Here is a 288,358-nt window from a genome sequence, read left to right on the forward strand (position 1 = left end):
CGGATCGCCGATGACGGCGAGCGAGAGAGCCTCAACCCGCTGCAGCGTCTACCTCGGCTGCGCGGAAGAAAACGAAGCACGGAGAGGTCCCTGCGAGGGTAGGTAGGTCCATTGGAGCAATCCTGATGGGTTCCTGCTTGTCGTTGTCCTCATTACTAAATTCGCTCACTAGGAACCAATTCAGGTAAAATATGCGAAAATTATCTGGACTCTGAATCCCAGGGGATTTACATTGTAATAAGGCACCACTATCAGGCAGCTCTCTACCGCTTGCTCCCCCTCCCTATCATTGCAAAAGGAAATATCCTGTGTTTCATTTTGTATAATGGGGCAGCCCCAAGTGACCATCACATGAGTTGACTACACAAACAATAAGCTTATCAATCACAATCGATGTAAATGGAACCCTGTAATACTTTGTGCTCTTGCAGCATGTGTCCTCCCTTCTAACCCATATATAGGAAATATGAATGGATTAAGAGATCTCTGCATCGTTGAGTCAGCCAGCATGATCCAACTGTCCAAACCTTTTGTGGACTGGAACGTTGAAGAAAAAGCCATCTTTTAGGGGCTGATTGTAACTCAATGCTGCGCACAACAAGTGGTTACTATGCAGAATTGGAATTGGCCCCTCGCAGAGACCATTTGGATATTTATAAAAGTACCCTAGTGGAAGGAGGGTTAATTTGTAGCCTCTCGGCTAGAAGGGGTTGACACTAAATAACAATTTGTAAACCACTGCATGATTCCTGAAGTTAATAATCACACAGTCACCTGGGCGGTCTTTTGGTCCCCTCCCAAAGCACCGTAATCAATGGGAAAAAAATAACGTAATTGGCCATTGTAGGAGGATAGTTATTGAACTTTCCCAACCAGCTTAAGCGCTTGTTTTTCACTTTTATGTAGGACTCAAACTAGTCATCATTCAGAGTACGGACATGCCGCCATGGGTAGGTTGATTGTTGGAGATTCCTTGGGGCATATTTACAAGCCCCTTGGCCACTTTTGCGTCACTTTTAACATTGGAAAAATGACGCAAAAGTGCCGCAAGGGGCTTGTAAATGAGCCCTCTTGTTTCTTGAGTATGAGGCCTCCCTCCTCCACTCTCATGCAATCCCAATGTTTCAGGGGTCCCTGGCTCAGGTTTTGCCTCATAGTTGGCGGATCTGCTTTAGCCCAACCTTTGGATTTAGCTGGCAAATTATTACAAGATACAACAATAGTGTCAACCATGAAGTTACTTTGGTTCTTCCAAGAGTGGGACAAGTTGGGCACTAGCTCCCGATTGGCGACTGCCGTACTTGTAGTCCACAACTTGGGGCAGTTCTGATGAGTGTGTCGATCTCTGCCAGCTTTGCCTTAATGGGAGACAGTTTTTCCAGAAGTGTTCTGCTAGTGAGGCTTCAAGGGCCTCCTTATTAACAGTAGCAAAAGTACCTCCAGATGAAAGGTGTGCGGAGTCGGAAGAATGCCCATCGATATTTGCCTTTCTCTTAACAGACCATTTAGCCTTTTTAGTTGCCTACTGCACTTTCATGTCTTAAATCATTGCTGTGTAAAGAGGCACATGCTTTTTTAAACTTGCTTTGATCAGCATTTAATTCAATCAATTAATCAATCAGTGCATTTATAGAGCGCGCTACTCACCCGTGAGGGTCTCATGGCGCTGGGGGGAAGGGTGTGCTGCTACTGCTCGAATAGCCAAGTCTTGAGGAGTTCCCTGAAGGTGAGATGGTCCTGGGTCAGTCGTAGGTGTGCGGGGAGGGAGTTCCATGTTTTGGCTGCCAGGTAGGAGAATGATCTTCCTCCTGTGGTGGTTCAGCGAATCCATGGGACGGTGGCGAGGGCAAGGCTGGCGGAGCGGAGCTGGCGGGTGGGGGTGTGGAACGAGAGGCGGCTGTTGAGGTATTCGGGGTCCATGTTGTGGAGCGCTTTGTGTGCATGGGTGAGGAGCCTGAATGTGATCCACTTGTTGACGGGGAGCCAGTGCAGGTTTCTCAGGTGGGCGGATATGTAGCTGTGGCGAGGGATGTCGAGGATGAGTCGTGCGGAGGCGTTCTGTATGCGTTGAAGTCGTTTCTGACGTTTTGCAGTGGTTCCGGCGTATAGGGAGTTTCCGTAGTCCAGTCGGCTGGTGATGAAGGCCTGCGTGACGGTCTTTGTGGTTTCAGTGGAGATCCACCTGAAGATTTTTCGGAGCATGCACAGGGTGCTGAAGCAGGCGGATGAGACGGCATTGACTTGCTTGGCCATTGTGAGGGAGGAGTCCAGGATGAATCCCAGGCTGCGAGCGTGGTCCGTGGGGGTCGGTGCGGTCCCCAGTGCCGTGGGGCACCAGGTATCGACCCAGGCAGATGGGGATTGTCCGAGGATGAGGACCTCCGTCTTTTCTGTGTTCAGTTTCAGGCGACTGAGCTTCATCCATTCTGTAACGTCTCTTATTCCTTCCTGGAGGTTGGATTTGGCTGTGACTGGGTCTTTGGTGAGGGAGAGTATCAGCTGGGTGTCGTCAGCGTAGGAGATGATGTTGATGTTGTGTTTGCGTTCGATGGCAGCAAGGGGGCTCATGTAGATATTGAAGAGGGTTGGGCTGAGCGAGGAGCCTTGGGGTACGCCGCAGATGATCTCAGTGGTTGCTGAGCAGAAGGGAGGGAGGCGGACCCTCTGGGTTCTGTCGGAGAGGAACGAGGTGATCCAGTCCAGGGTCTTTCCCTGGATCCCAGTGTTGAAGAGGCGAGTGATTAGGGTGCGATGGCATACTGTATCGAAGGCTGCCGAGAGGTCTAGGAGGATGAAGGCGACTGTTTATCCATTGTCCATCAGGGCCCTGTTGTTGTCGGTGGCTGCGATGAGGGCGGTCATTTGGTTGATCATGGACCTCAATAGTAATTAGAGTAGGGGGTCAAAATAAGGAACCCAGGTCCACTACGAGGTCACCACCACCCAGGAAGAAGCAACTCCCGATAAGTTAAATTTAGATAGCAATTACCCCTATTGCCTTTTGGACCATCTTGTCAATAGAAGTAGATTTGGTGGGATATGAAGTCACACCCCCTCCAACTTCCTTTTGCCCATGCTGACTACCAATAATGCAGGCCAACTGATAAAATGCGCCACTCACCAAGCTTCGAGGACGGATTTTCAGGAATAAAATCAAAAAGGACGGGCAAAGACGGGACCAGTTTTTGCCCGGGCATACACCTGGCTGCACCCTGCACTGCAGGAGCGCGCAGCCACCTTTATGCGCCTCCTGGCGTGGAAGATCTGTTGGCTGCCTCAATGCCGCAAAGGAAGCTGGATGTGTAGTCTCAGGCCCTCAGGTCCGATGTCGGTGTCCCGCGCTGTGAGAGTGCAGAGCCACCTTTATGCACCTCCTGGTGCAAAAGAATGGTTAGCAGCCTCACTGCCATAATGGAAGCCGGGAAGTGTAGTATCAGACCCCGGGTTCGTTGTTGGCATCCCACGCTGTGGGAATGCACTTCCACCTTTATGTGCCTCCTCGTGCAAAAGAACCATTGGAGGCCTCACTGCCGTAAAAGAAGCTAGAGTGTGTAGTAACAAGCCCCCTGGTCCGATGTTGGTGTCCCTTTAAATCAGACCTTTTTACATAAGGAGTGCCTTGACATAATATTATTTAAGGTAAGTGTTTTTAAAAAAAAAATTCTACGGTATTTTATAAATATATTTTTATATATGTAATGCAAGTTATAGTTATCTCAGTAAATTATACCTTGACCTTTTCAGTCTTTTTTGCCTTTAAACGTTTTTATCTTATGTTTTTTTATCATATTTATATTATTGATTATATACCCAACCCCCTCCAGCAACCTTCATCCGATGCTCCTGCTGAGCAGGGCCTTTGACCATGTGCAGTTGGGGGGCTGGCCACACTCCCTGGCCTCTAGCTTGTCTCCTTGACTAAACCTGCCACAACTGGCCGTCCCTGTCTACAACAGGGGGTTGGCTGCAGGGACTGGCCACAGAGCCTAGCCTGTGGCCAGGATCTGCATAGATCCCTGCCATGGGTGGTGAACCTGCTGCGTACACCCTATGACCATGCACAGTCTGTGGTTGCCCACATTTCCTGGCCTCTAGCTAGGCCATGTGCCCAACCCCACCTTGAACAGCCAATCAACTGACTGACATCATGAATTATGTAATATGTGAAATCATAAACAGGGCGGGGGCTCAAGTTATAGTTAGCTCAGTAAACTACAACTGGTATCTTTCATTTCTTTTTATTATTGTATTTTAATTGACATTTTCACTACCCATCACCCCACTTTCTCCAATAGTAAGATATTATCATACCTAACTATAACATCACTTTAATCTTCGCCTTTATCTGTGAATTTCTAGGGTTTTTAACGTAAAGTAACATACTACTAACGTACCTAATTGTCCTGTATTTAGTTAGTCCTTTGCTACAAAAGGACGCTTGATTATGCTGAGGGAGTGAACTCTCCATGAAGAGCAGCACAGGGAGTGCACCCTCTCTGTAGTAGTGCTCCGCCCACCTAATTGGACATGGATGTCTAGAGGGAGTAGGGGCTCCATGAAGAGCAGATTGGGCATGCTGTGCTATGTAAGGGCTTACCCACCGAAGGGGGCTAGGATGCCTGTAGGGAGGAAACTCTACTCAGTCTGCACATTGAGAAAAGACTGTGCATAGTAGGGGCTTCCCAGCTAATAGCACTTGGATCTTTAGAGGGACAGGTCTCTACACACAGTCTATACACTGAGCACAAACTGTGTGCAGAGGATCTTCCCCAACTGATTGGGCTTGAGTCTCTTGAGGGAGTGGGTTCTATGCACAGTCTGAGCTCTCTGTGCTTAGTAGGAGCTCACACCCTTAATGAGGCTAGGGTCTCTGCATGGAGTGGGCTATATACACAGTCTGTGCACTGAGAGTAGACTGTACATGGTAGCAGCTAACCAACATAAAGGTGTCTCTTGAGGGAGAGGTCTGTACGCAGACTCAGCAGACTGAGTGCTGACTATGCATAGTAGGGCCACCTAATGGGGCTTATGTCTCTGGAGTGAGTGGACTCCATGCTCAGTCTACACACTTAGTGCTGACTGTGCATAGTAGGGACTTGCACACCTAATAGCACTTGCATGTCTACAGGGAGTGGACTTCATGCACAGTCTGCACACTGAGGGCAGGCTCTGCATACTTGGGGCTTAGGCCTCTGGGGGGAGTAGGCTCTACACACAGTCTGTGCATTAGGCACAGACTGTGTGTAGTAGGAACTTGCCCATATAATGGGGCTTAGGTCTCTTCATGGTGTGGCTCTGCACACATTATGCACACTGAGCACAGACGGACAGTAGTAGGGGCTTGTCACCTAATGCGGCTTCATAGTGTATTGGGAGTGCACTCTTCATGAAGGCTGAGCTTTAATAATTTTTTTCTGGGTCTCCAGGTCTCATGGGAGTCAAGTGTCCTTTTTTATTTTTCTGGACTCCGGGCCCAAAACCCTAAGTCCTTTAATGGCAGGCGCTACATTTACTTTCATGGTGTGACAAGCCAATCACATCAATCAGTCCTGTGGGACTCCTTTGGGAGACACACTGGCCTAGTCAACCAGAATGCTTTATTTTCGCTTGCTTTTCTGATGGAATTGCGCAGATATAGATAGCTATACATTTTGAAGCTGAATTTCTTTAAAATGTCTGAACAGGTTTACAGCAAATCACAAAAAAGCACACTTGCGGGCAAAAATTCTAGCTTTCATGCCAAATTTGGTGTTGTCCGACACTGGGTAGTTAGAGTAATCAAAAGTATTTTTTTACTTCCTTATAACTTTGGTGCTATTTGACAAATCTTCACAAACAAGTCCCGAAAAATAGTCTCACCTGCCTTAGCTCCTTCTTGGAATGTTTCGGGGCATCCGTCAAGCAGGGGAAGAGAAAAGGGAAAGGTCTCAAAAAAGTGCTTTCCTCATACATTTTTCCTTAGGAAATTTAGAAAAAATCTGAAGCCCAAATGGCTAAGTACATTTAAACCAAATTTGGCAGAAGCTTAGATCTTGGTCCAAAATAAATTCTTTTTGTGATTTTGTATCAATCTATTCAGTAGTGTTTGAGATATTAGAAATCAAAAACATTGTATATTTCACAGAGTAGAGGATACATGAGGCTGGCAGATCTCAAGATGAGGTCTGATTGGTTGCCGCCATATCAACAATGATGTGGAAGGAAACATCTTAGGGCCTAGGGACTGAGTCTCCGATTCTCAAAAATAAAAAAATAAAAACATATGGGGGCAGGGTAGGAATACCCTACCCCTTAGACTTAGTGAGGGGGTCCCAGATGGATTTTTCTTCATTTTACTGCAAATCCATGGTGGTTCTGTGCTTAAAATATCCATACCCATCAGGGTGGGCTAGATCCCCGGGAGATGGCACAAACAATTCAATAGGGATTGGGCATGTAACCATCCTCTGAGCATCCCTAAGGCCCTGAGCACACTATTCCCCGGGACTGTTTCTAAATTGAAAGGAGGGGGCATGCTGTTCTCCTCTCTGAGCCTCTAAACACCCCAAGGACCACATTCCCTAGAGACAACATTTCTTAAAAGGATAGGGGGAATGTGGTTCCCCTTTCTGAGCCTCAAAAAGCCCCAGGGACCCTGTAGTCCATGGCTGGCTCAAATATTGTGTCCCAAGTAACCCACCACCGGGACACTGATTCCCTACACGCGAGAGTGTGGGCAGGCAAGCTTTGCATGCTCCTACCTAGCAGGAGCTGAAAAAATGCTTCTGCTGGATGGGAGCACACCTTTTGCCTTCTGCCCACACTCTTACCTTCAGGAAAACAGAGATGGCTCCGCCCAGCAGGAGCAGACACAAATAACTTACTTTGGTGCACCCAAAATGGGTGTATGCAGGGGAGTTGGCAGACCCGCAGGAGTCCGGGGCCCCCCTAACAACCCTCAACATTGTATACTATGCCCAAGCAGAAATACTGTTAAAAAAAAACAATGAGAAAAATGGCTAACCTAAAAACAATGTAAAATGAGTAAAAAACTCTATAAGTCTCTTAGAAAGTCAATATACTGTTTGAGACCAACCGAGCTCATCGAAAGCCATGGTGCTCAGTGAGAGTAGGAGAGAAAAATAAAACAAAAATGGTCTTTTCAAATTCCAAATTTGGCGTGTTTTGGAAAAGAAGGCCGAATTGTTCCCATCACACAGAGAGCCAAATGTTTACATGTCCTGTGTGGGAGATGCAGAACCACTGAACGATGGTCCTTGTAACACCTCTTGGAGCAGGTCCTTGGAGCAAAGGGAGTCTTCTCCGGTTCCCACAGTTGCTGCTGAGGAAGCATTCGATGCCTGTGAGTCTTTTGCAGAGCCGGTATACATTCCAACAGGAGCTGATGCATCCAGTGGAGGCTCTAAGAATACCAACATCAACATTGGAATACGCTGAGGACACTGTAATACGTGGTCCTTTTAGGGGTCCTGTAGTACTTCTACGTCTAGTGGTGCTACCGATGGAAGGTTTAGACATATGTCCAACATGTATTCATAGCTACAGAAGAGGCAGCAGAGCACAGGCAAGATGCAGTCAACCCAGACTGATCTGAACAATATGAACCAATGCTCGCTTAGCTCCCGAAGCCGAGGTGTGTCCAGATGGGGTACCATGCATTCACAGCAACGTTGCACCAAGAGTGATTTTACCATCTCTTTGGAGGCTGGAACCTCCATTGTGTAGTAGCAAAATTAAAGCCAGTATACCCACTACAAGAAGTAGGACCAGTGGAAGCTCTGCAAAAGCACTTCCTGATACGGAGTGTATAAATGATGGGATAACTCCGAAGATTGTCTGAAAGGTGCTCAAAAGTCCAGAACCTTAGCTCTTAAATAGGTGTACTATCCCACTCAGATCAGATATGTTAAAGATAGAATGTGCCACTTCTAAATGGAGCGGGAAGTTCGTTTGGACTGGTGCTTATCTCAGCCGAAGACCTTGTAACCTGGAGATCAAAAGTCTCTCAGACTTAGGTTAAGACCACATCCTTCTGTAACAGCATGGCTTCCAGTCTGCTCTGAGAATCAAAATGTATATGGGAAGCATTCAATGAAGGCCATAGTGTTGCCTCCGTGTGAGTCGGTAGAAACAATACTAGCATACAACAAGTAACCCTGGAACCTACTGTGGCCAGATATGCTATGCCTGGCAGCATCCCACAACAAACTTGATCATTTAACATCAAATACCTCCCGTTTGAGAGCAGTTTGAATACCAAATGAATCAAGGCAGCTGGGGATCCTTTTAAGTGACACAATAAGTTTGTAACCAAAGCATTACATCCTCCATGAAGAATAATATCCTGACAAGTTAGGGACCCACTTAAAGAATTCTTACAGTGTGAACCGATAAGAAAAATGTCAGGGTCTCCATTCCGGCATCTAAATCTGTACAGTAATACCCAAGATTCATATATGTATCCCTTACCCAACGCTTCATACCTGCCTACCTGGTAATACTGCAGACAGTATTAAAATTGGAATGTAATCACTGGCAGTGTAATATGGCCGTGGATTAACCATTCTGTTCAAGGTGACTCAGCCACAGTGAATTGATCCAATTTTTCAATATGCAGCATTGTATATTTTGCATCTCTCCATGCCATAATTGTCTATCTTTCAGTAAGATTGTATGCAGAAAACAGAGACGTACTGTACTGCCAGGGCACATGACCAGAGCGCAGTGATTGTAGTGTCCAGCTTAATAGTAGAATGGATCACAATTGTGATTGCCCATGTTGAAAAATAGACAAATCCTGTTCTATTATATCTACGAATTTTATCTATGATTTTAAAGAAAGCCATGGAACTAGGGTGGATCGATGATCAAACCAGCAAGTATCTTACCACAGAACAGCCTTGAAGACCCAACATATATGTTACCTAAAATGCACAAGAGCCTGGCAGACCCCCTGTTTCGCCCAATTGTGGCAGGATGCCGTTCTATACATTTTTTTTATTTTATTTATTTATTTCGATTTATATAGCGCGTTATAACCCAGGGGTCTCTAAGCGCTTTATCAAGATCAGGGTCCAAACATGATACATGAACCTTTGGGTAAATATCTTGATTATTTCATGCAACCATTAATACAGAGCAGGTCGTCCTATGTGCAGGACACATCTGACTGTTTAAGGAAACTACAGGGCATTGAAATTTTGACAACTGATGAAGTGTGGTTATGTACGGTAGATGTGTCAGCTTTGTACACCTCTATCCCCCTTGATGATGGTTTAGAGGCAGCAGAATGGATGCTCCTAAAACATACCTATGAGGAGGGTCGTAACATATTTCTGTTAGAATTACTGCATTTCTGTTTATACCATGGATATTTTTTTGTTGGAAGGATAGTTTTTATCTTCAAAAGACAGGAACCTCTATGGGTTTTACGGGGGCGCCCACATACGCGAATATGTTTATGGCCAAATTTGAGGATACACACATTTTTAGTAAAGCTGAATGGAGAGAGGGTCTTCTATTATACATGAGGTATATAGACGACATTTTGTTATTGTGGAAAGGCTCACAAGACAGGCTAATGAATGTGTTAGAATCTCTGAATAATTGTCATGCTACGATTAAGTTCACATATACCATGAGTACAGAGCAGATCAATTACCTGGATATTTGTATTGAAAAGAAAGGGAACATATTAACCACTAAACTGTACAAGAAGACCACTGACTGGAATAACACACTTCATTTTGAGAGTTTTCATGCACATTCTCTCAAAAATCATCTTCCGTTGTCTCAGTTCATTAGGGCTCGCAGAATTTGTTCTTATGAGGCACGTGGTATACATGAAATCATGTTGATGAGTCAGGAGTACAAACACAGAGGTTACCCAGAAGGAGTATTAGAAAAAGCTAAGGTCAAAGCATGTTTGATACCAAGAGTTAAATTGTTGGAGAAGACCACCAAATTTCCCTCTAAAAAAGAGGTATTTGTGTTAAAATACTCTACAGTAGCTACTGCAATTAAGAAATGTATTTTGAGGAGATGGGAGATTATTGACCAAGAATTTGATTTTAAACAGGTATTTCCAGACAAACCTATTTTTGCTTTTTCAAGGTCAAAAAACATGAAGGAGATTCTTAAGCAGGAGACACGGATGACCGATGATAGAGGTCAAAAAGGGATGTTGAAATGTCATAATTGTGGGGACTGGGGGAATGTACTTGTTGGGAATAAATTTGCTCACCCACATACAGGAAAAGACATTCTGTTGAGGCTCACATCGGATTGTAACTCTAGTATGTTGATATATGCAATCAAATGTCCATGTGGGCTTGTTTACACAGGACGCACCACGAGAAAAGTCAAAATACGCATGACAGAACATAAGAGTATGATACGTACAGCTAATATGAAATCATGTGTGGCTATGCACTGGAAAGAAATGAATCACACAATCGCTCAGTTAAGATTTACAGTACTGGAGAGGGTGCTTGAGTCCCAACATGTTGATGCCACACGCTTTTTAGCACAAAGAGAGACATACTGGATGCGTTTTTTGAGAACTTTGATACCTGTTGGGCTGAATGATAAAATTGAAATGACATGTTTTCTATAATAATCTCCACGATGAATTGTATTGCTGCTATAATATTGTTTTTATACATGTTTGTGACTGATCCGCTTGTTTAGTTTGCTCGTGTAAAATGAATTATCTATTTACAGATACTACACACCTCTTGGGAGACATATTAGTTTTAGATACACAGCGTATTTAGGTAGAGCATATCTTGTATATTAGGAACATAGTTTAGCGTTATCACGTTTAATATAGATATAACGTGGGCTAATAATAACACTTGATATGATAGTTTATCACATTTTATTCATGACACGTCTTTCACTCTGAGATTGTTGATTAATTACGTTTTGTTTATTGACATATCGGATCGAGCAGTTAAAATTTTGTAAGTTTGTATAGAGGGAGCCATTGTGAGTGAGGGTAATGATCGTTCGTAGGAATAGAGTCCATTTTCTATTTTCTATTTTCATTTCTGTTCTCGGCGGTATAGAACACAGATAGTAGCAGTGAGCTTATTGGTTGCGCTCAGGCTGACGTCATAAACGGGCGGTTCACCGTACTGAGGGCGGTTTGGCAAGACGGTGTCGGAACGCCAAGGGGAAGCTGATCACGGTAGATGCTGGTAATTATTTATACGAGCGGGTGCATTTGTAATCACAATAAGCAGCTCAGTATTGTGTGGTTTTGCAGAGGACAATAAGTTATACTTACGTTTATATTGTAGATGTGACTTTTTCATGATGTACTGCCACAGTCTACATATGTATTGGGTGGACGTTTAAACGACAAGGAATTTATACGGATAGGAACAGGTATGTTTAATTTGGTATATTTTGCAAAGAATGAAGTAAAGAAAGATACTCTATGTGTAATTACATGTAGTAGTATTATTTATGTTTTTTTAACAGTTTCGCCCATGTTGGACATGTTGAGTTTCGGTTACATTATAATAGTGAAGTTTTGTTCAGGCATACAGGTATGTAGATCATCTGGAACTGATATAGGTGGTTTTCATTACACAGCTTTTTTTACTACTCTAGAATGGTCACCACACACATAATCACAGGGTAGGTATTTGTTAAGATTCATGTTGCACAAGTTTAATAAACAAAAAAGGATCACATGCATGCCGGGACCGGTTGGGTCTATCCCTTTATTGCATATATTGTATTGTTGTTTGTATTACAAGGACATTTTTTTGTTGATTACAGTAATCCCCCTGATGAAGGTATCATACCGAAATGCATTGGGTATTGTACTGACCAGTGAATGAACTTCGGGAAAACAAATGGAATGTGATTTACGAACAGTTAAATTGTTTTTTGGACATTCAAGAAAGAATAATTAAATGAAAACTATGAAGACTTCATTTTGAACTAAGCGAAACAAAAGGGGATGATGGACGGAGCATTTGAGCAAATCAAACACTCACCCCCAGTCAACTGGTCTGGGTTTAATCCATCACCATTCTTTAGCCCACTCAGCCACCCCAGTTCAGACATGGCTATATGCAAATCAGTCTGACCCTGTGCCTCATGGGAACAGTCCAGCCCGAACTGCCAAGCCATGTCTTCCTTGGACCGGAAACAAGCATCCTGGGACCGGTTTCGGATTCATAATCCTCATCAGCCAGGCTATCTTGAATCCAGTGGCCAAGTGAGCAAGGGACTCACGTCTGAGCATACCCTGCCAACTTCGGGCGAACAAAGCGAAACAAAAGGGGATGGGGGACGGAGCGTTTGATCAAATCAAACACTTACCCCCAGTCAACTGATCTGGGTTTAATCCATCACCATGCTTTAGCCCACTCAGCCACCCCAGTTCAGACATGGCTATATGCAAATCAGTCTGACCCTGTGCCTCATGGGAACAGTCCAGCCCGAACTGCCAAGCCATGTCTTCCTTGGACCGGAAACAAGCATCCTGGGACCGGTTTCGGATTCATAATCCTCATCAGCCAGGCTATCTTGAATCCAGTGGCCAAGTGAGCAAGGAACTCACGTCTGAGCATACCCTGCCAACTTCGGGCGAACAAAGCGAAACAAAAGGGGATGATGGACGGAGCGTTTGAGCAAATCAAACACTCACCCCCAGTCAACTGATCTGCTTGTTTCTGGTCCATGGAAGACATGGCTTTGCAGTTCGGGCTGGACTGTTCCCATGAGGCACAGGGTCAGACTGATTTGCATATAGCCATGTCTGAAATGGGGTGGCTGAGTGGGCTAAAGAATGGTGAAGGATTAAACCCAGATCAGTTGACTGGGGGTGAGTGTTTGATTTGCTCAAACGCTCCGTCCATCATCCCCTTTTGTATTGCTTTGTTCGCCCTAAGTGTGGCAGGGTATGCTCAGACGTGAGTCCCTTGCTCACTTGGCCACTGGATTCAAGATAGCCTGGCTGATGAGGATTATGAATCCGAAACCGGTCCCAGGATGCTTGTTTCCGGTCCATGGAAGACATGGCTTGGCAGTTCGGGCTGGACTGTTCCCATGAGGCACAGGGTCAGACTGATTTGCATATAGCCATGTCTGAAATGGGGTGGCTGAGTGGGCTAAAGAATGGTGATGGATTAAACCCAGATCAGGGGACTGGGGGTGAGTGTTTGATTTGCTCAAACGCTCCGTCCATCATCCCCTTTTGTATCGCTTTGTTCGCCCTAAGTGTGGCAGGGTATGCTCAGACGTGAGTCCCTTGCTCACTTGGCCACTGGATTCAAGATAGCCTGGCTGATGAGGATTATGAATCCGAAACCGGTCCCAGGATGCTTGTTTCCGGTCCATGGAAGACATGGCTTGGCAGTTCGGGCTGGACTGTTCCCATGAGGCACAGGGTCAGACTGATTTGCATATAGCCATGTCTGAAATGGGGTGGCTGAGTGGGCTAAAGAATGGTGATGGATTAAACCCAGATCAGTTGACTGGAGGTGAGTGTTTGATTTGCTCAAACGCTCCGTCCATCATCCCCTTTTGTATCGCTTTGTTCGCCCTAAGTGTGGCAGGGTATGCTCAGACGTGAGTCCCTTGCTCACTTGGCCACTGGATTCAAGATAGCCTGGCTGATGAGGATTATGAATCCGAAACCGGTCCCAGGATGCTTGTTTCCGGTCCATGGAAGACATGGCTTGGCAGTTCGGGCTGGACTGTTCCCATGAGGCACAGGGTCGGACTGATTTGCATATAGCCATGTCTGAAATGGGGTGACTGAGTGGGCTAAAGAATGGTGATGGATTAAACCCAGATCAGTTGACTGGGGGTGAGTGTTTGATTTGCTCAAACGCTCTGTCCATCATCCCCTTTTGTATCGCTTCATTTTGAACTAGATATGGTTTATTCACATTGTTTGTCATTTATAAATATTTTTGATAAGATTTAATGTACAGACATATTTTGATACATTGATGATTTACTTTTGTTAAGCACAGAAGAGGCACCATAGTGGGCCAGTGAACAGTGCGTCTCAACCGACAGGTATTCTGTTTTTTGGATATGTATAGGACCTGGTAGGGTCAACCAGGATTTGAGACAGCACCAGTACACATTTTAAGCAAATATTGAGAAGAAGATTAAGAATAAGTAGACAAGGGAGTGCAGGTTGTCCCATCCCTATTAATTCTGTGCTTTAAATAACCATACCCATCAGGGTGGGCTAGATCCCCGGGAGGTGGCTCAAACAATTCAATAGGGATGGGGCATGTAACCACCCTCTGAGCATCCCTAAGGCCCTGAGCACACCATTCCCCGGGACTGTTTCTAAATTGAAAAGAGGGGGCATGCTGTTCTCCTCTCTGAGCCTCTAAACACCCCACGGACCACATTCCCTAGAGACAACATTTCTTAATAGGGTAGGGGGAATGTGCCCCAGGGAACCTGTAGTCCAGGGCTGGCTCAAATATTGTGTCCCAAGTAGCCCACTACTGGGACACTGATTCCCTACACGTAAGAGCGTGGGCAGGCAAGCTTTGTATGCTCCCACCTAGCAGGAGCTGAAAAAATGCTCCTGCTGGATGGGAGCACACATTTTGCCCTCTGCCCGCACTCTTACCGTCAGGAAAACAGAGATGGCCCGCCCTGCAGGAGCAGAGACAAATAACTTACTTTGGTGCACCCAAAATGGGTGTATATAGGGGAGTTGGCAGACCCGCAGGAGTCCTGGGGCCCCCTAACAACCCTCAACATTGTATACTATGCCCAAGCAGAAATACTGTTAACAAAAAACAATGAGAAAAACGGCAAACCTAAAAACAATGTAAAATAAGTAAAAAGCTCTATAAGTCTCCTAGAAAGTCAATATACTGTTTGAGACCAACTGAGCTCATCGAAAGCCATGGTGCTCAGTGAGAGTAGGAGAGAGAAATAAAACAAAAATGGTCTTTTCAAATTCCAAATTTGGCGTGTTTTGGAAAAGAAGGCTGAATTGTTCCCATCACACGGAGAGCCAAATGTTTATATGTCCTGTGTGGGAGATGCAGATCCACTGAACGATGGTCCTTGTAACACCTCTTGGATCAGGTCCTTGGAGCAAAGGTAGTCTTCTCCGGTTCCCACAGCAGCTGCTGAGGAAGCATTTGATGCCTGTGAGTCTTATGCAGACCCGGTATACATTCCAACAGAAGCTGATACATCCAGTGGAAGCTCTAAGAATACCAACATCAACATTGGAATACGCTGAGGACACTGTAATACGGGGTCCTTTAAGGGGTCCTGTAGTACTTCTACGTCTGGTGGTGCTACCGATGGAAGGGTTAGACATATGTCCAACATGTATTCGTAGCTACAGAAGAGACAGCAGAGCACAGGCAAGATGCAGTCAACCCAGACTGATCTGAACAATATGAACCAATGGTCGCTTAGCTCCTGAAGCCGAGGTGTGTCCAGATGGGGTACCATGCATTCACAGCAACGTTGCACCAAGAGTGATTTTACCATCTCTTTGGAGGCTGGAACCTCCATTGTGTAGTAGCAAAATTAAAGCCAGAATACCCACTACAAGGAGTAGGACCAGTGGAAGCCCTCCAAAAGCACTTCCCGATACGGAGTGTATAAATGATGGGATAACTCGGAAGAATGTCTGAAGGGTGCTCAAAAGTCCAGAACCTTAGCTCTTAAATAGGTGTACTATCCCACTCAGATCAGACATGTTAAAGATAGAATGTGCCACTTCTCCTAAATGGAGCGGGAAGTTTGTTTGGACTGGTGCTTATCTCAGCCGAAGACCTTGTAACCTGGAGATCAAAAGTCTCTCAGACTGAGGTTAAGACCACATCCTTCTGTAACAGCACGACTTCCAGTCTGCTCTGAGAATCAAAAGGTATATGGGAAGCATTCAATGAAGGCCATAGCGTTGCCTCCCTGTGTGAGTCGGTAGAAACAATACTAGCATACAACAAGTAACCCTGGAACCTACTGTGGCCAGATATGCTATGCCTGGCAGCATCCAACAACAAACTTGATCATTTAACATCAAATACCTCCCGTTTGAGAGCAGTTTGAACACCAAATGAATCAAGGCAGCTGGGGATCCTTTTAAGTGACACAATAAGTTTGTAACCAAAGCATTACATCCTCCGTGAAGAATAATATCCTGACAAGTTAGGGACCCACTTAAAGAATTCTTACAGTGTGAACCGATAAGAAAAACGTCAGGGTCTCCATTCCGGCATCTAAATCTGTACAGTAATACCCAAGATTCATACATGTATCCCTTACCCAACGCTTCATACCTGCCTACCTGGTAATACTGCAGACAGTATTGAAATTGGAATGTAATCACTGGCAGTGTAATATGGCCATGGATTAACCATTCTGTGGAAGGTGACTCAGCCACAGTGAATTGGTCCAATTTTTCAATGTGCAGCATTGTATATTTTGCATCTCTCCGTGCCATAGTTGTCTATCTTTCAGTTAGATTGTATGCAGAAAACAGAGACGTACTGTACTGTCAGGGCACGTTACCAGAGCGCAGTGATTGTAGTGTCCAGCTTAATAGTAGAATGGATCACAATTGTGATTGCCCATGTTGAAAAATAGACAAATCCTGTTTTATTATATCTATTGCAGAAGACACAATGTTGCCCAGTGAATAAATTCTGGATGTCAGTGTGGTCATACCATTGTCGGATACTGCCAAAGACTTTTCTAGGTTAATGCTGTCAATGTCACACAATCTCTCTGCAGCCTCCTGTTCAGAGATTTTCCATACTTCATTGTAAATAGCTTATAAGAAGTGCTTCTGAGCAGTTTCTAAGGATCTAATAAAAAATCCCAAATATCCATGTCATCTGAGAGTAAAGACAAGAGTTGTTTCACCTGGGACAGTGTTAGGGTCTTTAGCCCTTCTAGGCATAACTTCCCAACACTGTAAGATGTCACCATCCCCCAGTGTTCTTGTTGTGCGTATCGCTGGTCAGGCATATGGATACTAAACTTTTCAGTGGTGCCCCTGAATCTTGACTGACACCTATTTATGTTGATAGGCCAACCCAACCACCCCTTCCAATTGGGGTCAGATGAATTGTATGAGCCATCATGTAGAATGTTATCTAAAGTATCCTGACTATGTTGTGTATAGTTTTGCTATCCCTCCAAGTGTGAAAGCGAGGGAATCTGACTTGTGTTCAAGTCCTTGATCTTGGCTAGACCAGGGCAAGAAGTATGTTGCACTGTGTCATTCAGGAAGATTATTTGCTGTGGTATGAGGCATGCTCTAAATAAGGCCTCAATTCTCTGATGTTCCAATCTTTGATACCCAGACAGATTTTGTGTCTATGGTGTCCCTCCAAAAGTCGAAACCCTGTAAGGACAGCTGGGAAATAAAAGAAGCAGGGTATATCTGTTTCGTGATGGTGAGCATATTTTTCTTTGCAGGTGTACGTGCAAGATTATAATAATAAGATGTTGTGTCCGATGTGTTAAACCCAGTATAAATTAGCAAACGTTTGTGCAAATGTATCTGAACTACCTTTCGGTGGTGTTGGTTAATGTTTCCATTGATGGTAAGTGAAAACATTAAGTGGGATGCTTGCTTTGTACAGGAAGTGATGACCATAATTTTGATAACAGTACATGGTGTCAAAATCATATGTATCATCATACAGATCATTACTGAAAAATGCAGCAGATCGTTCCAAATCAGACAGCCTAGTATATACAGTTTCAAAGTCCCAATCATAAGCAAAAGAACTGGAGATGATGATATCTTTCAAAGACATTTTAAACAGGTGTGGTATTTTTAAAAGTTCAGTTGGACCATATACATCATAGGAAACCTTGTCCCATACTATTCCTCTGGATCCGGAACTGCTGTAATGTTCACAAAGGACATGTCTCATTGTTCATGGTGTGATGATGCACGCAGTTTTAATACTAAGGGCCAGATGTAGGATGGCTATTACCGGTCGGTTTAGGCCGAAATCGGCCATTACCGACCGGTAATAGGCTTTTGTGATGTAGGTGTGCAATTTACAGATTCGCTAAATACCGCATCGGTATTAACCGATTCGGTATTTACAGAATCATCATTTACCGATTCGGTATTTACCGAATCTGTAAATGATATGTAGGAAGCACTTTGAACAGTGCTTCTGTGCTTTAAGGATTTGTTATTTACCACCAACTATTAGTTGGTGGTAAATAAGGAATCCTCTGTAAATTCGAATGTGCGCATTTACACCAGTGCCATGTGGCAGACACACATGCCCTTAGGGCATGTATGTATGCCACATGTGCACACAAGCACTATTCAGGGGTGCAACAGGGTGTCAAAGTGACACCCTGCCACCCTTGACTCTTTCCCTATTTTACCGAATCAGTATTTACCGATTCGGGAATTGACATTCATTCCTATGGGCCTGGAGGCCCATAGGAATGAATGACAATTACCGAATCGGTAAATACCGATTCGGTAAATACCGAATCTTAACGATTCGGTATTTTTTACCGAATTTTTATCTACATAGCATTTACTGATTCGAAAATACCGAAACGGTAACATTCGGTATTTTCGAATATGTAAATTTCAATTACCTACATTTAGCCCAAAGTTCACATGCTGTACTGCGGAGCATTCTGGGAGATGGAGCCGGAAAAAGGAATTCACTACACCTATTCAAAGGACTAGGAAGAGTAGACCAATTGCAATCCAGAGTTGTAGCAAGTGAGAGATAAAGTAAGTCTTTTTCAGTCAAAGGTAGAAATCCTGAAGTTGTTGTTTGTGGGAAACAGGAGCTGGTGGTGACTCAGGTTCACATGGATCCAGAGAAAAATCAAATTGATGAAGTAACCAGACACAGTTCGATCTATCTTTGGTAGCTCAGCAGGTGTTGTAGACCTGGCAGATGAATAGTTTCGAGTCATATTCACATAGAAGTTGGTATTAGGCTGAATTGAGGTCTGTATTATGTTTGCGTTTTGTTGCTGTTTAATTTCAAAAGGAGTGAGTTCAATTCAATTGTTGGTAACTCCATCACTTCATAGAGTTGAATCTTCAAATGTTATTAGTCTTTCAGTCTGAACTTTCTGTATGGTAGCGAGAGGAGATCAGCGGCTATCCAGGAGCCCATGCGGCCTGCTATTCAGCTCAGCATCGCCCAGATAGTGTGGTTCATTTGATCAGATCAATTGGTACAAATCTTTTTTCTTTTTTGCCAGCAAGAAGAGAAAACAGTACTGTTCTTGTTCCTTCAACAGCCAGGATAGGTACAGGCGCTCTGTCAAATGGTCCAAATTATTTTTTGTGCACAATCTTTTCTCAGTCTATGTCCCCCAACTTCGGGACCGAGGCAGGTCTTGCCGGAACAGATTTCACTTCCCCAGTGGCAGTACGATTTACTTGGATGTTGCTTTTGCCAGCCAACATGACGGACTTACGACGCCGCCACCCTCAACCCACTCAAACCCGACCGGAACCCCGCCTGCTATCGAGCCACCCCGAAATGCACCCACGGACCCTTCACCTGCCAAGCCTGCATGTTCACCTGCCTCCGGACCTGTACCCCACCCAAAAGGCCAGGCACCAGCAACAACCACCTCAAGTGCATCCTGCTCAACACCCGCTCCGTCCACAGACATGCCGTCGAACTCTGGAACCTGCTCGACACAACATCACCAGATGTCGCCTTCCTCACGGAAATCTGGATGAATGCCTCCTCACCGCCCGACATCGCCATAGCCATCCTGGATAGATACAAGATCACCCAGAGGGACCGCGTCAACCCGAACAGAGGAGGCATCGCCATCGTCCACAGGATCACCATCCGCATCACGACCAACTCCGACGACACCTTCACCGCCGCTGAGCACCTCCACTTCCAGATACACACCGACCCCAAGACCACCCTCAGAGGCACCCTCATCTACAGACCCCCAGGACCACACACACAATTCAGCGAAGACATCGCAGACTTCATCAGCCCGCACGCCCTCCCCTCCGCTGACTACATCCTCCTAGGGGACCTCAACTTCCACCTGGAGAACAACAAGGACTGCAACACCACCGCCCTGCTGGATAACCTCGCCAACCTCGGACTCAAGGAACTGGTGGACACCCCCATCCACTACACCGGCCACACGCTTGACCCCGTCTTCTCCTCCAGCAAGCACATCTCCTTTAGCCACTCCACCGGACTTCATTGGACGGATCACAGCTGCGTCCACTTCAGCTTCAGAAGAACCACGAACCACAATCACCCGCAACAGGTTCCTCGCAGAAGCTGGAGCAAGATCACCGCCGACCAGCTCACCACCTCCCTCAGCCAGAACCCTCCCACCAGCGCAACGGACCCCAACGAAGCAGCCCGCACCTTCACACAGTGGCTCACCAACTGCGCCGACGACCTCGCGCCACTGAAGTACCCTCCCAGCAGACCCGGCAGCAAGAAAGCCTCCTGGTTCAACAACGAACTCAAAACATCCAAGAAAAACTGCCGCACCCTTGAAAAAGCCTGGCGACACGACCAGACCACAGAAAACATGACTGCCCTCAAGAACACCACCCGCAAACACCACCAACTGATCCGCACCACCAAAAGGACAACATTCAAAGAACGACTGGACAACAACACCCACATCAGCAAGGAACTCTTCAGCATCATCAAAGAGTTCTCCAACCCCGGAAACAACAACATCACACCCTCGCAAGACCTCTGCGACTCACTCGCCACCTTCTTCCACCGCAAGATCGCCGACATACACAACAGCTTCGGCGCACAGACCACGCACACAACCACCGAACCAACGCCCCCCACCACCACCCTCTGCAACTGGACCCCGGTCAGCACCGAAGACACCACCCGCACAATGAACACCATCCACTCCGGATCACCAACCAACCCCTGCCCCCACCACGTCTTCAACAAGGCCGACTCCATCATCGCACCCCAACTCCAGGACATCATCAACCTCTCCTTCAACCCACCACCTTCCCGGAGAGCTGGAAGCACGCCGAGCTCACCGCCCTCCTGAAAAAACCAACAGCGGACGCCACCGACCTCAAGAACTTCCGCCCCATCTCGCTCCTCCCTTTTCCTGCCAAAGTCATCGGTGCCTTCCTTGAGACAAACGGATCCCTCGACCCTTTGCAGTCCGGCTTCCGAGCCAACCACAGCACCGAGACCGCTCTCATCGCAGCCACCGACGACATCAGGTCCCTGCTCGACAACGGGGAAACAGTGGCCCTCATCCTCCTGGACCTCTCTACAGCATTCGACACTGTCTGCCGCCGCACCCTAGTACAGCGCCTCAGCAACATCGGAGTCCAAGAGAAGGCACTGGAGTGGATCATCTCGTTCCTCATCGGAAGAACCCAGATAGTCCGCCTCCCCCGTTCAGATCCAAGGCCACCGAAGTCATCTGCGGCGTACCACAAGGATCCTCACTCAGAAAACATGACTGCCCTCAAGAACACCACCCGCAAACACCACCAACTGATCCGAACCACCAAAAGGACAACATTCAAAGAAGGGCTGGACAACAACACCCACATCAGCAAGGAACTCTTCAGCATTGTCAAAGAGTTCTCCAACCCCAACGCCGGAAACAAACGACATCACACCCTCGCAAGACCTCTGTGACTCACTCACCACCTTCTTCCACCGCAAGATTGCCAACATACACAACAGCTTTGGCACACAGACCACGCACCCAACCACCGAACCAACGCCCCCCACCACCACCCTCTGCAACTGGACCCCGGTCAGCACCGAAGACACCACCCGCACGATGTACACCATCCACTCCGGATCACCAACTGACCCCTGCCCCCACCACGTCTTCAACAAGGCCGACTCCATCATCGCACCCCAACTCCGGGACATCATCAACCTCTCCTTCAACACCGCCACCTTCCCGGAGAGCTGGAAGCACGCCGAGCTCACCGCCCTCCTGAAGAAACCAACAGCGGACGCCACCGACCTCAAGAACTTCCGCCCCATCTCGCTCCTCCCTTTTCCTGCCAAAGTCATCGCCGCCTTCCTCGAGACAAACGGATCCCTCAACCCTTTGCAGTCCGGCTTCCGAGCCAACCACAGCACCGAGACCGCCCTCATCGCAGCCACCGACGACATCAGGTCCCTGCTCGACAACGGGGAAACAGTGGCCCTCATCCTCCTGGACCTCTCTACAGCATTCAACACTGTCTGCCGCCGCACCCTAGTACAGCGCCTCAGCAACATCGGAGTCCAAGAGAAGGCACTGGAGTGGATCATCTCGTTCCTCGCCGGAAGAACCCAGAGAGTCCGCCTCCCCCCGTTCAGATCCAAGGCCACCGAAGTCATCTGCAGTGTACCACTAGGATCTTCACTCAGCCTCACCCTCTTCAACATCTACATGAGCTCCCTCGCAGCCATCGCTCGCCAACACAACCTTAACATCATCTCCTACGCCGACGACACCCAGATGATCCTCTCCCTCACCAACGACCCCGCCACCGCCAGAGCCAGCCTACACGAAGGGATGAAAGACGTCGCTGAGTGGATGAAGAACAGCCACCTGAAACTGAACTCAGACAAGACGGAAGTCCTCATCCTGGGATCATCACCTTCCGCCTGGGACGACTCCTGGTGGCCCCCTGCCGTGGGCACCACCCCCTAGCCAGCGGACCACGCACAAAACCTGGGCTTCATCCTGGACTCCTCCTTCTCTATGACCAGACAAGTCAACGCCGTATCGTGCTTCAACACCCTGTGCATGCTCCGTAAGATCTTCCGATGGATCCCCACTGAAACCAGGAAGACAGTCACCCAGGCACTCGTCACCAGCCGACTGTACTATGGGAACACCCTCTACGCGGGAACCACTGCCAAACTACAGATAAGACTCCAGCGCATACAGAACGCCTCCACACGACTCATCCTGGACATCCCTAGCCGCAGCCACATCTCTACCCACCTGAGAGACCTGCACTGGCTCCCCGACAACAAGAGGATCACGTTCAGACTCCTCACCACGCACACAACGCTTTCCACAACGTGGACCCGAAGTACCTCAACAGCCGCCTCACTTTCTACACACCCACCCACCAGCTACGATCAGCCAGCCTCGCCCTCGCCGCCGTGCCACTCATTCACAGAGCCACCGCTAGAGGAAGATCCTTCTCCTACCTGGCGGCCAAGACATGGAACTCCCTCCCCATCCACCTACGGCTGACCCAGGACCATCTCTCCTTCAGGAAACAATTCAAGACCAGGCTTTTCGTGCAGTAACAAATCCCTCCCCCCAGCGCCTTGAGACCCTACTGGGTGAGTAGCGCGCTATACAAATTGTTGATTGATTGATTGATAATGCCCAGAATTCATTGAGTTCCTGTAAAACACCCAAACGATCATTGATGTCAAATGTTTTTCATCCGCCACTGTGCTGCCACAATCGAGATCGGATACCCACGTTCTAGTCCCAAACAGGACTTCATATGGAGTACAGCCTCCGAGAGAACTTCTTGGCATGTTATTAAGTGCCCTCTGGACCCCATTTAGGTGACTGACCCAACTTCTATCCAAGAGTAATACCCTTGCCTTGCTGTTAAGGATTACTTTAAGTCTCAGTTTTTTCTCTCCCCAATCAAATTTCCCTTTGGATGATACAGAGCGGAGTGCCGCAAGACCTCACCCAAATTTTCCATGGCTTCTTTGTAAGCCAGAGAGCTAAACGCAGAGCCACGGTCAGAATGTAATGTGCCAATTGCATATGTTGCTATAAAGACTCACAAATCCTTTATAACAGTTTGAGCGTCAGCCGAGCGCTGGGGACAACCCCACAGGAATCTAGAGCATGAATCCACTGCCACCAGGATGTAACTGTAAGCCCCGTCAGATTGTAAGGGGCCGCAGTGGTCCAAATAGATACATGCAAGAGATTTGTCTGATATCAGTAGTAATGTTTGTGGCAGACGTGCTACGGTGAAACACTTCATCTGCTGACAGATGTCGCACTTAAGGACAAGGCCTCTGGTCTGTTTGGTAAGACCTGGCCACCAATAACGCTGTTTCAATAGTGAAACTATTGCAGTAATTCCTGCTTGTGTTGAACCCAGAACCATGTGTGCAGCTAGAATGAAACCTAATATGTGATTTATGTTTGATATTACTCTATCCCCCACTCCTGGAATTTGAGCATACGGAATGTTTTACGCATCTAACTTGTAGGAGTACTTGAGTGAAAATCTTTTAAGCAAGGCTGAGCTGTTGTTACGCATCGCATTTACAGCTGTCATTATCTGTCCGTCTATTCTCGTACTATAATTAGTGATTGTAGCAACAGTAGCAGTTGACTTGGCAGCTTCATCAGCCAGTAAAGTCTATTCAACGTACATGCTAACATGCTGATGACTTAAATTGTTAATTACATGAGCCTGTGGCAAGCCTTTTTCAGCTCTGCCAAGTGTTCCCAGAGCAACTTGTGCTTTATAACCTTTGGAATCTCTAAACCCATTCTTGCCCCAATAATGAAGATATTCGTAGTATTACTGGATACAGTCAAATTAATCACACACGATGAGTGTAGAGAATTCCTGATCCATGTTTTTTTAATGCCAGTATTAGGGCTTTTAGTTCTGCCAGTTGTGCCGTACAATCTCCTAGAGTGTGCGTATTACTAGGACGGAACATGCCATCCTGCATACATCCCTTCACAATCGCACATGGTGCTCTGTATTGCTGTCTACTTCCTATGGCCGGTTAGGCAGATCCATCAGTGTAAATGATGTATTTATACTGATCTTGAGGCATTCTTTAATTTGGGAGAGGATATCCTTGTTTATACTGCAGAAATGCTTGTGTTTTTAATGGAAAATCATATTTGTAGTCTACTTCTGTTGCAGGGGGAGAATTAGCCCATTGTACCCATCTTGGATGCAGTGCTTTTGCATTTGGAACACTTGCTTTTGTAACAGCCTCTAAGGTTGGTACTGGAGTCGCAACAATTATTTGCTTCACCTGAGCTAGTGCTCTTTCTCTCACTACAGCAGTCTGTACTGCTGTCAGTATCTTTTCTGTGGATGCAAAACTCATCTCTGCGTTTTTGTACAATTGAGATTTGTATGCAATGGGTACCGTTTCGCCTTCATTAAAGGTGAGGTAAGTGTACCCAGGCTACACGGATCTCCAAATTTGTAGTATTTGTAGTATTTACTAGTGTATGTAAGTGTTTGGAAGCTATCATGTCAGTCTGTAAGGAACAGATACATTCTGTGTGCTCCTGTGTCTAATGTTGAACTGAAAAATCAATTCTTTATCTCTGTGTGATATATGGTTGCTTTTTGCGTTCAGGTTTGGGTTTTTATCTATGTGGGTGTATCTGTATATGTGATATAACAGTGTATATTTGGTGACAAACTTGGTTGATTGTATACTTGGTTATAGGTAGGTTTCTGTGCTTGTCCAAGAGAGTTCTCTCTTAATATTTACCAGTGGTACCCTGTCCTTTGGCCAGTGGGGTTGCTCCCTGTTTTGTTTACTAATTAAATCATAGAAAGGTTTTACCTCTTCTGCATAATCCAAAATGTATGTTCTGCCAGAATGTAGGAATCCAAAAATGGTTTGTACATTTTTCAGAGTCTTTGGAGGTTGAAATTAGCTGGCAGGCTTTTCCCTTCACTTAAGAGCTCTTATCCCAAAAATATGACATTGCGGTGGGCCATTTTTTTAAATTAAATTTGTAGCCCTCAGCGGCGAACCCCAGAATGATTTGGTTCACTCTGTTCAAATGATCATCTGTCAGATAGATATCATCTACATAGGACAATGCTTCCTCATCATAAATTTGAAGTAAGCCTGATACTCTTGATAAGTACAACCTGGGGGCTATTCTTATACCCTTGGAGCAGTCTACAAAATTGGGGTTGAGGGCCTAGGGCCAAAAATATAGTCACAAATCTGCTTTCAGGCACTATATTTTAGCAAAATATGGCATTTGAGATATCTAATGTTGTTTTGTATTTCTTCCATACAATGTTATCCATTAATGTGGCATTGTGAGCATTTTGTACCGTAAATGTTTTCGTGCATGTGTTCAAATGCCTGTAGTGTAAAATTAGATGATATAAATTATCGGGTTTAATTACGAGAAATATAGGATTATTCATGGAAAAGGTGCAGTTTTCAATAATAACACCTTAATATTAAAGTTATCTAAGATCTACCTAACTTGCTTATTTGCATCATGTTTTATTGGGTATTGCCTCTGTGGAGTTGGAGTAGTTTTTACTGGGATTTCATGGTGAGGTGACTCAGCATCCCACCCTGCATGATTGTGGTATAATGAAGGAGCTAGTGCTACCACCCACTCCAGCACATATGAATGTTTAAGTGATTCTGGAACGAGGTCGGAGAAGGCTGGTAATATTATGGCTTCTCCTTTTGGTCAGTCCATAATGAACTCAGGTGGCCAATCTTTATCAGGCAATAGTATATCATATCCATATACCAGGTTCTCCCAAAAGATATATTTCACGTTCCTGGGTATGTCCCCCTCCATTTGGAGTATTAATTCGTAAAACTGATGTGGGACACTTACCCTTGCATCAGGTTTTTCCACCGTAATATGCTCATTCACTGCTGCTGTCACCAGAAATTCCATCATGTTGTGGTGAACTATTGTTACTTCTGCTACGCTATCTAGCATTGTCAGAGACCATTAACCGTTCAATAGTTGGGTCCTCAGTAGCCTGGCCAACTACCTTCTTCTTTTTAAATTGAGTTTTATCTTCTTGTTTGATAATCTAGTCTGAAGTGCGATGTGTGTCTCTTGGCTTGACTCGTTCTTCTGATCAGCGTTCTGACCATCCTTCCCTCTCTGAGTTTTTTTATGAACCCTGAAAGGAATGAGAGGAATGTTTATCAGTACCCTGAAACCTGTCAGGTTTTTTAATATTGTCAACATTTCTTAAGTTATATGTTCTGTCAAAGGGCTTGTTAGAATAAAAATGTCCTAACTGTGCTGTTTATCCATTAACCTGCATAAGTTAGCATTTTCAGCACCATTTTATGTTTGGCCGCCATTTTGAGCCATGATCAAAACTAATCTCTCTCTGTCTCTGCTAGAAGCAGCTTCGGTAATTTCCGTTTTCTCCAAGGTTGGGACTTGCTGCACTAATGAATACACTGTTCTTATTAGCACAGCCCCTTTCCCACTAGTTAGAGGCCTGCTCCCACTAGTCCAGTGATGGGCACATGCAGGACGACCTTGGCATAGAGATAGTGTGTGCCCGGTCTCAGGATCGGAATTTATCCTTCTGTACCTCTTTTGTGTAGCTGCCTCCATCTGAAAATTTCCAGTCTGGGCGTGTGTTCATTGGTTATGAATTGTACATAATGTATCACCATGTTTTCTGATGCCAATTCCTCTGCAGCAATCCATTGAGACTGGGCAGACCGGGCTCCGCCCGAGTGTACCTGAATCAATAGACTTGGTTTGTTAATCTACTGTCTGGCCGACTCTTCATTTGTATGGAAGGCTGAGAGGTGGTCACGAGTGACCCGGGTGGCCCTAATCGGGTCACTTCCTTCAGGCTCCTGTTGATGAGACCCACCCCATGATTGTGATGCATTCTGCTTATTTTTTGATTGTTTATTATCCTATTTCTTTTTAGAAGAATCAGGTACTTCCTTTTAGTTATCCTTTTCAGGGAAGCTCATTAATTATGGTTTCACTGGTCCACCTCCCAAATTATCTCTACCCAGTGAAGCATAGGTATCTTTGATAATTTTAGGTAATTTGTACTCCTGTTGTGCAGGAGTGCATTGGTATTTAGCCACAACTGTTGCCTCCCCTTTTATGTTGGCTAACATACTAGTGGATACCTGGGCAAAATTGCCTATCAATGTCATCCCTAAGTCCAGGGCAGGTTCTGCTCCATACTTTTTCTGTATTTGTTTCATTACTTCTGGTATGACTGCTATCGAAGAGGTACCATGAGTCCTTGTATTAATGGCAGCAAAAACTGTACCCCAAGTGGTACAAGCCTTTATCTGGGAAGATATTCCCATGGGCAGGCAAATTGTCAGTATTCTGTATTTTTCTTGTTGTCCTGGGTATGGAAACACTGCCTCAAGCTGTGCTATTTTCTGTGCTATCCAGAATGGCATTTGCTCACATTTAGTGGGCATTTTCCCCACAATCGCGCTCAGCTTGTTGTGGTAGCTTGTAGTTGACCAGCTTGAGAGACCCTTGTATGTTGAATTGTAAGTGTTCGCATTACAAACTCTGTAAGATTTCTGTATAGCTTTATTATTTCTTTGTAAATTTGACTTAAGTCTGCTGCTGACAATGTGTCAATCTCTGGATGGGGTGTGTATGCAGCTAGGACCAGCCAGGTTGCAGTGCAGAGACAAAATATCGATGTAAAAATATTGATTTGCACAAATATTGAGGTAAAAATATCATGGGTCAGAAATAACGACAGAAAAAATAATGTGGTCAAGAATATTGATTTTAGGCAAGTAATATCGATTTAAAAAATATTCAAGAGTAAAATATAGTTTGTAAAGATATCGTTCTTTAATAATGTTATGTATTTTAGTATATATTTAATGTGTGTGATGTTTGTTGTTTTTGTATACAAATTGCATTTTTATTATACGTGTTAAAATTTGAGTACAGAATAATTTTTTTTTAATTTAATTTTGTGTTTTTAGTTCTGTAGCAAGGTATGGATTTATAGAGGAATAGGATGGGAAGTAATTTAATTATATAATTTTTATTGATTATTTATAGTATTTATTAATTGTTTTTTGCATTATTAGGTCCGTAGCTGGTTGTGGGTTTATAGGGAAATAGGGTGGGAAGTAATTTAATGATATAAAATGAATTGAATCATTTTTATTTATTGATACTTGTATATTTGTGATGTTATAGTGTTAAATGTATAAACTAATTTATTAATAATTGTTTGATAATTAGTTGTTAATTCATTTAAATTAATTCATTAGTAATTAATTATGGTAATTGTGTAATTAATTGTAGATGTGTGTTGTGTTGTTTATAGGTGTAAATGGTGAGAAGGGTAAAAAGTAATTTATTTTTTATTAATGAATTATTAATTAGTTGTTAATTCATTCTAATTAACTTATAATTAATGATGGTAATTGCATAATTAATTTTAGGTGTGTGTTGTGGTGTTTCTAGGTGTTGAGGAAAAGTGTTCTTCTGATCAGCATCATTTGTACCGGGACTCCATTGCTTTTTCACTGCCATCTCGTGTCAAACACTTCCACACGACCCACCTGGTCGTTTCTGCTGATGCGTGAGAAAAATCTAACGAACACGACAACAACCATCTTGCAGCCTGCATTCCTGCCCAGGAACTGTCGCACACCCAACATCCGCCCTGTTCTTTGCAGTTCACCAGAAAGCCACGAGACATTCACACCCTGTGTAGATGATTTGTTTTCCATCTCCTGCTCCCAGCCTGGTAAACATCCTTGACACCGTGATCAGGTTATCTGGACAATGGTCTGACTGCTGTGCCTTGATCAGGGTGATTAAACAATGACCTGAAAGCCCGGGCTTTATTCAAGCTGAGTGGACAATGACCTGAAAGACCGAGCTTTGATCAAACTGAGTGAACAATGATTTGTGTACCAAGCCTTGACCAGGTCACCATCTACAACCATCGTTTGGATCTGGTTATCAACTGCAAACACTGCCCTGATTGAACAATGGACTAACAGCCAAATGATCAGAATGAAAAAGTATAAAAGGCTTGTAAGCTGCGGAGTAAAGCAGCAGCCTCCTCTGTCTTGTTTCTGACGAGCTTGGGACTCAGTTTCATAGCCCGGGTTCTTTGATTAAATCTGGGTTCCCCCTGTAGACGAAGGCTCCTGTGTCTTATTTTACTGCGTATGAAGGGTATGGAAGGCTTGGGCGGTTCCCCTGCTGCCCAAGACCCAGTGAGTGGGTTAATCCGGTTCTTCAAATGGCACCCGAACAGGGACTCCACAAGCACGAAGGTCAGGCCCGGTGGATGTGAGGAGGTACACGGAGAGACTCCGACTGAGGTACCCCACCCGAAGGATTTTTGTAATCCGGTAGGCCGAATGACTCACCCGCTGTTCCTCCCCACCCAGTCTGGGCCACATGACCGCGTTCTCACTAAAGTCCCCAAGCAAATAATTTCTGGAGTAGGACTCAGCCCTACGTCTGCAGAAGAGAACTACCCCTGTAAGGTAAGGGTGGACTTGTCACCCACCAAGTCTCTATGATTTTGTTATTGACTTCTGCAAAATCCAAGCTGTTATTGACTTTTGCAAAAGCCAAGCAAGCGAGGTGAGTTTTTTAAAACCCGCTGGTGTCTGTTCTGTATGATTCCGCTCTTATTGACTTTTGCAAAAGCCAAGCAAGCGAGGTGAGTTTTAAAACCAGCTGGTGTCTGTTATCTGTTTTCAAGCATGCCAGTCAGTAGTAAGTTCAAGAGATTATGTAGTTGTACGTGAACGCAGGACTCCCAGCTGGAGGCGGCTTGTCTGCTTCCTCCAGAAGGGACCCCATGCCATACGATGTATGTTAAACATGGCCCTTCTGCCATAATGTTTTCCTCATTCTGGGTAAAGTATACGAAACAAAGTAACATGGAATTACGGTGGCCACTTTATGGCTGCTTTAATTCCCAAGTTCTCGCCAACTTAGAGGAACAATTAATGAAAAGAAAAACGCGCCAGTCTATGTTTGAATCTGTCTGATTTTGGAGGAAAGAGATAGAGCAGAGAGCTAGAAAGCAGAAGGCTCAAGAAAGAAAATTGGAACGTATGTCAATGGCCGACCACGCCAGAGAAAATTTACAAAATCAAATGAAAAATTGGTAGAAATAGCCGATAGGGAGCATGGGGCTCGGGTACAAAAGTGTTATCCAGCTCATGAGGAGAAAGGAAAGGGCCATATGGAAGGGGGAGAAGAAGGGGATTCCTTGCTTGATACCATGCTAGAAAGCCCTCCTGCATATGCCCCAATGTACCCTGCCCTGACGCCTCACAACCCGCATGTCCCCCAGCCACAGCCCACTCCTGCCCTCACTGCCCCTCTTACTGTTCTCCCTGTCACACCAACTCTTCCCGATTTTTCCTATCACACAGACCACGCCCGCTAACCCTGTCCTTTCTGCGGGAATGACAACAAGTCTCCATCTGCCCAACCCCTGCGGCTTTACCCCTACACTTTCTTTTCCTACTTCCCCGTGGTCTACAGTTAAGCAGGATTTATATAAATTGTTGAATTCCCCTCGTCTGGCCTCCTTGCGCTCTGTAGTCAGTTTTCGTCCCTTCGAGAAAATGACCTACGGAGGCAACAGTGTGAATGTTGGATAAGTGACGGTAATATTTATGCCTTTAAAGAAATATGGTCCACCTTTTCCCAGTGGACGATTATGGAACAGACCACCTGGGCTGAATACATGTGTACCCTGGTCATGCAAAGATTTGAGAATGCGCTTATGCAGATACCCACCAGATTAATGGACCTTATGTTGCAAATAAAAAGAGGCGATGTTCAGGGAGAGGGGATGATTTTCACTATGTCTGCTTTAATGGCTTACCGTGATATGACCTCTTTTCCTAACACCCCTCTAGAAACAGCTATGCCAATGAGAGAGGCGGCCCCTGTCTTTGTTAACGCACTTACCGATGCCCAAAATAATGGCCGAAGGGCTGTTGAGGCACACTGGTGCATGCTTTGGGTTCATGTTCCTTGGAAAAGGTCAAAAGTAATGCAGTTAAAAGGACAGGAAGAATCCGGCAGCCTTTTACAGAAAATTAGATCAGATTATATCTGCGGGTACTCTCGTTCTTGAGGATATAGATTTACTTTTTAGTACAGTTGTCCCCACTGGAATTTGGGACAAAATTCGACATACTGACCATGAAGTAGCATTGGGAGGTAAATGGGCTGACCTAGAGGCTATGGAAGAAGTAAGGGTAGGAGGGACTAAACCAGAAGCTGCCATCCTGACTTTGCCCGGTAAAATAATAACGTTTATGAAAACACTTTTGCCGGAAACTGTCATTAACTGGGATAAAATAAACGCCTGTAGGCAGCGAAAAGATGAGAATGTGGCTGACTTCTTTACCTGTTTTGAGACAGAATACAAGGGACATAGTGGTTTGGATCCCGGACCCCAGGTTCTGGCCCAGTATTTGTCGATAAGTTTGTCAGCAACTTGCTTTCTGAGATCTCCGCCAGGCTTAAGAAAGTTGAAAGTACGTGGTCTGCCCAAACTATGACTGTTATCTTGGCTATGGCACAATATCACAAGAATAGGGAGAATGAAGATAGAGACAAGGAAAGTAAGAAGGGGTGGGATCTTAAGACTAAGGTACTTCTGCAGCAGGCTTACCCTCCCGAGGTCCTGATGCCCGTGGGAATTTCAGACCTCAACCCCATCCCCCTCCGAGGGCTCGCCAGTCTACCCCCTCCAGCCCTCAACGTACGGGAGCCCTCCAAACAGATCAGTGTGCTTATTGTAAGGAGTACGGTCATTGGATAGATGAGTGTCCTGTGTTAGCCGAAAACATCTGATCAGGGAAGACTCAGCCTCGCGCTCCCAGGGAGGAGAAGCCGACTAGGGACCATGGTCCGCCTCATCCACAGGATAAAGAACGCAGGCCCAGGGATGACGCTCCCATCCGGCAGCGCCCGGCCAATAGGTTTGATGGGTACGAAGCAATACGCACTTATTACAATGATGATTATGATGAAGTCGATGAGACAGGGTCCTACCAAGCATAGGACAGCCAGGACAGGGGTATTACCAGAGTGCAAATTCCAGTGGATCAAAGGGGCCCGTATGTTCAAATGTCAGTTGTGGGGAAAGATCAGAATTTTCTTTTGGATACTGGGGCCACCAGGTCTTCTATTGCACGTCTGTCAGTCCCGGAGGCACCCCTTTCTGGCAATATGAATGTCTCCGTGGGTTTTGCAGGAACACCTGTGACCAGCCCTGTCCCTGAACCCCTTCCTCTCAATATTGGCCCTGCACATGTTGACTCTCCCTTGGTCCTTACTACAGGTTGTCGTGAAAACTTGTTAGGCATGGATTTACTGAAAGCTCTGTATGCAACCATATCATGTAGTCCCCAAGGTGTATCCCTAACAATTTCTTCCACCGCAGCTTCCTATATGTACCTGTCCGGTCTCCTCCCACCAGAGTTGCATTCTTTACCATCCTCCCTCTGGGCATCATCAGACACTGATGTAGGGACTCTCAACATATCCCCTCATGTGGTACGCATCCAGCCATGTGCACTTCTCCCCAGCCTCCGGCAGTATTGACTGCCTGTGGAAGTAGAAATGGCCCTTTTGACATTAATATCTGAATTAATTGACAAGGGCGTAGTGGAGGAAACACGTAGCAATATCTGTAACAGTCCCATTATTCCCGTTCTTAAAAAGACAAATGGAGATGCTCTCTCCCCTAAAATATACCGATTCGTGATTGACCTGAGAGCCCTTAACAAAATAACAATATCCCACTATCATGTTGTCCCCGACATTACAGCCCTCTTAACGATGGACCCATCTGACGAAACGCACTTCTCTGTCATAGACCTGAAGAATGCTTTTTTCAGCATTCCTATAGATCCTGACAGCAGACATTTTTTTTGGTTTCTCCCTTGGTAGGCGGAGCTTTAGATTCTGCCGCGCCCCTCAAGGTTTCACCGAGAGCCCCAGTATCTATAGTCAAGCCCTAAAAAGTCAACTAGATTCCTTGGAACTCCCTTATAATTCCACACTATTACAATATGTAGATGACCTCCTCATTGCAGCAAATTCTGCCCCAGCATGTAAAGAAGTTACTCTCTGTTTGTTACGCCACCTTGCCCTCCATAATCACAAAGTCTCTTTGAAAAAGCTTCAGTTTTGTCAAGAGAAGGTGACCTATTGAGGTAATCTCCTCTCGAAGGAGGGAAGGCAGCTCACCGCTGATCGTGTAGTCATTATCAATGCTATGATGGCCCCATGAACACAAAAGCAGGTGCGAGCCTTCATAGGCCTAACCTCATACTGTAGACAGTGGATTTCCAATTTATCGGCCATTGTCAAACCTCTTATTGCCCTCACCACTAAAGACATATCAGACAGTTCCTTTCCATGGACTAGAGAGCATGCACAGGCCTTCCAAGATTTAAAAAAGTCTCTGTGTACTGCTCCAGTCCTCGGTACTCCTGATTATGACAAACTATTTTTTCTTTTTGTACATGAGACAGACGGCTGTGCATGCGCTGTCTTGACCCAGATGTTCGGAGGTCACCATCGGCCATGTGCCTATTTTTCAGCCACCTTAGATCCTGTTGCAAGGGCTCTCTCAGGATGCCTACGGGCGACCGCTGCCGCCGCCCTCATGGTCCGTCAGAGTGCGAGGATCATCATGAACTCCCCCCTGACTCTGATGGTCCCCCATTCTGTAGATACCCTCCTTAATAACACCAAGACACAGTACATCACTAGCGCATGACTCACAGGATGTGAACTGACACTCTTTGCCAGCCACATTAACATCAAAAGATGCACTGTACTAAACCCCGCCACATTACTCCCACTGGATACTCAGGATGCCTGCTTAGACCCACATGACTGCATGTTAAGGACAGAGGAGGAGACGAAGGGACGGGTTGACTTACAGGACACCCCGATAGCAGAACCAGAAGGTACACTGTATGTGGACGGATCATGTCTCAGAGGGCCAGATGGTAACACCTAAGCCTCCTATGCCCTCACGACATTAGGGTGAGTAGTAGAAACACCTCAGATTCCGCAGTGCTCTGCTCAAGCAGCAGAATTAGTGGCCCTCACTAGAGCTTGTGAGTTAAGCAAAGGGATGACGGTAAATATTTATACTGACAGCCAATATTCCTTCGGGGTGGCCCACAACTTTGGGAGGTTATGGAAAGAAAGGAATTTCTTTACTTCCCATGGGACCAAGATTCAACATGGCCCCCTAATACACCGATTTTTAGACTCCCTGACACTCCCCAGAAAGGTGGCCGTTACAAAATGCAAGGCCCATAAGAAAGTGACAGATGCTGTTGGGAAAGGCAATGCCCTGGCTGACCAGACGGCCAGACAAATAGCTCTTAGGAAAATGGAAGGAATGTATGTAGGAGGTCCCGCTAGGTGGGTGGCAGACGAGGGCATGGTTGAAAACACAGAGTGTGATTGATATTCAGTCCTGAGGAACTAAGGGTGTGGAAGGAGCAATTAGCAAAGGAGGGAATTGATGGTTGTTGGGTCCGTATGACTATGGGAAGACAATGGATGTTACCTGACAGTCACGTGCTACCAGTAGTTACAATGGCCCATGGTCCTGCTCACATTAGTGCAAAAGGGATATGTAAGCTGTTGGAACCTACATGTTACAACTCTAAGATACCAGCATATTCTGAAAAGCTGGTTAAAACATGCATGATTTGCGTAATGTATAACCCTGGAAAAGGCACAGTTACTCCTAAGGGAGGATTCTCTCCTACTACGCTCCCTTTTTTAGTCCTCCAAACGTATTAAATCCAGATGGACCGATGTAACAATTTGAAAAATGTCCTAGTGGTGGTCTGTACCTTCAGCTGATGGGTGGAGGCCCACCCCGTCAAAGACTGCACCGCTATCACTACCGCCAAAGTGCTATTAAAAGAGTACCTCCCACTATTCGGTTTGCCCGCTTGGTCTGGAGTGACAACAGGACACACTTTACAGCTCAAATTATGGAATATGTCTGTACAGCATTGGGTATAAAACAAACATTTCATGCAGCTAACCACCCCCAGTCAGCAGGTCTAGTTTAGGTGTACAATGACATCCTAAAAACAAAAATGGCCAAAATAGTAGCAGAGACAGGTGTCACTTGGGTTGATGCTCTGCCCTTAGCCCTACTGTCCAAAAGAACAACAGCCCACACCAGGATAGGGCTATCCCCCCCATGAAATTGTGTTCAGGAGGCCTGCCAATGTATGCGGTGTCCCGCGGCATAAGAAACTGTCTGATGTTGAATATCCTGTATTAAATGATTATCTGTAAAGTCTGACTAATACCTTTCATACTCGTTATCACCAGGTGGATGAGGCCATACCTGACAAAAGCGAGGGCCCAGGACACGTTATCCAACCTGGTGACTGGGTCCTGATCCGGAACTTTCAACAGACTAAGAGCCTCGAGCCCCGTCAGGTGTTGCTGGCCACCCACACTGCCGTGAAAGTAAAAGGTCGGAAGAATTGGGTGCATTCGTCGCACTGCCGGCCTGTGCCTCTGCCCCTCCCCTATGATCAGTGGGTGAGGGAAGGACAAGGAGACTCAGAAACAGAAACAGTCCCGACGTTTGTCCCATTCAGCGATGCCAGACTGCAGTCTACATCTACGGAAGCAGAGAGTGACAGCATACTGAAAGGAAGGGTGGAACCCTCTCTTAACTCTGCTCAACACCAAGAACAATTGTTTCCCGACCATACTGTCCCTACTTCCGACTGATATAACTTGCACCCCCGAGCGGAAGGCTTGCCCTTGACTTCGCCAAGTGCCTATAGGCTGTAAGGCTGTGATCTTCCCCAGCTGAGAGTAGTGCTGGTGTGTCAGACTAAGGTATGCCATAGGGCCCATGGCACTTGCGCCCAGTGAAGCAACCACCAATCACAGACAGCCACTAGAGGTCCCTGGCTTAGCACAATGACTGCCGTCCAAAACACCAGAATCCAGAAACTATATGTTAGTCTCCGACATAATAAATGCTTCATGGCCACCGTGGTAACACTGTTTGTGTCCCTCATCCTGTCTATCCTTGTTTGGCTGTTACTGATCTACCTCCCTGTTACCTCACCAACTCCTACCCCGACTCCTGCAGAAGACCAGTATTTCACGCTACCAGCCCACGAATTACCCTGCCGTGCAGAATTCTTCAATAACACCTTCATCCAAATGTTGCATCATCACCAGCTGATCATGAACACTTCCAACTGCTGGGTTTGTGGACTGATGCCGTATTCCATGATACACCCTGTCCCATTCTTTCCCTACCCCTTTTCCATCTCTGGGTCTTGTCTTGCATGGTGGATGTTGATACAGGAGGCCTACACTGTCAATGGTACTGCCAATTCTGCCCTTGGAACATTTCGGGATGACTTCTGGCGGAACAGATCTGGACATGTCAATGCTCCTTTTTGCCTGACCAGCTCATCTACAACGCTACTATCCACAGATGAACTCGGTGAGATGGTAGTATTCAACTCAACTAATCGACAAACATTTTCCGGATTCCACACAAAAAGGATACTGCCTGATGAACGAGACACTGTGAATGTCATAAATGTGCAAGGCCGTGTCTACATTCATGGCCTAGGGACTAAGAAAGTTGGTACCAGTATGTGTGATATCACAAAAGCTTTAAACTCCACATCTCCTCCGAAGCTGGTGGCATCCCCCAACACCTATTTCATCTGTGGCACTGCCGCCTACACTTGGCTCCCCGTAACTGGTCTGGTACCTGCTATCTGGCCTTCCTCCTTCCACCAACATATTCTACCCATGGAGGTTATCACCTGTCAGTGAAGGGCGCTCTGCGCCGCTCACGTAGGGGCGTCATATCAGCCAAGGATACAGCAGGCCAAGAGACCGGGGACTTCTTTAAAGGTTTCCTTCCTTTCTGGGGCCCCATGGCCAACAGTCGGGCTGTACGAGGACTGACCAGGGTCCTTGAAGACACCATCACAGTAACAGCTGGTGCCCTCTTCAACATCACTGCAGAGCTGCAGGCGGACCGCCTCATAACGCTCCAGAACAGAATGGTCCTAGATGTCATCCTTGCTGATTGTGGTGGTGTGTGTAAATTGATAGACTCCAGCTGCTGCTTGTACATCCCAGACAACGCACCTACAGTGTACGATGCCATCCAACGTCTGCATCACCTTTCTTTTATGAAATTCATCTGGATGAAGGCAACTGATCCCTCACAGACTGGATCTGGGGCCTCCTTTCCCAGTGGGGGTGGAGGATCCTCATCTTCCTTGCCTTGAGAGTAACTGTCCTGGTCTCCTGCTGTTTGTGCTTTCAGTATCTGCCAGTGCTCTGTAAAATGTGTGTCCAGACCATCAAGCCTCCACCTTCTAACATTCACAACACCAATATGATGATGATGTTCCAACAAGAAACTGATGGCCTTATGAACATTGACATTTGACAGGAGGGTCTGAGGAAAAGTGTTCTTCTGATCGGCATCATTTGTATCGGGACTCCATTGCTTTTTCATTGACATCTCGTGTCAAACACTTCCAATCGACTCACCTGGGCGTTTCTGCTGATGCCTGAGGAAAATCTAACTAACAAGACAACAACCATCTTGCAGCCTGAATTTCTGCCCAGGAACTGTCGCACACCCAACCCCCCCGTCCTTTGCAGTTCACCAGAAAGCCACGAGACACTCACACCCTGTGTAAATGATTTGTTTTCCATCTCCTGCTCCCAGCCTTGTAAACATCCTTGACACCGTGATCAGGTTATCTGGACAATGGTCTGACTGCTGGACCTCGATCAGGGTGATTAAACAATTACCGAAAGACCGGGCTTTGATCAAGCTGAGTGGACAATGACCTGAAAGACTGAGCTTTGATCAAACTGAGTGAATAAGGATTTGTGTACCAAGCCTTGACCAGGTCACCATCTACAAACATCGTCTGGATCTGGTTATCAACTGCAAACACTGCCCTGATTGAACAATGAACTAACAGCCAAAAGATCAGAATGAAAAAGTATAAAAGGCTTGTAAGCCGTGGAGTAAAGCAGCAGCCTCCTCTGTCTTGTTTCTGATGAGCTTGGGACTCTGTTACATAGCCTGGGCTATTTGAATAAATCTGGGTTCCCCCTGCAGACGAAAGCTCCTGTGTCTCCTTTTACTACGTATGAAGGGTATGGAAGGCTTGGGCGGTTCCCACGCTGTCGAAACCCAGTAAGTGGGTTAATCCGGTTCTTCAGTGTAAATGGTGGGAAGGGTGGAAAGTAATTTACATTTTATTGATGAATTATTAATTAGTTGTTCATTAATATACATTTGTTATTTAGTAATTAATTATGGTAATTGTGTAATTAATTTTAGGTGTGTTTTGTGGTGTTCATAGGTATAAATGGTGGGAAGTAAATTATTTTTTATTGATGAATTATTAATTATTTGTAATTAATTTAAATTAAATATTTAGCAATCATTAATCGTAATTGTGTAATTAATTTTAGGTGTGTGTTGTGGATATTATAGTGCTAAAGAATGTGTAATTAATAAATGTGTATTATCTTTGTTTTAATAATGATATCTTTTAAATGTATTATTAATTATGTTAATTATGGAAATACATTTAAAACATTTTTTTCATGTCTTCTTTTATTGGTGTGGTGTTACAGGGTAGGAAATAAAATAAATACATTTCTGTTTTAAATAATGTGTTTGTTTGTGAATATTTGTTTCTTTGAAATAAATATTGTTCATAAATGTATTTTTTAATTATCATATGTGTAGGATTTTATTATATGTAATTAACATTATAACATGTGTTATTTTTATGTTTAATATGTTTAATGCTATATTTTTAAAATCTTGTTTATTTATTTTTAAGAATATATATATATATATTTTAATTGTTGAACTGTTATTAGTAATTTTAGTTTTTCTGCTATCCAATACTTTCCCTACTGTTGCACTATTTGACGTGGGAATAGTAATTTTTACCTTTCTGCTATCCAGCACTTACCCTACAGTTGCACTCCCTGGTGTGGGAATAGTCATTTTTACCCTTCTGCTATCCAGCACTTTCCTCACTGTTGCACTCACTAGAGTGGGAATAGTATTTTTTACCCTCTAGCTATCCAATACTTTCCCCACTATTGCACTAACTGGATTGGGAACAGTAATTTTACCCCTCCGCTATTCAATACTTTTCCTACTGTTGCACTCACTGGATTGGGAATAGTAATTTTTATCCATTTGCTATCCAGCATTTTCCCTACTGTTGCACTCACTGAAGTGGGAATGGTAATGTTTACCCCTTCGCTATCCAGCACTTTCCTTACTTTTGCACTCACTGAAGTCGGATTAGTAATTTTTACCCTTCTGATATCCAGCACTTACCCTACTGTTGCACTCACTGGAGTGGGAATAGTCATTTGTACCCCTCCGCTATCCAATGCTTTCACTAGTGTTACACTAACTGGATTGGGAATAGTAATTTTTACCCCTCCGCTATCCAATACTTTTCCTACTGTTGCACTCACTGTAGTGGGAATAGTAAAAGTTACCCCTCTGCTTTCCAACATTTTCTCTACTGTTGTATTTATTGTGATGCGAAATGTACTTTTTATTTTTGTTTTAATAGTTTAATGTTTTAATTAATTATAGAATGTTTTCAATTTTGTAATTATTGATACATGTATATATTTTATTTTTTTATATAATCAAAACGTTTAAAAATTAAATAAAGATGATAGTTAATAAATTATTTTAAAGTAAATATATGTATATGTGTAAATTATTATGTTTGTGTGTTTAATATTTTTTTATCAAGTTTATTTTTTATATTTAGTTAAAATGTATATTAAATTAAATTTCTTTTGTTAACGATAATATTAATATTTTATATTTTTAATATATATTATTTTAACTTCGACATTTTTGATTTGATATTTTTGTACTTACCTGTTTAAGTATAGGGAGTCAATATTTTTACTATCTATATTTATACTCTGATATTTTTCCTATTGATATTTTTACTATCAATATTCTATCAGTGAACCTCAAGTCACTCTGTCTCTGCTGAATGGACCGAGTCTCACTTTTTCTGTGGTATGGGGGAGGGTGCCTTTAAACCAATTTATATGCTCTGCGTAAGTTAGCGGGATTTTTATGACCTCGTATGGAAAGTATTTATCTGGTATTTCATCTGGATTGTAACTGTGAAATACATGTGTGGGTGCATATGCAGGTGAAAATGTAACCCAAGAATACAACACCTCTGTCCTATATGCCTCGTGGGCCTTAATCACAAAGGAAACGGTCCCACCTAACACGGAGAGAACATAATTTTCTAATTTAATGGCGAGTGCTTTTTTTTTTTACAATTTTCTGAGATGTTTAGAGCACTTTCCTGCTCAGCTTAATCCTTACTAGCACCACTAGTACCAGCGTCTGAGGTCTGAGACATTATGTGTGGTAGTTTTATAGGGAAAGATATAAGCTTTTGCAAAATGTGGGGAACTATAAACCTTCAAACTTGAATAAACCTATAGCCAAGACATAGGGTATACCTATTCAGCTGTGGCCGAATTTTCCTCCCATCCTGACATCTCTGTGAGAAGGGCTCTCTGAGAAAACAAGACTGAACTACTCAGATTTGACCATTAAATAAGAACCAACCCAACATTGACGGCACCATGTTGTGTAGTTCCCATAAATCTACATAGGACCTCTGCGTTTATACAACAGAAACTAAATGATTGGTGTCCAGACTGATTCTGGACACCCCCAAAGGATATGTTAGCCCACAGACTAGCTAGCTCACAGTGCCACTAAAGCCCCTCAACCTTATCAAGAAGCAAATAGTTTCTGGCAACTATCGAACATGACAACCCTGACCCCTCAGTGAACGTGGAAACAGTACAGTACTTTTCGCTCAGTCCCTGGTGCTTACTTCTTCTAAGAGAGATACACAGAAAAAATGATGGGGATGTTTTCAATACACATACATTTAACCAGTGTCATTCTACTATGAAATACATGTGCTGCGACAACCAATAGACAGAAACAGATATATGTACCTTTATAAGCACCAAAGAACTATGGAGTTCAGGTAAAGGGGTCTCCCCCGTGCCGGAAGAGTGAGAGGCCACTTTCGGTGGGGATACATCCTCCCGTCTTTTAAATACTACTCCAAAAAAAGTACTCAGCGGTCTCGTGAACGCAGTTCACAAGTACCTAAAACTAACCCTGGTAAGTTAGATTCTGGGAAGGTTCTTCTTGAAGCTATAAACTAAACTCCACTAGAGAGTGGGGAAGGAAACAATTCATTTTGTTTATTATACCCTCACACACCCTGGTGGTGTCATGCTTCATCATCGGGTCACCCTGATGCCTCGGAGTCAGGGTGGGCTCAACGGTATTCCAGGAAGCTCTTGATTAGATATGGCCGGGGGGAGTTACTAAATAATATGCTTAGTCATTATTCAATTTCTTTCCATCTTTGTATTTGTGCTGTACATTGCAGCGCATATGGAAAGTTTGTAGAAAATGTTTTAGTATCTTGATGGCCTTTCTCTCTGGCAGAGTCTTGGGCTCATGAGTAATTAGCCTCAAGTGCAGGAACCTTGTTAGTTCTGCTATTCATTGTTTATGCCTTATTTTAGTGCCCTTGTTTTATGTTGTTAACTGTTAAATTTTTAATTTGATTGATTAAAGTTCTTGATAGTTATTTCAGTTTTTTAATGGAAGATGATAATTAACTTTTTTTGCATTTGTATTTAATAAGTAATAATGTTTTTTTCTGGTACTTTACTCCATGTTTTTTCTTTTGGTGATTTATTCATCAATACTTTAGTATTTGATGATGTAATCAATATATAGGCCATGTTGCATTTATTTTTCTGTGTACCCAGTGTATTTTTGTGTACGATAACGTTACATTTATGATTTTTTAGCAATGTTTCAGTTTTTAAATATTTGTTGGTTTGTGAAAGGCTATATTATTAACAGAAATATTTTGCAGCTATGTTTTTTTATCACCATATTTTTGTTCTCGCTATTTCAATATTCAAACGACTTTGCCATCTCGCTAAGCATGAGGCAGTTTCCCTTGTCAAACATAACCAATGAACAAGCATTCAATCAGAAAAATATTTGATGCAGGAAGTATGCACTGTTATAATTTTTCTTAAAGTGTATGTAATTGCATGATGGGGTCGTAGAAATAATGCAGTTGCTTGTTATCTGAAATTATTGCCTGTTATTACGACTCAACAATTTTAATTGTGGAAAAGCTTGACTTTAAGTCAAAACACAGTAAAATAAAGTATTGTAATTGTGAAATTACAGTAATCTCAATGGACTACATTTACGAAATGCATGCAGTTCGAAAAATTAACAATCCCTATTGTCATCTCTTAAAGTTACAGTACGTTATGCAAGTGATTTCTGCGTATTTTGCGGGTTCACTTTGGTGCTCAACACAAAGACCTAGATGCTTTGGTCGCTGCCGCGACCCCCCATCTGACACACCAGGAATCTTTTTTTAACATTCCCACTTGCTTTTCCACCAGATATCATATCGCTGTAATGCTGCCTTCTTTTTATATTTTATTCCCTCACTGAGATTTACAGGAAGTGAAAGAAAAACACTCTTACACCACACTCCCATATTCTTTAGAAGGCAAAGGTTACTTGGCACTCGAAAGGCTGACGCTTTACTTTAATTGCATTTTGTTGAGGCACACTATTTGTTGCAGGTTTTTAATACTGAACAATATTGCTGGCAAGTGAACTTTAAGCCGAGACCACTATGTTATGAAGCGATCACGGTATGTCTCATAATTGTCTACTTTCTTTTTTATTTTTGAAACACCACTCCATCAGAAACGTTCTTCATATTTTCTAGGGGATACACGTTCTTGTTTTTCTTGTCCTCTCAGGGGAAATTGTTTCTAAAAGACACTGTACACATTATATAAATTCTTTCCAGGGTGAGAAAGCTTTTTAACAAGATGTGTAGTGGTTGGGAATGGTGAAAGCAAACGAGAATGAGTTTAAATCCGCCGGGGAATATTTAAAGATATTTAAAGCTTCTTGTTTTTTTCCGAAATGATAAGTTCAATCTTTACTGCAGAGTATAGGCTCTTTGTGATAATCTGCAGAGGTGTTGTTAACTTCCCATATTACACAGAGACAGAGGTGTTTTAAGGCATTGGCAAAGTGGGCAATTGCCCAGATTCCCACCTTCTAAGGTGCCCCTTGGAAAGGTTATATTTCTCAGTTTCTCTGCTTCTCACTACTTCTGGCTCTTTCTCTCTCTAACCAGCTCTAAGTTAAGGATGTTCGGCCTCAGACAAAATTCATATCCGTTGTTTAGTGTTACAGTTTAAAATACAATATAATATTTTTTGGCATCATGCATGCTTGGGTTTTAGAAAATGGGTAAATTAAAGTTGCACCGAAAAGGGGGCCCCGAATAAGTCATGCTCAGGCCCACAAAAATCCTTAAGATGGCACTGCAGAAATATAATCAATGATTATTAGCAACCGCAATTCTGACTGTGTCTTACATGTATACATAGCTATGCTGTGGAGTGTAAATGCGCAGTCTTTGGGGATACAGAATATAGCATTCGTGTCATTCATCTTTTAGTGTGCAGTGATGCAGCTACGAGCAGTGCCAATGTAAATATGTGTGCATATTTGATTGTACTGTGGTGGTAGTGGATGGGAAGTACATTACTATGCACCTCTACATCAAGTAGTAACTTTCTGAACTGTATCAAAGCAAAGGTTTACCACATGATGGGGGTGTACTTTCTTTGGAAGACATCAGCAAAAGTAGTGACCACATGATCATTGATGACTGCATCTTTTTTTACTGATATAACATAGAATACATAGTTTAAAAGGTTAATATTTTCAATGAAAGATTACCACCTTCAAGTTAAGCAAGAAATTGTATTTTTTACTTAAGAACTTTATTTAAAACAAACCATGGGTAATCAAGCACACTGCACTGTTGAGTCTCTAACTCAGCAGATTTGCTGAAAAACGAATGCATTAATTTCCCACAGGGCATTCCATTTAAGAGCCAATAGCCCAACGTGCTCCAATATGTTGTAGGATCCCCAATACACTTCGAAACAATTAACATAATAGCACAAATTCACTACATTGCAATTTAGAGAGCTCAACTGCACTGTGCTGCATTCTAAGGACTGTAGCTATCACACTGCACTGAATTCTAAGTATTCGAAGTACTACACTGCATTGTATCCAATTGCACTGCAATGCAATCCTGGAACAATCGAGCGGCACCAGGAGATGGAGTCCCCATGGACTTTCAAGACTTGGAGAAGGGGGCCGCATGCTCCCCTTTTAAAACAGCGCTCCCGGGGGATGAGGACCCAGGGGCCTTTTGAGTCTTAGGTGGGGGGCTGTGTATCCCCTCCCCTTTAATTAAGCATCGGCCCCAGGCATGTGGAGGGGGACACATGCCCACCTCTACAACTAAACATGTTTGGCTGCCCTCTCTCCCCCGAGTCCTGAGTCACTACATTTTTTTTATTTAGCCATGGATCCTACACAAATTTAAGGCAATTTTAAAAGAAATATATGTTTTTGGTCCAGATGGGTCATTTTGGCAGGTTGTGCCTACCCTGCTCCCTTATATCTTTTTTAATTGTTTTCTTTCAGGACTGGAGACTCAGTCCCTGACTCCTAAGATGGTTGCAACCACATCTTTTGTTGTTGTGGGGGCATATAATCACATCTCATCTTAAAATCTGCCAGCCCAATCCTTAGTGGTGCTATATCTATTCATTTTTAGGTTGAATGTCTCAGAAAATACTGAACTGATCTACACTAAATCACAAGAAGCATGCTTTCTGGAACAAAATATAGCTTTCTGCCAAATTTTGTATAATTCTGTTCAGCGGCTTTTGCAGTATCACTGTTCAAATCAAATCAAATCAAATTTGCTTTTTTCGGCATTTTACAAGAACATCATAAAAGTACAGTTTAAAATAACAATAATATACATTTTAAAAAGAATACAAAGGCAATTCCAATTACAGTTTATTAGGTCCCCATCCAACCCCCACATGTTACACATAATTTGGGGCGGGGGGGCTTCCTTCAACAGATCCCTCTTGTCTCTCTTAGTTTGACTGCTAACCTTAAACAACTCGTTATAGAGAGTAGGGTTAAGGGGTCTTGGGCCATTTGTAAATATAAAAGGGCCACCTTAGCATGCCTAAATGTAGTTTTTTTCAGCAGACTAACTAAAAAACGGCACCTGGGCAATGAATAAAAGGGGCAAAGTAATACAAAATGAAGGGTATCCTGCGGAGATCGTTGATTGCAGCCACTGGGGCCCTTGGGCTCAACTGAGCTGGTAAAACCTACCGGATCGGCCAGTAGATGGTGTAAAAGGTTGAGCCTAAAACGTGTGATTCAAAATCTGTCCTGGACATTCTGTATGAGGGCAAGGTAAGGTTCCATTCCTTCACAGGTCCTCCCTAAGCCGTGAGCTTTGACTGACTGTTTACCCCATTCCCTCTCTTCTCTAGATGACGCTTTATTGTTAAAAAACATCTCCTTCACTCTGCCCTGATCCCGGACTATAATTCCAGTCGGCTTTGAGAAGAGATCCCTACAGCCAATGCATTCAAACATGACCTTTATATACTTCAGCCATGGAATAGTCATTCCCCTGTCCCTACCCAGGCAAACCATGATTATATGCCTAGTCAGCATGGCCTCTGGATTAACCCAGATCTTTAGCCATGCTAGCACCTTGTCCCCTATAAAAGCTCCAGCCAGTTCTTCAAGAGCAATATAAGAGGAGACGCACTGTGGGACTTTGAGGAGCCTTCTCAAATATTTATTCTCCTCGACCTGTAGTTTGTCGGAATTGACGAACCCCCAAAGTTCGCGTCATACACAGCTTTAGAGTAGCAGATTGAGTTATATAAATTCATCATTTGCTCTGGGGACCACCGTCTCAGTCTGCAGCCAAACTTCATAGTTGCCCCTGTACTAGACATTAGCTTATTACAGCGCTCCTCAATTAATTCTTTAAAATTTAAACATGCATCAAATAAAATGCCCAGAAACGAGAAGGACTGCACTTTCTCCAAACTGTGTTCACCTATTCTATAGTTAACATTTTTCCTTGATTTAGTCCCTGTCTCCATAACATGCGACTTAGTCATGTTAACAGACAGATCTAAATTATTAATCCACAAAACCATCTATCAGTTGCTGCAGTCCCAATGGAGTGCATGCCAACAAGACCGCATCGCCTGCGTAAAGCAGGACAGGGATTGCTCTTCTGCCTGCTCTGGGTGAATCCACATTTAAGCTTATTAGGGCTTGTTCTAGGCCATTTATATACAGGGAAAACAAAAACTGAGCCAAAATACACCCCTGTCACACACCACTAGTGCAAATCAAAAAGCTCAGTGCTTCCGCCCTCTAAATTATACCTAACTTTGGCCGAGGTGTTCCAATGTAGGCCTCTCATAATATTAATAAGGTCTTGGTCTACCCCTAAATTACTCATTAAAACCCACAGCTTATCCCTATTAACACAGTCGAATGCTGTGGTAAGGTCCATAAAGGCTAGATAAACCGCTTCATTATTAGCAATGGTGTATTTAGCCACCAGTAGATATAAATTTAAGCATTGATCTGTTGTTGATCTTTTAGCCCTAAATCCGTACTGGACGTCAGTAATAACATGTTGTTCCTCAGCCCAGTTCATAAGGCGATTTAAAACAGCACGTCCCAGCGCTTTGGCAGTTACATCTATCAGGGAGATAGGGCGATAGCACTGGGGACTATCTCTGTTCCCCTTTTTGAAGATAGGGACTATTATGGCAGATGACCATGAACGGGGGAGCCCGGTAGCAATAGCGGCATGTATTACTCTTGTTAAAATTGGTCCTCATAGATCCACCTTACTTGGAAAAAGGTCCAGGGGGATCCTGTCCAGTCCCGGTGCCTTATTTCTAGTGAGACCCAGGATACCAGCAGTAATCTCTTCCAGGGTAAATTCTAGTGTGACATTCCACCTCCCCACCCACTCCTCGTTATCCTGAGCCACACTATTCCCCCGATTATAAAGCCCTCTAAAATGCTCCATCCACTGTTCGGGTAGAACATTGGATCCTATCTGCGGGCTATTTGCATCTTGGAAACAGGGGTTATTAACTATCTTCCAAAAGGTGGTCATATCTTTCCTTTCGGCAGCTCCTCTCAGGTCCTCCCAGGTTTGGGTTTGGAGTGCACTCTTCCTTCGCTTTACTGCCTGCTTATAAATCAACCTACATTGCATAACCCTGCATTTGTTCCTTGGGTAATCCTTAGGGCAGCTCTTAGGTTCCTCTGTGCGATGGAGCACCCTCTATCAAACCATCTAGGATTCATTTTTAGGCTTACCCTGCCCTGTAATCTGCAAAAGACCATCTATCAGGCGGCCTATTTCCTCAAATACCTCCACTAAGGATGGTCCTTCCACTGATAAATCTAAACATTCCTCTAAAAACTGCTTCTCCTCTTTTGCAAAGGACCAATGAAAGCTTTTACCGTTAATCCTTGACCATTTCAAATGCCTGCCCTGATCCGTAACCTTCTCTAAGTTTGTCCCAGCCCCCCTCTTTGTGACCCTACTTGTGCTTGTCTCTGCAATCGACAGTATTAGGGGGTTGTTTTCGCTAAAACCACTCAGCTCTATTTAGAATCCCACTAGCCACTTCTTAAGCAATTGGGAAAAGTAGGGTTAACCAACTTATTAGGCTCAATGGCCAATAGATCCATCGTATGTTCAAGTATGTGATCTTTAATCACCCTACTCAGCTCCCTGCCCTCCAGCATGTGCTCAAAGTGTGGACCCTCCTCCAAACTGCAGGAGGTCCAGTCTTCTTTGATGGGTAACAAATTTGGGCACAGATGACAATTAAAATCCCCTGCTAAAAGCATAGGTGCCATTGTACCCTGCTTTTGCTCCATCGGCAAACTTAATCTTTCGTCAAGCTCTCTCGCTCTAGATCCTCCTGCATTATAGAAATTGACCAAAATTATATTAAGGCCCCTATTTTTAAACCGGAGGCCTATCATGTAATCTGAATTCCATTTTAAATCAACCCAAACCCCTTCCAGACACAAGTCTACGAATATTAGAAGACCGCCCCTCAATCTTCCGGCCATAGACTTACTTGCCAGGACCCCAAACGATTTATACCCAGCTAGGTGGAAATTAGTGTGGTCTACCTCCCAGGTTTCCTGTACACAGATTATTTTGAATTTGTTAATAAATTCCAACCATTCCTGATTTCGGAACTTAGCTGACAAACCTGCTATATTCCAGGATACTAATTCAAAGGAGCTCCCTGTAGGATTTAAGGGGGGGCAAATGCCTATGAAAGGCCTATCACTGCTTTGAAAAACCTCAATCCTAGCTGGCCTTGTTTTGGAAAAGGCGAGCTGGGTCACATTCGGCGTTATGCATCTTGGATGCTCCTCCGCCTGTGGTTTTAAATTTGAAGAAGCCACATTTAACAAGTTTTCTTGGCCTAGTTCCTCTCCCTATTGTCAGTCCACTTCGCTAAGATGTCTTCCCCAGTGGAGTGGGGCATATTTATTGAATAGTGGGGGTACTGGCCCTCCCCCCTCCCTCCGGGGGGCTACCTGACGGCCATGTATGTCTCCTCCCTGCTACTGCTGACAAAGACTCGCTCCTCACCCCATCCACCCCACCTCTCATCCTACCTGGCTGACCAATCCTATCCCTATGTCACTCATAACGCCCAGAATTAGGCATATAATCTGGTGGTGTATAAAAATAGCTTAAATTCCAAGCCTGGATAGAGGATTGTGGATGTGTCCGAAAGCCCCAGCAGACATGGTCCGCCGCCTTAGGATCTTTAAAATTAATGACAATACAGTCTCCTGCTGTATTTTTTGTCCTGCATCCTACCCAATTCACTCTCCCCACAAAAAGAATCTTACACTGTACATCTCGGGGCAGTGGTCTGGTATTATTTAGCCAGTGTGTTGTCCTATTTTTTAGTTGGTCATAGGATTCAACTTTACCGTGTTCCAATTCAGGAACACCAGTCAAAACAGCAACATAAGGTATACAATCTGGGGGTAGGTCTAGGTGGGGATACAAATTATTTGCCTCATTCCCATCCCTGTCGTTACTACGGCTTGCCCCATGTGACTCTAAGGGAACTATGTTTCCACCACTCGCTATTCCGCCCCTTTACTTATTGGGGCCCGCTGGTTGCACAGCCGGACCCCCAGTTGGTGGCATAATAATGCTGGGGCAGGCTGCGGGGTCCCTTCCTCCCTCCCTCACCGACTCGTTTGCGTGACCACCACTCACTATTTTGTTTTCAATGCCTCCCAAAGTGGACAATATCAGTCCTTCCGATTTCTCAAGCCTGTTCTCAAATAATAAAAGTCTTTTCATTAGGGGCTCCAAAGAGGATGTTATGAGAGCACCTATTTTTTGCCAGTACACTTCCTCAGTCTGCAGTAGTCCAGTTACAGCTTTGTCCATATTCGTGGCATTTACTGCCGACAGAGTGTCCTGTGAGACTTCAATAGTTGGAGGATCTGTATTTGGCGTCTCTCTCTGTTTACTCCGTTTAGAGATCTTGGACTTCTTTCCCTTCTGCTGTGTACCTCCTCATGTGCCTCCTCGTTTTCTCTTAGAAGCAACCCCTGCGTGTGTTCCATAGATTGTGAGGGCTCTTTGTGGACTTCTATTGCGCACAAAACTGTGTTCTTGGGTAAGTTTGGCAATGTGCTGCGTGGCAGTGATGTGGAATTCAAAGGATCTCCATCAATGTTAGGGGATGCTAACGTTTGCTGTAGACTTACATTCTCAGTCTGGGAGCCAATGGCGGGAGCAGACTGACAGTATCTTTCTGGTGAGCACACATTCATAATACCCCCCAGAGATGATCGTTTTGACAACAAGGGGTCAATAGAGAGACGTCGCTCCATGATAGCGATCTCATGGGCAAGCACAGATGTAGCCCTCATTATAAATCGCTGTTCAGTTTCCATATGGAAAAATATGTTCCACCTAAGATGAAAAGAATCATTAAATCATTAAAAATTATATATATATGTACATGTATGTATATATAGGTTGCCACAATCCTGTTCCGCCCGGGATCTCCCCGGAATTCAAGAACAGATCACAGCATTTCAAGTGCAGTTTATTGCCATAGAATCAACTGCATATCGTGATGGCGAGTGCCCGGCATGACACGTTTCGACAGTGGAACACTGTCTTGATCACATGGCATGCCCTGGGCCAATCAGCAATAAATATACGTGCATATGGTGAAAAAAACACAGCAATGTCCGTTTTTTTTTTCCACATCCAATCCCAACATAGTAAACATAGAAGAAATACTTCCATCAGTGCATACATATACAATTAGTATTGATTGTATGTCGGGATTTACATTGTGCATTGCTAAAAATCATAAAAAACAATTTATAAAACATCACCAATTAATCATACACCATAACATATCTTAACATAATACGTTTAGAGAAGCCTATTAGATGCTTATTAATAACAGTAATTTCTAATAGTATAATTCGCTAGTGTGAAATTAAGTATGTATAAAGTGCAATCCAGTGGCAGACAAGTCATGACATTCATTGTATGGGATACTACTAAATCTAGTCAGTGATAATTCATTTATAGGAGACCCTCACGAGGGTCAAGACGTCAAAAAGAAATTTGTGTACACAGTTCATAGTTATCTTACTACAATTTCACCCCCACTAATATCCCCATCTAAAGCCCCGTTAAAAAGACTGGTAATATCAAGGGTAAAACGAGAAAATTCCAGATAAAACCCATGAAAAAACCTCATCCAAAAAACCGGACGAAAACCATGGAACAAAATGGAGTAAAAAAGTAGAAAGGTAGAAAAATTAATAAATTGATACAGTTCATATTATATAAACACACCAAGCAGTTATAAAAAACAGTTTATAAAAAAGTAGTTCAATTCTTTCCCATTATTCAGACCATTAGGCATCTTGGTATCAAGAGTTAAAATATAGTATGACTCAAGTTGTCTGAGCTTCTTCTCCCTGTTTCCTCCCCTTATTGATCTAGGCACAGTGTCAACAACAGTGTAACTCAGTTCTTTTAAGTTATTATTTTGCACATGTTTGAAGTGCCAAGCTACCGGGTAGTTAGGATCTGAGTTCACTATCACTCTCAAATGTTGTAATATGCGATTAAAGGCTTGTAATTTGGTGCTGCCCACGTATCTCATTCTATAAGAACATTCTCAAACATAGACAGCAAATTCTGTCCTACAAGTCAATTGCTTTGTAATCTTCATAGGATTAGGATAAAAAGCTGTAGTTATCTCACTTGTGTTCCTACCAAATTTACATGCTCTGCATGACCTACATTTAAAAAAAAAACACTCTAGATAACCAGTTCATTGTGCTTTTAACCTCTGGACTAGTTTTGACTAGTGCACCCTCATAGACGGTGTACGTCTAAAGGTAATCTGTGGTAATTCAGGCACCATATGAGACATAGTAAGTCTGTTCTTTTAAAGGGCCAATTCTTTATATGATCTTTCTGAACTGTTTTTATTGTTGACTATAAGATGTAATCAGTCTTACTATATTGTTTGATTTGGGAAAAACACTATTGCTGTTGTTGGTAAAAACGGTGTGTGTGACACTAGCTGAATCCTCCACCATGGTAGAAGTATTAGCCCTATCCATAGCCACTTTCAAGTCTTTTTACTTATATCTTCTACTCCTAAATCTCTGAAATGCCTCAGTTTGGCAATTCTTGAGGTCCCCATCTGAATTACATATACGGTTTATACTCAAGAATTCCCTATAAGGGATACTTTTCATTAGATGCTTAGGGTGGGAACTACTGGCATGTAACACCGCATTACCTGCAGTACTCTTTCTGTGCAACTTGGTGTGGATAGCATTATGTTGAATATAGACCTCCATGTCTAAGAACTGTACTCTTTCCATACTTGCTTCTGCTGTGAAACTTGGGTTGAGGTCATTATTGTTAATCAAGTTAACAAACTCATATGCGCTTTCCACAGACCCCTCCCATTTGGCACACACGTCATCTATAAAGCGCCACCATTGTTTAACTTGTGTATCAAATAGTGTCTTGTGCGTGTTTTTGAGGACGCGCTTTTCCCACCAGCCAATGTGAAGAAACGCATAGCTGGGGGAGAAGCACGCCCCCATCGCCACACCCCGCAACTGCTGATACACTTCTTTGTTAAAGATGAAAAAATTATTAGCCAGGCATGTTTCAATCATAGCAAGAAGCATTTCAATCTGTTGGTAATATTCACTGGGGCGCTTCGACAAAAAAAATTTGGCAGCAGATATTCCATCTTCATGTCTTATACTCGTGTATAGTGAACTTATGGTCATGACTGTAGGAAGGTAGATCCCTGACTATGGTTGCCCCCAACTTTTTGCCTGGTGTTTTGCTGGTTTTCTGACTTAGTTGACCTGGGGCCCTGCTATTCAGGACCCCAGGCCCACTGCTCTCTCTGTAAAATGGATTCCATGTACCTTAGGTACATATCTAATTGGATACTGAGTCACCTTATCAGTCCCTGTACAGAGTACCTTAGGTGCCCAGGGCATGGGTGTACCCAGGGCCTACCAGGGGCTGCAGCATGTATTATGCCACCCCTGGCTGGCCATCCAAATCTGACACAACTGGCTGCACGACAGCTGGGGCAAGGTGGTGTAATCACCCTTTGCTTTAGATATAGTATTCCTATATCTAAACCTAAATGGACACACAGATCTCCTATCAGTCACTCCTATGGCAGGCCTTGACAATCCTGAAGGCAGAGTGCTTGGAATCGTGTGAGATAGTGCTCTGGCATGAGCTGACCCTGTCTGCGGCTTTCGGGATCTATCCCTTAGCCGTTTCCATGATATCGCATACCATATACTCTTAAGTGCATTATAATCCTCGCGGTTATATGCCAACTCTGGTATCGCTTTATCAAAACATGTCGAGTAAGGTGTCATACGAATTGGAATACTAACCCCTCGCCAATTCTGGCGACGGGGTTAGCATTCCACCCTTCTAGAGGGACAAGACATGTATGTAACCTGTAACCCCGGTTAAAGTCAGACAGAGCCTTAGCTCCACAAAATGGATGCTGCCACCGAGACACAAGTCTGCCCTCCTGCTGCTGGGAGTCCTCCCAGCCCAGGAGGCAAGGACAAAGGGTTTCCTGCCAGGGGCGGTGCCAGCACCGTCCCAGACAGGATTTTGTGTATCCTAGGTAGGCAGGGCTTTAGAGGAAGGTGACTGCAAGTGGCACCCCGGTGCTCACTGTGCATAGGCCGGCTGGAACCAGTTCCAGGGGCACTCCAGCCCCTGACCTGGGGAAAGCCCGCCAAAGGAGAGGGGTGTAACCACCTCCCTCCTAGTCCCACCCATAGGGCAGGACTTAGTCGCGTGCCAGCCCCTTTTTGCAGGATAAAGGTAGGAACTGGCCCCCTTCCAAGGCAGATCATCTTTGAATCCTGAAACTACTTTCCACGAAAGGAACTCAAGACTTCTTCCCAAGATTCTCCCTTGTGACTAAGGAGTAGTCACCCTGCAGCAGCAGGCACCAACCAAGCATCGCGGTTTGTTGCCAGTCTCTCCTTCGGATCAAGACTGCTCCAGCACGACGAGAACCGGCTTCCCTGGCACCTCTGACCTCAAACTACATCATCAGCCCAGCTGTGATCCGTGGGTGTGACGAGACCTCGAGGGACCGGCCATCTTCAGAACTGCACGACGCTTGTCCAGCACGACCACCGAGTGACCCTCGACCGAGTGCTTTGGGGTAAGAGAAGCCCCGACCCTGAGCAGCTCAAGCACCGAAGTTCAGCCCCCCTGCATCCACGAGATCTGCGTGGGGCCCTTCTGCTTTTTGCTGCTCACCGCGTTGTCCAGGTCGCTTGCCCATTGGCTAGTGGCCCTCTCACGACGCTCCACGACGACAACTACTGCTGGTCTGGTTGCTCCAGACTAGCCCTTGCTCCCCTCCAAAAGAGGAGCACCCTGGACCCTCCTGGTCCACTCAAGACGCCATTTTAGGTCCACCGCGTGGGCCTTGCATTTGCCAATACTTGTTGCCCAATCCTGGGTCCAGCGACGTCGACAGCAAGTACCTTCGTGGGACAGCTCGCACCTCCATCCTGGTCGCCGACAACACCTCCTGGTCCGAGAGACTGCAGAGCCCAGCAGCGCCCACTCACCTGGCTGAGGTGACTTCGTCCGGTGCCATCCTGGTGCCCACTCAAATCACTGGCTAGTGATTCAGAACTTGGTCCCCTCTGCTTACAGGTTTCTTCTTCCCTGATCCAGGCTTGGATCACCACGAACTCCTTCACTGGCCGCCTGCCAGCAACTTCTTTCTTCAGGCTCCTGGATCTTCAACGAGGGTTTCCGACGCAACTTCAACCATATGCAGCCGCAGCCCCTGGGCTAGGTAACCTGAGTACTCCGGTGCTCCAGCATAGTCCAACACCCTAAGTGTTCGGATCCACTCCCGTTTTCGACCCACCTAGTCGGGTTCGCCCGAGAACAGTAACTTTGCAACTGCTAGCCTCCATAGACTTTTTCCCGCCTTACGCGTGAGAGTTCCCACTCTGCACACGACGTCCACAGGCCTCCTGCATCTAATCCCAGTGTTTAGAATTGTAGGCCTAGCGATTCCTGAGTCTAGAAAAGTATTACTTACCTGCTAGCAAGTTCGCATTCCACTTACTATTCTATTCTATTCTATAGTTTTGGTAGAGCGCGAACAGCTGCCCCAGCAATGAGGCGTCCCGGCGCCAAGAACCAAGAACCTGGCCTAAGCGGAAGAAGGAAGACAAGGGACCATACGGGAGAGGGAATAGATAGGTTTTTACTACTTTCTGGAACGCCGGTAGGCTTTCTATGGAGCGGATGTGTTGCGGCAGATCATTCCAAAGTTTGGCTCTAAGAAACCTGAAGGAGCGGCCGCCCATGCGGCAAAGTTTTATGCGTGGGACGCATAGAAGGTTTTGATTAGAAGATCTTAGGTTCCGTGACGGCGCATAGGGGGTAAGAAGTGGTCGTAGCAGAGGGGGGGTATCGAGTTTAAGGATTTTGAAGGTCATGATGAGGGTCTTGAATTTGATTCTGGAATCAACGGGTAGCCAGTGTAGTTTTTTGATGGTCGCTCTGGCCGAACACCTACGGGGGAGGCCGACCAGAGTTCTGGCCGCAGAGTTTTGCACACGTTGGAGTCGTGCAACCTCACTTTTGTTAGCACCAAGAAGGAGTACATTGGCGTAGTCAAGACGCGAGAGGATGGTGGCTTGAATAATAAGTTGGCGAGTTTTGGCGTCGAAAAAGCCAAGTATGTGGCTAAGGCTCCTCAGCAAGCCAATACAGGTGCCAGCCACTTTTTTGGTGTGGGCCTGAAAGTTGAGTGAGGCATCTATCCAGACGCCTAGATTTTTTACTAGGGATTTGGGAGAGGGGATGGTGCCAAGGGAGGACGGCCACCAGTGCTCATTCCAGAGGCTGGTGTTTTTGCCAAGGAGTAGCACCTCTGTTTTACCAGCATTAAGTTGTAGACAGTTCATTGTCATCCACTGGGCAACCGCGGAGAGGCCGTTTTTGAAGCTAGAGGAAGAGTTAGAAGGACCTTCTGAAAGAGCGATGGCCAGCTGTGTGTCGTCGGCGTACGACACTAGTGTCTGGCCCCATTCTTTGGCCACTGCCGCCAGAGGCTGAACATAGAGATTAAAAAGGGATGGGCTCAACGCAGAGCCCTGCGGAACTCCCTGTGCAATGGGATGGGGTTTGGATAAGAAGGGAGGGGCAGAGACTCGGAAGGATCTATTTTCGAGAAATGATCGGAACCAATCCAAAGCATGGCCAGATACTCCAAATGTCTCCAAGCGATTGAGGAGAAAGTCATGGGATACCGTGTCAAAGGCCGCGCTGAGGTCCAGAAGAATCAGCGCAGCACTTTGACTGGCATCTAAAATCGTTCGGAGGTGCTCTGTGGTGGCCAGGAGAGCAGACTCAGTGCTATGGCCTGGTCTGAACCCGTTTTGAGATGGGTCCAGAATGATGTTATTGACCATGTGCTGGGATAGAGTACTGTTCACATGCGCTTCAGCGAGTTTGGACAGCCATGGGAGCAGGGAGATCGGTCGAAAATTCTCCGGTTTTGATGGATCTAGGGTGGGTTTCTTGATGACGGGTGAAACCCACGCTTGCTTCCAGGCAGATGGTACACACGCTGAAGTAAAGGAGAGGTTCAGAATAGAAGTAAGTGCCGGTAGGAAGAAGTTGAGTGACTCTAAGTATTGAGCCGGGCGCATGGGGTCTGCCCGGGAACCAGATTTGACTTTTTTGCATAGTTTGATGAGGTTATCACCGGAGATTTCCGGGATGGAAGTCAGGGTAGAGTAGGTGGGAGGAGGAGAAGGGCTGCTGGTAGGGCTAGGGGAGTGCTGAGGAAAAGAGGTATAGATTTTCTGTACTTTGTCGACAAAGAACCTAGCAAGATCTTCACATTGTTGCGCGGAGGAGATACTAGGGAGGGGAGATTTGCTGCTCTGAAGTTCTTGCACGAGTTTAAAGACTTCTTTAGCAGGGGTGGGACTAGATTCAATTTTGTCAGCTTAGAAGGCAGTCCTCGCAGCACGGATGGCTTTGTGATACGTTTTTTGTAGAAGTAAGTAGTTTGATTTTTCTTCCCTGTTATATTCCCTTCGCCAGAGGCGCTCCGCCCTTTTACAATCTTTGCGTAAGGTTTTGAGGGTGTCGTTGTACCAGGGGTTAGATGGAAAGTTACGTCCTTTTGACCATTGTGCTGGAATGAGGATATCTAGCCCTCCCGTGATCCACTCATGAAATGCACTGTAGTTGGCGTTGATGTCCGATTTAGTGTCATGGTGGAATTCTCCTAGAGTGGTGTGGAGGTCATTACAAGACAATTTGTGCCATGGTCTTTTTAGACGACTGGTCGAGGCGATATTGTACCTGCTTTTATTGGCCAGTATGGCCAGTTTAATGAGGAAGTGATCAGTCCATATCATCGGTAAGGGAGTCTCTGAAGTAAGTTTTTCCAAGTTTGAGAAAACTGGGTCTAGGATGTGGCCAGCTAGGTGCGTTGAGGTGGAAATGAAAGAATTAAGTTGCAGTGCGTAGAGATCCGCAAGGAGATTTTTGATCATAGCGTCATTTAGCATGTCAAAGTGAAGATTGAGATCTCCTAAGATCGTAAAGTTTGAATTTTTAGTGATTAAAGAGGTAGTTGTCTCAAGGAGAGCATCAATGAATTTTGAAGCGGGGCCAGGCGGGCGATAGATATAGAGACCCGACACAGTGAAATTGGGATTAATGGTGATTTTAAAGTGGGCGCTTTCACAGTCTGATATTTCTTCCTTGGCGAATGAGCAAGAAAACATTTTCTAGTAGATCATAGCGATACCGCCTCCTCTTCCATCTCTATTGATGGTAGATATAAGGTAGTCGTCAGGTAGCGTAAGGTTGGGAATGGTGGAGGTGCCATCCCGTAACCATGTTTCACAGAGGAAGAGGATGTCAGGGTTTTCTTCCAGAATGAGGGTATTGACCTCAAGGTGGTGTTTGGCTAGCGACCTCACGTTGAGGTTAAGGATCGTGATGGGGGTGGTGTTATCAGGTTCTAGTAGTTGTCGAATAGAATGGGGGGTAGCGGTGGTAAAACCGCAGGTTTGACATTGTAGGCGAGTGTGACCAGGCCTACCTGTGATGTTAGCGCAGGACCGTCCAGGGTTCCATGCCAGTAGTTGCTCTTTATCGTAATGGAAGGGTGGTGACGGAGTACGGCCAGGGGGACTGGCGAGAGGCGATGACTTGGCGAGGACGGGCGCAGACGGGCTTGCCTTAGGCTTTAGGGAGAGGAGGGGTGGGCGTGGCCTGTCAGGTGGGCGTGGCCTCGCAACTGGCGATGGCGGCCGTCAATAACAATTCCACCAAGCAGCGCTAAATCCGCTGAATGTGGGATGCTTGTTTGGCAAGTAGCCCAGCAAAGAGCTCAGGGTAAGGAATTAAAGTTTTAAAATATGTCCCGAACACAAGATAAACAATTTTAAAAACAGCGAGTAATTCCTCCGGCTTCCGCCTCAGAGGTAATGGTTTCTTACTGAGTATATGGTTTTTCGTGCCCCTAGGGCATTTGTGTAAATTGTGCGACTTAAAGTATTTTCTTAAGAGTTTTGTTGTGTGCTTAGCTCCCTGACTCATAAAGAGTTCAGGGTAGACTTGTTATAAATAAATACACTTTATTTTTGATAACAACTTGTGTGGTGTCCTTTCACTTGGTGTTCAAGGGGTAATGTGATAGTAAAACAGCTGGCTTAACACGCCCTCTAGAGTCTTAGCCTTAGACTGCTCGTATCCATGCTACTAGGATAGCTGGTCTATCAGGTTGACGTACAACCAATCATCAATAAGGGTTGTTTGGACTGATACATAGTGTTCACTAGAATAGTGAGCACTGCATATCAGGCCAACTTCTCACAATGACCAACAAAACATATTCTTGTTTCCATTCTATAGATTGTATTTTCGATAGAAAGTGGCCAGTGTCACGAATATGAGAAGGTAACAACTCTACATGCTCATGAAGAAAATATTCGCCGTACTTGGACATTGGCTCTAATAGTCGTTTTTGCACCGATATTATGGGCCTCCCTGGTACTGGAGTGAAGTTTTTATGTACCTTTATGTACCTTAGGGATAAAGTACAATACTGGTGTCGTGGGATAGTCGTTCTTTAAAAACCCAAATTCATTTTTGCTTAAAAGAACCATTCTTTTCCATTGTGACAGTTGTTTAAATACTGATTACTTAGTGTTTTTAAGATCAATGAATGCAACTTTTCTGTAGCATTCTGAGTCACCTAGATGTTTGTCTGCTTCTTGCATGTAAAGCTCACGAGGCCATAGGACTATGTTGCCCCCTTTGTCCGATTTATTGATCACAAGGTCATCATTATTTTGCAATTTTTGAATTAGTGGAGGGTATTATTTTCCTTGTATTTTCTTTGCTTCTCTTTTTGTAATACTTTTCTGTTTAGTTGTTTCAAATCCTCTACAACACAGTAAAAATGTCAATTGCATCTTTAGGCATCATAGGTATAAATGATGTCGTGGCTGAAATGGGGTTAAACTGCTAGAATTATATTGCATGCATAGTTCCATAAGATCCTCTTGTGTAGAGCTAGTTGGATTACTTTCTTCTTGAGCTAGAGCATGTAAGTAGTGTAATATCACAAACCTAAACGAATTCATCCGTTGTTGTGGCTAGCTTAGATGTGTTCAAAGTTTCAGTTGTTTTGTTTAGCTTCAAGTGTTTCTGGAGTTTCAATTTCCTTATGAATTTAAAAACATCCACCCGTGATTGGGATAATTTAAATTATTGCCTAGACCCAAAGATAAGAGCTGGAGTTCGGCAATAGTGAGTTCAACATTGGATAAGTTGATCACCGTTTTATCAGGGGCCCCTGATTCATTTATTGTTGTGGCCATTTCTTGCCCCTGCCCCTGCCTATATATATATATACACATTGCAACACGGCGGCACGGCCGTGGGAAGCTGCACCATCTCAAGCTGGAAGAGAATCTTGTAAACCAGCTGTGCAAGGCTGCCGTCTTGAACTCTTCATAACTGGATCAGCGCTTCACTCAATATGCTAATTGAGCCTGCCTGCTTGTGACACAACCTACTACAGGTAACAATGGAAAAAGTAATACAAACTGCACATTTGAACTTACTAAAGGAACATTGACTCTCGCAGCAGCACTATGTGTCCCATCATGCACCCTAACAATCACTGCACTATGCATACGCCCACTGGAGGCAGAAATGTAAATGAATAAAAACCGGAAATGCAGGCATGCGAGTTTCAAATGCTGTTTGTTTAGCCCAGGAGGAAAGGGTCGTGGAACCCTGGAACGCGTCGGCATTCTAATTGAGAAGTGGAACATAAAGGCAGGCTGCATCTTCAAAGCCGGATGGCAGAGTGAAGTGACGTGCGCTTCCGATGCTTCAGGGCATTTTTGTTGACACATTGCTACACGGCGGCCCGGCCGTGGGAAGCTGCACCATCGCAAGCTGGAAGAGAATCTTGTAAACCAGCTGTGCGAGGCTGCCATTTTGAACTATTCATAACTGGATCAGCGCTTCACTCAATATGCTAATTGAGCCTGCCTGCTTGTGACACAACCTACTACAGGTAACAATGGAAAAAGTAATACAAACTGCACATTTGAACTTACTAAAGGAACATTGACTCTTGCAGCAGGACTATGTGTCCCATCATGCACACTAACAATCACTGCACTATGCATACGCCCACTGGAGGCAGAAATGTAAATGATAAAAAAACGGAAATGCAGGCATGCGTGTTTCAAATGCTGTTTGTTTAGCCCAGGAGGAAAGGGTCGTGGAACCCTGAAACGCGTCGTCATTCTAATTGAGAAGTGGAACATAAAGGAAGGCTGCATCTTCAAAGCCGGATGGCAGAGTGAAGTGACGTGCGCTTCCGATGCTTCGGGGCATTTTTGTTGACACATTGCTACACGGCGGCCCGGCCGTGTGAAGCTGCACCATCGCAAGCTGGAAGAGAATCTTGTAAACCAGCTGTGCGAGGCTGCCGTCTTGAACTCTTCATAACTGGATCAGCGCTTCACTCAATATGCTAATTGAGCCTGCCTGCTTGTGACACAACCTACTACAGGTGGCAATGGAAAAAGTAATACAAACTGCACATTTGAACTTACTAAAAGAACATTGACTCTCGCAGCAGGACTATGTGTCCCATCATGCACCCTAACAATCACTGCACTAGGCATACGCCCACTGGAGGCAGAAATGTAAATGAATAAAAACCGGAAATGCAGGCATGCGAGTTTCAAATGCTGTTTATTTAGCCCAGGAGGAAAGGGTCGTGGAACCCTGAAACGCGTCGGCTTTCTAATTGAGAAGTGGAACATAAAGGCAGGCTGCATCTTCAAAGCCGGATGGCAGAGTGAAGTGACGTGCGCTTCCGATGCTTCAGGGCATTTTTGTTGACATATATATTTATATATATATATATTCACTGAAAAAACCATAGGTTATAAACCATATATAGTTAGGAATTAGCATTTACAAAACCTGGAAAATTCACTGAAAAAACCATAGGTTATATAGTTAGGAATTAGCATTTAAAAAACCTTTTTTTACTCACACAAAACCATTGAAATTCCATATATAGTTAGTTGCACTAACTATATATCGCGCACCCGCAATCCACTGCTGATCATGTCACATATTACATCATTCATGACATGGTCAGTGACATCACTGATGACATCACTGATGACATCTCAAATGACATCACTGATGACATCACTGATGACATCTCAAATGACATCACTGATGACATCACTGATGACAACATCCAGTGACTGTATGTTTCTGTAAAGTTAAAATATGTCTTACATATTGAAGAATGAGTGGATTTATAAGTGTCTGGATGAAGGATTTAGTAGGTGCATGACTGACTGTATGAGTGAGTGATTAAATGTGTCTCACTGAGTGCATGGGTTAGTGACTAAACTGTCTTAATTTCTGCATCATTATATCTTTTGTTCTGTAAACTGCTGCATGTGTTGATCAGTAGCTATATGAGTAACTATATGGGTTATTGATTGGTTGCCCATGTATTTGTATGGGAGACTGAGTGTGTATGTGTGGGTGTCTGGGAGGTGTATGACTCTGTGCATAGATGTGTGAGCAGTTGATTCACTAGATGTATGGGTTCAAAAGTGCATGTGGAAACAGCTGTATGGGCGGTTGACTGTGTGCATGAGTGTATTGGTGAGTGAATGGATATCTCAGTGCTACATGTCAAAGTAAGTACATATGTAAAACACAGTACATGTGAGAGTTGACATATATAAATAACTGTGCATAAGAGCCAGTGAATGTGTGAGTGGCTGTATGGATCATTGTGAACTTGTATCCGGGATTGTATAAGAGAGTAAATATGTGTTAGTATGTGTTTGAATAAGTAAGGTGTGTATAACTGTATAGTTGAGAAAATGGAGGTGTGATTGATTCTTTGCATGACTGACTAGGTGTGTGTGTAACTTCATGGATGAGTGACAGTCTGTGAGTGTCTGTTTACACTGAGTGTATCTAAGGTTATATTAGAGTCTAAAGAAGTTCATTGTATTATCACATGAATGATGTCATCAGTGATGTGATCAGTAATGTCAAATGAGATGTCATCAGTGATGTCATCAGTGATGTCATTTGAGATGTCATCAGTGATGTCATCAGTGATGTCATTTGAGATGTCATCAAGGATGTCATCAGTGATGTCACTGACCATGTCATGAATGATGTAATATGTGACATGATCAGCAGTGGATTGCGGGTGCGCGATATATAGTTAGTGCAACTAACTATATATGGAATTTCAATGGTTTTGTGTGAGTAAAAAAGGTTTTTTAAATGCTAATTCCTAACTATATATGGTCTATAACCTATGGTTTTTTCAGTGAATTTTCAAGGTTTTGTAAATGCTAATTCCTAACTATATATGGTCTATAACCTATGGTTCTTTCAGTGAATTTCATTGGTTTTTTAAAAGCTAATATCTATAGCTGTAAAATGTATTTTTCTTTAAATCAAAACATTTATTTTATATGTTTATTAATATTTTTTTTTATTATTATGTTTTGGTTCGCTCCCGGTTCGCGAACCGGGAAGCTTCCCGTTAGCTTAATTTGGTGCCGCGACCCGGTCCGCGAACCAGTAAACGTTCCGTTTGCGCAACTGCCGCGTTAGAAATCAACATCGTGACGCGTCGCGGAAGCGCGACGTATCACGTTGTCGCGTAATGCGTGTTATGACGCGCCGCGTTAGCGCACCCGGAAGTGCTCCGGAGCGCGAACCGAGGCGCGAAGCGCAGCTCCCCGGAAGCGATCCGGGGCGCGTCGCGAAAGCGCGACGTATCGCGTTGCCGCGTAATGCGTCTTATGACGCGCCGCATTAGCGCACCCGGAAGTGCTCCGGAACGCGAACCGAGGCGCGAAGCGCAGCTCCCCGGAAGCGATCCGGGGCGCGTTCCGCAGCGCGTAACATAAGCGTAACAGGTCATGTGACTTGTTAATAAAACTTTTCATTGGTTCATCTCACTTTTGGTTTCCCAATGATGTAAGGCTAGGTCATGTGATCTAAAAATAACACTTTTCATTGGTTTAGACCTATTTTTTTTCCAAAATGATGAAAACCCCTCCTTCTTTCCTCACTCTGACTTTCATCTTTGTGAGAGGAAGACCCTTTGTGATCACTTAGAAATGGCTTCATTGGTAGCTTCAGCTGGTGCACCCCCACCACCACCACCACCTCCTCGTGGGAAGAGAGGACCACCTCCACAGTTCATTAGCAACACAGAGGAGGAAGAGGATGAACAAGAGGAAGAGGAGACACAGGGACCACAGTTTTTAGAAGAGCAGCCCCGGGTTTCTCATCGGAAAACTAGTTTCATTTGGCAGTTTTTTTCAATCCCTGAAGGGCAGAACAAAGTTAATGCTCGATATGTGACGTGCCTGATATGTAAAGAGGACTTATCTAGAGGCACCTTAAAGAAGTATAGCTTCGGCAACTATACCATGCACCGTCACATGCTGAGGTGGCATCCACTAAACTACAGCCGGGCAGAGATGCGTGACCTTCAGGACAATCCTCCAACTCCTGTGGCCAGGACATCAACACAGGTATCTTTGTCAGGGCCAGAGGCACAGGAAACCGTGCCAAACATTCAGGACAACTTTGTCCATATGAAGATTACCTGTTTATATTGCGGTACATTACTGTCATGTGCCAATATGAGCATTAACTTAATCAACAGAGCATTTGAAAACCACAAGTGCTCTAAACGCCCCAGAAAGTAAATTTTTTTTTTGCTCCGGTTGAGCCCTTTCCAATGCCTGTTTTTTGTTGTTTCCCCTCCAAAAAAAACAAAAAAAACATAAAACTGTTCAAAAAATACAAAAAAAACAAAAAATGTTCAGAAAAAAAAAAATATATATAAAACAACAAAAACATTAAAAAAAAATTCTTTTCAGAACTACCTCCCCTTTCAAAAAAAATTGCTAGAATGTTTAGCACTCTGGCAAGCTGTATTTCTTTTGGTTCGCTTCCTGGTTCGCTCGCCGGTACGCGAACCGGGAGCGAACCCAAAAATTTTTACAAAAAAAAGAAGAGTAAGTATAAGGGAAGTAAACAGAGAGTAATGTTAAAACAAAGACAGCTATAGGGTCTAAACCAGAGATACTGTTTAATAGATTTATTTACAGAAGAAAAGAGGGAAGAGGATATAATTGTGAAAAACAAAATAGATAAGGAAGTGAAAGAAAAAAAGGAGAGTAGAAGAATAACAAAGAAGAGTTTCTTAGAGAATATGAGTGAATGTTCAAAATAAGATTAAAACATGTGGAATAACAGAGAGAAAAAACAGAAAGCAGAAAAGAAGAAGTAACAGAAAAAGAATAATTGAAACAGCAAAGAAATGTAAATAACATAGGGCCATATTATCAACATAGGCAATAAAAGTTTTGCAGCTTTTATCGGCAGAAATGTGTCGCTAAAGCCGCTTTTGCGGCAGAAAACTGCCGCTAAAACCACTTTTGCAGCAGTTTTCTGCTGATAAAAACAGCAATAATTTTATTGGCTGTGTTCATAATATGCCCCTTAGTGTGCTTCAACTACACAGAAAAAGCATAATGAACAAATAGTGAAAGAGTGATCAGTCAAAGACACTAAGAGTAATAGAGATGGAGTGAGTGAACAAGAGTGAGGAACTATGAGAAGAGAGGGACTGAGAAAAGGAGTGGAAGGAGTAGAGTAAGTAGGTAATAGAGAAAGGAATGAGGGAAGTAGCAAAGGCAGGAAACTGAGGGTTAAAGAAATGAAGCTGTGGAACTAATAGTAGGTGAATGTGATAGAAATATAACGAAAAGAGTACAAAACATTTACCTTATAATTGTCGTTAAGTTAGTCACTTGTTATTTTTATACTTTCAATCTGTGAAAGAGAGAACAAACATTTGAAAAATATTAAAACATGTTTTTAAAAATTAGAAAAGACAAGGGAAAAGATTGAAGGACAAACAGTTTTTCAACAACTTTGACACTTACAGAAGCCTCTGCTTCTCCATGCCCCTACACAGTCCTAAAAATATACATTTTAAACTAACAGTATCTTGATGCAGATGAAGTGAGGCCTATCTTGCAACATGGTGCATCTTTTGCATCACTGCTGCATCGGTTTCATGTGGCACGGGTTTTTTACAGCTTGATATATCTGCCTAGATGCATCAATTTGTAATTTTGTCGCCTCATAGCAAATCTTTTCCACCACCACTGCGTCACAAAAGTGACGCACAGTGGCGCAAAAGAGGCATACACCTATCATAAATCTGTCCCTAACATTTGAAATGATTAATTCAGGATGACGATAAGGTGTGGCCTATCCAGAGGTTTGTTTGAGGTGAGGCCTACTCAGGGTTGCAGATCAAATTTACGCTTGTTGAAGAATACACAGGAGATAATACATGTGAAGGCCTACCAATGAAGTAAATCATGTCCACTTCACTCTTGAACAAAGGCCAGACCTCTTCTGTGTCCGTGGACAGACCTAAACTTCATCTGCACAATGTCATTCGTAAACTTAGGAAACACAGGTGATGTAATTGAAAAGTGTGGAGTTTCTTTTCCTCATTTCACAATCACATCACCTGTGTTGCCTTTGCTTAGGTATCTCATAGTGCAGATGGAGTCTAGCATATCAAAGAGTACACAGAAGTTGAGCAGTGTATACAACAATTTTGACATTTACAGAAGACTCAGCTTCTTATCTTGTTGGAGATGAAATGAGGCCTGTCTTGCAACATGGTGCATCTTTCGCATCACTGCTGCATCGGTTTCATGTAGCACGGGTTTTTTACAGCATGACACATCTGCCTAGATGCATCAATTTGTAATTTTGTCGCCTCATAGCAAATCTTTTCCACCGCCAATGCATCACAAAAGTGACGCACAGTGGCGCAAAAGAGGCATACACCTATCATAAATCTGTCCCTAACATTTTAAATGATTAATTCAGGATGACGATAAGGTGTGGCCTCTCCAGAGGTTTGTTTAAGGTGAGGCCTACTCAGGGTTGCAGATCAAATTTACGCTTGTTGAAGAGTACAGAGGAGATAATACATGTGAAAGCCTACCAATGAAGTAAGTCATGTCCACTTCACTCTTGAACAAAGGCCAGACCTCTTCTGTGTCCGTGGACAGACCTAAACTTCATCTGCACAATGTCATTCGTAAACTTAGGAAACACAGGTGATGTAATTGAAAAACGTGCAATTTCTTTTGCTCATTTCACAATCACATCACTTGTGTTTCCTTTGCTTAGGTATCTCATTGTGCAGATGTAGTCCAGCATATGAAACAGTACCCAGAAGTGCAGCACTGCATGCAACAACTTTGACACTTACAAAAGCTTCAGCTTCTGCATGCCCCCTACACAGTGCTAATTATATACATTTTAAACTGATGGTATCTTGCTGGAGATGAACTGAAACCTATCTTGCAACATGGTGCATCTTTTACACAAAAGTGACCCACAGCGGCGCAAAAGAGGCACACGGCCATCATAAATCTGACCCTAACATTTTAAATGATTGTTTCAAGATGCCGATAAGGTGTAACCTATCCACAGATTTGTTTCAGGTAAGTCCTACTCAGGGTTGCAGATGAAATTTAGGTTTGTTGAAGAATACAGAGGAGATAATACATGTGCAGGCCTACCAACGAAGTGAGTCATGCCCACTGCACTCTTTAACAAATGTCAGACCTCCTCTGTCTCCTGGAACAGGCCTAAACCTCATCTACACAATGTGATGTGTAATGTTAGGAAACACAGGTAATATAATAGAAAAACGTGCAATTTTTTTTGCTCATTCCACAATCATATCACCTGTGTTTCCTTTGCTTAGGTATCTCATTGTGGAAATGTAGTCTATTATATGAAAGACTACGTAGAATGTGAGCACTGTATGCAACAACTTTGACACTTACAGAAGCCTCGCCTTCTCCATGCCTCCTACACAGTTCTAAATGTACATCATAAATACAAACAGTACAGAATTAATTATACATGTTAAATGGTTTATTTTTGCTGTTCTCAGAATGTATCAAATTTCACTAAAAACAGTGACTTGAAGGTATTCATCATATAACAGCGGGGAAAAAAAACCACAATCAAAATGATTGTGTTTAAAAAACCCATACAACATAACAAATCAGAATTCAGAACTCCTGAAAATTAACTTACTTTCCATGACGTCGAAGGATGTCCTATGAACAGCTTACACTCTGTTGTGCTGTTATTATTTTCAGCCCGCCACTTTCTGAAAGAAAACCTCCATCGTTTTGAAAAATATGTTACATACAATAAATGACTTCTCGCTCTCTACCACACGTTTCCACAAGGCCAAATCATGTAAGAGCCATTTATAACTCTTGGAATTCTTGTAAGCCAATCCCGTCATTTTGTATTTCCGCAACTTTCAGAATTAAAATGCTGAAGATCATTTTCACAATCCTGGACTAGTAATATCTTACCCTTCTTGCTCACTCATGTTCTACATTTCCTATGACACTGATACTGCTTACTATGAAGCAGACTTACACTACCTCTATGACTACTACAATTATTTAATTCTCTACATCAGTTTTAATCACAAAGCAATATAAAACAGTAGACAGCATTGCAGACTTACATTCCCTCTACTCCATGTTTTGATTGGCTGCTTGAATTAGCTTATAAAAAGAAACAGTTTTTCTGAACTCATTCAAAGTGCAGTTATTTTTCCATGACGTCAACTGTTATGGTAAGAAGTTATGTCTCTGTACTACACTTATCCTCAAGGCCAAATCGTGTAGGAGCCATTAGAACCTCTTGAAATTCCTCAGAGCACATCCCGAGATTCTTTCCCTAAAATTTTGGTTTTAAAAACACCAGGTAAGAATTTTTAAGGTCATACGGCAATTTTTTTTTGAAAATTAAAACAGAATCGTTGCAGAATGACCAGCCATTTCTAGACTTTAAATAAGCTGTGTAATGTCCTGATGTTATTGAAGGACCGTCATGATATATAATTGCTGCAGTTACAAAAGTCCTTCCTGATATTGACAACTGTGAAGCCACAACATTTTTAATTAAAGTTGTCAATTTTGTTCCATCAGGCCTACATCGTTGGAACATTAATATGACATACTGGCCATATGTTCGTGTAAATAATGATGACATCATTTCAGATTTACATTGGCTACATTCCATGTTGTGATCAGCTGCTTTTACTAGCTTATTAAAGGAGACTGATTTACTGTCTGGCAAAGTTAAATATATAAATCTTTCTGAGTCTACACTAGTAGTACTTGATACCCTACAGTTCTCGCAGTCATGCTGCCATTGATAAGAAAGCCCAAACAGGTGATCTACATCTACACCTTCAGCATGCAATACATCAAGCATATACATTAAAAACTCCTGACAATCTTGCTGAATATTTTGAGAGAATTGTGTTTGACCTGAACATCTGTCTAACAGATTTCGAATTTCAGACACACTTTCTATTTTTGTTCTATCAGTGCTACATTTCTCTAACACAGAATTTAACAAACTGCAAAATCTTTGATCAGAATTGACCACAATCTCTTCTTTTACATTTTCTAGAGAAAACAAAACATTAACCACTACATTAGCATAGCAGTTGACACCAGAACTGTTTTCAAATTGAAAACCAACAACATCTTCAACAGAATCCTTTTTGTTTCTGCTTATAATTTCAGGTTCATCGACTTTTCGTCTTTTTGCTACAACCTCCCTAGTATTGGTCACATTTCTTCGTTTCCGGCCTACCACACGTTTCTCAAACAAAGGATATTGAGGCAAATGTGGCGCATACTCTCTTCTTAACCTATTGTATTCCTTAACACAATCTAGATCCGCACAAATGTTTGTGACATCACACTCAATCAAGTACAATCCCGATAAAGTTCTAACTCGTAACAATGCCACATATGCCATACCCTCCTTGAACACAGAACTGCCAATATTCACCAATGCACTGTCTACACTTAAACCTTGCGATTTATGGATTGTCACCGCATATGCCAAGCAAACAGGAAACTGCTTACGGCGAACATATAAGTCTTTTACAAGCAAAAATCTAGCAGAACAACGACCAATTAGCTGTACTTCCTCAATGCCATCAAATTTAATTTTTAAAAATTCAATTCCATCTCTATTTCTGTATTTCACAAAATCAACAACATTACCCATTGATCCATTTACCAGACCTCTTTCGACATGTAAATTCCTTCTTAAAATTATACGGCAGTTTAAGCACACATTCAGAGTCTTTTCAAAAGCTGCAGTTTTAGATATAGTCTTCTCTAATGAATCCAATTTTGTTTTCAAATTCTCAGACAAAATAATTGTTGATCCCATATGCTCTACTCTGTCAATAGCTTCCAGTTTCACAATCTCTTGGTTTTCTAAATGCAACATTTTGTTGTTGAAGATGGCACATTCTGCAAGAGTTGGCATCAAACATATTCCAGATTTCTTCTCAGAAATTTTCTGAAAAATATTCTCAGGCACAACATCTTGTTCTGGATATAAATTTGACAGTAATCGTGCATGTAAAGCTTCTTTCCCATGCTCAGTCACTTTTCCAATTCTAACATCTTGTAGAATATTCTTGTAAACTTCATCCTTCGCCTGACGCATATTTTCATGCAGTTCAGCATAATTGAAGTTTAACCATATATTGACGTTGCCAATGCTCCCTAGGCACTTCCTGGTATCTTCATGCGTGAGCATTTTGAACACAGGTTGTCCTTTCACTGGTGTCAGCTGCAGAAGATCTCCGAAAACAATGATGTGTTTGCCACCAAATAACACATCATACTCTGTTTTGAGAACTTCTTGCATTCTCAAATGCACAAAGGCAAGCATGACATTGGAAACCATGCTTACTTCGTCAATGATAAGAAGTTTCATTTTCCTCAAGACTCTTGAAACTTCACAACAAGCATCTCCAGATAGCTTGTGATATTGTAATTTGTTGTCATGCTCCACTGGCAGCATCAGTAAACGATGTAAAGTAATCCCTTTAATGTTATGTGCTGCCAGCCCAGTTGGAGCGGTAACAACACAAGACAGCGGTGATTCAGTCCTTTTCTGCAGATAAGATGCAATTGCTTTAATCAGAAAACTTTTTCCAGTTCCCGCTTCTCCACTCACGTACAGTCGGACAGGCTTCAACGACGTACATGAGCACTCTTTCTTCTCATGACTTAATCCATGATCAATTTGCTTGGTAACTTCGTCATATATTTTCCTCTGCTCAACGTTGAGTTGTCTTTCCAAGTCTTCTAAGTTAACTGCATCCTCCTGAGCATGTGCCATGGCTCTTTCCACTTCATTCATGGCAGTGGCAGCTTCATTTTCGATAACAGGTCCTCCTAGTGGATCCTGACTCAATGAAACAGAACTCTGACTGTCCTGAGAACTGTCTCTGGCAATCTCGGCTGCAATCGTTGCTTCCTGCTCGATTTCCGCATTCAACATTTCTAGATATTTGGGAAAAGCAGGACATTCTATGGTCTCCTTGGCGGCAGTGAAAGAGTCTTCGTAACAGAGGAAATCTCCAAGCAGTTCCTCTTCTGCACGCCAAGGCTTGAAAAGTTGCAAAAGTGCTCAATAGAAAAACTCCTTTTTTTCAGGAGATTCGCCACTCAATTTTCGATGGTTTACCAAGTGGCATTTTCTTTGCTTGACCAGACATCCCTCACTTCCAATTACAGCATACACTCCTTTCTCAGTATCTTCTTTGATGTTCCTCTTGAATATGTAATTTTGTAGAACCTCATACAGACAAACATTCTCGAGGTGACTGCTTCGATTTGGATAATATGTATCCAACATGTTGGTCTTCAAAATGTCGGTACTGTTTGGCTCCTTTTCCGCCAAATACTCAATTTCCCGCACAGGTTTCAGAACTCGATTACGCGTTGCAGCAAGACCAAGACTCGCCCAAACGATACTCCTAGATTTGGCATAGAGACTTGCTGAAGACAACCGGTCAGAACATTCATAAGCTCCGATTTCTCGATGCGACAACATCTTCAGACTGAAACTGTACAACTTCTTACTGAGGCTCTTTTCATGGGAAATGTCCTCCCACATATCCTTCAATTCTGTCTTTTCTTTTTTGGTGATGTAAGATGTCACATACCGAGCCACAGCCATACAGTTATCAGCCACAAACTGTATATCCATGTTAGCATTCCACATGGACAAAATCACTGGGTTGTAGTCGTTGATGTACTTGGACTCTTCGTTCCTCTTCAAATTGTATGTGTTTTTAGGTGATTTTTTCATCACATTATGTCGCAGCGAAGACATCAAACTGTTTACTCTTCCTTTAGAAATCACCGGTCGTGGAAAGCCGAAACGACATTTGGTGTAGAACTTGTCCTTGTTTCGGAATTTACGACGACAGTACTTTCCACAACGATGGCTTTGGAAACGTAGAACTTTTTCTCTTAGGCTTTTCTTCTCCTTTGCGTTTGGAACAGCACACGTAGAATACTGTTGTATGAAACTCATCACTGAGTCTTCTGGATCCGTTCCAAATTTAGGTGCATCCTTGATCCACAGCAGCATATGTATATGAGGAGCACCTCTTGCTTGGTACTCCTTTCTCCAGAAGAAATCCAACACCTCTCCAAGAGGTGGATTCTTCTTATTCATGATGAAAGACATCATAGCTTCAAATCTATGATTGAAGTACCTGCATACATTGACTGGATCCAAAGAGCACAGTTCTCCGGGTGTCTTGAATTCGATGTTTTCAATGTTTCCATTTGCCTCTCGTAGAAATTCAAGTAAGTCTTCCCAGCCATACTCGGCACAGCTCAGAGTGAGGAACCATGTGGGAGTTCCTAAGTTCCTCAGCATACATTTTAAATCACCATGACGACGGTACCAGTAATCATTAGTACCACGCTGACACGCCATGAGATTAATCAGGTGACAATCCAAAATACTGTCTTGGACATTGACTTTATCCATAAAGTCACTTGCCTAGATGTTTTGCATGTGTATACCACTTTTCAAGATGTGGTTCACTGCATATGACAGTCCAGACAGATCGCTTTCAAACAGGAGATGAAACAAATAGGGAATACATTGTCGAAACCTAGCATCTCCTGCATACAATCGCAAAGTCCGGTATTCAGAAGCAGGAATTTGATGAGGTCGCTCATCATATCTTCCTCCCTGACCTGTTGGAAAAAGCTGTGGGAAACACCGAGCTTCCAAACTTTCCTCCCAAACACTAATGGGACTCCCTTTGGCTTGTTTCATTTGAAACAACTCAATAGCATTCCCCATGACTTCCTTGGAATGCAAAGGATGAACACTATAATGTTCATATATTTCTTCACTAGTAGAGGGTTCTACTTTCTCAATTTGACCAGCACACAAATCGCTATCCTCTTCCTCACTTACTTCCTCTTCTGCAACATATACATTCTTATAGTACTTATTATTTTTTTTCAAATACAATGTTGCCTTTTTGACTTTCCTAACATCCACTAAATCTTGCCATATTTTCTTATTCTTTGTCGGAACCCCATTAACTGAGATAACCAGAGGTTCCTCTTCCACTTTTTCTACTCCAATTGTGTTAATGTTTTTCTTCAAATCTAGAGGCAAAAAACAACTCTTCCCTTTAATCCTCTCTGTAAATCTGATGGAGGCAATTTCCCAGTCTTTGGCTCCATTCTTACAATAGCCTGAAAGGGATGGATACTATGAATCAAAATAGATTCATAAGTATTTAAATCCTTCAATTCAGAAGGAATCTCAACCAATTCCAGATTATTATGAACCGCTCTAGCAGGCATCCGGTTTTGATTTAATTTGTTACAACAATAAGTACACACACGTTGATCCGATCCCAAATCAAAACAATTTTCTACCATCAAGTATGTTGTGAAATCCTTCCATTCACTATTATTTTCCCTTTCACTTTTTGCATATAAATCCACTAACTTAGTCTGATTCTCATAATAAGTGCGTCGACAACACACACAAGTGAAATTAGGCCTCTCACTTGATTTCACCTGAAACGTCGCAATTTCCCTCTGAAAATTATCTGTACTGGAAACCTGTACACTATCTTCCACATTACCCTCTTCTTCTTGGTCAATTTCAACATTCTCCTCTTTACTTCCAAAGTAACAAAACTCAATTTCTTCACAAATATTCTTCACATCTATTTCAGAACCATGCAAAAGAGCAGCGCATAATTGTTTAAGCATAATTGCTGGACTCTTAGCATAATACAACATTCTAACTAATTTCCTCACTTTATTATGATGCACTGCTAGCATCCTGAAATGATGAAAAACACTCTGGCATACTCTCCTGGAAAGACAAGCCAGTGAATGACCATGCAAACCTGTCACTTCTCTCACTCTGCAAGGATCTAATTCTTGCAACAACTTCATTTTCTGCTTCAAACTTTTCTTATTAAATGTCCGTACAAAATCACAAAGCAAATTGATGGAATCCTGTCGCACACTGCAAATACTACTACACTTCCAGGTGTACACAGGACCCTTAGGACGTCTTCCTAAAACCTCATTACCTAACACCTCTTCTGTCTCTGTTGTCACAAGTTTTTCTTTTTCAACTGGACAACCATCTTTCACTTCATAAGCTCGACCAGTGGTGTCAACTGCATGCACCAAATCATTATCCTGGAAATAACTCTCCTCATTAAAAAATGCCTCACAACTTGAACTATGCATCCATTCTCCGGAAAAAACTTCACAAAAATTACTACGATTAACTATTCTCTTCCATCTACTATTTCTTTTGAAATCATAAATTGCCTTGTTTAGCTTCCTAATTCTATTGATTATCAAAATAAATAACCTTTGCTTTATTTGAAATGCCTGATCAATAACTTTCTCAATTTTTTTTTCTCTTATAAAAAACCACTTTCTGTTGACCTTTCTTAATATTTTTTAACAAATTGCCAATTATCCTGTTGCGGAACATTCGTCTACGAATGTCCCTAAACTGTTGTTTCCTTCTACTATCATGCACAGAGTTATCTCTTGCTCTAGCAGTAACATTTTTGATTGGCCTTTCCTTTCCGTTTAAATTGCTTCTCTTTTTCTGAACTAAAACATTTTCTGTAGTACTACTTTTTTTTCTACAAATGTTTCTTATGAATGTTTTTGTGCTCTTACCCGGTGCTTTCTTGGTGACTTGACAAGTTTTTTTTGTAGAGGACTGCTGCATTATTTCATGGACCTGCTGTCTTTGACGTTTTGCAGCCTTTCTAAGTCTATCCTTGGTTGGCATTCTCAAATCTTGAAATGATCTGCAGTTGAATCTGTGGTAAAATATAATAAAAAATGTTATTAACCACTATTACCAAACAGTAAATCAATAACAGTCATCAAAAACTTAACACACTATTTGACATTTTTACATAGAATATTTTTTAGTGCTTTGGCAAATTTAGAATACAGAAATAGCAGAAAAGAAATGGAATTCTTCTTCATTTACCTGTCCTGTTTTATATGTGAATCTGATCTAATTGTATGAGCATATTTTAATATTTTATTGAAGACACTACACATAACCTGTTTTTGAAGGTATGTTTAATTTAAAATTAAACAGTTTACATTTTTACTTTTCATTTATTGTAAATTTTAAAAATAAATGTTTATAGTTCCATAGGCTCAAGCAGGTCAGCTTCCCACCCTATGTCATACAATTCTGACAAATCTGCATCCTCATCATGTTCTTCTTCATCCTCAGGATTTAAATCATCCAAGGGATCTACTTCCACTGACGTTTCAATTACGAGTTCAATGATGAGGTCAAGATCAACTGATTGCTGATTGTCGCTCATGTTGATGTTGTCGTTATCTTTAAAGAAAGATATCAACAATGAGATGTTGCAGAGTAAGAGACAAATCTCAGAGATTATAATAGTAAAATTGTTTAACAAGAGTAACATTTTGCAGCTATTATTTAGCCATGTCCAGCGATGCTGAGGAGGTGAGGCCTATGTCCAAGTTTTCAGTGAACAGGACTCATCTCTTCTTAACATTGGATAAGCCTCACCGACTCTGTGTCCCCTGCTCATACTTAAATGTACAGGGGCAGATTTATGCTAAGTGGCGCATCCCCACGGATGCACCAGTTAATGTGCACTGCTGCTCTGCCACCCATAGTGTGCCGCATTTACAATGTGGAGCACCATTGAGCAAAAACAGCACAGATGCGTCACGCATCTGTGCCGCAAAAGCAGCACATTGCAGGAATCACGTCATAAGCTTGACATGTCTACTGCAATGCACAGGAGGAACCCTCACATTGCATGGTGCATCACTTCTTATGCCTGTTTCAAACAGGCGTAAGGATTTGATTCAGCAATGCTATAAAGCTGACTCAGTGAAATCTTCTAAATTTCACTGTGTTAGTTTTACAGGGCTTTCATGCAAATTAATGCATACCTTGTAACAAAACACCTATATGAAAACTGACGCAGGTTTCATGTGGCACAGGACTTTACAGCATGACACATCTGCCTAGATGCATCAAGTTGTAAATATGTCGCCACATAGCAAATCTTTTTCACCGCCGCTGCGTCACAAAAGTGACGCACAGTGACGCAAAAGAGACATACACCTATCATAAATCTGTCCCTAACATGTTAAATGATTGATTCAGGATGACATTAAGGTGTGGCCTATCCAGAGGTTTCTTTAAGGTGAGGCCTACTCAGGGTTGCAGATTAAATTTACGCTTGTTGAAGAGTACAGAGGAGATAATACATGTGAAGACCTACCAATGAAGTAAGTCATGTCCACTTCACTCTTGAACAAAGGCCAGACCTCTTCTGTGACCGTGGACAGGCCTAAACCTCATCTGCACAATGTGATTCGTAAACTTAGGAAACACAGGTGATGTAATTGAAAAATGTGGAGTTTCTTTTCCTCATTTCACAATCATATCACCTGTGTTTCCTTTGCTTAGGTATCTCATAGTGCAGATGGACTCTAGCATATGAAAGAGTACACATAAGCTGAGCAGTGTATACAACAATTTTGACATTTACAGAAGATTCAGCTTCTTATCTTGTTGGAGATGAAATGAGGCCTGTCTTGCAACATGGTGCATGTTTTACATCACTGCTGCATCGGTTTCATGTGGCACGGGACTTTACAGCATGACACATCTACCTAGATGCATCAAGTTGTAAATATGTCACCACATAGCAAATCTTTTGCACTGCCGCTGCGTCACAAAAGTGACGCACAGTGGCGCAAAAGAGTCATACACCTATCATAAATCTGTCCCTAACATGTTAAATGATTGATTCAGGATGACATTAAGGTGTGGGCTATCCAGAGGTTTCTTTAAGGTGAGGCCTACTCAAGGTTGCAGATTAAATTTACGCTTGTTGAAGAGTATAGACGAGATAATACATGTGAAGACCTACCAATGAAGTAAGTCATGTCCACTTCACTCTTGAACAAAGGCCAGACCTCTTCTGTGTCCGTGGACAGACCTAAACCTCATCTGCACAATGTCATTCGTAAACTTAGGAAACACAGGTGATGTAATTGAAAAATGTGGAGTTTCTTTTCCTCATTTCACAATCACATCACCTGTGTTTCCTTTGCTTAGGTATCTCATAGTGCAGATGGACTCTAGCATATCAAAGAGTACACAGAAGTTGAGCAGTGTATACAACAATTTTCACATTTACAGAAGACTCAGCTTCTTATCTTGTTGGAGATGAAGTGAGGCCTGTCTTGCAACATGGTGCATCTTTCGCATCACTGCTGCATCGGTTTCATGTGGCACGGGTTTTTTACAGCATGACACATCTGCCTAGATGCATCAATTTGTAATTTTGTCGCCTCATAGCAAATCTTTTGCACCGCCACTGCATCACAAAAGTGACGCACAGTGGCGCAAAAGAGGCATACACCTATCATAAATCTGTCCCTAACATTTTAAATGATTAATTCAGGATGACGATAAGGTGTGGCCTCTCCAAAGGTTTGTTTAAGGTGAGGCCTACTCAGGGTTGCAGATCAAATTTACGCTTGTTGAAGAATACAGAGGAGATAATACATGTGAAAGCCTACCAATGAAGTAAGTCATGTCCACTTCACTCTTGAACAAAGGCCAGACCTCTTTTGTGTCCGTGGACAGAGCTAAACTTCATCTGCACAATGTCATTCGTAAACTTAGGAAACACTGGTGATGTAATTGAAAAATGTGGAGTTTCTTTTCCTCATTTCACAATCACATCACCTGTGTTTCCTTTGCTTAGGTACCTCATAGTGCAGATGTAGTCTAGCATATCAAAGAGTACACAGAAGTTGAGCAGTGTATACAACAATTTTCACATTTACAGAAGACTCAGCTTCTTATCTTGTTGGAGATGAAGTGAGGCCTGTCTTGCAACATGGTGCATCTTTCGCATCACTGCTGCATCGGTTTCATGTGGCACGGGTTTTTTACAGCATGACACATCTGCCTAGATGCATCAATTTGTAATTTTGTCGCCTCATAGCAAATCTTTTCCACCGCCACTGCGTCACAAAAGTGACGCACAGTGGCGCAAAAGAGGCATACACCTATCATAAATCTGTCCCTAGCATTTTAAATGATTAATTCAGGATGACGATAAGCTGTGGCCTATCCAGAGGTTTGTTTAAGGTGAGGCCTACTCAGGGTTGCAGATCAAATTTACGCTTGTTGAAGAATACAGAGGAGATAATACATGTGAAGGCCTACCAATGAAGTAAGTCATGTCCACTTCACTCTTGAACAAAGGCCAGACCTATTTTGTGTCCGTGGAAAGAGCTAAACTTCATCTGCACAATGTCATTTGTAAACTTAAGAAACACAGGTGATGTAATTGAAAAATGTGGAGTTTCTTTTCCTCATTTTAAAATTACATCACCTGTGTTTCCTTTGCTTAGGTATTTCATAGTGTAGATGGAGTCTAACATATCAAAAAGTGCACAGAAGTTGAGCAGTGTATACAACAATTTTCACATTTACAGAAGACTCAGCTTCTTATCTTGTTGGAGATGAAGTGAGGCCTGTCTTGCAACATGGTGCATCTTTCGCATCACTGCTGCATCAGTTTCATGTGGCACGGGTTTTTTACAGCATGACACATCTGCCTAGATGCATCAATTTGTAATTTTGTCGCCTCATAGCAAATCTTTTCCACCGCCACTGCGTCACAAAAGTGACGCACAGTGGCGCAAAAGAGGCATACACCTATCATAAATCTGTCCCTAGCATTTTAAATGATTAATTCAGGATGACGATAAGCTGTGGCCTATCCAGAGGTTTGTTTAAGGTGAGGCCTACTCAGGGTTGCAGATCAAATTTACGCTTGTTGAAGAATACAGAGGAGATAATACATGTGAAGGCCTACCAATGAAGTAAGTCATGTCCACTTCACTCTTGAACAAAGGCCAGACCTATTTTGTGTCCGTGGACAGAGCTAAACTTCATCTGCACAATGTCATTTGTAAACTTAAGAAACACAGGTGATGTAATTGAAAAATGTGGAGTTTCTTTTCCTCATTTTAAAATTACATCACCTGTGTTTCCTTTGCTTAGGTATTTCATAGTGTAGATGGAGTCTAACATATCAAAAAGTGCACAGAAGTTGAGCAGTGTATACAACAATTTTCACATTTACAGAAGACTCAGCTTCTTATCTTGTTGGAGATGAAGTGAGGCCTGTCTTGCAACATGGTGCATCTTTCGCATCACTGCTGCATCGGTTTCATGTGGCACGGGTTTTTTACAGCATGACACATCTGCCTAGATGCATCAATCTGTAATTTTGTCGCCACATAGCAAATCTTTTGCACCGCCACTGCGTCACAAAAGTGACGCACAGTGGAGCAAAAGAGGCATACACCTATCATAAATCTGTCCCTAGCATTTTAAATGATTAATTCAGGATGACGATAAGGTGTGGCCTATCCAGAGGTTTGTTTAAGGTGAGGCCTACTCAGGGTTGCAGATCAAATTTACGCTTGTTGAAGAATACAGAGGAGATAATACATGTGAAGGCCTACCAATGAAGTAAGTCATGTCCACTTCACTCTTGAACAAAGGCCAGACCTCTTTTGTGTCCGTGGACAGACCTAAACTTCATCTGCACAATGTCATTCGTAAACTTAGAAAACACAGGTGATGAAAGTGTTGTTTTAAAGCCTTTGCACCATTTTTGGGTCACTTTTAACATGGCTATGTAACTCAAAGAATCAAAATCTAAATTTGCCAAGCACAGGTGCGAGCATATTTACAAGGAATTTGCACCACGGGTAAAGGTCTTAAATTAAAATGGGAAAAATAACATCAGAGACACTCAAATGCCTTATAAATATGCCCCAAACAACCTATGAAGCTCTAGCAGTACATATCCAGAAATGTAATTGATTTCAAAAAACGTTTTTAAACACAACATATAAATCAATTGTATACCTACATTCATGGGGAAATGACTTAAAATGTCCTTAAGACACATGAAAGCGTTTTTGATTGCCCTTGCACCATTTTTGGCTCACTTTTAACATGGCTATGTAACTCAAAGAATCAAAATCTAAATTTGCCAAGCACAGGTGGGAGCATATTTACAAGGAACTTTCCCCACAGAGAAAGGTTTTTTAACTTAAAATTGGAAAAATAACATCAGAGACACTCAAATGCCTTATAAATATGCCCCAAACAACCTATGAAGCTCTAGCAGTACATATCCAGAAATGTAATTGATTTCAAAAAAACGTTTTTAAACACAACATATAAATCAATTGTATACCTACATTCATGGGGAAATGACTTAAAATGTCCTTAAGACACATGAAAGCGTTTTTTGATTGCCCTTGCACCATTTTTGGCTCACTTTTAACATGGCTATGTAACTCAAAGAATCAAAATCTAAATTTGCCAAGCACAGGTGGGAGCATATTTACAAGGAACTTGCCCCACGGAGAAAGGTCTTAAATTAAAATGGGAAAAATAACATCAGAGACACTCAAATGCCTTATAAAGAAGCAGACACCATTATTTCCTTGTCATAAATTTTAAAAGCATTCCTTTTCCTCAAAAACGATTTTCAAGTCATAATTTGAAAACACTGCACAACTCCTATGTACAAAAACACCCTGTCAGTACTAATACTTCACATTATCTCCATTTACAATTTCTCAAAGAAACAAAATCTATTTGTAAAACACTTGAGACAAAGCAACATTTTAAAAACACAACTTTCTTCATAATTTTCTCCTTAAAGCATACTATTCTCTATCTAAATTAAATAAATCTTTTCTCACCTTAGCAAATACTTTATGAGTTTCAAAACAGTCTCAGAAATACACCAATTTGTCTACAGCAGAACAAAGGGTATGCACTCCAGAGGCTGCAGCTATAGAAAGCACAGAAATGCTGTAATTCATCACACATATCTCTCATGTCACCCAATCAAAACTCTTCCCTCACTTTTTTCAAATCAAAACCCTTCCCCCCTCTGCCCTCTCTGCCTTTTTTGCATAGCAACCACCTCCTGGAAGACCTCTGGTGTTTGCAAGTTCACACAACAATGTTTCAATTGAACTCTGAACTCTCAGTGCACCTGCGTATCCAGGGCAATCTTTCATTAAATGATTTTTGCTTGACCATTCAAATTACATCTTTCAAAGAACTCATCCATGCACCCTAACTTTCTGTTTTCAGCAATCAAAATCCACCAATCACTGTTACTGCTTCATTAACACAGAAACTCCACATTTTTTTTCATTTTAAACTCTTATTTTTTCAACTGCCATTTCATTGCCACACTTCATCTGACTGCAGCAGAACCTCCTCTCACCATGTTTTCTGTCTGGATTGTTGGACATAGTTACATCTACTGGGCTCAAAGGTATGCTGAGAACAGAAATTTACCTAACCTCAATTTACAAGATGTGGAAATTAAGTGGTTTGGCCACAGAGGATTAAAATGTCACCAATTGATACCATTGGTGAAAACCTTTATGCATTTGCCAAAACCTGACCTGTTAATTGTGCACTGTGGAGGTAATGATTTGGGCACTTTGACTGGAGTTGGTCTGGAAATGCTTTTAAAGGACACCTTTGAGCAATTAATGGCACTTTTTCCTCAAACTGCCTTAGTATATTCAAATATATGCCAAAGACAGAAATGGAGGTGGTCGAACCAATTTTGTCCACAAATTGAGAAGTCGAGGAAGCATGTAAACAAATCTGTTTCAGCTTACATGAGAGACCATGGAATGGGCTCCATGTACAACAATAACTTGCGTTACTACATGCAAGATATCTACAGAGGAGATGGAGTTCACTTCTCAGATGAAGGGAACAGAGTTTTCATTCTGAATTTAAGACTGTGCATTGGTACCTACTTATAAGTACCTAAATGTACCATAAACCCAAAAGCTCTTCTTAGAGCTACCCTACATCTGATCACTCACAATTGTTATTTTACTCTAACTTTTTTCACTAATTTTCAACAAAGTACGCTCCCCGGAGCGCTACCCGGTACGCGAACCGGAAGCTAACCGCGCGAAATTTCTTAAAAAAATAGTTTTTTCCCGCACATATGGGCCTCCTCAGCCACCCTCAGAAAACCTAGGGGGTCAAGATACGTCTACCGTACCCCCTTCTACCCATTCTGAACATTATTTGCCCTCCATCTTGTATCTTAATTCAACTGAAACACAAAATGGTGGACTCCCGTAACGCTGCTGGTTCGCGTACCTGGGCGCTCGCCCGTTCGCGTACCGGGGCGCTCCCCGGGAAGCGCTCCATTAAAAAAGGTGGGAAAGTAATTTACAGAAGAAACCCTTGACACACTTTCACCAAATATAGATTTGCTCATACTACATACCAATCCCTACCATTTTCACAAATTTGGTTGGAATTCCATTTAGCCATTTAGCCTGTAGACCTCTCTAAATACCCTGAGGTAAATTACTTCACAAAAAACATCTGAAGTGTTGGAATTGACAACCAATTAAAATGTTACTTTCATTTTCTATTTTTTTTACCTGACATTTGATTGGTTATGTACCCGAATATATATAAAGGAAGAGAAGGAAACACAGCCATTTTGACTACTACTTCCTGGTGTACATTTCAATAGGATTTTTATTAATAACTTCAACTTCTTTTTAAAGGTAAGTTGTTATTTTAAAAACTGAAGTATATTGTGCACTTTAAGTTAATATGGTAAACTTTTTCTGTTAGTTATATACTATCCCTCTGTAGTACTTATAAATTTAGATAGACTTCTCTGTTATAGTTATGGATGGAGTTAGGCTTCTCTTGTATAATTATGAATTTACTCACATTAAATCACATACACTTTTTTATATTCCTACTTCCACTCTGATACTATACACTGCCCAAAGATAAATTCACTGTTAAAAACTGCCTATCTAAAATTAATCCCAACAGTGCCCTACCTCTACTAATATATATTTTTTTTATGCAAATTTCAGGCAAAATGGAAAGCGAACAAAAAATTTCATTTGAAATTGTCCTTCCAGAGTCCAACCCAGAAATCATTGATCCAAATGAGATTGAATTTATGGATGAAACTTGGGACCAAGAACTACTGCAATGTGTGGAATCAGTAGATGCCCTCCTTGAAAATGAGGACATTTTACACACTCAAACATTACAAGCTATGTTCAATGAAAATAACGACATTTCAGACTGTGAAATGTTAGACATTTCATTAAATTTTGAAACACAATCACAATAATAAATAATTGCTTAAAAAATAAAGAAATTAAAAAAAAATCAACAAAACAAACAATCAATTAACATACAATATTTGAAAAGTCTATAATTCTTTTTTCCTTATAGTACGCTCCCCAGAGCGCTTCCCGGTTCGCGAACCGGGCGCTACCCACGCAAAAAAAACAAAAAAAAAATTATTATATTTTTTGCCCCGTGGGGCCCTTTTAAAGCCTCCACATCAAACCTAGGGGGTCAGGGAGGATCTACTATGCCCCCTTATGGTCATTTCCCCCTTTGTTTTGGCCTCCTCTTGTCTCTCGATCCTACCGAGAGACAAGATGGCGGCCGCTCCGGACTGTTTAGAATGTTGACAGACACTGGAGAGCCAATCAGCTTCGCTACGCGAAGTTCCGTTACGCGTCAAGTACGCGAACCGGAGCGCTGCCCGGAGCGCGCTTACAGATATATATCTTTTTTTGAACGTTAATTTCTCAAAATCCACTGGATCACATATATTGAGACCTAGCAAAGGCACATCGGGCTACCAGTCCCTACAATTTTGCCAAGTTTCGTGCAAATCCATTCAGCCGTTCGGGCTAAAAGTGAGGCCAACCGCCCTATGGAAATTAACATGGGAAAAACACGTTTTGGGACCCCCCTTTTTTCTCAGCCCCCCCAAATTTTCAGTGGCTGCTCAGAAACAAAATGTTCCATTTTCCTGAAAACTTCAGCCAATTCCGTCCACAAACGCCAAAGTTATTAGACATAGAATTTTCAAAAATCCCATTGAGAAAAAATCCTAACTATATATACCTACTGGCGACCGCCAGTAGGTGATATATATATATATACATTCACTGAAAAAACCATAGGTTATAGACCATATATAGTTAGGAATTAGCATTTAGAAAACCTTATTTTACTCACACAAAACCATTGAAATTCCATATATAGTTAGTTGCACTAACTATATATCGCGCACCCGCAATCCACTGCTGATGATGTCACATATTACATCATTCATGACATGGTCAGTGACATCACTGATGACATCACTGATGACATCTCAAATGACATCACTGATGACAACATCCAGTGATTATGTGTTTCTGTAAAGTTTAAATATGGTTTACATATTGAAGAATGAGTGGATGTATAAGTGTCTGAATGAAGGTTTTAGTAGGTGCGTGATTGACTGTATGAGTGAGTGATTAAATGCGTCTTACTAAATGCACAGGTTAGTGACTAAACTGTCTGAAAGTGTGCATCAGCATGTCTGTTGTTGTGCAAGCTGCTGCATGTGTTGATCAGTAGCTATATAAGTAGCTATATGGGTTATTGATTGGTTGCACAAGTATTTGTATGGGAGACTGAGTGTGTGTATGGCTGGCTGGGAGGTGTGTGACTCTGTGCAGATCAATGTGTACTTGTATCAGTGATTCTATAAGAGAGTAAGTATGTGTTAGTATATGTTTGAAAATGTAAGGTACTCTATGTTTAACTGTGTAGATTAGAAAATGGAACTGTGATTGATTCTTTACAGGACTGACTAGGTGTGTGAGTAACTCCATGGATGAGTGGCAGAGTGTGATTGTCTGTATAGGTGTATGAGTGCATATGATAGTGTTGTAAAGATGAGTGATTGTATGTATGAATGATTGTATGGGTGAATGAGTGAATGTGTGTGTAGACGTAGGAATCAGTGAGTGCGTATGTAGTAACTAGTATTGGTGTGTCAATGGTTTCAAAAATTATACTCTGTATTTAACACTGGGTGTAACAGAGGTTATATTAAAGTGTGAGGAGATGCATTGTATTGTCACATTAATGATATCATCATTGATGTGACCATTGATGTCAAATGAGATATCATCTGTGATGTCATTTGAGATGTCATCAGTGATGTCATCAGTGATGTCACTGACCATGTCATGAATGATGTAATATGTGACATCATCAGCAGTGGATTGCGGGTGCGCGATATATAGTTAGTGCAACTAACTATATATGGAATTTCAATGGTTTTGTGTGAGTAAAATAAGGTTTTCTAAATGCTAATTCCTAACTATATATGGTCTATAACCTATGGTTTTTTCAGTGAATTTTCAAGGTTTTGTAAATGCTAATTCCTAACTATATATGGTCTATAACCTATGGTTTTTTCTGTGAATTTCATTGGTTTTTTAAAAGCTAATATCTACAGAAGTAAAATGTATTATTCTTTAAATCCAAAAATATATTTTATATGTTTATTAATAAAATGTTTTTAAATATTTTTTTTGTTTCGCTCCCGGTCCGCTAACCGGGAAGCTTCCAGTTAGCTCAATTCGATTCCGCGATCCCGTCCGCGAACCGGTAACAAATCAACATAGTGACGGTATTGCGTTGCCGCGTAATGCGTCTTATGACGTACTGCGTTAGCGCACCCGGAAGTGCCCCGGGGCGCGGACCAAGGCGCGAAACGCAATTTCCCGGAAGCGATCCGCGGCGCGAAAGCGCGACGTATCGCGTTGCCGCGAAATGCGTCTTGTGACGTATCGCGTTAGCGCACCCGGAAGTGTCCCGGGGCGCGGACCGAGGCGCGAAGCGCAGCGAACCGGAAGCTAACCGGGGAGCGTTCCGCAGCGCGTAACATGAAAGTTAGAGGTCATGTGACTTGTTAATAAAGCTTTTCATTGGTTCATTTCACTTTTAGTTTCATAATTATGGAAGGCTAGGTCAGGTGACCTAAAAATAACACTTTTCATTGGTTGAGAAGTATTGTTTTTTCCAAATGATGAAAACCACTCCTTCTTTCCTCACTCTGACTTTCATTATTGTGAGAGGAAGACCTATTTTGCTTCTTGGAAGACCTATTTTGATTTTATGAAAATGGCTTCACTGATTGCTTCAGCTGGTGCACCCCCACCACCACCTCCACCTCCTCATGGGAAGAGAGGACCACCTCCCCAGGTGGTTATCAACACTGAGGAGGAAGATGAAGAGATGGATGAGGAGGGAGAACAACCACAATTTCTTGAAGAGTTGCCCCGGGTTTCCAGAAAGAAACCCAGTTTCATCTGGCAGTTTTTTTCCATCCCTCGTGGCCAAAAAAAGGTCAATGCCAGGTATGCAACATGCCTCATATGCAAGGAACAATTGTCCAGAGGGACGGACAAAAAATACAGCTACGGTAATCATACCATGCATAGGCATATGACAAGGAAACATCCCTTAAATTACAGCCGGGCGGAATTAAGGGATATGATGGACAATCCTCGACCAACTCCTGTGACGAGACCAGCAACATCGGTTTCTTTATCACCAGAGGAGGCACGGGAAACTGTGCCAAATATCCAGCCCAATTTTGGGAACATGATACACTTATGTATGCGCTGTCGTGGATTATTAGCTTGTGGCAACATGAGCATCAATGCACTGAACCTGGCGTATGAACACCATGATTGCCCTAACCGCCCCCAGTAATTTTTTTTTGCTCCTGTTGAGCCCTTTTCAACGCCTGTTTTTTGTTGTTTCCCCCCCCCCAAAAAAACCCAAAAAAATATAAAATCGTTCAAAAAATACAAAAAAAACAAAAAATGTTCAAAAAATACAAAAAAAATATAAAACAACAAAAATATTAAAAAAAAAGTTCTTTTCAGAACTACCTTCCCTTTCCAAAAAAATTGCTAGAATGTTTAGCACTCTGGCAAGCTCTATTTCTTTTGGTTCGCTTCCGGTTTAGCTTCCCGGTACGCGTACCGGGAGCTAACCCAAAATTTTTTTTTTTTTAAAAAAAAGAGTAAGTATAAGGAAAGTAAACAGAGAGTGATGTTTCAAGAAAGACAGCTATAGGGAGTAAAGAAGAGATACTATTTAATAGATCTATTTACCAAAGAACAGACAGAAGAGGGTATAATTGTGAAAAACAAAATAGATAACGAAGTGAAAGAAAAACAAGCATTGGCATAGCCAATAGGTATCGACTTTGGGACCTTCTAAGTCTTTAGTTATGCAGCATAATATCCTTGGTGCAGCAACATCAACTGTTGCATGGCTAAACACGTATAAAGTCCCAAAGGCGAGACCTATTGTCTATGCCAATGCTTGTTTCTTAAGTAGAATTGCAATACGTATGGCTCTTCCATGTAAAAAAATCTTATCTTGTGCTCTAAAGATTGCTAAAGTCTCGACAGAGAACAGGCTAGATTGTAAGTAGGGTAAATTGCGCTTGGTGATCTGTTTGAGGGAGCGTCTGCTTTGCCTGGTGTCTTTGGAGAGCAATTTTGATTGTTATACTGGACAATATAGCCCTAATGTAAATAACATAGGGGCATATTATCAACATAGGCAATAAAAGTTTTGCAGCTTTTATCGGCAGAAATGTGTCGCTAAAGCTGCTTTTGCGGCAGAAAACTGCCGCTAAAGCCGCTTTTGCACCAGTTTTCTGCCAATAAAAAGAGCAATAATTTTATTGGCTGCATTCATAATATGCCCCTTAGTGTGCTTCAACTACACAGAGAAAGCATTATGAACAAATAGTGATACAGTGATCAGTCAAAGACACTAAGAGTAATAGAGACGGAGTGAGTGAACAAGAGTGAGGAACTATGAGAAGAGAGGGACTGAGAAAAAGAGTGGAAGGAGTTGAGTAAGTAGTTAATAGATAAAGGAATGAGGGAAGTAGCAAAGGCAGGAAACTGAAGATTAAAGAAATGAAGCAGTGGAACTAATAGTAGTTCAATGTGATAGAAATATAACGAAAAGAGTACAAAATACTTACCTTATAATTGTCGTTAAATTCCTCACTTTTTATTTTTATACTTTCAATCTGTGAAAGAGAGAACAAACATTTGAAAAATATAAAAACATGTATTAAAAAATTACAAAAGACAAGGGCAAAGATTGAAGGACAAACAGTTTTTCAATAACTTTGACACTTACAGAAGCTACACAGTCCTAAAGATATACATTTTAAACTAACACTATCTTGATGCAGATGAAGTGAGGCCTATCTTAAAACATGGTGCATCTTTTGCATTGCTGTTGTCTCAGAAAAGTGTCGCAAGACACTAAAATTTAAAATAATTGCTTCAGGATGCCAATAAGATGTCTACTATCCAGAGTTTTGTTTCAGGTGAGGCCTACTCAGGGTTGCAGATGAAATTTCAAGTTGTTGAAGAGAATAGAAGACATAATACATGTGAAGGTCTACCAATGAAGTGAGTCATGTCCACTGCAATCTTTAACAAAGTCCAAACCTCCTATGTTTCCCTGGACAGACCTAAACTTGATCTGCACAATGTGATTCGTAATGATAGGAAACACAGGTGATGTAATTGAAATACATGCAATTTATTTTGCTCATTTCACAATCACATCACTTGTGTTTCCTTTGCTTAGGTATCTCATTGTGCAGATGTAGTCTAGCATATCAAAGAATACGCAGAAGTGCAGCACTGCATGCAACAACTTTGACACTTACAGAAGCCTCACCTTCTCCATGCCTTCTACACAGTTCTACATATACATCATAAATGCAAACAGTACAGAATTAATTATACATGTTAAATGGTTTATTTTTGCTGTTCTCAGAATGTATCAAAATTCACTAAAAACAGTGACTTGAAGGTATTCATCATGTAACAGCGGGAAAAAAAAAACACAATCAAAATGATTGTGTTTAAAAAACCCATACAACATCAGAAATCAAAAATCAGAACTCCTTAAAGTTAACTTACTTTCCATGACGTCCAAGGATGTCCTATGAATAGCTTACACTCTTTTGTGCTGTTATTACTTTCAGCCCACCACTTTCTGAAAGAAAATCTCCATCGTTTTTAAAAACATGTTACATACAATAAATGACTTCTTGCTCTCTACCACAAGATTCCACAAGGCCAAATCTTGTCAGAGCCATGTATAACTCTTGGATTTCTTGTTACCCAATCCCATCATTTGGCATTCCCGCAACTTTCAGAATTAAAATGTTGAAGATCATTTTCACAATCCTGGAATAGTAATATCTTCCCCTTCTTGCTCAGTCATGTTCTACATTTCCTATGACACTGATACTGCTTAATATGAAGCAGACTTACACTACCTCTATGACTACAACAATTATTTAATTCTCTACATCACTTTTAATCACAAAGCAATGTAAAACAGTAGACAGCATTGCAGACTTACATTCCCTCTACTCCATGTTTTGATTGGCTGCTTCAATTAGCTTATAAAAAGAAACAGTTTTTCTGAACTCATTAAAAGTGCACATATATCTCCATGATGTCCAGTCCTATGATTAGAAGTTATGTCTCTGAACTACACTTATCCTCAAGGCCAAATTGTGTAGGAGCCATTAGAACTTCTTGAAATTCCACAGAGCACAACCCGAGATTATTTCCCTAAAATTTTGGTTTTAAAAACACCAGGTAAGAGTTTTTAAGGTCATACGGCAATTTTTTTTTGAAAATTAAAACAGAATCATTGCAGAATGACCAGCCATTTCTAGACTTTAAATAAGCTGTGTAATGTCCTGATGATATTGAAGGGCCGTCATGATATATAATTGCTATAGTTACAAAAGTCCTTCCTGATATTGCCAACTGCGAAGCTACAAATTTTTTTATTAAAGTTGTCAATTTTGTTCCATCAGGCCTACATCGTTGGAACATTAAAATGACGTACTGGCCATATGTTCGTATAAATAATGTGGACATCATTTCAGATTTACATTGGCTACACTCCATGTTGTGATTAGCAGCTTTTACTAGCTTATTAAAGGAGACTGATTTACTGTCTGGCAAAGTTAAATATATAAATCTTTCTGAGTCTACACTAGTAGTACTTGATATCATACAGTTCTCGCAGTCATGCTGCCATTGATAAGAAAGCCCAAACAGCTGATCTACATCTACACCTTCAGCATGTAATACATCAAGCATATACATTAAAAACTCCTGACAATCTTGCTGAATATTTTGAGAGAATTGTGTTTGGCCTGAACATCTGTCTAACAGATTTCGAATTTCAGACACACTTTCTATGTTTCTTCTATCAGTGGTACATTTCTCTAACACAGAATTTAACAAACCGCAAAATCTTTGATCAGAATTGACCACAATCTCTTCTTTTACATTTTTTAGAGAAAACAAAACATTAATTACTACATTAGCATAGCAGTTGACACCAGAACTGTTTTCAAACTGAAAACCAACATCATCTTCAACAGAATCCTCTTTGTTTCTGCTTGTAATTTTAGGTTCATTCACTTTTTGTCTTTTTGCTACAACCTCCCCAGTATTGTTCTCATTTCTTCGTTTCCGGCCTACCAGACGTTTCTCAAACAAAGGAAACTGAGGCAAATGTGGCGCATACTCTCTTCTTAATCTATTGTATTCCTTAACACAATCTAGATCTGCACAAATGTTTCTGACATCACACTCAATCAAGTACAATCCCGATAAAGTTCTAACTCGTGACAATGCCACATATGCCATACCCTCCTTGAACACAGAACTGCCAATATTCACCAATGCACTGTCTACACTTAAACCTTGCGATTTATGGATTGTCACCGCATATGCCAAGCAAACAGGGAACTGTTTACGGCGAACATATAAGTCTTTTACAAGCAAAAATCTAGCAGAACAACGAGCAATTAGCTGTACTTCCTCAATGCCATCAAATTTAATTTTTAAAAATTCAATTCCATCTCTATTTCTGTATTTCACAAAATCAACAACATTACCCATTGATCCATTTACCAGACCTCTTTCAACATGTAAATTCCTTCTTAAAATTATACGGCAGTTCAAGCACACATTCAGAGTCTTTTCAAAACCTGCAGTTTTAGATATACTCTTCTCTAATGAATCCAATTTAGTTTTCAGATTCTCAGACAAAATAATTGTTGATCCCATATGCTCTACTCTATCAATAGCTTCCAGTTTCACAATCTCTTGCTTTTCTAAATGCAACATTTTGTTGTTAAATTTGGCACATTCTGCAAGAGTTGGCATCAAACATATTCCAGATTTCTTTTCAGTAATTTTCTGAAAAATATTCTCAGGCACAACATCTTGTTCTGGATATAAATTTGACAGTAATCGTGCATTTAAAACTTCTTTCCCATGCTCAGTCACTTTTCCAATTCTAACATCTTGTAGAATAGTCTTGTAAACTTCATCCTTCGCCTGACGCATATTTTCATGCAGTTCAGCATAATTGAAGTTTAACCATATATTGACGTTGCCAATGCTGCCTAGGCACTTCCTGGTATCTTCATGCGTGAGCATTTTGAACACAGGTTGCCCTTTCACTGGTGTCAGCTGCAGAAGATCTCCGAAAACAATGATGTGTTTGCCACCAAATAACACATCATACTCTGTTTTGAGAACTTCTTGCATCCTCAAATGCACAAAGGCAAGCATGACATTGGAAACCATGCTTACTTCGTCAATGATAAGAAGTTTCATTTTCCTCAAGATTCTTGAAACTTCAAAACAAGCATCTCCAGATAGCTTGTGATATTCTAATTTGTTGTCATGCTCCACTGGCAGCATCAGTAAACGATGTAAAGTAATCCCTTTAATATTATGTGCTGCCAGTCCAGTTGGAGCAGTGACAACACAAGACAGCGATGACTCTGTCCTTTCCTGCAAATAGCATGAAATTGCTTTAATGAGGAAACTTTTTCCAGTTCCCGCTTCTCCACTCACGTACAGTCGGACAGGCTTCAACGACGTACATGAGCACTCTTTCTTATCATGACTTAATCCATGATCAATTTGCATGGTAACTTCGTCATATATTTTCCTCTGCTCAACGTTGAGTTGCCTTTCCAACTCTTCTAAGTTAACCGCATCCTCCTGAGCATGTGCCATGGCTCTTTCCACTTCATTCATAGCAGTGGCAGCTTCATTTTCAATAAGAGGTCCTCCTAGTGGATCCTGACTCAATGAAGCAGAACTCTGACTGTCCTGAGAACTGTCTCTGGCAATCTCGGCTGCAATCGTTGCTTCCTGCTCAATTTCCGCATTCAACATTTCTACATATTTGGGAAAAGCAGGACATTCTATGGTCTCCTTGGCGGCATTGAAAGAGTCTTCGTAACAGAGGAAATCTCCAAGCAGTTCCTCTTCTGCACGCCAAGGCTTGAAAAGTTGCAAAAGTGCTAAATAGAAAAACTCCTTTTTTTCAGGAGATTCGCCACTCAATTTTCGATGGTTTATCAAGTGGCATTTTCTTTGCTTGACCAGACATCCCTCACTTCCTATTACAGCATACACTCCTTTCTCAGTATCTTCTTTGATGTTCCTCTTGAATATGTAATTTTGCAGAACCTCATACAGACAAACATTCTCTAGGTGACTGCTTCGATTTGGATAATATGTATCCAACATGTTTGTCTTCAAAATGTCGGTACTGTTTGGCTCCTTTTCCGCCAAATACTCAATTTCCCGCACAGGTTTGAGAACTCGATTACGCGTTGCAGCAAGACCAAGACTCGCCCAAATGATACTCCTGGACTTGGCATAGAGACTTGCTGAAGACAACCGGTCAGAACATTCGTACGCTCCGATTTCTCGATGCGACAACATCTTCAGACTGAAACTGTACAACTTCTTGCTGAGGCTCTTTTCATGGGAAATGTCCTCCCACATATCCTTCAATTCTGTCTTCTCTTTTTTGGTGATGTAAGACATCACATACCGAGCCACAGCCATACAGTTATCAGCCACAAACTGTATATCCATGTTAGCATTCCACATGGACAAAATCACCGGGTTGTAGTCGTTGATGTACTTGGACTCTTCATTCCTCTTCAAATTGTATGTGTTTTTAGGTGATTTCTTCATCACATTATGTCGCAGCGAAGACATCAAACTGTTTACTCTTCCTTTAGAAATCACCGGTCGTGGAAAGCCGAAACGACATTTGGTGTAGAACTTGTCCTTGTTTCGGAATTTACGACGGCAGTACTTTCCACATCGATGGCTTTGGAAACGCAGAACTTTTTCTCTTAGGCTTTTCTTCTCCTTTGCGTTTGGAACAGCACACGTAGAATACTGTTGGATGAAACTCATCACTGAGTCTTCTGGATCCGTTCCAAATTTAGGTGCATCCTTGATCCACAACAACATATGTATATGAGGAGCACCTCTTGCTTGGTACTCCTTTCTCCAGAAGAAATCCAACACCTCTCCAAGAGGTGGATTCTTCTTATTCATGATGAAAGACATCATAGCTTCAAATCTATGATTGAAGTACCTACATACATTGACTGGATCCAAAGAGCACAGTTCTCCGGGTGTCTTGAATTCAATGTTATCTACGTTAGCATTTGCCTCTCGTAGAAATTGAAGTAAGTCTTCCCAGCCATACTCGGCACAACTCAGAGTGAGGAACCATGTGGGAGTACCTAAGTTCCTCAGCATACATTTTAAATCACCATGACGACGGTACCAGTACTCATTAGTACCACGCTGACACGCCATGAGATTAATCAGGTGAGAATCCAAAATACTATCTTGGACATTCACTTTATCCATAAAATCACTTGCCGAGATGTTTTGCATGTGTATACCACTTTTCAAGATGTGGTTCACTGCATATGACAGTCCAGACAGATCGCTTTCAAACAGGAGATGAAACAAATAAGGAATGCATTGTCGAAACCTAGCATCTCCTGCATACAATCGCAAAGTCCGGTATTCAGAAGCAGGAATTTGATGAGGTCGCTCATCATATCTTCCTCCCTGACCTGTTGGAAAAAGCTGTGGGAAACACCGAGCTTCCAAACTTTCCTCCCAAACACTAATGGGACTCCCTTTGGCTTGTTTCATTTGAAACAACTCAATAGCATTCCCCATGACTTCCTTGGAATGCAAAGGATGAACACTATAATGTTCATATATTTCCTCACTAGTAGAGGGTTCTACTTTCTCAATTTGACCAGCACACAAATCGCTATCCTCTTCCTCACTTACTTCCTCTTCTGCAACATATACATTCTTATAGTATTTATTATTTTTTTTCAAATACAATGTTGCCTTTTTAACTTTCCTAACATCTACTAAATCTTGCCATATTTTCTTATTCTTTGTCGGAACCCCATTAACTAAGATAACCAGAGGTTCCTCTTCCACTTTTTCTACTCCAATTGTGTTAATGTTTTTCTTCAAATCTAGAGGCAAATAAACAACTCTTCCCTTTAATCCTCTCTGTAAATCTGATGGAGGCAATTTCCCTGTCTTTGGCTCCATTCTTACAATAGCCTGAAAGGGATGGATACTTTGAATCAAAATAGATTCATAAGTATTTAAGTCCTTCAATTCAGAAGGAATCTCAACCAATTCCAGATTATTATGAACTGCTCTAGCAGGCATCTGGTTTTGTTTTAATTTGTTACAACAATAAGTACACACACGTTGATCCAATCCCAAATCAAAACAATTTTCTACCATCAAGTATGTTGCAAAATCCTTCCATTCACTATTATTTTCCCTTTCACTTTTTGCATATAAATCCACTAACTTAGTCTGATTCTTATAATAAGTGCGTCTACAACACACACAAGTGAAATTAGGCCTCTCACTTGATTTCATGTCAAACGTCGCAATTTCCCTCTGGAAATTATCTGTACTGGAAACATGTACACTATCTTCCAAATGACCCTCTACTTCTTGCTCAATTTCAACATTCTCCTCTTTACTTCCAAAGTAACAAAACTCAATTTCTTCACATATATTCTTCACATCTATTTCAGAACCATGCAAAAGAGCAGCGCATAATTGTTTCAGCATAATTGCTGGACTCTTAGCATAATACAACATTCTAACTAATTTCCTCACTTTGTTATGATGCACTGCTAGCATCCTGAAATGATGAAAAACACTCTGGCATACTCTCCTGGAAAGACAAGCCAGTGAATGACCATGCAAACCTGTCACTTCTCTTACTCTGCAAGGATCTAATTCTTGCAACAACCTCATTTTCTGCTTCAAACTTTTTTTGTTAAATGACCGTACAAAATCACAAAGCAAATTGATGGAATCCTGTCGCACACTGCAAATACTACTACACTTCCAGGTGTACACAGGACCCGTAGCACGTCTTCCTAAAACCTCATTACCTAACAACTCTTCTGCCTCTGTTGTCACAAGTTTTTCTTTTTCAACTGGACAACCATCTTTCACTTCATAAGCACGACCACTGATGTCAACTGCATGCACCAAATCATTATCCTGGAAATAACTCTCTTCATTAAAAAATGCCTCACAGCTTGAACTATGCATCCATTCTCCAGAAAAAACTTCACAAAAATTACTACGATTAACTATTCTCTTCCATCTACTATTTCTTTTGAAATCAAAAATTGCCTTGTTTAGTTTCCTAATTCTATTGATTATCAAAATAAATAACTTACGTTTAATTTCAAATGCCTGATCAATAACTTTCTCAACTTTTTTTTTTCTCTTATAAAAAACTAGTTTCTGTTGACCTTTCTTAATATTTTTTAACAAATTGCCAATTATCCTGTTGCGGAACATTCGTTTACGAATCTCCCTAAACTGTTGTTTCCTTCTACTATCATGCACAGATTTATCTCTTGCTCTAGCAGTAACATTTTCCATTGTCCTTTTCTTTCCATTTGATTTACTCCTCATGTTATGGACTGAAACATTTTCTGTAGTAATATTTTTTTTATTACAAATATTTCTTATGAAATATTTAGAGCTCTTACCCGGTGCTTTCTTCGTGGCTTGAGAAATCTTTTTGTTAGAGGACTGCTGCATTTTTTTTTCTCCTGCTGTCTTTGACGTTTTGCAGCCTTTATCTGTCTTTGTGTTGTAGGCATATTAAAATCTTGAAATGATCTGCAGTTGAATCTGAGGAAAAATATAATAAAAAATGTTAATAAAGATTATTATCAAACAGTAAATCAGTAATAGTGATCAAAAACATAACACACTACTTGACATTTTAATTTGAAGATTTTTTAGTCATTGCCATTTTTACAATACAGAAATACCAGAAAAGAAATGACATTTATATTTATGTTACCTATGCTATTTTATATGTGAATCTGATCTAATTTTATGAGCATATTTTAATATTTTATTGAAGACACTACACATAACCTGTTTTTGAAGGTGTCTTTATTTTTAAATTAAACGGTTTACCTTTTTACTTTTTATTGATTATAAATTTTAAAAATAAATGTTTATAATTCCAAAGGCTCAAGCAGGTCAGCTTCCCATCCTATATCATATAATTCGGACAAATCTGCATCCTCATCACGCTCTTCTTCATCCTCAGGATTTAAATCATCCAAGGGATCAACATCCACTGATGTTTCAATTACGAGTTCAATGATGAGGTCAAAATCAACTGATTGCTGATTGTCGCTCATGTTGATGTTGTCTTTATCTTTAAAGAAAGATAACAACAATGAGATGTTGCAGAGTAAGAAACAAATCTCAGAGATTATAATAGTAAAATTGTTTAACAAGATTAACATTTTGCAGCTATTATTTAGCCATGTCCAGCAATGCTGAGCAGGTGAAGCCTATGTCTAATTTTTCACTGAACAGGACTCATCTCTTCTTAACCTTGGATAAGCCTCAACGACTCTGTGTCCCCTGCACATACTCAAATGTTAAAGTGCAGATTTATATTAAATGGCACATCCCCAGGCATGCACCAGTTAATGTGCACCACTGCTTTACCACCCATGGTGTGCCGCATTTACAATCAGATAGGAGAAAGCTGCGTCAAAACCCTGCGCCTGATTGAAGCTGGCATAGGTCTTGACGCAGCATTGTGGAGATGGGGCACCCCTGAGCCTTGCTGGAGCTGCATCGCACTTGCGATACAACTCCAGCAATGCACCACCTTTACGGCACAGATGCGTCACGCATCTGTGCCGTTTTTGCCCCATGCTGCACCACATTGTAAATGCAGCACAAAATGGGTGGCGGAACAGTGGCGCAGGATGACTGTCACATCCCTGGTGATGCGCCAGTCATCATAAATCTATCCCTAAGCTTCTTATCTTGTTACAGATGAACTGCCATATGTATCATCAAAATATTTTACATTTTCTAAATAGCGAATTTTAAGGAATAAATAGCGATTCTTTACCATTCCTAATTTGCGATGAGCAAATTGCTAATTGCAAGTTACCCATTCATTTCCATGGCCTAGGAGGCTAATATGAATGAAGGTTTAATTTGCGATTAGCAATTTGCTCATCACAAAGTAGGAATTTTTCCAAGGGTGCAGGGGTGTCTCAAGAACACCTGCTGCACCCCTGAAAAACAAATTTGGGGCATATGGCACACATACATGCCCTAAGGGCATGTGTTGGCGTCATATGGCACCTTTTGTTTTTTTGAAAAAAAGCTTTTTGAAAAGAATTCACAAATTACCACTAATTTACCACAATAGTTTCCAAATCCTTAATGTCATTTTTTACATAGTTTTTGTTTGATACATTGCATTTAAGTAGTCACAAAATTTACAAATGCTTCAGTGCAATCGCAAAATAAGGAATAGCAAATTTTGCTACTCCTTATTTTGCATCAAAGTTGTTTGATACATACCATTTGTCTAATTAACATTCGCAAAGGCCGAAATTCATAGAATTTTGATCTTTGCAAATGCTAATTAGCTTGATACATATGGCCCCAAGTGAGGCCTGTCTTGCGACATGGTGCATCTTTTGCATTACTGCTGATTGGGTTTTATGTGGTACGTTTTTTTTTTACACCATGACATATCTGCCTAAATGCATCAATTTTTAATGTTGTCACCTCATAGCAAATATTTTGCACCACCGCTGCATCATAAAAGTGACGCACAGTGGCAAAAAAAAGGCATACACCTATCATAAATCTATCCCTAGCATTTTAAATGATTAATCCAGGATGACAATAAAGTGTGTCCTATCCAGAGGTTTGTTTAAGGTGAGGCCTACTCAGGATTGCAGATCAAAGTTACGCTTGATGAAGAATACAGAGGAGATAATACATATAAAGGACTACCAATGAAGTAAGTAATGTGCACTTTATTGCACCAGTCATCATAAATGTATCCTTAAGCTTCTTATCTTGTTACAGATGAACCACCATATGTACCATCAAACTATTTTCCATTTCCTAAATAGCAAATTTTAAGGAATAAATAGCAATTCTTTACTATTCCTAATTTGCAATGAGCAAATTGCTAATTGCAAATTACCCATTCATTTCCATGGGCTAGGAGGCTCATAGGAATTAAGGTTGCAATTTGTGATTAGCAATTAGCTCATCACAAAATAGGATTTTTTTCAAGCGTGCAGGGGTATCTCAAGAACACCCTGCTGCACCCCTGAAAAAGAAATTTGAGAGCACATGGCACACCTACATGCCCTAATGGCATGTATGGGCGTCATATGGGACCTTTTTTTTTTTGTTGAAAAAAATGCTTTTTGAAAAGAATTCGCAAATTACCACAAACTAGAAGTTGGTGGTAGTTTCCAAATCCTTAATATCATTTTTTACATATTTTTTTTTGATACATTGCATTTAAGGAATCGCAAATTTTGAATTATTGACATTTTAAGTAATTTCCACATGTGCAGTGTTTTCAAAATATAATTTGAAAATCGTTTTTGGGGAAAAGTAATGGTTTGCAAATTTATGACAAGGACATAATGGTGTATGCTTCTCTATAAGGCATTTCAGTGTCTCTAATGTCATTTTTCCCATATTACATTATAAGACCTTTCCCCATGAAGCACATTCCTTGTAAATATGCTCCCACCTGTGCATTGCAAATTTAGATTTTGACTGTTTCAGTCACATAGCCATGTTGAAAGTGACGCAAAAAAATTGCAAACGTTTTAAAATAACACATTCATGTGTCTTAAGGACATTTTAAGTCATTTCCCCATGGACAATGTTTTCTAAGTGGCACAAAAGAGGTATACACCTATCATAAATCTGTCCCTAGCATTTTAAATGATTAATTCAGGATGACAATAGGATGTGGCCTATCCAGAGGTTTGTTTAAGGTGAGGCCTACTCAGGATTGCAGATTAAAGTTACGCTTGATGAAGAATACAGAGGAGATAATTCATGTAAAGGCCTACCAATGAAGTAAGTGATTTCTACTTCATTGCGCCAGTCATCATAAATGTATCCCTAAGCTTCTTATCTTGTTAGACATCAACCGCCATATGTATCATATAACTATTTTGCATTTCCAAAAAAGCGAATTTTAAGGAATAAATAGCGATTCTTTACCATTCCAAATTTGCGATGAGAAAATTGCTAATTGCAAATTACCCCTTCATTTCCATGAGCTAGGAGGCTCATATAAATGAAGGTGCAATTTGCGATTAACAATTTGCTCATCACAAATTAGGAATTTATTCCAAAGGTGCAGGGGTGTCTCAAGAACACCCTGCTGCAACCCTAAAAAAGAAATTTGGGGGCATATGGCGCACATAAATTTTAACAACATTCCTTTACCTCAACAACGATTTTCAAATCATAACTTCAAAACACTACACATGGGAAAATTACTTAAATTGTCCTTAAGACACATAAAAGCGTTTTTTGATTGGCTTTCCTGCATGGTAGGGTCACTTTTAACATGGCTATGTAACACAAACATTCAAAATTAAAACTTTCCATGCACAGGTGGGAGCATATTTACAAGCAATTTGCGCCACAGAGAAAGGTCTTACATTAAAATGGGAAAAATAACATCAGGGACAGTTAATTGCCTTATAAAGAACCATACACCATTATGTCCTTGTCATGATTTTATAAACAATTCCTTTTCCCCAAAAACGATTTTCAAATCATAATTTCTAAACACTGCACATGGGAAAATGACTTAAAATGTCATTAAAACACATGAAAGCGTTTTTTGATTGCCTTCCCAGCATGGTTGGGTCACTTTTAACATGGCTATTTAACACAAACATTCAAAATCTAAATTTTCCATGCACATGTGAGAGCATATTTACAAGCAATTTGCGCCACAGAGAAAGGTCTTACACTAAAATGAGAAAAATAACATCAGGGACAGTCAATTGCCTTATAAAGAACCATACACCATTATATCCTTGTCATGAATTTATAAACAATTCCTTTTCCCCAAAAACGATTTTCAAATCATAATTTCTAAACACTGCACATGAGAAAATGACTTAAAATGTCATTAAAACACATGAAATCATTTTTTGATTGACTTTCCAGCATGGTTGAGTCACTTTTAACATGGCTATATAACACTAACATTCAAAATCAAATTTTTCCATGCACACGTGAGAGCATATTTACAAGCAATTTGCGCCACATAAATCATAATTTTCTCCTTAAAGCACACTATTCTCTATCTAAAATAAAGAAATATTTTCTCACCTTAGCAAATACTTTGAGTTTGAAAACAGTCTAAGAAACACACCAATTTGTCTTCAGCAGAGCAAAAGGTATGCACTCCAGAGTCTGCAGCTATCAAAAGCACAGAAATGCTGTAATTCTTCACACATATTTCTCATGTCACCCAATCAAAACTCTTCCCTCACTTTTTTTCAAATGAAAACCCTTCCCCCCTCTGCCATTTCTGGCTATTTTCCATAGCAACCACCTCTTGGAGAAACTCTGGTGTTTGCAAGTTCACACAACAATGTTGCAATTGAACTCTGAACTCTCAGTGCACCTGCATATCCAGTGCTTTCTTTCATTTAATGATTTTTTATTGACCACTCAAAATACATCTCTCAAACAACACATCTGTACACCCTAACTTTCTGTTTTCATCAATCAAAATCCACCAATCACTGTTACTGCTTCATGAACACAGAAACTCCATAGTTTTTTTCATTTCAAACTCTCATTTTTTCAACTGCCATTTCATTGCCACACTTCATCTGACTGCAGGAGAACCTTCTCTCACCATGTTTTCTGTCTGGATTGTTGGTCATAGTTATATTCACTGGGCTCAAAGGTACGTTGAAAGCAGGAATTTACCTAACCTCAATTTACAAGATGTGGAAATTAAGTGGTTTGGCCACAGAGGATTAAAATGTCACCAATTGATACCATTGGTGAAAACCTTTATGCATTTGCCCAAACCTGACCTGTTAATTGTGCACTGTGGAGGTAATGACTTGGGCACTTTGACTGGGGTAGGTCTGGAAATGCTTTTAAAGGACACCTTTGAACAATTGATGGCACTTTTTCCTCAGACTGCCTTGGTATATTCAAATATATGCCAAAGACAGAAATGGAGGTGGTCCAACCAATTTTGTCCACAAATTGAGAAATCGAGGAAGCATGTAAACAAATCTGTTTCAGCTTACATGAGAGACCATGGAATGGGCTCCCTGTACAACAATAACTTGCGTTACTACATGCAAGATATCTACAGAGGAGATGGAGTTCACTTCTCAGATGAGGGCAACAGAATTTTCACTCTGAATTTAAGAATGTGCATTGGTACCTACTTATAAGTACCTAAATGTACCATAAACCCAAAAGCTCTTCTCAGAGCTACCCTACATCTGATCACTCACAATTATTATTTAACTCTAACATTTTTCACTAATTTTCAACAAAATACGCTACCGGGGCCGCTACCGCGAACCGGGAGCTAACCTCGCGAAATTTTTTTTGAAATTTTTTTTTTTTCGCACATATAAGCCTCCTCAGCCACCCTCAGAAAACCTAGGGGGTCAAGATAACTCTACCGTGCCCCCTTCTACCCATTCTGAACATTATTTGCCCTCCATCTTGTATCTTAATTCGACCGAAACACAAAATGGTGGACTCCTGGAACGCTTAAGGTCCGCGAACCGGGGCGCTCAACGGTTCGCGTACCGGGTCGCTCCCTGGGAAGCGCACCATCAAAAAAGGTGGGAAAGTAGTTCACACAAAAGCCACTTGAGATAATTTCACCAAATATAGATTAGCTCATACTACATACCAATCCCTACCATTTTCACAAATTTGATTGGAATTCCATTTAACCATTTAGCCTGTAGACCTCTCTAAATACCGTGAGGTAAATTACTTCACAAAACATATCTGAAGTGTTGGAATTCACAACCAATTAAAATGTTACTTTCATTTTCTACTTTTTTTACCTGACATTTGATTGGTTATGTACCCGAATATATATAAAGGAAGAGAAGGAAACACAGCCATTTTGACTACTACTTCCTGGTGTACATTTCAATAGGATTTTCATTAATAACTTCAACTTATTTTTAAAGGTAAGTTGTTATTTTTAAAACTGAAGTATATTGTGCACTTTAAGTTAATATGGCAAACTTTTTCTGTTAGTTATATACTATCCCTCTGTAGTACTTATAAATTTAGATACAATCACTCTGATACTATACACTGCCCAAAGATAAATTCACTGTTAAAAACTGCCTATCTAAAATTAATCCCAACATTGCCCTACCTCTACTAATATATATTTTTTTTATGCAAATTTCAGGGAAAATGGAAAGCGAACAAAAAATTTCATTTGAAATTGTCCTTCCAGAGTCCAACACAGAAATCATTGATCCAAATGAGATTGAATTTATGGATGAAACTTGGGACCAAGAACTACTGCAATGTGTACAAGCAGTAGATAACCTCCTTGCAAATGAGGACATTTTACAACCTCAGAGACTACAATGTATATTCCATGATAATTTTGAAATTTCTGACAATGAAATGTTAGAAAGTTTAATAAAATATGAAACACAATAAAAAATGCTTAAAAAATAAAAAAAAATAAAAAATAATCAACAAAAACAACAATCAATTAACATACAGCATTTGAAAAGTCTATCATTCATTTTTCATTGCAGTACGCTGCCCAGAACGCTTCCCGGTTCGCGTACCGGGCGCTACCCACGCAAAAAAACAAAATTTTTTTTTTTATTTTTTTTGCCCCGCGGGGCCCTTTTAAAGCCTCCACATTAAACCTAAGGGGTCAGGGAGGATCTACTATGCCCCCTTATGGTTATTTCCCCTTTTGTTTTGGCCTCCTCTTGTCTCTCAATCCTACCGAGAGACAAGATGGCGGCCGCTCCGGACTGTTTGGAATGTTTACAGACGCCGGAGAGCCAATCAGCTTCGCTACGCGAAGTTTTGGTACGCTCCCCGGTCCGCGAACCGGGAGCTGCCCAGTCCGCTGTTACAGATATATATCTTTTTTTAAATGTTAATTTCTCAAAATCCACTGGAGCACATATATTGAGACCTACAAAAGGCACATCGGGCTACCAGTCTCTACAATTTTGCCAAGTTTCGTGCAAATCCATTCAGCCGTTCGGGCTAAAAGTGCGACAGACCGCCCTATGGAAAACTCAATGTTAAAAACACGTTTTGGGACCCCCCTTTTTTCTCGGCCCCCCCTGGACGAACCCCCCCCCAAATTTCCAGGGGCTGCTCAGAAACAAAATGTTCCATTTTCCAGAAAATTTCAGCCAATTCCGTCCACAAACGCCAAAGTTATTAGACATAGAATTTTCAAAAAACCCATAGGGAAAAAATCCTAACTATATATACCTACTGGCGACCGCCAGTAGGTAATATATATATATATATATATATATATATATTAGGTATTAGGTATATATAGTTAGGATTGTTTTCCATAGGAAATCCGCAACATTCTATTGGGAATAACTTTGGCGCCGGTTGAGGGATCTGCCTGTAATTTTCCTTAAAATGGTCTCACTGCGCTCCGCTCCTTCCCTGAAAGTTTCGGGGGGATTCGTGAAGTGAGGGCTGAGAAAAAAGGGGGGTCCCAAAACGTGTTTTCCCCATGTTAATTTCCATAGGACGGTCTGACAAGTGTACAGCCCGAACCGCTGAAGGGAATTACGCCAAACTTGCCAAAATTGTAGGGACTGGTACGCAGATGTGCCTTTGCTATGTTTGGTGAAAATTGCTCCAGTGGTTTTTAAGAAAATTAATTCCAAAAACACATATATATCTATAGCAGCTCACCCTAAGCTTACTCCTAAGCTTACTCCTAAGCTTACCCGTCCGCGTACCGTCTGCGTACGTACGCATACATACACGGACGGTACGTGTACGTGCGCGTACCCCTACGTGCATGAGCTGCATGCTGATTGGCTGCCACTGTCTGTCAACACTCTAAAACAGAAATTGTGGGCAGCCATCTTGTGCCTCGGTAGAGTGAGGTAGAGGAAAGCAGAAAAACAAATGTGTAGAACTCAAAAAGGGGGCAGGGTAGAAGCACCCTGACCCCCTAGGCCTGCTCAGGGGGTCCCACAAAAAATCTGTGATATCATTTGAGATGTCATCAGTGATATCACTGACCATGTCATGAATGATCTAATATGTGACATCATCAGCAGTGGATTGCGGGTGCGCGAAATATAGTTAGTACAACTAACTATATAGGAGCAATTTCAATGGTTTTGTATGAGTGAAATGTCCAGCTACCTATAACACCCCTAAAACTTATAGTTTTTTAAGTGAATTTCAAAGGTTTTTTAAAAGCTAATTCCTAACTATATAACTCCTGAAACCTATGGTTTGTTCAGTGAATTTCAAAGGTTTTTTAAATGCTAATTCCTAACTATATAAGGCCTGAAACCTATGTTTTTTTCAGTGAATATATATATATATATATATATACATATATATATATATATATATATATATATATATATATATATATATATATATATATATATATATATATATATATATATATATATATATATATATAATGTTGCGATTTTCCTACCTTAAATATAGTTCTGCAGAACGTTCGACACAACCCAAACACCAGTTCTACAACATTACCACAAAATGTCCCTCTATACTCCAGAAAGACCAGTGCAGTACTCTAAACTCTAAATCTACCCCTAGTAGGACTCCCTACACTGTATAAACACCACTGTACTACCCTGAATAATAAAACACTACACAGCACGACCCTGGACACTACTCAGATATCATTGTATTACTCTAAACATTCAATCTATCTCACCACCACCTCCTACACTACCCAATCACGACTGTACTATTGTAGAACACTACTCCAGTATAACCCCGTACACTACTGTACTAATGTAAAACACTACTGCAGTACGACTCCATACACTACACAAACACTACTACAGTACCTTAAACTGTAAAACACTATCCCTATTATGACCTCATACACTACATAAACACCACTGCACTATCCTAGAACAGTACCTCACCACAATCTTCCACACTAGTGAAACATCATTGCAGTACTCAGCATGACCACCTACAGTATACAAACACCACTTAAATCCTAAAACACTATCCCTAGCATGGCTCTGTACATTATATAAAGACCACTGCAGTGTCCTAGAACACTGTCCTAGCAGGACCCTCTACTGTACACAAAGTCCACTGCACTACCGTAAACCCCAAATCTACCCCCAGTACAACCTCCTACACTACCCAAACACCGTTGCACTACCCTAAACATTAAATCAATCTCAGCATGACATCCTACACTACCCAATCACGACTGCACTATCCTAGAACACTACTCCAGCAAGACCCCCCTACACTACGCAAAGACCACTGCACTACTTTAAACCCTAAATCTACCCTTAATAAATTCACCTACACTATGCAATCACCAGTGCAGTATAATACATTAACCCAGCACGGTCTCCTACACTACCCAAATACCACTACGCTACCCTAAAAACCTACCCCAGCACGAGTCCTTACAGTAGACAAACAACACTGCACTACTCTAAATTCTAAATCTGTAGTGTTCCAAAACCACAGTGACTGTTTATGTTCCATGTAGTGATCTATTTACTAAAGTAAAAGTGAATCAATTATGAATTAACTCAGTGTCTTTCCTTACAGTATTGTGGTCATTTAGATAATAAGTATGTACTCATAGACTGCTTCAGGTTTTAGTGTAATGGAGTGCTTCAAACTGGTATGCAATTTGTATGTAGTGCTCTTTCACCTTTCACAGTTCTGCTTCAGGCCTACAATTTTTTTGTTAGAATTTTTATGAAATGTTTGTATAGTAATAAAAATGAATAATTTATTTAACTTTTTAATAAATACTTATATATGTTTATTTTTTACAGGTACTGTTTATCATCCGTAAATATAAAGTTATCATGCCGCACAAAGAAAGACGAATAAAAAGTCAGAAAAAGGATAATTATTTGAAAAAAACTTAACCACAACTCTTGGAAGACCAACATAATGTGATGAAAAAGAGAACAATTTCTGGTAAGACTTCAAAAGACTTTATAAAAAAGATTACTAATGCAATGTGGAAAGCAGTGAAAATGTTCCAAGCACAAGAAAAAGTGAAAAAAATAGGAAAGGTAAAAAAAGGCAGTGTAAAAACAAAGGATACAACTTATAGTAAAAGAAGAGAAAATCAATAAAAAGAAATCCGCCAAAAATTATTTTACAACAGAGTTGTGAATAACTTACTGAAAGACACAATAAAATAGAAAGAGAACACAATTTTATAAAAAGAAAAAGCATATTGAATCCATTGTTGAAAAGGCTTTTGAAGTAAAGAGAAAACTCTTCATTTTAGTACTGAAGAGAATTCGATCATTAGATAAACTAATACATTTAATGAAGGCCAAAAGTAAGAGGAAAAGAATAATTAACACAACTAATTTTTGAGATATTTTTTTTAGGACAATAGAAACGCAGTTCAAGTTATGAGCCTTTTTTTAATGAAGAAATATTTGTTGCTTGCAGTTGACACCACTGGTCGAGCTTATGAGGTTAGAGTTGGTTGTCCAAATGAGAAAGAGCAAATGGTTCCTAGAAATGCAGAAGAAGTGATAGCTGATGTCCTAAAGCCCCAGTTGTTGTAAACGTATCTAGGACCCTATTTAAATATTCCCGATTTATGCCCTTGTGCGGTTATATCAAATCATATCCTTATAAAGGCATAAGAATCATACCCATATTAAGTCATAGCCAATGCAGTCCAAATACGGCAAGGCTACTCCCATAGACTCCTAGAAAGCACAACACGTTCTTAAACAAACCAAGCCTCCAGCCGCCCGGGAATTCCCCCTGCTTCTGTATTGATTTGTCCTAGAACTCCTGGAGTCCTCAAAGAATGCAAGTTCTTAGTGACGTCTTATCTCCAACCTTACGTCAAACTCGGCACCTTCCAGGTATCAATATACCAGCATCTGCCCTAGCAAGACACACGGTGGTTTGGAGCAGATCGGCTATCTACTTGCCCAACGCCCTGCTGTAGCGAGTGCCGAAGGAAGCCGACCCTCCCATTGACGCACTGAGAGAGACGCTGTCTTTTACAGGACTTAAATGAAACAAGAAGAAGTGTAAGTAACACAAAGCTAAAGCAAGACCTGTCTGGATTGCAAAGATTGGGGATCTGGTCAGAGAAAAGATGGCGGTAAAGAAGGAATTTGGCCCTTCTTACAGAAAAGCAGTACCTGTCTTAGCTATCAGCGGAACAAGATCAGTAGTACAACCGCCCCTTGCGGGTAAAAAGGAGAACAGAGTTGTATCAATCGACCTGGTAAAACCACAATCATGTGGCCAATAATAAGTAGTAGGCCCAGGTGACTCCCAAGAAGTAGCAGAAGACCAAACCTTGCTACAATTCAAGAGGTTCAAACTGAAAGACTATTCACATTTGATAAACCTGCGGTGAATAAAAAAGGACTATGCAACAAAGCCATGGAACTTGTGCCTCTTGAAACCCAAATTGCAACAGTTCGTCAAGAAACACCAATCTACAATGATGTAGCCTCTAACTATACAAATCCAAAAATTAATGAAAATCCGGAAGCAATCCCAACAATTGACAGAACTGCATCTGGCTACTTCATGAATTTCGATTACTTTTCTGAAGATCCATGTGAACATGAAGAAGAGCCAGCAAATAAAACCTTCAAAGAAAAAATAACTGAACTCTTTCATCAACTTGGAGAAACATATCTGATTTCACCATGGATTGAATTGTGGATTGTGTTAGGTGTACTTTTCCTCCTACTATGGCTCATTTTGGTTTTAAGCTTGGGAAGATTTATTGATGGAAAATATAGTACAATGGACACAGCAAGTCAGAACATCAACTTGGTTCTAAAGCCTCACAGATCTTCTCATATTGAAAAAAGAGAACTATCATCAGTAAACATCACAGCCATTCCTATACCTGGTGGTGTAGCATGGGATACTACTGATTACGACATCTATGGCCCGGTTGAAGTCTTGAAATATCCACACCAGTTCAAGCTTTCATTAAGTAACCTTGTATCACCTAGTACTTTCTCTGATGATTGGGAATTTGAAAATATTAATAATATGATGTCAGATTTAGAAATGTCAGCAACATTTACAGAACATGACTATTTAGAAGGTTCATCAGATTATGAAGAAATTTATTGCTTTAATCATTATGGGCATCACTATTTGCAATCTGCTAATCCTAGAAATGTTTTCACTTATAATCAATGGGAACATTGTCCAACACCGCCAAAAGGCAGCTCGAATTTTTTTTTTTTGAAATTCCAATACTTCGCAGGGTTTAATACAACTGATGCAGAAACGTTTTATTTTAACATGATGAATAAGACAGGAATGAAAAACATGTTGACAAATACTAAATTGATATATTCTACAAAATTTTATGAAAAGATGTCTACATTTGGTTTTGAATTTTGGAAAAACAACATTGAGACAAAAACTATCTGGGGTACAAAAGATTGGCAGGTACACGATTTAGAATCATTATTCAGAGTCTGCATGATCAAAGAACAAATTATGTTCCTGAATGACACCATTCAACAAACAACCTGTCTTGGCCTAGCCAGGATAAAGGACTTAAACAAACCGTCTATACCAAAGCCCATACCTGATAGTAATAGCTCTACAGATGCGGAAATAGACGTATCCCATATTTTACACTGATGGAGCGAGATAGAAAACAAAATTTTGTTTAAACTCGTGAAGTCACATTTCCATAACATAAATAAAAATATTAATGATTTGTGATATGTCGTGCTAATACAACTTAGATTAAACTTTACACATGGGGGGACTAACATGTGTGCTCATAAACGTGCATAATTGTTGCATCTTTTTGTTCGTGCAAAATAATAAAATAATTTATTGTTTTCGTTTTTGTCACTACTAACTGCTGCAAACTTAAAGAAGCATGTGCTTGTTTTGCTTTTCCTTGTCTGTGTGATGTCATTTCTACTATTCTAGGTGCACATAAGTCTCATGGATTAATGAAGACTGGTAGATATAAACGCTGCTTTATTTGTTTGCATTTGCTAGGTAACATTTGATTAATCGGGTGGGTTAATTAATTAGTAAATCCTGGGGTGGATACAGAATCTACATTATTTCTTACATTAATACTTTTCTTGTGTTTGTTTTATACTAGAAAGCATAAGTTACCTGCTTTTGGGCCTAGTTTGCTTGAGTTGCAAAAAGCTGAAATTTACTTCTGCAAAAGCCACGAGACGCCCATTCTGAAATAAAGTGTTCGTCAAAAGCTGCATTCACAAAGCAAAAACTGACGTGCTATCATCATTCTGTCGGACGTGGCCAAGGTCGAAAAAGAACATTTTGTCAGCCCTTAACTTGGCATCCGCGGAAGTCAATTGGAAGCAGTGAGAACTTTATTGTACATTTGTTGCAAACCTAGGAAGCTCCTGGTTGCATTCAGAAAGGACAATGGTCCTTAAGAAAAGTGACCTAATGGAAGATTTGAAATGTGGGTGACATGTCACTTGTCACTCTCAGCCAATGGGACGTCGAAGATTTCTGAAAACTTTCCTTTGCGTAGTTTAGTTAGCGTAGAAAGGTATAAAAAGTCATGCCCCTAGGGATGGGCTGGCTGCTGCTTTCTGACTTTCCGATGAGGGTGAAGTGCTGTCGGACATTGCGTGGAGCACGTAAGAATCCTCAAAGAACTTTACTTTAATTTCTATCTATTTAGCTTAGTTAGGGACTTAGGTTTTAGAAATGCTAAACTTTTAAATACTTACTTTAACTTTGATTCACTTGCTTAAATTGTATTTTTCTCATGTTTCTTTACTATCATGCTTGCTTAAATGCTAATAAATTACATTCATAAATCTATCAATTGGAATACCATAATTTAGTAAATAAAATCTTACTTTTGACAAACAAGCTGGTCTTGATTATTCAGAAGTGTAGGTTACTATTAGCTAGATCACGTCGCCAATGGTGGTCGTTTAAATAGTTAGGATTTGTTATAATGACAATATTCTTTCCGCTAATGTATAATATTGTATATAGTTTGTAAATTAGGTGTATATAGATTTAATCCGACCACATGATTCAGTAGGCCCAAAATATGTCAGGTTTATAAATGGGTCCATAATTTAGTATAGAATTTTGTTTATAGGTTATGAAGTTGGGTAGCGTTGTTTATGATATATTTTCTATAGGCCGCTGGATCAATTCTCTGGTAGCAGAAATTGATGGTTGCTAAGGGTAACCAAGGTAATATGTTGGTTGCTAAGGGTTACTAAAGTGTTATGGTATGGAAATAGGATCGATGTTTTAACACATGTTGAGTTTGTTATTTGTGCTATCTGTAAGCTATACCGGTATAGATTGTGTGGCGAGAAATTAGTCACGCAAGCCATCTGTTCTGTTTGTAGTGATATCGCCGAGTATCACAAGAGGTATCGCCGTGTACCATAGTGTTGTTGCCGAGCAGCACAGTTTTAGGGCTAGGTGTGAATCTTGTATAGTGAGGGTTTTCTAAGAAATTAGAGCAGCATGAGAATAGGGACAAAGCGCCTTCCATAAAACTCACTGTGATAAGAGTATTAGTTATATCCGAGCTTGAGTGAAGGGTAAAGTAGCGTCGGTGCATGATTATCTATAAACAGGTTAGAGTCCTGTACGGGTACATGTTTCATATCTATAAACAGGTGAGAGCCCTGTACGGATAACGTCGTTATTTTGCTAACGGTGCATGATTTCTATAAACAGGTGAGAGTCCTGTACGGATTTCATGTGTGTTCGAAATTAGGGAATTTTCCGTGTGAAAGTGCGAGTTTGATTTGTATTTTATGTTCAAGTGGAACTCTTAGAACTGTCACTTCGCGGTGCGTTCAGAGGAAAACGAGTACATAATTATACGTGTTAGAAGGGTGGGGTAAAGGTTACTCTACCGACAATTGAAAATTATCCTTAGTGTGAATAGCGCCGTCTATTCCGAAGTGTGGATACTTGAATGTATGTAAACTATCCTAAATAGTGAAACGAACAGATGATGTCCTTATCGTCATTGTTAAGAATTAATTTACACTGAAAAGTGTTCTTAAAATGGCGCTGTGAAAAGATTTTGTGAAGGAGGGGTAAGCGCCAGGAGTGAGAAACGAGAAACCGCAGCTGCTGTGTACGTCACAGAGCCGCGCTGGGATTGGGTGACCTACGTCACAAACTATACTCTGATTGGCTCTTGAGTCTCTGACGATCTGTAAGCTAATTGGTTCTTTAGGAAAACTCCATTTTTATTGGTTGAGCAGAAAAGTGACGTAGCTCAACTGTCATTGGCTTGTCGGTGTGTTTCGCGCACGGATTGGTTGTTTTGCGGAACATCCCGGAAATATTTTACGAACGATTTTGTGAATTATATTTAACTCTTAAAAATGAGTTATCATTTTAAACATGTTGAGAAAAAGCCAACATTATTTCAGAAGTTTAAAAATGTATTTTCACCTGACAAGAAAATCGAAACGCGAGGTGGTAAACTACTTCATAAGTATAAAACACCTGCAGCGTACATGGAAGGTGAATATGGATATCATACCGTTTTATGGTTTGATAGTTGGAAACGCTATACTAAGAACGACGGTGTTTTAACTTGGCCTGATGATGGTTCATTTAACGTAAAAGTTTTGAGAAATTTACGAGAGAAAATGAATGCTCTTATTCCAAAACCGAGACCAACTCAATTTGAAGCTTTAGTTGAGTGGGAAGATGAGATGTATCAGTTACAAAGAGAAGCTAGTGGAATTAAAAGACCTTCTAAAAATCCACCTTGGAGAAGAGAAACTCATGAAGATAGATTGCGAATGTGGAGACAGGGAAACATGAGTGAAGGATTGTATTTAATTCAAGAAATGGTAATGGGTACTCCTACAGGGAAATCTATGGAAAGTGAATCTGAAGATGCAGTTATGGAAGAAATATATACTACAGCTAGAAAGAATCAGCCTTTGAGACCTCCTAGATCATGGTCTACTCCGGTGGTTTCTACTGAAACTTCACCGAGTGCACCTCTAATTAATGAAGCTCCTAAACTTTATCCAAATAATTGTGAAATCATTGAGACTCCTAGAAGACCAGAATTTGATAATGCTCGAAATGAAGGTAGACATTTTACAATGGCTCCAAGGGCAAGAGAAGCTCCAAAAGATTATACAAGAGAGGCAAGAAATGTTGAAGATGTCGATTCTACTGAATACTTAAGATCTAAAGAAGAATTAATAAGAAGAATGACAAAAGGCATGGAAGCTGTGACAGTTCCAGTAACGATTGGTCCTGTTCAGCCTGTATTTGACCAAAGAGAAACAAACAAGACAGGATTAACTGTTCCTTTAAATGCAGAAATTCAAAGGGTTGCTGAAAAATTTTATTCAGACTTATCTGAAATAAACTCTTCTAGATCGAGAATGCCTGATTTAACCTTTAATGAGGATTTATCTCCAAAAACACCAATGGGTGCTATATCAGATGTAGGGAGTCCTGAAGTCAGGGTAACCACACCAAAACTTGATGTGGCCAAATTAAAAGCAAATATCGAAGAATTAATAATCGGAACAATCGGTCCAGATAGTTTAAATTACTATCGAGATGATGAACTACTGTTCATTTGCAAAAGCATTCAGTGGAAAACAAAAAATAAATATGATCAACTAGAGGATCTAGCAGCGGAACTTGAAATCGATGTGAGCAAACAAAAGAATTTTGCAAAACATTACAGATTAGATTTTTCAGAAAGTGACATTGAGAGTTTGAACTCAATGGGAAGAATAGTACATATAAAAGATTTGATTGTTTATATCAAAAAGCTAGGAGAACTGAATAAGTGGAGAGTGAAATGGACGAAAAAGAAGGAAGATGAAAGATTGGAAAAATTGTCAAAACAATTTCCAATGAGAGAAATTGCAGGTGGAGGATATGTTCATGTCCCTTGGTCGAGACAGGACATTCTGTTGTTTACAAATGACTTTCCAAAATTGAGGGAAAAACCAGTGGAATGGTACAGACAAGTAGATAGATTTATCAAAGTGTCAAAAGTTCTGTGGATTGATTTAGATGGATTTTTTGAGATTGTCGTTCCATCAGATCTTTGGACAGAATGCAAAATATCAATTAGTTGGCCAAAAACAGAACCTGAACGAATCAAAGAAACAGGTGCTCCTAATCCTCTTGTAATGGATTTTTATGAAAAGGTGATTGTTTGGATGAAAAACAAAATTCCACCCAAAGAAGTTGATTGGGTTAAAATAGAAAGGACAGAACAGGAAACAAAAGATTCAGTTCATTCTTTTTATGAAAGACTACTGTTAATCTTTAAACAATACAGTGGTTATGAAAAACTAGATGAAAAAGATATGAGTCATTTTATCTATAGATTTGTTTATGGACTAAAACCTGAAATTGGAGAAATGATCAGAAATAGCATTGTAGGATGGCAATCACTTTCTGTGGATGATATTCTAAGAAAGGCTAAGTATTGCAGTGATGAATTAGAAGTGAGACAGAAGAAGCTCAAGGAGAAAGCCATGTGGGCTCAGGTAAAAGTGGCTGAGCAACAGATTGCCAGCATGGGTAATAAGAACACTAATTTTGTTCAAACTGGAAATACAAACCAGATACAAGGAAAGTTTAAAAGTAATAATTTCCCAAAGAAATTTAGCCCAAAGATTGAGGAGTTGAAACAAAGATTACCTTGTTTTAATTGTGGCGAAATTGGACATTGGAGAGACGAGTGTCCTCATCCTCCTAAAAACTTAAAGAATCCCTTATTGAATCCACAGATGCAGAATGGTGTTGACCTGCAGCGACAGCTACAGATGCAACAGGGGTTAAACGAGTTAAACATTCAGCGACAGTTGCAGCAACAGCAACAGCAACAGGTGAATAATCGTCAGGATCAATTGCCACAACCACCTTTTCCGAATTGTGGGGGAATTCAAAAATATAATCCAAACGTGGGATTTCAGGGAAGTGAACAGGTAATAAAACCACAAAAACAGCAAAAGCAGCAAAGAGTTCAAATGCAAAATGCTTCACAACAGTTTTTATTAACAGAAAGTCAAGACAGTGATTCTGATGATTATTGCTGACGGTGCCCGAGAGAGGAGGAAGAGTGTGTTGTTGGAGCCACTCTTGAGGTTGACCAGTCTGGTCCTTTTGTAAACGGGAAAGTTAATGATGTAGACATCACTTTTCTAGTGGACACTGGTGCTACCCGTTCTACTGTTAGATCAGTGGAAATTGAAAACCTACCTCTCTCTGGGGATACCATCCAAGTTGTCGGAGTAAGTAATCAGCAAATTAAAACTGACTTAACTGATCCAGTTCCAGTTGAAATTGGAAATTACAGAGACAAACACAGATTTGTGGTTTGTAATAGTAGTCCAGTGAATCTATTGGGCAGAGACATCCTATGTAAAATGAATTGCAGAATATATTGTTCTCCTGATGGAGTTGAGTTACAAACAATGGAGGAAGATGGTTTATACAGAATGACAATGATGATGATGGAAGCAGAAGAAACAAAATTGTTTCCTGCATTTGAAGAAAAGGATTTGCCTGAAGAGCTCAAGGAAACAGTGAAATCTGATATATGGGATTTTACTGGAAATGAGATGGGTCTGATGAAAAACGTAGATCCAGTAAAAATTACATTGAAACAGGGAATAGAATTTCCTAACATTCCACAGTATAAAATGAAAGCAGAAACAATTGAAGGTATTACACCTATAATTGAAAAATTAATCAAACAAGGCGTATTAAAAGAAATGGAGAGTAGTCCTTGTAATTCACCAATTATGGGAGTTAAAAAGTCAAATGGAACATTTAGAATCGTACAAGATTTGAGAAAAGTTAATCAAATTGTCGTTCCATGTTGTCCTGTGGTTCCAAATCCAGCAGTAATTCTATACCAGATTCCACATGATGCTGAATGGTATACTGTCATTGATCTTTGCACTGCATTTTTTACTGTTCCCTTACATCCAGACAGTTATGAAATCTTTGCTTTCAGATTCCAAGGTAAGACCCTCGGATGCTCAAGAATCCCACAGGGCTATACAGAAAGTCCTTCAATCTTTAATGAACTGTTAAAGAGATCATTAGAAGACCTAGACTTACCTGGTAGGTCTACGTTAGTGCAGTATATTGATGATCTGTTGATAGCTGCAAAGACAAAAGAAAATTGTGTGACAGACACAATAATTCTGTTAAATCGCCTTGCAGAAGAAGGACATAAAGTGTCCCCAGCAAAACTACAGTTTTGCAAACAAGAAGTAAAATATCTTGGTCACAGAATTGCAAAGGGAAAAAGACAAGTAACAATAGAGAGAATAAAAATGATACAAGCAATGTTACCACCAAGAACACAAAGACAGGTCAGAATGTTCTTGGGAATGGTTGGTTATTGTCGACAATGGATAAGTGGATTTTCAGTAATTGCAAAACCACTACAAAGATTGACAAAGTCAGATGTAAAAGATCCAATTATTCTCAATGATGCTGAGATGGATTCTTTTGAGAACCTGAAAAAGAGCTTATGCCAAGCTCCTGCTTTAGGTATGCCAAATTATGAGAAAGATTTTGAACTGTATTGCAGTGAGAGAGAAGGATGTGCATTATCTGTGTTAATTCAGAGACATGGAAATCTAAAGAAACCTATTGCATACTTCTCTGCAGTTCTTGATCCAATTGCAAAAGCATTACCAGGTTGCTTAAAAGCAGTTGCAGCTACAAGTATTAGTCTCGAACAAAGTGAGGGGATCATTATGGGATTTCCTGTGAAAGTTTTTGTGCCTCATTCAGTAGAAATATTACTGACAAGAGGTAAGACTCAGCATTTAACAAGTAGCAGATTGACAAAGTATGAGAAAATCATACTAGGAGCAGATAATGTTTCGATTTCAAGATGTTTGAATCTGAATCCTTCTACATTACTGCCTGATTCTGAAATTGTTGATGACATTGAAACAGAACATGAATGTTTAGATGTCATGGAATTCTGCACTAAACCAAGAAAAGACATCAAAGATAGACCTTTGTCTGAATCGGATTTTGTCTACTTTGTGGATGGCTCATGCTTAAGATCCGAAGGAGGTGTCTTGAAAGCTTCATATTCAGTTTGTACAGTTAAAGATGTCGAAGAAGCATCATGTCTTGAAGGAGTTCGTTCAGCACAAGTGGCTGAATTAATTGCTTTGATTCGTGCATGTGAAATATCAAAAGATATAAGAGTTACCATCATTACTGATAGTCAGTATGGGTATGGAGTTGTGCATGATTATGGACAACTCTGGTCACAGAGAGGATACATGACATCAGCAGGGTCACCAATTAAAAATGCAGTTTTCATTAGGAGATTAATTGAAGCAATACAATTGCCAAAAGAAATCGCCATTGTTAAGTGTGCAGCGCACACTAAAGGAGTTGATTATATCTCCAAGGGCAATGCCTTCGCAGATGAAACGGCTAAATACTGCGCAAGAAAAAATTATTCATACAATCGGGAAAGGAGTAAAGAAACTGATTCAAATTCATTAATGCTAACAACAGTTGTAGAAACATGGCATGAGATTAGGGATTTACAAAATGAAGCAGATGATGAAGAGAAAGATTTGTGGTTAAGATCAGATTGTAGACCACGTGAAAAAGATGGAGTGTGGGTTTACAAAGATGGTAGAGTGGTCTTACCAAATTGCTTGATTGCTGACATGGCCAGATTATATCATGGTCCAGCACATCTAGGAAGAGATTCTATGGTTAGACTTTTCAGAGAAACATGGTTCAATACTAAGTTCAGAACTATTGCAGAATCTTTTTGTCAAAGGTGTTTGTCATGCCAACAAATGAATCCAAACAGAAAATCAGTGGTGGGGACAGGAATAATTGGTCGAGAGGGTGGTCCCTTTACCAGGTTACAAATGGATTTCATTGAAATGCCCTTACACAATTGTTTGAAATATGTCCTTGTAATTGTTTGCTTATTTTCAAGATGGGTAGAGGCTTTCCCTACACGACATTGTGATTCAATTACAGTAGCAAAACTGATGCTCAGAGAAATCATCCCAAGGTACGGTTTTCCAGTCACTATTGAGAGTGATGGAGGAAGTCATTTTGATAATAAACTGATGAAATTAATTTGCGAAGCTTTGAGCATTGAGCAGAAAATACACTGTGCATACAGACCAGAGGCATCTGGGGTGGTTGAACAAATTAATGGAACAATTAAAAACAGAATTGGAAAAATGTGTCTTGAAACAGGTGTAAAGTGGACTGATGCTCTTCCACTTGTTTTGATGTCATTAAGAAGTACACCAGATAAAAAGACAGGTTTGAGTCCTCATGAAATTTTAATGGGAAGAGTTATGAGACAAGCTTTTGTACCTGTAGGTAAACTGTTGAGCATAAATGACAGTGCTATTTTGAATTACTGTAAAAGGTTATCTGATATGGTAACTTCTGTGTCTAATCAGGTGGGAACTGAAGCACAATCAAATGAAAAGGTTTTGACACATGATCTGAGACCTGGCGATTGGGTCAGAACGAAAGTACACCGGAGAAGGAATTGTCTAGCTCCTAGATGGCAGAAGCCTAGGCAAATAATTTTGATCACTACTAATGCTGTAAAGTGCAGAGGATTGAAACGCTGGATTCATCCTAGTCATACTATTCCAGTACCAACTCCTGAGAGTTCTGATGTTGAAAGTGATACCACAGATGATTCTGATTCTGAAGCAGAAGGCGAAACAGAAGGTGAAATAAATCCAGATTCTGAAGATCGACAAGAAAGTCGACATCTGGAAACTGTGCCAGTAAATGGAAATTTGACAAGAAAATACTTAGAAATCATTGAAATAGATTCTGAAGGTGAAGAGAATCTGTTAAAGGGAAAGATAACTGAGGATTCGGTTGTCTCTATCGAAGACAAAGAAGCAGAACAAAAAGAAGTTTCAGACCAGGAGAGTATCGAAAGGCAGAGAACAAGCTCTGGAGTAAGGAACAGAAATCCGAAATCTGGGAAGTTGGGGGTAATTGAAGAAGAGGAGGAAGACGAATTACCGAGTACCAGTAATGGAAAACAAAGTGAAGTTCCTGAAGGAGTGAAATTGCCGAATAGAGAAGTTCCTGAGTCAATTGAAATTTCAGACTACGAAACTGAAGAAAGTGACGTGGATGGTGAAAGTGAAAACAGAAAGAAAAGGACTTGGAAGTCAGAATCAAATAATTCTGAACCAAGGAAAAAGTACGTGAGAAAAGCAGACTACTGGCCTGGTGGAAGATTGAGAGTCAGATTGATCAAGAAACCAAAAGAACAAGTTGAAGAAATCAGTAGTCAAAAGAGTCCTGGAAAAGAAGTTGGAGTTGGAAGGAAAATTGAAGTGGTGTCGAGAAAAGGAAAAAGAATAGTAAGACCAAACCAAAAATACAAGTCTCCTGAGTGGACTTATTTAGTAATTCCACCTGTTATTGACATATATGGTAGTAGTGAAGAAGAAGACGAAATCCAAGAAATTAGTGACAATGATTGAAGTACAGAAATATTAAATTGGCAAAAGGCTGAAGAAAATTTGTTAGTTGACACAAGGTCGAAGAAAAACTGTTTAGTTGAAGAAAACTTATGTATGACATAAGGTCGAAGAAATCTTGTTTAGGGTTTTAAAAAAAAAAAATAAAAAAAATATTTTAAAAGGGGGGTGTAAATATAAATTTAGATTTTAAAAATTTTGTTTTATTTTGTTTTATTTTGAGGCTAAACTAACCAAAAATGCCTTATGTTAAGGAGAGCACTTCAAGGTGTTCTGTTTTTAAGAGATGCTGTAAGATGACTCTGGTGTGTCTGCTCATTTTAATTCTGCTCTGGTTAGTTTTAGCTGTGATTATCCCTTTGGAGATGAACAGAGAATTACACAAAGTTAACATAACAAGCAAAGCTTTGGCTAGCCAAACTAAACATAGTGCGTCTGCGAAAGTTATTGATCATCAGCCTAACATTCATCAAGATAAATCAATTAGTGATTTTTCAAGTAATACATTCACAAAGCTATTGAGTGAATATGTTAAGGTAATGGATGCAAAAGACTGCTACGTCTGCGTTAAGTTACCTGCTTCTGTTTCTGAGGGAGTAACATATAATATGCTTCCTCTCACTTATGGTGTAACATGTAGTGTGTTAACTAGCTTATTTTATCAAACTGGACGCTTAGAATATTACTATTCAGATTTTGACGAGATTTTCGCAAATATTAAGATTGAAAATGCTTTAAATAAGCATAAGAAAGCAAAGCAAATGAGAGAATTTTTCCTAGTTACTAACGAACTCACTTATGAGTATGCTTATAAAAATAATTTAACTTGCAAATTAATTGCTGAAGGAAAGAAATTTTTGAATATGGTTGAGGAGAGAAGAGCAATTTATAAGAGGAATGAATTAGTCAAGCAGACTAAGTCTAGATTCTGGCAGAAAGAGGATGAAAAGTTAAATGGCAAAATGCTTGAAAATATTGCAATTCACATAGACAAACCAGTTAGTGGAAAGCTTTGCATTAGGAGAGATAACACACTTTTTGATAATTACTTTGTAGGTGCAAGTAACTGTGAAGATACTTATCAGATTTTGGGAGGTTGGGGATTCAAAGGTGGAAAGGATCCAATCTTTCCTGGGATTTATTTTGTTTGTGGTGACAAAGCCTACTACAACCTTCCAGACCACTGGTATGGAACTTGTTATGTGGGAATTGTTTTTCCTAAAGTGTTTCATGTTGACAGAGATTCAGAAGGATTGTTTAAAATTCATAATTATGTAAATAGAGTTAAAAGAGAAACTTTTACTGAAGTTCTGGGAGATATTTTTCAAGCAGTAATACCTTTTGTTGGTATAACCTTAAATGCAGGGAGAATCAGAAAATTGTCCACTATAGTTGATAGATTATCAACTGACACAGCTGATGGGTTCCAATTAGTGAATGTTGAAGTTATTGCAATTTGATCCATGGTAATTCAAGATCGCCTTGCTTTAGACATACTCCTAGCAAAAGAGGGAGGAGTCTGTGGCATTTTACATGTACAACATTGTTGCACATATATACCTGACGAAAGTAAGAATATTGAAATGTATATCAAGAATATTACACAAATGCATTCAGAGATAATTCCTTTAGAAGAAGATGATTTTACAGGGAAACTTTCAAAAAGGTTCCAAGCAATTAAAAATTGGTTTCATGATATTGGTAGTTCAATTCTTGGCAAGATTTTGGCACCTTTGATTATAATAGTATTCATTTTTATTTTAACCAAAATAGGTTGTTTGTTACATAAAAGAAAGAAGCAGTTGAAAGAGAAGAAAAGAATCTATAAACTTAGAAAAGAAGAAGAAAGGGAAATCGAATTACAGGAGCTACATAGAGAGCGTTATGCTAATTCCAAAGATTATGCAGAAACAGACTTTTAGGATTACTGATACAAATGAATTTGAATCGATTTCTCGGAAATTTAAATTACCAAAATTTTGGGTGCTGGTGTGGTGATTTGTTAATCACCAGATGAGGGAGTTGATGGAGCGAGATAGAAAACAAAATTTTGTTTAAACTCGTGAAGTCACATTTCCATAACATAAATAAAAATATTAATGATTTGTGATATGTCGTGCTAATACAACTTAGATTAAACTTTACACATGGGGGGACTAACATGTGTGCTCATAAACGTGCATAATTGTTGCATCTTTTTGTTCGTGCAAAATAATAAAATAATTTATTGTTTTCGTTTTTGTCACTACTAACTGCTGCAAACTTAAAGAAGCATGTGCTTGTTTTGCTTTTCCTTGTCTGTGTGATGTCATTTCTACTATTCTAGGTGCACATAAGTCTCATGGATTAATGAAGACTGGTAGATATAAACGCTGCTTTATTTGTTTGCATTTGCTAGGTAACATTTGATTAATCGGGTGGGTTAATTAATTAGTAAATCCTGGGGTGAATACAGAATCTACATTATTTCTTACATTAATACTTTTCTTGTGTTTGTTTCATACTAGAAAGCATAAGTTGCCTGCTTTTGGGCCTAGTTTGCTTGAGTTGCAAAAAGCTGAAATTTACTTCTGCAAAAGCCACGAGACGCCCATTCTGAAATAAAGTGTTCGTCAAAAGCTGCATTCACAAAGCAAAAACTGACGTGCTATCATCATTCTGTCGGACGTGGCCAAGGTCGAAAAAGAACATTTTGTCAGCCCTTAACTTGGCATCCGCGGAAGTCAATTGGAAGCAGTGAGAACTTTATTGTACATTTGTTGCAAACCTAGGAAGCTCCTGGTTGCATTCAGAAAGGACAATGGTCCTTAAGAAAAGTGACCTAATGGAAGATTTGAAATGTGGGTGACATGTCACTTGTCACTCTCAGCCAATGGGACGTCGAAGATTTCTGAAAACTTTCCTTTGCGTAGTTTAGTTAGCGTAGAAAGGTATAAAAAGTCATGCCCCTAGGGATGGGCTGGCTGCTGCTTTCTGACTTTCCGATGAGGGTGAAGTGCTGTCGGACATTGCGTGGAGCACGTAAGAATCCTCAAAGAACTTTACTTTAATTTCTATCTATTTAGCTTAGTTAGGGACTTAGGTTTTAGAAATGCTAAACTTTTAAATACTTACTTTAACTTTGATTCACTTGCTTAAATTGTATTTTTCTCATGTTTCTTTACTATCATGCTTGCTTAAATGCTAATAAATTACATTCATAAATCTATCAATTGGAATACCATAATTTAGTAAATAAAATCTTACTTTTGACAAACAAGCTGGTCTTGATTATTCAGAAGTGTAGGTTACTATTAGCTAGATCACGTCGCCAATGGTGGTCGTTTAAATAGTTAGGATTTGTTATAATGACAATATTCTTTCCGCTAATGTATAATATTGTATATAGTTTGTAAATTAGGTGTATATAGATTTAATCCGACCACATGATTCAGTAGGCCCAAAATATGTCAGGTTTATAAATGGGTCCATAATTTAGTATAGAATTTTGTTTATAGGTTATGAAGTTGGGTAGCGTTGTTTATGATATATTTTCTATAGGCCGCTGGATCAACACCAAAACAGAACTAATCCTGATTGGAAAAAATGGTTGATCTGGCCCACAGACACTAATAACTGTCAAGATAGAGTCCTGAACAACAAACAGGGGTTCAAACAAAACAGGCCAGACACAAGATATTCCCAGAGACAACATGCAGGGATAATTACAACATACAGTGAAGGAAAACTATGCCTCGAATTGCTACAGAAATCTACATTACCTGAAATTAAGCAACACTTGACTTTACTTAAAGAAGGTGCTGACTTGCGAGATTTCTTATTGGGACCTCGCAAACAGCATCAAAAACGTTTCATATACGCCGGTATATACGCTGCTTACAACGAAGCTTGGAAAGTAATGCAAATTGAAACTGCTGAAAAAATACGAGAAATTGATCGTATTAATTTGGAAAAATCACTGTCTGTAGTGGACAATGGATTAACAACTCTGTCCTCCAGAATATATTCACTGGACAGCATTGTATCATCTGCTATTGATATTATAGAACAAGATATGCTAATGTTACAACATGGCCAGTCCCAATTATGTTCTATTGTACAGTTAGGCTGGACGTTACAAAACCTCCGTTCAGGCTACGTGCCATGACGTCTAATCAACACAGCGTCATTATTTTCTATCTTTAACCTTACAGATAAACAAATCTCTTTGGCACAAAAAGGAGCAGACTATAGGGTGCTGAGCATTGAAAAGCTAGAAAGATTGCCATTGACAGTCTCCGAAAGACCTGTCATTGAATGGATAATACATGGCACAATCACAATTACAATAACGACTTTTCAGTTTCAATATTGCCAAAAGCATATACCAGCGGGCCTGTATGAAAGGTTGGGTAAAGGCTACATCAAGTCAACATGGAATCTACCTTATACACATAGATGTTACAGTGGGGGGAAAAAAAAGGTGTTTCTTAGTGGTAACAACTGTAAAAATTCACTGAGCGGCACACTTCTGTGTCAAGGAATTAACTTGCATGGAGCCTGCAAAGGTTCATCAAATAACCTTTCATGCCACCTGCACGGCACCCCTACTACACAAATAGAGCCTTTTTTCAGACAACTTTCCGACGGCAGTTACGTTATAATAAGTGACCGCAGCTGTTGTGGCATGGTGACAGGAAGGGCCTATATCGTCAGTGTAACTTCCATGGTCACTTGCTGTATGCAAGTATTGTATCCAAACAGCAAACCAGACAAGGAGGCAACGATATGGCCTTCTCTGAATATCTCTTGTATTCGAATTGATACTTTAAGCAGAATGAAGTCTATTCTTTTACAAACAACTGTGCCTTTAACCTCGTCTAGAGAAACGTAGGATCTGCAAGTCGCAAGGACAGCAGCAGAGATACATGCATTATTATCAACAAATTGCCCCGTACATTTCGTAGAAATGTTAAGTCAAATCTTAAACATGTCTGATACCAGTGGCATCGCACATGTATTTAAGACAATTTTTTCGGGACTGTTAACACCCTTTGAAGCAGTCCTGAGCATCTTCCCGAATTTTGTGCACTCGGTGTTCGGCGGCCTGCCTCTCATCTTGGGACTCACAGCAGGAATCTTATTTTTGTTCCTTCAGCTCCGATATGGCAAGTCCAGCCACAAACAAAACTCAGGCTACCATGGAAGAAACGCTCCTAGCAATGAGATACCGAGACCGGATTACTAAAGTCCTCGGCTTGGCTCGGCTAAGGGATCTGAATACTATCTGGTTTCTTTCATTCAGACCAATCTGGCAAGATTGCATCCTACCTGCTCTACGATGCCTGCTCTGCGGAGAAGAATGCATGTTGGAGGTCTGTCTCACACTGCCATCAGCAGTACCTATGGATATCGATACTTTGCTTGGTTCGGTAACGGCTCATACAACGTGTTGTCCCCAGCGTCTACCTATTCTGATGACGGCATTCGTTGAGACCCCACCATTACGATTAGGTGGCGGTGAGGTACGTGATGAAAGAGGCACATGGGTACAACCTTCTGTGACCATTGCTGATCTAGACACCGATGACGGCAATGCATCTCACATATGCACTATTTCTACTTTTTCGGACATGGTCCAACTTTCACCTACTGTTGTAGACAAATTCTTTGCCAGCCTATCTGAGTTAATGTTCTCTCCGAACAACGAGAATAGCTTTTGAAAACATGAGCACACAGCGTTCCCTGAACTCTGAATTCGGCCTTCAGTTTTGATAAACAGAACTCCTGAAAGATTGTGAAACAATTTTTTCGCTGAAAGCGAAATTATTTTTTCCCCGTTCCCAAAATATTTACCTTTTTGGCACATGATCCTCTGCTTAAAGTAGAACTATTCTTTGAGAGAGAAGATGAAAACTCTAGAGACAATATTTTGCTTTAGCCTCTAGCACATGTACAGTGTCGTATAAATATGTGATGAAATGGTCTCGACCTTCTCTTCTGTGTTAAGAGCCATTTCATAAAAGTAATTTTCATGATTCATTCAGTCAACATTCCAATGTACAAATATATGCATTATCTGAATGACACCACTGCTTAGAAAGACGTACAGTATACTACTCATTTTCGTGTATATACCATTTCAAACGCATGTATGTATTTTGGGGTGGGATGGAAAACACATGCATTGTTATAGGTTTAAAATTGCTTAGTATTTAGTAATGATGGAAATTATACGTGGAGTGGGTGTTGTAAACGTATCTAGGACCCTATTTAAATATTCCCGATTTATGCCCTTATGCAGTTATATCAAATTATATCCTTATAAAGGCATAAGAAACATACCCATATTAAGTCATAGCCAATGAAGTCCAAATACGGCAAGGCTACTCCCATAGACTCCTAGAAAGCACATCGCGTTCTTAAACAAACCAAGCCTCCAGCAGCCTGGGAATTCCCCCTGCTTCTGTATTGATTTGTCCTAGAACTCCTGGAGTCCTGAAAGAACTGCGATTTCTTAGTGAAGTCTTATGTCCAACCTTACGTCAAACTCGGCACCTTCCAGGTATAAATATACCAGCATCTGCCCTAGCAAGACACACCGTGGTTTGGAGCAGATCGGCTATCTACTTGCACAACGCCCTGCTGTAGCGAGTGCCGAAGGAAGCCGACCCTCCCATTGACGCACTGAGAGAGACGCTGTCTTTTCTCCAGCCGAGATATCCAGCTCCAGTGTTTCCCTGTCACCCTTGTGGGTTGCTGGGAGATCGAGTCCTGAGAGAGAGATACAAGACCTCCTTCATTCTATAACCAAGATACGGAGCTGATTAGACCCTTAGAGAATTATTGATTCAGATTCTTGGCAGAAAACTATCTTAACTTAAACTACAGCTTACTTACTCCTTCCCACGTACTAGGCTTAGGTTAGGTACACCGGGGTAGGCGTATCCTAGAAGCACCAGTTGAGTACGTTTAGTCATGATTTTATCAATGTATATATTTTATCTATTTTAAACACCGTATGGCTTAGAAACCATACCATGCTTTTACAGTATTATTTCATAATACTCCTTTTACTGTACGCACTTTACTTTATAACAAGTATTGCAATTGTAGCAACTCACTTCTCTTGCATGAGAAAGAAGACTGTTCAATAAATAACCTCTTTTATTGAAAACGCCTGTCTCTGTTTCTCTGCACTTCTGGTGAAACTAAGAATGCACGATTGACTGAGTAAAATAGCTATCTATTGTTTCCACGACTCTGGAGATATACTCCTTATTCTGGAGGGAGCAAAGTTGTCATGTTTATGCGGTTGTCAGAAACTAATCCCTTCTTTTCTATTCAGGAAAGTTAAAACCTTCTTGTTTACTCGAGAAAGCTTCTAGTGACCTCTGAGCTAGCTGGCATTCATAATTAAGTCTAGCATATTCAATAGAGACCTAGTCGACCTAAGTCCTATGTCTAAACTATCGTTTATGTTATTCCAATGCGCAGAGCCAATTGGGAATATAGGAACTACACTACACAGTGTACACTTGGGATTGTAGTAGTATTTGTAGTATACGACAAGAATCTATTGATACATTGCGTCATTTCTTACAAGCATATTGTAAAAAAAGTGTTAAACAAAAGATTAAGCTGTTGCAAGGACTAGACCCTTGCAGAGTGAGAAAACATACTGGTTTGCAAGGTCATTCTCTGACTTGTCTTTCAAGGGAAGTATGTCAAAGTGTTTCTCACCATTTCAGGCTGTTGGCTGTACATCATACTAAAATGCGGAAATTAGCGAGAAGATTGTATTATGCAAAAAGTCCAGCAGTAAAGTTAAGTGAGTTGAACAGTGCTCTTTTGCGAGAGTCAGTATCAAATGTGAAAGAGGTTTGTGGTGATATTGAGTTTTGTTACTTTGCTCCTGAAGAAGAGAGTGAAGAAACTCAAACATTCATAGAAGAAAATGTTGCAGAGAATGTTGAACATAGTTGTACCAAACATTTTGAAAATGAAATTACAAAGGTTAAGGTGATTTCAGGTGAAAGGCCAAATATTTCTTGTATTTGTTGTCGCTGAAGTCACTACAAAAATCAGACTAGGAGTGTTGATCTGTATTTAAAAAGTGAAAAATAATTTGCAACTTATTTGTTGGTAGAGAATTGTTTTGATTTGGGTTCTGATCAGCGTATTTGTAAATATTGTTATAACAAGTTAGATGAGAATAGAATGCCTGCTAGAGCTGTGCATAATAATTTAGAGTTAGTTGCTATTCCTCCACAACTGACAGATCTCAATACCCATGAGTCTATTCTCATTCACTGTGTGCACCCGCTTCAGGCTATTGTTTGTATGGATCCTAAAACAGGTAAGTGGCCTCCTTCAGATTTACAAAGAGGATTAAAAGGAAGAGTGGTGTATTTACCATTAGATTTAAAGGAAAATATTGAAACTATTGGTGTAGACAGTGTAGAAAGTGAACCTCTAGTTATTCTTGTTAATGGTGTGCCAACTAAGAATAAGAAAATCTGGCACAAGTTAGTGGATGTTAGGGAAGTACAAAAGGCAACATTATATTTGATAAAAAACAATGCATACTATAAGAATGTTTATATAGTAGAAGAAGAAATACTTTTAGAAGAAGATACTGAAACCTCAAGAGGCCAAATTGAAAAAGTGGACATGTTAAGATGTGAAGACATCTATGAACATTATAGTGTGCATCCACTTTATTCAAAAGAAGTGATGGGAAACACACTTGATTTGTTTTTAAATGAAAAAGGCAAAAGGACGTCCCATGAGTGTATGGGAAGAGAGCTTGGAAGCTCATTGTTTTCCACAGTTGTTCCCAACTGGAAACGGAGGATGATATGATGAACGTCCTGTGCAGATTCCTGCATCTGAATATCGGACAACAAGATTATATGCAGAAGATCCAAGATTTCGACAATGTATCCCTTATATATTTTATCTTTTGTTTGTAAGTGACTTGTCTGGACTTTCATATGCAGTCAACCATATTCTAAAATCTGAAAGACATCTGCACAATGTATCTGCAAAAGATTTTGTGGATAAAGTGCACCAGAGAGATGATCGTTTAGAATCTCAGCTCATTAATCTGATGGCATGTCAGCGTAGGACTAATGAATATTGGTACCGTTGTCATGGCGAACTGAAATGTACGCTAGGGAACTTAGGAACTCCAACATGGTTCCTTACCCTAAGCTGTGCTGAGGACGCTTGGGATGATTTGCTAGAATTTCTTCGAGAGGCAAATTGGAATATAAAAAAACATTGAATAAAAGACACCTGGAGAATTGTGCTCTTTGAATCCTGTTAATCTATGCAGGTATTTCAATCATAGATTTGAGGCTATGATATATTTTATCTGCAATAAAAAAAATCCTCTTTTTGGAGATGTTGTGGATTTCTTTTGGAGAAAGGAGTATTAAGCAAGAGGTGCTCCTCATATACATATGCTGTTATGGATTAAGGACGCTCCCAAATTTGGAACAGATGCGTTGCAACATGTGCTGTGCCCAAAAGCACAGAAGAAAACAACTTAAGAGCACAAGTGTTACGATTCCAAAGCCACTGATGTGGAAAATACTATCGACGAAAGTACAAATCTAAGGACAAGTTCTACACCAAATGTCGTTTTGGATTTCCACGTCCTGTCATATCGAAAGGAAGAGTGAATAGTTTTATGTCATCTTTGCGACATACTATCACAAGAAAGTCTCCAAAAAATACCTACAAAATAAGAAGATATGAAGAGTCAAAATACATAATGCGAAATCGGGTACTGAAATCTGTTCAAGAAATTGAATATTTAGCAGAAAAAGATCCAGAAAGTACACATATTTTGAAAATGAATATGTTGGACACATATTACCCAAACAGAAGCCATCATCTTGAGAACATGTGTCTCTATGAAGTGCTGCAAAACTACACTTGTAAACGGAATACTACAGAGAACATCAATGATGGAAAATATGTAGTCATTTGTTCCGAAGGATGTTTGGTGAAACAAAAAAAAGGAAATTTGATTAATCACAGGAAGCTGAGTTGTGACACTGCTGATAAAAGGGAATTTTACTATTTAGTTTTTTTACAACTATTCAAACCATGGAGTTCAGAACTGGAATCACTTGGAGATTTCCAGAGCTATGAAGATTCCTTTAATGCTTGTAAAGATAGCATAAAATGCAGTGCTTTTGCAAATTATGTGAAAATGTTGAACGATGAAGTTGATCAAGAAGCTACAATTGCAGCTGAGATTGCTAGAGACAGTTCTCGAGACATTGCTAGAGACAGTTCTCAAGACAGTCAAAGTTCTGCTGCGCAGAGTCAAGATCCACTAGGACAACCAATTGTTGAAAACTAAGCAGCAATTGCCATGAATGAGGTGGAAACAGCAATGTATCAGACTCAAGAAGATGTAACAAACTTAGGAAATTTGGAAGAACAACAAAGGGCCCGATTCTGATGCGGGTTGGAAAGCAGTCCCACCCAGGGCCTGATTCTGATGCGGTTAGGAAGGCCTCCTAATGGCATTTGCTCCTTCCAAATAGGATCAGGAGCGACACAGTGCCCAATTTTGATGCGGTTAGGAACATGTGCTCCTATTGAAGTCAATGGGAGTCCAACCAAATCATATTTGGAACCATCCGGATGCATCGTACTTGGTCGGTCGGACTCTCCCGATCCGAGTGGGTCGGAAACCATTTACAACCTGATTCGGTAGGGAAGCATTTCCAACCCGCATCAGAATCAGTCCCTAAATGTTGAGCAGAAATAAATATATGAGCAAGTGAGACAACAGATTGACCATGGATTACTTCATGAAAAAAAAGAGTGCTCATATACGTAATTTCAACCTATCCGAATGAACGTGAGTGGACAAGCTATAACAGGAAATAGTTTTTAATTAAAGTTAATTAAAATTAGAGTAATTAAAATTATCCACAGAAAACAACTGAGTCGCATTTGTCTTGTGTTGCCACTGCTCCACCCCCTTTTGTACCACTTTGTTCGCCATAAATTGGCAGGGAATGCTCAGATGTGAGTCCCTTGCTCACTTTGCCACTGGATTCAAGCAAGCCTGGCTGAAGATGGCTGAAATGCCAGAAACCGGTCCTAGGAAGCTTGTTTCCGTTCCAGGGAAAGCATGGCTTGGCAGTTCGGTCTGGACTGTTCCCATGAGGCACAGGGTCAGACTGATTTGCATATATATGCCATGTCTGAACTGGGGTGGCAGAGTGAGCTAAAGAACAGTGATAGATTATACCCAGATCTTTTGACTGGGTGTGAGTGTTTGATTGGTTCAGATGCTCCGTCCATTACCACGCTTTGAGGTACGTGGTGGGAAGCGCTTTGAGGTACGTGGTGGGATGCTTTGGTCGAGGCATAAGGCTCGGCGCTCACTTGTTCAGCAGTCTCCCATAGCACCCCTGGTATCCAACCTGCCGCTTTTAAAGTGTTTTTTATGTAATTTTTAACATTGGATTTTTAGCTCACCTTATTGCTATCTTTGCACTGACCCCCCTGGTCTGAATCTCCTCTTGCCTCCTGCGTATCCCACCTGCACCCCGGTCCACCACGGGGCTCTCCCGATTGTTGTGGAGGGTGCAGGCTCACGCAGGATGGCAGTCTTTCCTCGCTGCCAGTTTGGGGCGGAGCACCGTGACTAGCGCCGTGCCGCTGCCCATATCTGGGGAGGTTACTCCACTTGCACTGTGTTAGCGCGCTTTGAGGTACGTGGTGGGAAGCTTTGGTCAAGGCATAAGGCTCGGCGCTCACTTGTTCAGTAGTCTCCCATAGCACCCCTGGTATATAGCGCCGTGCCACTGCCCATATCTAGAGATGTGTTTCCCGTCGCGCAGTGGACGCGCGCAGCGGGCGCACCAAAGGCGCCCCAAAGGCAAGCCCATCTGCGCCCATCCGCGGCCGGCCAGGGCCAGGGGCCACTCACCCTGCCCGACTCACCCTCTCCTATTCTGCCACTGAGCTCAAAGCTCTTCAGGGAAATTGGCCTATCAACACTGAGCTCCTCAGCTCGTTATCTAATGCTGGGATTCGCTCATTAATCACCCATGTCTCCCAATCACTACTGCAAGAACCGACCCCCCTATCCCACCCAGTGAGCCCTCAGGGCCTCACCCCACCATAACCCCCTCCTTCCCCCCTAGCTCTAACCACAACCATCTCTCCATCTGGTATCTAAACACTCGATCGCTAGTCAGACACCAACTTGAGATTTTCCATCTCTTAGACTCCATCAGACCCGACATCTTGTTTCTTTCCGAGACCTGGATCTCATCCGAGTCCATGCCAGATATCCTGGCTGCCTTACCTGACTACTACTACATTCTTCAGGCCAACACACCAGATGGGAGGGTAGGGGGGGAGTTGCAGCCATCATTTCCCACTCCCACGCATTCACCACCCTCACGATCCCCAATACTCCCTTTGCTGATATCCTATTAATCAGACTGGACTCTAAAAACTTTCCACTTACATGCGTTGTTTGCTATAGGCCTCCAACTCCCTCTGCGAGTTTTATTCAGTTCTTGAGTAGTCTGCCTCTGAGCTAGCAATCAATCATGCCAAACTCCTCATCATAGGGGACTTCAATTATTGGCCCCACGACAGACATGAAAACACTTGCTCCAAACACTTCACAGACTTACTGAATGGGCTGAACTTCATGGAACAGGTCAAAGTGGCCACACACATCAATGGGCACATCTTGGACCAGGTCTGGATTTTAAACCTGGTAAACCTGGGCATCACTGACCTCCAGGTCTCCCCCTGTGCCTGGTCCGACCACTACCTCTTTTCCCTTTCCATTATCCTACCGATCGCCGCTATCACCCACACAACTAACCCTATCATGGTCAGTAACTAGAGCCGTGTAGATATCCCCTCCCTTTGCGCTGACCTCACTACCTCACTTCACGCCCTCCCCCACTTAACCAACCTATCTTGCTCTCCTCACACTCAGGCGGAAGCTCTTGACTCCTGGCTGGCCCAGACAAGAGACAATTTTGCCCCCTTGAAAATCCTCAAAAAGAAGAGACCCCACGATGCCCAACTTTGGTTTACAAAAGCCTTGAAGGACATGAAACTTGCGCTCCCGTCAATCAGAGCGCAAGTGGAGGCTAGGCTACTGTCCTCTTAAGAAATCTATTTTTCTTACGGCCCTGCGGGGTTACAAAGCAGCCATCCTCCTAGCTAAATCCAAGTACTTCTCTACAAAAATCTTGAGCTCGACCTGCAAATCCAAAATCATCTTCTGCATCGTGAACGAGTTGGTGAAATCTGATCGTGTCACGGCCAAATCCCTCCCCTCACAATCCCTTTGCGATTCCCTCAACAGTTATTTCATCGAAAAAATCATCAAAATCAAAGTTAGTATCCCTAAAGAGGTCTCACCCCCTGATGTTAATGAAACACTCATTAACCCTGTCCTGTTCTCCAATTTCCCCATACTCACTGAAGAAGTTTTCTTCTCTCTCCTCAGCAAAGTATAATCCGGCTCCCCTAGGGACTGTTGTCCTCCTCACATTTCCCGGGAGATTTTCCATAACATCCCCAAACCCCCCTTCTCCTTCTGAACAATTCCCTCTGCTCCGGGTGGTCCCCAACTCTTTCAAAACTGCTGTGGTCTCACCCATTTAAAAAAAAAAAAGCAGGATCTGATACCGGGACTCTTTGCAACTTCTGCCCTATTTCCCTTCTCCCTTACTTGGGCAAAATCCTGGAGGCCTTTGTGGCTGACTGCCTCAGCACCTTTGTGGAATCCACTCACTATCTAGATCCCCACCAAGCCGGCTTTAGACCCCAACATTCTACAGAATCTATTGCTCTGGCCGTCCATGATGAGCTCAGAAAGGGGGCAGATCAGAACCTCTCACAGGCTCTGGTGCTCCTGGATTTGTCTGCGACATTTGACACCTTTGACCATGCTGTCCTCCTCGAGCGTGTCAGATCCGCCGGCATCCGGGGGCAACCGCTGAGATGGATGGCCTCCTTTCTCCAAGACCGGTTTCAAGCAGTTTCCCTCCCCCTTCTCTTCGGAAGCAAAGCAACTCACCTGTGGAGTCCCGCAGGGCTCCTCCCTCTCACCACTCCTGTTCAATCTGTATATTCTTCCCCTTATCTCTGAGCTCCAGAAAATATCAGTGATCATTTTTAACTACGCTGACGATCTTCAGCTCATTTTCAACATTGACCCCTCTCCTTCCTCTATTCAGAACGTTCATTCCATCATGACCTTTATTAGCTCCTGGTTGAAATCTAACCAGCTTAAACTTAACCCAGACAAGACGGAGTTAGTCCTCACTGGGCCCCAGGGAAACCCCTGGAATTCCACCTACTGGCCCCTCTCCCTCGGCACCTCTCCTTCCCCAGTTGACTCTGTCAAGAGCTTAGGCATCACCATTAGCAATGACCTCTCCATGGAGGCCCAAATAAACTCAGTAGTATCCGTCTGCTTCTTCTACCTGCGCCGTATTCCGAATATTAGCAGACTGTTGTCTCGTGAAGCTCTTGTCCAGGTCACTCTGGGACTAGTCATGTCTCGCATTGACTATGCAAATTCCTTATACGCCGGCATTCCTGCTTACCAATATCAACGTCTCCAACTCATCCAGAACCAGGCAGCCAGGCTTATTCATGGCCAGCCGAAGTTCAGTCACACCAAGCCTCTTCTAAGGAGCTTTCATTGGCTCCCAGTGTCTCAGCGTAGCCTATTCAAATTGGGCTGCCTGATCCACAAGGTCCTTTCCTCCCAGGGACCCTCCTTCATCTCCTCCCTTTTGCACCGCTATGTCCCTCACCGCTCCCTGCGCTCTTCTGGCTCTAGCTTACTGTCCCTCTGTCCTTTCAGACGAAAGTGGCATGGAGGCCTGAGATTCTCTACCCAGGCTCCACTCCTCTGGAATTCCCTTCCCCAAGATCTCCGTCTCCTCCCCTCTTATGTTCACTTCAGAAAATCACTTAAAACTTGGCTTTTCTCTCTAGGTCACAACTAATCTCCTTCCTGCCTGTACCACTTAGCCCTTCCACCCTAGCGCTAAGAAACCGCTGGTGAACGTGCGCTCTATAATTCCCATTTATCATATCATATCATCATACCACCTCCTTTTGTACCCCTTTGTTCGCCATAAGTTGGCAGTGAATGCTCAGACATGAGTCTCTTGCTCACTTTTCCACTGGATTCAAGTAAGCCTGGCTGAAGATGGCTGAAATGCCAGAAACCGGTCCTAGGAAGCTTGTTTCCGGTCCAGGGAAGGCATGGCTTGGCAGAGTGGGCTAAAGAACGGTGATGGATTATACCCGGATCTTTTGACTGGGTGTGAGTGTTTGATTGGTTCAGATGCTCCATCCAACACCACCCCCTTTTTTACCACTTTGCTCGCCATAAGTTGGCAGGGAATGCTCAGACGTGAGTCCCTTGCTCACTTTGCCACTGGATTCAAGCAAGCCTGGCTCAAGATGGCTGAAATGCCAGAAACCAGTCCTAGGAAGCTTGTTTCTGGTCCAGGGAAGGCATGGCTTGGCAGTTCGGGCTGGACTGTTTCCATGAGGCGCAGGGTCAGACCGATTTGCATATGGCCATGTCTGAACGGGGTGGAAGAGTGGGCTAAAGAACGGTGATGGATTATACCCGGAACTTTTGACTGGGTGTGAGTGTTTGATTGGTTCAGATGCTCCATCCATCACCACCCCCTTTTGAACCACTTTGTTCCCCATAAGTTGGCAGGGAATGCTCAGACGTGAGTCCCTTGCTCACTTTGCCACTGGATTCAAGCAAGCCTGGCTGAAGACGGCTGAAATGCCAGAAACCGGTCCTAGGAAACTTGTTTCCGGTCCAGGGAAGGCATGGCTTGGCAGTTCGGGATGGACTGTTCCCATGAGGCACAGGGTCAGACTGATTTGCATATGGCCATGTCTGAACTGGGGTGGCAGAGTGGGTTAAAGAACGGTGATGGATTATACCCAGATCTTTTAACTGGGTGTGAGTGTTTGATTGGTTCAGATGCTCCGTCCATCACCACCCCCTTTTGTACCACTTTGTTCGCCATAAGTTGGCAGGGAATCCTCAGACGTGAGTCCCTTGCTCACTTTGCCACTGGATTCAAGCAAGCTTGGCTGAAGATGGCTGAAATGCCAGAAACCGGTCCTAGGAAGCTTGTTTCCGGTCCAGGGAAGGCATGGCTTGGCAGTTCGGGCTGGACTGTTCCCATGAGGCACAGGGTCAGACTGATTTGCATATAGCCATGTCTGAACTGGGGTGGCAGAGTGGGCTAAAGAACGGTGATGGATCAAACCCCGATCTTTTGAATGGGTGTAAGTGTTTGATTGGTTCAGATGCTCCGTCCATCACCACCCCCTTTTGTACCGCTTTGGCCGCCATAAGTGTGGCAGGGTATGCTCAGACGTGAGTCCCTTGCTGACTTTGCCACTGGATTCAAGCAAGCCGGGCTGAAGACGGCTGTAATGCCAGAAACCGGTCCTCGGAAGCTTGTTTCCGGTCCAGGGAAGGTATGGCTTGGCAGTTCGGGCTGGACTGTTCCCATGAGGCACAGGGTCAGACTGATTTGCATATAGCCATGTCTGAACTGGGGTGGCAGAGTGGGCTAAGGAACAGTGATGGATCAAACCCAGATCTTTTGACTGGGTGTGAGTGTTTGATTGGTTCAGATGCTCCGTCCATCACCACCCCCTTTTGTACTGACATTGTAATCAACCAATATATGTTCTTACTATAATGGAGTATTGAGTATAGTTCTGGCAAAATGATGGTGCAGTCTATCGTAAGAATTACACTCACAAAAGTTTCAGTGTATTCTTTGTTGCATAGCTCCCCGTGTTAAACATAAAAGATCTCGGTGCATTAGTGCCATTTTCTTCTTGAATGATGTGAGTTTATCATATACTAGATGTCAGGCAAATCATTCAAAATATGTTAAGATTTAGTGGTGCTTATAAAATAGAGAAACACATTTAATTGGAGGTTAACTTAATCAGCATACATTCATCCAGAGCAACGGCTTAACTCCGGTAAGATGCAACACACAATGGTGACAATCCCACGTTTGCAGAGGTGTTTCGATAAGAAAATGAATTATTGATAAAAATATTTAGTTTTATTATGAGATCTATTTAGCAGCCCCTTCAATCATTCTTTTCTTGTCCAGCACACTCATTTTCTTATCCACCACCTTTCTCTGTCACTGTGGTTGTCTGTCATGGAATCGGACTTGCCACGTTGGAACCATTGTTCCCAACTGAACCATTCACTTTTAAAATTCACTTGTCATCAATACACACCCTGATGTGACATGCACACATTTTAGAAAAATAAAGGCTGAATATATGGTATTTGGAATGCATGTTAGCAGTATCACCACTGCATGGTGATTCATGAAATCCTTCAGGCCATCATTAAGCAAAGGGCAGCAATTTTCACTTGCTGCTAGCTAGGCCCAGGCCGGGATGCAGCTTCCATCTCATTAAGTAGACTTTAGAGGTGATGACGAAAGACTTATACCAACTGGAATCACGTCCAGCGTTCCGGTTTCGGAGGCCAGCAAGTGGACAGGTGGCACCTTATTACTTTTGGACATTCCCGTGCCATAAAGCCCAGCTCACTTGCAATATCAGTACGAAAAACCTATATTATGTTTGCCTGATTTGCATGCGTGTAGTGCTTAAGTGTGGCCGTGGTAGGTCTGTCTTGAACCCACTGATATGTGGTGTGGTGAGGATAACATAGCAACCCACCCATATCGCCACAGAGCCTCTATGCTGGGGGAGAGTGGAATTAGATGCCACACCGCACGCTCGATTCATGAGAGCCATTCCCTCCGGGGAGTCCTGTAGACCCCATTTGTGAAAAGGCAAGGCTGGGGGAACACTTGTTTCTGGCATTTGTTCATCCTTTGTCCTATCTGCCGACAAGACGGGGTTGTTTTATTCAGCTGGTATATGCTAGGACTTTACCCACCTTTGCCATTCATTTTGAAACATCCGTTGGCTCTCACACAACGGCGTATTTTCAAAGTTGCCCTATAAAAAAGCATTTAGCCACTGCGTTGTTCTCAAGCCACCATTGTTTGCAAATCCTTAGTATACACGTCTCCTTTACTAACTAAAGCAGCAAGGTGAAATGAGGCCTGAAGGTCATGTCTGCATTATATTCATTGCAATACCGTGCAGTTTTATTACGGAAAGCCAGTCCTGTGATACAAGATTGTGCAGGAATCAAACAAATGTCTGCATTTTCGGTAAAATAGCATAGAGATTAATAACGAATCAGTTTTAGGCTCCAGTGCCTAAATTTGCCTAGATAATTTATAATATGCAGGCTTCAATGCAAGCATTGTGGAATATGTAAGCTTACTGAAATACGGTGACATTATGACCGAAATTCCAATATGATCTTTTGAAGGAGCCTATTTTGACATAGTTCAAAATATTCCTTTAGGTTTTAAATAGATAAGGGCTTAATCCATGGAAAACCTCCACGTGGTATCTGCTACCAAGCTGTGCCAACCTAAATATGTGTAAGCTTGGTGACTTTGATAGCAAGGTTTATCTGACAGCCCTGTAAAAATGTGCCTAACTCACACAGGCTGGACTTTGTTAACAAAGCTGAAGGCAAATTGTCGCGGTTCATAGTGAAACTAAGGGGTAAACCGAATTAATAAAGTCGGTTGGGCTATTCTTTGTGTAGTGTAAGCCTATAGTAACACAAAGCACATAGGAAAACATTTAAAAACAAACGCATTCTCATAAATGCACACATATATACACAGACCAATACATCAGCAGCTATTCTAGCACAATATGACTAACACATAGGCATCTATGAGCAGAGGCCAAAACACATATAGGCACTCTCGAATAGACAGAGATGGCCAGGCACGCACAGAAAACAGAAAACACAGAAAGCGCATAGACAGCACCCATACATATACAGACTGAAAACACACAGGCTCACATTCCGCTACAAACTGACATACGCAGACATATATGTACATGCATGAGAGGGTGGGTGGATAGAGAGGGGCTTGGATGGTGATGCATAGGTGCTGATGTGTAGCTAAAACAATGAGTGTGGGCTGATAACTGAGAGTGGGTGAAGGTATGTGTGTGAGCAATAGATAGATCGATGTATGGTTTTGGGGGATGACTGTTTTAAAGCAGTGCAGTCAAATGGATTCATAATAATGTGATATAATATAATTAGTGCTGGAACTCAGTGTTAATTAGGATATACATGCATTATTGTTAAAGTGCTATGTGATGCTGTAAAGGTAAAAGCCAGGAAAGAACAATATTGCTCGGGCAGTGTGATCCTCTGCTCTGCCCTCTATCCTGGCAAAGGATGTTTGGTGATTTACCTTTTCCAAGTAGCAATAGCATTTATTGCTGTGTCATCTGTTTTTTTCCATTTCCATTTTGATAACTTTATTGCGGTCATAGACCATAAAAGCACAGATAAAATATATACGTACACAAGATAAAATGCATAAATAATTAAGAATACGTGGTTAAAAAGTTATTAAACAGTAAGTTATCAAAGGAAAGGTAACAAACATCACGATTAATCACAATTTATCGCAATTCATTAGAGTGAGCCTTCTGCGCCACATACCATATAAAAACCGGGAGACCGCAAACACAATAAAAGGGGAGGTGTCATATCTTAAGATTCTAGCAGCTTGTGCACATTGTCTTAGACCAAGACTTCTGCATAACGGTGCCAACCAGCATCTCCTTATTATACTATAAGCTGGGCAGAGGAATAAAACGTGAACGATATCCTCTTTTATATTATTGCAGACTGGGCAAATTCCCTCCTCTCGTCCGTCCCATTTACAAGTAAATGCCCCAATAGGTAGACAACCATGCCTTAATTGTGTATAAAGTTTTCTTGCAAGGGGAGGCTGTATTAAGTCCAAGAACTCCTCCCTCTTGGACACGAGTTTTACCTGCAAAAATTCTGTGGACAATCTGCCCAAAGTTGTCGAGCTATGCAGCAGGCTTAGGTTGTAGTATCTCAAGGAGGCCAAGAGGTCTATTCTCTTTACTTCCGGGCAGCTCATCTCCGGGGTCTCCCATAATTGGGGCATACCAATTTGATGTGCAAGGGCTTTAATATGTGCTAACCAGGGAATATTCTTGTTCTTCAACTGCCCCCATTCCGCAGTGAATTCAGCTCTATAATCCTCGAGCTCAGGTACTGTCCAAAGTCTTCTCCAATACAGGAGAGGTCGAGCAGCTAGCAGTTCTGAGATGGACTCTAAACCTAGATCTAGTTTCAGGGGAGTGAGCGGGGTGCTCTGGGGGAGGCCTACCAAATTCCTCATAAAGGCCTGCTGAACCTTAAGAAGGCTTGGTGTACTCTTATGGCCCCAGAGTTCTGCACCATAGATCACAGCTGGTCTAGCTTGTGCCCCGTAGATCTCAAGGGCTGGGGCAACTGGCTTAAACAGGGTTGTTCTCTGGAACTTGCCAATGCCTCCTACGATCTGCGACAACCTCAGAGCAGACTTGGATACCTGTGGGCCCCAACCAAAATCTTCAGTCAGGGTAACGCCCAGGTATACAAAGGTTCTCACCCTTTCCAGCGGGACACCATTTAATACAGGGTTAGGGCGGGTGCGCTTTGGGGGATGAAAGATCATAAACTTCGTCTTTGCTAAATTTACCTCCAATCCCCTCAAGGCGCAGAATGATACAATGCCAACCAGAACCCTCTGGATACCTGATGATGTTCGAGACAACAACAAGGTGTTGTCTGCGAACATCAGAGCAGGCACCCGACCAGTGGCCAACCATGGGGCATCACTGTCCCTAACATTGTCCAGTTCACCCACCAGGCCATTTATATAAAGACTAAAGAGAGTGGGAGCCAGGGCACATCCCTGGCGCGCGCCTCTGGTCACGGGGAAGCGAGCTGATAATTCCCCGTTCTTCCCGCATCTCACCTGGGCGTAGTTCCCTGCATAGAAACGCTTCAAGACGTCTAGTAGATAGGGCGGGAGGTCTAGTTCTTTCAGGACCCTCCATAAACTCTCCCTGGGGACAAGGTCGAAAGCGGCCCGCAGGTCTACGAAGACAAGGTAGAGGCTGCCACCCTCTACTCTTGCTGTCTTCCAAAAAAGGACCTGCAGCCTAAAAATTTGGCCCAGGGTCGAGATTCCAGCTGTAAAGCCGGCCTGAAGGGTAGTCAATACTTTATGCTCCTCCATCCACCCCAGCAGTCTATCCAGGAGGACTCGGCCCATTAGCTTCTGCGATGTATCCAAGAGGCTAATCGGCCGATTATTTGATGGCACTAAGGGGCAGCTCTTCTTAAAGATTGGGACAATCTCGGCCCCTGGCCAGGTGTCCGGTAACTTAGCTCCCCAAAGGACCGCATTAAATAAAACAGCCAAGTACGGCGCCCAGATTTTTGGCTGGGAGCTGAAAAGATCTCCAGGTAATCTATCAAGGCCTGGGGCTTTGTTAGGTAGCTGCCTGATGATCGCCGATTCCACCTCTTTAACTGAGATACTCTCAGTGTCTCCAGCGCCCACCCTCGCCCTGGCATCCCACTGACCTATCGGATAGTCCAGGTCCGAGGCACCCCGCAGTCGATAATCGTGCGGGAGGTCTGGGGCTCGGGGCATCCGGATGGCATCATCTGACACCAATATCTCAACCCCATTTAAATGTTCACTAGTGTCGGTCTCAGGGCTAGTGTAAAGCGCAGCAAAGTGCGCCTCCCAAACTGACGGAGCAATATTTTGCAGTACAGCCTCCCCTCCCTCTTTCACACCAGAGTTAACTATTGCCCAGAATAATTTGGCATCTTTTGCCAGGAGGGCACCTCTCAGTTCTTCCCACCTGGCTTCTTCCCACTCCCTCTTACCCCTAGTGAGCTCCTTTTTATACAGCAGTCTGGTTGCCCTAATATTCACTCTGTCATTAGATTTGATTGCCGCAAGTAGCTCCTTTTTTAGTTTTTTGCATGCATCATCAAAACAGGGGTGAGATTTCGGGACACGCCTTTTAATTCCACTTACAGGGTAGAACACGTCCCCCAATCCCGTAACTAGCTGCCTATGTGTCTCCACTAATTACAAAAAACAGGGGTCCCTAGTAGTTCAGGGATCTTTCGCAAAAATGATAGACATACGCTCAATAGTATGTATGACCTTTGTCCAGCCAGACAGGAATTTTAATTAAAGTGATAAGCAAGAATAAAGAGGATTTTTTTACACAGTGGGTGCAGCCAGCAACCCACAGGGGACAAGACAAAACAAGGGGGTGGGGTTAGAACGAACAATGCGGTCTGTATACTAGTAGTTCAGTGAACAGACAAAAATACATTTTAGAAGCATCATTGTATACAATTTATACTTTTCATTTTACATATGACGCTAAAATGTCGACGACGTTTCGATGCCTATTGTGAAATGAGTGGCATCATGTTCAGGACAGAGAATAAAAAGGTTTGTCTTGAAAATCTTTAGGCAATTTTTTACCAGATTTAGGTCCAAACATTGTTTATTTCCAGGGGGCAGTGCCCAATATCAAGGGAAATATGGTCGTGTACTCAATTATCTGAGCATTTTCCAAGCCAGGGCAAGATAGCCTCTTCATAGGAGACCGGACCAATCGTGTCTCATTCCTGGTTGGGTTGCTCGATGGCAATTCTGGGCTCAGATGGGCGGGGATCGCAATTTCCCCTATTATCCCAGCCCTTCTAGGAATTTCATTAGTAACTTGTGGAGGAGGATTTCCCCTTAAACTGAGTCAATCCACCTCTTCCAGTACACTAAACCTATTCCAGTGTGGTTGCAATGGGAATAGGGGACCGTATGGAGACATACCCTCCCTCAATACCCCTCCATATAGCGTTCTCTGTGATGGAGGATTACATCCCCTGTTATAATGTACCCCTCTAAGACGGGAAGGCTCCAGACTAGGGGTGGGGTAAAAGTATGAGAGGTGCAGTGGGCATATTTGTGTGTTTAGTCTAGTGAGTGGGGCATTGCAGATATACTCTACGGCTGAGACATCCCTAAAGTTCAAGATTATGACATCCCCTGCTATAGTTTTTGGGCCCCTCCCAATCCATGCTACTCTTCTGGCCGACATGATTTCACCTGAAACTTTCAGTGGCAAGGGTCTGTTGATTGTAAGCCATTGGATACATTTGTTTTTTAACTCTGTCTCCCTTTCTCTTTTCCCTTCGCTTAGGGGTGGTACTCCTGCAAGTGTAAGCACATAAGGTTGGGCTTCAGGGGGTAGGTGAATCGATGGTAACTGGTTTGGAATAACTCTTGGTGTTGCAGTTCTATCTAGTGTTTCACTAATTTTGCTCCCCGTTTTGCCCTTTTTTGTCTTTGCTGTGGCTTTATCTCTATCATTTACCAAATTTCCCACTATTTGATGGGTTTGGCTCTGAGAGTTAGAACTGGTCATAGCCTGTGGTGTAGCGTGCGTCACCTTTTGAACGGTAGGTTTAGCTCCTGCATTAGAGGTCTGTGCTAAAGGCTTTTTATTTTCGGATACTCTAGCACTATGATTGTTTTGAAGTAGAGTATCACTAGCAGGAGGTATCGGATTTCTCGACTGTTTAGCAGTCTCTATTGTTCCTGCCCCCTTGGAGTTTATAGTAGAAATGAGTTTGTCAAGTTTTGACACTAAGGGTTTGAGTTGGATAGCTATGGCCCGCTCCAGGGATGCTTGTAGATCAGCAACCATATTGGTGACCCAGCACGGTACTCCAAGTGTTGGACATGATGGATTAGTGGTCGGGGTCACCAAATCATGGTTAGCTGGTTTATTATTACTAGTATTTTTAGAACTAATATCTTTCTTCTTCCTGGTGCATGTTTTTCGTGCCTCAGGCCTTTTCTCCAAAGAGGGGGAGGTTAGAATAATTGGGGGATCCTGGACAGCGATAGGAGTCTCCACAGGCAACTGCTACAGGGTAAATCTACGTATGACGATGACAAATAGGAACTAGCTTCTAATACATCAGTCACAATAATTGAAATATCCCCTTCTTGATTTGGAATACATAGTGTTGGTGTAATAGATAGCCTCCTCTCCGTATTCTCGATGGCATTTGCTACCACACCAATAGTTTGTTGCAGCATCTTATCAATAGCAGTCAGACTGGGTAGGGGCTGCGATTCTGCGGCATGCTGTCTGGTATGTGGGCGTGTGACTGGTATCTTAGCTTGTTTTTTCCCCCGATTGTTCATTTTGCAGATAAAGGTATTTGATGTGGAGATGAGTGATGGGGTACACCAGAGTCCTATGTACAGACAGCGAGTAGTTCCCCCTCGCGTTGGGTCAATGCTTTATTTTAACAATAGCAATAGTTTGACCAAGGGATGTGTATCCAGAAGACCACAGTACCTTTCTGGATAATGCCTTGCCAGTTTCACTTCTTCGAGGGATGTAAGGGGGGTGGCCAGTCCCATCCAACTCCGTCCACGGACGGCCACAGACGGACCGCCCTTTGCCCGGGCTTAGCCCGGCGCACTCCCGCGCGCTCCCGCGACGCGGGCGGTAGAGTCAAATCTATGGTGCAACAGGTGACCATGGGCGGGACTATCCGCCGAACGCGTGACCAGCTGACCAGGTCGGGCAGGGGCTCCTGGTACTCGGAATCCCTGCTAGCGTTCGGCGAGTACTTGTCACAGCCCACACACCCAAGACACTTGCAGAAAGGTCCTTTGCTTTAAAGGCGGCTCCCTCCAAGATCCACAGCGCGAAGCGGCACCCGCAAAGCGGGTGCTGCGAGGTGTTGGTTCGTGTCAGCGCTCTCCTCCCAAAGGCTGTTTGCGGCTAATATCTGCACCACAAAGTTCAAACGGCAATCCCACCTTCCCGGGGAACTCGAGGGAATTAAGCAGGCAGGTGTGGGCGGGGCTATCCGCCGAACGCGTGACCAGCTGACCAGGTCGGGCAGGGGCTCCTGGTACTCGGAGTCCCTGCTAGCGCTCGGCGAGTTCTTGTCACAGCCCACACACCCAAGACACTTGCAGAAAGGTCCTCTGCTTTAAAGGCGCCTCCCTCCAATGTCCACAGAGCGAAGCGGCACCCGCAAAGCGGGTGCTGCGAGGTGTTGGTTCGTGTCAGCGCTCTCCTCCCAAAGGCTGTTTGCGGCTAATATCTGCACCACAAAGTTCAAACGGCAAGTTTTTTTCACAATCAGGTGTCCTCAGTTATATGCTCAATCTTCTCACTGCGTGATCAGTGCTGCACACTATGGGCCTCATTTATGAAGGCCTTGCGCCACCGGTGCGTCACTTTTTCCCATGTTAAAAGTGACGCACCAGCGGCGCAAGTCCTTCATAAATAAGGCCCTATCAGTTTAGAAGCAGGTTTGCCCCTTCATGTACCCTATCCTGGAGAAGCTGGTGTGCTCAGTCCTGACGTCCGCTAGTGTGTGGTGCTGTGTCCTATCCTGACAGTAGCGAGTGTGCTTCATTGTTTGTCATTTAATTGCAGCAGAGGAGTACAGTTTACACCAAACTATCATGGAATGAACTCGTTAGATGAGTAGCGTAATTTATCCTGCCAGACGTCGTTTGCCTATCTATGCACTGTGAAATATTCTTTAAACTACAATTATGGCTCCTGTTGTACCTGACTTAAGAAGCAGTGATGTCATCCTGTACCTTTAAGCATGTCTCGATGCTGTGAACTACTTTGGATAATGTGTGTGACACGTTTCTCAACTATTTAGATAGACTATCTCTATTATTCTGCATTTCGACAATTTTTTTTGTTATTCATTTTTAACTATGAAAGCAATGAAGGTCCGTTTATCTGCTCTTATCTTTATGTGCTCCGCCCTAAAACTAAAGAGCATTTAAGTTGAAAGTGCTGCGCCAGTTGCAAGTATGTGCAAAGATTTAGCACACAAGCTTGAAGGAGATGGTTTCCCAAATACTTGCCCAGGTAGTGTGCGCCTCACGGCACATCTTTGTGTCGCAGGCTAAATGCCTGTGTTTAAAAGAACTGAAAACTGTTTTTGAGATAAATTGGCATATTTCACTTTGGTAAGTCAAATGCAAATATTTGCATAAGAATTTCATCACGGTACAAAGTTCAAATCTAACATGTATGCTAGATAGTAAACCACTTAAAATCCAAGTTTTGTATATAGGTTGCAACTGATTTGGTTTTAAAATGTAAAATTTGGGCTTGTTTATTTCAGAAATGTTATTAGGAAATTATCGCAAACTTAATATTCACATAAAAACATTGGAGAAAGTCAATGGGCGCATTAGGTCTGGAGTGCTTACATTCCTTACATAAGCTTCGTTATTGTCATAATATCGGCGGCTACTTTTAAGTGTTAGCAAAGACCCAGTTCCGTTTGACTGGCAGAACCTTCTGTGTCTCACATCTAATTCTCTCACTTGCCACCTCGATTTCCTTCCAGCTGCAGTGAATACATTGTTTGTTTCAAACTAATGGGGTTCTCAAATGGGCTTAAGCACCAACGCTAGACCTTGCTGTTAAAAGGGCTACTACATCTACTTCCTTTGTGTAGAAGGTATCTCCCAGCCACAGTGGAGCCATTCCAGCATGTCTTGGGTGGAAGGTGAGACCTAGATTTGTCATGACTTTCTTCGATTTGTTGGAGGCTGGTCTTGGGTAAAGATTTGGAGAGAGCTGGAGAGGAGCAGGTGGAAACAGAGTGCTACTTTCATTGTGGGCAATGGTGCCAGAAACTCTGGGACAGGTTTTGGAGTAAAGTAGTTCTCTGAAACAAATACTCAGTCATGCTGATGTAAAATAAATATAAACCTAATCTAGAAGAACATGGGGGCATATTAGCAAGAACTTGCGATATTTATCACAAAGCGCGATTAGCACGTTTATTTTTATCGCTGCCTATCGCTGGATATTTTAGCGGAGAAAACATGCTATTATGACGTTTATCTCCACTGTGATAAAATATCCAGCGATAGCTGCGAAATGCCTGAATATCGCTGGAAATCCAGCAATATTCACGCATTAACACCATGGTGGACTTAGCCTGAAAATCCATCTCCCATTGAGGAATACAGGTAAGTCAGGTTTTCAGCAGGTGTTAAATACTAGCGATAAACGCGCTTAGCACAACTTTTTTGATTGCTTCACCTGCGTTGGTAATAGGGGGAAGTAGTGTTAGCGACTGTTTTCAGTTGCTTCTAGTTGGGAATGCTCACCTTGCATGTCATTAGCGATAATCATCGCTGGCATGCAAGGCGATAGGAATACAGGCCGCTATCGCCAGAAAGCTGTCGCTAACACCTGTTAGCGACAGCTTGGTGATAGGTCGATAAAAAATCGCCACTTTAGCGGCAAAAAGTGCCGCTAAAGTGGCGATAAAGATCTTGCTAATATGCCCCATACTTTGATTTGCTTAATAGTTAGTGACAATCAAAGACTGGTTTCACCTTTGAAAAAGGGCTGGGTGGACGCTCGCAAACAGAGAGCTACTGAAACAGAAGAATAGTTTCTTGATGCTTGCCTCAAGAATTCCTACCTGCCTGATGGAGGCTTTGGGGACTATTGTGTCTCCAGCTTTATCTTGATAGCCTCGTATTGACTCACAGGCTGAAGAGAGCTTCAGTGAGCCCATGTGAAATGTCTTGACTGTGTCTACTGTGTTAAGAAGGCCATGCATATTGAGGGAGTTGGGGTTGCTGTAGATGAAATCAAGGAACAAGTAACTCTTCCCGACATTGCATCATTACTGGTCAGAGATGAAGGGCCTAAGTCCCAGACAACTACATCGCATTGGCTTAGATTGATTATTTCATTCCTATTGTTCATTTTTAAACAACTTCCTTTAAATAATTCCTGAACCCACGTCTCTCTTTCTACATTGGGTTGTCATGTTAATCATTAACATTTTATGCTTTTAACCAAATTGATTTGGAGCTATTAAGTCATTTATTTCTTAACTGTATAGTTGTTTTGTGTTGTTATTCATATGCCACATGCAATTTCCTTTGAAGAAGTTCTTGCTGGATGTGTGTCTCTACCAGGTTTAAGCCAAGTATTTAACACACATACACTTGTGTGCCTAATAGGAATATGTTACAATTGGATTTCTGGTTGGCAAAGGTATGCACCCTGTCCAAGCAAGAACCACAATCCTAGTCATGGTAAGTCACAACACACTCTAAATTATCCTATGCACCGTCTGGTAGCTTGCCGCAGAGCAGTCAGGCTTAACTAAAGAGGCAATGGGTAAAGTGTTTGTTCAACACTTCAAACAGTAACAGTGAAAACACCACAAAAAGACTCCACACCAGGTTAGAAAAATATAACTTAATTTTATAATAATAAAACAAGACTAAAAGGCCAGAAATCCAACAAGTAGAAATCGAGGTATACATTTTCAAAGAATTATTGGAAAATAGCACTTAGAAGCAATAAGCGCTTAAATGGGTTATCTGGTTGAGCTGGACCAGTGTAAAGCCAAAAGTGCAGGCCGCTCGCGATGGAGCGCAGGCTGGATACAAGGACCCACTTGGGCCTGCTGAACCTAAGTACCTTCATCCAGGCTTGCATCAACGTCAAAGATGATGCAAGAAACAGCTGAAGCGATGCGTTGGTGTCAAGCCATGCAGTGGCAGAGGTGCGTTTAGATTTCCACGCAATGTAATTGATGCATCAGTTCTGAGTGCGAGGCACTGGTTCTGAATCTGATGCACAGATATTGCTCCCGCAGCAGGCAATGTGTTAATTCCAAAAGCGATGCTCTGGTTCTAAGTGTGATGCCCTGGCTCCATCCCACACTTCAATAAGGATGTGCTGGTTTCAATACACACAAAGACGTAGAGGCGCTGGTTCTAACCGATGCAAAGGCAGAAATGCACCGGTTCTGATGAGGATACATGAGTTAGGGCTGTAAAAACACCTTTGCAAAAACAACAGTTGATGGACAGAATACAGAACAATGCCATACATTCACCCTAGTACAGAGATCTAGGCCTAAATCTATAGTTTTTTTGCTCACCATGCCATTCCAGTTTGAACCCAGCCATATGCAAATCAGTCTTGACCCTGTGCCCCATGGAAACAGTCCAGCCCGAACTGCCAAGCCAGGTCCTCCCTGGACTGAAAATAAGCATACTAGGACCGGTTTTGGGCTTTCAACCCTCATCAGCCAGGATAGCTTGATTCCAGTGGCATGGAGAGCATGGGACTCACGTCTGAGCATACCCGTCCCACTCGGGGTGACAACTGCAAAAACAACAGTTGATGGGCAGAATGCAGAACAATGTCATACATTCACCCCAGTGCAGAGATCTGGGCCTAAATCCATCGTTTTTTTTTGTTCACCATGCCATTCCAGTTTGAACCCAGCCATATGCAAATCAGTCTTGACCCATTGCCCCATGGGAACAGTCCAGCCCGAACTGCCAAGCGAGGTCCTCCCTGGGCTGGAAACAAGCATCCTAGGACCGGTTTCGGGCTTTCAGGCCTCATCAGCCAGGATAGCTTGATTCCAGTGGCATGGAGAGCACAGGACTCACGTCTGAGCTATAGGAAATAACAAGGAGAAATAAGGAAATTTCTACTCGTTTCACCTCCCTACGGCCACCCCTGAGGTGGCGTTAGAATCTGACACATTTCCAGCTTTAAGAGTCCTCATAAATCTAGGAATGCTTCAGATTCCCCATGGAACCCCCTTTCACATAATGTTCTGCGTGAAAGGGGCACATATTTAAAAGGCCATGAAAAGTCACATAAAGTAGCTTTTCATTGCTTTGTAAATATGGTGTGGCACATTGCGCCACTGGAGTGTCTAAAAAGTGATGCTCAGGTGGTGCAAAAAAGCTGCTAGGGGACTTTAGTTTGCACATAATTTTCACACGCGGTTATTGGACCACTTGCTGATGTTTTAGTCATAGCAAATTTCAAGAATCTCAATTGCTAAATAGATATGAGTCCATAATAGTGAGCCTCCATTCTTGTAGGTTTTCTTTCAAGTAACAGGTTCCTTGGGCATTTTGACATATTCTATCAGCTTATTATTATTACGATAAAGCAGCTGGGGCATTACAAAGGCCTAATGGCATCACCAAGTATTCTTAGTGTCTATGTTTCATATTACATTCTGTCTTCATCTCATTCTTTTTGAAAATGCAAACTACACAGGACACCTCAGAGAGGTCTAGTTTAGTAAAAACTTGAGCATTACATGTTTGGTCTAAAAGGACAAAGATGAGTGGCAAATAATGTCTGTTTCTTAAAGTAATGGTATTTAGTTCACAATAGTAAATGCATGGTCTCAGCTCAACATGGGGTTTTGGTAAAAAGAATGTGGGGCTCCTGATAAAAATTAAAATGATAAATCAAACCCTTGGCTAGGTAATAATCAATGTACATTTTAATGTCCATTTTCTTCTTTTTGTGTAAGTGCATATATCAGCCCATTTAGTTTGGTAGCTCAGGTACTAAGTCGATTTGACAGTCACATGGTCTATGCAGATGTAATTGATCAGCACTTTTTCACATACGTCATCCTCAAATTCCTTGTATTCATCTGGTAAGACCAATGGGTCTCCTTCCTTTGTATTATTAACTGCACACGGAGGTGTCAGGAATCATGTTTCTTGATAATGTTCTGATGTAAAGCATCTAACTAACAAACCCTAATCAGAGCAAAACCGGTTGGGGGTTATTGTATTTTGGTTCAGGGAGGACCTGGACTGGCAGTTCAGCTTGACTGTTCCTATTAGAACAGGGTCAACTCTGATGTGCATATGACTGAGTACAAAAACTGAGTTGCCATCGTGGGGAAACAAATCAGGGTGTGAAATGCTACCTAAGTGATTGCTAGCTGTGAGACAAATTGCAAGCATTGCTCCTATTACCTTTTGTGTGTTTGATAGAAATATTCATCCCCACAATATGTCATTATGTCGGAAAAGACAGCAATCACGCTAGGAATGTCCTTCATGAAGTAGAGAGAGTATTCAATATATGACGGAAACAACCATTAAATGCTGTCAACATATTAAGGCTAAAATATTAACTACCACAGTACTGTGAAGAGAAGTATATAAAAGGAAGTAAACATTTGATAATCTTAACTCTACATACATGTACCTTGAAAACATATTTATATTTATCATCAAGGTATGTATATGTTGAGAACAGTAAATCTATGACTAGTGGCCAATGTGCTAAAGAGGTCTACAAAATTCGGGTGATGTCGATACTTTGCCAGGGTCCTAAGGCCAAAATAGTCTATATATGCGAGAAACGGCAATGGATGTTGTCTGGAGAAACTTAATTATGCACCCCAGATTCCAAGGTTGTGTTCCTTTTTTTATTAAATTTTCTAAACTTGATTCGGTTTTAAGAATAAAAACCATAAAGGCAGTACAAATATAAAATAAAGCATCCAATAAAATCCATCTTAGGAATATAGTAAATGTAAAAATACACATTTAGCCACAATCTTTAAAAATAACCCCATACAAAAATGTAATCACATCTTTTCCTCAAACTTACAGCAACTTTTAAAAAGCTGAGAACATTGAGAATTATATCACCGGAAGGCATCTGCAAATAAATAAGGATGGGGCGGACCTGAGAAAAATGTGCCCTTTTCAGTACAGGGAGAAGATATAATTTCCTAAAGACAGCATAAAAATTACAAATATCATAAAAATGTAAGGTATTCTGTGGAGAGCTATTGTCTCACAAAAAAGGCGATAGATCCAGCCAAAGCCTTGTTAATAAAACCAATCATACCGAATTTTAACTGACAAGAGATAGGGCTCAGTAAAGGGCACAGTTTTCATCAAGATATATTGACAAACACTGGGCTTCAGTAAAGTGCCCTCTTCCCAAGCCGATAATCTCCATTTAAAAAAAATGATCTTTCATCAAGTTATGGTACTTCTTACTGATCCCATCTGGTTTTTTAAATAATTCCGTCATTAATAGACTCAAGAAGGAGTCTTGAATATATTTAAGCAAGGGGATATAAAAAAAGTGATCAAGAGACAGGCAATCTTTTATAATGTCCTACCTCAATTGTGTTTGAGATCAGGGTGAAATACTCACCCAAGAGAAAGAGGGCAAAAGGATAAATTATCAGATAAATAGTCTGTTGTACAATAGAAGATGACTCCACAAGCAGGTAGGTGAAGTAGAAGCTTTATTGCAGCACAGGTATAGGTAGGTCAGCCCCCCGTCCAACCAGAGCTCCAACTGCCAACAGGGCGAAGGAGAACTCCAGAACCCAGAACCTAGGGAGAGATCTAGAGTGCTGGCCAAAGAAAGAAGCAAAGCACTGTACAACATATCTCCCCTCCTTGCAAGGAAAGAAAACACAGGAAAAGGAAAGAACACTAATGCACATAGTCATTTAAGTACGAGGGAGGGCGACGAGAGCGAGAGCTCCTTAAACAACATTAACCAAGGAAGAGGAGGCAGGAACGGGAACAGAAGTGGGAACAAGCGAAGCAGGAGCAGAATTAACCACATAAGGGAACGAAGATCCACACAGAACCTGATCTTGTTGTCTGGTTTCTGCGATATCACAACAGGCGAAACCCAAGGAGACGCCTCGATGGGTTCAATAATACCCCCTTGGAGCATCTCCTCAAGGGTAGCCTTGACCTCATCTCGGACAGCAAAGGGCACCCTCCTTACTTTGTGTTGTACAGGTGAACTGCCTTCCTTGAGGACTATACGATGTGAATAGCCAATGAGTTCGCCCAACTGATCTCTAAAAACATTTTTATATTTAGCTAATATAACTTCTAAGGATGGGTTTTCAACAATAGAAATAGGATTATCAGATCTAGGATCAACCACTATGTGCAGATCATATTGATGGTGACGGCCTAAGATTGCTGGACCATCAGCAGATATGTAGATTTTACCACGAGCCAATCTTCCCTTGAAACCAATTTCAGCTTCAAAGAAACCCAGTATGTCAATTTTCTCCCCCTGGTAGCCAGACGGGAAGATGTCACACATCTTCAACACTCTTTCACCCCACACACTTTTCATCAACGAATTGGGAATTATAGTCCACTTGGAACCAGTGTCAACCATGAGTGTAATGACTTTCCCATCAATGACAAAATCGTCTTTAAAAGGGTTACCTCTCTGGTTATCACACGCACACACAGTGTCAGTCAGAACTAAGATTTTGTTGACATCACGTCTCAAATCATCACTCTCGTTAACAACTGTGATTCTCGAATTATTCTTATTCTTACACATTTTAGCGAAGTGTCCTGTCTTACCACACCTCAGACACTCTTTGTTGTTTGCAAAACAAAATTTACTATCTGAAGGATGGGAAAAGCTACCACATCTAAAACAAATCTTTTGATTATTCTTACTAAAAGAAGTTTGTTGTACATTCTTTTTCTGAAGGACATAGCCTTTCTTCCTAACTATTGCAATGGCAGTAGCTTCATCCTCACTATTTTCGCTATAGGTATTCTTATGAGAGATTTCTGCCACTTTAGTCTCCAAACTACTTTTCTGTAGTTCTCTCATACACTTTTCGCTTTCTTCCACAACTTTGGCAAGATCTATAGCATCTTTCAAACTTGGGTTCTTTGCCGCCCACAATCGTTCTTGTACTTTTCTATTGTTGGCTTGAACAACTAGCTGGTCTCTAATTAGCTCGTCCGCCATCTGCCCAAAGTTACATTTGATTGATAGTTCGCGCAGTCTCGCTACAAACTCATCAATGCTCTCTTCCGGTAATTGTCTATTCTTATAAAACTTATATCTTTGAAGGATAAGGTTCTCCTCTTTGCCAAAACGGGTTTCTAATCTTGTTATCGCTTCTTTAAACTCATCAAAGTCAGCTTGTGACCCTACAGTTAGTACTTGAGGTAAATATCTGAATAAACGCTGTCCCTCTTTACCCAATGTGGTCATTAGTAATGCTTTTTTCCGTTTAGGTGAATACTCCTCACCGTCCAGAGCCACAATATAGTTAAAGAACATGACTACCCAGTCTTCCCAGGCTATTGGAGGAATGCCTGGTTCCGATAAGAATTGAGGAGGAAGAGCGACATTGATCGCTTGAGCCATGTTCAAGGACCACTAATAGGGTAAAGAAATAAGTACACCAAATAATAAGATAAAATGAGTTTAAAATAAATGTTCACACTTATCACAGAGGAGAACTGGGGCGAAGAACCGATGCTTAGCGCTCAAACACGAGTGTTTCTATGGAGATCCGGAGTAAATATGCAAATATTTGTAAAATGGCCGAAAACGTCGTGCGTATGACGTTAAACGTTGTAACCACAGCGAGAGTCCATGCGCAAGTGAAATGCGCTTCAAGAATGAGATGGGAACGCTGCTTCTGTGTAGTTGTGCGTTCTAGTGACGCTTGTGCTTAGAGTGCTGGCCAAAGAAAGAAGCAAAGCACTGTACAACATAGTCCATGCCCAATTCTTCGTGTACCACGAATGTGTGGTCACTTTGTGGAACACACAGAAAGCATCTCAGAAAAGCATTTTCAACCGTTTGCAGCTCATCCAGTTTAATGTATTCCCAGATCTCACTCCCATATGCTACTTTGGAAATACACTTAGCCCTGTAAATCTGTAAGATAGCCCCAGTGGGTCTGCTGCCCAACTGTGATGCAAAGTTAAACACAGCAGCGTTTGCTCCTCCCTCTTCCTGTTCACCAAAGTATGCCAACTTAGGGCAGAGTCGAACAAACAAGCCCAGACAGGAAAACACACTAGTCTTTGGCACAGGAGAAGGTTCGACTTTGAATGTGGATGATTTAGTAGGTCAAAGACCATCACATACAATTTTTTGTCATTCACCAAGAGATCTAACTCATTCATGAAGTGGACGAAGGAGTCCAACAACGACTGAAAACCCCTAGCAGTTCTCGCCATTAAAACTGCATCATCAGCGTATAATAAGGCTGGTAGGCAACGCTTGCCCATCTGTGGGCAATCAACCTTAAGACCCACTAAGACTTGCCACAGTTTACTAATGTATAAATTAAAAAGAAAGGAGGCCAGGACACATCCCTGCTGCACCCTTCTTTGGATTTTAAATCCTTGTGTAACCGTTAGATCTTTGGAATAGTGTACCGCAGCCGCAGTATCTCTATGGAGATCTCTCAAAAATAAAACAATGTCCCAGTCCACCCCCATAGATTGCATGATGTGCCAGAGCTTAAATCTATTGACACAATCAAACGCTAAAGAGGTATCCATGAATGCCAGGTGGACTGAACCGGCACGAGCAATGGTGCATTTACTAAGGACTAAGAATAAGTTCAGGCATTGATATACTGTTGATCGCCCAGAACTAAATCCATCCTGGTCCTCGTATAAAACATTGTTAAAATCAGCCAATTAGATAGCCTCTCCAAAGAAATACGCCCCACACCTTTGACCACCAAGTCAAGCAACGAAATGGGCCTGTATTAGGAGTACTGACAAGCAACAGGTCTTCTTTACTAAGGAGGGTTTCCTGGGTTTAGCAGACAGTGCAGACTTGAGATTTCTCAATGCCTGGGAGCATCCTGAATCAAATCACCTGGGCAACGAACCTTGTTGCTCTGATGGGTGGGGGGCCTTCAGGAGAGATGAGATATTGTCCGAGATCGCAGAAAAGGCCTTAAGGAAACACACCGGACTGCTCAGTTAAGAGGTACAAATTTCAAATCTTTCTTACGTTGGGTATAAAAGGAATTATAAGACGAATCTTGAGTTATCAGTGACCACGTAAGCCTCATAACCCCCTCTGTAACTTTGGTGACCCCTCTTTTACCCACCCTGATTTTATTTCCTTCTTCTCATTTGATACTTTTATTGGTGTTCATTCATTCTCTTTCACCAGTTCTCAAAGATTATACTAAAACAAGCCTTTTGGCCATATATACAACAGTCCTTAACATCCTTGTATTGCATTAGTAACATTGTGGCTACCTTTTTTTGTAATGTCACACTTGCATGTGCCAAAGCTCTGTTTGATTGATGTGTTTATATTTCATGATATATGGAAAAAGTCTTAAAATAAATATTTAGAAAACATTTCAACTTGAACTGATATGAATTTCTCCAGTTGGCACATAATCAAGAAACATAAGGCCCGATGTAGGTAATCTCATTTTACGAATTCCTAAATACCGAATTTTACCGAGTCGGTATTTAGGAATCGGTAAATATGATGTAGGTAAAAAAATCGGTAAAATTTACAGATTCGGTAATATTCCTTATTACTGATTCTGTAATACCGATTTGGTAATAAGGAATACCTTCCCATTCATTCCTATGGGCCTGGAGGCCCATAAGAATGAATAGGAAGCCATTCACTATTACCGATTCGGTATTTACTGAATCGGTAATAGCGGGAGCATATTCAAGGGTGGCAGGGTGTCACGTTGACACCCTGTTGCACCCCTGAATCGTGCATGTGTGCACATGTGGCGCACGTACATGCCCTAAGGGCATGTATGTCTGCCACATGGCACCTTGAAAAAAGCTAATTATTGCTTTTTAAAGGTATTCGGTATTTACCACCAACTTGTAGTTGGTGGTAAATAACGAATCCTTAAAGCAAAAATGCACTCACTTAAATGCTACCTACATAGGTGTTAAGGAATCAGTAATGTACAGTTTCCTTAAAATAAGGAATCTGTATTTTACCAATTCCTTAAAAAAAGGAATCGGTAAATTACCGAATCCTTATTTCCAGCCTCCTACATTAGGAAGGGCTAAATACCGGTCGGTAATGGGAAATTCACTGATTTTCGGCCGCTACCGACCGGTATTTAGCTACCTACATCTGGCCCATAGATAGTAGAAATGCAGTCAAAACCAAAAATAGTCGTCCCGCAGCTCTTTGGCAATTTTCGTATCTCATTGCTATTAAGCCTATTGTTTATTTACTTGCAAACCAGTCTCCCTTTGGTGTCCGTAGCCTTGTGCTCCAAGATAATTTCTGGATAGTCTAGTAAAAAATGAAAATGATATTGATCTTTAGGTAACGGTGGGACATAGAACATTTGGACCCCCAGAGGACAGAGACATTATGCTAACTCTACCTGAAAAAGAGGCAGTTACAGTTCATCTTAGCCTCCTGGCCACTATTGATACCATCAGTTCTGCTCAAGGTAGGGCAGATCAGCTGTAATCTGTGGCAGTCAATGATCGCTCCAAAGTTACTGAGACAGAGATCAGAATTCAATAGATTCAATAGAATGAAATACAGAAAGCCAAATACTCCTTTACTCATTGTTCGGTTTGAGTCTCTCCAGAGAGAGGTTTTCTAGCAATTCCATTCATGGGTCCTTCAGTGGTAATATAAGTTGTCTTCTGATGATCTTCGATTTCATGGTGAGAAATGCAGAGAAATAAAGTTGCATCAACAGATGATGGAATGTCTGAATTTATTGCTAGAAGGGTGCTCCAAATTCCATCCCTAATCGGGATGTTCTACTTTCTGCCTTTCTCGCTAGACATCCTGTTGTTGGCTGTGTTGTTCAATGGCAGTGGCATCAGTAAGACCTGCTTGACTTCGGCTATGGTGTAAGGCCTCAATGTTGACATGTGGTCTCCTACTGTATAAGGTGCGCGTTTCTGTGCTTCGGCTGCTTTTTGTAGTCGCTGATGTATGGTTTCAAAGTTATGATTGCAGTCCTGCAACAGCCACTGCTGTGTGTTTGTCTCCAGACCTGTCACATGTTTCTATTGACTGTTATGAGTATCGTACTAATATGTGGCAAAAGTTTCAAGCCTCTGCTGTCCAAATTCCAATTCCTCTTCCCCGGCAGAGTTTAGATATTTTCAGTCTCCTCCAGCTTTTCATCTTGCTAGAGAGAGCAGTGTTGCTATTTTCATACCATGTTTTGTGCTCACACTAGTGAACAAGCTGTTTTTCTTGGAATCACAGGTCTGTGTTAAACAGCCTGTGTATTGTCCTTAATGGTGAGGCATGGACAGGATGTCTCTTTGCTGGCCCTGTTTACTGTACATGTGCTGAGCCGCAATGCCTCATATGGCTTAGCACTTATATTTTCATGGACGCAGGCAATTAGAAGCTGCTGCATTGGAGTAGTGCTGTTATACATGTTTTAATGTACTTTCTCCATTAGGTTAGGAAATATGTTTGCTATCTGAGGTGATTAAGATATTTCACTCTCAGTCTAAAGGTTACAGGTTTCAATCCCTCTATCACCACAGCCATATCTACTTTGAGATCAGTGTCTGCTAGAAGGTTTAGTCAAAAGGTATTTCAAAGTTCTCTCTCATCAATGCAAGCGCAATGATTTTCATATTGCAATGGTGTGTCCTGGTTTCTCTTGAGTGCACTTCCCATGTTCTTAAGTAGGCACGGTTGGTACAGCATATAACTATCCACTTTCTCTGTGTTTCCTCATGCAACATTCTCTCTGAAGGTGCAAGCTATGTTCTTTCGTACTACCTATTGGATGGTGCACTTGTATATGCTTGTGGGAACATGGATCTAATGGATGCAGACCGTGCTTTGGGACACAGGTGTTTGAGAGAACCTTCTCACTCTAACCTTGGTTGTTTGTTTCTGCCCTTGATACTGTCCGATTTTTCTTTATTGCATCACCCCATGGCATCAGCACTATACCAATTTGAGTTTGGTATGCTTCACTGCTCACTGGAGATATGGAGAGGGCACATGCTATATTTACATCTCTGTTTCTTGTCTATTGCCCAAGTATGTCATCCATGCCCAAGTGGTTTGTGTTTTTGCCTATGGGTTTAAGAATCACTGTCCACATGGACCTGTGTTTTCTTATTGGTCTGATAGATTCATACAGTTTATCTGTGTTTCTCTTTTGCTTCAACAGTGAACGGTGTCTGTGTACACCCTTCATTGCGCTGCATTTGAGCATCAGGCTGGTGTGTGGGCTATAGGCCTTTTTTATGCAGCCCTGTCCCTTGACTCATGCTGGGTTGTTATTATCTATTACAAAATTGCTGTGTTGTTATTTTCTATTACAAAATCAAATCACCCAGTGACATCCAACAATTCAATGTAACTCTAACCAAGATGCAAACTTGGTTCAAAGCTAACCATTCAACTCCTTCCCTGCGGAGCAAATTCCCTCACTGTGGGGGGCGGGGTGAGCGGGGCGCCACGGTGCTCGCGATAAGACCAGGCCGTCATGAGTTATGGTGGAGCTGTGCTCATGACAGACTGGTCTCGTCACGACCCTGCCCACTCATTAATTCTCCTACACAGGCAGGGAATTAACCGCGTGTGTGCGGAGCGGCGGTGCTATGACGGGACCAGGCCGCCATGAGCACAGCTCAACTGTGACTCATGACGGCCTGGTCTCGTACACAAGGGGTTAAAGCTCAACCCAGATAAAACAGAACTAATCCTATTCTCTCCAAAAAGTAACCACCATCCAATCCAAGAGTGGCTCAAGAATCTAGTTGCCCTAACCTGCCCCCTCGTCCTATCTGACTCAGTTAAGTCTCTAGGCATTACCCTTGACAAGAACTTATCAATGGAGGCCCACATCAAAAACTCTGCAAAAGGTGTGCTTTTCTAACTAAAACACCTCAAGAAATTGAAATCTTTTCTTCCCATGGTGTTCTCAAGACAGTAGTTCAATCCCTAGTTCTCTCTAAAATTGACTACGGGAACGCCATCCTAACAGGGACTTCAAAAGCTCACCTAGTCCCACTAAGGGCAGTGCTGAACATGGCCGCTCCACTTATATCTGGCGTAAAAAGATTTGAACACATCACTCCGGCTCTCAACTCCCTCTACTGGCTTCCCATGGAAGGGAGGTGTATTTACAAGCTGTCCTGCATCACACACATAACCCTTCACTCTCCGTCCCCCAACGACCTAAACAACAAACTGGTAAGAGCAGGAAAATCCAAAACTCTGAGGAGCTCCAACTCACTCCTTCTTCCCCCTCCAAAACTGAAAAAGAAAACCAATCAGTACCAATCGTTTTTTGGCAACACTCCCAGGATGTGGAACTCTCGCCCTAAAGTCCTCAGATTTAACCCCTCCTTCTCCTGTTTCAAAAGGGTCCTGAAACTCCATCTCCTCAACAAATACTTTCCCGACCAACGTCAACAAACCTAGACTTCAATATCCGAGTTGACTCCTCTCTCTCTTGACAGTCAAGGATAGTTGGTGACCGGACTGTGTTAGCCACCTTTGTTTGTTTTCTCACCCTCCCCTGCACTGTTTACCTATTTGTTATGTTGTATTTTTTTCTCTGTTTTGCTTCCTTACTGCCTTTCTACTATGTAATGCAATTTTCTTCTGTTTTTTACTGTGTGCATGTTAAGCGCTCTGATACCCACGGGTCAAGCTAGAGCTATATAAAACTTTTTAAATGAAAAAAATATGAGTCACCTATCCGTGTTGATTTTTGTCTCTTACTCTTGCATTTGGGGGTTTGGGTACTTCTGGGATTGTGATACCAATAAGTCGCCTGCTATCGCTGTGCTTTCCACTTGGATGGGGGACATCCTGTTTGCCTTCCTGTGGTTTCAGATTCCATTCCATTAATATGGCATATATGCATCACTGCTTGACCTCTACGGTTGCCTCTGCTGGTCCAAGTCTGGCTTACATCCAGACTAGTGACCCCCATGTAATGTTAAGCTGAGCTCTCTTTTTTTCCCTGTGTTCACCCTAAGGTGTGCTGTTTCATGAGCCGGGCATAACTACACAGGTGTGGCCCTGCTTCTTTGGGGCTTTTTCCCTCTCTCTGCGGTCTTTCCTGCTGGTGGACTGTGATGGGGTCACTCACAAAGGTTATCCCTGCTGTCTGGCCTTTGTAGTTAAACTTTTGGGTAACTATTTTTGCTTCCTGGGCTGCATCTGGGTGGCTGCATCTGTGTCCAGTGTTTACACAGCTGTCATGACAAGATTATCACTATTAAAAATAATATTCCCAAACGCTCCGTTGTACCTAGTTCTGATGATCAGTTTAAAAACACTCACATGTTTAGTCAATTTCCCAATATTGACCTGGAAACTTTTCACAAGCTCCTAATGAAGGTAAAATCAGGAGCTCCATCGGACTGTTGTCCGCCGTATATCCTCAAAGACTGTTTTGGGGCTTTTTCCAGCCCCATACTGGCTCTAAGGAATGAGTCTCTCTCTGAGGTGAAAGTCCCCCCTGCCTTTAAGAAGGATATAGTCGTTCCCCTTTTGAAGAAACTCGGGGCAGACCCCACATTGTTATCCAATTATCGCCCGATTTCTTTGCTGCCTTTTGTCACAAAAGCTACTGGAAACTCATGTAGCAAACTGTCTATCTGACTTTTTAGAGGAGTCTGGATATCTTGACCCCCACCAGGCAGGCTTCCGGCCAGCTCATTCGACCAAAGCGGTCATAGTGGCGGTGTTGGATACTCTCAGAGAACACGTGGATGGGGGCTCCCCTCGGGCACTGGTACTATTAGATCTCTCAGCCGCGTTCGACACGGTCGACCATGAAATTCTGGTGGACCATGTCGAACTGGCTGGTGTCCGGGGGGCGGCCGCCTGTTGGCTGTCTTCTTTCTTGAATGACAGGTCTCAGGCTGTCCGCCAAGGGCCCTACATTGCCCCCCCCATAAAACCATCTGTGGGGTTCCTCAGGGCTCAGCACTGTCACCTCACTTATTTAACATCTATATCTCCCCTTTGATTGGATCACTGACGATGAGAAATGTGACCGTTTTCAACTATGCAGATGATCTGCAGCTGGTCCTTGAGATCGATGGCTCCGAACGTTCAGTGGCAGACCTCCATGAAACACTGTTGTTTATACAACAGTGGATGGACGGTAACCATCTGAACCCGGGCAAGACAGAGCTTGTCTTGACCGGGGACAGTGGCAAATTCTGGGGTCCTCACTACTGGCCCACGGAGCTAGGTCCATCCCCCTCCCCTGCCAGCTCGGCAAAAACGCTAGGAGTTTCCCTTGACAAAGAACTAACACTGAAATCTCAGGTGGGCAGTGTGATCTCAAAGTGCTTCTTTCAGATGCGCAAGATCCGGAAAATCCACCGCTTTTTCACTCAGGACTCTCTGGTCCGGGTTATAATGGCCACTGTCATATCCCATTTGGACTATGCGAATTCTGTATACCTGGGGTTGCCACTTTATTTATCTAAGCGATTGCAGTTAGTCCAAAATCAGGCTGCTCGGTTGGTTATGTGTCAACCGAGATGGCAACCAATCAGCCCAGCGCTTCAGAAACTTCACTGGCTCCCCATCTCTCAGTGCTGTGTTTTCAAAACTGGCTGCATGGTGTTTAAGGCCTTGCATGCCAAAAGCCCTGCTTTTATTACTAACCTGTTATCCAGATATGTGCCCAACCGGACCCTTCGTTCTACCCATCTTTCTATACTTTCTGTACCCAAGTTTAAACGTGTGCATCAGGGGGGCCGCCGTTTTGAGGTCATGGCGCCTAAACTTTGGAATTAGTTTCCTCTGGAGATTCGGTCTTGTAACGACATCATGCAGTTTAGGAGGCTCCTCAAGACCTGGTTGTTTCGGCTCGCTTATAATTTGGGCTAATTGACAGCTGTAGTCTGTTCAGTCCACCTTCAGTACTTTTCTGCTCTCTGGTCAGCGCCATGAAGCCACCCGGTGTAAGTGCGCTCAATAAATTCCCATTAACATTAACATTAACATAAACATCAAAGCTGTTCTTGTTGGTGTCACTGTCTGACATCTTTGTCACCCTCTTTGTGCTTCCTATTATTCTGATGCCCTGCAGCAACTGGACACTCACTGTGCCTAAGTGGTTACATTATATATGTGGAAAATTGTTCGCTTGTTTGGCACTTGCCTGTTGGGGACTGTTTCTATGCCCCTCCTTGAAATTCCTTGTTTAACGAGCGCCTCGTGAACTGCTAGTTTCGGTTCCTGTATCTCTTTAGGTGGGGTTGGCAGTTTTAAACCTGTTGGCTTCCTTGTGCTGTTTCAATCGAGGATTGGTGTGCTTCTCCTTGGTATTGTTATTCTCCTAGCAAAGTTTATGAACTAAGGTTTCTGGTTATAGATCCACCATAGTCATAAAGATGAACATAAGGGTTACCATGTTTCTTGCTCATGAGTCTGATGTTAGCCAGTGTCTCTGGCTTGGATGTACTTTTGGTGTGCTCGTCTAATTCTGTTTGAATATTGCCTTGTGCTCTGATGTCTGCCAATGCTTGACCTGGTTTGCAGGTATTCACCCTGAGGGTTTCCGTCGTAGGTCTATGAGGCATTTTGATTGCAGTTTTGAGATTTCTTTCAGAACAGTGTTGGCTACTAAAGTCCAACTTGTGGTTGGATATATAGTTGGCATTTGCTGCAGTTTTGTCTTGTTTTAACAGGGAGACCGTAGGGGCATATTTACAAGGGCACTGCGTCACCCGAGCATCACTTTTTACAATGCTCCGGCGGCGCAATGCCCTGTTCCAGATTTACAATGCGGCACTAAGCCTTTATGCGTGGCTTAACACCGCATTTTAAATATTGTGCCCTTTCATGCAGTTTCCTGCGTCAAAGGGGCATGCAATGGGTGTTATTGTGGACGTACCCACGCAACACCCATTGCTTTTGGACACTGCCACAGATTTACACAGATGTGTAAATCTTAGGTAGGGCCAAAAACTAATGCCACTCAAAAGGAGGCATTAGAGTGTCAGCAACAAGGAGAAATACTTTTATTTCTTATCATTTTTTGTACTTACTATGTGCGCTGCTGCTGCAGCATACATAAAATATCATTAATTATTGTTTGTAGCTTTTTTAGAGCATGGATGAGCACAGGGATGTGCCTTCTAGTTCATATTGTGCATTCTTGTGTTTTTTTTAATGACACAGCTTGGCGCAGTAGATTGGATTGCGGACCCCTTTCATTATAAATATAGCCCCATGTGTTCTCTGGGCTCCTCCATGGGTACCCTCTCTCGTGCCTGGTGAGCTTCTTGTGCGTTCTCTTCCTCTGTCTGAATCCTCCCTTCATTTGCATTAGAGGATTCCGTGTCCTAGTTGCCTTCGGGATGTCATGATTTGGGATTGCTTCAGATGGGTCTCTTATTGACTGCAGGGCTGGCGTTGGTGTAGATTGTTCAGCACTCTGATGCCTGTGGCAGGTCCTGCAACAGCAGACTTTCCATAGTCATTGTGAACATACATGTATAACTTTTGCATTCAGTTGCTTGGTTCGGGATCTCTTTGTTTATGCTTTGGGAACTGCTGTTGACTGCTACTCTCCTCTGTTTTATCTATTGTCAACTGTGGTCTGTTGTTTTACTTCATGAGCGTTGGGTCTATTTCTGTTTTGTACGTGATTTCATCCATCCATGTTTTCTCTCAGGTGGATTAAAGTTATCCTTACGAATATTAAATAGAATGAGGAAGATATTAGGGGAGAGTAGTTCCTGGTTTTTATGTTTTAATCCCTATTGCCCTTTCTCTTCTTCTGTTGACATTCAATAGTCTCCTCCCTCCCATCCGGGGAGAGGGGCTGAAGGAGTTCCATGACCCTCGGGGTGTCTGAGGATGGCTAGTATAGGACCTCTCCCTACCATGCTCCCTCCGGAAAGGGATGGGCTAGCGGAGAGGTCTCCTAGAGAGGGAAATGCTTGGGGAAGCCAGCCAGAGGCTTCAGAAGGGTTTTCGGGATTCGGAATGTCTCATGATTAATGAATGAAGAGAGGAAAATTACAGAGAGCAGAATGGAAATGACCAGATATGTTCCTAGGCACCATTCTGTGTGCCGAGACACGGCTAATGAGTATTGGAACACACAGAGACAACAGCGGTTCAAAAACAAAAAATACACCACCATCTCATTCATTTGTATAAGCAATAATCAATTTATTTTTCTGATTCGTATAATTTCATATTGTTGGTTCCCTATAACCAAATCCTCAAATTTGGGTTGTGGCCCAGGAACATGTAGAAAAGTGTTTATATTAGCACCAGGCTGCCTTGGACTGCTGTGCTTTGATGTAACATTATAACTGCAGTGAAACCTGCACCGTGTTCTATTCTGCCCAGATCCCTTGACATTACGACAGATGTTTGGATTATTGTTCTGTAAACTATGTCAGAATTTCAATCTCTAGTATCTGTTTATTATTCTCCAAGGGTGAGTTCACAAATGTTCCCATGCAGTGTTAATACTTATAACACAGCCAGCCTTTCCCATAAAAATGTGCACACAAATTTCTGCCAATACTTCTCAGTCAGATTCATTTTCGAGTTTTAAAACATGCATTTCTAGCAAAAAAGTAATATCTAGTGGAAAAAGAGGCTGCTTGTAATATAAGCCCTGTCGCTTTGCTGGAGATTCCCATGTTTTTAACAATCAGTTTGGAATGATGCACGAAAAGATCAAGATCAGAAATTTTAGGTGGCGAACGCGCAATTAGAATTCTGCTACAGTCAGTTAATTATTTTGTCCTAAAGCAATAATGTAACCCTTCTTAATGGCATTCACGTCTATAATTTTACATAAATTATCTAATTGCACAAAAAGGCATGTTTGCTGAAAGGACACATTTGACCTCACTATTATGGAGCACTTAATGATAATGTGAAGAAATAATTATGAAAAAGAAAGAGAGTGCAATCGAAATGCATGCAGTAGAGACAGCTATCGCACGCATAAAGGTGCTCATTAAAACCTTTTATGTACACGAGTCAGTAGGGTGCAGTCTCAAGCATTGGAAGGCAGCCAATACGATTAGTACACCTTCTCGAAGAAGGTATATTATAATGTGTCTCGTTTAATAATGTAATCGAACCTATGCAGCATGCTGCTGCTTTAAATCAATCACCGTGTTAAGATTGCTTTACATATGTTGTGATGATTTGTTTATATAGCATTAAATTGTTATTGTCATTTCACATCACATCACACTGCTTTATATTTTGCTATGTTACTGGATTTTCAAAACTGCATGGATAGTTTCGGGGTACTCAGTTAGATAAATGATATACCGCTTACAGCTAATGAACAACTGCTTCCTTTTTTACGTTATTTTCTTCTTCTGAAAACTGCAGGCACTTGTTTCGAACTCTTTCAGACTGCAAATACAGTCTCTCAACTTTATTTTGTGAGCAAGTTGGAACTATAGCAGATATGCACATATCCATGGATGTTCTGCAAGCATTTCCACTATTCTCTTGCTTGTCACCTGCAGCCTTCGCTGTAACAGATTAGTTCAACTTCACAAAGCTGGTATCTTTGTCACACTGCATGAAACAGTACACGGCGCGTGTTCAAATCACACTTGCAAGTCAGTCTGAGCCTGTTTACAATCCTCACAGTTCGTTTGGAGAGAATGAAACACCACTACTCCCGTTTAAGGTGTACATTCCCGCATTTAATGGAAGCCAGCGAAGCTCCCAAACATGATAGTATCCTGCCCACACTGGGACCAGGACGGCCTCTCATCCCTCCGTTTGCAGAGGTCCAGTTTTTTACCTGTTACCTCCCTGGCTACTCTGAGCTCTCTCTCCCCACCACCAAAAGAAACCCCCTCCCCTCCCCAAGAAGGGTTAATTTTGTCCCCCTCTCTCCTTTTTCTTCCATCATTCCCCCAGAACCTCCATCAAGTTCACTAAGTTCATCCTGTTACCTGACAGGGATAAATGCGCCTCATCACACCTGAACCGATCCGCCCCATGGTTCTAAATTTGCAGAAACTCCAGATCTCTCTGTTCTCTTTTTCTCAATTCCTATTATTAGCCTCTGGCTGCCTGGCCCCATTGTGTACACTCCTTTCAAGGAGCCGCATACAGATAATCGTAGCCCTCCTTCATCTGTCCCGCACCATGAAAAGGCTCTGTAGCAAGTCACGTTCTCTCTCTCCCATGTGTAATAATATTGCATCATTACCCCAGTTCATGCAGTGTGGGTCCCCTCCTCATTTCTCTTTTCCCAAACCAGTGCACCCCAATCTTCTTGTTCTTTAAAACCAGTTGCTAGCTTTAATTCTTGCTCCCCGCATGTTCACGGATCTTCTGTACTGTATAGTGCCACAAACCCACACCTCTTCTGTCCTGTTCCTTTGTGATTCCTGCACTGCCAACAGAATTAACTAGTTATCCATGACTCCTAGTCTTCCAGCCCATCATCATGCACATAGACTCACACACTCTTCCATCTACCAGTGCTTTTCAACTTGCCATCATCCATCCAAATTAGGAACTCAGAAGTAGTGGTTCCCATTCAGAGGAAATGGGTGCCATACTGCCCAGCCTACCATCTTCCAAGTCTCTGCATAACCTGAAGATGTGCCTATCCTTGATTCCCTTTCCTTCTCATGCTGAAACACCCAAGCACTGTTGCAGACATCTACCAATAATACCGTTGGCATGCCCAAACCAGGGATATCACTTTGCACCGAACCTCCTTATTGGTCAAGAAATTCAAATAAACTAGAGGATAACATAAGGTTAACCACTTCCAAAAATATAAAACCAAAAAGTCTTACATGGACTTTGCCTCCAAGGGTAAGGAAAAAAACATTTCAATCTCTAAGTATTAAATAAAAAAATTGTATTACATGGGGACATCTCTAAACATCCCCAAAACAATAGTTATAATAGCCTTTCAGTGTCACAAAATCAGACATGGAGTAAGTGGCACCACGAGTTGTACTTTTAATGTTGCATTAATAAAACTCAATTATTATTCAGAAATGTTATTACATAAAACAAGCTCACTCTATAAACTCTCTCAAAATTAGTAAACAAACAGAACCTTTAGTCTACATACAAGTGAAAGTGACATTATATTAATAAACAATAGCTGAGGGAAAATATAAGTAAAGCACAATTCTGCTAGTAAAGACATCAACTTTGAACACTGAAATATTTAATGTGTGGTCCCCCGGAAGCAGGCAGGCTACCTCTGGAGTTAGTGCGTTGTTACAGCAAAAAATAAGCATCACCTCAGAAACGGGCACATTTTGTCTATTTGTGAAGAAAGAAAAACACTGTATAAATGAAAACATGAATGCAGTGCACAGTGTAATTTTTAAAAGCCATATAATTAGAGAAAGTAACCAAAAATAGTGTTGCTGCCCACTTACGCTAACTTAAACACATAATTATTTGTACTAATTTTCACACTTATGGGCTGAAGCCAATGTTTGCAGAAGTAACTATTTATTGTGATTGGATCGAGACACTCACAATTGTAGTCATAAAGAAAAATGTTTCTTTAATTCTTGAAAACTCATTTATATGTTTTAGTGTTTCCTATATTTTTATGTAAAAATTGTTATAATGTATTTAAAAAAACTTGCAATGATGTGCTTTATTGTATTTTTTGTATTTATTTATTGAGCAAAAACATTCACTCTAGTGGAGTCTCTTGGCCCTATACATTAAAGATAAATATCTTCAAAACTAATTTTACCACAGACTACATGTAATAACACTAAAGAAAGTGATTTTGTGCAGCCAGGATCAGCAGCAAATCATAAAGCAAAGTGGGGTTTTTGGAAGTGGTGTTGAGGGGTGCACTCATTTCATTTCAAATCTTTATTTCGGCATATATGCCATAAAAGAACAGTGCACACATTACATTGCATTCCGTTGGATAAAACAACATATCACTACATAAAAACATTAGTTAAAAATACATTTCTTGTTGGAAGATAATTTGAGCGGAAACAATACATTCATATGTCGTTGGATGGACCACCACATCGGTTCCAAACAAATCAATTCAATTACAATTGATACCCCATTTTTTTCCTTTGATAAAAAATAGAAAGTAGAAATCTACTGACACTAAATGTTATCTGTTGAGATGTATTAGTTGTTAGGATTCTCAGAGCCTGTGAACATGACCTCAGGCCTAAGAGTAGGCATATTGGTTTAATCCATCTCTTTCTTGCCTGAGCATACAGAGGGCAAAAGAGGAGGATATGCTGCTCGTTTTCAATCTGGTCATGTTCACACATTGGACAAGTTTTGTCCATTGCTGGGGACGATAAATCGCGATTCCTAGCCCAACGAGCCAAAGTTGTTTTAATTAAAAGGTTTCCATACCTAAATTTTAAAAATAACGTTTTGGCAAGTGGGGGCTCTATTTCATCCATAAAAATCTCATAAAGATGTTCGTCCTTAAAGTTTAGGAACTTTGAGACTAAGGTCCCACTAGTTGTATTGTTTACAGTCCTATTTGCTATAAAGGTCCAAAAGGCACTTTTTAGAATTTGTTTGGGATTGGCTGGTAATTGCTCAGGGTTCTCCCAGAAGTGTTTCAATCCTATACAGCTCAACCAGGTCTTAACATGCCTTAGCCATGGGGTAGCAGTCTGGCTACAACGAACACAAAGAGTTGAAGAGTCTGCTAGCAAACAGTGCTGAGTCTAAAAGGTCCTGTAAAGGAGACCACTCCTTTGCATTGCACTAACCCAGACCTAGTGGTCACATGACACTTGCCTCTGGTCGATATCCTATCAGCCCACCCATTTGGCGGAGCCTCGTCATGTAGGACGTCTAACCAGAGTGGTTAGTCAAAGCCCAGTTGAAATGGCCAGACAACACACACTACTGGTACAGATTGTTGAAGTGTCCATGCCACAAAGTGGTGCTGAAAAAGTGCAGTGCAAAAAATAGGGAGTGAAATAAGTGATATTAAAATGACGGTCGAGGCAAAAGAAACATTTTTATTGGTATTCACCAGGACGCCAGGTTAAAAAAGAAGTGTAAAACAGTGTGAAAAAATCACTGTGATGCTTTGCTGTGTTATGAATTAGGCCAACATGTTTCTGCCTATGGTGAAACTACACCGGCATTCTTCAGGGCCAGATACAAAAGATATTGCTACTGCAAAGATACACTCAAATGTTAAATGTGTAAATCAAAAAGAGAAGGACAGACCAAATCATTTGTTTAACGAACTGTCCCAACAGGTTAAGTGGTCATGTAGACCATCCTACCGTATCCATCCGAATCAGTAGTTGGATAGAGAATGTGATCCCAGCAGTATGTGGGAGTCAAGCCTCACCTCACCCGGCAACGGCTCGGAGATTGAGGCCCCGCTCTCTCCGTCGGTACCTCTCGGCAATAACCAGAGCCGAAGGGAAGGCCAATCTGGCTGTCAAGTGCCATAATTTCTTTTAACCCGTCTCTGTAATCTTGGAGTTCGGGGACATGCCATAATCTAACCCACAGCATTAGAGGTCGAATCAGAACTTGATGGTCAGTTCTTTTGAAGTTTAGGTCCAATTCCAAGGGTACTAGTGGGGTGCCTCTCGGGACCCTCACCAGACTTCGCATAAAATTATTGTCTGAAGCTTTAAAGATCCCCTTGGCCCCAGGACCCCATATTTCTGCTCCATAAAGGACTGATGATTGGACCTTAAATTTAAATAGTTCCATCACTGGGGACACCGCTTTGCTGGTGCTCTGGCTTTGTTCCCTGAGGATTGGTTTAACATTCTGAGCAAAGATTAGTTTACTTTTGTCCATTTGCGCTTTCCAATTGAACTTTGAATCTAGTGTCACCCCTAAATATGAAAAATGGGGCACTGATTCCAACTTTACTCCTTTTAATGTTAAACAGCCCTTATCCGGTTTAATAGGATTTAGTGACATACATTTTGTCTTCTTCCCGTTAATCTCCAACCCCTTTTGACTACAATATTCGCTAAAGGTGTCCAATAGTGTCTGTAATCCATTTTTCGTTTGAGAAATCAAAATTGTATCGTCAGCAAATAATAGGGATGTTACCTTTTCGCCGTTCAGTTTAGGAGAGTCATTTTTACATCCTTCTAAAAAGGAGGGGATATCGTTTACGAACAGGGAAAAGAGCGTAGGAGCCAGAACGCAGCCCTGACGGACTCCACGTTCAATGGGAATTTTTTGGGTTAGCTCACCATTTGGGCCCCATCTAATTCTCGCAAAATTCCCTTCGTGTAACTCTTTGATCTGAACGACCAAGTTATTTGGCATGCCCGCTGCACTCAAGGTTTTCCATAAAAGATTTCGAGGCACCAGATCAAATGCTGCCCTTAAATCAACAAAGGCAACATATAAGTGGCACCCTTTAATCATTACGTACTTCCAATAGAGGCAGCAAAATCTAAAAATCTGATCTATTGTGCTGACTTTTGATCTGAATCCAGCTTGGAATTTGGTTAAAATTGTATTTTCATCCAGCCAATCACTCACGCGTAATAAAATGTGTCGTGAATAGATTTTCTGTAGGATGTCCATTAAACTTATTGGCCGATAATTGCAAGGGTCCATCCTATCGCCTTTTCTAAAGATTAAAACAATTTCCGCTCCCTTCCAACTTTCAGGGAATTCTAAAGAGCAAGATAATGTGTTGCACAAATAATTAATATAAGGTGCCCATACTTCTAGGTCGTGCTTGTATAGGTCCCCCGGGATCTTGTCCAAACCTGGGGCTTTCCCAGATTTGATTTGGGTTATTGCCAGCTCTGTTTCCCCTAAGGTAAAAACCAAATGGTCTGCTGAGAGGTTATGGTTTACCATATTCGTGTCCATATGTGAGTCATCATATTTTTCATATAGATTCGCAAAATGGGTGACCCAGGTTTCCTCATCCAGAAAAACATCTTTTACCACCCTACCTACATGATTCCCATTTGCGACCAGCCTCCAGAAAGCCACGTTATCACGCGATCTGGCGGCTAGCAACAAATCAGCCCATTTGTCTTCCTCCCATTTTATCTTCGAGGCCCTTTGAATAGCCTTATAGTTATTCCTGGCTCTTTTAACGTCTCTTGGTGACTTAGTTTTTATTGCCATTAGTAATTCCCTCTTTGACTCTCTGCAGGATCTATCATACCATGGCTTACCGTGGGACAGATTCTGGGTCTTTTGCTGGGATTTTTTGGGCATTTTGGTGACTAATAATCTTAGGTCAGCAAAAAATTTCTGATGTAACAACATAAAGGACATTCTGGATTCGTCCTCTGGCTCTGCAGCTAAATAGGGTCCAAATGTCCCAGCAAGAAGAGAATATATTTCGCTAAGGATTTCACTGTTGTCCAGTATAAACGGCCATTTCAGAGGTCTTCTGTTGTTACTAATATGGATCTCAAAGTTATCTGCACTATTTTCCTCAAATGGAAATTGCTGAACCGTGTCACTAAACAGTGAGACATCTAAAGTCAAGATTAGGGGGAAATGGTCACTTTCAAACCGTTCCATAACTTCAAGGTCCAGAAGGTGTGTCCAGAGGGGTATAGAGGCGATCACAAAATCTAAGTTATTTTTATAATTATTCCTGGTAAATGTTGGTTTCTTAGAGCTATCGGATGGTAGCCGTCCGTTACAAGCCCTAAGAGAATGATCCGTACATAGGTTAATCATTTGGAGACCCTGTGTTGAACATTTGACCGATTTAACGTTCTCAAGAGTAGGGATTTTGTTCGCCTGATCCTCTTCCTCGAAGATTTCGCTAAGGCCCAAAACTGGCTCAAAATTACAGTTTAAGTCACCAGCCAGGATAACAAAATCTTCTCTGGGATCTAATCCACTCAAAAAGCAGTCCAGTTTTGTAATGGTTGGCGATTCTCTTGAAGAGGGTAAGGGCCTATTGTAGACATTTACTAGAAATAAATTCTTCCCGTTAACAAGCTTGATTTTTAAAGCTAGTAAATCTACAGAGTTTGTATCTATCTTCTCAACTTTTGCCCTTAAACTTATTTTCTCCCACAACAGAAGTCCCCCTGACGGCCTACCACTTTTGGAGGGTATCGCACCTATACCATAGGTCTTATAGCCCACCCTGTGAGGCGTCTCCACTGCCCAGGTTTCTTGAAGTAAACAGAGATCAAAAGACTCTATAAAAAGTGCCCACTCCGGATCCCTCAGATTTTTCACAACTCCGGCTATATTCCAACAGACCAATCTAACCGGCAGCTCGAGAGCAACTGACCTCTCGGGGAGAACCCTTGGCATCTCTTCATAACAATTGGAAACCACAGGTTGTATTACCAAGGGTGTTGCCTCTAATGATGTCTTGTTACTCAAAATGGTTGTGAGTGATACCTGTTCTTCTAAAATATTCACATCATAAGGTACATTTACATCATGGGGAGCAATCTTATCCAAACCAAAAGGCACAGAGTTCGCCAGTACATCAGGTATATTGACAACGCCCACATCACCAAGGCTCATTATTTCTGGTCCCTCGCCACCCCGAATCAAAAAACATCAGCCGCAATCATCTAGACCGCTAAAAATGTCAAACCTATTGAAGGTTTCTAAAGGTGTAAAGGGTTTTAGGTGGTCCATCCTTCTATTCTGGAAATTGCGTGTTTTGTCCGGTACATAGTTCCATCCCAAAGGATCTGGGACTACCAAAGGACGAGGGACATAGTGCAAATTGCTTGTATTCTGTGGTATAGGGGGATACGTGGCATATTGATTACTACCAACATTCTGTGCAGTAGGACAATTGATTGATGGAGTTTGGGTTGTATACTGTAATGGTTGATACTGGGGTGGATGGTACTAAGATGAGTGGTGCTGAGATGGAAATACCACTGACCTTGGGTAGAAGTATGTTAGTGGTTTAGGGATTATTGTGTTCTTTGGACCACCTGATTGCCAATTTAGTATAAATTGGACAGCAGAAGGATCCCTAAAATTCAGGACTACCACATCACTATTAATGTCTTTGGGTCTGCCCCCTAGCCATTGAAGCCGACGCACATGGACGATCTCACCATTTATATTATTTGCAATTGGCCTGTAAAGACTCAGCCAATGCATGATCTTATTCTTTAATTGTATAAAACCCTCTCTCTTATTTTGTCCCAGCACAGGTACCCCTGATAAGACGACCACATAGGGTACTGCCTCTGGCGGAAGTTCGGGCAAGGGTGTCTTTCTAGGTTCCCCCCAAGTGTGTCTCGTTTCCCCCACCTCCCTTGATGGATTCCCTGGGAGTTTATTAAGGATATTCTCAGTGGTTTTATTTACAACATTAGTCGACAATTGGTCGTGATTTTTTTGATTCATTTTAGGGGGTATGTTAGGTTGTGCAGATCCCGAAGGTATATTCCCCATAGGATTGGAGGTTGATGCCAATGGGGAAGGAATGGCAGTAGGGATAGTTAAGGGTAATTGAACTGGTACTAGTATATTAGATGATACATTGTTTGTTAGTAAACTAGTAGCTTTGTTTGGTACATTTTTAGATACAACATCCTTACTACCCAATGCATACTCAATTTTGCACAATCTACATTCTACTTCCATCAACCTCTCCAAAATAGATGCAGAATAAGATTTAATTAAGCTCTCTATATTAAGTAATATAGCATGGTCCTTATCCTCAGTAGGCACATTAGCAACCACATTAACATCCATGTTGTCCTCATTGTCTGCTAGCAAATTTGGTAGGGGAGAAGATGTAACAAGGGACCCCTCCATATCTACTTGAGGAATACTAGGTTTCTTCACAGTGCTAGCAATAACTTTTTTCCCAAAATCAGAGCAGCTCAACTTGGGTTGTAACGGATCCCTCCTTTTTCGCCTTTTTTTGTTCGGCGGCGGATCGTAGATTTTCTGCTGGGGTATGGGTTTTTTTGCCCTATTACACAGTAATTTCACAGAAGGCGAAGCGTTTCCCTTTGTCGTACTTTGGCTGCTGGTATGAGGAACTGGTGATAAACCATTCGAGTCTGTTTTTGGCGGAATATTTGATATAAGCGCTGTCACACTCCCGTCCAAATGCTCGCTGTCCAAATTGTTGACCGGCTCATTGACTATTACATCATTGTCAATATCAATAGAGCAAGGAGCAGGAAGCGAGGTCAGTGAAACTGACCTATTCTTTATGCTTTCTATGGAGCGGCGGCGATCCGCACGTCGCTCCGCCATGACAATTTCCCTGGAGATATCAGGGGAAGATTTGGTAAAATAGTCGTCAAGGGTCCTATTTAGCAATACACCCTGTTTATCTAACGCCGGCTGATCAGGAATCGTAATAGACATTATTTATACTTAGTTCAACAGAGCTACAAGGGAAGCCTAGTTGTAAACAGCTTCAATAGTAAACAGTACCTGTCACTCAAGGGGACACGCCCAGTCCAGTCTCCTCAGATCTCGGAGGGTCTCAGAGGGTCCGCCCTTAGTCCGGGCTTTGTCCCGGGATGAGTCCCGCACACGCGTCCCGCTAACGCGTTGTGACTCCAGGTCATATACGGGAGATTAATTAGGGGGCGGAGACACGGGAAGAGGCGGCAGGTGTGCTGGGTGATACACGCACAGCCTGGTGGGCCTCGCAGTCCCATCCTCCTGTGGCAGCAACTCTCTCCCCCGACGCGGCTTCAGATACCGGGGCTCCAGGCAGGCAAAGCTATTCACAAGGTCCAAATCTCCTCTGCTAGCGGCACCCGCGGAGCGGGGGGCGCGAGGAGTTTTCAAGGCACAGAGCAGGGGGGCGGAGACACTGGAAGAGGCGGCAGGTGTGCTGGGTGATACACGCACAGCCTGGTGGGCCTCGCAGTCCCGTCCTCCTGTGGCAGCAACTCTCTCCCCCGACGCGGCTTCAGATACCGGGGCTCCAGGCAGGCAAAGCTATTCACAAGGTCCAAATCTCCTCTGCGAGCGGCTCCCGCGGAGCGGGGGCCGCGAGGAGTTTTCAAGGCACAGAGCAGGGGGGCGGAGACACGGGAAGAGGCGGCAGGTGTGCTGGGTGATACACGCACAGCCTGGTGGGCCTCGCAGTCCCGTCCTCCTGTGGCAGCAACTCTCTCCCCCGACGCGGCTTCAGATACCGGGGCTCCAGGCAGGCAAAGCTATTCACAAGGTCCAAATCTCCTCTGCAATCGGCACCCAGGGGTGCACTCAAGATGGCAACATTAACACTGATGCGGCCCCCTACTGCGTGCAATCATAAATGAGAATGTATATAATAACACATATATTTAGACAAGTTAAGCAGACTGCAATTTAATAAGGTCTGGGAAAGGGGTAGTGGTCTTTAGAGTGTCTTAATCACTCCTCTTCTCTTCACACAATTTTCTTCTGCAGTCTCTTGGTTAGACATTTATGCTCTTTGTCTCCTCATATCTCTCTGACACAATCCATCTGCATATATAATTTCATCCTGTTTAGAACCCTCTTTTTACTCTCTCCTGCACATACTTCCTTGCATCTGCTTCACTTTACGATGCCCTCCTCATACTGTACACACTAACCTGTAAGCACTACATTTTCTTTAACTTTTGTGCTGTCAATATTTGGACAGCTGGATACCTCCTTCATACAGAATCATAATTACAATTGGTATACCTGGCCATTGCATTGTGTGCTCTGAAAGGAGACCAGGGATTCGATAAACATGTATTCTGAGCCCCTGTATCGTCAGCTGATGGGAACTGCATGACATTTGCAAGTCTTTGGCCTGAATTCCACAGCTCTCAATTGTGGTTCATTATAAACACCCACCCACAACCTGAACTGACACAGGTACGGAGAGGTGACTCTTTCACACCTCACACTATGAAGGAGTAATGTGTTCCATTAAAAAAGCATATATAATAGAAACAAAATATCCTGGGGAAAGCAAATACTATTAGGGAATCCAAGAGTAGGCAATACATGAAATGCAAACATGAACATCACTGTTTCCAGGTTGAGTTGGTAGTGTCTGTTTATTCAATTGGTTTTGACCTGGAGAGAGACTAGAAGTAATCTGGATGTTAACACTTGAGCCCTCTTCACTTATCTTAATTAAGCATGGATAGACTGTTCTTCCTACCAAGAAAAAAGCTGACTTTTAACTTTTTGGAATAGGAGAGAAAGCGTGTCTTCTTGATTAATCTAATTTTGCAGATTTTGTCTGATTTTTGAAAGTTATGAATTGGCTGAAATGCCAGTGTGTTAATTTTGCTTCTAATATTGCAAGGCTTTTGAAACCTATGAACAGCCCGGAATTTTTGTGTGTTAATTCTGTAGCAGAATCTTGAATAAGCAGAATATTCATAAGAAAGAATAGGGATTAGCGCCTCGATATAAGTTTCCATTACAGGTGGACAATGAATACGAATACGGACGCGCTTGACTGCGGGCTCCATTACCTACCGGCCGTGAGGGAAACGGCGTGAGCTCTCCTCAGCCCCGGACATCGCCATGAGGGAAACGGCCTGCGATTTTCCAGCATCGCCGCCATGAGGGGAACGGCCATCAACAGGCAAGGTCTACCTTTCCCAGCATCCCCAGGCAGCGCCGAGAGGTGACGCCAGCGTCTGCCCGGGATTCCCCTTATTAGCGCTCCCGCCCCACGCAACGCGGGACACGCGCGGGCAGTGCCCGGGCGAAGCCCGGGACAAGGGTGGGACCGTCTGTGGCCGTCCGTGGCAGGACAAGGCAGGGCTGGGCCACCGCTCTAACAGAGTACATTCTATGACCCAGTATTTGGCTCTATGTGAGTAAGATATGTCCTGTGAACTTGGTTGACTGTGGAAAGATTGAAGTTTGGACCTTTGTACCTATGGCTTGTTGCCTTTTTAATTGCTATAATACCCTGATGACTTATATTTTTGAACCGTTAGTTTAATAATCCATTGGAATAAGTTCTTATTGTTCTCACAAAGTAACAGGCATATCATCAGTCTTTCTTCTTATACTTTAAAATGTTATTATACAGCCCGCGATTTTCGTATAGTTAATATATTTGAACTAAGGTGGTATCTAGAGTATTTGGTGCTAACTTTATACTGTTTAGAGTTGTTTCTATTTAACTGTTTACTAGGCCCGAAAATTAACTGGTATTGTTTAACGAAATGGCAAGAAGGAAAGATGGTGGGGGATCTGGGATGGTAGAGACCTTAGATGCTTATTTTGCCAGGGCAGAATCCGTCATTAATAATCAAATTATACTGACAGAACGCAGACTATCCCTGGACCCTGCCTATAGCAGGTTATCTACCACCCCAGCCCTGTTAGATACACAGACACAACTTACCCCACCTCCAGCTCAATTAAGGTCTCCTCAGGTAGAGGTTGAGCTTTCCCAAACAAATGACATCACATTCTCTGGGACCCCAGAGTTAATACCTAGTCTGGTTAGGTATAAACTTCGGGGAAGATCACAAAAACAAAAAATGGCTTCCATTTGTCCCAAAAAATCTAGTGCCATCCCAAAAAAAAACAGGGTACAGAAGCAGGGTCACATAGGACCTAGAAGCAAAGGGATAGTAACAGTGGATGTGCATGCTACAGAAAAGGGGGATCGGAGAGACCGATCCAATACTGACCAAAATGACGGGGTTATGATGAGTACTGAGGTTGAAGAGGAGGAGTTTTTGGGGGAAATTGGAAGGCATGGTAAAACACCTGCTGGAACCCATTGAACTGAAATTGTGTGGGGTTGAGACTAGGTTACAGTCTTTGGAGTCCTCATTGGCTAAACTTTCGACATCAAATGGAATAGGAGACTCTCACAATATCAACCCCAGACCTGTAAGTGCTATACAAAAAATAGCTGATAATAATGTTATAGTGGCAGACCTAGTGTCAACTGGCACTCGACCAACTGTTAAAAGTAGTACCAGCAATCTGCCCGGAAAATGTCAAGACACCGCACCCCCAGTGCACTCTGCAGTGAACAGGAGGAAACCCCCTACTCCAGACCTAGCTCAGAGGCCTGTTGAGGATTCTCGTCAGACACATAGACCCACGGTTATAGACCTCCCGCCAGAGGCCACTCCCTATGTGGTTATCTTAAGCCATGTCCCGGCCCTAGCGCCAGGAGTGAATGCAAGTTATGATCAGCTGCTTAACAAAACAACTTTCTGGCTTAGTCAAAATACCCTTGAGGGAGTAAGCGCCATTAATAATATAATAATGGTGCGCAGGGTAAATTGGATTGGTAGCTCTAATAAGACAGGGAGTGGGGATTGCATTATTATTAACTTTGATAATCCTCAAACTGCGGGTCGCTTGTTACTAAGAGGACCCCGGTTACAATTGATGCAGGGCACAGGAACTAAACTATTACCTTTGGGATTTTTCTATAGACCAGCATCATGGAGGTACCCAGGAAGATCTGCTCAGGAGAAAAATTGGCGGTCAGGGGACTGGTCCAGTGTGAGATCCTTTACCGATCATGGCTGCCCAAAGCCTTTATAGAATATGCTGGGTGATCCTATGCCCAACAGACACAGACTCCAGGTTCACAACAGATATAAAATTCTGTCTGGTCTGGAGTCCTGCGATTGACTTGAAGAGACCAGTGTCTTGGGCAGAGGGAGACCGGATGTCTCAGGCACTGGGATGGCTGAAACACGTGTGGGTGGCCTGAATAATCTTATCTCATGGAACATTGCAGGATTAGCTGCTAAGTTAACTAATCCTAGATGGACTGCCTACATTAAACAATGTTTGATTATTTGTTTACAGGAAACCTGGTCGGTTTACTGTGAACTCCACCTGGAAGGATACGTGGCACACTTTGTGCCAGCCACGGATTCTATCAGGGGCAGATCCAAAGGGGGTCTGGTTATTTACGTCTCCGTAGCTCTGGCATGCAGAGTACGTGTAATCACTACCTCCAATCCGGTAATTCTTGCTTTAACATTAACAAAAGAGAACTGTACGGTTGGCCTGATAAACTTTTACAATTCACCCACTTCACAATTGGATTCTAGTCATTTAACTGCTCTGACTGTTTTTATTAATAAGTCCATGAGTCACAGTCTTCACAACCTTATGGTTATGGGCGATTTTAATGTTCATCCTGCGGTAACCCCATAACCTTGTGTATTTCTCGCTTGAATTGCTCCAGAATACATGGTTTTCACTTTGAGCACTCGATAGAGGGGAACTGCTTAACGATATGGTTAATGATCTTGACCTAACATCTACTATGGCCCTAACGGACCCTTATATAATATTTAAAGTACCTTCTTTTAAGGGCCACGGGAAGGGGACATTTATTGATTTTACGCTGATTTCGTCCGCTATGCAGTACTTTGCAGACTCTTTTCGAATTGAGGAGAATTAATTCAGTGACCATAATCCCCTGTCCTTACATCTAACAGGTCCCTGAGTTTCAAAGATAAGATCAAGCACAAATCAGGGAAAACTGCGTACAATGGACGGCAAGCGCAGACTTAGATGGACCCAAGTTGCCCCTGAGTTGCTTTATAATAATATTGAAACAATGTGCGCTGAAGAAATTGACACTTGCACAAGAGGGGAGCAAGAACACTCCAAGGTACTGGCAGCTTTCCAGATAATCTCTGACAGGGTCACAGAATTATTGTCCGTACCAATTAAACAGGAATGTAATGGGGGGCCCAAATGGTTTGATGAGATCTGTTCAAAATCAGCACGTAAATTAAGGGCAGCTTTAGCCTCAAAACCAAGGGTGCAAGCTGAAGTAACGGGTTGTCGCAAGAATTTTAAAAAAGCAATAGCTATGCGCAAGGAGACCCTAAGGAATGAGGCATGGAATGAGTTGCTAGACCCTGAAACTCTTAAGAACAGCTCTACGTTCTGGGGATTAGTAAACAAACCATTCCTTGTCCAGGAATCAGGTGATGGTCTTGAATGTTATGTAGCTAGGGAGGCTTGGGAGGCTCATTTTGAGCTTATGTACGATTCCCCCTTAGATGACCATGGTAGTCTGGTACCTGACTTTAAAGGTGATAAAATCACCATTGTTAGGAGGGAAATCTACAAAGGAATTTTAGGTTTAACAGCCGGGAAAGCACCCGGACCTGATGGAATTCCCCCTGACCTATATAAATATGCCCCTTCCTTTTGGGCCCAAATTCTTGAGTCTGTTTTTAATGCTGCAATTCACAATGGGTGCCCACAGTCCTGGGGGGTCTCAACTATTGTACCTGTTTTTAAGAAAGGGGATAAGAGCAGTCCACATTGTTACTGACCCATTTCACTATTAGATTCTATGGTGAAAGTTATGGGAAGGGTTCTCCTGCAGGGGCTTACTTTGTGGGTGGAAGACAATAACATCATGTCTGTCTCCCAGTATGGATTCTGCAGGGGACGCTCTACGACAACGCAATGTCTTAATCCCCTTTTAATTTTAAGCAAATATACAGTAGCTTACAAGGGGACTGTCCACCTTGCCTTCATGGACCTGTCCTCAGCCTTTGACTGTGTAAACAGACAGAAGCTGTGGCGGTCCATGAGGGCTAAGGGGGTTGACATAGGTATTGTGAACTTTCTTGATGATCTACATGGACACACCAAATCAAATGCCAGATTATCCCGTGATTTGAGTGTGACAAAGGATTTTAATATCAACAGGGGAGTCCGTCAAGGATGTATTTTGGCTCCCTTTTTGTTTATCTTTTACATTAATGATCTAGATAGCGTTTTACAGGAAGTGGGGGCTGACTGCCCCAAAGTAGGACATCGGGGTATCCCGGTCCTATTATACGCGGACGACGCGGTCCTCGTATCCAGGACCGAAAGAGGCCTACAAGCTCTTTTAAACGCCTTTCAGTCCTTTATGTCAGACAGGGACTTAACCATAAACAATTCTAAATCATATATTATGCAAGTAGGAAAACCACCAAGACGTAATTTTCAATCTAATGTTGGTGGTGCAACAATCCCCAAAACTAGCACTTTTTCCTATCTTGGTGTCCTATTTGATAACAAACTAAATTGGGGCCCACATGTGTTAAAAACAGAAAGGGGATGTTGCAAGGGTGACTGCCTCAATTTTTAATTTTGCATCTAAATTGGGGAAAAAGCCTACTGGAGCAATATTGAGATTATATACTGCTAAATCTGTAGCCACTGCAACATACGGCAGCGAAATGTGGGGGTATACTAAGGGAGAGCACCTACAGACCATGGGGAACACGTTTTTAAAGCGATTACTTTGTCTCCCACAGAGTGCGCCTAACCTGGCCGCCCATGGGGAACTGGGGGTCCAGTACGTCAGTGATATTTTTTCAGTTCGCCCACTGTCTTGCTGGTTAAAAGTCTGGTTAAACCCCGATATCCCGCTGATGCATATGATTTTAAAAGATTGTATGTCTATGGACAACTCATCCGCTATACCCTGGCTGAACTATTTGCAGAAAAGTTTTCTGAGCCTAGGGCGGAGTGAGCTATTTGAAACCTCTGACTGTATTACCATAAAGGACGTGGAAGCAACTAAGATGGCATTCCTCTCGGAAAGGAGAATATCGAGGGAAGCCATTGAGGTGCAGAAACCGAGTGCCAGAACATATGTTATGTTAAAAACTACTCCTTTAATTGAACCTTATTTAACTGGCTCGCTGACCTCGTATGAGAAATTTTTATTAACAAGATTCCGAATGAATCTTTTTTATTATTTGCTTGTTAGGCCACAATCAACCATTTTTACTAAAGTAACAGCTCCCTGTGGCTGCGAGGGAAAGTCTCCGCAGGATATGCTGCATTTTATGTTTTTTTTGTACATTTTATGAATTTCCCCGCAAACGCTATCTGGTCCCGCTTTTAAAGAAATTGAACTTTTGTCAAATCAGACCAGCTATGATATACCTACAATTATTACACAGTCATAGTATTCTTTTTGTACTAGAATTCCTGAAATCAATTGTAAATATAAAGTTCAATCCGATGATTGGTTTGGTTCCTTCTCCATATCAGACGATATGGACCCCATTAAGTCATTGAATTTCAACATACAATTAAATGAGGATGTATTTACTCAAGAAGGGGTTAAGAGTTCAGCTATGGGTACACCTCAGGTTCAACAAATTGAGGAGGAGGGAGGGGCAACTTCCACCCCAATAAAACAATTAGTATGTACCGACAAACAGGAGGAGAAAAACATCACGCTAAACTCTAGCCCTATGGGTAATAAACCCTTCCGGTCAACCCCAATTACAATCTCTTCAGTGAGTGGAATCGATCTAATTTCAGAACTCTCATCGCAATCGACTAACTCAGTAAAATGGAGTGACAATCTACTAAGATCTTTACAGCGAGTTATAGATGTATTAATTTTCCAATCGGACAAACTTAACGTTCATATTGAGTTAATGAATTTGATAGCAACTTATATTGCAGGGATTAACACCAAACTGGATTCATTAACCGGATTGTTCAGTAAGGGCAATCAGAGTAAAGGTCCAGGTAGTGAATTCCTAGTTAACTCAAATTGTGGATGCAGCCAGATAATAGATAAAGTGGCATCCCTTCCTGAAATACTAACGGAAATTCTACATGTCGTCAAGCCAACGGAAAAAATGGCTGATAAAGAACACTCCGATATGATTGATAGAAAAGACGTGAAGAATGACAAAATAATCGTAGAATATGATGGAAGTTGTAAAAAAGAAAAAAATCAAGGAATCTACTCATCTAGGGGAAATGCAAATTGTCCAGAAATCAATCTCTACACCTAACATATCAAATTGTGGATTAACAAAAAGACAACGAAAAAGAGCTCGTAAGACCCGGCGAAATGTGAGTAAGCAAATAAGTCAAGAACCAAAGCAAAACTATCCAATATTTTCACAATTATATAGTCAAAAAAACAATCATCTTTGTAACAAAAACCCCTCCGGGGTCATGGAAGGAGCAATGTCTCTTTCGCAAGATCCAATTGCAAGTTTGAATAAATCCCTCCAAAGTAATATATCTTCATATACACAATCAAGTAATATACACTTACATGAAGATGTTAAACCAATAAAAAGTGATAAAGAGTGCCTTACTATTGCAAATGAGCAGGACTTCCCAGTAAATTTAACATCTTCTGTGAGAGACAATATCACGGGGCAAAAACAAGACAAAATTAAGGGTCCGCCAAAAGAAGGATACAAACAAATAATTGTTAATGGAGATATAACGAATTTGAATTTACGGCCTGATGTAAAAACCGTCCCTAATAGACAAGATGGTAAAAATAGAACCGTACACACTTTAACAACTATGTCAACAAAGTGCGTGGACATTTTCAAGGACCAAAACATGGTTAACACTCAAGATAAAGTACAAGTAGATCAAAATAATCAAAAATCAGATGGGTGTTTAAAAAATAATTCGGAAAAACACACCGGTCTTTTGAGTGAATATACGGAAAACACAGATTGGAATGATTTGAAAATTCACATGGATGAAAAGGGTCGGGTCTGCAAGTTTTCTAAAAATAAATCTATCCCACTAGACCTTCCAAAGATGGAAGTAGGTCAAAAAATCGACAAAACTGTAAGTACAATAATGAGCGATGGACAAGAATATATATTAAAGCAGGAAAGGGAGACTATGGAAAACATTGTACAAATTAGAAACAGAGTCGGTAATACTCAGATAGAACAGAATAGTTCCATCCAAACGGGTATTCAACAAAGTAAACCAGGAGTATCAAGAACAAACAAATTGATCTTTGAACCAGGATATCAAACAAAGGGAAGTTTGGACTTTTTAAATAGGGGAAACCTAATGAGATTATTTAAGGATATACCAAAACTGTGTAATATCAAAACAGCAGATCTTCTGTCAGTGGAATGTTTGCAAAAGGTAAAAGGATCAGAAAAAGAAATTACTCTGATAACTTGGTCCTCAATGGAAGTAACAGCTCTGATTTTCTCTGAAAGGGAAAACTTTGATGCATGGGGAATTTATCTATCATAACCAAAACCTTTAAAATACCCGTTCCCACTTTTACCTGATACAGTGACTGCGATTGTACCTGGTAAGGAGATTTGCCCTAAAACTTGTCTAAGGGGGGCTCGAAGTACTACTCCTAAAAACACCGAGCAGGTAAATAACATATTAGAGACAACAAATCAGAACCAAGTTTGTTTAAACCAACCGTCAGAAGGAGTGTATGACTGGTCATGGGTGCCTTATTTCTTAAGCCAAAAACAATCCTGATGAATTTGACAGATCATATAGGTTAAATCCATCAGCGATATACCCGGATACGCCAAAGGAATACAAAATAAAAATCTGCTCATGGAATATCCACGGGTTTAATGAAACGGGCCAAGATCTGGATACTTAGTTGTTTTTTTCAAAATGTTGACGTCATCCTTTTACAGGAAACTTGGAACTTGAATCCTAAACCTATCATTGGATATGTAGAATTCCATGTTCTGGCAGAACAAATTTCTAAATATGGGCATCCGAGAGGTGGGTTGTCCACCTTTGTAACAGAAAAATTAGATAGGCAAATGGAAGAACTCGATACGGGTGAAAGCTGGATACAGGTTGTGAAAATGGAAAGCAAGAACTCCGGAAATAAAATACCCTGGCAGCTGTTGATGTTAAATATATATTTTCACCCAAATAAAAAGCTGAAAAAAGAAAAGTTTGTATGCTTGATCAATTTAATCAAGGTCTTACAGAAAAGTTATCAAAATTGTGAGTTGATAATCACAGGTGATTTTAATACCAACTTAATATGGAACAAGTCAAATAAGAGTTTGCGTCAAAAGGAAACAGAGGTTAAAGAATTTAGAAGCCATTTGGACACCTTAGGATTACATATTCTTAATGGGACAAGAAAGGAAGATCAACCGGCAAGGATCAGTTTTTTAAGTGGGAAGAACCAATCAAATATTGACTATACTATGGTCAGTAAAGAACTTTTCACCTTAGTGGACTCATTTTTCATACAATCCCGCCCGGAAAGTGACCATTTGCCGCAAATATTGACCATCAATGCAAAGCTGCTTGCGAAAGAGAATATATCTGCTCTAACAGCAATCCCGGTAACATACAATCTGAAAAAATTAAAATGGCGTGGTACGAATGTTACGCAAATAATGGATGCTGCTCAACAACTTATAACCAATGGTGGGGAGCAGTGTACTAAGTCACCAGGAGATTCTTGGGAACAATTAGGAAAGTTTCTTCCAAATAAATTTCCCGTCATACCGGGACGTCGAGGCCAATAAAATGAAATATATGAACCATGGTTCGATATCAAGCTGCGAAACCTGAAGAGGGAAATTACAAGAGAATCGAGAAAAGTATTTATGGCAGTAAGATCTGGAAAATCCGTTATAAACAACAATATTAAAGAAATGAAGAAACACTTTAAAGAGAAATGTAGAGTGGCAAAAAAGAAACGTATGGAAAAGATCTGGGAAAAATTACTCTGGGCCAGTAAATTACCAAACAGTTGTGACTTCTGGGGCATAATAAATAAGGTAACTAAGGGAACAGGAATGTCACAAAAAGCGGGAATAAGTAAGAAAAGTTGGGAAGTACATATACACAATGTATATAATAATATAACTCACGAGGTGTTGAAGAAATCAGAACCTGGGCCAGACACTCCGCAAGAGGATAAAAATACAACAATTGGCTTTGACCCCTTTTCAGGGAAAATATCACAACATGAAGGAACTTTAGTTCAGCTTAATAAGGTTCTATATGAAAATAGTTTACAGGATTTAATTTATAATGACTCAAACATTTTAATTGACAATAACCGGCTAAAAGAAATAATTAAAAAATTGAAAACAGAAGGAGCAGCAGGGCCTAATGGACTTCCGAATGCAATCTTTAAACACGATGTAGAATTTTGGGCAAATCTTTTCACTCCACTTTTTAATTATTTGTACATACAAAATAAGATCATTAACTCGTGGAAAGGGAGCATTTTTCATCCTAAATATAAAAACGGTAATCGCAATGAGCCTAGCAATTATAGGCTCATTGCTTTAATGGATGTTGACGCAAAACTCTATGCCTCCTGCTAATTATTACATCTACAGGACTGGATGGATGGGAAAGGTTTAATTCCCAAATATCAAACTGGTTTTAGGCAAGGAATGGGCACAAGCACAAACCTGTCAGCGATTGCACTCCTTACAGAGAAAGCAATTTTAAGGAAATCGGGTCTATTTGTATGTTATATAGATTTAAAATCGGCTTTTGACAGGGTTTCACGAGAAAGACTATGGTCAAAATTGAAAGGATGGGGGATACCGCAACAACGAATAAACTCTATAATATCCCTCCATAGTGAAACGTGGGCCCTGGTGAAGCTGGGAGATGGTAGCATATCATCAGCCAAGATAAATATAACAAATGGGCTGAAACAGGGGTGTGTCCTGGCACCAAGCCTTTTTAATTTGTACCTTGCAGACCTAGATAACCACTTGTCAAAAGTAAATGGCCATCCCCCGAAATTGACAGAGAATCACATACAGTATCTGCAATATGCAGATGATATAGTGGTCTTAAGCCAAACCCCTATTGGTTTGCAAAGAGTCATCGACCATCTGATTGTCTACCTAGACCAACAGGGGCTGGAGCTAAACAAGAAAAAAACAAAGGTGGTGCATTTAGTCGGCCCAAGACCTAAAAGAAAATTCAAGTGGTTCGCCAATTGTAAAGAAATAGAGGAAGTTGGTAGCTATAAGTATCTGGGTATCAATTTAGGGCGCGGCATGGCTTTCAAAGATCAAAAAAGTGCAAGAAGAGCAAAAGCCCAAACTTTAATTTTTGCATATAAACAGCTCCAATTAAAATTGAGTTGCCCATCTTACAGTCATCTTTTAAAAACAATGGCAGTGCAATTACTTCCTGCATTGGCTTACGGACTTGAAATATGGCATGGTCGGGAATCTGGAATTTTAAACGAATTACAAACGAAAGTGTACAAAGCCGTCTTTCATCTCTCTAGAGCAGCGTCGCCAGCACAGATACGCCTGGAATTTGGACTCCCAAATCAGAAATTCCAGAGGCAATCTTTCTTTGTGAAATTATGTTGGAAATTTCGCTCTTCGGAACACGGCACCCTGAATAATCTATGCTGGTCAGTAATAAAGGCCCAGTTTGATGAAAAAATCCTGTGTTCATGGGGTGAATACCTAAGAATAGCTCTCAAAGAACTGGGCATTCAAGAGGCATGGGATGGCAAGATGGAGAGGGTGGTGTTCAACAAAGTGTGCAACGGCTCCGCAAAACAATTATCTTTTTTAGAAGACAAAAACACAATGGTAAAAAGGCGACATTCCTGGACAGTGATAAATTCATATGTAAATGTAAAACCTCAAGCCTATCTAGCAGCTTATTTTAATTTATTCCTGAAAAAGAAGTTTATGCTCTATCGGTTTGGGGGATACGAAACAAAGGATTTGCAACCAAGTTGGAAAGGGAAATACGATAATGAAACTTGCAGATTATGTGGATATCACAAGGAGTCCCTTTGTCACATGATGTGTGTCTGTCCAGCAGTTGGTGAAGCAAGAAAAATGCTCTTAAAAACCATCTTAACAGAATTTAATATACGGACCTGCAGGCAGACCGTTACCTGTTGGGCAGGGGAGTCATCAAATATCTTAATCTGTAGAGGAGTAAAGCTTTTAAACATGATTGAATCAGGAAATATGGTTACTAATGAATTGTAAAATCTCGTATTTATCCAGACACCATGATGCACTTTATCGTGAATACGGTTACTAGATGAGTGGAATAATTTTTTCCTTTTGTATTTATTAAGATTAAATGATATATATTTTAATGTGAAATTGTCTTTTAACATACCTTGTAGTAAATTTTAAAGTGTTACATTTTATGGTTGTAAAAAACCAAATAAAGACTTCTAAAAATTGTAAAATATAGGAAATGCTTGGATTTGTAAATAATTCTTTTATCCCTTTTTTGCACATGCACTAATCACTTTAGAATAACCTGTGTTGCTATATTTGCTGCTAGTTATGTACTATTGTACTTTTCTAAGGATAGATATCTTGATCTGATTTTAACTTATGAACTTTTGAGATTGCTGTATTGTACTTTTGTGGTATATAAATTAAACCGAAATAAAGTTTTATTGAATTGAAATTGAATAATCAAAGATATCACTAGTTTCACTATGCAGGAATACCATGGAATTCCAAGATTTTCCCTAAAGAAAGCCTGATAAATATGTCATTACAACTGGAATTGGAAATGTTGTATCTGATTGCCATGCTCAGCCTATTCCAAGCCACTAATTTGTCAAAATCATTGTAATTTCCAGCTCATTGCCAAACACCGTTTCACGGAAGAAAGGAATAGGCACCTGCCTTTCTCATGTGAGGGATGGCAAGCATGCCAGTTGTGTGCCTCTACACTAGGATGGGGGATCCTGAAACAGGGTATCAAGGTCTGACCTTCGGGGTGAAGTGAGCAAAGCCCCCTGCAACAGCCCTAGCAGTGCTAAGAGCGCCGCAGGCAATTTGGTGCGCAAGTGGCAGTCAGACAGGTGGAGAACAACACAAGGCCACAAAGTGCATTTAAAGGGTTAATGATCAGTGTGACCTGCAATTCAGACTAATTCTCACAACTAGCTGTGATCTTCATAGATGTGCGAGTTGAGTGATCCACCTCCAAAAGTTACAGGCAACTTTGCAACATTCGCTCAACTGCAGGTGTGGGAGAGGTGGAAGGAAGGTACTGCCACCAGTTGAAGGCATACTGCGTGTGACAGGCCAGGATATTATCAGGCTTCCCCTCAACAATGTAAAACATGTTTTCAAGTGCTTGGACTGGCAGACCCACCCAATGGCACCAGGCGGGTAAGCAGCTTCCACAACAGTAGAGGGAGGCATCTCTGTCATCAGCCCTCCCAGGTGGGCACACAGATGTCCAAAGTTGGATCACTTTTGTCTTCAAACCATTGTGCACACACAAAGGACATGCTCACCCAGTGCCTGGCAAAAATGAAGTGTTGCCCAACCTGAACATGGCCCATCCTCTGCCTGTCACAACCACCAAAAGCCAGGGCTCAGTCCCTGCACATTGATAGTGAACTGCCTAGTGAGAAACCTGAATTGTGCAAAAATGCTTGGCCCCTAAACTACTCGTGGAGAAAAGCCATGTCCCTTCAAGCAACAAAGTCACTCAAACATCTGTGGAAGCATGAGCTGCCAGGGCACCTCCCCTCCTGACTCTTGAAGAATCAACCCAACCAGCAAGGATCACACCCGGGGGATTCATGCGAGTCAATGTCTCCATCGAGAGGAGCTAGCATCCCCTCAATGCGCTGGCTCTTACCCTTCCCAGGCTGACCAGGGTGAGCTATTTCTTGGTTTCTCAAAACCCAGATAAACAAGGATCAGGCCCAAATACTTTATGCAGCAGAGCATCTCAGGGCCAAGCACAGGAAGACACTGGAAATTGGTTCAATGGGATACTGCTGGGTGAGCATTAGAGGGCTATTCCAGGGGCCAGGCAGAGTTACCAATCTCTGGTAGTGTGGAAAGGTCTTGCTGGCTGCTGGTCAGAGCTATAACAGGCGCATGGGTTGTTACCCTGGGACTGTACAACTTTGCCGGCTCATGGTGCCACAAAGTGCCCCAGACAGGGATCTGCAGGCCTGAGGATGACTCATTAGCTCTGACAGGGTGTAAAGCTCAGATTGATCCTAGTTAGAGCTCGAGCAGACTCAGGAGGCATTTACCTGGGCTCCTTCACTGGCCCATGGTATCACAAAGTACCCAGGATAGTGTCCTGTAGGCCTGAAGTTGGTTCCTCTGCTTCAGCACAGCAGTGGCATATGCAAATCTTTAAGATTAAGCCATGCACATGGAAATACACACAGTTGGTAAAATGAAATGTTGACTGGATCATTAAATCATCTATATTTTTTTTTACTTCGTTATCTATGGGAATTCTAAAGCTAATATGTTCCGATGAGTGCAGACCTGCTGGGCATACTTATGAGTCCAAGACCTATCCAGACTCACCTGGCTAATTTGGTGACGCTAGAACACCTTAGCCAATCGCACGTTCCCACGATGATGATGCTACATTTGGGCATCTGCTCTATCAGCTTTCAGTGGTACTTTCTATGCCGACCACGGTGACCACAAGTAATGGGGAATTAATGTTCGATCCTGGAGAGGATACCTGAAAAACAGCTACCACATCCAAGGAGGACAACAACTGTGCAAATTATGCACTATGAATTTGATAAGGCAGTGACAAAAAATTACTTTAGGGGACTTTTTTGCGGCCCTATAATTATCATGAGAATACTTCAAATCCTTTAAAGACAGATAGATAGATAGATAGATAGATAGATAGATAGATAGATAGATAGATAGATAGATAGATAGATAGATAGATAGATTCTTTATTCTGTTATATATTTAACCATAAAAGATAAAAGACATGATAATCATTCAATAAAAAGCAAATACATAAAATCATGACTCATGATATAAAATACATAAAAACTGGTCGAACCTTCCTCAAATACAATTTTACAATGCATAGTGAATAAAAAGAGTCTCTGACTGTTCACAAATGGCAGTTAATCTGTAACAAAAAAAATCAGTAAAAACAAAAACATGCTTCCAGAAAGGAACTTACATCATGGCCAAGCACCTCATATCTTTACCACACAATTTAAAAAATGCCCCATGCATACACATGTACGGACATCTCTCAACATAGCAAGGAAGAGTATGGCTGGCCTCACCTGGCTAAATTTGGCCTCTTTCATGATCTGGGTCAGATACTTTTCCTTGAGGAAGAATAGTGACTACAGAACATAACAACATGCAACAGAGTCTGCTCTGAGGAACCATCACACCCACAGGGGCCTAAGCTTCCACCTATCACCAATCCTTTGGGAAAACTAACCAATGGAAGAAACACATTCATTCTAAATTAGCATAAGAGATGTTAATGATCAATGTTATTCACCCAGGTTAAATATGGTTGCAAAGAGCTAACTGCCAGTGTCAGGAAATAAGCCCATACTGATGGTTTCCGAGATTCGATTTCCTAAAGATTTTCCGATGGCTGCATTTAGAAATTTAGTTTAACTCATTAATAGTAATTTTAAATAATTCCTTCAGGGTGTTTAAATAGACTGGGACGACCCAAGGTTAAAAATGCAGACTTTATGTAATTCAGCCATGGGATGACCTTGTGGTTACCAAGGAAAAGAAAATCCTCAATAATCAACTTATGTAGGTTAGGCTCGTTCTTAAGCCAGATGGAAACCCAGATAAATAAAAGCCTAATTTTGAGATGTAACAGATGCCAAGTTCCTCATGTACTGTAAATGTGGATGTACCCAGTGGTACCCCTCTAAGAGCCTCCTGAGGAACTTGTTCACTTCCCGCTGGATCTGGTGACAATCCCCCAATCCCAAGAGGTCACTACCATAACTAACAGGTAAGACACACTTGGCCTTATATACCTTACTGCTCCACAAATCCTTATATACCTTTCTGCTTCACACGGTTTAGCCAGTGCTGACTTCGTTGAATAGAAGGAAGTGGCCCAGGAGGATGTATCATCAAATAAAACAATCAGATAATTAAAAGATGTCTCCTGTGCTATTCTGGCTTTCGGGCAGAAAAATGTGTGTCTTGCCCCAACATTATCATAAATGATTTAGCGGAATTTACTGATAAGTCCAGACCCTCCATAATGGATATGTAAGAATCCAAGAGGCGTTGGAGATATAGTGCCATCCTCCACATATAAAAGGACTGGAATTGCCAGAGAACCGACCCTGGGAGAGATTGCCCTCTGTACCCATTAAAGCCAGTTCCAAACCATTAACGTAGATGGTAAACAGAAATGGGGCCAGGATACATCCCTGGCAAGCTACACGGTAGATCGAAAAAACTCTTTGTGCAAGCGCCCTCACTTTAAATAGTTAAAAGATGATTCATTGATAGTGATGTAGCCGAAATCGCATTTTGTTTGTAGGGGTGTATTATGATTACATGCATAGAGCGCATCCGCATGTAATCTTTTGTGGTATTAACTTGAAGTGTTAGCATCTTGAAAAAATGTAATAACCTGAAGCGTGATATGTTTAGGCCAGTAAGTGGCAACATATGGGATTAACTGATAAAACGTAAGTGTAACTAGCAGAAAATATTAACTAGAAGAGCTTGTGTTGTGGTATTAATATCCATTCATGAATTTAAATCATTATTAATTGTGTCATTTTACATGTAGGTAAATGTATTTATTGAATGTGCCTTATTTCCTATGCAACCTCGTAAAGCCCATGGGCCATTTTTCTTATGCTAGCTGAATCTTGTGGGATTGAAATGGATTTCCCTGAAAAGCTCTTGCTTTAGAATGAATAGCTGAATTCATGTATGCTGTGGAATGTGTTATTTCTCACGTTTTGTGCTGCAGGTGGAAGAAGCACCCTTGATGCACTAGAATATTGCCTTTGTGTTATTAGTCAGACAAGGAGAGAAGGAGTTACATCGTAAACTCAAGCCTATGTGGGAGCATTGCTGAGTTTCACTCCAGAGAAGTCCTGGGAATCATGGTCAGCATGCTGCCAATCAGGAACACCATTATCCCGTGGAAAACTACCTCTGAGATCGTGTTCAGAGCAGATGATGTGACCAGCAAGGATTTGTGGGGGAAAAAACCTGTAATAATGCGATGTTAGAGTAGGGAAAGTGCCCACTTCTTCTCTGCCTTCGAAGAAGGGCATTTTAGAATGAGCGCTGTCTCTGTAGCTTTACGCTACATGACCCATTATTGTGGAGAGACTTCTTTGGGAGACTCCACAGACTGACACCTTTTGAAGATGCTTAAGAACGGATGTCATTGAAGTGTTAGAGTAGGGATAGATTAATGCTTTATATTCATCAACCTTCAATGCAGGTAAACTCGGACTCATGCTTTCTGATCCTCTGCATGCTGTCTGTTGAATTAGTTGTTTTGTTTATGTTGCACCACTTAAACTTGGTACATAGGTTTCTAACGTAGGTATCATTTTGAGGTGTCTCTATGCTCAGCTACCTTTGGCTGTGTAATAAATTAACTAAGCTCACGTAGTTGTCTGTAGTTACTATGTGTCAAGAGAATTTCCTGTTGAATTAGCTAGTAATAATAACAATTTTTCTCCCCTCTGATGGCGCGAGATTACCAGTTTAGGATATGTCTAAAATACCATACTCACATGGGCCCTTAACATACACACTTTAAACCGGTAATCTATTTTTCTGCCTATCAGTAGTTTATTTACTTTATTATAATATATATCTGTGCACCATGACTTACGAAATCATTCTCACTTTTAAGTCTAATTATTTTGGAAATTGGATCAGGAAGTTAGAATAATAGGTAGCGAATATTCAATTTACTTTTCTCATGAAATAACCACAGACTCTGAAAAGTTTGAACACTTTATCTATGCAATATTTTGTGAGTCAAATACTAATACAGAGCAGTTAATGACTTTTCAAGTAGAAAAATAATGTTCAAAGAAAAAATCTTTAGAGACTTTGCAAAATTACTTTTAGACATTGGTGCCTGGGAAGGGTAAGAAAGGGAAACGGTACAAAGATATACCACACAGATTTATATTTGCCAAGAATGGTGCGAGGACCAACCCCTGTCGAAGGGCTGGGTAGAAAAAGGGCACCTGACTAATCAGGTGCCAACAGGTCAGGCCAGGTGCAGGACAGGACAGGTAACCTCCGCTAAGTGCAACTCCAGCGTCACACCCCTCTCTGCAGCTACTCTTGTCCCCCTTCTAAATGACAGAGTCTTCTCCCAAATCTTCTTTCAGACTGCTCAACCAGCCCTCTGAAGTCTGCGACATCAACGATCTCCTTCCGCATACGTTGAGTCAGTGACAGGTCTGTGACAAGTTGGACAATACTACATGAAATACCATATGCCAGTGGTAAATGATGATAGGTTACTCCTTCTGCTACTGATATTGGTAACTACATACATATATACAGAGCAATCACTACCTTCCATTGTTTCTACATAATATACTAGCAGATTAGCAAAAACATTTAAATCTGTCTCATTTCTATTTATACTGAGGTGAAATTCTGTGTCATCTGGTGCTTCTAATTCTACTCTGCCTTGCTTAAGGTTAGCTACCTTTCCATATATACTCGTGTCATTCTGTTTATTTCCAGTCATTAAATAAGGTATTGCTATTGTCAGTCCTAACCATGCTGTGAGTAGTATCAATGTACTACATAGGCATATTCTACAACGTCTTTATACAATTTCTTTTCAGTTTTCCAGCAGCTCTATTATCAGCCATTTCTGACTATGGAGACTTTAACCCCTCTTTGTAACTTTTACACAGAATATAAATTGTGAACTAAATATTCAAGTTGGTCTCACATCTTCGTCAATTTGATCAGCAATTAATTCTTTATCACTGTCTCCACATTTGGGACCCTTGAATTTGTTATTCATTCTTTTTAAACATGGACTTCTCCTTTTTGGTTTCTCTGTGGATGGTCCAGACTGACTTTTTACTTCATCTACTTGGTCTGGTTCTTCATTTATTGTTTTAAGGCGATATTTCAGTCTCTTGATAATACTAGGCCAAGTATCACCTTTTCTGAGTCTTTTAGCTGGCACTGTGCTTTTATGTTCTTCAAGTGTCCTTTTGTTTTTATTCATTTGTGGCACACATTGATTTTTCTCGTCTTCAGATTCCCTCTCTATATGACTTGGGCCAGGGCTTATTACCTTTGCCGTTTCTGCCTGGATATGTTCTTCTATACTAATCTGACCCTGTTCAGGAATATGTTTGCTTTGACTTTGGCTTTGTTCTCCTTTTTCTTCCTGAACTTGTTTTTCATTACCTATCGGGTCCTGCTCAGGTCTTTCCATTTCTTGATTGTCTTCTGCCTGGGCGTTTTCTCTAGTGTCTATCTGTTTCTATTTTCTTCTGTCTGAGTACATTGCTCTTTCCTTATCTGGTCCTTCTCAGCTTTGATATTGGCTTTTGTTTCTGTAATCTGAGTGTGTTCTTCTATTCCTATCTCATCCTCACTATCACTCTCTCTGTCTAAAGAAGTTTGGCTTCTTGTTCTCACTGTTATTTCGCATATATCTACTATTGGAATCCAATCATCCTGACTGGTGCTTGGTTGTTCGTCATCAGCTACTTCAGGATCAATCTCTTGAGATCCTTCAGCTGCACAACCTTCAGCCTCTGCTTCATCAGGTTCTGTTACTCTTTTGGTGTGGCTCGCATGAATCCAATTAGGTAAACCTGCACGCTTTACAGCTGTGGTGGTAACCAATATGACTTGATGTGGTTTTCCCCACTGTGGGGGTCGTTCGGTAGACCAAAAAGAATCATACTGGGACTTATTTCCAACTGTTGATGCAGCACATCTTCCAAACAGGCACATATCTCAATCCAGTACTGCTTAATTCTTGGACTTTCCGCAAACATATGGATATCATCCGCTGCAGGGAACTTACACCTGGGCCAATTATATTCCTTCCCAGTAGCTTTAGATATTTTTTTTGGAGACCAATATACTCTATAGGCCGTATACAAATGGTTCCTCCTGAGTGCGGCTGTTTTAACTACTGCCTGCTACATAGAAAAAGAATAAAGCCATAAATTAAGCATTTCCTGTTCTCTGCCTCTAAATTCATCACCCCAGAGTCTTATGACTTCAAGTTCACCATCCTCGCCAGCTTCCAACCGAGCCCAATACCAAAAGGAAACTTCCCTTTTCCAAATGCTTGTTCTAGAAACTAAATCAAACTTCCAGTTAGCTTCGTCTTTGCCCCAGGTCTGCGTTGCCCGCCAAGAGGATAACTGATAAAACTTAAACCTTGTGAGTGTCCCTTGAGTTAGACTGCTTAGTGACTCCCAACTTATTAACATCACATCCTTTTGCAGATCTCCACAGAATCTAATACCAGCCAATTTAAGTGGTTGACAAAGTTGATCTTGTAAGTATTCCTGGGTCCCGGGAGAGTCCCAAATTGGAGCCTGTGCTGCATAGTACGGAATTTTCATTCTTCTCCTAATATGCATCCAAGTATTTAATGCCGCATCACAGAATCTTTAGTAAACTTTTTTATAGAACTTCCGGTCTCCGAACTTATAGAGAAAGTACTCCTGCCCTTGCTCCACATCTTGTAACATTGCCTTAAACAATAAACCTAATGATGAGGAATCAGTATTGTTGACCAAAATTCAATTTTTTTTTAAATGAAAGGCGTAACAGTAAGTGAGTAGGTCCAGTAACGCTAACCCTCCCACAGTAAGACCTCTCATTAGCTTTTTCCACACTATCCTGGGACATTTTGTAGCCCAAATGAAGGTGCCGATTTCACCCTGTAATTTAGCGATATCCTTAATGCTAAAAGATAATGGAACAGAGTTATATAGGAAGGTTATTTTTGGCACAATTATCATTTTAACAAGGTTAACCCTCCTGTAGATTTTTAGGGGGAGGTTTGCACATCGTGTTAAAAGACTGACAACCTCTTTGGAGACCCTCTTCCAGTTAATTTTGGGAATGTCTTCTAGATTCTGAGCCAAGTGAACACCAAGGTACCTCATTTGGCTCTTTGCCCCCTGACTTCCATAAACTTAATTCCATTCCATTATTTCGGTATTTTCCTTATTAATTGTATATCCTGACACTTCTCCAAATTTTTCTGCCCTCTCAAACAACCTGGGTATAGCTTCTGCTGGATTTGATGTAAACAGAAGCAGGGAATCTTCATAAAGAGCAAGTTTTAACTCTAACTCTGCAATTTTAAAGGGGTGAATGGCTGGATTTGCCCTGAGCCCACAAACAAACGATTCAGTGTACAGGTAGAATAACAGTGGTGACAAGGGGCACCCCTGCCTAGTGCTTCTTGAAATACTAAACCAATCTGTCAGTGCTCCATTAACTAAAATGTTTGCTTTCTGGTTGAGGTAAAGACACTTCACAGCCTGCACAAAGTTGCTTGGAAAACCAAAGCTTTGTAATATTTCCCAAAGATATATCCAGTTCACCTGGTCAAATGCCTTTGCGGCTTCTATTGCAAATATCATAAGAGGGGCCTTCTTTACCACAGCTACATCAATTGCCCCCATTACCTGAAAGGTGAGCTCATTTAACTGTCTCCTGGGTATGAACCCTCTCTGATCCGGGTGGACTATGAACTTAATGACTTTAGCCACCCTAGCTGCCAATATTCCTGCAAAAACCTAATGATCAGAATTTAATAGGGATATTGGTCTGTAAGACTCAATCTACTGAGGATCTTTGTTTGGTTTTAAGATCAGGGTCACTGTTGCTTCTGCCCATGAACTTGGAGTGCCTTCTCCCTCCATGTATATTTTATTATACAGATTTTTTAAGATTGACACTACCTTGTCCAACATACCTAGGTATACCTCAATTGGAAGCCCATCTGGGCCGGCTGCTTTGCCACAGGCCATTTTTTTGCATTGTACTCTGACCTCTTCTTCCGTTATACTTGCTTGCAAAAATAGCCTATATTCTTCTGTCAGCTGAGGGAGAGTTATTAACTTTAGCCATTCCTTGGCTCCCTCAAGTCCTCATACAATATCTTCCTCACACTGGTCATTCATGAAAGATCTGGCCTCCGCCCAAATTTTGTCATCCTCATATAGCAACACTCCTGTCCTTCTTTGAATTAGATTCTTTATCAGGTTCCTTGCCCTATCAGTCTTTGCCTTCCAAGCTGAAAGAGAGCTGCATTTCTCGCCATAAGCAAAATGCTGGACATTACTAGCATTCCACTTATCCTTTAGTTTCTTATCTAGATTGGCCTGAAATTGTGCCTGTAGACCCTCCAGCTCTTTTTCCAAACACAGCACTGAACTCTGGGTCGCCAAAGATGCCTTCTGTAGATCTATTTTTTTTTCCTTTATCTTATTCGCTTCGTCTTTTTTTATAAGTTTCCTCTTACTGATCATTATGGAACTGAGAAACCCTCTTAAGTAGGTGTCAGAACCCCAAGTTTCCAGATCGGTGTGCTAACACGGTCTGGCGGAAACAGTAAACAAGATCATTTTCAGGGGAAACTATGGACTGAACTAGTTCGCCAATGGTACTTAAGGATGGCCACTGACGCATTGCGGAGTCAGCGGTCTAGTCTTTCATCGCAGTAATCATAGAATGCTGGTGAAGCGCGCGAGTGCGGAGAACTGCGCACTTCACCTGATTCCCTGCCTGAGGTGGAACGTTTTTCGTGTTCGGAATTCTGAGAGACCCGAGTTAGCCTTACCCTTCAGGAAGGCCCTTAGTATAGGTTCCCAGTTTTAAGCTTAACCATATTCCGCTATTATTTCCCTTCCCCTGTCCCCCTTTTGGTATCCCGCACTCGCTTTCCCTAACCTTCCCAAAAGAACCGTGCCATTCAGTCTGTCGGCATTCTTGAGACCTCTAGTGGCGAAGAGTTGAATTGCTCCGAGGTAGTTTTCGGCTGGTAACCGCGGAGCCAGGCGAAACTTCGGGAACGGAGCTGAGAAGTGAAAGAAAAGAAGACGACAAAGCTAAGTATTCCACTGGGTTACTAGCCCAAGTCACAGTGAAATAATGTAATTGAGTAGATAAAGCCTTACCTGAAATATTGTAGTCTTTGAATATCGAATGTCATCTCCTGAGAGCTCCATCTACAAAAGACCTAACAAAAGAAGTTCGAGTTATAAGGACAACACAGACCCCAGCATAAGACAACTCAGCAAAACGAATTAAGTGAGTTTAATAAGTCCCATAAATTAGTACAGGAGATAATTAAAAGGAGAGTTAAGACTAACCATATTATAAATCTCATTCTAGCGCAGAACAAATCTTACAAGAATAAAAGAAGAAAACTAACAGGCATCACAGAGTTAGACCACACACAAGAGAAAACAAAGTAAGTTGAGGAAGCTAATAATTAGGGAAAGGACAGGGATAGAGAAGGCACACAATATTAAGTGAGTTTGTGTTTTTACAGGAAGAATAATTGGTGAAGCCTGTAAGCACTTACATCTTGTGAAGAACGTAGAAAATAGAAGAGCAACAGAGTTCTGGAATGGCAATGGTAGGAAAGTAAAAGAATAGATTAGAGTGTTAGAGTACATGGGTGGGTTACAGGAGAGTTATTAAAGTATTGTAAAATTCTTGCAGGTATTCTTCAAACTGAAGTCTGCTGGACGGGCTGCGAGAAGAACCACCAGAACTCTCTCTCTTCTCTCTTTTATTATTTTATCCACTTCCCCCTTCCCGCTGAAGTAGCATACTGGGAGACTTGTGGGTTCAAGCTCCCGGTTGCTGCTTGGTGGGATTTGGGAGCTAGCATCTCTGTTCCTGTGTACAAATATAAAAGTACTTAAGAGTCTGACAGAGTGAAGTGCCCATGTTGCACCTTACACCCGAACAGAGATGGCCGAGGGGATAGATTTGCAGAGCCTTGGAACTATTTTAGATACCATACAGAAGAAGTTGAGCGCAGTCAGGGAGGAGAACCAAAATCTTAGATTAGAGGTTGTAAATTCTAGAAAAGAAACTGCGGAGCTGGCTCACCGACTGAGACAACCATTTGGTTCTGGGCTTGGTGGGCAAACCTCTGAGGCAACAAGCGCTAATAGAGTGACCTCTCATGTTATTCACTCTTTGTCGCCAGTTATTCCCTTAGCCGCACCAGAGCGTTTTAGTGGAGACCCACAGAAGGCGCAAATATTTATCACACAATGCTCACTACACTTTATGTGCCGCCCTTTGATTTTTCCAGATGCGCAGTCTAGAGTCGCCTTTGTATTGTCGTATCTGAGCGGTGACGCAGCGTCTTGGTCTTTACCGTTAATCACCAAAGATGACCCGATATTAAGAAATTATGAAAATTTCAAGGAAGAATTTCTTCGAATTTTTGATAGACGTCGAATCTCCCAAGCTGTGGACAACGAACTACTCGACCTGAAACTAGGAAACCGAGACGTGGTCTCATATCTGGCCCAATTCAATAAGCTAGTCGTTGAAACGAACTGGCCGGAGAGCAAGAGGGCAGCAGTTTTCTATCGCGGACTTAAGGATGAATTAAAAGATGTGTTGGCTGGGATACCTAACAGACCTACAGAAGTATCGGCGTTAGTCGACCTGGTCTTGGAGATAGATTTTCGGCAAGGTGAGAGGAAGGGTGAAAGAAGAAAAGATTATAGACCGACAGTTCCTCGATTTAATAGGGTCAGATCGGAAGGAGGCAGAAGCTATGAAGGTCAACAGGGAACCGAACCGATGCAAATTGGAACAATCCGCGGCCCTCTCACCAAAGAAGAGAAGGAAAAGAGAAGAGCCGGCAATCTATGCATGTATTGCGGATCAAGCGGTCACTTTGTTAGAAACTGTCCAAAAAAGCCCAAGACAATGTACAAGCCGAAGGAAAACTAGAAGCACCACCTGTTGTCGGAGTTGAACTGGTGGATGCGACTCAGAAGAAAACTCCCGAAGAACATCAAATAGCGAACACCTTACAATCAGCAGCCCCTCATTTAATCTTACCTATGGAGGTGCGATTTCGAGACATCACATTAGTTGGTGTATCTGTAATGATAGATTCTGGGGCGACTGGAAATTTTTGTGATATAACATTTGCAAGAGAAATGGGAATCCAATTTATTAAAAAATCCAAGAGTGAACCAGTCAGAGCCGTAGATGGGACAAACCTGTCATCCGGTCCCATAGTAAACCACACGGAATCGATCCATTTAATCTCTAATGAAGGACATGAGGAGGGAATTCAGTTTGATTTGATTGATGCTCCCCAATTCCAGCTGATACTAGGACTTCCTTGGCTCACTGAGCATAACCCAACAATTAACTGGAGTACTAGGACCATTCGGATGGAGTCTAGCTATTGTCGGGAAAACTGTTTTGGAGTACCGGAAAAGGAGCAAGAAACAAATCCTGCACACTCATTGTGTCTAGCTGGAGAGTCGGTCTGTGTGATTCACATCCAGGAGATTCCGGAAGAATATCAGGAATATGAGGAGGTGTTCAATGAAGTTGAGGCGGAACAACTTCCTCCACATCGAACCTACGACTGCAAGATCGAGTTAGAACCAGGCTCGAATTTGCCTTGTAGTCGAGTTTACGCCCTTACAGAGAAAGAACAACAGCACCTTCGGGAATATCTTGACAAGTATTTAGCCAACGGGTTCATCCGACCCTCTCAATCCCCAGTCTCTTCGCCTTTGTTCTTTGTGCCGAAGAAGGAGGGGGATTTGAGAACCTGTATTGACTATAGAGCCATCAATAAGATCACTAAAAAGAACCGATATCCGTTACCACTCATATCGGTGTTATTGGATCAATTAAAAGGAGCCAAGATTTATACAAAATTGGACCTGAGAGGGGCATACCATCTAGTGAGAATGAAAGAGGGCGATGAGTGGAAAACAGCCTTTCGGACAAAGTTCGGACTATTTGAATATCAAGTTATGCCCTATGGCCTCTGCAACGCCCCGGCTGCTTTCCAATATTTCATTAACTATGTGTTGAAAGAGTTTATCGATCAGTGCGCAATCGTGTACATAGACGACATACTGATTTACTCTGAAGACGAAGGGAGGCATCGAGACCAAGTCAGAGGAGTGTTACAGAAGCTAAGAGAAAACAGACTATTCGTAAAACTAGAGAAATGTGCCTTCAATGTCAACCAAGTAGAATTCCTGGGTTTCATCATTTCACCAACAGGAATCCACATGGACCAGAAGAAAATCGAAGCGGTGATGGATTGGAAGCCTCCAGAGAGTGTGAAAGAAGTCCAAAGTTTTATTGGATTCGCCAATTTCTACCGAAGGTTCATCAGTGAATTCTCACATAAGATTCTACCTCTTACCCGATTGTTGAAAAAGGGGTTTAAGTTTGAGTGGACTGACGATGCGGAGTCTGCCTTCCAGTCCCTAAAGAAAAGTTTTACGACAGCCCCGATCCTACAACATGCAGATCCAGCTGAGCCTTTCTATGTGGAGACGGACGCCTCGGATCAAGCTGTTGGAGGAGTCTTGTCTCAGAGAAATAAGTTAACGGGCCAGTTGCACCCGGTAGCCTATAGATCGAGAAAATTAACCTCGGCAGAAGTAAACTACACAATAACCGAGAAGGAACTATTGGCTATAAAAGACGCCTTCAAGGAGTGGCGACATCATTTAATGGGAGCGCAACATCAAGTAACAGTGTTCACCGACCACCGTATTCTGAAGTTTTTGAAAACGGCCAGAACCCTCACCCCAAGACAGTTACGTTGGTCATTGTATTTTGCCGAATACGACTTCGTGATAACTTTTCGACCAGGAGCACAAAACGGAAAAGCAGATGCCTTATCCAGGTTAGGCACAGAGAACCAGAAAACTCCCTTAGAGAATCAGTTAATCATTCCAAGTGAGAGAATAATTGGAGCAATCTCATCTATCCACCTTGAACGAGGAATTTTAGAAGCAATGGATTCAGAGGCAATACAGAATTGGGCACGAGAAGGAGAAGACAGAAGGATTCTTCATCAGTTGCCTTATTTTCAAGAAAAACTGTATGTTCCTACTAAAGAACTGCAACAACAAGTTATAGAAGAATGCCATGATGCAAAATTAGCAGGTCATAAAGGTGAGGTAAAGACCAAAGAACTGATTAAGCGACACTATTGGTGGCCTAATATGTCCAAGGGTATTGAGAAATACGTGAAAACCTGTGAGATTTGCGCTCGGGGAAAATCAGAACGGCAGGAACCAAAAGGTTTACTCATGCCCTTACCAACACCACCATACCCATGGCACACAGTTACCTTAGACCTTATCACTGATTTGCCACTTAGTCAGGGTCACAACACCATACTGGTAATGGTTGATTCCCTTAGTAAAATGGCACACTTCTTGGCGCTAAAAGGGGTACCAACGGCTAAGCAGTTGGCTGCTCATTTTAGCAGTCAGGTAGTGAAAATACACGGAATTCCAAAGGTGGTGATATCCGACAGAGGCCCACAGTTCATTTCGCATTTCTGGAAATCTTTCATGAAAGGGTTGGGAAGCGAAGCTCGATTTTCCACCAGTTACCACCCGCAGACTGATGGTCAAACCGAGAGGGTGAATTAGGAGCTAGAACAATATTTGAGGTTATTCCTTCTCAAACAGGAAGGGAATTGGTCAGATTACTTATGGGCAGCAGAGTTTGCACACAATAATCCTAAGAATGTCTCCACAGGTTATTCCCCTTTTTACATGAACTACGGGAGACATCCAAACTCCACCATTAGGCAAACTGATCTTTCTGTCCCAGCTGTTGAGGAGATAGTTACCCATTTAGATCAGGTACACCAGAGTGCTAAAGAAAATTTAGAATCGGCAAAAAGGAAATACAAGAGTTATGCAGACCAGAAAAGAAGAGTGGGCCCCCTCTTGGAGATAGGAGATCATGTTTGGCTAAGCACAAAGAACTTGAGGTTAAAAGTCAACCGGAAGTTTCAACCAAGGATCATTGGTCCATGCCCTGTGGAAGAAAAAATCAATCCAGTAACCTTTCGACTTACCTTGCCACCCAAATTGAAGGTTCACCCGATCCTTCATATCTCCCTGCTGAAGAAGGCCCCTAAGGAATTACGAGTAAAACTCCCCCCAAAACCACTTCAACTAGAGACTGGAACGGAATTTGAGGTTAAGGAGATAATAGACTCCAAAGAGCAAAGAGGGGAACTATATTACTTGGTAGACTGGAAAGGTTATGGACCGGAGGAAATATCATGGGAGCATGAGACGGACGTTCACGCCCCTAGATTGGTTAAGGTTTTCCACCAACGTTACCCCACCAAACCAGGGAGGAAAGAATCTACCTTGTTGGGGGGTACTGTCAGAACCCCAAGTTTCCAGATCGGTCTGCTAACACGGTCTGGTGGAAACAGTAAACAAGATTATTTTCAGGGGAAACTATGGACTGAACTAGTTCGCCAATGGAACGTAAGGATGGCCACTGACGCATTGCGGAGTAAGCGGTCTAGTCTTTCACCGCAGTAATCATAGAATGCTGGTGAAGCGCGCGAGTGCGGAGAACTGCGCACTTCACCTGATTCCCTGCCTGAGGTGGAACGTTTTTCGTGTTTGGAATTCTGAGAGACCCGAGTTAGCCTTACCCTTCAGGAAGGCCCTTAGTATAGGTTCCCAGTTTTAAGCTTAACCATATTCGGCTATTATTTCCCTTCCCCTGTCACCCTTTTGGTATCCCGCACTCGCTTTCCCTAACCTTCCCAAAAGAACCGTGCCGTTCAGTCCGTCGGCATTCTTGAGACCTCTAGTGGCGAAGAGTTGAATTGCTCCGAGGTAGTTTACGGCTGCTAACAGCGGAGCCCGGCGAAACTTCAGGAACGGAGCTGAGAAGTGAAAGAAAAGAAGACGACAAAGCTAAGTGTTCCACTGGGTTACTAGCCCAAGTCACAGTGAAATAATGTAATTGAGTAGATAAAGCCTTACCTGAAATATTGTAGTCTTTGAATATCGAATGTCATCTCCTGAGAGCTCCATCTACAAAAGACCTAACAAAAGAAGTTCGAGTAAGAAGGACAACACAGACCCCAGCATAAGACAACTCAGCAAAACGAATTAAGTGAGTTTAATAAGTCCCATAAATTAGTACAGGAGATAATTAAAAGGAGAGTAAGACTAACCATATTATAAATCTCATTCTAGCGCAGAACAAATCTTACAAGAATAAAAGAAGAAAACTAACAGGCATCACAGAGTTAGATCACACACAAAAGAAAACAAAGTAAGTTGAGGAAGCTAATAATTAGGGAAAGGACAGGGATAGAGAAGGCACACAATATTAAGTGAGTTTGTGTTTTTACAGGAAGAATAATTGGTGAAGCCTGTAAGCACTTACATCTTGTGAAGAACATAGAAAATAGAAGAGCAACAGAGTTCTGGAATGGCAATGGTAGGAAAGTATTAGAATAGATTAGAGTGTTAGAGTACATGGGTGGGTTAGAGGAGAGTTATTAAAGTATTGTAAAATTCTTGCAGGTATTCTTCAAACTGAAGTCTGCTGGACGGGCTGCGAGAAGAACCACCAGAACTCTCTCTCTTCTCTCTTTTATTATTTTATCCACTTCCCCCTTCCCGCTGAAGTAGCATACTGGGAGACTTGTGGGTTCAAGCTCCCGGTTGCTGCTTGGTGGGATTTGGGAGCTAGCATCTCTGTTCCTGTGTACAAATATAAAAGTACTTAAGAGTCTGACAGTAGGATTTAAAGGCCTCCCAGACTATCAGGTCTTTAGCTGTACCTATATTGAACTTAAAATACTCATTTGTTTTTTCCCCTAGCTCTAACCTCACTCCTTCATCCAATAACATGGTCCTATCAAAAGTCCACCTTCTTTGGCACTCTTTTTGTTTAAACCTGAGTTTCAACTCTACGGTTGAATGATCTGATAGAATCGCAGTGATATGCATTATTGACTCAACTTCGGGGAACATCATCTGATCCACCAAGAAGTAATCAATTCTTGTATGATGTTTATATTTCTTACTGTAAAAAGTAAAATCCCTAGTGTTCCCATTCTTAGATCTCCAAATGTTGAGCAAGTTAAATTCTTTGATCATACTTTTAAGCGCAGCAAACATTCTTGAAGGAGTATTACATTTTGCTTTTGAGGTGCGATCTAAGTCCTTATTCATCACTAAATTAAAATCTCCCCAATTATAATCAGTGCAGTAGTGTTCAGCAAACTGGCCTCTAATTTTAAAAGCGCTTCTGAGTTGTCATCATTCGGCCCATAGTAAGCTGCACACACTAGAGGCATACCCCAAACTGTCAAGGTGACCGCCAACAATCTCCCTGACTGATCTGTGTCAAATGTTTCTACATTTATGCCTGCATTGCCTCTGATGATTAGAGCAACATCATCCTTCAGCTGCACAACCTTCAGCCTCTGCTTCATCAGGTTCTGTTACTCTTTTGGTGTGGCTTGCATGAATCCAATTAGGTAAACCTGCACGCTTTACAGCTGTGGTAGTAACCAATATGACTTGATGTGCTTTTCCCCACTGTGGGGGTCGTTCAGTAGACCAAAAAGAATCATACTGGGACTTACTTCCAACTGTTGATGCAGCACATCTTCCAAAAAGGCACATATCTCAATCCAGTACTGCTTAATTCTTGGACTTTCCGCAAACATATGGATATCATCCGCTGCAGGGAACTTACACCAGGGCCAATTATATTCCTTCCCAGTAGCTTTAGATAGTTTTTTTGGAGACCAATATACTCTATAGGCCGTATACAAATGGTTCCTCCTGAGTGCGGCTGTTTTAACTACTGCCTGCAACATAAAAAAAGAATAAAGCCATAATTTAAGCATTTCCTGTTCTCTGCCTCTAAATTCATCACCCCAGAGTCTTATGACTTCAAGTTCACCATCCTCGCCAGCTTCCAACCGAGCCCAATACCAAAAGGAAACTTCACTTTTCCAAATGCTTGTTCTAGAAACTAAATCAAACTTCCAGTTAGCTTCGTCTTTGCCCCAGGTCTGCGTTGCCCGCCAAGAGGATAACTGATAAAAATTAAACCTTGTGAGTGTCCCTTGAGTTAGACTGCTTAGCGACTCCCAACTTATTAACATCACATCCTTTTGCAGATCTCCACAGAATCTAATAGCAGCCAATTTAAGTGGTTGACAAAGTTGATCTTGTAAGCATTCCTGGGTCCCGGGAGAGTCCCAAATTGGAGCCTGTGCTGCATAGTACGGAATTTTCATTCTTCTCCTAATATGCATCCAAGTATTTAATGCCGCATCACAGAATCTTTAGTAAACTTTTTTATAGAACTTCCGGTCTCCGAACTTATAGAGAAAGTACTCCTGCCCTTGCTCCACATCTTGTAACATTGCCTTAAACAATAAACCTAATGATGAGGAATCAATATTGTTGACCAAAATCCACATTATTTTTTAAATGAAAGGCGTAACAGTAAGTGAGTAGGTCCAGTAACGCTAACCCTCCCACAGTAAGACCTCTCATTAGCTTTTTCCACACTATCCTGGGGCATTTTGTAGCCCAAATGAAGGTGCCTATTTCACCCTGTAATTTAGCGATATCCTTAACGCTAAAAGATAATGGAACAGAGTTATATAGGAAGGTTATTTTTGGCAAAATTATCATATTAACAAGGTTAACCCTCCTGTAGATTTTTAGGGGGAGGTTTGCACATCGTGTTAAAAGACTGACAACCTCTTTGGAGAACCTCTTCCAGTTAATTTTGGGAATGTCTTCTAGATTCTGAGCCAAGTGAACACCATCATTTGGCTCTTTGCCCCCTGACTTCCATAAACTTAATTCCATTCCATTATTTCGGTCTTTTCCTTATTAATTGTATATCCTGACACTTCACCAAATTTTTCTGCCCTCTCAAATAACCTGGGTATAGCTTCTGCTGGATTTGATGTAAACAGAAGCAGGTAATCTTCATAAAGAGCAAGTTTTAACTCTAACTCTGCAATTTTAAAGGGGTGAATGGCTGCATTTGCCCTGAGCCCACAAACAAACGATTCAGTTTACAGGTAGAATAACAGTGGTGACAAGGGGCACCCCTGCCTAGTGCCTCTTGAAATACTAAACCAATCTGTCAGTGCTCCATTAACTAAAATGTTTGCTTTCTGGTTGAGGTAAAGACACTTCACAGCCTGCACAAAGTTGCTTGGAAAACCAAAGCTTTGTAATATTTCCCAAAGATATATCCAGTTCACCTGGTCAAATGCCTTTGCGGCTTCTATTGCAAATATCATAAGAGGGGCCTTCTTTACCACAGCTACATCAATTGCCCCCATTACCTGAAAGGTGAGCTAATTTAACTGTCTCCTGGGTATGAACCCTCTCTGATCCGGGTGGACTATGAACGTAATGACTTTAGCCACCCTAGCTGCCAATATTCCTGCAAAAACCTAATGATCAGAATTTAATAGGGATATTGGTCTGTAAGACTCAATCTACTGAGGATCTTTGTTTGGTTTTAAGATCAGGGTCACTGTTGCTTCTGCCCATGAACTTGGAGTGCCTTCTCCCTCCATGTATTTTTTATTATACAGATTTTTAAGACTGACACTACCTTGTCCAACATACCTAGGTATGCCTCAATTGGAAGCCCATCTGGGCCGGCTGCTTTGCCACAGGCCATTTTTTTGCATAGTACTCTGACCTCTTCCTCCGTTATACTTGCTTGCAAAAATAGCCTATATTCTTCTGTCAGCTGAGGGAGAGTTATTAACTTTAGCCAGTCCTTGGCTCCCTCAAGTCCTCATACAATATCTTCCTCACATTGGTCATTCATGAAAGATCTGGCCTCCGCCCGAATTTTGTCATCCTCATATAGCAACACTCCTGTCCTTCTTTGAATTAGATTCTTTATCAGGTTCCTTGCCCTATCAGTCTTTGCCTTCCAAGCTAAAAGAGAACTGCATTTCTCGCCATAAGCAAAATGCTGGACATTACTAGCATTCCACCTATCCTTTAGTTTCTTATCTAGATTGGCCTGAAATTCTGCCTGTAGACCCTCCAGCTCTTTTTCCAAACACAGCACTGAACTCTGGGTCGCCAAAGATGCCTTCTGTAGATCTATTTCTTTTTCCTTTATCTTATTCGCTTCGTCTTTTTTTATAAGTTTCCTCTTACTGATCATTATGGAACTGAGAAACCCTCTTAAGTAGGATTTAAAGGCCTCCCAGACTATCTGGTCTTTAGCTGTACCTATATTGAACTTAAAATACTCATTTGTTTTTCCCCTAGCTCTAACCTCACTCCTTCATCCAATAACATGGTCCTATCAAAAGTCCACCTTCTTTGGCACTCTTTTTGTTTAAACCCGAGTTTCAACTCTACGGTTGAATGATCTGATAGAATCGCAGGGATATGCATTATTGACTCAACTTCGGGGAACATCATCTGATCCACCAAGAAGTAATCAATTTTGTATGATGTTTATATTTCTTACTGTAAAAAGTAAAATCCCTAGTGTTCCCATTCTTAGATCTCCAAATGTTGAGCAAGTTAAATTCTTTGATCATACTTTTAAGCGCAGCAGACATTCTTGAAGGAGTATTACATTTTGCTTTTGAGGTGCGATCTAACTCCTTATTCATCACTAAATTGAAATCTCCCCAATTATAATCAGTGCTGTAGTGTTCAGCAAACTGGCCTCTAATTTTAAAAGTGCTTCTGAGTTGTCATCATTCGGCCCATAGTAAGTTGCACACACTAGAGGCATACCCCAAACTGTCAAGGTGACCGCCAACCATCTCCCTGACTGATCTGTGTCAAATGTTTCTACATTTATGCCTGCATTGCCTCTGATGATTAGAGCAACTCCCCTTGTGCTTCCTTTTTGCTCTGAGCAGAGCACCTCCTGAACCTATCTGACCTTACCAAAACCCTGCTTGCACTCATGGGCCTCTAGGTGAGCTTCTTCTAAAAAACAGATGTGAGCCTCACTGTTATTGAAAAATTCTATGACCCGGGACAGCTTCATCCTACTCCTCAGGCCGTATAAGTTCCAAGTTATTAACTTAATTTTATTTGACCTATTCATTTTCATGGCTCACTGAACTCTTCCATGTGACTCTAGCGCTATTAGGCTCGTATGAGGACACATTTTTTTTATTTGTTTCCCCCTCCCACCCATGAGGAACCCTCCTACCATTCCCTTGGCGATGAAAGACCGCCTTTTCGGGACCCTCCCTTAGCTGGTGAGGCACCTACCCTAAAAAGAAAGAGAAAAGAGAAAAGAAAGAAGAAAAGCTCACCCATTCTAGTTGAGCAATAGTAAGCCATATCAAGATGTACTAAATATACTACATTTTTACTATATGTTTTTTCTTAACTAATTTTTTTTTACTCCATTTCTTTTTTTTCCCATTTCCCCTCCCTTTTTCGTTATAACATACCTATAACATACCTCCCTCATGATTTGTGTTTCAGCATCGGTGTAGGTGCCTCTCTAGATGCCTATCTAAGTGTAAGTTACTTCTTCATTTGTGCCATAAAAGTATCTACTTTTTCAGAGGAGCTAAAGTTATGCATCTTGTTTCTCCACATCACCTTTAGTAATGCTGGGAATTTCATTTGGACCTGTGCCCCCTGACTCCTCAACTCAGGCATTCTGGATCCGAGCTCCCATTGCCTTTGCGCTGTTCTTTTGCCCAGGTCTGATTGAATTTGGTAATTCACTGAATCGAATTGAAGTGCCACTTCTTTTAAGTCTCTCCCCAGGACCAGTTACTTAACTGCATAAGTGTGAAAGTTAATCAAAATCTTTCTAGGGGCTTTCCTGTTGGGATGCAGCTTAAAGGGATCTCTGTGGACCCTCTTAATTTCCTTCTCCAAGTCTATATCCAGTCTATCCTTCAAAATTCCCTCTCCTAGAAGTTTACAAGTAAATGTCTTGATGTCTCCTCCCTCCGAACCTTCCGGTATTTTGAGAGCTCTCAGGTTATTCCTTTTTGCCTGCATCTTGAGCCTTTGCAGGTCCTCCTGCAAGGTTTTATTTTGAGCCTTTAATGTCTCTAAATCGTTAGTGTTCCCTTGCACAACTTCCGAGATGGCCTTGACTTCAGATTCAAGAACTGCAGTTCGTATAACGATATAGTCCATTTTTCCCTGCAATGACTCACACTTCTCATGTACCCCTCTCTGATTTGCCTCAGAGATCTCAGATTTTGAGAGTAAATCACCCCTTAAAGTTAGGAGCATTGACTCTAGTTGTCACCGACCTGCTTCTGACTCATTTGCCCCTTCTGCCCCCTTTAAAGTTTCTTTATTTGATCCATCCAGAACACTGTTACTAACAGCTATAGGCATTTATGGCATTGATGGTGTATTGCAAGGCTTATCTATCATTAGGGGGGTGTTTCCAACCCTAGATAGTTCAATGGGGGTGACCTGGCAAGCCCTTTTCTCAGCTCCAGTGTCCAGCATTAGAGGTAAATAGCGATTCTCCACAGAAAGCGGCAAAGGGCTCTGCTAAAGACCTAATACCTGTCCTTTAGAAATAACCGCCTGCTCCATTAAGTAAGATTTCAGTGAGGGGGTAGTTTTGACTGGTAGACGTGCTGCCTTGGCCTCCCTTCGCTTTTTAGTATCCCCAGATTTGGTTGTTTTCTTTTTTCTTGGGATAATTGGAAGTACTTCCCCAGCAGTTTTCTCCACCATAACTTGTTTTTCCTTATTTTTGACCTTGGGATGCAAACGCAACTGGAATCTGTTTCTTGAGGGGAGTACCAACCCTCCTTTAGGATATGGGATGTTCAGAGATTCACCAGATTCAGCCATGCCCCCTCGCAAGGGCTGTTCTAGAAGGGATACAAACTCGGTATTTACTCCCTGTTCTGCTACCGTGTTACCCTCGGGGGAAACATGAGAGAGAGAGAGACCCAGACGGGAAGAAAAGAGATTTTTTTCAATGGACCAGGCTTTGCCCTCACTGAATGCCTGTCTTACTGCATCATTTGAGGAGCCAGAGAGGTTCCGTGTTGTAGAGTCCTCCTGCAAAGAAACTGCCCTCCGACGTATTGTGCTGTCTCTACCTTCGGTAGCCCTGAAACCAATCCTGGCGGTCGCGGCTTGGATTTTCTGCCACAGCTTGGTTCGGCGTCCTCCGAACCCAGCATACACCTCCACCTCCGCCTCCAGCCCCATGCAGCGTTGCACTGTGCCGGGACGCGGGGAAAGGAATACCGGCAACTCCATACCACGACGCGATGGTAAAGGGACAAAAATAAAAGTTGGAGAAAGGAAATAGAATCGGGGGATTTTTCTTTTTTAAACAAAACTCATACTTCTTACCAAACAAAGACTTTAGTGCGCGCTGCTACGGGTGATTCCATCACCGCACTTTCAGAGGTCTACCTATCCGCGCTAGGAGCTCCCACGACCGGCGTCAGCCCGCTTGTTGAGCTCTGAGTTCATTTGTTGACAAATTATGCATCTCTGTCACAGACTCTATGCTATGTTCCTGAACCTTGTGTTAAATCAATCCTGTCTGAGCAGTCTTATCATTGCATCTCTGCCTATGTGTGTGTCTCCATGATGCATTCTAGCCATTGGTGCAAGCATACAGTCAGGTAACACAGGTCTCCCATCTAAGTAAATTATTAAACCATCATCAGTTCTTTGACAACCTATTTTCTCCCATTCTTCCTTTTCTTTTGATTCTGCTTCATTTTGTAATTCTTTCACTTTCCCCCATGTTCCTACGCCCCCTAGTAGCATAAGTTGGCAGCTGTTTCCACATGCATAAATGTTCTTGTTTACTGCTATTTTGTATTTAGCAAAATGTTGGGCTACTTGGTCAGCATAACGATTACCAGCTGTCGGTTTGTCATTTCCTGATTGGTGAGCAGCACACTTGACCATGGCCACTTGGTAATTGAATTGCTTCAAATAATTCTTTTACATAATGTCCATTTTTAGAAGGGGTTCCTGAAGAAGTCATGAAATCCCTTTGCATCCAGAGCTGGCCAAAGTGATGCACAACCCCATAACCATACTGACTATCAGTGTATATGGTGACTCTCCAATTTCTCCTGATTTTGCAAGCTTTGATTAAAGCTACCATTTCAGCTATTTGTGCAGACTTGACTCCTGGTAAATAGGATGCTTCGACTATTCCAGCCAATGTACACACAGCGTAAGCAGCACTCAATCCTCCTTCCTCATGATGCTTGCATGAGCCATCTACAAACAGCTCATGTTCTGCATTCTTTATGGGTTCTTCCTGTATGTCTGGGCGTAGGTTAGTACTGTACTCAGTGAGGTCGAGACAATCATGTTCAACTTTCACTTCTTCAAAGTGTGAATCAGGCAACAGGGTTACAGGATTTAAAACAGTACATCTGACTATCGTCACATTTTCTGCACCAAGAATAACTCGCTCATACTTAATCAGCCGACTAGGAGTGAGGTATTGTGTGTGGGTTCTCGTTAACAGAATCACAACTGCATGTGGAACATACACCGTCACGGGGTGTTCCAATACACAATGGATTCACTTTGTTCCAGGCTCATGCAAGTTGCAGCTACAGATTTTAGGCATCCTCGTAATGCAGATGCCACTGGATCCAAAGTGGCAGAGAGACTTGGCATTAGGCCACGTCTCTGTGTTAGGACTGAAAGAGAACAATTGTCTTTTGCGTCACGGAATAGTGCGAACCTTTTGGAATAATCTGGCACACCTAATGCAGGTGCTTTGCACAGACAGTTGCATAATTTCACAAAGGCTGTCATGCTTTCATCATCCCATTCTATTGGATCTCTTGCTCATTTCTTTCTCAGTTATATTAATGGTTTAGCTAGCACTGCAAATCCCACAATCCACTGCCTGCAGTAATCTGCAACTCCGAGAAACATCCTGATTTCTTCCTGAGTCTGAGGAAATTATATATTTCTGATCAACTTGATTCTTTCTGAAGTCACTCTTCTGACCCCCCTTTCTATCTGGTGTCCCAAATATTTTACTGAAGTGGTGCAAAAATGTAGACTCTCAGGTGACACTTTATGTCCGCCTTCAGCCAAATGATTCAGTAATGCAATAGAATCAACGATACAGTCATTTCGAGTTTTAGACGTGATTAATAAGTCGTCGTTGTACTGCACCAAGATGGACTGTCTGGGCAAAACCAGAGATTCAAGATACTTTTTCAAAATCTGGTTAAAGATCGATGGAGTTTCTGTGTACCCTTGAGAAACATGAGTCCAGACGTAAACATGCTTGTCAAATTTAAAACGAAAATAAAAATGGACTCTCTGGATGTAATGGAATGGAGAAAAAGTCATGACACAAATAGATTACAGTGAACCATCCTGCACTCCATGGTATCTGATATAAAATTACTGCTGGATCCGTACTATTGGACAACATGGTATAACAATTTTATTTATTTTGCGCAGATCCTGGACCACCCTATATTTGCCGTTTGGTTTCTTTAGGCCAATTATAGATGAATTACAAGGACAGCCTATTATTTATTTTAATATTCCTTGCTCAAACAAACGTTCAATTTCTGCTGCAACACCTGCTTTTATTTCTGGGCTCATTTTGTATTGTTGAGCATTTAGGTAAACTACACCTTCTTTCAATGTCACTTTTACTGGGTTGACATTTGCCATTAATCCTACTTCCTTTCCGGTAAAATCCCACACATATGGGTTAAGGGTATTTTGAACCTCTTCTGGTAGCTCATCTGGGGTCATCTTTTTAATTTTAGTTCCCTGTTTAGCTAACATGATTTTGTACAATCCATCCTCATCAGGAGTCAGAATTGCAGCACCCTCTGGTGTGCAAAATATTGTGCAATTCATTTTGCACAATAAATCTCTTCCTAACAGATTCACAGGGCTCGAATCACAGATTACGAACTTGTGTGACTCTTTAAAATTGCCAATACATACCTCTTTTGGTTCTGTAATATGGTCCTAATCTGTTTATTACAAACGCCCACTACTTGGATCGCTTATCCCGAGATGGGTAGGTTTGGAATGTCAGCTGTTCTCACAGTAGAATGGGTAGCACCAGTGTCCAATAAAAAGGTGATGTCATTTCCCTCAACCTTACCATCAATATATGGACCTGAGTGATCTACCGGTAAGACTGCGCCGAGTTTGCATTCCTCTTTCCCCCTCTCAGGCCAAGTCATAGAGTCTCCTCCTCAAAAAATGTGTCCTGTACAAGAAACAGTGGTGTTACTGAGTTTTTCTTACCACTTCACTCCAGGAATCAGGTGTCCACACTATACTTGGCTTGACTGGCATAGGGGCCGGTGGCAATTGATTCTGTATTACCTGTTGCGGTTACCTCATTGACACCTAATTCTGCATCTGTGGATTTAAATTTTGAGTTTGGACATTATTATTCTATCCAATGCCCTAATTTTCCACACCTGTGACAGGGAAACTTTTTCTTTGCCTCTTCTTTACTCATTTTCCCTCTGGGTTTTCCCCTACTGCTTTCACCTTGATTATTTGCCTGTTGACTTAACTGTAGTCCCTGCTGTTCTGCCAATTTAACTTGAGCCTAAATTACATTTTCTTCTAATTTCTTTCACCTATTATCAATTTCATCCTCACAGTATTTTGCATACTTGAGGATTTCATCTATAGGTTTTGCCTGCCAGCACAACTTATGTTCTTTAATCATCTGCGATATCTCTGGCTTTAGTCCAGACACAAACCGATATATAAAGTGTGTCATGTCCTTATTATAAATGTTTTCTAACCCACTACACTGTTTGAATATCTGCAAAAGACGCTCATATTATGCATGTACAGATTCATCCTTTTCTTGGATTGTTCTGTCTATTTTTGTCCAATGTCTCTTTTGGAGGCACCTTTCCTTTCAAGTAAGTTATCACCTGATGATATTTTTTAATTACATCACCTGACAGGGCTCCTGTCTTTGCATCTCTTGGATACTCATCATTAGGCCAATCTACTGAAATGTTGCATTCTGTCCATCAATCGGCAGGAACAACTATGTCAAACAAGCCATCTAAATCTTTTAGCAGTACCTTTGAAACCTTCACAAACTTTTCAACTTGGATGTACCATTTTACTGGTTTTTCTCTAAGCTTTGGAAAATCATTTGTAGATGATAAAATATCCTGTCGGGACCATGGGACATGTACATATCCTCCTCCTGGAACTTCTCTCATTGGACACAACCTTTCAACTTCTTCTGTTTTTTTCATTAGATACTCAGATGTCATTCTATTTGCCTGTCCATCTTCCTTTTTCTTGGTCCATCTAGCTTTCCATCTGTCCAAGACTCCCCATTTTTGTAACAATGACAATAATTCTTTTATCTGCAATTTTCTTCCTGACACATTCATGTTTTCTAAATCTTTGTCACAAAATTCTGCTCTATACTGTTTTTGCAATACTTTTGATTTACCTTTGTCAATTCCCATTTCTGAGGCCAAATTCATTAATTTTTCATGAACTATTATTGGATTTCAAGTGATGCGTCTGCATATGAATAACAACTCTTCTTCTTTGAAGGAATTTATTCTCTCTAGCCCTACATTTCTAACTATCATTTCTTCCAATTCTACTCCTAATTTAAAAATGTCTAATACTTTTGGCCGTGATTTTGGCTTCTCTATGTCTCGTGTCCATCTTTTTATTTCTTCTGGGATTTACTACAGTGGTACTTCTCGCTCCAGTGGACATCTCAATCTGTACCTCTCTAGAGCATCCGGTTGTAACTTTCCTGAATGAATCACTTGTTGGTTCTCTTATAGGCAAATCCATTAGGGAAATTACTGACTCACACTCACTTGCCTGGTCATCACCTATTATATTTTCTTTTCTGGGTTGTATTATTGATGTAGTCAGAACAGGAGTTTTAGGACCATTTTTCTTACCTCCATATAAGGGAACAACGGAACCTATAGTTACTGGTATCGTTAGTGCTTCAGGACTTGTATTCAATTGGGTTATTTTCTGAATTAATTCACTTCTATGTTTATTTATTGCTTCATTTTCTTTTTCTTGTAGTACCTTTTCTATGGTAGTCCCATGTACAATCTGTGGAACCAAAGGCGTTTTTAAGAACGTGGCACTAGGGGTAACCCTATTTGTCTCTTCCTGAGAAGGTGGCAGATTTTTAATTAATAAATCTTCAAAATAATCATCTTCTGAATCTCTACTACTAGTCATTAAATGTTTTGTTTTCTCTGTACATCTACTTCCTGTATGTTCTTCTATGGTAAATACGGGATATAATCCTTCCACTATCATAGACTGTTTCCATTTTTTTCTTCTACTTATCTGTTGTCTCTCAGGGAAATCTGGGATAAAATTTACTTAGGTTCCTGTCACATAGGGGTCTGTCTTACTCAAAAGCCTCAGTCTCCCACTCTTCTAAAGCTTCATACTGTGTTAATCTGGGTCTTGGTTCTAATTCATTCAAACGAGTTCGCAACTTGTGAAAAATTCTCCCATTAAATGTTCCGTACTCTCATAATGCCAATATTCCATCATCATTTGTGTACTCTGTCCAATTTTCTAACCATACACAAGTGTGGTAGCCTCTTTCTAACATCATGTATGATGCAGGCGTTTTCCTTGCTGGAATAATAATTCCTTCTCTCGTTTTAATGGGTTTATCCTTTTTAAAATAATTCTTAATTATCTGCATGAATGAAATTTTTCTCTTTTCTCCGTACATGATGTTTGGTCTTCCTTTAATGTATTGCTCGTGGACAAAGTATTTTGGAAAAGCACGGGGCCCCTGAAAATAAAGGATAAACCTATCAGGGAGTATAGTTAATGGGAAAAGAGGAGGGAGGGTTTGAGTGGCATCACCAAGCTCAGTGTAAGACTCTAACCAATTTTGTTCATGACAAGAACTAAAGACTCTGGACTCTATAACACACTTAGGAGATACAGCGATATAAGAATTTTATCTTTTATTATTCTCTTTATCAGTATTTTTTATAAGAATTTTTTTTCCTCTTTTAAATATATTTATAAAAAACGATATCATATCACATATATTTACATAATCAGTTATCTCCTCATGATGGATACATTTGTATTGGATGTTATACATATATTTAATCAAAAACCACTACTGTATTTTCCAAGACTACCCTGACTGATGCTAATACATCTAGTGCAGATCCTGTACATAGGTTACAGTAACTTTTATATAGGAATTACAATACAATACACAAATTCATAGCTGATATCACTGGTAATGATGTTTCTTGACTATCACCAACGCGTTTCGGCAAGTTGCCTTCCTCAGGATTTCCTTTACCAGTGGTTTTAACTAAAATAGACAAACGTATACAATCAACAATTAATAGTCTAAAATTTGACATAAACAATGTTTCTAATAGACATATATCTACTACGTTTGTTATCATCTATGTTGATACTGTGCAGATAGACCTGGTATTGATCGAGAGACATAACACAGAATGTGAATACTCACATTTCAATCAATAGTGCCAGTGAAGTGATCCATTCTCTCAAATATCTTAACAGTGAATAAAATTCAAAGTGGACTTGAAAAAGGTTTTAAAAGAAACATGCTCGCTGGCTGCCCCTGTATCTATTCTCCATTCTAATAGAGGAGTATTTATTAGTAGTAATGGTTGTCTTTTGGCTTAATTCAGCCCTGTATTTTTTATATACTTAGCCTGATCGATGTGATCTTCTAAGCTAAGACCAAGTTTATCTGGATATAGTGATTACATATAATGTATCCAAATAACATGTCACCAACCACTTACATTCAATTCTATTTGATCTTGACTGAAATGTGAACTGGCTGCACCTCGGTATGGGTGGATAGCTGGTTGACCAGAAGGTTGTGTTTGTCAGGATCTAAACAGTATAAACATGTAGGAATATCAATCCAAAGTTATGTTTCACGGATAATTAATAGTAGCCTAAAATATTGGGTCTAGAAGTTAATACTAACCTTCTGTATATTTACTGATCAGATCTTAAATAACCCGACACAAATGTTTCAACATATTGGAGAGAATTCACTTGGTTTAAAAATCCCAAAGAACTTTGTTCTCAGTTGTTCTTTAGTCCTTTTCTGACAAAATTACGGAGTTTAAGTTGTCATAGTGATGCAAGGATCTTCTTTTATCTACAAGGACATATGTGGCAAGAGTCTAAGTGTTAAGAGCATAAATTTTAGCTATATTGATGAATACTGGCACATTATATGCCTAATCCTTCCCCCACTTACTTTATAAGCTGGTTCTATCTGTTTTTCGCTGGTTTAATGGCCGATACACTATATTTGTAGATAACCAGTGGTGTCAATGACACTAATTCTCTTGATCTATATGGGATGGAGTTAGAACAGAAAAAAACAGGAAACAGCGATAAAGCAGGTTGTAGATATAGATCACTGTACTCAACATTGCCACAAGGTGAGGACAAAAGAATACTGACCTTTGATTAACTGTCTAGTCTGCCAACGATGATCGATAAATATATAACTTGTGAAGGAGGTTGATATGATAAAATGCGAGGTCTATATTCCCTCCTCTGCAATAATAAAAGATGTATAGAGTCTATATTACTATTTTGCCCTTCTATATACAAGTCACAAGCCTATAAACATTCAAAAAAGCTGTGGAGTAGCAACTATGTTTTCAGAGCCCTTTTCAGTTTTGTCAGAGTTATTAAAGACAAATGATGAATTTAAGACATATGCCAAAACTTGGTTACCGCCATGTGTCTAATTTACCCGAATCTCGTTATTGTACCCGTAACACTGATGTTAACTAATTTTAAAAAAAAGCCCGAAAATGGTGTATGAGAGGCTATTTCGCCGGGTAGTCGGTTGTCCAAACAAGGTTCAAAAACACTCTAAACTCAGCCCCTCGATGAATGAGATGAAGCGCGTTTGCCTCAATCTAAACTCCATTAACAATTAGAGATAAACTAAAATACAATGACTCTAAGAGGTCCAGCAGAGTGTCTCCGTACACTTACTTAGTACTGTCAGGACTGACGTTCCTCAGATCAATCTGACTCACCGATAGCCAACCTGTGTCTGCAAAGCACCGCCATTAAGTAGCCCCAGACTACATGATGTCTCCTCCTCTTTTTCTGATAATCTGACGTGTCCGACAGTAACTAGATGACGGACTAAGGGTTACAAGAGCGGCCATGATGGATTGGGTCAGAATTCACCACTAACGACGATCTGCCTCACACTGGTTAGTCCCTATATTGTGCCGATAGTGTAATTTAATTTTTCTGATGTATCTGTATGGACAGGCATACTAAAAGGTGCTACATACTATAAACAACAATTCCTCTTTTATTTTATGTTACGTTTTAAAGGCGGAAGACTACGAGTTAAATCAACGCTCGAGATTATATATCTTCCTGTACCCAAATTTCCATAGTTAGCGTGTACCATACTAAAATGATTATAACTCACAATTCTATGTGTTTAGTCATGCATTTTAATTCTTATTATTATCGTGTAAGCTCTGGTCGAGGCGTGTATAGCTGAGAAATAAAGAAATCACAGCGGCCATGTTGGAACATGCAACCCCACTGTACACGTTTATTGTTGGACATAAAGGCCAAGATATAAATGGCAATTGCCCACCAGTGTACTAACAGAAACTGATATCAATTATAAATTATTAGGCATAAGGAGAGACATCTGTATCTAAGAATGTTCAAATTGCCAAACCTAAGTTTCCTATTTATATTTCATTTAATTGCCTGTTCCCAGTGTATCTCAAGGTTTAACCCCTTTATAGATGTTTGAAGGATAAAAATCCAATAAACTTCTCTCAGTTTCCCTATTTTGTCCATATTCATTCCTTTTTTGGGGCATATCTTTTCTAAAATATACCACTTCATTTCCTCCGGGCTATGTGCCTTCTCCACATAGTGATTAACCATGGGCGCTGATAATTTTTTGGTTCTGATCGCAGATCTATGTTCTGTGAGACGTACATATAACGATCTGCCTGTCTCACCCACATAGCCCAGTGAACAGGGACAGATTATTAGGTAAATCACATTTGTGGTTTTGCAATTGTTCAAATTCCTAGGGCTGATTTCAACTTGGTTAAAGGTCAACCTATTTGCTTCTATTGCCATAGAGCATGATTTGCAGCTAGTACATTTGAATGTGCCTACCACTGGGTTATTACCTGTAATACTCATTTGTTGGATGTAGTTCATATGTCTCATCCGAGAGTGTACCACATGGTCTTTAATTGATTTGTTGCATCTATACGCATATGAACAACTCTTCTTCTTTGAAGGAATTTAATCTCTCTAGCCCTACATTTCCAACTATCATTTCTTCCAATTCTACTCTTAATTTAAAAATGTCTAATACTTTTGGCCGTGATTTTGGCTTCTCTATGTCTCGTGTCCATCTTTTTATTTCTTCTGGGATTTACTACAGTGGTACTTCTCGCTCCAGTGGACGTCTCAATCTGTACCTCTCTAGAGCATCCGGTTGTAACTTTCCTGAATGAATCACTTGTCGGTTCTCTTATAGGCAAATCCATTAGGGAAATTACTGACTCACACTCACTTGCCTGGTCATCACCTATTATATTTTCTTTTCTGGGTTGTATAATTGATGTAGTCAGAACAGGAGTTTTAGGACCATTTTTCTTACCTCCATATAAGGGAACAACGGAACCTATAGTTACTGGTATCGTTAGTGCTTCAGGACTTGTATTCAATTGGGTTATTTTCTGAATTAATTCACTTCTATGTTTATTTATTGCTTCACTTTCTTTTTCTTGTAGTACCTTTTTTCGATTGGTAGTCCCATGTACAATCTGTGGACCCAAAGGCGTTTTTAAGAACGTGGCACTAGGGGTAACCCTATTTGTCTCTTCCTGAGAAGGTGGCAGATTTTTATTAATAAATCTTCAAAATAATCATCTTCTGAATCTCCACTACTAGTCATTAAGGGCCAGATGTAGGTAATTCCGATTTACCTACTCTTAAATACCGAATCATACCGATTCGGTATTTAAGAGTAGGTAAATTGGAAGTAGGCAGATGTAGGTAATTTTTAATTTTCAATTACTGAATCTGTAAGATTCGGTATTTACCGATTCTGTAAATACCGAATCGGTATTTCCATTGATTCCTATGGGCCTTGAAGCCCATAGGAATCAATGGAAAATACCGAATCGGTATTTACAGAATCGGTAAATGCCGAATCCTGGCAGGGGGAACAGGGTGTCACTTTGACACCCTGTAGCACCCCAATTGCAGGCTTGTGTGCCATGTGGCACACATACATGTCCTAAGGGCATGTCTGTGTGTCACATGGCATAGGTGTACATGCACAGATGTGCATGTACACTGGAATTCGGTATTTTACCACCCAATAGGATTGGGTGGTAAAATAAGAAATCCTAAGGGCCTGTGGTACTGCAAACTGTGCCACCTACATATGGATTAACAGAATCGGTATATTTACCGATTCAGAAAAATACCGAAGTGGTAAATTTACCGAATCGGTAAATATACCGATTCTGTAAATTCTGAGCCACCTACATGTCAAAAGCCAAATACCGGTCGGTAACGGCCGAAATCGTCCATTACCGACCGGTATTTGGCTACCTACATCTGGCCCTAAATGTTTTGTTTTCTCTGTACATCTACTTCCTGTTGGTTCTTCTATGGTAAATATGGGATATAATCCTTCCACTATCTTAGACTGTTTCCATTGTTTCTTCTGCTTATCTGTTGTCTCTCAGGGAAATCTGGGATAAAATTTACTGCGTTAATCTGGGTCTTGGTTCTAATTCATTCAAACGAGTTCGCAACTTGTGAAAAATTCTCCCATTAAATGTTCCGTACTCTCATAATGCCAATATTCCATCATCATTTGTGTACTCTGTCCAATTTTCTAACCATACACAAGTGTGGTAGCCTCTTTCTAACATCATGTGTGATGCAGCCGTTTTCCGTGCTGGAATAATAATTCCTTCTCTAGTTTTAATGGGTTTAGCTTTTTTTAAATAATTCTTAATTTTCTGCATGAATGAAATTTTTCTCTTTTCTCCGTACATGATGTTTGGTCTTCATTTAATGTATTGCGCATGGACAAAGCCTATGAATCTTCGATCTGGATGGGACCCTATTATAGTTGGATCGGGATTCCACATATAATCACCACTATCTATTAACACTGAAAATTCTATTTTTGCAATTTAATCAACTGTTTACTTTATTTAAATGCTTCTCCAATACCAGCGTGTCTCTTATTTTAATGACCAATCAACATTTGCTTTACAAAAACTACTTTAACCAATGCTTGCGCTGCTTTTCTGTGCCCTGAGTTTTCACTCTCTGTACTCACCCCTCCTTTACAATATTACCTCAGCTTCACACCCGCTGTCTCAACCAATCCCAGCGCGGCTCTCTGTGACGTTAGTGCAGCCCCCGCGACTGACCCCTCCTTTGCAAGGTAGTACAACAACTCAGTTTCTTTCCATTTTAAATGCATATTTCAATAATTAACAACATAAAACATTCGTTACTGTGCCTGATTGACTAAATTCAAAGAAAAGACCATTTCTTTCACGACGAGTAAAACTTTTCCGTTTACCCTTCATAAACTATGAGTAAAACCTCTTCCGATTACTCTTCACTCAATCATTGAAGAACCTGCTACTCTTTTAGACTTATACTTTCTAGGTAATATAAGACCAAAAAATTTCACCAGCGGACTCCTTTGCTACCAATCACTCTTACTTTTATTCAAGAAAATAATCCCTAACAGGTGTTTCAAGTTTTACCTAACTTTTCCACACCCTTCCTTATCAGGCAAGTAACCTCACAGCAGTGTGGCTTCCATTTACCACCCGCTATTCAATATCCCCGGGCATTCTAGACAACATGTAACAATACAAAAGGGTTTTGGTTAAAAAGCATAAATCAACATGAATTCCATATGCAAATACCTACCTATCTTAACTAGACCCTAACCACAGCTCTGCTACCAAGTCATACCGATGGTGCAAGATTACCAGTTTAGGATATTCCTAAAATACCACACTCACCTGGGCCCATAACATACACACTTTAAACCGGTAATCTATTTTTCTGCCTATCAGGATTGTATTTACTTTATTATAATATATATCTGTACACCATGACTTACCGAATCCTTGTCACTTTTAAGTCTAATTCTTTTGGAAATTGGATCAGGAAGTAAGAATAATAGGAAGATAATAATCAATTTACATTTCTCATGAAATAACCACAGACTCTGGAAAGTTTAAACACTTTATCTATGCAATATTTTGTGAGTCAAATATCAATACAGAGTAGTTAATGACTTTTCAAGTAGAAAAATAATGATCAAAGAAAAAATCTTTAGAGAATTTGCAAAATTACGTTTAGACATTGGTACCTGGGAAGGTTGAGAAAGGAAAGCGGTACAATGTTGCAAACTCATGTATTCCCTTCATTTGATGGGTCAGAAAGGCGGGGAGAGGTCATCACACCATACCAGTATGGGATCATTTTCCTTCAGTTTAATTGATCACTGTTCCTGTCAATAATTTACTTTCCCATGCTTTTATTCCACCCAACATTATTTCATTTAATTTCATATACAATGTATAACTTTTCATTCAGTTTTTTCCTCTCTGGTAGGATGGAACTTGGCAGCTGTTCAATGCCATGGATTCAAGAATCTCAAAGTTCTAGTGCGCATGCACCACAAATCCAAAATGGAGAATACAGACACCCTTCAGGTCCAAATACAAGCTATTAATAAAGTAAAAAAAAGACATGTTAGAATACGAAAATAAATGAATGCACTGTATACCACGTGTTTCTAATCTAACCCCATTACTTTATTTTAACTATTGCATTAGCAGATTAGCAAGCCACACAAGGTTTAGTTTAAGCAAGAGCATATGCATTAGCAGGTGAGGTTAGAAGCGGCCATTTTAAGTATCACTGCGCAGCTGCAAAGAATTCCCACCAAAAGCAAAGTACATCATACTTCGTAGATGTAGTATACTCATGCGCAGAAGAGTTCCCGCGTTTTTCGGCAGCCATATTAAGTGACTCAGGTTACTTGTTAGTAAAACAGCTTAGATGTTGTGTGGTGCAATTATTAGTACTTACAAAACATGTTGGTTAATAAGTTATATGTTATTTCGAGAGGATTGAATCCAAGCAAGTTTCTTTACGTATGAAACCTTGCTCCATCACCTCTACGCTTACATGCTGCTAAAAAAAAATCCAATTGTAATTCCAGAGTAGGTTCAGAGCTTATGGGCCAGCCCTTTCAATAGACAAGTGTAGTGTCAGCTGCCACCAATATTCCAGATAATACAGACACATTAGCATATGTTATAATTGCTGCTGGGATGAAGTTGGAAGTCCACTGTGAGGAAAGCTACTGCCTGCCTCAGCCCCTGCCTCTTGGCACCACATTGGCGCTCTTGACCAAGGATCCTGGGGGTTGAAAGTGTTAATTGAGTAAAAAACAGTGTTGGAAGCGGGCCGGGTGCCTACATAATTCACCTAGGACTAGTGGAATAGAACACTATAACTATATGTATTTTTTAAACTGGAACCGAGATGAAGAGGTTCCATTTTGCCATTTGGGTGAAAATCATGAACTAGCACATGACGACGTAAAGTGAAAGCATTAACCAAGAACGTTCTGATTAATCAAGAATGGTGGAGGATCAAATATGATCAAATATGTTGTAGGTACAACCATAAGTGTTGTTGACTTGTGACTCAACTACATTATACCTGTGACCAACAGAGCAACTTCTGGAACTAAAATTTTCTGGGTTCTGGTGAAAGTGTGGCTGCAAAACTGAAACTTAAAGCAATTGATAGATGAGTAGCACCTGGAGTGGAAACTGCAGATTATTTTAGCTCAATAGTAAACTTCAACCAGCCCGGACATAGAAAGGGCTGACAGATTGATAGCTCTTCATTGATTCTGCTATTGGCGGCGCATGGCTGTAGTTAGCTGGTGGAGGAATTGATCTGGTTTATTCAGATAGAAAACAGGACTCCTCCATGTTAACATGTAATCCCTAGCAGTTAGCATTCAACTTCTTAAAGGCACGAGTGCTGTTCTGCCACACAAGTTTGAGCAATAACAGGTCAGTGATATCTTTAGATGCCTGCTACACTGAACATAACAGCATGTGTCTCCCCTTTTCCTATTGGGTCATAAAACGTGCTGAACCCACACCATGTCACTGGCATAGTATCTACGTAAGTGCAATATTACAAAATCTTGGACCAAAGTGACGTAGTAAAAAGATATACAGTCAAGTCACCTTTGTTAACATCCCACACTTTTAAATCTGGCTTCTTTGTGAATATAAACTGAATTTACACCAAAAATCACTTAGAAAATCAGGTCCTTAATATTCTGCTTCTCTGGCAATCTCATTTTAGCCATACTCACTTCAGAGTATTATGTAAAGCAATGTTACAGAACATACACATTCCAGCAGAAAGAACCAGTTCATATATTCAACTGATCATTATTTCACCATTTGTTATTGAAGCAATCAAACAAATCACTGATTCAACAAGCATTGGAAAAGACAATAGTCCTGGGTTATAACTCAAAGTGCATCCTCAGTAATTGTGAAGTTTGGATGTGTGAAGTTTGGATGTGCGAATGGGTGAATAGGTCAATGGATGGATAAATAGAAGCATATGTACTTGAATATGAGTAATTGAGTACATAGATGAATGGCTGAGTGACAGCATGGATGGAAACATTGTCGATGGAGAGGTATTTTCAGTTATGAGTCAGATCTATTAGCATTGATGGATGAAGGAGACAGAGAATCATATGTGGATATACACAGAATGGGATAGAGCAGTGGAATTGAAGTAAACACAGCAGCATACACAGAAGCACACATATTTAGCATTGAGAATGGCTGAATAGGACAACAGAACATTGGGCCATATGTATCAAGCCTTTTTACCATTTGGAAATGGGCCGATTCTCAGAATCTGCCTATCTGCTAATGGGAAAAAGCCTTTTGGGATGTCTCATCCCAAAATGCCATCGCAAAATAGAGAATCTCAAACTTTGCAATTCTCTATTTTGCAAATGCAATTATGGAATTGCAAATTGAAATTCCTTAAATGCAATTCTGGAAGCACCAGAAATTTGCTATTTGGCCTTAAGGAATTGCAAATTACCACCAACTTCAAGTTGGTGGTAATTTGTGATTTTCTTTAAAAAAACACTTTTTTGATTTTTTTAAAAAGCCATATGTCGCACATACATGCCCTTAGGGCATGTATGTGCGCAAAATGTGCACACATGCATATTTCAGGGGAGCAACAGGGTGTCCTTTTGGCACCCTTGCAATCTTGAAATTGCATTCTCAATTTGCGATTCTCTAACTGGTAATCGCAAATTGAGAACGTCTTCCCATTCATTCCTATGGGCCTCCTAGCCCATATGAATGAATGGGAAGGTAGTCCTTAATTGTGAACCTCAATTTGCAAATTCGAAAATAAGGAATATGTAGGATTCACAACATTTTTAGCAAATCCTGTATACATTGCATTTTGTGATTCGCTAATTGAGATTCGCTAAAAATCGCAATTTGAGAGTTGCAAAACTCTTTTTTTTTTACATCTGCCATCAACTAATCTTAAAAACCATTGCTTATCATTATATTACCAATGTTAGATTATATGCACTCCTAACATGAACCATCTGCCGTGATGAGTGGAGTCAGGGACTGGCAGGAGGTAGAGCTACATTGCAGCTCTATATGTGAGAGGCAGAGTGGATGCTGTGGGTAGCAGACTGTGTTGAGGAAGAACAATCAAGGAAGCAGCCTCTATCCATGTACCTCCATTGTACTACATGGATTCCTAACCTCTGTGAGCTGCAGCACAAGTGATACTAAGAACAAGCACTGGAAAAGACAATTTGTCTAATTGTAATGTGTTAAACCATGCAAACCTCATTTCTATAAGCCTCGTTTTTTATGCATAAGCACATTAAAACCAGGCCTATTTGATTTGACAATTTTGTTTTGTTTTTTTCGGTTTTTACCTGTGAAATGTACTGTGGCACATGTAGGATAGATTATATTAGTGCCTTAACTCATGCAGCATTTCATTATGTTCCAATAATAAATACTGGGTGTATGTTCTAGGGCAGTGATTCCCAAACTTTTGACTTTGGAGGACCCCCATTGAGTCAACCCAGGAAGCCAGGGACCCCCAAGCAATTTGTAGGATTTAATTTTAAAACATTATAACAGTAATTTGAAAGAATTAAATACACGTGTGCACAGAAAACATATACTCAAATTACTAAAGGTTTTAGGGGCATATTTACAAGCCCCTATCCCCATGGGAACATCAATATTTGTGATGTTCCCGTGGCGAAAGGGGCTTCACCTTATTTACACAGCAGCTTTAAGCCACTTAATGTGACTTAGCGCTGCCTTTTAAATAAGCCCTCCTTTCACGCAATGCTTAGCATGAAAGGGGTGGGCAGTGGGAGTTGCAGTGGGTGTTCCACCCCAACACCCATTGATTTTGACGCTGCCCTCTATTTACAAGGGCAACGTAAATAGGAGGCAGCACAAGATTAAGACCATTGAAAACCTGGTCTTAACTTGGCGAAACGAGGAGAAATACGTTATTTCTCCTCGATTTTGCTTTTTCCCATGGAAAAAACAAAACGCCTTGGATTGTTTATGTTCAGGAAGGTGACACTTCGGGCACATAAACAGTCTTTTAAAAAAAATACATTTTGTAATTTCCATGTGTGCTGCATTAGGCAGCACGCATAGAAGTGACAAAACGGCATTTCAAAATTGTTCATGTGCAGGAAGTCACACGCAGACACCCTTGCACTATGCGTTGGCACTACACTGCTAAGTGTAGCACCAGTGCAGGGGGAAATGCAGGGCTACACCATATTCTTGTAAATATGATGCAGCCCTGTGTTTCTGAAGTGGCGGAGCATGTCGTTAAGCCAAGGAGGCTAAAGACATGCTCCGCCAATTCTATAGCCCCTTTGTATTTTATATTGAAAGAAATTGCAAAAAAATGAAACATTTTAATGGGAAGGTTGGTGCTGCATCTCCAAGACTAACTTTTGAATGGTTGCTTTTATTTCGCAGTACGAGGCTCCTGCTCCTGCCATGGCCAGCCTGGAAACCCAAAGTAGCCCTGGCAAATGTTCTCAGACCAGTCCCTATATTGTGCACACCAAGTGGAGTGAGTGAGCCTGACCACTACAAAGGGGGCTTTTTGTAGGCTCGCCCACCAAAAAATGTAGGAAACAATGGTGCAGTCTACAAAACAGTTATCATTTTATAATGAATTGCATTTGCTTTTAAAGAATAGTAAATGAAGACCTAACTATGCACCAGGATACGACAATCTTTGGTGGTTCTTAAATTATTCCCTTATTATCACCCTCCATAGCCCATCTGTCACATGTATTTCATTTGTTTTATAGCATCTCTTTTACCATTGTAGGATGTCGAAGCACTTTACATCACAGACATATAGATACAATGAATCATACGTGAAAATTAATGTATAGAAAATGTTACATAAGGCAAAGGGGACTACAAGGTGTAGAATTCACATGCCATTCATACTGCTAGGCATTTTTAAAGAGTGCTTGGTCTGGTGAAGCACAAACTCGGGATTCAGAACATAACACAGTGGTTAGCATTGACTTTAACAATAAAAATGTATTTCCACCCAAATAAACCTTTTTAGCAGCATCCGGATAATTATAGACTGGGAAGAAAACATAAGTTACTAACTTGTACCATGCAGTTTGCAAGCAGCTCTTTGATGAGAATTTATAGGTCACTGTGCTAGATTACGATTGTCCCTTATTAATTGCACAGTAACAAAAGAATCTTAGTATCAAAAGCAGTAATCCACTGACCTATGCACATAAAATACTGTTTTTTAAAATGCATGGTACACGTTCTTTGCATTAGGCATATTAACCCTCTGTGCTACATTAGGTAAGTCAAAGCTGCCACTGGAAAAAACTCTCAACTCTCTCCAGCAGATACATTAATCACTGGCATTTTCATGACACTTTTATTGTTGCTCGAACACTGCTAATTTTACCAGGAACTTTGCAGTGTTTTTCAAACTGCTGCCTGGGGACCCCCTGGGAATGTGCCACGGACCCCTGGGGGTCCGCGGACCACAGTTTGGGAAACACTGTTCTAGGGCATTGTCTTATTACTGCACAGTCCTCAAAATATCAACCTCTGCAGAGAACTTAGAAAGCACTGCAGAAGTTATGGGGCACTTGAGTGGGCCGCACAGCTATAGAAAAGAAGAATAAGGATGGAAAACAGTCTAAGTTGGTTTAAGACCTTAAATGTTCTTACCTATAACAGCAGACTGAAGAAAATGAGTCTCACCCTAAAGTAATTGAATACGTGTGTTCAGGTAGTGACTCAGAAACCATTGTTTGGTCCCACAGAGAGAAAAAATTAGAAGCAAGAGCAAATAAAAATGCCAAAGGAATACTAGACCATGCAATGGAAGAATCACTTTAGCATGATTAATGTTTTGTATGTATGTGCAAACCTAGCTGGCTTGCAATGGAATGCTGTACAGGGGGAGCATGATGTTACGCTTTAAAAGCTGTGTGATAGAAGCTGTACAGTGGATGGATAGATATACCTACACTTAACTATGTCTTCCTTGAACCCACAGATCTGACACAAAAAGGTCACAAAAGGTTTATGGCCTCAGTTTGTGAGGATGAATTTGAAGGCTGTTACCATGCCCTGCTCCACCTCTGTCATTCCCCGCTCCACCTCTAGAACTCAATGTGCCGCACTGGGAAATTGGGAGGAAAGCATTTCCTCTTGTGAGACTAGTATGACTGAACATGATAGGGAGGTTGACCCTCTGGCACCTTCCCTCTACTCCTTCTAGTACTCAGCCTACTCCAGCGCCTTGTTTACATTTAAGCTAACCTTGGCTGAACATTTCTTATGCCATTTGATTCACAGATTTCTCATGTAAAGGTGACCCCATTTTCATCCCTTAGCCCCCCCTGCATCCCCTTTGGGTGACTCTGAGACCAATTCCCCCATCAGTCCACTGTTATTGAGATCTTGTGAGATTTGGTAATCCAGCAGGAATTGACCGGTTCCTAAGGCACGACAATGTAATGAATGCACCCATCATGTGGAAGCCTTACTTCCTGAAACGTTGGAGTCCTTTCCTGCAGTCTGAGAACCCCAAGACTGTGACCCTGCCATCCCAGTTCTGCTAGCTTCCTGTAACCAGTCAGGATTCCTGCCCCAAGGCATTCCCAAATCCTCCTTAACCTTAACAAAGAAGGTGATCACTCCATGAATTTTGGATCGCGCCCTACTGCTCCCACAAGTTCAGTGCACTGCACCTATAATATTTCCGGACAAAAGATTACTTGATGTTTACTAAACAATTCTCAAGATTTTGAGATATTTAGACAATACCCTGAATAAGGATCATTAGTGACTTTAGACAAAGTTAGTTAAAAGGACATTTTAAGGATGAGAGACCCGATGGTACAGATTCCTATGGTGTGGTAGGAATCCAAGTCTTTGGTAAGAAGTGCAAAGTTTCTGAGTCATAAAAAATGAATTGAAAGCGTGATCTGCACAATGTTTTTGGATAACTTTAATGTATGTTTCTTTTTAAAAACACAGTAGAGAATAGCCAAGAAGCAGTCCCCAAGACACATACACCACTTACACTGCAGCTGGGAGAATCGAGTACCTGGAGACAAGAAATACCCAAAGCGAAGATCTTCTGGCCATCGCCCTCTCTCTCCTCTCATCCAAATCCCTTTCCCCCTGGGAACTAACCACCAGCACTCAATTCAGCTGCATATTGAGGTTTGATTTCAATGGGTTTGCGTGGGCTCTCATCACGTCTGTGGACCCCTGTGAATCCTTGTGAGTGGAGGCTTGTCAGCCATTTTGAAACGCAATAGGAGCTAATTTCAAACTCCAGCTGCTGTGGAAATGCTCGAACCGTCCATGGCATTCTTGAGAAGCAGCTCCCTGACCATGACTGCCCGTTTTAGAAAATCAAAACTGGGCAACGTCAAATCTCAAAAGCATTTCTGGAACCTTGTTTGAAAAAAACTCCACTATTTGGTGATTGGCGTAATTTAGCAAGAGTTACATGTTACAATGGTAACGCAGAGTCACCAAATCCTGCAATTCTGCAAGCAGAATCGAACATTCCACCCACCCCTAGTCTCTAGGTTGTCTTTTGGAGCATTTTTGGTGCAGATGCTAGGCCCAGTCACACAAATGGGATATTGTTTTTATATGGATACATGTGGGTATGGTTGAGATTTGTTTGGGGGAGAGGGGTAGGCTTGTTGTGAGTGGAAGGTGTGGGTTATATTGTAAAAAAGGGAAATAAATATTCATTTTAATTTATTTATGCCTCAAATTTTTTTGGGGTGTTTTACTTTGCACTTCTACTGTTTAGGGCAGCCTGTTTTTTAAACCTGTTTAAGAAAATGTATACCATACAGTACCTTAGTCCTCCTACCCTATGTAACTATTTTGACCACTAGTGGATTGCCATTGCCTATATTAAAACAGCGCTCCATAGTTCTCTTACCTCAATAGATGAAGCAATGGCGCTACCTCTTTCAGTGTTCTTACTGTGGGGTTTCACAAGGTAAAACCAAAGGGGATGATGGACAGAGTGTTGAACATTGCAAGAACTCACCCCTAGTCAACTGATCTGGTTTAATCCATCATCATTCTTTAGCTCCCTCCGCCACCCCAGTTCAGACATGGCCATATGCAAATCAGTCTGACCCTGTGCTTCATGGGAACAGTCCAGCCCGAACTGCCAAGCCATGTCTTCCCTGGACTGGAAACAAGCATCCTGGGACCGGTATCTTGCTAATCAGCCGTCATCAGCCAGGCTAGCTTGAATCCAGTGGCAAAGTGAGCAAGGGACCCACGTCTGGGCATACACTGCCAATTTAGGGCGAACAAAGCGAAACCAAAGGGGATGATGGACGGAGTGTTGAACATTAAAAACACTCACCCCCAGTCAACTGATCTGGGTTTAATCCATCATCATTCTTTAGCTCACTTCGCCACCCCAGTTCAGGCATGGCGGTGTGACCCAGAAACCGGTCCCAGGATGCTTGTTTCTGGTTCAGGGAAGACCTGGCTTGGCAGTTCTGGCTGGACTGTTCCCATGAGGCACAAGGTCAAGACTGATTTGCATTTAGCTGGGTCTGAACTGAGGTGGCGAAGTGAGCTAAAGAATGATGATGTATTCAACCCAGATCTGTGATTGGGGGGAGTGTCTGAAAAGTTTCAGCGCTCCGTCCATCATCTTCCTGTGTTTGGGTTTCACAAGGTGCCATCTTATGGTGGTGGTAGTGGTAGCAGGCTAGCTCGCTAATGGAAGAAATCACAAGTGATGTCTGACTCCCACCTTGGTGAACTCCAACTGCAGGATTAATCAAAGTATTATTCATCACAGGCAACTAGAGTAAAAGAAAACACAGAATTAGTAGGTTTTTAGATTACTAAATCATCATCATAGCTTTAGAAAGACTGAGACAAGGCTACCACCATGATACAAAATAGAAGATCTAATATAACAAAAACTAGCAATAGTAACTTCTTCTGAGCAATGGGGAACTAGTTTTTAAAAGTACTAAACTTACAAAATCTTCAAGTCAGGAGGAGTTGAGTCAGGAGTGGGCAACGTTAAGCATTTATGCAACATAAGGCTTGAATGATGATGCTGATGAATAATGCCCTTCTATCTCTAAAATATGGATCCCACAGTGAATTTGTGTCACTTTCACCACATCCGCCCCACCAAGTGTGCGATCTATTTATGGTGAAAATTAAGTCATGCCTCAATAAATCACACAGCCCAGGAAAAGAGGATTAGGGGCTTAATGAATGGATGAGAAAGGATATCTGGGGAAAAGTGTGACAAAGACAAACACTACAGAATGACACAATATTCCTCGGGCGACATTCAGCACATCATCAATCTGTGGTGGGAAGGAAATGAAGGAAGGAGTATGACAGAGTTCAGTTAAACGCATTGCAAACAGAAACAGTCCTTCAGCCCTAGAGACTCAAATTATTCATATATCTAAATGTTCTGCCATCTAGGTTTGAAAAATAGTATGCAAATTACGAAGGAATGAGGTCAAATGGCACTGTACTGCCAAGTTGGGTGATGCATCTGCATTCTTCTCAGCTATTCTGCCAATCTTGGGTGCCTGGCTGAAGTGGACCAGTAAGGTCTCCTTTTTGTGCAGGAGGCAGAAGGCCTGTGGATTGTAAAACAGAAAGTCTATTGTAGAGTCAAGAAGACTGTAATCAATCAATTTATAACCTATGTGTGATCGATTAACTGAGAGCAAATTGCAATCATTCACAGACAAGTGGCCGCATTTACCGGGTTGATCAACTTCACAACTGCCATAATACGTTTAGCCAAGAACGTCCATGACGTGATAACATCACATGTCTTTCTCCAGTGATTTAGAAGAACAGGCCCCCACCTGACTCGACCACATAATACAGGAGTTTCAAATTTAAAATAACACAACTCTCACCAGTCCACTGAGCTGAGTATGCCTCGTAGAGTCATAATCATGTTGGTTTCCCTGAAGTTGATAGCTTACTTCTTCTGGTTGTTGTTGTAATAGTACTGCTTTGAGTAATTTTTTATGTAGATTTGTGTTTGTTATTAAATGGTCTAGAAAGGTCTTTGAAGATTAAAGTGTGAACCAATTACCAGAACAAAAAAACCCAGAGTGGACCTGGCAAGCAAACCTCGCTAAGTGTGAAAGGGAAAGGGACAATCACCTTCAGGAACACTTTTCTCACCATCATGGCACAAACATTTGCAAATCATCACAATCAAGCTTACATATTATAGATGGACTCCCTCCCTCACTCTCTGCCACCACACAAATCTTTCACCGCTCACACTCACTCATTGGTGCACTATATACCTGTTCTAATCCAAGCATGGTGGTACACAATTGTCGATCCTCTTTGATGCATGCAACACACAATGGGGCATTCTTTCTGATTCAAATGTTCTGGGGCAGTCCTACTAGTGGATGAAAAAAAGAATAGGCATACAATAGAGACAGCCATAGTTTCTCCAATCTCCTTCAAAGAAATGAGGGGCTACATCACTGCACACTGGTCCAACAGCAATACGGCCATACATTTGCCTAAAATTATGGGGCAGCATAAGTCAGTCGCACACAAGCACAAAAAATAAAATATTGTTCTCCTAGATATCGTTTTTCTTTGCAAAGCAATTGGGCAAAAAGTTCTATGGTGGCCTACTAAGTCAGGGAAGTAGAGTTAATCCTCAAACTTAGGTGGTTCTTGCCATATTCACCGACCTGGGAGGTCTGGGAGGCCTTTGTTTGGGCCACTGACACTTACCGATATCTTTTGTTGTCCAGCTGCCTCCGTTTGCCTGCCGCCTCCCGGCCATCGCGGCGAGGCGGAGTTTCGGGGACTACATCCCCCAGCATCACTTGCGCCAAGGAGGGCGCGCATCCTGTCCCGCCCCCGGAGGTGCGCATAAGGCCAGCGCGAGCCCCGGGAGAGCGGGGGACTTGCCATATTCACCGACCTGGGAGGTCTGGGAGGCCTTTGTTTGGGCCACTGACACTTACCGCTATCTTTTGTTGTGCAGCTGCCTCCGTTTGCCTGCCGCCTCCCGGCCATCGCGGCGAGGCGGAGTTTCGGGGACTACATCCCCCAGCATCACTTGCGCCAAGGAGGGCGCGCATCCTGTCCCGCCCCCGGAGGTGCGCATAAGGCCAGCGCGAGCCCCCGCGTCGCGGGATCGCGCACGGGTCAGCGCCCGGGGCTAAGCCCGGGCAAAGGGCGGGCCCTCTGCGGCCCTCAGTGGACCGATTAGGACGGGACGGGCCACCCCCCTTGTATCTTCTGCCAAAGGAGGTATAGTGTACACATATTATTTTGATTTTTCTTTTCTTCTGTAAAATTACTATCTTCACTCTGATCATGCCCTGCACGGGGGGAACAAGCTCAGCTGCGCAAACGCACCAAACGAGTACCACAAGCTCCCTGCCTACTGTTCACGTGATAGACATAAATTGTCCTTGTTACTCTCCATCTAGTACGTTATCTCCTCCATTAAACTCCCCAAGAGTGCATAACCTGTCCCTGTGGGATGAACTAAACAGTCTATGTAAAACAAAGTATGTCAGTTTGGATGCACCCTCTCTTGCCAAAGGCACCTGTACTATAAATATTAAAGGCAGTACACAGGATTCCCCCTTTCTATTGAACAAAGTCAATACACAAGCCTCTGTACTTCCATGGCTATTACCCGTCAAAAGAATGCATGATGAGGACAATGCCGAAAGGACTCAATCCAAATTCCTTAAACCATCTGTAAGCCCCGCACGGACTGTTCATAACCTCCCTATCACCATGGAGACTGATGTCAAACTGGATGAATCAATATCTTATTCCCAGATCCCTCTACTGACTCAGATTGAACAGCTTGTTAAAACCATCATTTCCCCACTAACAGAAAAAATCAACGCTATAGGAGAAAGGCTCTCGGGTCTGGAGAATAAAATCACGGCTATCCTGAAATCCATCGATAATTCAGTAACATCGAACCGACCCCAGCCATCTACCACTTTTCCAACAGCTAAGCCATCTGCCATCCACAAAAGCATGCAAGTCACTACACAATCCCCTAAAATTCCAGATTCAATTACTTCCAAAGCTCCTTTCAAATCTGTTATATCAAGGCCCTCAGAGGTCAAGGCAGTACGCAAAGTACCACACATACACCTTCCGCCAGAAGCCGCGCCATATGTATCCGTCCTCTCAGGAGTACCAGCACTTGCAATGGGAAAAGCTGAAAGACAGCAGGACCGACTGAACAAAGTCATATTCTGGATGGGAAGAAATAGACCCCTACCACCGGACAAAGACGGCGGGATCCTGAGTGTGAGAAGGGTGGGCTGGTTGGGCCCACTACCCAAAAACCTTTCAGGGGACTTGGTACTGGTTAGATTCAGGAACCGGAACATCGCACCATACTTAAGATCCTGTCCGCCCCAAGAAGGGGATGGCCCAATACATATTTGGGATCTACTTGATTTTTATCCCTGTATGCCAAATATCCCCCGGTTAGGACCAACAATAGCCTACCACCACGCGTTGGGTGGGGGAGTCCAGGTACCCAGTGGTATTAGTTTTTCTGTTTCCAACAGATTTGATCCATTGTACAACTGTCGTAACTTTTGAGTCTACTCACCTTAAAGGACAAACTCGTGTATTTTTACTTCAGATAGGGATAAACCCCTTGAATAATTTGTTACACTACTGAATTCTGAGGTTGGGGTTATGTCTTTTTTGAAATTAAAGTTATGTTATTCTTGAATGTACATATTTATTTTAATGATTGTCTTTTTTTGTACGCTTTTATGATTTAAAAAAAACAAAATCGAATAAAGCTTTCATGACCTGACCTGAGGTGGTTCACCCAGAAGTTGGTCCACTAACACACCCTGATCTGAGTCTGACAAATTACCCTCATCATTCTCTTGTGTTGTTTCAGGAACAATGTAATTCAGTGGCATAAAATGTTGGGTCATTTTTATCATTGTCAATCTCTCCAAGTTTTGAGGTGAGAGACCAGTCCTTCTCACTGTGATGATTGTGCCAGCTGCACTGAATACATGCTCAGCAGACACACTGGCTACCAGACAGACCAAATACTTTATTGCCAGCCTGCTGAGCTGTGGCCATTGGCTCATATTCGCATACCAATGCGCCCAAGGGTTTTAAATCACATAGACCTTTCTTGGGTTATCCCGATACTAATTGAACATCCTCTCAATGGGATGGGCTGGGCTTCAAGACAACACTGCTATTATTAGCAGGATTGCCATGGAGGTCTTAGCGGCCACAAAGCAGATGGTTCCCATACTTGAGGTTTGTACTCCACTCGACCAAATTGGAACTATACATGAGACTCTTTTTAATAAAATTAAGTCTTTTTTTATCAAACCTGTTAAGGGAGGAAGCAATAAAGCCCAAGCACATCCTAGGCTGAAATGGTACGATAAGACCTGTAGTATTGCCCACAGCTCTCTGCTAAGTGCCATTAAATCTAAATCACGTGTGGACATAAGGATAGCGAGGGTGAATTACAAGAAGGCATTAAAAGAGGCAAAAACTAAATGGGACGACCAGCGTTGGTTGGATTTATACCAGGCAAGTACCTCATCCAACCAACAAAGATTTTGGGAGGTTGTGAAATGGGGAGAATCTGGGGAACTACATAGTCCGGTAAACTACGTTCCAGCAGAGCAATGGGTCAAACATTATGAGGTGCAGTTCAGCCACACGGAACGGATCTCCCTCACTACCATTAGGGAAGATGCCAGTGTGCAGCCTGAATTGTCCTCATTTGATCACGTTGTTTTTACCGAAACCGAAGCAATTTCTGCTCTTAAACAGGTGCAGAATGGCAAAGCCCCCGGCATAGATTGTATCCCCGCAGACCTCTTCAAATATGACCAAAAACACTGGGTCCCGTATATATTAACCTTAGCAAATGCTATAGCCAGGGGCACTAGGATCCCTAACTCCTGGAAAGGGGCTGAGATTTTGCCAGTGCATAAAAAAGGGGATAGATCTGATGCGGGAAATTACCGCCCCATCAGCCTCATCGACGCCCTTCAAAAAGTAATAGCCAGAATGTTGTTGGGGAAGATTCATTTGTGGATGATAGAAGTAGATATCCTGTCCCCAATGCAGGCTGGGTTTAGGGCACACATTAGCACAGTTGATCAGATTCTAAGACTTGTCATGATCTATTGGAAAACTGTGCTACTGAGAGATGGGAAGATCTTCGCTGCATTTGTGGACCTCAAATCAGCGTTTGATCTGGTCCCTAGAGGGAAGATGTGGGCTGCACTGAGAAGGATGGGGGTTCCTCCTGCACTTTTAGATCTTACCATTAGGATGCACGAGGGTAATTTCGCAAGAGTCAGATGGGGTCGTCAGGGCCAGGTTACCGAACCCTTCCCCGTGACCCGTGGTGTGAGGCAGGGTTGTGTCCTGGCCCCCACCCTATTTGTGCTTTTTATTAATCAGGTGGTTAAGTTCCTTTCAGATACCCCCACTGATGCTCCTTCACTGGGTGGGACAAAATTCCCCCTTTTAATTTTTGCAGACGATACCCTCATATTGGCCAAAACGCAGAAGGGTTTACAGGTTGCAATAAACAAATTTATGGATTTTTGCAATATGAATGATCTTGAGATTAATATTAATAAAACCAAGTTTATGGTCTTGACCAAGAAAAAGCCATTGAGGGGCAATGTTATAATGAATGGGTCCAGACTGGAACAGGTTGATGTAATGACTTATCTTGGTGTTACCTTGGATTACAGGTTAAAATGGAAAGAGCAAGTAGAGGCACTCTGTCTGAAATTTGCCCGCTTGACTGGCTGCCTAGTAAAAGAGCAGCGGCGCTCCCTGACTAAAAGAGTACTGCCCGCGCTCAAAATCTACAGTGCTAAAATTAGCTCAGCGATATTGTATGGGGCAGACATTTGGGGTTGTGTGGACTTGGCTGTCCTGGAAAGGATACAGAATAAATTTCTTCGTAATTTAGTTAGTCTCCCCCCATCAACACCAGTCCTTCCACTTCTGATGGACATGGGCATGCATACCATTAAACAGCAGGCCCAGTACAGGATGGTGGCTCTATGGAGACGCATATGGTCCACCCCGGAACTGGCCATGTTTGCCCGTGAGCTTCAAGATGTGAGACTGCAACAAGGGGCAGGCAATATACCGTGGCTAAAGCAAGTCAAGAACACCTTAATTGAAATGGGCCTTCCTTTGCTATGGTCAGAGCCGGGCTCCCAAACCTTTCCTACTAAGGATGAATTTAAAGTTTTTTTCTGGTCCATGGTAAAAACGGAACATGTTTTACTTTCTGAGAAAGCAAACTTGACAGGCCAGTTTTTGCTCCACAAAGTAATTCCTAACAAAGAAGCATATTGGGATGTAATCCTTAAAACATTGGATAGGAAACTATATCATCAGTTCCGTGTGGGCACATTGCCCCTGAGGGCCTTTACTAGCGGCTGGCAGGGGCCGGAGTCGAGCTTCTGTCCCTGTTGTGCCGTTTGTGAAGAAACACTAGGCCATTTTTTATTTGTCTGTACTGCCTATCACCAACCTCGTAAAAAGTGGCTGAAACCTGTATGTACTAGACTAAACACCCGAGTGAGTAGTGAAGCATTGTACACCTTGAAAACGAACACTTCTGAATGGCTAACTATAGGATTGGCGAAATTCCTCGGGTGGGCTTGGTTGATAAGGTCTAAGTCAATTAGTTCATAACTCACGATCTAAACAACCTGTATATCATGTTCCCTGACTGTTTCATTGGTCTATGAATTTAATAGTATTGATGATCTGCTACTTTTATATATGCTCTAATGATTTTACCATTTCCCTTGACGTCTTTATATGTATGTTTAATTGAGATCTTAACCTCATTTGTTTTCTGATTTGGTTATTGTATGTATTTGGATATTTATATTGTTATGACTATGCTGTATCTATTGTAGACTATGTAAATTTTTTGTATATATGTGTCTTTTATGATGAAAAATCGAAATAAAGACGTTAAAAACTGAACTGACATCCTCTCAATGGTCATTGGTGCTACCAGTTGCTCAGCCTGTTTTGACTTCATCTCTGCACTGGATTTAAGCCCTGCCATTTGAAACCAAGCCAATGTAGAGGGTGTGGGCAATTCTCCTGTTCCTGTTGGTTTATTTGCCACTGGTGTTGGCTGCTGTGAGACAACAAGACTGTCCTGTCTAGAAGTTGAAGACAGCACCCCAGAACTTCTTTTCATGAGTGGGGCTCTATGTTACAGCCATTTTTGTTCCAGGATTATGGCTCACTTAATAATCCACTCCTTTTATTCTGAAACATTCCCTTCTTAAAAAATAATGAAAGTGGGCAGTATTTTTTGTAACGTGGATCCAGTATAGTAGCACAGATGTACTCTTTGTTTCACATGATGTCCCTTGGCAGCCTTGTTTTCTCAGTCTAGCGAAGGATTAGGCTCTGAATCAAGGTATACGTATCTTTGTGTTCATTTTTTACAGCTGTGAAACAGTCAGATACATTTTCTAAATATTCCTTCAGCAGATGCAACAACGGGATAGCTTGATAGCCATCGTACTGTCTTCCTTGCTGACTCCATGTGTGAACACTTCAAAAGGAAGTAGCATATCTGTCAAGCATTTGACTAGTTTCCATTTGTCCATTCCAATGGTCATGCTTTTTGATACATCCTGTCGTCTTTGTATGAAATACTCATTGTTCGGATTGTACTGTTCAAACAGACTTAGTAATTTGAAATAGGTTGAGTTTCAAAATGTTGAGACTTCCTGCATGAGAGCTTTAACTGCTACTCTATTAGCATACTGAATGATCCTAAACTGCTTCCAGGCTTTAAAAGAATGGCAGAAATCAGTGCAGAGTCTTCTGCAGATGGTGAATAAGTTGCTGACTAGGGCTTCTTTTTTGAGAAAGTCCTGCACAATGATGTTGATGCAATGGACCAAACACAGGACCTGGACAAAATGACTATCTGCCATGGCCTTAACTATATTACAGCCAATATTCGTGGCAATAAATCCAATTCTGAGATGTGTGTGTCACATTCAATCAAACACCTTGCTGTTAAAGTCCTCCAAGATGTTTGCATGTGTATGGGATCTCTCTATGATGAACATGATGACTGTTGCATGCCGCTGAATGCCCTTAAAAGTTTATTCAGCACTGAAACATGCTGATAGCTTTTGCCTAACCCTCATAAGGAAATCCAGTGTGCAGTGATACACATGTTGTCCGTGGCATGACAACTGATCTTCATGTCTGCCATCAGGTGAATAGTATGAACAGCACACTCCTGCAAAACTATTCCAGCACATTGTGATGGAGAGCTAGAACACCCACTCTGACAAAATACGTCCTGCTGAGAACCTTCCATTTTGGGCAGTTGGGTGCCAAAAATTCTAAAAAACCCACTCCTTCCACAAAAGAAAAAGGGAGGAGGTCCAGCGGTAACATTTTAGTCAGTCTGCCATTGCACAAACGTGCCATTTGGCGGTGCTGGTCGTAGGCCCCTCCTGCCTAAACATGCTTGTAATTTTAGCCTGGATTTTCTTAGGTGGGGGTGCCAATGATGCAGGTGACTTCTGGAGAGAACCAGGAGGTGGCAAAGTCAATGCGCATCTTGGGGCAGTTACTGCTGTATACTGTGTTGTCTCCATCCAATACTTGTACATTTGAGAGCCTGCTGATGAGGCGGGTGATACTGGTCTGCTGCTTTGGACCGGACTGCTTTGCAGAAACATATCACTCTATATTTCCTCTTCACCACCTACAACTCCAACTCTGATGGGAGGCTCCTGAGCCAATACACCTCTCCCATCACTTTGACCACCACCATAAGCAGAAAGTTTAATAAGGTGTGCCTCCCAGCGGAGTGTGTGATGCTTTTTCAAATGGCTTGCTTTGCCTCCAGTATCATGCTTTGTACCAAGTTTACCTCAATGAACTCTAACATTGCAAATGGAGCATCATGTTATGTTTTCCTTCTGTTTGCTCACCGAAAAGAAGTCCCACACTGAGGAGGAGTACCTTTTCTGTGAGCCACTGGTGCCATTGCCAATGCCCGAAGAACTGGAGGTAGGAGGTGTGTCGACCATTGGCTCTCTGCAGTGTGCACTAATGCAGGGCTAGTGGTGGATGCAGGTCTCGATATGGGCCTTGAAAATATGGATGGTGGAACAGGTGGGTGGTGATGCCACATCCCTTTGGTGAAACTCAAAAACCGGTCCTAGGATGGTTGTTTCCCATCCAGGGAGGACCTGGCTTGGCAGTTCGGGCTCGACTGTTCCCATTAGGCACTTGGTCAAGGCTAATTTGCATATGGCCAGGTCTGAACTGGGGTGGTGGAGTGAGCTAAGGAATGATGATGGATTAAACCAGATCAGTTGACTGGGGTTAGTTCTTGCAATGTTCAACACTCTGTCCATCATCCCCTTTGGTTTTACCTTGTGAAACCCCACTGAAAGAAAGAAAGAAAGAACACTGAAAGAGGTAGCAGCCATCGCTTCATCTATTGAGGTAAGAGAACTATGGAGTGCTGTTATAATATAGGCAATGGCAACCCCCTTAGAGGTCAATATAGTTACAGAGGGTAGGAGGACTAGGGTACTGTATGGTATACACTTTCTTAAACAGGTTTAATAAAGAGGCTGCTGGGGTGGCATGGTAAGCAAAAGAATGATGGATTTAACCCAGGTCTCATGACTGCGGTGAATGTTTTGATTTGTTCTGCATTCCGTTCATCAACTGTGTGACTTTTGCTTTCACATTCCTTAGAGCAGGTTGAATAGGAGGGGTAATGTATTTGTGTCAGCTTCCACAATAAGTGGTTCATCGTCATCCTCTTCCTCTTCAATAATTGTAAGGCTTTCAGGATCTCTCCTTTTCCTGAGACTCTTCTGGTGTGTCTCAGACTGAAACAGGGCCCAATACATATCCAGATCATCAAAAGCGGGGCTTGTAGAAGATAGTGAAGTACCCTTCCTATTTCTTGTCGGAGATCTGGAAACCAATGGTTTTAAAATAGGAGGTTCTTGCTCAGCAGGATGCTAAACCTTCTGGTATCCTGCTTCAGCTAGACCTATTGATTGCTGCGGCTGTTCTCCAATTTCTGGACACAAATGGCTACTACTTTGGGAAAGAGACAAATCCAATTCAATGTTACTGCTCACTTCCATTGGCATGATTGCAGGGGCTGCCTCGCTGAGAGCCAAGGGCTTAGGGTGGGTTGGTGCTGTGGATACAGGAGTGCTGCTCCCAGGTTCCTCCCAGTAGGCTGGTCCTGCAGGTACACATTTTCCTCAAAAAGTTGCAGTTGGCACACTACTTGTGGAAACCTGCTTCTTCTCTCCACTGGCCACATTTTTGGCATTACCTTTCTTTGGTGCCATCTTGAAGCTGTCAGTTCACACTAGCACATAGTTGCACACGCGGAATACATTGGAAGACTCACATGCTTGTGTGGTAGTATACTGTGGTGATGTCTCTTGTTCACCTAAAAGCAAGCAAGCAAGAAAAACATTTAGTGAAACGTGGCACTGTTGCAGTTTGAATTAGTACAGACCATATAATTTTGTGTGGTTACTTAAGTTATAAATATTATCCTAAATAATTAACAACAACATTTCAAAGTCAAACCACTCCACTGGAACATAATATTTAATTTCCAATTAGGATTACAATTTAACTGTTTGCTTTGTGTGCAATGCATGCATCTAAGGGAGAAACCGTTGGCATTCTGGGTGTCTAGGGGAAAATGGAATAATCCTTAAAAATAGAATGCTTTTGTGTTTTGTGCACCTTTGGCAGGCAGGGTGTCCAGGGGGAAATTGAATAATTCTTAAAAAATGCATACTGTTGTGTGGCTGTGCACTTATGGTCGATAGGTGGTCGTTGGATGGTGGAAAACCCTGAACAATAAAAACATTTTTTTTTAAATGAGAATTAGAAATAAATAAATACAGTTAAAATTAAAATTAAAAATTAACATATAAAAATAAAGCTAAAAATTTGTAAAAACAAAGTCTTTTTTTAATTACAAATAATTAATTGCCGCTGTACTAGGGGACTATGAGAACCCTATTGGAAGGCAAAGGGTGAAAAGTGCTAAAAGCATGTAATTTATAACTGTTAATAAATGTTGAAATATATAACATTAAAAAATGATCCTCAAGTACAATATTAAACGATATCAGGGAAAAGTAAAAAAAGTTAACAAATACAAAAAGGCATCGCCTTCTCTTATCAATCTCTCTGCACAAAATGGCTGCCAACCACATGGTCAAACAACAACAACCAGCAAGAAGGTATGGCTCACAATAAAGAACACATGTAAGCCTAAAGTAATAGCACACTGGATGGCTACTCAAAATTGCTGCCGACCACATGGTCAAACAACAACAACCAGCAAGGAGGCATGGTCTATAACAAAGAACACATGTAGGCCTATGACAAAAGCACACCAGCTGGCTACACAAAATTGCCGCCAGTCACATGGTCAGTCAGCAAGCAAGGAGGCATGTAACACTAAGAGCACATGGAAGCCTATGGAGACTCACTATAGTAAATGGCCCCTGGTCAAATTGTGATCTATGGCAAACACATTCACACACTGGCCAGACAAAGGAGGCAAGGTAACACAGGAGAAAACATCTTTAATTCAGCAATGCCAAAATCTAAAATTAACTGGGCTATAAAACTTTTTACCACCACACATCCTCCAAAGGCATCACATATATTACACCACCTATACAGTGTTTGCAGAAAAAAGGTGAAATACCCCTCAAAAACATATTTTATAATTTGGCCCAATCCCATCCATTGCCTAAATGATGTTTGTGGCTTGCAAAGCTTGCTAGCCCTTGTGGGCAGTTGGCAAATCCCGCCAGCACATGCAAAACCTCGGCTCAAGCATACAAACCAAAAATTAATTTAACTATGAGGCGAAATGTGCAATTATTGGTAACTCTGCATTCTCAGCAGAACGAGGGGCAGAGTGGAATTTTATGCCGAGGCCTAGAAAAAACTAAAAGGAAAACGAAAGATAAAAGTTTGCTTTCTGTATACAGTGCATGTATGAGATAAAGCTGGTATTGTGTGATGATTCAGTATAATGTTGAGATTCCAAATCATCATCTTGCCTTGAAAGGCATGCATTCTAACATAGCAAAGAGCCAACAGCAATATGTGAGGGAATACTAATCCCCTGGGACAGAGCCATAGCACCCTGTTGCATATATTTTTTTAAAGATTAAGATTAAGCCTGTTTGTAGACAGACCAAAAATAATAATTAGAATCCCGGTCCCGGTGTGAATGCATATCACTACTGTTTTAATGAAAGGTGTGTTTCACAATGTAAAAGATTCCAATTCACAGCATCATGCTCCGCTGCAGTTTGGATTCATGTTGCTAATTTGCCAGTCTCATCTAACAAACAAATCTTTTGCGATGATTTCCAACTCATTTGCTGAAAAAAGGCATGTGAGGAGATGCGCGAGCGTGCAATACAAGATGGCCACCGCCTAGAGAGCTCCGGTTCTTCGGGACCGTTTTTTACATAAAACCACTGATTTACCGTCAGCATTGCGGCCAAAATATTGTCGCTTGTGTTCTGAAGCCAGTACCTGTGGAGTGTGGTGATTTTGGACGATTTTGGTGGTGGTGAGCAGTGTTTTCCCTGCATTCAGCTTCTGCCTTCAGCTGTGCTTCCAGGAACAGCCAGGTTTGTCAGTCAGGGGGGCGGAGAAACCCTTCAGGAAAGGGCCTGACTTGGGCATAGCCACTCCCATAGCCCATTATAGCTCCTGCACCAGCTTTAATAAGGATTTCTTCTTTGCTGCCTTATAACTTTACTCCTTTTATCTACTTTTTTACAAAATGTTTTACTTTTGTCACACAAATAAAATAGAAAATAAGAATTCTATTCATACTAAAAGAAGGCAGCAGGTTTCACCTCCACCAATTAAATCAAAGGTGGTTGAATCATCAGAACCTTCATTATCCCTAATTTTAGAGGAAATTCAAGCTCTTCGCATTAACACAGATTCTATTGCTTCAGAAATTAAAAATGTACGAAAGGAAATGGAGAGTTTATCAATGAAAATCTCTGATAATGCCATTAAAATACAGGATAATAATACCAAGTTTGAATCCTTTAATCCACTTGTTGCAAAAATATCAACAATGTCTACACAACTCTTACATATGAAAAACCGCAACAGACAATACAACCTACGCATTTTTAATTTGCTAGAAGAGGTTGAGGGTAGCAACTGCAGACTGTATTTAGAAAATTTGATTCCAGGCCTTCTACAAATTACATTTCCAGAAAATTTGAGATTGAGAAGGCCCACAGGATTCCTTCACATCGCAATCCTAAGCATACTACACCTCGTCAAATGATATTCAAAGTTCTCTGACATCACCATCTGGTTTTGATTCGAAAAGCAGTGCGAGAAATTCCTTCCTTGATGGTCAATGGGAATAAAATTTTTATTCATCAGGATTTTGCTAAAGAAACAGTTTCAACTCGCAAGGAGTTTACTGCTCTACATCCTCAACTATGAAGTCTTGGGTTCAAATATGGTCTTTTTGATCCTTCAACTATGCGTATCTGGAAAGACAATTTTTCAAAATCTTTTCATCGTCCTGATGATTTACGTCAGTTTTTGGATCAACATTCACACCATTCCATGGATAGTCATGACTCTAATACTTGATTTCATTTAAATACTTGTGTTCTGACATAATAATTGCTTATTTCTACTTAGGGCTCCAACGGTTCCGGTCATCCTTGTAGACCATATGTGCGTTTCCTTCATGATATTAATGTACTTTGTTTGTTCTTTTCTCCCTGCTTTAATTTCTTCCTGCCCTTTTACTAATTCTAGTTACTGTTCTCTTCTATTTCTTATCTATTTCTTCTTCTCCTTTTCTTGCTTTTTTTGCTTTTATTTCTTTTCCATCACTTAATTATGGCTAATGTTCACAATATTAAAGTTGTTTCTCTAAATGTTAAAGGTTTACGTCATTCATTTAAACACACCAACATTTTAGGTTGTTTAGGTAGTTGTAAGGCAGATATTTGTTTAATTCAATAGACTCATATTGATGATAAAATCTTAAATTATATGAAAAAAGGGGGTAGATACTATTGTTTCGTCACCTGCTAAGGGTAAGAAAAATTGTGTAGCTATTTTCTTTGCAAAACAATTACATTGTCAAGTTATGAGTAAAACCTCAGATGCAGATGGTAGAAAACCAATAGTTAAAATTAAAGTTCATGATTCAGTTATATTTTTACTTAATGTTTATAGTCCTACTGCAGAGTCACCATCAGTGAGGACCTGACTATGAAACCACAAATTAAATCGATGCTCTCAGCCTGCTTTTTCCATCTCCGCCGCATCAGGAAGATCAGCAGGTTCCTCACCCATGAGGCCCTGGTTCAGACAATGCTTGGGCTGGTCATGTCCCGTATTGATTACGGAAATGCGCTTTACGCGGGGATTCCCCTCTATCAATCCCGCCAGCTCCAGCTGATCCAGAACCAAGCGGCCAGGCTGGTTTTTCGCCAGCCCAGGACAAGCTCAGCGAAGCCCCTCCTGAAGAGCTTGCACTGGCTCCCTGTGATCCAGCGCTGCCTCTTCAAGTTGGGTTGCCTTCCTCATCAAGCCCCTGCTCAACAAGGACCGGCATTCATCTCTTGTCATCTTGATTGATACATTCCACCTGGAGTCCTTCGTTCTTCGAGCTCTAATCTTTTATCGTCATGTCCGTTTAAACGGAAAAGACTGGGTGGACTGAGATTTTCTTTTCAAGCTCCCCTCTTTTGGAACTCTTTGCCCCCTGACCTCCGTTTTATTCCCTCTTACTTCAACTTTAGAAAGGCTCTGAAAACTTGGTTATTTTCTCAAGCCTTTGATTAGTTGTTTTTCAGCTTTATTCCCTCTTATTCCAACTCTAGAAAGGCTCTGAGAACTTGGTTATTTTCCCGAAGCCTTCGATTAGTTGGTTTTCTGGTTAGGTTATCAACTAGCAGCTTTTCTTCTGCCATCCAAAGCGCCAAGAAGCCGTTGGTGTATGTGCGCTAAATAAATTTCTTTTTTCATTTCATTTTATTTCATTTCATGACCCTGCTTTTTGGTCCAATATTACCACTGAGGTCTTAAAGTTGGGAAAAGTTTCTTTAATTGTTGGAGGCGATTTTAATGTTATAGCTGACCCATTATTAGATAGACTATCTAGTACTAAGTTTGGCCCTCCTAAGGTTTTTCATGCTTTTAAATCCTTTATTCATACAACCAAGTTAGCTGACATTTGGCGCTTGCATTTCCCTACTGACAAATGCTTTACAATTTTCTCCAACCCCCATAATTCACATTCCAGGATTGATTATTTTTTAATTTCCACACAATTTATCCAGTCTGCAACTAATCCTATAATTGGTAATATTGATATAACTGATCATACCTTGATTTCTTTTGTTCTGAATTTAACTTCCACTTTTGCAAAACAAACTAGATGGCGTATGAATACTGGAATTGTTCTTAATGAACATAATAAACCAAAAATCTTTTTTACTTAACCCTGAGGATTCCACTTCTATGGTCAATAGATGGGACGCCTTTAAAGCCTCTATTAGGGGTGTAACTATTTCTATTATGGCCTACGAGAATAAAACATTCAATGCACACACCAGACCTCTGGAAAAACAAATTGCAAAATTTGAAAGACTTTTTATTACGTCCAATGATCCTCAATTCCGAGTCAAACTGCAAAAGATTTGATATGAATTTAACTCGATCCTCAGTAAAAGAGCTGGCATCCAACTCTCCAAATCTAATGCTAAATTTTGTTTAAATGCCAATCGATCTGAGAAACTTCTAGCGAATTATTTGCGTATAAAAAAAGATAAGACACAGATTACCTCAATTCAGGGTCCTAATGGCAAAATTGCACTATCTCACAATGATATCGTTAAAGAATTTTTTGATTTTTTATTTTACTCTATCTAATAAGCCAGATTTTCATGATGTCTCCTTAATTGACTCTTTCTTAAATCAGATAGGCTTGGGCTAGATTTACCCATTACTGCAGATGAAATTTGAACAGCCATAAAATCGCTTCAAAAAAATAAGTCCCCTGGCCCTGACAGTATACCAGCTAAATTTATGAAGAGTTCCACTCCCAACTTTTACCTTATTTATTTCACCTTTTTACTTTTTGTGGTTCTTCAGGAACTATCTCAGGTTCTTTTTACTGATCCTTTGATTATTGTACTTCCCAAACCCAATAAAGACCCTACCCTTGTTTCAAATTATCATCCTATATCTTTAATTAATTAAGACTGTAAATTATATGCTAAAATACTTGCCTCTAGATTAGCCCCTGTACTAGATTCTATTATTCACCCAGATCAATCAGGTTTTATGAAGAATAGATATTCTACAAACAACAAAAGAACCTTATTACATGTAATAGAACAGAGTTCCACTTTAATTGCACCCTCAGGAATTATGGCTTTGGATGCAGAGAAAGCCTTCGATAAAATCCATTGGCAATTTTTATTTCGGACCTTGTTATCATTTAATTTTGGTCCCTTGTTTATTCGGATGATTTCTGCCTTGTATTTTGCTTCCACTGCACGTTTATTTATCAATAGCCAAGTATCAAGTAAATTTTCCCTTTTTAGAAGCACAAGTCAAGGCTACCCACTTTCTCCACTTTTATTTCTGATTGGACTTGAACCTTTCCTTAATCATATAAGAAAATGTGATAACAGTAAAGGTATTACGATGAAGAATGTTACTATCAAAACCTTGGCTTATTCTGATGATGTGTTATTATTTATTAGGGATCCTACCTCCTCAATCCCTTCATTATTAGAAATGATTACAAAATATTCCATGGTTTCTGGTTACAAACTTAGGGGCACATTAGGATGGCGAACGGCCCGATGCAAAAAGGGTCCAGCCGCCATAAGGGCGAGGGTCCCGTGGGGGACTTTAGGATGCACCCGCCACAGTGGTGGGCGCATCCAGCATTCCTGACATTGCGGCGAGCGGAAAGGCATGTTGTGCATGGAACTGCTGGGGGGTACCACAGGTACCCCCCATGTGCACCCCCCGCCCCCTAGGGACAGAAACCGCCTGCCTTTCTGTGGCGGCATTGCCGCCATGGAAAGGCACATCCCCACACACATGCTAATATGGATGTCGGTGTCTCCCAGACACCGCCACCATGTTAGCTGCTTTTCCACCCGGTCGACTCTGCAACTGGGCAGAAAACCCGGTGACGGTCTATACGTCCGCCGGGGTCCCCCCTGCCATGGTAATCTGGCAGGGGGGAATTAGGGAGTGGACGGTGGTTTTTAGCGGACAGATTGCCACCGATAATAATAAAATAATTTTTCCCCTTAAATGTTTTCTGTGCTCCTGATATGTTATCTATGACTGATATTATCTGGCAAAAAGATAAATTAAAATATCTTGGTATTTTGTTTTCGTCCTCCATTTAAGCAACATCAACATTGAATAGTAACTTTGTCCTAAATTATATTAAAGATAAAACATCTAAATGGTCCTCACTTTATCGCTCTTGGTGGGATAGAATGGAATCCATTAAAATGAATATTGCACCTAAAATCTATTACACCCTTGCTATGATTCCTACTCAGTTTCCATTAAAATTTTATCAAGATGTTGATAAAATTTTATCCAAATTTCTGTGGAATAATAAATCACCTTGAATTGGTTATAAAAAACTAAAAAAATAGCTAAATGTAACGCTGGTTTTGGCCTGCCTGACTTTTTTCTATATCATTAAGCGTTGATATTGAAACAAAGTTCTATATGATTTATTTCTTCCTCTTTAAGTAATCCTCCTACTTGGTTTCATATAGAGCAATCTCTTGTTAACCCTTTTCCATTGCCCACTTTGCTAACAATGTCTAACAAATCTACAGTCTTACACCAATCAGTTATTACTAATTCCTCGAAACTCATTTTTAATGATATTAGATTCAAATTAGTTATCTACTATGGTTCATACTGTAGACTTATCATTATGGCATAGTAATGTTATTAAATTGAATAGAAATGTTAATTTCTGGAATTCTTGGATTAAGGCTGGTATCTTTTATCTTAAAGATATATATTGTAACAATGCCTTAATATCCTTTGAAACGTTACAAATGAAATTTAGTTTACCTAAATCTGATTTTATTAAATTTTAGTTTCTATGTAAATCAATTTTAGATTATTTCCCTCATGGTATTCCATCTACTGTTGCATCAGATTTAGTCATTTATATTCAAGCTGTCTCTATGTCCTCACATGCTGTTTCTATTCTGTACAAAAAATTATCTACATATGTAGGAAACAAGTTGAATATAATTTCGATATTTTGGAATACTGAACTTTCCCTTTCTTTATCTAATGATACTTGGGAAATTATTTGACTTAATAGTATTTCAGGATGGCTACCTGTATCGCTTTACCAAACCAACTCTTATATTTTATTCAATTGTTTATGGACTCCAATGCGCTTATTTGGTGCCAAACTGCTACAATCTGACACATGTTGTCATTGTAAATTTCATCCAGGATCCTTACAACATATGCTTTTTGATGGCCCTTTAATTTTTTAATTTTGGTCTGATGTTTGGGATATTATACAAAAGATATTACATATTCAAGATGCTCTTTCTTATAAATTGTTAATATGTAAATCGGTATGTCTTTAGCATAATCTAACTGATTTAGAAGATAAACTGTTTAATTTCTTAATGTCAGCTGCTTTAAAATCCATTACTTCTTGTTGGAAAGATATTTCAGCTCTATCATTTCATGCTTGGTGGTTGTGGGTCATTTTTACAAGAAGAGGAGCTCAATTATCTCTGACTGGGATTAATTATAACTCTAATTTTATTCAATCCTTTTGGTTACCCATAGATACATATTTGTCTTCATAAATATATATTTACGCCTGTTATTTCTTCTATTATCTTTATATTCCATTACTTATATGTTAAAAGTAACTCTGTTTTATAATAGATGACATAGTATGTACTCACAATCCCCTTACCCTTTTCCCCCCATTGTGTTTTTCTCCTTTCCTTATTGAGTATTTACATTTATGTACCTAATATACTCTACTGATGTTTTTATATTTCTTCTTATTTTGATTAGGAATTTTTGCTCACGTATTATTTTTCTGTATTGTCTCTTTATGTCAATTACTCTGAAAATTCAATAACATTATTGTGAACTAAAAAAAAAGACATGTGATATGTTTTATGTGTGCAGGGCAGTTGATATGCAAATGTATCTTTTTGGATGCCATAGCACTAAATTTGTGTTAAGTTGCTGTTAGAGAAACTTGCCCAATATTGACAGAGATATTACATCTTATTCATTGAGGGCCCGTTGTAGAAAGGTTTGCTACTGGCTTAACCTAGACTTACGTCTAAAAAGATGGTGTAATAGATGCTTGATAAATAAGACCGTATTTACTTAAATCGCTTAAAGGTTCACAGAGTTGAACAAGACAAGAATTAAGTTGTCAAAAGGAATTTATATGTCTTTTGTACACCACAGTGTCTCAATCCATAAAAAAGCAAAGTCATCATCATTTAAGTCCATGGATTCTGATATGGAAAATTCCACTGCCCATATCTAAGAACTTCATTCTACCTCCTGTTCGAAGAAGGACAGGTTTACCATGATCTACCTTTTTAACTCCTAAATTAACATCTTCTAAAAAAAATTGGCAGAATTGACACGGTAAGGGATTGAACAGAACAAAACATGTCTTACCCACTTGGGCATCCATATAAATAGCTGAATCTATTGATTATATTATGGTGGTTTCCATCCTCAAAGTGATTTTATCTAACTGTCTTTGTATTTAGTCTCTAGCCTGGATGTAGAATTGAGGGCATACACGTATAATTTGGGATCTCCAGACAGTTGTTTGTTGTCTGATGATTTTGGGCAGGACAATTATGTGTGTAAACTTAAATTTTTGGACAGATTACAAATAAATTCAGCATCTAGAGATGACGATAGCCAACTGAGGAGTGTATCCAAATACAACTTACATTATTAATACATACAATATCCAATTGCTATCTTTGTGGTCTAAACAATATTTCAATATTAAATATCAGCTATTACCATGGTAGAGGTCATTATATACACTGTAGCATGTTGAATCATGTATAAGATGCCAGATTCACAAAGGTGAACCTAGATCTGCATACTAAATTTAGACCTGAAGTCTAAAGTTAGACTCTAAATTTAGTCTTCAGGTCTAAACTTAAACTTCATGTAAAACAGACAATCCCTTGCTGCAAATCATTCTCTCATTTCAAGTTTGATGATGTCTTTATACGGAAAGGAACTTGTTTTAAATGTACAAACTCACTGATACATCTTGGTTATAGCGAGTAATTCCCCCTGTGGTTGGGGTAAAGTTGGTTACATTTTGTTAACAGCATATTTTAAAGTGTAAAGAGCAGTATAATAGCAATGCTAAAAGACTATCCCTCCCAAGGACTTCTATGTAGTCAGTTCAATAAAGCACCAATCCAGCCATGAATTAATCAACCATTAACCCCTTGCCTGCTCATGACGGAAGCATGCCGTCATGAGCCACGGGCGGTGTGTGCTCATGACGGCGTGGTTCTGTCATGCGGCTGCCACTCCACCCAAATGGCAATAATTCCCCGCCCGTGACTCATGATGGCGTGTTTCTGTCACAAGCACATCGCCGTCGCGCTTACCCCCACCCCTCCCACGCCATGGCAAAATTTGCGCCGCGGTCAAGGGGTTAAAGTAAAGGTCAGAGCTCTTAATTTTTCTATATTACCATTTCCTACCATGGGTTGGAGGCAGGGATTGTTATTTTACTCCATTACGGAGGTATACAAAAAATCCAGTTCTTTTCCTCCAAGTAGTTCATTTGGTTACCACTGTGACAATAGTGTTTCTACGAGGAGTAGGCTTTTTGTACAGCATCATGGGTAGTAGGATGTTCCCTCAGTCTGTGCTCATTTATCACTTGCTTGATCTCAAAAGTTTTTGTTTTAACTGTCAGAAGGATTCCATTGAGAGAGTTATTTGTATTTTGTTGAAGAAATACAAACTCTTAGTAAGTACAATCATCTTAGTAACCGAGATATGGTCAAACATAGAAACTGCAAATTAATCCATCTGCCCACTCTCTCCACATGCAAATATAGTGCAACCTCAAGGTTCCACCAGATCTCTCCATCATATCTCTAGAGACAGTTGTTCCTAAGCATTCACTTTGTTGGATGTTCAACATTAGTATCTGCTGTCTTGTGGCTGGACATCCACATCTGTTTGATACTATGGTTTGAGCATGGGTGCTTTTTTTTAAAATTAATTAGGTAGGTGTGTGGTTTTGTGTTTCAGTCTTCAAATCTCTAAAGTTTGTTCGGAATTCCTACCATTCTTGGTTGATTCAGAAAGGGAATTTTTGCAACTCGAGGAGTTGAAATTGCACAGAATCAAGAAGAAGTTGATTTTGATTCAGACTCTCTAGATAGCATCTCTTAGAAAATTAGCAAAGTTGAAATTAACAAGATTTGTCGATCTCAATTCAGGCATAGTTTCAGGTCCATTTAGTTATTGAACCATGCAATGATTCAGAATAAACATATATAAAGAGGTCTGTCTATACAGACTCTATACTCTGGAAGAGATAGCTTGGTGTTTGGATCACAGATGCTTGGAATGAACTGTAATTTCCTTATAGCTGCAAATCTAGTACTAGGGTGAGATGCAATTCTTGTTAAGTGGGTAGGGGGCACACTGTGCCCTGTACTCATCTGGAGGAAGATGGTCAAGGAAGGAGTTGTTATTGCATATAAACTGCTTAGGGCTTCATGTAGGCTCCTTTATTGTCTGCAGTTTTGTGACGGCCAGAGCAAGGTGAGCAATCCTACGAATGGACAAGCTGACCAATGGTCAGATATGTACACTATTTAGAGGGAAACAAATTATTTAGCAAACTGTTAAAGGCTTTCAGACTGAGTCAGGAAATATCATTAAAGGTGGAGTATCTGCAGAGTCCCTACAATGTGGTGGCAGATTGGTCCTATGAGATTCATTCAGATCACAGCAATGGGGGACGGCACCCTCAGAAATCTGAGTTTTAAGACTTTTTGGTGTCCCTTTCTAGTAGACCTATTGGTGGCCTGTACAAGAATTCAGCTGGAGCAGTTCTTCAGCAATGTGCTCTGTCATCACATGCTTCTCTTCAAGATTGGTCATATTGAATTTGTTTCACTTTTTATCCTTTTGCAATGATTTCCTGGTATCTAGTACAGATTGGCAGACAGAAAACTCATGTGCTGATAACTCTACAGTGGAAACCTCATACCTGGTGACTTTATCTCATGGAGTTGACAATCTACTTGTATTTTCTTGCTGGTCATTCTTCCACTACTAATGAACCAGGAGGTCAGCTTCCTGACTGAGTACTACATGTCGATCTCACTTTAGTAGCTTGAATACTGTCAATGCAGCTTTGGTATCTCCCTGGGCTTTTAGAAACAGCTTTGCAATACATCCAGCTTTTTGGGCACAAGGAATATGCTGAGCCTATATGTCAGCATGGGAATTCTAGTCTGGCTGATGTGTCCAGAGGAATATTGATCCAGTTTTTTCAAAGGTCACAATGACTTCTAATTTCTTAGCTACCTTAGCCACGCATTAAACATATTATCATACCATCAATGGTTACAGGTCCATCATCTCAGCAGGTAATGAGAAAGTAGGTAATAAACCAGTTAAAGAACAGCATTTGCTGTGTTGATTACTCAAGGGAACTATGTATTGTCCCAAACCAGGTTATTCCTCTTTGTGTGAGGTTGATTTGGTGCTTTAACTGTTTTAGACTTGGCGTGATAACAATGCTCTTTCATTGAAAAAGTTATCTGCTAAATTAACAATGCTCATTTGGTTTCTTCTAATGAGTGTTTATGATGTTAGCAATGGCGTCGCAATTATGCCCCCGACTTAAAGATCAGATTTACTACGGCCAGGAAAGATTACATGAAGGCCATTCTTGCCACCAAAGCTGCCTACTTCTCCTCTCGCATCCTCAGTTCGACAAATAGGTCAAAGGATATCTTCGCCATACTCAATGAGCTAACAAATTTAGATAGTGTCCGCCCCAGCTTAACACTGACCCAGGCCCTCTGTGACTCAATTCATGTTTATTTTATTGAGAAAATTGTGGATATTAAAGCCAGTATCCCACAATCCCTGAATCCTACCACCCCCATAACAGTCGCTACTAATAACACTAGCATACTTAGTAGTTTCCCTCCCATGACCCCAGAGCAAATTCAGGAGCTGCTAGTAAGAATTAAATCTGGTGCCCCGTCGGACATATGTCCACCTTATATTTTAAAAGACTACTTCTCTGTCCTATCTGCCACTGCCTGCACTCTCCTGAACGACTCCTTAATCTCTGGACTAGTGCCCCTCGCTTTTAAGGAAGCGACGGTTATACCGCTCCTAAAGAAACCGGGGCTCATCCAACATGCAAGGCACACTATCGTCCTATTTCCTTGCTCCCCTTCCTGGCAAAGGTAATGGAGGCCCATGTAGCTAAATGCCTGTCCAATTTCATGGAGTAATCAAACTGTCTTGAACCCCACCAGGCAGGGTTCCGCCCCGCCCATTCTACGGAGGCGGTAGTAATTACAGTATTAGATACCCTCCGGGATTGCACAGACAAACGCTCCCCCCAGGCCTTGGTGCTCCTGGACTTGTCGGCCGCATTTAACACGGTCGACCATACCATCTTGATCGATCGTGTCATCCAGGCCGGCGTCCGGGGCACAGCGGTTAGCTGGCTGAAGTCCTTCCTGGAGAACCGATCTCAAGCAGTCCGGCTCGGAGACCTAGTTGGCACCAAACAGACCATTACATGCAGAGTACCTCAGGGCTCCTCCCTGTCACCCCACTTGTTTAATCTTTATATCCTTCCCTTAATCCAGGCTCTCAGAAATAAACAAGTGGCGGTGCTTAATTATGCAGATGACCTGCAATTGCTCTTCACAATAGACAACTCGGAAACTTCCATCTTCAACTTTCAGTCGACTATGAGGTACATCCAAACATGGATGGACCAAAATCACCTGAAATTAAATCCGGGAAAAACTGAGCTCGCTCTCACAGGAGACAGTGTCAAATACTGGGGTCCGCATTACTGGCTGCCAGACATGGGGCAAACCCCGACGCCTTCCTCCTCGGCAAAGACACTTGGAGTCACCTTGAATAGTGATCTCTCACTGAAAACTCAAGTGGGCCATGTGGTCTCTCAGTGCTTTTTTTCAACTTAGGAAAATCCGGAAGGTTCGGCGCCTCCTTACCCCGGAGGCCATTATCCAGGTGGTGATCGCCACTGTGCTATCACACCTGGATTACGCGAATTCTATCTCTTTGGGCTTACCCCTCTATCTGTTGAAACGTCTTCAGATGGTACAGAATTACGCTGCCAGTCTGATCCTGAGTCAACCTAGATGGCAACCGGCCTCTCCATGGCATATGAAACTCCACTGGCTCCCTGTGGCCCAACAATGCACCTTTAAAACAGACTGCATGATTTTTAAATCCCTACATTGTAAAAGTCCCAAATTCATCGACAAACCTATCACGAAGCATGTCCCGTCTCGCAATCTACGTTCAACCCATCTGGGCTTTCTACAGATTCCTTCTTTCAAACGCAAGCGTTCAGGCGGCTGCAGATTTGCAACATTGGCCCCCGGCCTGTGGAATGCTTTTCCCCTTGAGATCCGTTTTTGTCCGGACCTCATGTCATTTAGGAAGGCACTAAAGACCTGGCTCTACAAACAAGCATATCAATAATCCTGCACGCGCAAAAATCTCTGGTCAAGTCTACTGTTTTTTCGATAGCGCCAGGAAACCAATCGGTGTCAGTGCGCTTAATAAATCATTATTAACATAACATAACATAACATTAGGTCAGTTGATGTAGTGTTGGATATTTTCAATCACTCAATGAACTCGGATTTGTAGATCGTGGTTAATCACCCATGAGGGTGTCCAGGCACTCTGTTCTTGCTGGGGTTAGTCAAAAGGGCAGGTCTTGAGTCCCTTTCTGAATTCTGGGAGAGAGGATGATGTTTGGAGGTGCAGGGGAAGGTCATTCCAGAACTTGGCAGCAAAATAAGAGTAGGAACGTCCTCCAGCACGGCTTCAGCAGATGCAGGGAGTGTGGCGCGAGGGCAAGGGAGGAGGAGCGCAGGTTTCTGGAAGGCTGATAGAAGTTCTGGCGGTGGTTGATGTATGTCCTTGGTCGTGGAGGGCCTTGTAGGAGTGTGCCAGCATCTTGAATTGGAATCTCTTCTGGATGGGGAGTCAGTGGAGATACCTGCGGGGGGGGTGGGTGATGATGTGGGTTCATTTGGGGAGGTCGAGGATGAGTTTGGCAGCTGAGTTCCGTATCATCTGGAGCCTTTTTAGGAGTTGGTTGGTGAACCCTGCATAGAGTGCGTTGCTTTAGTCCAGCAGGTGGGGACTAGGGCTTGAGTGACGGTTTTGCTGGTGTTGATGGGGTGCCTTCTGAAGATCTTTTGGAGCATGCAAAGGGTGTGAAAACAGGTGGGGGGACTGCATTGTTGTGGCATTTCATGGTGAGTTTGCTGTCCAGGATGATGCCATGGTTGTAGGCATGGTCTGTCAATGCGGGCCTGAGTTCTATTGGCCACCATGTGTCCTTCCGCAGGGAGGTAATGTTCCCAGAAATCTGCACCTTATCTGGTCTTTATTGAGATTCAGACATCTGGCCAGTCAATGACACTTGTATTGCAGCTGTGTAAGTTGGTCCTAGAGGTGGAGGGTCTTCTGAGGCCAAAATAATGAACTGGGTGTCATCTGCGTAGGATATGATATTGAGGCCATAGATTCCCGTGATGTTGGCCAGGGCATAATTAGAATATATCCTTAGGTCTGTTGATTGGTCCAGAATATCTAGATTCAAAACATTTATAGTAAGCTTCTGGAAAATGCGCCTATTTCTGAGGTGCAGAGGCTTTGAACATGCATAATAGAACCTTCAGTATTGAAATCAAATCCACATTTTCCTAGCTTAACAGGGAAAGAAAGTCCTGATTTTATTAAAGACACAGAGTTAAATATTAGATCATCACTTATTTGAGGTTTCGCCTATGTGTTGATATCTCACATCTCCTATTTTCTTCATTAGCCCTAGTCTCATCTTGCTGGCAATGTCCTAATCAGTCAATAGGTTGGCCCAGCCTGAAGATGGGATCTAATGTTCAAAACATGGATAAAGAAAAATTGCAGGACTCTAGAAGAGGTGAAGTTATCCTATTTATTTTTAATCATGGTCTGTGAACTACACAGCATCAAGAAAAGTGAAAGTATGAAAGAGCCTCTAAATATGGATTAGAGGAGTGAATCCTTGTGTATCTTATTACTGCCAGACCGTGCAGCATTATGGGTTATGCAGTTTAGCTTTCAATTTGTAGCTACTATAAAATAATGCATCAAGTGTATAAAATTGACTTAATTTTAAAACAATTACCTGGTTTCCTATTGAGATCGTGGACTTTGGGTGTGAGATATGGAAAATATATTACATTGCATAGAAAAGGAATATGAAAATGAATAAATAAAGGAGGTGCCACTTTTCCCATTCTTACAAGGGCATACACATATTTTATATTTGCATAAAGTGTGCACTAATAGGGCTGAGAACACAGACTTTGGGCCTCATAGGAGCACTTTTGCACTGCTGAAGCGTCACGGTTTTGACACTCCGGTGGTGCAATGTGCCACAGCATATTTTCAAGGTTCAAAAAGCCACTTTACACGGCTTTTCATGTTGTTCTAAATATGTGCTCCTTTCACACAGAACACTGCGTGAAAGGTGCATTCCATAGGTGTTGCTGTTTGTGTTCCCTTACAACATCCATGGAATCTGAAGCATTCCCAGATTTACGAGGAATCTTAAATGTCAGAATGCGTCAGCTGATAGCTTTGGGGAGGCGCAACAAGAAGTATCCATATTTCTCCAAATGTTTTCCTCTTTATTTGTGTGCTGCATTCTGCAGCACATATAGACCTCCATTGATTTGCTTCCAAAAGGTGTCCCTTCACGCACAAAATCCTCCGCAATGCAAGCACCTCCGCAACATGGCGCAAGGGTGCCTGCATTGACACTAGGATACTTTATTTGCGACGGTGCAGGGGTCAGTACAGGAATGCACCATATTCTTGTAAATTGGCACATTCCTGTATTTTTATAATGATGCAGCGCAGCAAAATTGCTTGCGGCACCGCGCTGCCCATTCTTTTCAAATGAGACCCTTTGTGTTTTTTTACTTAAAAAGCAACACACTCATTGCTGTTTGTTTGTTTTTTGTTTTTTATTAACTATAATTAATTAAAATCTTTACAGTAAAATTAACAGTATAAACAAGCTAAAAACTGTGATTTCAAACCTTGTGACAGATTAAAATTTAACACCCCACCCCGAGACCCGTGTATTCTTTCCCCAGCGCGTAAGCACATGTTCTTTGCGCCATTTGCACCCTGAAAATGATCTAGTTTGCGGGGCTCTTGAACTGCCCTTTGTGGCCTGCTGAGTGTCTCTCAAGGGGCACAGTTCTCTTCGAAGGCATTCGAGGAGGGTGCTGTTGGTACCTCATTGGGGCATCGTTGAGAAAGCCCATTAGCTTTCCTCCATGGGGATTACCATGCTCTTCCCCAGGGATTCGCTACTTTCATTGGCTACTTTTAAGGCAATCCTAATTTGGTGGATGAATTTTGCCAATCTTGACAGTGCCGTAGTGTTGGTATTTGAGAAACACAGGGGTGATACTTCGCTACACAACTTTATGTCATTTTTTATTCAGATCGGGCGTAGAAGTCGCCGACGTTCGTTGTTAAAATTAGGGCAGCAGCATAGGAGATGCAGCCAAGATTCCCTCTTATAGTGGCACAGCCTGCAAGTTGTGGATTCCCCTCTTCGGGCCCATGCAGGGTTGAATTCCACAATCCCTAGCATGGTCAGCCTCATGAATAAAATGTTGCTTCTGGCCTGTGTGGTGAGGGCATCGCTTAGGTAAGATTGTGCTTTGCCTGCCGTGTAGGAGTTATTCAACGGATCTAAGTGAGCACTTCCGCGGAGAGATTTAAAATCTCGCTTAAAGGAGATGTCTCGCACTTGTTTGTTTACTGCTCTCTTCCAGGCATTCAGGGGGATATCTGGCCGCTTAAAGCTTTCTTCCTCTATCTTCAATACTTTGATTGCATTTCCAAGGCTTGTGTGCCAGGCCGAGCCTGGACCCTCAAAGATTGGTTTCAGGTGACTGTTTAGGGAATTAGCCAGTGCCCTTATTATCCTTAGATATGACTTTATAATCTCCCCTGGCACATCAAATCAGGACATGCTAGACCTAGCTCCAATCTTAGCCTTGTTTTTCTGTCTGTCCTCTGGATCAAGAGCACTGCCTTATGCACCTTTTCTTGGGTTGTATTTCATTCCTGTTTCTTTGTATAGTCATACCATGCGCCTCTTTGGGTACAAAAGTTTAGTCAATATCACAAACATGTAAATCACTTTGAAACACAATCATACTTTACTTGTCTTCATAAATGGAGTACTTTGTTACCTGTAATACATGTAGAATTCAAGATTATGTTGGCTGTACCTGCTGGTAGTACTCATTAGGAGTTGTTCATTATTTTGGCAGATAATACTGCACCCAGTAAATACGGATTTCAAGTGTGCCGCATTACCATGTGTAATGTTGCAACCCCGTTACCATCGCTGTACCTCGGAATGAGAAAGATATTTTTCAACTTTTCCCCATTCCGAGATGCACGACTATAAAGAAAACCTTCTGGGGCAGATTTACAAGGAACTGACGCATCTGCATAGATGCGTCAGTTTCCTTGCGGCAGCGCCATATGTCCTTGTGCCACTATGGATGCCCTGTATTTACAAAACAGTGTTCCATGGCGCAAGGATTAACAGATGCGTCAGAAATTCTGACACTTCTGTTGGAGCAAAAGTGACGCATTGCTGGAGTTGCTCATGAAAGTGATGCAACTCCAGCAATGCGCCACAATAAATGGGTGAGTCCCAGTCAAAATCCTTGCATCATTCCTTAAGCCTGGTCTGAGCAGGTGTAGGGATTTTGACACAATAAAGGAGTAGAGTGACGCAGTGAAATCTTGTAGATTTCACTGTGTCAGGTCTACATGGCTTTTTGCGTGGGAATGTCCACCCTGCATGCATTATACCTGACAGAGGTATAATGTGACGCAGGGCTTTACAACGTGACACATCTCCCTAGATGCGTCACTTTGTAAATGGGCCGCAACATTTACACCGGGGCTGCGTCACAAAAGTGACACAATGGCAGCACAATAGTAACGCAAGGGATTTGTAAATCTGCCCCTCTATTTCTACTCAAATTAAGGCAGGTTTCACCAAGTGAAATTTGTGCTGGGGGGAAACTTGTGCTATTTTTTGCCCTAGTTGTAATCCTGATGCAGGTGCATACTCCCAATCGCGCCCTTATGGGGATTAGCATCCCGATTGGAAAGAGGGCCTTCATGAGGGATATGTCTTTTGAAAAGTTCAAATATGTATTTAATTAACCCCAGTAAAGAGAGCGGTATTAATGTTCTCTTGAAAGATAGCACTACGCACTTAAAAGAGGCTTAAATGATCCGCCCCACGTGTCACTTGTGTATAGGATCTGTATTATGCATTTGAGACAGAAAAACGGGTCAGCTCGGAAATGATGAATGTATTTTGGCTGAATGCTTTCTAGAGCGTCCTTGAGTTTAATCAAAACTATTTGTTTTTAGTCAGCTTTGCTGTTGTCTCTTCTACTCTTGTCCGCTGATAGCCTGACATTAATGACATCATAAATCATGTGAAGTGCTGGTTCGTGTTTAGTAGCATTTCAAGGGTTTGTTAAGATATCAGAGCAGTTGGTTTAGAGTGGGGACGGCTCTCTGCGTGGTCCACCTCCACTGATTGTCGGCATAATTCTCTGCTGTGAATGTGTAGTGCTTTTACTAGTTTCGGTTTCAGCTGCAGGTTGGCTGTGTGCTCGTTCGGCCTCAGTGAATACAGGAACAAGTGTTGTAATTCTTTTGTTCCTCACATGTCAGCAATTTCAACTCGTTGCAAAAGACGCTAAAGGTCGCACTGAGACTCTTTCTCATCGATTGTTGCGGTGGCTGCCGCGAAAGAAGTCACCACAGGTCGCGCAGGCTTGTGTCGCGCGCTCATACCTTAACCACTGTAATCAACTGTGATGTGCTTGAGTACAGTTAACTTTAAGAACAGTACAATCGAAACTACTTCTAAAAAATAAGTCTAGAATAGCAAATCACAATCTTCAAAGAGGGACATGGAGCATTGGACATCATAGAGGTGATGTCTCTGTGCCTTATTGTGCAAAGTCTAAGTCCAAAACAATTCTCACTATAATCATTCCAATACAACTGTGGACATTTTAAACTGATGATTAATAAATGTTATGTACTATCTATGTTATTACATTATTCATAGAGCATGAACCACACTGTAGTGTCCTGCTGGACACGCTTTAGTTTTCAGCCTTGTGTGCATCCACACTGTGCACCCACCCATCACAAGCATCACCGATCGGGTGACCCTGCAAATAAAAGGGGGCTGGCGCAGGTGCCCTGCGCCAGTTACTAGTGCCTTACAACTGTGTTTGTGTGTCTTAGTGATCGTCATGTGGGCCTAGGGCCCAAGACACCACAATGGCGACGAGCGGGTCTGACCCTGCGTGACTTCTGCTTACCCCTCTGCTGTGACTCATGGGGGAAGTCTAGCCCAAGGCAACACCGCACATTACTGCCTGCTTGGCGGCATCAGTGGCAGAACAAGCCAAGAACGCAGTGACCCAGAGAGTGGGTCTGATGGCGGCAACGGATGTATGATGTTACAACGCATACTTTTACAACGCATACCTTTACAACGCATTTTTTACACCGCAACATCCATTACAACGCACACCATTACAACGCATACCATTACAACGAATTCTTTGAAACTACCTTTACAACGCATTCCACTACAACGCATACTACTTTTACAATGCATACCATTACAACGCATTACATTACATTGCATATAAGGTAAGTGTTGGATAGTGTAGGTGTTAAAATTACTATTCTAACTCCAGGGGGTGCAACAGTAGGGTAAGTGTTGGATAGTGTAGGGGTTAAAATTACTATTCTAACTCCAGGGGGTGCAACAGTAGGGTAAGTGTTGGATGGTAAGTTTTGCGTTGTAATGGTATGCGTTGTAATGACTGCGCTGTAATGGTATGCGTTGTAGTGGTGTGCGTTGTAGTTTCATGCGTTGTAATGACTGCGTTGTAAATGCATGCGTTGTAATAGATTTTGCGTTGTAAAAGTTTCGTTGCAATGGTAGTGCGTTGTAAAAGTTGCGTTGTAAAGGTTGTATACCGGCGGCAACAGGCAATGCCTCTCCTGCTGCTCACCGTATTCCATGGCCTCAAGGTGAGAGAGAAGGGGTTGGTTACCTCCAGCGGTCCAATGCCACGCTGCCATCTGCCTGCTGAGTGGCTGAATGACTCAGGCAGTGTGAAAAATTGAGGAGGGGTCAGTGCCAATAAGAAAACATGCCCTAGACCTCCTCTCAAGGAATGACAGGGCCTGCGACAGTGAGTTACCTCTGCCTGCCGCTGTGTGTTATGGTGATGAGAAGAGCATTGTCGCATGCACGACACCAGTGGAGCCAGCAATGAATGAGAGGCAACCCAGTAGTCAATTGTTACATGCCCGCAGAAGCTGAAAGCTGCCCCACGCCTGTACAAGTAACTGCAGAGACACCTAGCGACCAGGGCCGGACTGGCTATTGGGCGTTTTGGTATGCTGCCGAGCTAGGGTCTGATTTCGTTGATGGGGACCTGTGTGTGCTGAACAAAATTCGTTTCGCTTTGTTTATTTCGAAGCACATGCAGGTCGCCATCAAAGAAATTAGCCCCACCACAGTGACATCAGCCCCCAGCTCGGCAGCATGCCAAAAAGCCCGGTAGCCAGTCCGGCCCTGCGAGCGACCCCCTCATCCACACCAGTCAGCAACTAAGGAGAGGGGGTCCCAACCCTTAGAAATGCAAAGACTAGCTGATCGGGATGAAAGAAAGCCAGCAGTGCCCCGTGACTTCATCCTTGCAGCAAGCATGATGGAGAGAGCAGCAGTGTCTGGGCCTGTGAAGCCTCCGCCGGCCATAATGAGCCAACAGTGTCCCATTGTTTCACCAAAGTAGTGAGACACAAATCTTAAAGTCCACCTACCTGCGTGGCTCCGGAGATGCACGGAAGAGTGGTGCAGTGGCCCAGTGAGAGGCATGCCTAAGGAAGCGACAAGGCATGCAGCATCAGAGAAGCTGCCGGGGCTCATGAGGAATGCCCACTGCACCACCTGGCGGTTGCCAGTACATACTACACCCTACAAGGGAAACGGCATCTCTGAGGAAGTCCCGAAGGGCCAAACACTTTTAAAAGGACAAGCCCTGCAATAGCAAAGAGCCGACAGCGTTCCTGTACCTGCATCTCAACCCCTGAGTGGCTTGCAGTAATTGCCATTACGGGGAAGGAGTGGCTGTAACTCGACTGACCCCAACATGGATCTCTTGATCTGAGAAGTTTGAGGCGGAACACAAGAAGAGGGACGACCCCCAACCTTGAAGAAGCCGCCGTGAGACAGTGAAGAGTGCTACAGTGCCACCCAGAGGTAACTTCTGGCACCGCACCTCAGCCCTACCACGGGGAACAAGTAAGTGGTCCATACGGGGGAGGCCCCATTTAACTATAATAGAGGAGAGAGGGTAGTAAAGAAACACACTGACCTGCAATTACCAAGACAATATCAAAAATACGTCCTACAACAATCATATCAAGCCCTGATGAAGACCTTAATACAAATGTATGTGTTGGTCCCACAACTGTGAGGTCGAAACGCATCGGCACAATATATTGGTCTAGAAAGTTTAAGTAAACGAGAGACTGGTGTTCAAAATACACATCTTGAAGACTTGGGATAAGATTAAATTTACCCAATCCAGAATTTTGCTTTCAGACCAAGCCAATAGGACCAAAAATCAGGATATGTGTTTAGAACTAACATTGGGGGAGACCCAACACAACAATCAAAGAGTAGGACATCAGAATTGTACAGAAAAAGAAATTATTTTTTCCTTTTTGAAAATGCAGTGTTCTAGCGATTTTTAGGTATCTGCAGAGATTTAAATGTTTTGTTGTACAAATGTAAATATGTATTGACTTTATGTTTTGTGTGCATATGTAAAGGTATTGTCGTAATTGTTTCAAAATTCCAAAAATAACAAAACGTAATTGTGTGATGTATACGGTGAAGGAATGCTCAATTGCCCAAAAAATATAAGTAATTTGATAAAATAATATCAAAAAAACGCAGGGTCAATAAAAGGGATCCCTGTTGCACAAAAAACAAAAATGGTGTGATTTATGGTGTCAGAGGCAACCTGTTGTGTTTAAAATCAGTTCTTTGACAATGGCTCCTCACAGTCACCAATGATTGGCCCCGTACAGATTGAGTCTGATATTCCATTCTAACAGTGAATGCGCATCTATTGGTGTATTAAATCATTGTTGCCTTGCAAATGGTGGAGGTAATTAGCTGGTCTGTGAGTGAAGTAACAATGAATTTGATGTAGCCATCTACTCCTGAAGGAGTGGAGTTTACCAGTGCGCTCACCACTAACTCTCATGTGTTTGGTTTGCCCTGTGTCAAAATCCTGCCTCTGCTTTCCCGTTCTGCCCAACACAGTATTTGAGACGTGCTTTCACTGACATACAAAGATAACTTTCTACTGGTCTCCAATACTTCCATTGGAATCTGTGGCAGAGCCGCACGTGTGAAGGCTTACAGCACACATTGTGTGCTTTGACAAACTGTGTGTGTGACTCCTTTTGTTTAAACTCTTTCACTACATCATCGTTTTCCTAAGGTACAGTTGCCTAAATTAATATTCAAAGTGCCATGTTCAAATAGCTTCTTGCCCAATCTTGAGTTATGCTACACCACCGCACACTAGGATTGTGAGTGCAGAGACAAAATTGATAGGAACCCTGGCCGCGCTAGCCCTCATGCTCACTGCTGTTGGGTGCGTAGCATAAGCATTGTGAGCATGACTCACTTATAGACCATATTATAAGTTATTTAATGGCAACAATTTATTTTGCAAAATATTTTGTACTCTTACCAGAGATTTTGTTATCGCTTAGACTGCAGAGGAAACAATGTTGTGACCCGCTATATTTGATTTGACTAAACCATTAGGTAGGACAGTATTCAGATGTTTACGGTCTAGTTGGCCGGATCATAATTTTTTAGACAATCACTTCTTTTTATCCAGCATACTCCACTCCTGCTTCTTTTCTATAAAGGACAAGGCATTGACTGGTGTACTTCAGCGGTGCCTTTTCGCGACGAGTAAGTTCCTGCTTGCTTGTACATTGTAACATGTTGCAGGCACCTTTTTGAATAGTGCTTTAATGTCCCCTTCTTCTTCTATGTACTTCTAACACACTTTGGCTAACCTTAGGGACTGCTTACAAAGTCCCCCCATCTTTTTACTCAGGTAAGAATACACACGGATAACTAACAGCAAGGCATTCACTGTCCTCACTCTGGACTGATGCGTTAAATTCACTATACTCCCCTGTAAAATGTAGCTGACTGTATTCTTGCATTGAGATCACTTCTCTATACTGAGATTAAAATATTTTTATTTATGCATTCAGGAAACACTGTCTTTTTTTCTAACCTGCTAAAACCAGGAGGATGTGGAGTAATGGCCTGAGCTGCTGACTTCAGAGCTGGTGGGAACCAGGTTTGAGGCATCAACAACAACATCGTGTGAGTCTGGGCACATCACTTAATCCACCTGCGCCTACAGTTCAGCACCTTGAGGCCGCCACAGGTGATTTGCCATGCCAAATCCTGGATTTTATTTATTTATTATTCTATAAAGTCTATGGGAAAAATTGAATGAAGGAATCAGGCCGGTACCACCAACTTGTCCCTATTCAGCATTGCATGCTACACCCTGGTAAGTACAATTTCAGTCTGTTCTCTGCTGGATACTGTATGGTGTGCATCTGCTGTTTAGCTAGGAAAATTACAGCGGTTTGCAGGTGTTTTCTGTAGCTTAGTGTTGTGAACATGTAATGGAGGCTGCAACATTAATTTTCTCTCCTGGATGGTCCACTTAAGTTCACAACACTAAGGGAAAATACCATCTAGTTAATGCGAGGAGGAAGACGTTTTGGGGAATGAGCGCGCATCTCATTCTATTGATAACAAGGCTATATTTTCTGCCGGAGCCCCTTTAAAATAACCACACATGCAAAGATCGAGCTAAGATGAATACTCCGTCCGCATGGAATTTGGTAGAGTTTTTCGGTAACTGCTGAATTCCACAGAGTGAATGTCTGTGAGCTCCACCTAGGCCTACTCGTGGTCCAGCTAAATCTGGGGATTTTGAACTGAATTGGATTCCCTGGTGGGCATCTCTAGGCTCCCCCAGGGGGAAAGCAAGGTTCTTTTTTCGCAGCCATTGGACTGCCTGGATTCCAGAAAGGTGACTCTCCAGCAATAGTAGACAGTGTTGGGGCAGTTGCATTTTTGCTATTAGTATCCTTGCCCATGGGTTGCTCATTTTCCCAGTCAGTCACACGGGCCAGGTCTGGGCGGAAGCTGAGGTACCACTATACTAGGGCTCACACTGATTTGAATTAGGGCCGCCACTGCGTCAGCAAGGCTGGGCTAGCTGGCCCGGTGGTGCAAAGGTCTGGCAAGCTAGGATCGGACTCCTACACGCGCTAGATGAGATTGTCTGTTGAAGGTGTCTGCCTTGACACAAGCTAAAGGTGTGTGGAGTCGGAGTTGAAACAGCATCTGGATACCTCGTCACCTTTTGTGGACGCTGAAGGGGTTACAGAGTTGTAGGTGTGGGTCCACACGTACGTGAGGGATTGCTCAAGTTTGTCTATTCCACAGGCGGTTATGCAACCAGGCAGAGGAAGCAGGATGCCCGCTGACCTTTGCGTGGTCAAGGTGGACTGTGCTTGGACAGTTGAGGACTGCATTGGGCAGACTCTTGTCCCAGGGGTTATACGCTTCTATGGAGTATTATGATACATGCTACATCCTGTCAACAATGATTTAATCGAGATATAACAGATTGATTTTGTTGCATTTGTTTATCTCTGAGGTGGGCAGGCTCACAAAGAAATTTCCTAAGGCCATGATCGCATGGTCAAACAAAGTTCCCATGTTGCATTGGAGAGGTGGTAGATTGGTTAGAGCCCTCAATGACTTTGTGCAACTGGTACACAATAAGATGGGCAAATGATTTAGTTTGGCTAGTTAGTAAGGTATTCCTCATGGTGCATCAAGGGTGAGCAGTAACGAGGGCAATAAAAAATGTCCTGAAGAATTCGTGCATTTGATTTGTTCATCACCTGTGCTATGGTATCAGGGGGCAGACAGTAGGGGAACTATGCTGGACTGAAGCATGTGAGGTCATGATTGGTGATACAGTTCAGGTCCATGTAAGGCCCCCTTTATGAACCAAAGTAGCAGCAGCATCACTGGACCCTCCAAGAGGTGCTGGCAGCAGATGAAAAGAAGGTTGCAGTGGGCCAAGCTGTTGGGGCGGTCGTTGACATGCAGCCCTTACTTTGCACCCACCCGCGCATGAGCAGTGGCCCCCAAGCTAGCACAGGCCCTTGGTAGGTAGATTAGTGTAGAGGGTGCTCGAGGGAGGTATCCTAGTGGGCAGATGGGCCCCCTACAGAGGAACTGTTAGAAATGGGATTTCTGGTTGGCTAAGGCTTGCGCCAAAGCCAGGCAGAAACCACCACTCTAGTCCGGGCAAGGGAGTTACACACTGATGATAAGCCCTGCTCACCCCTTTGGTAGCTTGGCACGAGCAGTCAGGCTTATCTCAGGGGCAATGTGTAAAGCGTTTGTGCAACACACACACAGAGCAGCAACCCACTAGGCACACCACAAAAAACCTCCACACAAGGTTATATAAAAATAGCCTTTGTATTGTCATAAACACATTAGAAACCTAATCACAGATTTACACTGTGCCAACTGGTACAGGCAACATTCACAGGATATTATATACAGGACAGGCGAATCGGGCCACATTCAGAACCATCAAAATGCAGGTAAGTAAATGCAACACACAACCAGTAACTACTGGTACCATAATGACCTAAGCATTATCACATTGACATTAGACACCCCCCTAAGCATAAGCACATTATGCAAAAACATCATAAGATGCATAAATCAGGGTGCATAAATCACATCATATAAATCACATTATGCAATCACCATCACAAGGGGCATAAAACACATTGTATAGTTTTGTAGAGCCTGTAGCTCTACCCATCTTACCGACAATGACCCCAGGCCACCTGGCCTTCTCTAGGAGCTCAAATGCCCTATGTCCAGCAAAGTCAGTGCTTGGCTGCCAATGCAGCAACATCACAAAGTGCGCCTTTGCGGCGGGGTCAGAGGAGTGTATCTCACTCCTGTCTCATCCAAAATGCCCCCAAAGGAATGATGGCCTAAACGTTGCTGCTGCCGCTAATTTGCGTGCAGCTGTGAATCATATAGAGGCCCGGGCACGACTGTGCCTCCTCTGTCACACTCAGGGACCCTACAACACAAACGCCCCAAAGGAATTAGCAGTGCCCTCTGGAGTAAAGAATAGGGCACTGACACTTCTGCGCCCTCAGGAGTCCTCACTGGGACCTGAGAATCCTAAATGTGCCCAAACGCTGCAGCTGCCCGCAACTGAGGCACAGCTGTGAAGATCATGGAGACACTGAAAATGCTCACTGGGGAGACCCTTGGTATCGGGACTCCAGCTCCAACTGGCACAAGCAGGCACCCACAGGGTGCTTCTGAGGCACCAATAATGTTCCAGGCATGGCAATGTGCCAGTGTGAGCCCCACTCACCAGGCTCTTTCCTGGTTCCGCTCGGCTTCTCTTGCGACCCCCACCCACCGGACTCACTGGCAACTTCGCACTCTGCACTTCGCCCGGTCCCCCTTCTTGGGACCGGGGCTTCGCCAGGTAGCCTGTGACTCTACCCGGGCCCCCTACTGGGGTGCGGGATTTCTCGGGCAGGAACACGGGGCTCCTCTCAGCTCACGGTAGCCATGTCCTATGTGAGGTACTGTGTGGCTTAACTTCCTCTCTGGCCGCAACTTCTGGATCCTGCGGGGCTCTCCTCAGCGCATGGGAGCCACGCTCCTCCACTGGCCACTGTTTCTGCCTCGCGGCCCCGCCCACAGACAGGCTAGGGTGCCTGACTTCCGGGCTGCGCTGAGCAGCCTCCCGGAGCAGATTCCTTTAGCGGCTCGGGCCACGGCTGTGAATCTCAGCCACTGGACACGGGTGGGCACCCGCAAATAAAGTAAAGCGCAAGCAGGGTGGGCACCAGCCCTTTTAAGTAATAAGAAAGCTGGGTGGGCTCCTGCTCTGAAACCCGCAATTGCGGGGTGGGCACCCACTCGGAATATCCCTAGAGCGGCATCATGGGGGAATCCCTACGATGGGAATTCCCTCTCAAAGGGCTGCAACTCAGCGCTGCACCGCCCAAACCCTCTCCCCTTCCCTGGGGAAATTAAAATAAAGTGCTCACAGGGCACCAGATGCAGCCAAAAGTTCGGAAGGTCCTGGAATCAAGAAGCATGGGTCCAAACAAAAGTTCCTCCAGGTCCATGGGGCACAGCCGGGCCCAGGGAGGCCATCACATAGGGCCCTCCAGCAGGGAGGTAAGCCTCCATGGTGGTTCCTCCTGGCCCCAGCAGCAGCAAGCCCCCAGCAAGTTATGAACAGCACCCCCAACATGGGGTCACAGCCCCTACATTTATACCAACATTTCCTTTGTCTGCAGAGCACAGGACTTGGGGGGACCAGCTCGAACTGGCTCTGGAGCACTCTGTTTACCAGGCTCCTCTTCCCTGTTGTTAGGTGGGGGCTCGTCATCATTCACATCACAGGGTTGTGGAGCCAGCATTCACTAGGGCAGCCACAATCCTATTCAGGGACCAGGGACTTCCCCTCCCACTACTCAAAATGTAGGTGCCCCATTCAGCCTAGTGCTGACTCACCCTACCCCTCCTGGAGCCACACACACCTCACCAGCCCCTGTCACTCAAAAGCCAGACATGCAATTCACTTCAGGCAGGCAGACACATAGCACACAGAAATGCCAACTTCTAAAAGTGGCATTTTGAATATAGTTATAATACATCTGCGCACACCATTGGGTAGGATTTATTATCTCTATTCCAAACATGCCAAATTTAATAATAAATCTTTCTTTATTCGGTTAATCACAAAGAAAACCATAAAAGAAGCAATCGGCAGTTACATTAATATACATTGAAAGGGACGTTTTAAAAGACATTTAAGATTTAGTGACAACAAAAATACACATGTTTAAAAAGAGAAAAATGTTTTTTTTTTTTTTAAGTTGTCAGTTTTTTCCATTGCATGTTGCTAGAGGTTTTTTCTGTGATTCATGATACATTTTAAAAAGTTTAGGACTAGGTAGCAAACCTCTTCAGACTCCAAGGATTGCAATCGGTAAAAGGCCGGTCGGCACTGTCTGAGGCCCCACCGCCTGCATATCGGGAGGATCCAACGTTTTCTGTGGGGGTGGTAAAATTTGCAGAACAAGAAAGCGTGGATGTTCGATTGAATTGATTTCCCATCGCAGGGACATGGGGGCATGTTTTGTTCCCAGGCCTTGTTTGTGGGGAAGGCTACCAGTCTGAAGAAAAGATTCAGTCTAAACCTGGTCAATAACATCCTCTCATAAGTTTTACTCTGTAGGGTAAGATAGGGTTGGATGCCAAGGGTTTGCTGGATTATGTTCGCGTGAATTACTGAAGGTTTTGCAGCGTCAGTTGACAGTCTTAATGTTTCCAAGTGTCGCAGGGCAAGTTCCATGAGCTCCTTTTTTGGAAGAGAGACAATCGACTCTGGTTGGAGATAGTAATTTTCGAGCCCAAGGTCAGCAAAAAAATTTCTGATATAACGGAGCCACTTCAGTCTAGAAGAGTGGACGAGTGACATTGTGTCGGCCACTATTGACTGAGATAATGTGTTCGCGTCCGATACCCAGATACGCCTCCAAAGGAGCAAAGGCTGGATTTTGATGAGATCCTGGAGATATGGTATTCCCAGTTCCATGTGGGAGGCATAGATTGATGAGCCTTTTGGGGTCACTAGAAGGAATCTTATGAAATCATTTTCAATTTTCTGTAGAGATTCAACACCTGTGTGACCCCAGAGTCCTGCTCCATAGAGAGCAATAGCCTGGCACTTGGCTTTATAAATTCTCAGCAATTCTACTGGACGTCTCCTTCCCAATTTTCGTGAAAAGGACTGCAAGGCCGCTGTCGAACGTTTGAAAAGATGGCATCTATTGTCCACAGCTGGTTTCCATGTTAACTTGTCATCAATCATCACCCCAAGGTATGGATATTGTGTGGTGGTCTCAAGTGGTTGTTTGTCAAGGAAGATGTTTTTTATGCCTTTCTTCACTCCCCCCGTGATCATGACAAACGTTTTTTTTACGTTGACCTTGAGGTCCAAAGAATTCATAAAAGAGGTATATCTGTTAAGTGAGAGCTGTAATTCACGGGGTGTTCGGGCCAGGATGACAGCATCGTCCGCGTAGAGGAGTGCTGGAATCGATCTCTGTTTCAGTTTTGGGAGGTCCTGAGCCCCCCTCAACATCTCTTCCTCCAGGCCGTTGGTGTAAAGCGAGAAGAGAAAGGGGGCCAGAACGCAACCCTGCCTGACTCCTCGCTCCACGCCGAACGGTGCTGTCAACTCGCCATTCTTTCCAAAGCGGACTCTCGCCGAGGCCCCGGAATAGAGCTCTCTCAAAAGGTCCAATAGGGAGGGGTCTATATCCATTTTTCTTAGGACTGTCCATAATTGGGAGTGTGAGACACAGTCAAAAGCGGCAGACAGGTCTACATAGACCATGTATACCGTAGCTTTCTTGGCATGCATGTATTTGGCCATTATGAGACTGAGATTAAGTGCCTACTCTACTGTTCCAAGACCTGCTCTGAAACCAAATTGGAGATCTGAGATGATTGCCTTTTCCTCGCACCACAATTGGAGTCTCTCCAACATAACCCTTCCCACCACTTTGCCAAGGGAGTCCAGGAGAGAGATAGGACGATAACATTTTACGTCCTGGCGGTCCCCTTTCTTAAAGATGGGGACCATAATTGATCTGGTCCAGGAGTCTAAAATTCCTTCGCTGGTTGCAGCAGCACAAACTCGTGTTAGGATGGGTGCCCAGAGATCCTGATTGAATTTGAAGAGGTCGACAGGAACTCCATCGGGGCCCGGGGCTTTTCCTGTCTTACTTCTTTCCAGGGCCACCAAGATTTCAGAAATATCGAAGGATATTGGGATAGGGTATTGTACCTCATTGAAGAGGTTCGTTGAATGGTCTGCGATACCTTGATCTTTAAATATATTTCCAAAATGGGCGATCCAGGTTCCCTCATCTATTGCGACCTCTATTTTGGGAGAATTGTTCTCTGAGAGGTATGGGGACCTCACTGTTCTCCAGAAATCCTTGCTGCATTTTGATAAGGAGCTCCTGTCCAGATCTTTCCACAGTTTCTCTTTCAATTGTTGGACTCTGAGGTTACGGTCCCTTTTATACTGTCTTCTCAAGAGCTGAATGAGTCCGACGTCTCTTGGTTTTTTGCGAAGGGCAGATTTTAGATCGGTTAAGGCCTTAGTGCAGTTGTGGTCAAACCAACCTTTTTTTGCAGGATGTTTATTTGTGGTTTTTCCCGCAACTCTTTAGCTACTGCCAGGATTTCTCCGAAGTTTGACAGGACCTCTGCGTGGTTTAATGTCGGGTCCAGGCAATTGATGATATTCGGGTACGCCTGGTTAACTATTTTTTTTGTAAGATTTTGCGGATCAATCTTTTCCCATTTTATGGTGTAGCCATTGTGTTTCCCTAATTGCACTCTTTCTTGGGTGAGGGCTTTTGCTATGTCAGTGACCTTTAGTTTGTGCTCTGGGGAATAGAGTTCTATCTTTAATGCATAGTGGTCGCTTAGTATGTTTGTCATAACTTGATAGCCTGCAACCTTTGTAGCGAGGCCTTGAGACAGCAGGATATAGTCCACTGTTGTCTGGTGGCCTCTGCCCACGTAGGTTGCATCAAATTGGAGTTCCCTCGTCTTTGGGGAGTTAGCGATCACTAAGTCAAACTCTGACAAAATATTATTCATGACATTGCCGGATTTGTTGTGGGCAAAGTGAGCTAATGGAGCTTCTTGTACGTCCACGAACCCACAGCGATTGGAGACTGCCATTGAGCAAGGATGAAGGTTAAAGTCACCTCCCCAAAGAAGATGGATCGTTTTAGAGTTAGTCTCCCTCTGTAGTAGGGATCTTAATCTCTCCTGCATATTTTCGACAAAGATCAGAAAGTCGTATTCCGTTAAGTTGTTATATGAGTTTACGAGAACTATAGTGTCTTCGTTTGCAAAGGAGAGGAAAAGTATCTGGCAATTAGAGTCAATGAAGAAATTGGTCACTTTTAGGCGAGATAGGGTGTTGGCAATATAGATTGTGAGTCCTCCTTTGGGTCTACCCATTGCGCTACGGCTAGCTGGAGACGAGTAGGTTTTGTACCCTAGCAGATGGAGCTCTGAGGTTGTCCAGGTCTCTTGAAGTCAGATTATTTTGCCTTGTTCGAGGAAGTTCACTGCTAAAGGGTCTTCGATCTTAGATCGTAGACCCGCCACATTCCAGAATAGAAAAGGTATTGTGTGGTGATTAGCTTTTGGGGCTGGGGTTTGTAATATCTCCTCAGGATTGTTAGTTAGGAGAGGGGAGTATGGGCGGTTAGGAGTGATGTGTTCAATGTCCCTTGATGGTCAGTCTACCATTTCTAGGGGACTGAATCGATTTACTAATGGGATGTTATGCCAAGGGTCCCATCTGGGCGGTTCTCTGCGAGTCATCCTCTGCTGTTGGTATCCCCATTCTCCCCAATTTGAACCCTGATGGCGTGGATTTACTACATGCCATGGGTTCTCCTGCTCTCGAAAGCGAGGGGGGCCATATTGTCTATTCTCGTATGCTGGGGGTTGACGCTGGGATCGTTCGACCCAAGGAAAGACAGGGTCCTCAAAAAAGTTACTGTTTGTAGGTTGGAGGATGGGGTAAAAGAAGGAGAGTGGTTTTATACTGATTCCTCCCATGACGTTAGGTTGGTCCCAAGAACTAATATATTCAGCCACCCAAGGGTCCTCAAAAGTTATAATAATACAGTCCCCTGAGAACTGTTTTTTACCTTTCCCCACCCATGGGGTCCTGCGTAGGGAGGAAATTCTTCCATGGCAATTTGTTGGCATAGGCCGATTTGCCTGTAGCCAGTGATGGACTTTGTTTTTTAAGGACCATGGAGGTTCCGACGTGTTGGGAGCTAATTCGGGTACTCCTATCATAACTACTACGTAGGGGGCGGCCTCGGGGGGAAGCTCGGAGTAAGGTCTATTTTCTCCAGGACCTCTTTGGGTGTTTCTTTGGGTTGATTGGAAAGTGGAATTTTGTGCCGGGATCTTAGGTGGTGCGGTTTTTATTGGTGCTGGTTGTAAGGAGGGATTGGTGGATGCCACATTGTTAACTTGTTTTGATATGTTTGGGGCTGTGGGAGTAGGATTTGAAGTAGCTGAAGGCAGCGTAATTGGGGGTGTTGGGGTGGTGGGTAATGCTATTGGTGTGATTATCTGTGGTGCAGTAGTTTGCAGAATTGTGGTTTTTGCAGTGGGAGCCAGAGAATTTGAGAGGGATTTAAGAAAAGGGTTAGTACCTCCTTTCTTTTGTTGAGGGTGCCCCTGATTGTGTTGTGATGGAGAGATGAGCTTCGAAATCTGGGTTTCTATATTTGCTAGTTTTTGTTCTACCGGTAGTAGAAGATGTTTAAAAAGTTCAGCTAGCTTATTTAAAAAAGCAGAGTTGTCATATTCTTCCGAGCCCTTTTCTGTTGAGAATTGAGTTGGTGAGACCAATGATATGGGAGTGGCATCTTCCGATTGAGCGCAATGTACTATTGCGGTAAGCAATTGTTGCTGTGATGGTGGTGGTGGGATAAGTGGGGGAACAGTTTTTGATATTGTGAGGTTTGGTTGAATAGGTTTTTTTTTGCTAATTGCCCCTTCCCTCCTTCCTCTTTCTTGAATATCCTCCGAAGATAGTGTTTGAGTGGGGGATTGAGGGGGGAGCTCTGGAGTTTTTTCTAGATCAGAGCCTAAAGGAGAATCTGCAAGCTCAGATACCGATAGGTCTACGTTGTTTGGGAGACTACGTCTACCCTCCGTCGCAATCCCTGGTGCTGTTTTGTTAGTAGTCGACACAGGAGTTCTGGCCTGGGCTAAATTTCCCAGGGAGGATCTTTTTGCAAATTCTAGATCTAATGAGACTCTATTTTCCATAAGGGAGATGCTTTGGTCAATGAACGAATTTGCTTTTGTAATAAAATCGTCCATGGGGCCCAGTATATTTCCTACACTCCCTGGTGCTACAGTCTTCTTTCCTCTTGTAACTACCATCGTGTGAGGGTGGGAGTCAGTATGCTGTTTCTCGGATCAACAGTGAATAATACAAAAATGACGGATCAGTAGAGATTAAAATAGATACTTGCAAGGGGGATGACCCAGTCCAGTCACTCCGGTCCTCGAACGGCCTCAAACGGCCCGCTCTTTGCCCGGTCTTCGCCCCGGGCTCCGACCCGCGCGCGTCCCGCGAGGCGCGTTCCGAGGGTGAGGTTTAAGGGGTGTGACCGATTGTGGGGGCCTGGCACTGGGAGGGGGCGCGGCTCACGCGGGAAGAGGACCAGCTGGAGTTGGTGTATGCTGGTCCTCGCAGTCCCGGGGCCGGCGCCTCACCCTCCTCTGCGGCCACGAGGTGATTTCAGGGCTCCCAGCCGGTCCAGCAGTGGAAGGACAGTTGATTAGCGACTCCAGTCGCGCTGGCGATGCAGGCAGGGAAACAGAACCAAGCAGTCAGTAAACGAGTGGCCATGCCAAATTTGACCACGCTGTAGAACCAAGAAAAGCCCACCTCAAGGAGGAGTGGTGGCTTAGCGGTGCGGGAATCACCCGAGTCTACTCTTACCCTCCTTATATAATAAAGTGGACCGGGAAACCTTCGTCTGCAGAGAGAACCACCTTTATTACAATAGCCCGGGCTATGTAACAGAGTCCCAAGCTAGTCAGAGACAAAACCCTGGAGGCTGCTGCTTTACTCCACAGTGAATAAGCCTTATATACATTTTTATTCCACTCTTTTGGCATTCAGTCCATTGTTCAATCAGGGCGGTGTTTGTAGTTGATGACCTGATCAACGCGGTGTTTGAAGTTGATGACCTGATCAAGGCTCGGCATTCAGACCATTGTTCAATCAGCTTGATCAACACTCGGCATTCAGACCATTGTTCAGTCAGCTTGATCAAGGTTCGGTCAGTCAGACCATTGTTCAATCAGCTTGATCAAGGCTCGGTCAGTCAGACCATTGTCCAGATGACCTGATCACGGCGTCAAGGATATTTACCAAGCAGGGAGCAGAAGATAAAAAAAACAAGCTTGTTTACACAGGGCTTAGGTGTCTCATGGCTCTCTGTTGATGAATTGGTTAACTGCAAAGAACAGGGGGCTTGGGTATGTGATAGTTTTTTTTAGCGTCAGCAGAAATGGAGGCTGTAGGCAGGGTTTTGTCACGAGATGGCAAGAAATGGAGGAATGTAAGGAAATTAATAGGACCTAGTAAAAAATTAATTTCTTCAACGGTGCGCCTCTCATATTAGGGATTACTACTGAAACACTTATCAGGGAATCCCCAATGTATTCCTATGGAAGGGCAGCCCCACAGTAGTGAAAAATGAAAATGGCTGTTTGTCACACACTTAAGGTACGTGTCCTTTCTTTTACCTACAATGCACCCTGCCCATAGGGCTAGCTAGGGCCTACCTTAGGGGTGACTGACATGTAGTAAAAGGGGGTCACAGACATGGCACACACTTTAGGTACCACATCACAGCGGCAGTAACACTGTGCGCACAGGCCCTGCAATGGCAGAGGCCTGAGATAGGTTTGAAAGGCTACTTTGTTGGGTGGCGCAATCAGTGCTGCAATCCCACCAGTCACATTATTTTACCTGCCCTGGGTACCTGAGATACCACTTTACAAGGGACTGACAGGTAAATTAAATAGGCCAAATAGGGGTAGACTAATCTCACTATATTTATCTCAGAGAGCACGCGCACTTTACACTGAACAGCAGTGCTAAAGTGCCCAAAGTCCTAAAACAACCAACACCAAGTCAGAAAAAAGGCTAGGAGAAAGGCAAAAAGTTTAGGGATGACCCTGTAAAAAGAGCCAAGTCCAACAGGTACTCTCCGTAAGGCTTCCATCACCTTTTGCGGGTTTCCTGTGCCACCCTAAGTGGCTTAGATATGCCCGGATGTGGGTCCCGTTCTCACTGAGTCACGGGAAGCAAGATGTACTTGGCCAATGAGCCCATAACTAGTCCAAAACCGGTTCTGAGTTGCCTGTTTTCTGGTTCAGGGAGGGCCTCGCTTGGCAGTTGAGGCTGGACTGTTCCGATGAGGAACAGGGTCAAGGCTGATTTGCATAAAGCTGGGACCACATTAAGGTGGCATGGTGTGCAAATAAAAGATTGGCTGGAAGGTTCCCCTTAGAGATTGCCAGTGATTAGACTTATTCCAGGCAGCCTCCCATCACCTTTTGTGAGTTTCATGTACCGCCTCAAGTGACATGGGTATGCCCAGACGTGGGTCCCGTGCTCATTGTGTCATTGAAAACCAGCTGTACTGTTGAAAATGGCAATGTATATGCACATAAGCGGCGTTCATTTGTGTTCGCTGTACCCCTTGTTGTAAGCAGACGGATATCGCTAAACACTGACTGTGTTATCCCGCCAGCATAGACCCATGCACACACGTACACGACACCATGGCCTCTCTGCCCGTTTGTTGAACCCCCGGCACCCCTCCCCGCGTGCACTGCTCATGCATCGGCCATAAGACCCTCTCCCTCTGTGTGACCCTGCCCTAGAAGTAACCCTCCTGCTTGACCCACACCCCCCATTTCCTCCCAAGAACACCCTTCCCCTCAGCTGACGAGCCCCCCCCAACTGCACTTGGCCTTTCGACCCGGTCCCAAGTCCTAAGACCAAGCCTCGTGGATGTACACCCCCCCTTTTCCTGCGCAGCATAACAAAACCATGATACACCAGCCGAAGTCCCCGATCTTATCACCTGCCCAACCTTTGATCTGATCATCCCCTCCTGCCCTCGTGTCCTGTAGGAATGTCCGGCTGAGAGATCACAATCTCTTGTTACATTCAGGAGGGGAGGATGACATCTGAGCGACTGGTATGGGAATAGGCCTGAAGCTGGGATTCCAAGCATGCCTTTTTCCTACTTCAAAGCGTCTTTATTGCAATAAGGAATGTTTGTGCATCATAAACATGTGTATAAAAGACGAAGCCTCAGAGAAACTGAGTGTGTGGGCTATGGAGGGCACCAAGAGAGAGCACCTCCTGAAGGCACTATGTGAGTGTCCGAAATGACAGGCTCTCCTCATGAGAAATAAAACTCTGTTCTTGTTTTCCTGCTTCCAGCGCCCGTCTCTTTATTTGGTAATTGTTCAAGATGGGAACTAAGAGGCGTCCTGCGCCAGCAGCCAGGTCATCAGGTGCATTATGGGCTGACTGTTCCACAATTGGCGTCCCAACGCGGGGTCCATCAGCGACATAAGGTCCGGTAAGAGAGGTCCAGACGATGGGGTGAACATCTAAACGATTGGAGTATACCTGCCTTGAGAGGGCCCTCGTCCGGCTGCCGATTGAATGAACTTCACCGATTCCGAACGGACCTCTCTCAAGTGACCTACTGTCCTGACTGGAATCCCACAGGAATGCTGCGGTAAAAACATGGAGAAAGAGAACGATTGGGCGCTGGAAAAGGGAAGGCGAAGAAGTGCCCACACGGTCCGGTCCGGGTAAGGTTAAGTAGGACGTCTTTACGTCCGATTGGTAGGATGGCTTTATCCATCTGATTGATTGATTGATTGTACTTGAAGTATTGGTTCTCTTTGAGACATTTTCTATTTGCAAACAGCGATGAATAGGAACGTTCCTCTCTCTTTGCAAATAGTAAAGGATAGGTAATGCAGACGTTTGTCCCCCATTGTAATCCGTCATGCCTATCTTTCTCCCCACTGATTGTTTGTTATCGATTTTTATCGATTATTGCTCTTTGAGATATTCCCTGTCTACAAACAGGGAAGAATAGAAATATCCTGCCCCCCTTTGCAGATAGTGAAGGATAGGTAATGCAGATTTTTGTCCCCGTTGTAATCCGTCATGCCTGTTTTTCTCCCCACTGATTGATTGATTGTCTGGACATTTATTGTTCAAGGAATAGTTCTTTTGAGGTATTCTCTGTTTGCAAATAACGTAGAAAATAAATATTCTGTCTAAATCTTTGCAAGAAGTGAAGGGTAGGTAATGCGGACCTTTGTCCCCCGTTGTAATCTCTCGGGCCTATCTACTCCCCACTGATTGGTAAGCTAGTTCCACCCGGACCATTTATTAGAGGTAGGTCATCTGGCACGACCAGAGGGCACCCCTAATAAAAAGGACATATGCAACAATAACGAAGTAATCACCGTATCCTGTTAACAGAAACTTTAGCATGAAACACGCTAGGGAAAAAAGGGAAGAAAGAAATAAAAAAGCAAAATCAGTAGGCCACTGATGAGTTTTTGATTTCGCAACAAATAGGAAAACGTTAAAAATAGCTCACGATAAAACACATGATTTCGCTAGAAATAAGAAATGTTAGAAATAAGCCCGTAATAGGAAACATGAAAATGGTGAAAGAAGCCAAGCTTGACATCGCAACGGCCACGAGGCAACCAGGCTTCGCCACCCCTCACTGCTCCAAACATGTCTATCCCACCGCCTGCCACGCCCCAATAACGGTAACATGAGATAGATACAAATCAGCAGATACCTACCCCCTTTCTGGAAACTCCCGAAGTGCTACAGGTTCGCGGCTACGCCCATCCGGAAGACGAGATCTTCGACACGTGTAGGGCGGGTCCTGCTGCCAGCCGTCGGCCGGAGGTCGTCGCATAAGGTGGGCCAGAAGAGGAGCCGAGGCCGATGGGATCCGGGCGTCCCCTCTTCTTTCTTCAATAATGGCTGCGACAACACGGGGGGTGATGTCTTGCTCATGCCACCGACCCCCCCCTCGTATCTCCTGGTCCAGCCACGGCTTGGTAGAAGCTCCCCGTTCGGCCCTGAAGCGGCGCCTTGCAGGCCAGCGGGGGGGGGGATGTCTTGCCTATGCCTCCGACCCCCCCCCTCTCATCGCCTGGTCCGGCCATCATGAATATTAGCGCCGAGAAAAACAGCGTGGGGTGCGCTGGGAGGGAGAGGCGGCGCGAACGAGCCTCTCCCACCTCCCCAGGTGGAGGCCCCCAGTGGCACCCCCAACGCTCCACTCACCCGACGAGGGTTCGTCTACTCATAAAATGGCGGTCGACCCTGCAGGAGCGGGCCCGGCGTGAAGAGATGGCCCGGTTGCTTGTTGATTAAGAAATGAGTCCCACAATCAGAAGTGTTCTCCTCGACTTTGAAGATTCTATAGGAGCCACGGGGGCCCCCGACCCCCGCAGACACCCCCGATGGGGAATGACTGCCATGATTGCCCGCGGAACGATGAAAATGTAGCCGCGAGACATCGGCGCTCCCATGCTGACGCCAGCCTCAGTTTGAATGACTAAAATCCTGCAGACTACAGTTCGGATCAGTTCCGGTGAAAACCCAGTATGACCCGGTAGAAAAAAATTGTTGCCTCCCTCCCCCTTTGACTGATGGTTCATACCGCCGATCCTTTCTGTTGCCCTTTAACGGAACTTTTGGACTGCCGAAAGAGGCTCTGGGCCAACCACGAGTTGGTGGAGATTTTGACTATGCCTGGATCTGCCTGGCTGCCCCCAAAATGGCGCTGGTACAAATGAAACTTTCAACTCCTTGTTGTACCCCGATTGCTCAGCCTTGGTGTCATGAAATATGTATGCAATTTTTAAACACAATGAATTGATATGGGATGGGTACTGATTATGTGTTCGGACAATAAATTGACATGAGATGGGTACTGATTGAACATTCGGACAATGAATTGTTGTTAAGTTTTGGCGCATCATGATTATTGAAAGTTTGAATTTCAACACTTATGATACTCGCTCACACTGAAGTTTCGATATGATTTTATTGTACTTGTCACACTTTTTATTATGAAATCAACGACCACCGACTCCATTAGGTTTTTCACTAATAAGTATCCCCACATGTACAGTTCTGGCCGGCCCACGGGGTTGTAGGCCCGTATTTATGCATCGACATTTTTTATTAAAGATTTTTGGAAAAAGCAAACGTAGTTGTCACGCGTAAATTGGTAAGTTTCGAATAAATGACCACTATTTCCGATATAACTAGATTACAGGTGAAATGGCTCAGCTCGACTAGTTAAGGGTTAAAAAGTATAGTACGCAGAAATATTGCAAATATGAATGGTCCAGGTTTTTGTTGTATGTGTTTTGCATTTTTGTACAGCCTAAAGCAACCGCTAAAAGATCCTGGTATTTAGCCTATACTTTATATGCTACCTGTATCAGGAAAGTTGTTTTAAAATGCCCCTAAGTCGCCCCGAAGGAGTGCCACCTGACCCCCCTAGTACGAACGACAATGACCCCGTACCACTGTAGGTTATCCCTTTTCCTCAAAGGAGAGCACGAGCTCGCCCCCCACGTTGCACCGACTGCCCTTTGTTCTGACCCCCCCCTGCGCACGATCCGTAATACCACACTTGGGCGACCTATGCTATCCACAGGCTTCCGATAATCATCTCTCCTACACTAAACGGTCCACCTGGGCTTAAACGCCAAGTTGGCAGGGACTGCATCCCGTGGAGATAGGCCGAGTATGTAGTAAGTAAAAGCCTTTTTGGGTTTATGCGCGCTGATGTGTTTTTAAAATGCTGCCCCCGCCCCCCTTCTTTTTCCCTCTTTCTGCAGGTCACATCGGAACGTCGATTAAAGTACGAAAAAGAAAAAGGTGATCTAGCGGACAAAGAGATGGGAAAAAGGGGTTCGATTATGGTACCTACACACGACGAGCGAACCATGACTATTTCTCTCCCTGAACTTAGCGCTTGGGAGGACAGCCTGAAGCGGAAACTACAAAATATGACTTCGCTTGGCACCCCGAATAATACAACCAAGAATGACGTGCACTAATGAATAAAATTCCTACATTTAACTAAATAGGGAAAGTTTAAGGAATATTCGGAGGTGAGGTTTACCCAACTACCCTCCGCTTGGAGGACTAGGAATGTTGCCAGTGTTTTAAAATCTACTACCTCCTTTCGCACCCTCATAGACATGAAACTCAAAGATGCCTCATTGTTCTCACAACTGACACCCACTGTTGCCTCAGCCTGGAAACACATTAGCCCGACCAGGTTAGTTCTTGACCAATTGCCAAAGGCGTAAGTGTATGCAACCAAAGCCACCAGTGAAGGCAGCCGACGATAAAAGAGAAGAAAAAAAAAAAAGGTAAAAAGAGCTTAGGGTGCTAAGGATGCGCAGCATACAGGAAGAGATCATTTTGGCCAATAACTGTTCTATGTTTTGTCTCGGATTTTTGTAAATAATACATGTACTGTCTCCCCTGCCTGAGTTTGTGTGTACGTAATGTATGGATCTACGTCGTCCCTCTGCCTGTGTTTCCGTATTACTTAACCCCTGCTGTTCTGTGTTGTGTGCGCACTGAATGGCCCATTATTGTACACGTTTCTCTCTCTCTCTCTCTCTCTCTCTCTCTCTCTCTCTCTCTCTCTTTCTCTCTCTCCATGTCATACGTGTACCGAGTGGTTCGTTTAGAGTGCGGACGACTCTCTCTCTCTCTGAGGGTCCCCCTGTTCCCTCCTCCCTTGTGTGGTAACGTTGTGCCCCACCGGCACAAACCTAATTGGGTCTCTTCGAACACAAAGGTGTTCGGCAAAAATTGACCGGAACTAAAACGATTGTAACTTGCCATATTACTACCTCTCCTTTCTGCAAAACGATAGAACCCGAGTTGGTAATGAAAGAAAGGACAGGTAAGACGACTGATGTCCCCTAATCTGGCCTTTTTATAGGGGGACTATAACGTCAATTGTCTTCTGTTTTTCAGTTCGTTAGAAATGCAATCCCCAATGCCCAGATTGCCTCACCCCTCTGCACTTAAGTGCGGATGTCCAAAGCACCCTCGCTTCCCTCGATCGACCCCAGCTCCCTGTCCAAAGCGTCCTCGCTTCTCCCGATTGACCCCAGCTCCATATCAGCTATCCCTGAAGCGTAATTGATGACCTTGATTAACCGTCGCTCCCCAAGAAAAGCATGTTTAACCTCTGCCCCCCTCTCATGATGATAACCCCCCTGCTTGAAAGAGTTAGTCGACCCCGAAGGGAAATGTAAGATTGTCAGTACTTGGGTTAAAAAAAGGGGTCGAGTCCCTACCTAAGGACTCGATTTCGAGTTTTGATATAATACACTGTCGATAGGAGTCCGATTTCTCTCCACGTACGTCACGAATGAACGCCAAATAGGCTTACGAATTCAGTGGAAATGCCCTCCTACATACTCCATAAGTGAGGACTTCTGACTGTGACTGATGAACATATCCCCCGCCTACTTAGGATTGGGGACGGAATTGAGATGTATAAATGTCTTCTCCTGCCAGTTTTTCTAAAACTTGTTTTGTACCCATTCTAAGATATAATCACCGGAGGAGAGGAGCTGGACGTGACGCACAGCCTGGCCACAGATCATGAAGCACGTGTGACCGCAACCAAAGGTGGAGTCGCAGAGCAACGAGACGCGGGACGAGGCACCACTATCAAACTCGGCAGATAAAGGAATGAAGGGCTGCCTTGAAGCCCTCGATTTGCTGACCCACTCGTGCCTGAAGTCCCCGTCCCTTTTGAGCCCGACTGATGGGCCTGCCTGCTCGTCATCCTTTGCTCCTTTGGTCCCTTGGTGTGTTCAATGATCTGATCCCACTCCGCCCTCTCTTCCCTCGATTATTCAACAACATCACCCTTTTCGCATAACTTTTGACTCAGAAAAGAAGAGCAGCATTCAGATAGAATAAGGTTTTGCCACGGAAGAAGAAAGACACGCAGGTGCCCAGCATGTGGCACCCCTAAGAAGATCAGTTAGGAAACAGGACTGTGATCTAACAGCAGAGGACTGATCGCACCCTGCAACGCGTAAGGATGAATCCGAGCTAGACCTATAGCTCCACCGCCGGTGCTCAACAGCGCCAACGAAAGAAGACGGACTACCCGAGCCTACCAGTGATGGCTCGCTGTTAAAAAGACACTGTGACGAAGACCCCCCTTCCTGAACTTTCTGCCCACCCCTTGACTAATTGCTTGTATCGAACTGAATTCCTCCCTCAACCATTTTGTATTTCTTTCAAAAATGTTTCATCGGTCACTCATGTATTTAGTTTTCCAAAAGTCTCTTATAGCACTGACAAGACCCGAAGGTATCAGAGCACTTTTTACTGTATTTTGATGTCACCGGAGAGAAAGCCAGAACCTGATTCTATAATGTGTCGGAACCTTTTTCTTGATTGACCCCAACTAAGTATTATGCCGATCTCTAGACTTGTATGAATAACCCAACAAATGTAAAATCATATGTACCGCATTCCGCCAATCGTATCGACTGTATAGAAATGAACTAGCTTATGTAAAAAAGCGGCGACTGTTGAAAATGGCAATGTATATGCACATAAGCGGTGTTCATTTGTGTTCGCTGTACCCCTTGTTGTAAGCAGAACGGATATCGCTAAACACTGACTGTGTTATCCCGCCAGCATAGACCCATGCACACACGTACACAACAGCCATTTTAGGCACCATGGCCTCTCTGCCCATTTGTTGAACCCCCGGCACCCCTCCCCGCGTGCACTGCTCATGCATCGGCCATAAGACCCTCTCCCTCTGCGTGACCCTGCCCTAGAAGTAACCCTCCTGCTTGACCCACACCCCCCATTTCCTCCCAAGAACACCCTTCCCCTCAGCTGACGAGCCCCCCCCCCAACTGCACTTGGCCTTTCGACCCGGTCCCAAGTCCTAAGACCAAGCCTCGTGGATGTACACCCCCCCTTTTCCTGCGCAGCATAACAAAACCATGATACACCAGCCGAAGTCCCCGATCTTATCGCCTGCCCAACCTTTGATCTGATCATCCCCTCCTGCCCTCGTGTCCTGTAGGAATGTCCGGCTGAGAGATCACAATCTCTTGTTACATTCAGGAGGGGAGGATGACATCTGAGCGACTGGTATGGGAATAGGCCTGAAGCTGGGATTCCAAGCATGCCTTTTTCCTACTTCAAAGCGTCTTTATTGCAATAAGGAATGTTTGTGCATCATAAACATGTGTATAAAAGACGAAGCCTCAGAGAAACTGAGTGTGTGGGCTATGGAGGGCACCAAGAGAGAGCAC

General features: G+C 42.1%; 1 pseudogene; it reads right to left on the reverse strand.

The window, feature by feature from the left end:
• Positions 1-188,756: 188,756 nt before the first annotated feature.
• LOC144820934 (5.8S ribosomal RNA) lies at positions 188,757-188,903 on the reverse strand (annotated as a pseudogene).
• Between the last annotated feature and the right edge of the window lie 99,455 nt (positions 188,904-288,358).

The sequence above is a fragment of the Lissotriton helveticus genome, chromosome 2_1 (assembly GCF_964261635.1).
Source record: "Lissotriton helveticus chromosome 2_1, aLisHel1.1, whole genome shotgun sequence".
Taxonomy (NCBI): Eukaryota; Metazoa; Chordata; class Amphibia; order Caudata; family Salamandridae; genus Lissotriton; species Lissotriton helveticus.